At 41.3% G+C, this 288,358-nt stretch overlaps 3 protein-coding genes and 1 pseudogene across 8 annotated transcripts; 1 reads left to right on the top strand and 3 right to left on the bottom strand.

Moving 5' to 3' along the window:
* The first annotated feature begins 9,727 nt into the window (after nucleotides 1–9,727).
* RNASEH2B (ribonuclease H2 subunit B) lies at nucleotides 9,728–79,055 on the top strand. Of its 6 annotated transcripts, none has more exons than XM_063102573.1 (12): nucleotides 9,728–10,065; nucleotides 28,278–28,421; nucleotides 30,093–30,164; nucleotides 32,261–32,368; nucleotides 36,188–36,264; nucleotides 40,101–40,215; nucleotides 55,634–55,698; nucleotides 57,419–57,524; nucleotides 59,916–59,997; nucleotides 61,379–61,421; nucleotides 65,340–65,420; nucleotides 67,804–68,470. In XM_063102573.1, exons 3-12 carry the CDS (start codon nucleotides 30,119–30,121, stop codon nucleotides 67,918–67,920), a joined length of 840 nt encoding a protein of 279 aa, XP_062958643.1. In that variant the 5' UTR covers nucleotides 9,728–10,065; nucleotides 28,278–28,421; nucleotides 30,093–30,118; the 3' UTR covers nucleotides 67,921–68,470. The 6 variants fall into 6 exon arrangements, with proteins under 6 accessions (XP_062958643.1, XP_062958644.1, XP_062958642.1 ...); XM_063102574.1 differs by having other exon boundaries at nucleotides 28,278–28,399; XM_063102572.1 differs by lacking the exons at nucleotides 28,278–28,421; nucleotides 67,804–68,470 and adding an exon at nucleotides 78,310–79,055.
* Nucleotides 79,056–93,965: 14,910 nt separating this feature from the next.
* Nucleotides 93,966–168,600, bottom strand: LOC134381656 (guanylate cyclase soluble subunit beta-2-like). The gene is made up of 24 exons (XM_063101540.1): nucleotides 168,485–168,600; nucleotides 167,187–167,457; nucleotides 165,372–165,436; nucleotides 163,156–163,275; nucleotides 162,815–162,917; nucleotides 159,316–159,389; nucleotides 146,328–146,422; nucleotides 135,470–135,630; nucleotides 131,817–131,916; nucleotides 130,761–130,945; nucleotides 129,593–129,704; nucleotides 128,198–128,301; nucleotides 126,550–126,766; nucleotides 122,435–122,755; nucleotides 119,215–119,363; nucleotides 118,520–118,666; nucleotides 112,488–112,642; nucleotides 109,235–109,386; nucleotides 106,689–106,784; nucleotides 98,406–98,537; nucleotides 97,970–98,093; nucleotides 95,296–95,445; nucleotides 94,544–94,569; nucleotides 93,966–94,126 (listed from the first exon to the last, which is right to left on the bottom strand). Exons 1-24 carry the CDS (start codon nucleotides 168,598–168,600, stop codon nucleotides 93,966–93,968), a joined length of 3,336 nt encoding a protein of 1,111 aa, XP_062957610.1.
* A 4,969-nt stretch (nucleotides 168,601–173,569) lies between these two features.
* C7H13orf42 (chromosome 7 C13orf42 homolog) lies at nucleotides 173,570–198,744 on the bottom strand. The gene is given in 5 exon segments (XM_063102033.1): nucleotides 173,570–173,679; nucleotides 173,682–173,743; nucleotides 174,684–174,924; nucleotides 176,583–176,730; nucleotides 198,334–198,744. Coding segments are annotated over 5 exon segments (972 nt in total).
* LOC134382394 (nucleobindin-2-like) lies at nucleotides 181,822–185,496 on the bottom strand (annotated as a pseudogene).
* Nucleotides 198,745–288,358: the final 89,614 nt, after the last annotated feature.

Consider the following 288,358-nt stretch of genomic DNA (forward strand, 5'->3'; position numbering starts at 1 on the left):
ATCATTTATCACCTCCAATAGTTTTTTTGTAGAGGCTTTAGGCTGTTCGATATATAGGATCATGTCATCTGCAAACAGGGACAGTTTGACTTCATCTTTTCCAATCTGGATGCCCTTTATTTCCTTCTCTTCTCTGATTGCTCTGGCTAGTACTTCCAAAACTATGTTGAATAGGAGTGGTGAGAGTGGGCATCCTTGTCTAGTTCCTGTTCTTAAAGGAAAAGCTTTCAGCTTTTCCCCATTGAGAATGATATTGGCAGTGGGTTTATCATAAATGGCTTTAATTATGTTGAGATACTTTCCATCTATACCTAACTTATAGAGGGTCTTTGTCATGAATGAGTGCTGAACTTTATCAAATGCTTTTTCAGCATCTATAGAGATGATCATATGGTCCTTGTGTTTGATTTTATTAATATGGCGTATCACATTTATTGATTTGCATATGTTGAACCAACCTTGCATCCCTGGGATGAATCCCACTTGATCGTGGTGAATAATTTTACGTATGTGTTGCTGTATTCTGTTTGCTAGTATTTTAGTGAGGATTTTTGCATCTATATTCATCAAGGATATCGGCCTGTAGTTTTCTTTTTTGGTTATATCTTTACCTGGTTTTGGTATCAGGATGATGTTTGCTTCATAGAATGAGTTTGGGAGATTTGTGTCTGTTTCAATCTTTTGGAATAGTTTGTAAAGAATCGGTGTCAATTCCTCTTTGAATGTTTGGTAAAATTCTTCTGTGAATTCATCTGGTCCTGGGCTTTTCTTTGTTGGGAGCCTTCTGATAACAGCTTCAATGTCCTTTGTTGTTATTGGTCTGTTCAGATTTTCAACGTCGTCATGGCTCAGTTTTGGGATCTTGAAGATTTCGATTTTATCTGAAAGTTGTTAAGAAGCCACTGGAGGGATTTAAGCAAAGAAGGGACTTGCTCAGCTTTTTGTTTTAAAACTGTGCAGTCCCATAATTAAAAATAAATAAAATTAACAACTTAGTTTCTCAGTCACACCATCCACATTTCAAGTTTTTAAAAGCCAAATGTGGCTAGTCGCTACCTTAACAGACAGCATAGATACAGAACATTTCCATCTGTGTAGAAAGAGCCATTGGATAACACTCTTGAGAAAACTGGACACTGCTCTGTGTAAGTGGGTCGGAGGGGATGAATCTAGAGTATTACAAAACTTGAACTGATCCGATGGTAAATCTTGCAGAAAAATTGATATTTAAAACTATCATCTAGTTGAAAATGAATTTTGAGCTTTGAAAGGGCAACTTAACAGTTCAGAAAAGTACCAGTGCTGTATACTCATAAAATCATGTTGTTCTCAAATATTTTAAGAAACTCAAAATATTTTGAGATATAGTTTAAAAATTTGCACTGTTTTCTAAAAACATATCTAAAGATTGGTCTGGAGATAATGAACAAAAATCTATTAAAAATTTACTAATTAAGGTCATATCTATGTTTTTATGGAAACATTAAACATTTGTTTATTTATAGTAAAGTCTATTTAACCAACTACCATAAGTATTGGCTACTCATCAGAAATGACGTACCCAAATTTCACATGTTTTACATTTCCTAGTGGTGACCCAGCCCACACAATATTTTTATATAATGACAGCTGTCATGAAAGCAGACTATCTTATATATACATTTGGATTTTGATTAATGAGCTAATGGTGGTCCCCTGTTTGAAGTCATTAGCCCCGATGTCATTCTTAGCCAAAGGGTACTCAGAGTTGACAATGACGTTGATTATGTTATCCATGTGTTAGGGTGTAGCCCAAAAGATCACATTACCTATAGCAATGCTTTTTCAACTGCAGATTGCAACCCCTTACTAGCTGTGAGATCAATTTAGTCCATTTTATTAGCACTGAATGAAGAAAAAAAACCTAATAGACTAGAATAATACTGAAAATATTAGAATACATTGAACATGATGTGTGTAGGTATTTGTTTATGAAACCCTTGTTTTCATCCTGTGAATGTCTTTTGTGTGACTGCTGAGTCATGCTATAAAATGTATTTCTAACAGTGGATTACAGTGAAAATATTTTGAGAAACACTGGACTTCTTTCAGTTTGTTAGTTGTAACTAAATTTGTTCTAACTTTTTCCCTTGGTGGTATGATTTGAATGTTTGTCCTCTCCAAAGCTCTTGTAGAAGATTGATCCTCAGTGTGGCAGTGTTGAAAGGCAGGGCCTTTAAAAGGTGACTGAATCGTGAGGACTATGCTCTCATGAGTGAATTAACCCATTCATGGAGTAATGGGTTAATGGTTTAATGGATTGTCATGGGTGTGAACTGATGGCTTTAAATTACCTTAATGCACACTCATGTCATCTTCGCCATGTGATACCCTGTGTTGCCGCAAGACTATGTACCAAGAAGAAGGCCCTCACCAGACGTGACCCCTGCACCTTGGATTTCCCAGCCTCCAAAACTGTGAGAAATTAATTTCCTTTTCTTATGAATTACCCAGTTTCAGGTATTCTGTTACCAGTGACAGAAAACAGACTAATATACTTGGCCACATAATTGTCAAAGTTGCTTTCTTAATGCATTATTACGTGTTCTTACTACTCACTTTTCTAACCTCATCTCCTACTACCCTTTCTTTCCCCCTTGCTCTTTTACATCCTCCTTTGCTGTCCTTGAATAAGCCATGCAAACTGCAGCTGTGGAATCTTTGCTCTGGCTGTTCCCTCTGCCTGGAACACCCTTCCCTCAGAACACCCGTAATTCCCTTTCTTCCTTCAAGTCTTCGCGTAAATGTTACCTTCTTAATGAGGTCCATTCTGACCACTTTATTTAATATCACAACCCTCCTGTACTCACAACCCCCCTTTCCCTGCTGTATTTCTTTCTGCTATTACACTAGCCACCTTCTATCATACTCTAGAATTTATTTATTACGTATATTGCTAGTCTGTCTCTATTAAGACGTAAACTTCAAGAGGGCAGGTACTTTTGTATATTTTGTTTACTGATAGAACTCAAGCCACCAGAACAGTGTCTGGCACAGAGTAGGTGTTATTAAATGTTGTTGAATTCATTCAGATTAGCCCAGATCATGAGAGGAGAGAGAGAAACAGAGACAGAGAGACAGAGAAAGTGGCGCATGACCAAGCATTAAATACAAATTTACAGAGGTTGATATTATATTTTTAGGTTATTTCCTGTCTTTTATCAAAAACTTCTAATTCTTCTTTGGAGCAGCTATTCTATTCTACATTCTCTCCTTACAGGGCCCGTTTCTCATATGGCTGTACAAGACATTGGAGCAAGAGCTTTCACTAACTCCTAGAAATTGATCCCAGAGGAATGCATTGAAAATTTAAAAATGAACCTCTGTTTACAATTTATAGTCTCACTACAGCTAATCTAAGCAAAATCATCAAAACATGTGCCTCTGCTAAAGTGAACTTATTTATCCAACACGTAAAATAAAATAGTAAATGAGGTCAGAAAATAAATCTTGGGGTTGGTTGGTTTACAATATGAAATAAAGAGAGAAAAGCATCAAGACCCATGTAATGGGCCTTGATTTTTTTTTTTTTTTTTTTTGAGCCACCCAGTTTAGTGAATAAACTGAAATGTGGAGTTGGCACTGCTGCTGAGGCAGGAGGGTTATGTACGTGCGACATCTCATTTATTTCCTGCCTGAAATTTTCCAACACAGTTTGAAGGAAAGGCTGCTACTTTCATCTAATGAAGTCAACAGTCAACAATGCCTTTGTGTACTTACTCCAAAAAAGACAGCTTGATCTGGACATTGTTATAAGGAGCATATATGAAGTAGTTTCTGGTTTTAAGGAATTAGATTATTATTAAATAAATCATTTCCGGAAAAAATGGTAGAAAATCACTTTTGAGTGGTACGTGGTTTCTGTAGGAATGTCATTTCTATGTTGGCTCCAAAGACACATCTGATGTTAGAAATAAGAAAAGGATGCAACTTAAGACTGACATCACATAAAGAGCAAGCAAACAAAAACAAAAAACTCATAAAAGCTCAGCAAGGGATGTCTAAAGATTTGGCCACTCCCTTTAGTCATTGTCATAACCTCTGCTTATTTAACATACTGTTAGAGTTGTGTGAAAAACTGAAAGCTGTATTATTTTTCTCTTTTATCCCCAAGTTTCTACCTCCTTTGCCCCACTCTGTACTTATAGTCTGAGGGATTTGAGCATAAATTCAACTGTAAGTTTCTCTTCTAACTCAGTGTTTAACTTTGAAGCCAGGAATATTGCAACATGGCTTGCTCAGACATCTTATCATCATCTTTTTTTTTACCTTCAGCCACTTTTTAAACAAATGCTTGTCGCACAGTTCCCATCCACAAGGAAGATCATAGTCTGTTTCCCTATAGGCTTCTCACTTTTTAGTCAAGTAAGTCCATTTAGTCAATTATTGCCAGAGCTATGGAACAAATATTGTAGGTTTTCAGTATAGGGCAATCTGCTCTCATTTTAATTCAATATTAAATCTTTTTTTTAATCTCTGGTTTCTTCCCAACTCCAGAACAAAGGATGCTTTGTTACAAATTCTTCACCTCTGGTAAGATCTTAATAAGAAATACACAATACTTATTTGTTCTGCCTACAGGTTTTGATAAAGACATAAAAAAAAAGTATGCTTCATGTGTATACTAAAAATAGAAAAATTATAAGCACTTTTAAAGCATAATCCATTTATTAATTGAATTATAGTCTCAAAGAATTAGAGATATTTAATGAACTAATGAAGAAGACTAAGTTTTCGGGAATGTTGCTCTTGCATGATCAATATAATTATAAAAGTCAACATGAAATTGGCTCTTATACTGTAGAAGTTGCAACATTCCCTCTTTAAATACTCAATCAATATTCCTTATTTTTGCTATTGAGCATAACTGGGTGAAATTCGCACATAACCAGAAATATAGGTTATGTATTTGGCAAAACATAACCCGTATTTATCAGTTGCAGTTCCTGTTTTCAGATGATTTGTTAGAATGAGCTAACAAAATATCTTATTACTATTTATACAGTATTTTACTTAGGAAGAGAAAGCAGCAGCTATGGATTGCTTTGATATTATAAATGTATGTCTATCCTTAACCCTCTTAATTATAGAAACCATTGGTAAGAGTAATCAGGATTTAGCAAAGGAGAACCAGAATATTATTGTTTAGGCACAGAATAAAATGACACTAGAAATTAATAGTATTTCCATCATCAAATTAAAAATATTAAATGAACAATTTTAGAAAATATGCCAAAGTAGAAAGAAATGATTTAAGGGCAACTATGGTTAGATTTTAATCACCAATCTTTTATTTTTATTATTCTTTTTAGCTGTGATCATATTCTCTAAGTTTGTATTCTACTTTTGAAAAAAAAATATTTAAATAAAAAATAGCCAACATTTTGATATTTCTCAATTTATTAACTTGTTAGGAAATGTATAGCTTGAAAAAAACACATCTCAAAAGCACTGCACTGTAGAAATATTAATAGCATATATAAAAGCAGATTGAGACTAACTAGGACATCAAATTATCAAAATTATATGAAGTGTATGGTGATTGCTTAGGCTGCTATGCAGCAAAATGTGTAATTATCCGATCATCTGATTCATTTGAACCTACCTATCTATCTGTAAAGATACTTCAGACACAAAAGTATACTTTGGAGCTTGAATTGCCTGAACTTTCTAGCTACCTTGATTTTATATAAATACACATGTAATATTTATAACTGTATACACACACACACACACACACATACACACACACACACACACACACACGGACATGGGTAAACATGGTGTCAATTTGAGTCAGCCAAAGAAGCCAGCAAGTCACATGTAATTGAACAAGTTTTGTTTGTTACTTGTTGCAGCGAGTGAGAATCACACTGTGGGAATCATGGGTGTCTCAGTAAGATGGTGCTAAAAAGGACCTTTATAAGATTGGGCTTTGGTTGGGTGATCTGAAGCAGGGATTCACTCTAGATTGGATGCTGCTAGAAAGCAGGGCAATTCTGTGTTTGGTATCTCAGTGGCTCTCGTCCACAGGTAGGGGAGGACAGAGTGAGAACAAAGCTGTAATTGCTAAAGAAGTAGCAGTCCTCATTTTGGCCAAGAGATGGGTGTTTGGTATTTCATGGGTGGCACAGTCACCTTGTTTTTGTCTGTGCTTACACAAAATTGTGAAGAGGGCTTGCTTGGTTTTATTTTTTCATGATCTCAGAGTAGTCTTGTTAGAGGCTGGTATTCTAAGAGATTGTTTATGTCTAGTGGGAAAATCACAGGGTCTAGCTGTGAGGACCAGGCCAGTTTCCAGATTTCAGGGACTGCTCCTTTTCTTTCTCAATAGCTTCAGTCATTCTTGTTCTACAACTGGCAGATCTCACAAGCGTATATGTGCCTAGGTGTCATTCTGCCCCTTTTGCAACAAGCACAATTCAATTTTAGGCTGAGTTGGATAAGAGAGCATAAAGGGAATATTGTCCCTAGAAAGAATGATTCAGTACCATTCGTTGGTCCCCTTCCTAAACAGTTGACCCTTTCAAGAGCTGACTCTTTTCCTCATCTCATGCTTGAGGACTGTTTTGCTTCCTCTGTTGTCACTAGATGAGCATTTGGTAACAAGACAAAAACAAGATAACAACCATTTCTCCTGATAAAAATGATGATGAATGTGGATTTCCATTTCCATTTTGTTTTGAAAGAAGCATTCTTCTAAGTTTTTAATAATCTATAAGGGGAAAATGTTCTTCCACCACCCTTAGCTCAATCTCTCTCAGCTCTGATCACCACTAAGCATTACTAAGTGTCATTTGACACTGAACTGTCCCCTCTCTCCCACCCAGTTCCTTTTTTTCTTTTTTGGCTAGAAAATGAACACCTGTTGTTTCCGGCATTTAGAAAAGTCTCTCTGATTCTCTACTCAGAGGTATTAAGGTTGCTACTCCCTTCTTATTCTTTGGAGAACAACCTGCTTGTTCTTTCCTTTGCATGTTAGTGTGACTAATACAGACTATATAAAAATTAATTTATGGAATATTTTATGATATACTGAATGTAATTTATTTGTTCTTATTTATACAGTTTGGGAAATACAAGCCACTGACTGTTACCATTACTGCCTATCTATGTACATAAATAATTGCTCAAAAAATATTTGCCGAGCACATTATATGCCATCCAACTTTGACCTAGGCATTGGGACATTAGGGAGGAAAGGAGAAAAGGGAGGTTGAGAGCCCAATCTCTGGAGTCCTATGGCCTGGGTTGGAATTCCTGCTCAGTTGCTGGTTGTGCCATCACAGGCAATTACTTGATCTCTCTGAACTCTACGTTCTTCCTCTGTAAAATGTGGGTAATCATAATAATACTTACCCATAGGGCTGTTGGGGCTGAAAGAGATCATCTGAAGTAATTGTTTGGCGCGGTACTGGGCACAGTTAGTCCTCTGAGAGCCATTATTAGTTTTTGAGGATGAAGTGGTCAATTACTAGATGCTGTCCTTGCATCAAGGAATTAACCAGCTGCACTGCCTCGGGAAATAAATGGGAAGATTGGAGTCATCTCACTTATTCTTGGGGAGGGCATTAGGAGGCAGAAAAGAGGTGCTATGCAGAAAGCATTGTCTTAGTGAGATCTTATGAATGAGTAAAATTCGTCCTGGTGCTGGTGGAGGATGAGAGAGAAGGGAGAGCAATGAGGCTCATGGAGAGCAGGGGGGTCTCAGCATTGGGAATACAATGCCAAGTGCTGGGCGTGACAGAGGGCAGAAACACACTGTGAACAGGGCAGGGAGGGAGGGAGGTGGTGGGACTTGTCTGGAGGGTCCAGCAAGGACCAGATCCCAAGGGCCATGTGTTCAAAGCTTAGTACCTTAGAATTTACCCTGAGAACAATTGGGATCTAGAGTCAGTCTCCACACCACTGCTGGTCCCCCTTTCAGGAGACACTTTAATAACAGTAATAATAATAATAATAATAATAAAGGAAGTGGGCGAAATAAAGGAAATTGTTTAGAGAAGGGTCAGAGAGTTAATTGTACTGTCATTCATAGGACGTAGTGACCATTACCCATGTGAGCTTGGCCCTTCTTTTGACCTCTCCAGTCCCTTATTCTTTATCCATCTCATATTCCATTCCTCTTCATTTTAAAGACACTCATTTTTTCATGTGTTTGATATATGACCTTAAATATGCATGTATTCCTATAAAATAAATAGTGTTGTTTTATGTGTGTTTTTGATTTACCTACATGATACCCTGCTATAAATCATTTCCTGCATCTAAATTTTTTAAATTTTGATACAAAGCATCCATGTTGCTATTTGTACATCTGGTTCATTGCTTTAAACTGCTACATAGTCTGTATATAGTATATATTGTAGCATTATTTATAACAGTTTGAAATAACCTAAATATTGCAGGCTAGGGGATGGTTAAGGAACTTTGGTAGATCAGCAGCGCGAAATACCACGTCTCCATTGACAAGGATAGCTCTGGATACCATGGGAAACATGTTTATGGCAATGCTAGGTGAGAAACGCAGACAAAATTGTCATTATACCCTGGAAACGCCCACATAAAAACACATTTTCATACAGCCAAGGGCTAGAAAGGATCAGGAAAAAAATCAAAACGAAAACAGCTAAGAATGGCAGAGCAAGGAAACTATGGGTAATGCTTCTTATGTAGCTGTTAGGAATAACTACAGTGTGCCTGGGGTTTTCGGCCTATACACCATGACTTTTCCTACAGTAAGGTTTTGTGGGAGGGGGAAGATCGAAGCCTGCCGCAGAATTGGCATTGGGGTGCCCCTTCTCAGCTAGAAAGGCCTTTTCTCCACCAGTTGTGTCCTGCGGTCAACTTCGTCTGCGTTTATCGCCATGGGAAACAGGACTTAAGTCCATCTTTTCAGAAGGCAGATAGATCTAGTGCTGCTGAATTTAACCATCCTCAAGATTAAACAAGAAAAGCAAAGTACCTATAGTTCTGTATATTACTCTTCCATTTGTGCAAAAAATAAGACATATGAACCTGTACTTGCATAAAAATATTTTGGTAGAATAAACAAGAAATGTTAACAGTAATTGCCCCGGGGGAAGGGGGGGGGGGCTGAAGATCTGGGGAAGGAGGGAAACACACTTTTCGTTAGAGTTTAAAATATTTATTTTCTTCTTTTAAAACCATGTTCCAAGCATTTTTTTTCAATTAAAATATTTTTAAAAGTTTGAATCCCAAAACTTCACGAATCTAACTTTTAAACATCACTTTTAAATGTCTTAATTTTTAACTCATTACAAAGGATTATTCAAAATAACAAATTCATACTTTGAGCCCCAAACTGTGCACTCCATTTTAGGATGAAGACTGAGCCCAATTTGAGCCGGGCTGGCAGGCCTTACGCCTCACAACGCACGCAGCACCCCGACATTAACTCCAACGCAGAATGCAACTGATGATCAAGATACATTCACCAAGAATCAGGGACCGCGCGTAGGAGTTACGTTAAGGTACGGATGTGACAGCGAGTCCGCCCGTCCGCGGACCTGAGCCTTGCCCGCTCTCCCACTCGGGAGTCCCTCGGCCGCGCCACCAGCTCGCGGGAGGGCCGCTGGGTGCTGCGACTGAGCGCCGGCGCCCAGGCGACCCCGCCCGCCGCCGCCGCGTCACTCGGCGCCCTTCGGCGCGCGGTGAACACCTATCACTGGCCGAGAAGCGGAGGGGAGAGGCCGCGGCCCCTTCCCTATGCCCGCAGGCCGGGCGCGAGAGCTCTGGGCGCGTTTGCCTGGCGCTAAATTTAAAAACGTAACACGAGCAGCAGGCTGCTCCCGGAAACGAAACGAAATCCGTCCCGCGGGCCGCCTCCCGGGCTCCGCCAGTCCCTTAGCGCGCCGCGCCACCCGGCATACTTCCTTCTCCCGCCATTTTCGGCGGGCTCAGAGGCTGAGGCCTGCGGCGCCCCGGAGCAGGCGGGCGGCATGGCCGCGGGCGCGGACTGCGGGGAAGGGGCCCACACCCGGCAGCACGTGTTCCTGCTTCCAGGTAAACGCGCGCGCCCCCGCGGCCCGGCCCAGAGCGCGCCCAGCGGCCGGCGGGGGTGGCGCCCCAGAGCGCGCTGTCCGTGCGCCTCGCCCTGGCCGGCCCGCACCCCAGCGGCTCCCGCTCCCCGCCGCGGGCGCGGGACGGCCTTCTCTCCGGGACGCCTGCTCTGCATCTCGGTCACACGGCGTAGCTAGCCGCGGTGTTCAAACCCGGAAGCGCAGAAAGGGACCGAGCGTGTTGCCCCGGTTCCTCTCCCCAGGGGATCGGTGGCTGGGCAGGGGCAGGGGCGGCCGCCTGCAGAGCCACGCGGGTGCGGGCTGTCGGGTGCGCTGCTCGGCTTGGGGGCGTAACTTGGCATTCCCCCTCGGCGGCCGGCCCAGCGCCTGGGATCCTGCTAGATGGGAACCTGGGAGCCAGTAGGGACGAAATGACCTGGGAGGCTGTGCGCTGGCTTAACGCGGCCCTGGTAGGAGGGAAGCTGGATGCGGGTCGAGGTTAGCCAAGGGCCGTTCAAAACGATTCAGGGAGATAATGACCACATGAGTGCCGGAGCCGGGCCTTTCAGCCTCTCTGTGGATGAAGACCAATCAGCCATCAGAGCATGTGGGGGCTTGGGACCATGGTCAGCCAGTGCCACACAAGGAGGGACATGTTAAGTGGTTGAATAAGAGGAGTTTGGGCTAGAGAGTGCAACTCAGAAAGGTTTGACTGTTTTATAGATAACACACTTGAAGGTGTAACATTGGAAAGAAGGCGAACCCCCTGTTCACTGCATTTAATTTTGAGATATAACCCAGCAAATGCAGAGTATTTTTGCAATAAGTATACTCTGATACCGAGATGGTTTCCTAGGAATCTATATTTTTATGACGGATATTGAGAATTGTTACATGACTGTTGAGAATGTTTCTTGCCTGTGCGTTTAACTCCCCCCACCCTTTATAAAAAGGTATAAACACAGTACAATGTACAAATTTTGTGTGCAACTCACTGAACTTTTCATATGTGTACACCCGGGTAGCATCCCCCACCCAGGATGTGGAACCTCAGGCCTGCTGCCAGATATCCCCAGTAACCTCTGTGCTGACCTCTGTCACCACAGATTAGTTTTGTCTGTTTGGATAACAGTGTATCCCTTTGTGTCTGGCTTCTTTCACTCACCATTATGTCTGTGAGATTCATCCGTGATGTGCAGCAGTGGTTTGGTTTACTGGTTCGTGTGATTTTTCCTTGCAGTTTCTATTTCATTGTGTGAATGTCCGTAGTATTTATCAACTCTCCTGTGGATGGACTTTTGGATTTTTTCCAGTTTGTAACTATTATGAATTACACTTCTAAGATCATTCTTTTACAAGGCTTTTGGTAGACATAGGCACTCGTTTCTCAAGAGCATGTGCTCCAGAGTGGAATGGCTGGTCTGGATACTTGTATGTTTAGCTTTAGTAGACACTGCTAAATGGTTTTCTGAACTGGTTGTACCCATTTACACTCCTACCAGCAGTGTATGACCGTTCCCGTTGCTCTATATCCTCACTAAAGATATTTGGATGGTACCATAGCTAATGAAAAATTCAGGGTTTTGGCAGAATCTAGCAAAGGGGCTACCTGTTATACATGTTTTTCATTAGAAAAGTCCTCCTCACTTTTGTTACATCAATACAATTAGATTTTCAGGGTAGGAACTCTAACCGTTCTTTAAGAATCAAGTCCATTATTATAATTCAGACATACAGGATAGCTAATGGTAATTTGAGTTTCTAATTTTGCTGTTCTATTTAATCAGTATTGACATCTTCATTCTTAAAATGTTTGTATCCTCATTGTATTAAACAAAAACCCTCAAAAGAATTAAATATTGATTGCATCCCTGAAAACTGTAGGTTTGATATATCTACTGCTGGGTTGTGAAAAGAGTTTCAGTGCAGTTCCTGTTCAAAGCTGACATGTACTGTGACCTTTTAATGCATTGGGGGAGTCTGGGCCGCAATTTAGGAATGATAGAATTGTGCTCCCATCCCTTGTAATTCTTCCAGCTGGCCTTTAGTGCCACCTTCAGGCTCTGAGGATCAAACTCCAATAGCTGTTGCAATGTAATAATGGTTCTCAAACTTGAGGGCATCAGACCTGGGGAGCTGGGCTCCCCAAAGGTTCTGATTCAGTAGGTCCTGGCCTAGGGCTCCAGAGTGTACATTTCTGACAGGTTCCCAGCTGATGCTGATGCTGCTGGTCTGGGGACTCTCTCTGGGAACCACTGCACTGAGGACCAGCCCTTGGGAACTAGATGAGGATATAGGAATGGCCAGCCTCAAGTTTAACTCTCTTTGTGGTGGGCCAGAATTGACATGGTCAGGGGAGTGCATAGAAGTGCAGGGTGTGAGGCCCATCTTCACAGATGTATCTGTGGTTTTTTCCAGCAGATGGAAAATCAGCCAGGTTAGTTTTGCATTTGAGAGGAAGACACTATATATACCCTTGGTTGATAAGCACCATAGCTACAGTTAAGTTGCACCTTTAATAAAACAAAGATTATGTAAAATTTTTCAAAAGCATTTGGTGGAGGCAGTTTGTACTCAATTTTAGAAAACTTCTAGGATCCAAAGAATTTAATCTGTGTACTGAAAAGTGAGCACATTAACCAACAGGCCAAAAGCACTCTAAAGGGATTTATCCATGAGACAGATGTAAAGCCACCTAACCTTGTGATGATACGTTTTCCCAACATTTAGTTCGTATTATTTATCAAGTTGCTTACCACAGCACTGTGTTATGTCTTGAAGGATATACTTAAAAGTTCGACTTAGGTCTCTTTGCCTCTAGTTTTCAATTTGTTTGGAGAAGCCGAATATCCCACATAAACAAAAGCTGGAACTTGGAAGGGATGTGTGTGAGGTATTCAGATTTAGGATTTTGGTTTTCCTAGGCAGGTAGAGACGGAACTGCTTCCCATTTCAGCAAGGTAAGCATTTCTTTTAGCATGGGATGGTCTTAAATGTTTCCCTAAAATGGCCTGTGTGTACTCACCTATTTGTAGTTTTAGTTATAAGAGGCCATTAACATCTTTACTTTTTGGAAAATGGTAAAAGTTTCCATCCCTCTTTGCTGTCCTAAAAGTAAATGTTTGAGTCATATTTTTAATATTTTTCTCTAGTCCAGGTTTGGTATACTTGTTAGTTCTACTAAGTTGGGATGGACGTGGGTATGAGCAGTCAGCTGTTTCACTCAGTATATAATAGATAGAAGATTGCATTTAGTGCTGTTGGGACTGAACCGTAACAGGGTTCATCTCCAAAGAGATGTTAAAACATCGTGAAACTGTAATGTTGGATGACGAAAAAAAAGTAGAACAGAAATGATTTCAGGACCGTTAAAAAAACCCAAATCTGATTTGAGTCTGCTTAGACTGATTAAAACATTCCTTAATCAACTCCCTGATTAGGAAATCCCCAAATCAAACTGCATTTCAGATCAAATCTTCAATTAAAGACAAGTTTTGCAATAAAATCATCCCCCTTTTATTTCATGAAAATACATGTTAAAAAATATTTCAGGAAAGGTTGTATTTGTTATTTCTCCACAGATAGCATAAGACATGGCCAGTTTCTTGGGGGTAGAGGATGGGTTGCTTTATAGGAAATAAGAATCTCAGGCCTGCCTCCCTTAGACCTTTCAAATACATAACAGCTTTTTATGTGAGGCATCATGATAATCATAAATAATCATATTAGAGTTGCCTGTCCAAATGGAATGCAAAAACAGCTGTGAAAGCATGGTATGAATTTATACTTTAGTACCATGTTCTAACTAAAGGATTAAAAAAAAAATCAAATCTAAAAAGAAAAACTAAATTTCCTATTTAATGATGGAGAACATTTATATTATGTTGTTATTTCTGTTTATAATCTTGTAGCTTTTTATAAGTCCAAAAGAAATGACTTATTTGGGGGAAAAAAAGTAAAGTTTAAAGTGTAGGTCAAAGAATGAATTACTATAAACCTAATTGACTTTTCAGTGACCCTAAAAAACAAAAACAAACAAACAAAAAAGCCTGTTTTCCTCCTTTACCTAACGGCACATGGTTAATCTCAGAAGCAAAATTTAAGCAGGTTTTTTGTTCTTTGTCAAAACTGTGTGCATGTTTGTGTTTAGAAATATACCTCGTGGGCCAAAAGTTTCCTTGGTTTCAGAAAAGCCTGTTCAGATGGGAGGAAGTTGTGCTTCACTTGGCAAGTGCTAGAGAACCTGGCCACTCAAGTGTTGATTTTCCACACCCTCTGAGCAATCAAGCTCAGCTTCGTGGAAGATGTGTCATTTACTGAACAGTCTCCTGCAGGCAGTCAGCAATGGAGAAGTCTCAGAGTTTTCCAGCATGGAGCAGGTTTAACATTTTCCACACGAATCCTGAGTCTGGCTTTGTCTTATGAAATGCTTTTTGGTGGGAGCTGACTGACCTTTCTCAGATGGCCACTGGATCTGCTTCCCTTGCTATCTGAGCACGTTCTGAAGTGGATGGACTTAATCAGTTGCCAGTTGGTTGGTGTAATCATGCTGTTTCCACTGATCTTGTCCTCTTAGTAATTGTTCCAAAAAGACCTGGGCTGTTTATAAGTAAGAACTCATGACTCCCACATATTTATCCTCCAGCACAAAAGAAAAAAAAAAAATCCAGCAAAGTAAGCAGTGTTCATAATTTTTTATTTGAATAGCAGACCAGGGACTGCATGGGTTCTCCCACATCCTCTGAGCTTTAACGATGATATTAAAAAAACAAACAACTTGGTCAATGCTCTAGCTATAATAAAACACACTTAGAAGCTAGATTTATGCTATTTATTAGCTTTGTGTCCTTGGACAAATCGCTTCCTCACTGTAAAGGCTCAATTTCCTCATCTCTACAGTGGGGAGAACAGTGCCATGGGGTTGTTCGTGGTTCAAGTTACACATAAGCTCTCGTGCACCCCAAGCTCTTAGCCCCAGGTTTGGGACAGAGTAGGTACTCAATAAATATTTACTGAAAGAATAAATGTCTCACATTCCATTTCTTCCTGCAGTGTCTTTGCTTACACTGTCCTTTTTCCTTCCCTTCCACTTCTTTCCAGTTCCACCCTTTCTTCAGAGCTCGGTCACCTTTGTCTTCCACATGGCTAAACCATTTTCTCTAGAATAACTTCTCTTTCTCTGAACACCCATGACTTCATGCCTCCCTGGAACCCTGCCTGCTCTTCTCCACTTTCTCTGCCTGGCAAATTCTTGGTATCCTTTAAACCCAGCTCAGGTGTCACCTCCAGCAGGAAGCATTCCCACTGGGATGGTCCGCCTGTTAGTGCCCACATTAGTGGTACCTCTTCTACTACCTACACATTTCACCATGATTATCATTTCATTATCATTTTTATATAAATATGTATTGAACTCTTAATACGTGCCAAAATCTAGGGAGAATCCAGACATGTTCTTCCTGAGTAGCTGTTAGCTTCTCAGTGGTGGGTATTCGGTCTTCAACTTCAGAGCACAACCTTTCTCTGTGCCTCTGAAAAGCGGAGAATGACACTTAGTACTATTGGACTTTTGTTCAGAGCTTCTTTTGTGACTTTCTTTTTTAGGGATGATTTCACTAAAGTGAAATGGGCCATGTAGTAAAAGGGCATGTCAGGGATTCAGATCTGCATGTTCTGGTGTCTGTTTCTTACCTGCCCCTGAAACAGTTAGGCTGTAGGCTGGCTGAGGTCTCTCCAGCCACAGCCGACTCCTATGAAGACCTAAGTCCCAATGACATTTGGTAAGGCTCTCTGCCATGATCAGCCACCTTTACCTTTTTGTTTTTAAACTTTTATTTTTATTTAATTTTTTTTTTTTTTGCCCTTTTAATCTTAGTTTTTGACCAGTTTTGCACATTTTTCTCCCAGTGCTTTTTTTTTTTTTTTTTTTGTCTTTTTCATAACCGGCACTCAGCCAGTGAGTGCACCGGCCATTCCTATATAGGATCCAAACCCGTGGCGGGAGCGTCGCTGCACTCCCAGCGCCGCACTCTCCCGAGTGCGCCACGGGCTCAGCACCTCCCAGTGTTTTTTTTAAATAACTTTTTATTGTTAGAATAGTAGGACATACCCAGTATAGAAATTTTAGTCATGTAAAAAATGTATAAAGAAGAAAATAATTTGTCCATCATCCTGCCACCTAGAAACAATTTGGAGATATTTCTCTTCAGTCTTTCTGTGTTGTATGTATCACAAAATGAATTCCAGTGTTCTTCAGTTTTTTCTTATTTTTCTATTTCTGCCTTTATTTCACTATTTGCTCCTACTCTTTAATTACTGTAACACTAAAACACTCAAGGAAATTGGGCTTACACAAGAGTACTATATGGTATTGTTTACTTCCACATAGAATTAAAGAAAGACAGTTAAATTGATTTATCAAAGAGCTAGGAGACTGGGAATTTTTCTCTTAATTTTGATAAACTCACAGCAATATGAACAAAGTTGATGAGAGGATTTATATGTCACACTTTAAGCATTGAAGAGGTATTATGAGTTTTTTTATTTACCAACAAATATACCAAATAAGAAGTATTGCTTCACACGGCGGAAAGTATAGATTGAAAATACCAGAGAGGTGAAGATAAATTTACAGAGCCATAATGGACACGATGGCAAACTAGGATGTGTTTGAAACCTATTCAGAGCAGGTTGAATTTTTGAGGACAACCGCAGTCCCCTGCAAACATCCCTTAGTGTACTTACCAGAAACAGGATGCCACTTTGAATGGTCCATGAGTCTGCTTGAGTATGGAAATTACTATTTTCAATATGGGGTCAATGCACCTGGTTGTCTGTTACAAAACCTGACTTAAACTTCTTTAGGAGTTCCTTAGCAGGTTCACGTATTCCTAGGAAGGGCTGGCTGTGTGTTGGGGGCAGGGCTGGTGGAGTGGTAGAGGGTATAACGACATCAGGAACTAAGGTACTGCAGCAGCAGCAGCAGGTCCAGGATTTCTGCCTCTCTGAGTGTTAACTTCCTCTTCTCAAACCAACTTCCTCCACTTAGTGGAAAACAGGCTGCACACTGTACCCGAGCCTCAGATCTCCTGGTGTCTGCTGGGATGGGTCTCTCCTCTTCTCTTAGTTCCAGTTTGAAACTTTTCAAGACAGCCTTCTGACTGGCCCCCCTGTGGTCACATGCAGCCCTACCCTCCACAGCCTCTTGGCCGTAGCCAGGGAGAACAGGCTCCACTATAAGCACAAGGTGAGAGACGAGAACAAAGGGGGTACTTGAGGGTAAGGAGTGCTTCTCTGGAAGAAGGAAAGGGTACAGGATAGAGAGCAGAAGAAACAGCTACTATGATCATTTATCAGTGGGACTCAGCTCTGGCCTGAAGCCTTAGCTACAGGTGACTTGGCCTGCCTAAGTCCAACTTCAGGAGTTTCTGTTATTTGTGGTCTCTTTGACTGGCTTGTATGTAGATAAGGCAGAGTTGTATTTGTATAGAAAATTAGATTCTGGCTGTAATTTATACTTGCTTTCCTTAACCCAAGGTTTATATAATTTTTAGGAAGCCCATTTCCTAGCCCTGTATCTTCTAGCTCTGATACTTTGCAGTATACTTTCATGTATGTTATTGTATTTTACCCTCACAATGTTCTTGGAAAGCAGTTAAGGCAAGATTTATTATCACCATTGTATACATCAGGAAACCAAAACTCAGAGAAGTCAAATCATCTATCCAACAAGTGAAAGAAATTCAGTGGCAAAGACCACTGGCTCTCTCGAGTCTTTCTCCAGGACCCCGACTATTCCCTAAAGGCCATTCTCCTGACTGAGTGGTGATATCTTGCTGCTGTGGGAGAGACAAGAGGACCAGGAAGGGCTGGGGTTCCCTCTGCTCTCAGTTTGATGACTGAGGACCAGCCACTTCCTCTCCTGGAGCCAGCCCTGGTTGCTACCAGACACCCCAATCAGGTTTGTCCTTTCTACTGCTCCAGAATTTTGCTGCTTTCCAGATATTTCAAGCTTCATCTCTATATGTTGCTGGTCATTGTGGCTCTGAGTTGGCTAGGAAACTGGAAATTTCCACCAGCTTCTTCTCCAGTATACAGGTCACTCCTACAAACATGGTTGTTGATAGGGACAGCCCTGAAAGAATGGAGATTTTGTCTTGTATGGTCTTGGAGGTCTGTTTTTATTTTTTATTTTTCTCTCCAAGCCTCAAAGAAAGTTAGACTTACAGGAACTCATTACTTGGAAACCTTTTCCTAGTGTATGTCTCTCTCTGACCTTCTTGGTATTCCTCCTGTAGTCTTTGAAGAAACAGAGAGCTTCAGAGCCAGGAAAATGACCCAGGTCTTCTTGATGGTGGTGCTAACATCTTGAGAAAGGAAGGTATATAGTTATTACTGAAATTTGCATTCCTGGAAGCTGCAAATAACTTGGAATTTATGCTGATTTGTCTTGAATGCATTGTGTTTGTGTCCTAGCAAAGCATTTCCAAGAGGGTATCTCTGGTGACCAGGCAGGAGTGTACCAGGGGGTCTGAATATATTCTAATGGTTGAAGTCTAAAGAAAATCAACCATAACTTATTTAGGACATAGTATTGCATGAGTATGAGAATGATAATCTCATCATCTTCCCCCCCCCCCCCGTGGTTTTTCCTAAGAAACCTGAATAGCCTTGATATGTTATCTAAAAATAAAGTGAATGGTGCTTTGATGTCTGTACTTTCTTCTCTATGTAACAGTGGATGTGTGTTTCTCAGAGCTTATCTCTTATGAGCCAAAAATCAGACAGGGTCATGAATAAATGTCCGTTGCTTCCAAGTCATAAGTACACTTGGCAAAAAGGTGGCTTTCTCTCCTGTCTTATGTCTTTGAACTTTAAATGATGTGAAGAAGCTTGTCTTAACCAAGAGAGGGATAGGAAAGAGCTGCCAACTTTTAAAAAACTGGTTGATAAATAAGTTCATATCAACTATACAACAACCCATAGTATATAGTCAGTAGATGAAAAATAATGTACCATTTTGGCTTGCACAGTACTTCATGACTAAGTCCAAAATTACAGAATGTTTAAGTCTATGCATTGATACAGGCTGTGTATCCTAATTTTTAAGCATTAAAATGTTACAGATAACAGGGTGCACGCAGCTATGTATAGAATATTGTAATCCCTAATAGGAAGATCAGTGTTTTTTTCCGGCCATGTCAAGCTTGACTTTAACTGTTTTTATCATTATGTTTCTTATATCCCACAGCAAATTTCTCTCATTCTCCTTTTTTGCAATTTTCAATCCTGCCCTTTTTTCTTTTCAGCTTTCCCAGCTCCCCATCCTTCCTCTGCCTTCTGCTGCTCCCTGGCAGTGCAGTCTACTGGCTGGGCTGGAGTGGGGGCAGCTGATTAGATGACCCTTCTGGTTCTTAAGGCTGAGGAGGATAGGACAGGAGGGGGACAGATAAGTCTGAGACAAATTTGTATCATAGGAGAGCAGTCACGTCAAGATAATTATTGTGCTTCCAAACTTCAGTCTGTGTTTGTTTTAGTTAAGAAGTGCAGGACTTAAGACTAAGAGTTTCTTGGTAGTATCATAGTTTAAAACGTTGGCTCTGGGATAATACTTGCCTGAGTTTAAATCCTGGCTCTACAGTTGACTAGCCCCATGACCTTTGGGCAAGTTTTTCATTCAAAAAAGTGGAAATTAATATACTACTTACCTCACAGAGATGTTATGAGTATTGTATTATGTAATCTCCATAAAGGACTTAAACAGTGCCTGGTAGATAGTAAATGGCTAATACATGTTACTTGTTATTTTTTATTTTACATTCATTGGACACAGTTGTCTTTTTGTGACTGATATGTTTTCTTTAAAGTCCGAATGTCAGGAATGTAGCAATTGGTTTCCTTTTCTGTTCAGGTATTTAGATCGGGATGGTAAACAGATGGAAGATTTGCTGCCAGAGTTAATGATGACCAGTGGGACATACAATTGGATCTTTACAGAGAACATAGAGACTGCAAGAAAACTGCTGTGGAATCAGTTAGAAGGAACCAGAGTGGCAGGGCTGCACATAATTGGGAAGTTTAACATATAATTAAACCTGAAATGGCCAGAAAAACTGATACCTGGTTCTTATTTGTCTGAATTTTTTCTGTTTTTGTAAAAATACTGTGTTAGCCAGCATGGTTTATGTCATCTCTTATGTAAGAGAAGGAGTCAAAAAGAGAATGTGTATAGCGTACTCTTTTGGAAATAAGAGTGTGAAGTCTTGTTTTTCAGCATAGTTTTGGAAGAAGATGTTTCACAAGAGTAAATTTTCTAGATAAATGAAGTCTGTTCTTTTAAGTATCAAAACTTGCTTTTATAATTTCTTATTGAGCTTTTTCTAAAATTGAACAACACATTCATGTCACATTTATTGAGTACATTCCATGTGCCAGAAACCCTGTTTTTTTACCATATACATTTTTACTATATACATTATCTTGATTTTTACACATAGAATGCTTTGTGTTCTGGTTTTTTAAAACAAGATACACTGGTTCTAGTTTAATCTTTTCTTGAAAAGCTAATTGTTAGGTACTTAGATAACTCTGTGCTTAGAATTTGTGACTTTTATATTTTTATCTTATTATTCCCTGCATGTTCTTGACTTTTTCATGTAGTTGAGGGAAGGGAAACTGATTCTCAGTTGAGTGCTTATTACATGTTCTAGGCACTTTCACATACATTTCATTGCTGTCTCACAAAAACCTGTAAAATAATTATTATGTCCATTTTATAGGTGAAACAACTGAGGCACAGAGAAGTTGAGTATCTTGCGTAAGGTCACACTGCTCAGTAAGATGAGCTGGGATTGGAATATTGACCTGTCTGACTGCAGATCCAGTGTCCTCTCTATGCGGACATCATTGAAGAAATAGACATCGGTTAAAAATAGGTTTATAGATGTGACCCTTCTCTCCCTCTTTTACATTTCTGATTCATTCCCAGTACTCTAAAAGCAGAATTTCTTCTCTTTTCTCAATTTAGCTATTCTCCACCTGTGCTAGATGCTGGTAAAAGAGACTAGAAGTTAGAAAAAGGATGGAGCTTCCAAACCTGGTGGCAGAGGAGCCATGGGATAACCGCAGGTTTTCCAAATTCAAATGAAAACTCTTTAACTTTGATAGAGCCTTTAATTTATAGTCGTAAGTAATTCTGTGTGCCTAATACCAGGTATAGACTAAGGAATTTATCAGAGATATTATGGTACTATGAATTCTTTTATTCATCGTAAGCTTTCGTTGTACAGTGAGGGTAAATCCAACCCTCCATAAAGGCAATGAAAACACTGGCAAAGATGGTCAAAATCAACTTTTTTCAGAACTCTTGAAGTTAGCTAAAGGCTTCCAACAGTCTGAGGACTGTTTATTCAAGAAAAACTGCTGAATATTATTAGGAACAGCAGGGTTTGTGGCATTGTAACTTGAACTACTCCCATTTTCCTCTTCTTACGTCTGCAGTCGCCTTGAAAGCCAGTAGTCTTGCAAACATGGTACTTGTGAAAACCAGAGGCCTTGCTACTGCTGGACAGGACAAGTCTGGTTTGAAGCTCCTCAAAAAGTCTCATTCTCAGAGCATTGTCCCTATTTGACCCATCTCACAGCTCCCTGGAAAGTCCCATTTGCAGGGCATTGTTGCTATTTGACCTGACTTGGAGCTCAGAGCTTGCTCTGTGGAAAAAGCCCTATCCCCAGTGCGTTTGTCAAAAACAATCAATGGCAGTTGTTTAACATTTCATCTTCTGAGGGGTCAATACGGGCTGGGCGAGTAAAAACCTAGCCAAAAACTTAAAGGGAAGATATGGAGAAGATGTCCATAGAGACTTTGAAAAACTCTGACATATTCCTAGGGAATTAGAAGGCTGTGCACATATGCAGGGTTGTGTGCATGCCCAGAAAAGAAGTGAGAGGGCCTCAATCTCTCACCTCTGTTCGATCTTGAGGCCCTGGGAAAGCAGTAGATAAAACTTAAGGCAGAAGCTTAAAGAGCTTGACTGTTGAAGGCATGTCCCAACACACATGCACAACCCTTTAGCAAAGGTTGAGAGACTTATCACTTCAAAGATTTTGCTAACCACTAAACTAAGTGAACCAAAGCATCAGTGTCTGCACACTAAGGGAATGCAGACTTTAAAGAGTTAGTCCAAGAGAGTCACTAAACAAATAGTAACAACTACAATGACAGCAACAAACAACAACAACAACAAATCCTGGGGAGTCTGATTTCCAGAATTAACACGTTTATTAATATATAATTTAAAGTGCCCAGTTTTCAAAAAGGAAAAAAGTATAAAGCACACACACAAACAGGAAAGTATAGAACTCTGCATAGTGGGAAAAAGTAGTCAATTGAAATTGTCCCTGAGGGGGCTGAGATGTTGGATTTATTCTACAAAAATTTTAACCAGCTATTATTAATTTAGTCAAAGAACCAAAGCAAACCATTTCTAACAAACGGGAAGAAAGTCTGTCCAATGAAGTTGCATCAAATACAAAATGTTAATAAAGATAGGAATTGAACAAGTATATATAAATTCTGGGGCTGACAAATACAATGATTGAAATGAAAAATTCACTAGTGGACTCATATTTGAGCTGGCAGACGAAATAATCAGAACACTTGAAGATAGGTCAATCAAGATTATCCAGGCTGAGGAAAAGGAAAAAAAACAAAAACAAAAAACAACATAGTCTCAGAGATCTGCAGGACATCATAAATATACCAATATATGCATGTTGAAAGTTCCAGAGGAGAAAGAGGAGAAAAAGGAATATTTGAAGAATTAATGGCCAAGTACTTCCCAAATTTGATTTTTTGAAAACATTAATCTACATATCTAAAGAGTGCAACAAACTCCAAACAGGATAATCTCAAGAAGATCTATGCCTGCATGCATCACAGTCAAACTGTCAAAAGCCAAAGACAAAGAGAGAATCTTGAAAGCACTGAGAGAAAAATGACTCATCAAGTAAAAGAGACCTTCAATAAAATTAACAGCTGACTTCTCATCAGAAACCGTGGATGCCAGAAGTAAGCAGGATGACATATTCAAGGTGCTGCTAGAAAAGGACTTTCAACAAAGAATTCTGTATCTATCAGAATTACTCAAAAAATGAGAAAGAAATTGACAGTCCCCTAAGAACTGAGAATTCCTTACTAGCAGACCTGTTCCACAAAAATCATAAAGGGAGTCCTTTAGGTTAAAAGGAAAAGACACTAGACAGTAACTTGAATCCACATGAAGGATGAAGAATACTGGTAAAGATAAATACACCTACAAATGTAAAAGATGGTACAGATGTATTTTTGTTTGTAACTCTGTATCTGATAGACAATTACACAAGACAAAATTATAAAACTGTGTTAATGTCCTTATAATGTATACGATATAATTTGTATGATAATAGCACAAAGGAATAGGGAAGAAGAGGCATATATTGCAGAAAAATTTCTAAGTACTATTGAAACTAAGTTTGTATTAACGTAAACTATATTGTTGTAAGTTAAGATGCTAATTGTAATTTCCAGAACAACCACTAAGAAAATAACTCCCCCCAAAATAAAGTAAAAGAAACATCAAGGAAATTAAAATGGTGCCCTAGAAAATATTGATTTAACACAAAAGAAGGCAGTAATAGAGGAATAAAGATATATGACATAGAAAACACAGCTAAATGGCAGATGGAAATCCTACCTTATAAGTAATTATCTTAAATGTAAATGCATTAAACACTCCTATTAAAAGGCAGAGATTGGCAGAATGGAGGGGGAAAAAACCCATGAGACAACTACATGCTATCTACAAAATACACACTTTAGATTCAAAGACACAAATAGGTTGAAAGTAAAAGGATGGGAAAAGATATATAAACAGTAACCAGAGGAGAGCTGGAGTGGCTATAGTAATATATGATGAAAGAGGCTTTAAGACAAAAAAGTGTTACTGGACACAGAGGGATATTTTTTGATAATAGTCTTTCAGGAAGATGTAACTATTGTAAACATATATGCACCTAAAGACAGAGCCTAAAAATACATGTACCCAAATTTGACAGAACTGAAGGGAGATATAGACAATTGAACAATAGTAGTTGGAAATTTCAATAACCCACTTTCACTAATGGATAAAACAACTAGGAAGAAGATTGCCAAGGAAGTAGAAAACTTGACCAATTCTATAAACCAACTAGACCTAATAAACATCTATGAAACATTTCACTCAACATTGGAATATAGATTTTTCTCAAACAAACATGAAACGTTCTCCAGAACAGACTTTATGATTGGGCATAAACAAACATAAAAATTTTAAAGGATCAGAAATATGAAAAACATCTTCTTCAAAAACAGTGAAATGAACATAGAAGGCAAGTATAGAAGGAAATATGGGGAATTCACAAACGTGAAAATTAAACAACACACTGCTAAAAAACCAATGGGTCACAGAAGAAATCATAAAGGAAACTAGAAAATACTTGGAAATGAATGACAATAAAACACACCATATTGAAACTTATGGGATACAGGTAATACAGTGTTTAGAGCAAAATATATAGCTGTACATGCCTATATTGAAAAAGTAGGAAGATCTCAAATTAGTAGCCTAATCTTCCACCTTAAGAAACTAGAAAAAGAAGAGCAAACTAAACCCAAAGGAAGCAGAAGGAGGAAATTAAGATTAGAGCAGGAATAGAGAACAGAAAAACAACAAAAACAACAGAAAAATCAACAAAACCAAAGTTGGCTCTTTTGAAGAGATCAACAAAATTGACAAATCTTTAGCTAGACTGACAAAGAAAAAAGAAGACTCAAATTATAAAATCAGGAATGAAAGAGGGAGTGTTACTACTTAGAAAGAAACTACCAAACTGATTCAAGAAGAGATAGATGTATTTCTTGATATATCTCCTAATCCATTAGTGCATATTCTTGATAATGACTCTTTAGCAATCAAAGAGAACTTAATCAATGCTAGACACAGGAAGCCTTGACAGACCTTGTCATCCGTGTTATATCTTCTATTATAAAGTTTCATATTCCATGTATTTCTTCTTCTTAGCAATTGTTGCATTAGCAATTTACATTTGTGTGTATGGTTATTTAGTTTAATATCTGTCTCTTTCATGGAGCTTCCATAAGCTCCATATGGGCAGGGCTGGGTCTATTTTTGCTAGACAATAGTTGATAAATGAATAAGTGAAGTAGGATAGGAGAGACCAGTTTTTAAATGCAACCTATAGTAAAGAGAGGTAAAACAATCTTATTATAATATCTCACTTGGAATTCTGTGTTGAAAGATTCAGTCCAACAGCAAGTTGTTTTGTCTGCACGATGTGAGGAGTTGATTTTTTTTCCTCCACCAAGTAGACATTTTAGTGTTATCTACATTTGTATATCCCAAAGCATATTTTAGAGAATATTGGCATTTGTAGCATAACATATTAATGTCAGTATTTATTTGTAGTTGGGAATTCCAAAAGTTCTTATAGCTTGACAGTTTTGGCTATAGATAATTCTCTAGACTTACTGCTTTTCCTCAGAAAAACAGAAACATTGCTTTCCTTTTAGGTTTATTAGAAATATATTCTTTAGACTTCTGGTATTTTAAAATTTTAATTATTTTAAGCTCTGGAGGAATGGGAAAGTTAAAGGAGAACATGTAAGGATCACTGGATGCAAAGTTTTCAGTTGAAAAAAAGGAAACAAAAAGTCAACAACAATTCACCAAGTTAAAGATTTATCATAGTAGTGAAATAAAATACACTCATGTATTGATAACACAGAGCAAGGTCACTTTTTCTATGCCTTGAGATATAATAAAGATATGTGATGCTGGGAAAGTGAGAAGCAGTAAGGGGGAAAGTAGGGAAAACCACAACTTGTTTTAGTTTTTTGGAAAAGTTTTTAACAGTACTAAACTTTACCTTTACATTTTTATCTGGAAATAGGTTGCAGAAAGGAAAGTCTTAAAAGATTCTTAAAATTAAATCTGTATGATTCCATTTCTATAACATTCTCAAAATGACAAAATTATAGAGTTGGGGAACAGATTAGTGGTCACCAGGGGCGAAACATATGACAGGGATCTGTCAGTTTTTGCTTTGTGCATTTTGAAACTCTGGTGCACAAATATTTAGGATTGTTATGTCCTCTTGATTAATTGACTCTAATATTATTTTTAGAGGACCTTCTCAATCCCTGGTAATATTCTTTGTTACTAATATAGCCACTTCATCTTTCTTTTGATTAGTGTTAGCATGATAAGTATACTATATCTTCCTTTCTTTTACTTTTAATCTACTTGTGTCTCTATATTTATTTAAAGTGTTTCTTATAGACAGCATATAGTTTTTATCTTGCATTTTTATTCAGTCTGACAATTTCTGCTTTTGATTGTGGTGTTTGGACCATTTACATTAAATGTAATTATTGATATGGTTAGGTTTGAGTCTATTACCTTGCTATTTGTTTCCTGTTTGTCTCATCTTTTCTTTGTGTCTCATCTCCTTTGTTGTCTCATTAGTGACAGCATTTTTTATTTTGTAATTTCAGTAACTGCCTTAGAATTTATTGTATGCATATTTTAAATGATCACGTCTACCTTCAAGTGATATCATACAACTTCACATACAGTATAAGAAACTTACAATAGTATACTTACATTTCTCCCCTGCTGGCCTGGCCTTTGTGCTACTGTTGTCATACATTTTATGTATACATATGTTATAAATTCCACACTAAGTTGTTTTTATTTTTGTTAAAACAGTCAGTGATTTTTAAAGAGATTTAAGTAATAAGAAAAACTCTTATTTACTTGTCCCTGCAGTTACTATTACCTATATTCCACGTTCTTTTAAGATTCGTCTTTTCATATGGAATCATATTCCTTCTGCCAGAAGGACTTCTTTTAACATTCCTTGTAGTGTGGGTCTGTGGCTGATTATACCTTTCAGCTCTTGTATATCTGAAACAGTCTATTTATCACCTTCATTTTTTGAGAGTAGTTTCTTTGGGATTATGGTGTTTTCTTTTAGTACTATAAATATATTTCTCCATTGTCTTCTGGCTTACATTGTTTTCACAGGAAATTTGCTGTCATCCTTAGCTTTGTTCCTCTGTACATAATATTTTTTTTTTGCCCTGACTGCTTTTAAGATTTTCTTTTTATTACTGGTTTTGAACTGTTAATTGTGATGTTCAGTTTTATTTCTGTTTCTTGTGCTTTGGGTTCATTGAGCTTCTTGGATATGTGGGTTTATACTTTTATCAAATTTGGAAACATTTCTGACATATCTTCTTCAGGTATTTTTCTGTTCTCCCTTCTCCTCTCTTTTGGAAACTCCAATTACACATATATCAGGATGCTTGAAGTTGTCCTGTAGTTCACTGACACTCTTCTTTCCTTTTCTTTTTAAATTTTTTCTGTTTTCATTTGAGATGGTTACTATTACTATGTCTTCAAATTTATTAATCTCTTCTTCTGCCATTAATCACATCTGGTATATTTTCATCTCTAGAAATTCAATTTGGGTCTTTTTGAAAAATCTTCTATGTCTCTACTTAAATTTTTGTGCATGAAGAATGAATGTTGTTTTTTGTTACTTTGCTAATTCTAGTATCTGTGTATAACATCAATAGCCCTTAATTTATTTCTTTTAATAATTGGTTTATTTCTTTTTTTCTCATAGATCATATATTTTTGCTTCTTTGAATGCCTAGTAGTATTTGATTGTGTACCAGAAATTGTGAATTTTACCTTTTTGGGTGATGAATATTTTTGTATTCCCCTAAATATTCTTGAAGTTTGTTCTGGGATACAGTTAAGTTACTTGGAAAGAGTTTGATCTTTTTAGGTTTTGCTTTTAAAATTAGTTTGGTGGAACCCAAGCAGCATTTAGTCTAGGGCTAATTGTTCCCTACTATGGCATACCCTTTTGAGTACTCTCTCTAATGCCCCATGAATTATGAGGTTTTCCAGTCTGTCTGGGAATAAGCTCAATTCAGGGCCCTGAGTGTGAGCTACTGTTTCCTCTAATGTGTTCAGATGGGTTTTCTTCTGGCCCTTGGGTAGCTTCATCACATGCATGCACTGATCAGTATTCTGTTGAATACTCAAGCAGGACCCTTGCAGATCTCTGGTGTTTTGTTTTTTTTATTTCTTTTTTTTTTCATTTTAGCCCTCTCCTATGTGCTGACCTGTGAACTCTAGCCACATTGGTGTCTGTGGAACTCTCAGCTCCATCTTTTCAACTCAGGGAGTGTGCCAGGCTTCACCTGGATTCGTCCTTTCTGCATCATGGTCAGGAAACCCTCTTAAGGCAGTAAGATGGGACAATTACAGGGTTCACCTAGTTCGTTTCCCATCTCTCAGGGATCATTGTCCTGCATGACTTGCTGTCCAGTGTCTTGAGAATGGTTGTTTCATGTATTTTGTCTGGTGTTTTGTTTGGGTTTTGGTTTTTGGTTGTTTCAGGTGGGAGGGTTGAAAGTGGAAATCTCAAAATTAGGTTGGTTTCTTTTTCTTTACATATTTAATGTCACTATTTATTTAAGAAAAAAATATTTTAACGATTTATGGGTAAGCCAATTTCTAAATATGCTTGTATATTTAATTTTATGAAGATCTGATGTGGAGTGAAGGGAGTGGGGGTCATAGAAAATAAAAGAGTGAAAGCTCCCTTTCTTCCTCGAACCTTTCTGGCTTGCTCTTTTGGTAGAATGTTGCTACGCTCCCTTACTAACCAGAGCCCCTTTGTTCCTTTTGGAGATGGGGTCTTTAAAAGAGTTCTATGAATACTCCACTTGAAATTTATGAAGGATGTTAAATGAAATCATCATGGTCTTTATGTTTTAACATACATGATTAAAACTTTGACAGTCAAATATTGTAGAAGAACATAATGAGGGACTTATCTTACTAGATATTAAAATTAAATCTATAGTACTTAAAAGATTGAGATACTGATGCTAATGTAGATACAGCTTAGTGGATCAAAATAAGACGTCCATAAACAGATGTATAAATATATTTTAAATATCTCAATGATGAGTTATTCAGTAGATGTTGTTGGTACAACTGGCCAACTCATTGAGAAAAAAAATTAAAGTTAGATTTCCTCCCTATATCTTATACCTAGATATATTCCAGATAGGTTAAATATCTAATTTTAAAGTATTAGAAGAACATATAGGTAATTCATATAATCATGAAGAAGAGAAGGCCTTTCTAAGTATCACACACACAAAGGGTACAACCATAATGAAAAGGATTGATATGATTACACAAAGATTATATATCTTACATAAGGCAAAAAAAAAAAAAAAAGATCATTATAAATGGAGTTAAAAACAGAGTTGATATCCTTACTATATAAAGACTCCTCATAAAGTAGTTTAAAAAAAAGTTGAGTAACCCACTAGAAAAATGGGCAAAAGACATGATTATGTAATCACAGTTTTACAGTTAGGGGTAAAAATTATACGTGTCCAGTAAATATTTACTTTAAAAATGTTCTTCTACTTCATAATGATAATAGCAATAAAAATACTAGCAATAATAGCTGTCATTTATTTTACATTTCTATTTGTCTGATTGTGTTAAGTGCATTCAACAGATTAGTTAATTTAATTCTTTGAAAAGCAAGTATACATTATTATCATCATTTTATAAATGGCAATTAAGACAGGAAATTAAGAACCCTGCCCAAGGTGACAAAACCATCAAGTGGTGGGGCCATGATTATAACCCAGGCCATCTGACTCTAGAATCCTGCCACTCATCACTTCTCAAGGAAATAAATTAAAACTTCCTGAAATTCTACTGCAACGTACAGAGAAATCGGTAATTTGCTCAAGATCACACAGCTTGTAACTGATAAATTGAGCTAAAAATTTGAAAAGAAAAGAATCATATAAGTAGAAGAAAGGAAAACAGGGTAAAGTGAGCCACAAAGCAAATGTCTTAGTTTTACAAATTCACCATTTCTTTTCAGAATATTTAAGAGATGCTTCAAAGAAGATGAAAAATGGGCTTATGTTTGTAAAATTGGTTAATCCATGCTCAGGTAAGTTTCTTCCCTCCCCTCCCTCTGTCCTCTCCTCTCCTCTCCATGATGATAACTTGAATGTTTTTAAATATATAGCTAATAAGGGTACATACTTACTTTGCCTTTGTATCTTTGTTCTTTCTGAATAGTTTTAAAGTTCAGACGGCATCACGAGGAGACAAAAGCAAGCTGATGACAATACTAGTCTTCCCAGATAATTCATTCAACCTAAACATTTGAAAATTTTCTTATAATTTAATCCACAGAACTGTTCAATCATCAGAAATACCGGCAAAACAAAAAAATAGCATGTTGGAGTTCTCTCTGAAAACACATTAATTTTCTTTGGCTTTCTTATGCCAATTTTTCTTATAGTAGTTATCCAACATTAGCCTCCATTTATATTCATTTTATGTTATAAAGTAAAATAAACAACCAGAATTTTAAAAAAAGAAGGCTTTTGCTTGACATGCCAAGATTTTGATTAGTTTCATTTTTAGCTGTACTTTCCTTATTTTGTTCTGACCAAAAAGTAGTACATTTTTATCCCTGTCGGGATGATTTTTTTTTTTTTTATTAAAAGCATTGTATATTGAAGAGATTTATATTTTATTGGAAAACAATTTTATTTTAACTATATTCAGTGCACTTTCAGTTTTGTTTTCTAATTTTTTAGGCAAAAGTACTAAAATATACTCTAAATATGTAGTAGTATTGGTGATATTATTCATCTCTGTGTGGAGTTGTTTTTCCATTAATGTATGAGGTTTTGAGTGGACACCTGATACTTAGGAAATGAAAGCATTCTCCTGGTGACTGTAAAACTCAATGGTAAAAGTGAGGGGAAGCCAATGGGTACTGCCTTGTTGGAGAGACAGATAAACAGAAGCAGCAAGAGAGGGAAAAAATTCCTGACTTCCTCCAGTGTTCTTGTCCTCAAAATGAAATTGAATGTAATTGGTCAGCTATTATTTGGAACTCTTAGTTATGCATAAGACTAAGTTGAGGCAAGAAATATTTCTTCAAGAGAAGTTTTAGGTAGTAGTGAAAGTTTAAAGCACTTAAAGGTGCAGGTACAAAGGAAAGCCGGCTTCTTTTAAAATTTGTTTTATCTGAACATCCATAGACAACAGAGCAACAAATATTTTTATTTGCTACATTGGCAATGGAAAAATAAAGGTTAACATCTCATGAGCACTTACGATGTGCCAAAAATACTGTTTCATTGTTTTGGGGGGGATTTTTTTGGTGGCTGGCTGGTACAGGGAACCAAACCCTTGACCTTCATATTATGTTCTAACCAACTAAGCTAACCGGCCAGCCCAAGTACTGTTTTAGGAAATTTACATGTATTTTTTTTTAATTGCTATGAAAACCCTATGAGGTAGGTTCAGTATTGCCCCCATTTTACAGATGTGGAAACAGAGGGACAGAAAGTTTTGTGTAACTTCCCCAAGGGCACATGCCCAGTATGTGGGGGAATAGATTCCTTGACCCCAGAGATTGTGCTGTGGTTAGAAAAGAAAATTTCATGAGTTGAAGGTATAAAACATGCAGATGTGCACAGGCTTCACCCCCTTCTCTCCTCGCCCCACAGCTTTTTAAGAAAGAACATAAGAGAAAAGTCCATCCAGTTAAGTGGGGCTTTACTCACTCCCTATGGCTTGAAGCATGTCCTTGCCTTTCCCACTTAGCATTGGCCTGCAGGGTCCATGGGCTGGATCCCTGTGTGTGGGGAGCCACGTGCTGCCCTGGAGACAGGGACCCACATGCCAGCTCAGATCATCTGGCTGAACCATTAGATTTTGGTAGTTTAGGAATGGATTTTCCTTCTCCAGTAAGAGCAGTTAAGATAAATGACTTGCACTTTTTAATTTTTTTGGTTTAAGTTCAGTGAGGATTATAGAGCTGGAAAACAAGCATGTGTGTATAATAGCTATAAGCTTTCCCTTGGAGTCATTTTGTATAAAATATATCTGTTATGTTTATGTTCATATTACGAACATTCCTCAGAATTATTGGATAGTCTCTTGATGTGTGTGTGTGTGTGTGTGTGTGTGTGTGTGTGTGTGTGTGTGAAAACTTAGAAATAAAAAGCAGATTTGTCTTAACAGGCGAAGGAGCCATGTACTTGTTCGATATGTGTCTACAGCAGCTGTTTGAAATAAAAGTTTTCAAGGAAAAACACCGTTCTTGGTTTATAAATCAATCAGTTCAATCTGGTAAGTGACTAGTGTATATTTTTCCATTAACTAAACACACACTCTAGCTTTTCCATCCTTCACACATGGGGTTGAGGGTGTGTTCACCTGGTTTGGAGTGAGGTTAATGGTTTAGCTTTGCTTGGCATTAAAGCAGGGTTTAATCAAGGAGAAAAGAAAGGTAATTTGAACACTAGGTTTAGGTCATTACCTATGTGTCTTAGATGGTAGGAAATTTTAAACTAATGACTCTGATCTGTCTCCTAAAACACCACTTCAGTGAGAGGTTAGATTACCTTTGTACCATGGAAAGCACATTGTGCTGACTGTAAACCCTTTCTTTTGAGGATCTTCAAATTTTTAACATCTTAGTTCCTTGAAACTGGATACTGATATAGCTTCTAAAATAGACTAGAATATAAAAAAGATTTTTTTAATGCTTTATCATATAAATTACTGTCTCCCCTCCCCCCACCCACACACCCCACCACCAGCAAAGTTCTATTTTTTTAGTGTTCTTTTAATTTAGGGTCAGTTCTGACTCACAAGGGAAAAGGATACCATGAGTTGTGTTCCAACTCATGTTGTAGGGCTTGCTGGGTGGGGGCACTCAGTGGGCATTTGGCTATTGAGGTGTCCTACATGCTTTCTGCCCACCTGCTCACTGTTTCCAGAGATTGGTTTCTATTTCTCCCCAAGCCCTCTGCTTTCTGTTAGCTCTATGTGTCACCACTTAGTACTAAGGTAGAAAGGCCATTTTGCCTGCTTTCTAAGACATTCCAGAAGAAGAGTTTATTGCTTGTGATAAATTTTATATACCTATGTGCATGAGAAGATTTGAAATTGCTAAAATGTAGTGGTAGGCTGTGTATAGTCTGTTAGGTGGGAAGTATACAAGCATGTTCCCTTCCATTGTCTGAGTTGGTATCTGCTTTTTTTTTTTTTTAATAGACCTTATTTTTTAGAGTTGTGTTATGTTCACAGCAAAGACACCTGCTTTTTTCCGTCATTGTCTTCTTTTTAAACTTAATCCTGAAGTAAGAGCTGTTTTTAAGAATAGACATCAGGATATTGTTTCTAGTCCTGGAAACCTGTTTTTAATTTCTGAATATAATGGATGCCTCATATAAAATGAGTTACATCTTCTAATATGTTGTTTTCATGAACTTATATTTTTAAAAAATAGCCAAGTTGTATCATAATGTGAAATTATTTAAATTTTTTTTGCTTACTGTGAAATGGATTCATATATATGAATTTATGTATATAAAAGATTCATGTGTGTGTATATATATATATATATATAATTTATGGTTAGAATTTCTTGGCTGTGTAGGTAGGTTGCTCTGTTAGAGAATAAAAGTAAGTACATGTATTTCCTGTAACCAAAATAATAAGTTTGGGAAGAGGTAAATGAATTCTTTTTTGTTTTATTTAATGAAAATACCTCTTCTGGTTTACTTCTATGGAAGGAGGAGTTGGGATGCTTGGAGAGGAACTCAACAGAGGAAAGAGAAGTGGGGAGCAGGTGGGCTAGTTTGTTTGGGTAGTCACGAGTCTACCAAGATGTCTTATTTAAGGGGAACGAATGAATGGCTTTAAGTCTATGACCCTGAAGTAAGAACCAGGAGCCAGGTACAGTTTCACTCTAGAAACCCCCAAGTTTTATGGGCCTGGAGCTAGAAGAGGGACATGTCCTGAGCAGGTTGCTGGCTTCTCTAAGCTTGTTAGTAAAGAAATCCTACTGGAGATGATAAGCCTGTTGTTGAAGAATGATTTGACTTAATGTGCCATGTATGATCAATGGTTTTATGTCCTATGTAAGATAAAGAAGTTAATGTACAGGACGATATCCATGTGTTCAGTCTATCTGTGTGGGTATATAATTTAATGTGTTATGTCCTGTAGTTAACTTAATGTATGTGCTTATATGCATGCGGAATGGATTTTAGTGTACAATAAAGCATTTATGTACCATCAAGCATGTATAGTATTAGTACATTACTAATGGGGTAAAGCACATGTGCAAGATATACATAGGAGAGTTATATTTTATGTTTATTCTCTTGATACTGACATAATACTTAAGAATAATTTATTTGTCTCAAGTAGATGAATCAGGGATTAATTTAAGTAGGATTTCAGCTTTGGATGCTGATGATGGAGTGAAAGCCTTTTTCCTTGATTGCCCTGGGGAGAGATGCTCTCCATTTTTGGTTTACTCAACGAAAGTAATTTAACACACTACAAGGACTCTTCATTTAAGAAGCTTATTCTTGATTAAGCTTGTAAGTGGTATAAATATGAGAACAAGGAAAAACATAAGATGGATACCGCTAGTCTTCTAATAATAAAAAGAGTTATTCTACTGGTTGGCCTCCAATTCATGTGAATATAAGAAGGTCAGATTCTAGAATTGAGAATAAGCATTCACTTAGTGGTCAGGATGCCATGCTTCATTGTTTGGATAGTTGAAGTATTGATATAATTGCTAAAATTAAGATAGAGAGTACAAGGCCTTGGACACCTCCCAGTTTATTAGGAATAGATTGTAAAATTGCATAGGCAAATAGGAAATATTATTATGGAGAGCTGAGAGTTTTAGGCAGAATAGCATAGTCATTTAGAGAATATTTATAGGTGTAATATTGTTAGAAATAAAAAAGCCAGCAAAAATGCAACCAGTTGTTAGATGTTTAATTGAATTAATTAACAGGGGTTGTTTTCATTGACATTAAAGTTGAGAAGCTAGGTTGTTCTAGGAGTGCAAAGAAAACCATTCCCATACTTGCAGACAGCTGTTAGGGAGGTGGTGATTAACAGGGCTCAGGTGTTGGTATATGACGTGACGCGGTTTTGATAAGTAAGTCTGGAGTAGTAGAAGCCTGTAAGGAAGAGTGTGCCTGCAAGTGCGAGGCTCTCAGTGATGAATGAATAGACCTCCTGTTTTTCGAATATATTGTTCATCGTTAAGGTTATGAATGATGGATCTGGAGCACATGAAGAGCATAGCTTTAAAGAATGTGTGTGTGCAGATGTGGAGAAATGCTAGATGTGGTTGATTAATGCCAGCGGTGGCCATTGTAAGACCTAGTTGGCTTGAGGTGGAAACTGCAACAGTGTTTTTGATGTCATTTTGCATTAGGGCACACATTGCTGTGATTAAGGTGGTAATAGCCTTTTTTCCTTTCTGCCTCAAGAGCACTGTTAAGCTTGCTGCAGAGTTTTGTTTGCTTATGCTCAGTCTTCTTAGATTGCTGCCCTCTTCCCTTTTTGGTTAGGGGATGGAGTGGGGTATGGGGTGGTTAATAGCCTTATAAGCTTTGAGCCATGGACATTTCTGGAGCTGTGAGCCCACAGACCATAGAAAGAGCTATGTCCCGAGAGAATGATACTGCTTTCCCATGGCTTCATCCTCAAAAGCACAGGAAATTGCATTTTACTGCAGGTTTATAAGTAGACTTACTTATATAGGTTTCCTAATGTTTACCGGGTTCTCATTCTGCCTGTGTCTCCCCCCAACCCTTGCTTTTTGAGGGGTGGCATGGGAGGCTCTTTTTAAAAAGATTTCTAAAGAATAAATGGGAAGCTAAAGGTCAATTTCAGTGTTTTGGCTATCCTCTCCACGCAAGGATTTGAAGCTCTCTGGAGTAAAATCTCATGGAGCACATTCTGCCTTTTGAGAGAATCATGAGGGTCTTAGGCCTGTGTAAGAAAAGCTTCTGAACTTGGGATTACACATACATCTTCCAGCGAATGGTTTTCACATTGAACTTGAGATGAAATAACCATGTTGTCTTTGCAAGACATTTGATCCCGTGTTCTATTTTGCATCTGTAGGAGGCCTTCTCCACTTTGTCACGCCCCTGGACCCTCTCTTTCTGCTTCTCTACTACCTCAGAAAGGCTGAGAAAGAGGTGAGTTTGTTTTGGGTGCCAGTCCAGTCAGAGGACTGACATGCAGGATGGAGAAGATGCACCTTAACCTTGATCCGGTTTGACACTTGCTAGCCCCTGACCTGTGAACTGCCTGACTGACTGTGCTGTGTGCCTTACTGTTTACAAAGCCTAACAATGAAAACTTTTATTATTAAGTACTCATTAGATTTGAAACAGAAAACAAGTGTTAAAAAGTTGAGCCCAGGCCTTGAAAGAGGATTTATCTGCTTTCGTGAGGAACTTCTTTGTGAAAGACTGTATTTCACAGCCTCAGTAAACTGAGACATATCTAGTAAAATCTTATTAATGGGGAAGCTCCAGTTGAGACTTAAGGAATCCTGGATGGATAAAATTTACCTTTGTGATATAAATAAAGACAGAGTTTGCTAATAGTAATAGTTTCAGCCAGAATTTCTGAAACATTTTGATATGTATACGTTTACACTTAAAATTATTAAGGGTTCCAAAGAGTTTCTGTTCCTGTGGGTTCTATCTATCAATATTTACTATGTTACAAATTAAAAATAAGAAATTTAAAAATAATTTTATTTATTTAAAAATAAAAATAATAAGGCCATTACCTGTTTTTAATGAAACAAACAACAAAATTTAATGAGGCATGTGGCACTATTTTACATTTTTTCAGATAATTGTGGATATTTTTCTTTGACACTACTTCAAAAATCAATAAGGGATAGTTTCTTAAAGATTAGTTGCCAACATGGAATCTTAAACCTTGTCAATGAACTTTCCATGCTCCACCACATTAAAACCCATTGGTCTGTCTCATACCTAAAATGGATCTTTTTACTCACTTATGATTTTGTAACAACATGCTTTGGTCATTTGGAAAATATTGGCTTATGGAGTTAGGCAGATCTTCTACATGTTGATACGTCTCATTTTACACACACACACACACACACACACACACACACACACACACACCTCAATATTACCACTGATCTCATCAGATAATTTTTTACATATTGGAAAGCTGTCATAGTGGCAGATACAAATCTTATACAAATTCAGATTTTTGCTTGAAAGTCCTAATTTTAACACTGGCTACAAGTATTGTCAGTCTTTCTCTTCAGGTGACACACCCACTTCATTCACATGCTGCCCAGTACCTGAGTCTGAATAACCTTCATGCACAGTGGGTTTTTCAAATAAAAGTGGTATCTATGAAAAAGCAGCTTGTTCTGCTCCTGACCCCAACAGTCACACAAGTGCTTTCCCTCGAGGGACTTACCAGGCCTCAGTTGTACAGTGTGGCAGAAGTGCCTTAGCCGTACTTCGCTTGCATCCCAAGTGTGCTCTCAAGACTTGCTCTCAAGGGCCAAGATTTAAGTAATATTAGTTGCTTTCAGTACTTGATCAAGGATATTCTTAAGTGAAGCTGGCACTCTTTTAAGTGCAAGTACATGGCAATGAAGAAACCAGCTCCATTACCCCCCCTTGGGTTTGAATCATCACTGCAAGTGTCAACACAGTGAACATGCAGACAGCATTTTAGCATAATCATGAAAATAGTCTTGAGTATACGGACCCCCTGAAAGGGTACTGGAGACCCCCAGGGATCCATCAACCTCAGTTTAAAAACCTTTATTTAATAACTTTAAGGAGTAAATGTTACTTGCACTGCTTAGAAGAATCTGGTTTTTTGGACTCTCATGTTTGCATATAGTTTAAATGCTTATGGGTTCATCTTATTTAGTCATTAGACCAAATTCATAAAACTTCCATTTTGTAGGTAAATCAATTTAAGTTGCTATAAATACTGAAAGTAATAAAACTGACTTAGAACTTTAATTCATGTTTTCTCTTGATGCAGCTTAGCTTCTTTTTTATTCTCCTCCTTTCCTACCCTCTGCTCTTTACTATGGATGAGTGAAATTTTATTTTTTAGTTTAATCGTGTTTCCCCTTATCTGGAAGCTACTGTGTTAACCAATGTAATTAGGACACGCAAGCAGTGAGGCTAGTAAGCCGTGTCTCTAGAACAGGAATGGTTCTAGTCACCACCAGGAATCTCTGGGACTATACAGGGAGGAAGTTGAAAACTTCATTTGGCTCATGTATGTGGTGTTTTCTAGAGTAAATTAACAGAGAGAAAGCCACCAGCCGGCCACACTGCATGTACTGATGTACATCTAAAGCTCCCCCACCCCTCACCGCCCCCTTGTGGTATTCTTTCCTCATCTCCCACTAGGACCATGACTCTGGTGGATTAACCCTCACTCTGCCCTCTGGGAGCCTCTGGGGTGCTGTGGTGAGCTTAAGGTGACAGAAGCAGAATGAACCAGAAATGCTGCTCAGGGTGGAGGTTGGCTTTCATTTTAAGCCATGGTACTTTCTCTTCACAAGGAATAGAAATGCCCGGTAAAGTTAACTCATGAGCTCTTCGGGTATTTCCTTTCCTACATTTTAGATGTGATTATTTCTTATTTAGTTTTAAAAAAAAAATCGGTACACACTTTTGAAATTTGACCCATTCTTTTTTAATTACAAGACTTATTTTAACATCATTAAAAATAACTCTTCTTTTTAGCTATCCCAGCTGTTCTTAACTTTATATTCAAAGCGAGATGCTTATTGCATTTCCTCTTTATGTATATGTGGCGAAGAAAACAAGAACAAAACACTAATTATAAAATTATTTTGTATCGTAACTGTGTGGTAGTTCATTACATTTAAGTAGACTATTGTTTTAGAGTAAATATTTAAAACATTGGTTGATCATAGAAGAAGATTTAAGGTAGAAATCTAAAGACAGTAAGGCTTGGGAAACCTGTGAATTATTCTTACTTTTGAAGGAAAAAGAACATTTAAATTAAGGTATTTCTTGCCACTTTAACTTATCAGAAAGTATGACACACACTACTGAATGAATGAGAAGGTTTCATTCTTAAAGTCAAAGAAAGCTGTACTTGCAGAAAGAAAACTTATCAGACAGATTTTCATTCTTCAAAAGGAATTGTCACTGAAACAGAAATAGTAGAGTGAGCTAAAGAGGGACATGGCCAAGGCCATACCTGTGTTACATAAAGGTCTGCTGTCCCCACATCAGGGGGCTAACATCTTAATTTAGACACACTTCGTCTTTCCCTGCTGCTAGTAAAGTAAAGTTAATTGAGGAGGAGAATGTTCTGAGTTCTCTGGTCTGCACTTCTGGCCTGTTTGCAACCAGGCAGTAGACACTTACCTAGCCGAGCCTGGGTTAGCCAGCCTGCAGCGTCATCACACGTGTCCCTCCAGACATCTTTTCTTTTCTTATGGTCTAAATTTGGGTGCATAGTCAAACAGGTCTAACAGGAGGAGATTCACTTTGGGTATTTTTCTTTTCATGGCAGCTGTTTCTTTCTTCAGCTATGGAGTGAGGACAGGGAGGGAGATATATGTTCTGGGCCTCGTCTGGGCTTGTTCCTGTGTGATAGGGCTCCTGCTCTGTGACCTTTGCTGGTTCTTCTTCAAAATGAGTGGGTTGGACCAACCGTAGGCAATCTCTACCATCTTTGCAAGTTTTGTTTCTTCCAGTGTTTTTCTAGACCTTTGTTTCCTGTTCCATCTGGTGATTGTAGCCCTGATGGAGATGGTGTGCTGCTTGGAACCCCGTGCTCACAAGAGCTTCATAAAGGGAGCCAAGGGTCAGTCCTGCAGCCTATTCCAGTTTAGGGGTTCCTTAGATGGAACAAAAATCTCTGAACTAAATTTAAAGGCTGAGCCATGAGATAATGTATCTTTTTCTTTTCTTTTTCTGTGTGAGTTTGTTTTGTGGAACGCTTGCCCTCTGACTGACTCGTGTTTTTTCAGGGAAAGTTTCAGCCTCTAAATCAAGTTGTGGTGGATGACGTGTTTCCAGATTGCATCTTGTTGCTGAAACTTCCTGATATTGAGAAGGTACTTCGGCATGTGACAGAGGAGAAAGGTATGGTATTGGGCCCTTGAAGTCAGGCTTAGGGCTGGTAGAAAGCTGGGCCTTTGTCTGAGAATGCAGCGGCATGAAGTCCTGCCGAGTGTAATGCTTGTTCTGCGGCGGTCACAGGAGAAGCTGTCATTCAGATTTGCTTCCATTGTCACTTCTGTGCCTCTGTTTCAGTGGGTTGTTCAGTCTTTGGAACTGTAGCCAGTGAAATCTGCAGGAATCACAAGCCACGGCTTTAGTCTTTATACAAGTCACTTAGCTACTGTCTTTCGTATTTCTCATTTGTAAAATAACATAAAACCTGTACCGCCATTGACTTAAGAAGCATCTACTGAGCACTTACTATGAAGCATACGTTGAACACTAGAGCTAGGCTCTGGGGTAAGTACAAGTGAGATGTTGTCCTTTCCCTCACTTTGCCTTCAGTCTGATGGGGGCAAATGGCAAGGTGGGTACTGACAGTACAGTGAAGGGGAGTGAGTCCTGGGTGTTCTGGGGATGCATAGGCCAGGCTGGGGCTGGGAAGGGACTGTGGGTATTGCATTGCTTTCTTCAGGAAAATGACCTGAAGGATAAGTCAAAGAGGCAGCATAACGGAGGCATGGATGTGTGAAAAGTTTATCATGTTTAGGAAGTTCCAAGGAGGTCAGTGTAGCTGGAGTATAGGGTGCTGGGGAAGGATTTAGGTTGGTAAGTAAGGAATGGGGCGGGAATGCTGGGCGATGGTCCAGATGGTGAAGGGCTTCTGTGTATCTGGACTTTACCTAATGGTAGTGAAGTGTCTGTGAAGTTTGAAGCAGGGCAGTGCCCACTGTGGAGAATATTCCAAAGAAGCTAAGGCCAGGACCATCGAGGCGTCTGCAGTGATCTCGACAGGAGATCATGGTAGCCTGAGGTGGAACTAGCAAGAAGAAGCAATTTAGAGATAGAACAACCACATCTGGTGTTTGGATGGTGGTCAAAGAAAAGGAGGATTCAAAACTGACTTCTGGGTTCGTGCCTTGGTGCACAGAATGTGTAGCGGTGGTATCCAGGAGACAGGGAACATGGGCCAGAGGACAAGGCTGGGGTATCTAGAGGTGAGGTTTAGATATTATTCATTTGACTTTTCAGAAGAGGAAGTGAGACACTGTGTGAATGTGTTTTGACAGGTTAGAAGCACTATACAAACTTAGTGCCAGGGCCTCAAAAAATTATCCAAGTGGTTTCAGGGTTAATATAGAAACATAGGGTGGGAACTAGAACAACAAGCTGATAAGTTGTGGCTGTTTGGGGTCATAGATGGTTTGGCCAACCATGACAGTTCTTTCAGAACCACGAAAGTGTGAATCCAAGAAGCATAAGCTTATGGTGGGAAAGGGGAGAGCCTCACTGGTTGCATTTCATGTTTGTGGGGTCTACTGACTTCCTACTTGGACACATTTGGAACTCCATTTTGGGTCTGAGGGATGTGTGGTGCCAGGGTTTTACCAAAGCAGTCCCATTAAAGACATCCCCCAATGCTGAGTTTGGCAGGAGACTGCAATCTTTTGGGAGGTGACAAAATGAAGTAGCTCTTCACCATTTTTTGAGAGCTAAAGTAATGAAGAATAATTACAAGTCATTTTCAAGTTAACACCAGTTGAAAATGCAGTTAACTGATTGTCCAGAATTCTGCCATTAAATGTATAAGAACAGTCTTCTTAGCAAAACCCAGAAACCCAGATTCAGAAACAGTATGAATGCCCCAACATTGGTTGGTTTACAGTCTACAGCTCAGAACAAGAGCTTCTCTCTCTCATACTTCCTCCTCGTACCCTGAATCCCTAACCAGATACTACATCATTATCTGACCTTCCACCCAGTCTTCTTTATTCCCACCATTACCTAGCATTTATAAGTTGTGCACTTCCATTTTTCAAAGAAGTTGTATTACCAACCCTTATATATACCTGATTTCTAAAGCCCTAGGCCTCAAATTTTCTTGGTTTTTCAGTGATGTTAAGGCAAAACATAAAGTAATTAAATTTCATACAGTAAAAGATATATGTAATCTCTAGAGGTTTGGTAGTTTCTTCATATCAAATTCTTCCCTAATGAACTGCAGCTTCTAAATCTTGAAATAATGGAAGTCTGAAAACAAAAATAAAACATTTCAAAACGGGGAAAAAAGAAAATAAGATCTCAAATGCTTCACCCTCAAAAAGGCATCTTCATCAAAATATGCATAAGCAATTTCAAGTTATTTGCTTTGCCCCTTGACCCAAAACATAAATATGTGAAATATTTTCCTTTGTGTAAAGCCTGTGTGTAAGCACAGTGTACTGGGATAGACACCTTCTCCCGTGAAGATCCATAGGAGAATGCTCTACGATCTGGAGTTGACAGCTGATTATTAGAGTCTGTCAAACAAGCTAAGTGTTGGACACACACTTCTAATACAGTAGGACGTCCGTAAGAACTTTCCCATGCTTATATAGCTGAAGAGGAAGACAGTTCTCATCCCTGCAATGAACTCTGTAGACTTTTCATGCACCATTACCCTACCTGTTAGCTTTTAGTGATCGTGTTGGGTACTGGCTGCTTATTTGAATTTGGATTATTATCCATTTATAAATTAATGTTTGGTTCCATTCTCTGTAATTTATTTCTACATTTTTAGGTAAGAAAGAAAGAAGACTGCTAAAGAGTGGTCAGGTAATATCCACGACAGGGTGTAAAGATAAAGAGAAAGCTAACTTTTCAAAATGTTCATCCTCTCCACAGGTACTTGCACAGATAGAGTAAAACCTGAACTACTCAGCCTGCTATTTTGATATTAAACTCCAGACGCTGTCTTGAACATCTGTGGCATTAAATATCTGGTTAAGTCTACTAGGATGGTGAGAATCTTCCCCTCTCGCCTTCTCCCTGATGGATAAACCTGGCCATGGTTGTTTTTACCCTGACTGATGGTGGCGGTGGCCTCAGCCCTGCCTGTTTTATTGGTGAAGGAAATGATGTGTCTCTATTTGCTAGCTCTGGGGCTCAGAGCACGTTTCTTTCCAAAGAGGCTCACATTCAGTGGAAAGATGGCACAGGAGAGGATTAATAACGGGTCATGAACTTTATCTTGAATGTAACACTCTGTTTCATATTGCAAGCAAAAGCTGCACTGTGCTGTCTGATGTGATTAACAGGACGAGCCAGGAAAACTTACCTGATTAAAATACCCCAAGTACAGTTGCCAAGTTTCTATCCCCAGGGGGCAGGGAAGAAAAGAGACCATATGAGTTTCTCAGTTATAGAAAACATTGAAAAGTAGAAGTGAAAATATGCTCTAGGCAGTTTGTTCAGCAATACATCAGGGAAATTCAAGTTTGTGAACCGATTACCCAATTGCTGAACATGTTATTTAATTGTGGACTCACTTTTATTCCATCTTTACTTTGTAAACCCAATATTTCCAGATGTTTGAGACTAGTTTTATAGGCACCAGACACATAAGGGAAAAAACCTTTCCAGCATATGCACAGATTATCTAACTCACTAACTCTCACAAATATTAAGTTTAGGACATAAACAAATGTGCTATGGTGTTTTTCATAATTATGAGTAGTCTGCGGCCTTCATGAATTCTTTAAACCTCCTTGCTTTCCAAAATTTGTGAGTTTCAAAATAAAGCAGTACTCAATCCATTGGGTTCTTGTGTAGCATTCTGGAATATAGTGATCATCTTGTCTAGGGACTGTTTAATTTATAAATAAGTTTATAACTTAAAAACTTTCTAGAAAGAAAACTCTAAGCCCAGCTGTTTTCCCTGGTGAATTCTACTATATTTTAAGGAAGAATAATATTCAAAGAAATATTACTTGCTCAAATTCTTTTAGAAAGTAAATGAGGAAGGAATATTTCTTAACTAATTTAATGAAACCAGAATTGCCCTGACACCAAAATCAAAATTATTACAAAAAGGAAAGTAGACCAATATCCCTTATGATTATAGACTGAAAAATCTTTAATAAAATAGTATAAAGTCAAATGTATAAAAATCAAATATATGAAACCCAAGTGGGATTTATTGCAGGAATGCAAAGTTGGTTGAACATTAGAAAATCAATTAGTGTAATTCACCATATTTGCACATTACTAAAGAAAACTGTATTATAATCTCAATAGATACACAAAAGGCATTTTTACAAAGTTTAGTCATGGTATAAATTCTCAGCAAATTAGGAATAGAAAGGAACTTCCTCAATCTGGTAAAGGGCATGTATGGCAAACTTACAGATAACACCATCTTCATTGTATAAGACAGAACATACTTTTCTCCTAAGATTGGGTTCAAGACAAGGATATCTGCTCTCACCACTTCTATTCACCATTTTGGTGGAAATCCTAACAGGTTCAATGAAACAAGAAAAAGAGAGAAAAAGAAATGCAAATTGGAAAGTCAATAGTAAGACTGTATTCATAGACGGTATTGTCATGTATGTAAAAAATCCAAAGGAATCTACAAAAAAACGTTACTAGAACTAATAAGCAAGGTTTCAGGATACAAAGTCAATATACAAACTTCAATTGTATTTCTGTATACTAGCTAGCATTGAATAATTGGGTAATAGAATAAAACATACCATTTATACTATCACCAAAAATCATGAAGTTCTGAAGTTCTAGGGATAAATATAATATGATATGTGTAATATACTGATATTAAATATTACAAGACATTGCTGAGAGAAATTTTTAAAAGATTAAGTAAATGGAGAAATATATCATGTTAATTGATTGCAAGACTCAATGTTAAGATATCTATTCTTCCCACACTGTTCTACAGATTCAATGTAATGCTCAGCAGGTTTTTTTGTTTTTTTGTTTTTTTTCACTTTTTGGTAGAAATTGATAAACTGATTCAAGAATTTATATTACTGTAAAGGACCCACAGTAGCCAAAACAATTTTGAAAAAAGGAACAAATTTGGAGAACTTACACAAACTGATTCAGACTTGCTATAAAGTTATAATAATCAGGAAAATGTGGTACTCGTATAAGGATAAATAGATAAATAAATGGAACAGAATAGAGAATCCAGAAATAGACCCAAACTTCTATGTTCAATTGATTTTTTTTCAAAGCTATCTTGGTAATTCAATGGGAAAAAGGACAGTCTTTTCAACAAATGTTGATGAAAGAATAGGATATCCATGTAAAAAGTAATGAACATTGATCCTCACTTCACACTCATAGAAAAATTGACTAAAAATGGATCACTAAATTAAATGCAAAAATGAAAACTATTGACAAAATCTTTGTGACTCTGAGGATAGGCAAAGAGTTCTTAAGACACAAAATACACTAACCATAAAAAATTATAAATTACACTTCATCAATGTTCTTATTTTCTGTCCTTGAAAGACACCATTAAGAAAGAAAGAAGATTGGGAGTTGTGGGACAACTGGACTCACCTACCTGGCTGGCAGAAGTGTAAAATGGTATAACCACTTCACAATTTCTCATGACTCAGTAATTCTGCTCCTAGATATTTACCCATGACCTATGAAAACATGTGTCCATGCAATGACTTGTGCAAGAATGTTCAGAGCAGTCTTTTTTTTTTAATAGCAACTTTTCAAAATAGCCCCAAACTGGAAACAACATAAATGTCTTTCAGAAAGTGGGTGGGAAAACGAAATGTGGTAGATATGTCTATACCCAGGATACTCAACAGTACAAAAGAAGGGACTACTTAGCTACAACAAAAGGATGAATCTCAAAGAAATTATGTTAAGCAAAACACAAACAAAAAATGTGCATACTGTATGATTCCATTTCTATGAAGTTCTGGAATAAAGCAAGAACTAATCTATAGTGATAGATCAGTGGTCCCCTGAAGTCTGGGCAGGGGTAGGAGAATTGACCACATAAGGGCTCAAGGGGACTTTGGGAGGTGATGGTTACCTGGCTGCATACGTTTCTTCAAGCTTCTTAAATTTTACACTTTAAATGGGTGTGTTAACTATCTGAATATTATACCTAAATAAAGGTGATTTTTTAAAAACGAAGTAGTTAATGATTCGGCACTAGAAGCTAAGCCTCCTGATTTCTGACACAGTATTTTTTCTCCCTCTCCTAACCCCCCCAGGATAGTGTTGGCTCCTTTTCTCTCCATACTTCCCGTCTCCCATGGGACGGAGTGATGGGATGAGGGAGGCTGAGTACCGGCTCTGAAATTTGAGCCTGGGTAACTGGGAGGACTGTTTGGGAGGAAGATGAAGAGTTTGGTTTTAGACACACAGAGCCTCAGCGCAGGGCTTTGGGCTTCCTGCTTGGTTTGTTTAGTTTTGTTGAGTCAGGATGTGGTCACCCCAGGAGAAAGATACAGTTGACCTTGGAGGAGGGAGACGTGGAGCCAGGAAAAGAATCAGGGAGAAGTCGTCAGAGACATAGAAAAACTGAAAGAAAGCAGTTTGATAGACACCATGGAGGAGAGGTTTTTCCCACAAAGAACAGAGTGGTCAGAAGTACCGAGGAGGGTGTAGACCTAATTGGTCTTGGTGAAGTGAACATGAGATCCACAGCTTTGAAGTCAGCTTGGATGGGAATCCGGGGCTCCTGCTCACTTGCTCGGTGACTTTGGACATTTTACTTAATGTTGCTCAAACCCAGTTTCTGTGATGGGAACCAGTAATGATTTTCACCTGAGATTCATTCTGACCATTCAATGAAAAAATGTATATAAAGATCTTCGCACAGGCCTGAATAAACACTAGTTTCTGATGCTATTATTAGTAAATTATCATTTTCATCATTTTTTCTTAGCTAATATTAAGTATTTGCTATGTGGCAAGTGTTGTGCTATAGGATTTGTATGGCTTATCTCATTTCATGCTCAAAATAGCCTTCTGCGAAAAACTCTCCCTTTACACAGGAGGAAACAGGTTTTGAAAGTGATGTGGCTGCCCAAGGTGACAGTGTATGCTGGGGTGTGTATGAGCAGGCAGTAGGGCTCAGTCTGTCTTCTCCACCTCTTCTGAGAGAGTATCTCCAACAGCGATAGGATAGATTTGCCCAAGGGGCTCAGGAAGTTGGAGACAGGAAGGAATTTTCTTCCAGGTGATTTGAAGGTTGAGGCAAGCGAGAAGTGAACAGAAGAGTCAAGGTAGGATTTCTTAGGAGAGACTTGAGCACTGAGGCTTTATGGAGATTCTTTGTCTCAGGCAATGAACAGAGCTTTTAAAAGCCATTCAACAGCATACATTTATTGAGTGATTGCTGTGTACTCTTAAAATTCCCCTGATTTTTCAAGATGGCGGCGGCTGCGGCGGCTGGCGCGGAGTAGCTGAGGTGGAAAAGGTGGCCACTGGGCCTCAGGCAGCCGGGAAACTTGTGGACTTCCTTCTCGCCATCTCTTAAGGGAGGACTGCTGCTGCTGGCCGGTCGTGGGGGCTCAACGCCACTTTGCCCCCGGCAGGAGAGGCTGCCTCATTTACAGGCAACAGCTTTGAAGTGTGGAGCAGGAAAAGAACTGATTCTTAGCTGCAAAAGCGAGTCTTGAAACAGGGAACACGGCGCCAGGGCTGCTGTGGATGCAGCCAGGATCCCGGAGGCTGGGGCCGCACTGAAGGCGGCCAGCTGCCCTATTCAGGATTCGAGGTTTCAGGCAGGCATTAAAGAAGATTCCTGGGAGCGCCCGAGCCGCGCCGCGACTGAACAGCCCGAGGCGGCAGCGCCGAGAACACGGAAGGCGACAAACCAGAGACAGAGCGAGCGCCCGACCTGGCACAGCACTGTGAGTGATCCCTGGCACAGCTCTGTTCGGGGGGTGGATGCCCACGCGGCTCCCGCCTGCACCACCAGGCCACTCACCGCCCGGTGCTGCCTCCATTTTCCCAGGTACGGGCAGCTCCGCCCTGCTCGGCCATCACTGAGCCCATTTGCTTGGCCTGGCGCGGGGCTTTCCGGAGCCTGCGGGCCGGCCTCCTCTCCCACTCCCTCCGCGGTTCTCTGGCGGGGCTGGGGGTGTGGGGCGTCCCGACCAGTGTTGGGAGGGCAAGGAAGTACGGGCGGGCTGACTGTCACTCCACCACACCCTGGACTCCGGCCCCGGTAAACTTCCTGTTACTGGGAGGGAGATACCATCTCTGCGACCACCAGTTTGGAAAAAAGCCTAACAAATTTCTGGTTGGGAATAGTGTGGTAGGAGAGTTCCCAGGTCCGCTTGAACCTGCCGGAGAGTAGGCTGCAGGCGGGCACTAGACTCGGTTTTTACCGGGGGGATACAAAGGTGAACAAGACCCGAGAAAGATCTACACAGTGCTACAAAGGCACCCAGAGAGACCGGTTGTCTGTGCCTAGCAGAAACCTGGTAGACTTCCTGGGCGAGGCGGTGCTGAGCAGGGTCTTGAAGGCCCAGCTGATAGACGAGGGGTGCAGAAGACACACCCCAGCCCAGCACAGTGTGCACAGAGAGGGGAGACGTGCGGCCAGGGAGGCGGAGACTCGACAGAAACCACACACCCAGTGGGGTCGCCACTGCACGATCTAACAGCCTGGGCCAGAGCACACGGAACGGGGAGAAGTCCTGTACAGGAAGTGAAAGCTCAACAGAGATCACACACCCTGTGGTACGTGATCCACCAGCCCAGCAGAGTCCAAGCTGACCAGAAAGGTGGATCCCCGGAGAAGCCCAAGACCCGAGGCAACCACACACACAAGACACTAGAGGCCAACTGAGCAGTCACAGAGGGAGCCATACCAAATTGGCAACCACAGCAACATCCTAGTTAGTCATTAGTCTCAAACCGGTGGACTGTGAAACCCCCTGCCACAATGAATAAACACCAAAAAAAAGACACCAGAAATACAAAAAATCAAGAAAGTACACCACCAAAAGTTAATAAATCTCATACTCTAGATCCTATAGAACAAGAAGCCCTTGAAATAACTGACAAGGAATTTCGAGTGATAATTCTAAGGAAACTGAATGAGATACAAGAAAACTCAACTAGACATCATGATGAAATGAGGAAAAGTATACAGGATCTGAAAGAGGAAATATACAAGGAAATCAATGTCCTGAAAAAAAATGTAGCAGAACTTGCTGAACTGAAGAAGTTATTCAGCGAAATAAAAAACACAACGGAGAGTTTAACCAGCAGGCTTGTTGAAGTTGAAGAGAGAACCTCTGAACTTGAAGATGGGCTGTTTGAAATAACACAAGCAGACAAAAAGAAAGAAAAAAGAATCAAGGACATGGAAGAAAATCTGAGAGAGATATCAGACAACCTCAAGTGCTCAAATATCCGAGTCATGGGTATCCCAGAAGGGGAGGAAAATGGAGATTCCATTGAAAACATATTCAACAAAATAGTGGCAGAAAACTTCCCAGGTATAGGAAAAATCACAGATCTTCAGATCCAGGAAGCTCAACGATCTCCAAACGTATTCAACCCAAAAAGGCCTTCTCCAAGACATGTCATAGTCAAATTGGCAAAACTCAGAGACAAAGAGAGAATCTTAAAAGCTGCAAGAGAGAAGCGTCAAATCACCTATAAGGGAGCCCCAATCAGGTTAACATCAGACTTTTCATCACAAACCCTAAAAGCTAGAAAGGAATGGGATGATATTTTCAAAATACTAAAAGACAAAGATTGCCAGCCAAGAATACTCTACCCTGCAAGGCTATCCTTCCGAAATGAGGGGCAAATAGTATATTTCTCAGACAAACAAAAACTGCGGGAGTTCACTACCACAAGACCACCCTTACAAGAAATCCTCAAGGGAGTACTGGGTTTGGTTCCTGAAAAATAACTACCACTGCCATAAAAACCTAAGAAAAATCTAAACCCGCTAGTACAATAAAAATGGCATTCATGAAGAGAAAACAAGCTAACAAAAACACTATCTACAACCCAAGGAACCAACAAACAAAGAAACCAAACAGTAAATCAGAAAGCAAGGAACAAAAGACACCTAAGACAACCAAACAACCAATAAAATGCTAGGAATAAATCAACACCTTTCAATAACAACTCTTAATGTTAAAGGCTTAAATTCCCCAATTAAAAGACACAGACTGGCTGACTGGATCAAAAAGCAGGACCCAACTATATGCTGCCTACAAGAGACCCACCTCACCCATAAACATTCACACAGACTAAGAGTGAAAGGATGGAAAAAGATTTACCATGCAAACAGAAAAAGAAAAACGAGCTGGAGTGGCTATTCTTATATCTGACAAAATAGACTTTAAACTAAAAACCATAAAAAGAGACAATGAGGAACACTGCTTAATGATAAAAGGACTGATCCATCAAGAAGACATAACAATCATAAATATGTACGCACCCAATGTTGGAGTAGCCAGATTTATAAAACAAACTCTATTAGACCTAAAGAAGGAAATAGACACTAATACCATAATAGCAGGGGACCTGAACACTCCACTGTCAATATTAGACAGATCATCTAGGCAAAGAATCAGTAGAGAAACACAAGATCTAAACAAGACTCTAGACCAGTTGGAATTGGCAGATATCTACAGAACATTCCACCCAACAACCTCAGAATATTCATTCTTCTCATCAGCACATGGATCATTCTCCAGGATAGATCACATATTAGGTCACAAATCAAGTCTCAATAAATTCAAAAAAATTGGAATTATCTCATGTATCTTCTCAGACCACAATGGATTAAAACTAGAAATTAATAACAAACAAAACTCTGGAAACTATACAAACACATGGAAATTAAACAGCATTCTACTTAATGACATATGGGTCCAAGAAGAAATCAAGCAGGAAATCAAAAAGTTTATTGAAACTAATGAAAACAATGATACATCATACCAAAACCTGTGGGATACTGCAAAAGCAGTATTGAGGGGAAAATTTATTGCATTAAACGCTCACTTCAGAAGAATAGAAAGATGGCAAGTGAACAACCTAACACTTCACCTTAAAGAACTAGAAAAACAAGAACAATCCAAACCTAAAGTTAGCAGACGGAAAGAAATCATTAAGATCAGAGCAGAACTGAATGAAATTGAAAACCAAAAAACAATTCAAAAGATCAACGAATCAAAAAGTTGGTTTTTTGAAAAGATAAATAAAATAGACAAACCATTAGCATGGCTAACAAAAAAAAGAAGAGAGAAGACTCAAATAACCAAAATTAGAAATGAAAAAGGCGATATTACAACTGATTCATCTGAAATACAAGGAGTCATTCGAGACTACTATAAACAACTATACGCCAACAAATTTGAAAATCTGGAGGAAATGGATAAATTTCTGGACACACACAAGCTCCCAAAACTGAACCGTGAAGACGTAGAAAATTTGAACAGACCAATAACAATAAAGGAGATTGAAGCTGTTATCAGAAGGCTCCCAACAAAGAAAAGCCCAGGACCAGATGGATTCACAGCAGAATTTTACCAAACATTCAAACAGGAATTGACACCGATTCTTTACAAACTATTCCAAAAGATTGAAACGGACGCAAATCTCCCAAACTCATTCTATGAAGCAAACATCATCCTGATACCAAAACCAGGTAAAGATATAACCAAAAAAGAAAACTACAGGCCAATATCCTTGATGAATATAGATGCAAAAATCCTCACTAAAATACTAGCAAACAGAATACAGCAACACATATGAAAAATTATTCATCACGATCAAGTGGGATTCATCCCAGGGATGCAAGGTTGGTTCAACATACGCAAATCAATAAATGTGATACACCATATTAATAAACTCAAACACAAGGACCATATGATCATCTCTATAGATGCTGAAAAAGCATTTGATAAAGTTCAGCACTCATTCATGACAAAGACCCTCTATAAGTTAGGTATAGAGGGAAAGTATCTCAACATAATGAAAGCCATATATGCCAAACCCACTGCCAATATCATCCTGAATGGGGAAAAGCTGAAAGCTTTTCCTTTAAGAACAGGAACTAGACAAGGATGCCCACTCTCACCACTCCTATTCAACATAGTGTTGGAAGTACTAGCCAGAGCAATCAGAGAAGAGAAGGAAATAAAGGGCATCCAGATTGGAAAAGATGAAGTCAAACTGTCCCTGTTTTCAGATGACATGATCCTATATATCGAACAGCCTAAAACCTCTACAAAAAAAACTGTTGGAATTGATAAATGATTTCAGCACAGTAGCAGGATACAAAATCAACACACAAAAATCAGTAGCATTTCTTTTCTCCAATAGTGAACATGCAGAAGGAGAAATCAAGAAAGCCTGCCCATTTACAATAGCCACCAAAAAAATAAAATACTTAGGAATTCAGTTAACCATGGATGTGAAAAATCTCTATAATGAGAACTACAAACCACTGCTGAGAGAAATTAAAGAGGATACAAGAAGATGGAAAGATATTCCATGCTCTTGGATTGGAAGAATCAACGTAGTGAAAATGTCCATACTACCCAAAGTGATATACAAATTCAACGCAATCCCCATCAAAATTCCAAAGACATTTTTCTCAGAAATGGAAAAAACTATTCAGACATTTATATGGAACAATAAAAGACCACGAATAGCCAAAGCAATGCTCAGCAAAAAAAATAAAGCTGGAGGCATAACACTACCTGACTTTAAGCTATACTACAAAGCTATAATAACCAAAACAGTATGGTACTGGCATAAAAACAGACACACTGACCAATGGAATAGAATAGAGAATCCAGAAATCAACCCACACACTTACTGCCATCTGATCTTTGACAAAGGCACCAAGCCTATTCACTGGGGAAGGGACTGCCTCTTCAGCAAGTGGTGCTGGGATAACTGGATATCGATATGCAGGAGAATGAAACTAGATCCATACCTCTCACCGTATACTAAAATCAACTCAAAATGGATTAAGGATTTAAATATACACCCTGAGACAATAAAACTTCTTAAAGAAAACATAGGAGAAACACTTCAGGAAATAGGACTGGGCACAGACTTCATGAATACAACCCCAAAAGCACGGGCAACCAAAGGAAAAATAAACAAATGGGATTATATCAAACTAAAAAGCTTCTGAACAGCAAAAGAAACAATTAAAAGAGTTAAAAGACAACCAACAGAGTGGGAGAAAATATTTGCAAAATATACATCTGACAAAGGATTAATATCCAGAATATATAAGGAACTCAAACAACTTTACAAGAAGAAAACAAGCAACCCAATTAAAAAATGGGCAAAAGAGCTAAGTAGGCATTTCTCTAAGGAAGATATCCAAATGGCCAACAGACATATGAAAAAATGCTCAACATCACTCAGTATCCGGGAAATACAAATCAAAACCACATTGAGATACCATCTCACTCCAGTTAGGATGGCTAAAATCCAAAAGACTATGAACGATAAATGCTGGCGAGGCTGCGGAGAAAAAGGAACTCTCATACATTGTTGGTGGGACTGCAAAATGGTGCAGCCTCTATGGAAAATGGTATGGAGGTTCCTTAAACAATTGCAAATAGATCTACCATACGACCCAGCTATCCCACTGTTGGGAATATACCCAGAGGAATGGAAATCATCAAGTCAAAGGTATACCTGTTCCCCAATGTTCATCGCAGCACTCTTTACAATAGCCAAGAGTTGGAACCAGCCCAAATGCCCATCATCAGATGAGTGGATACGGAAAATGTGGTACATCTACACAATGGAATACTACTCAGCTATAAAAACGAATGAAATACTGCCATTTGCAACAACATGGATGGACCTTGAGAGAATTATATTAAGTGAAACAAGTCAGGCACAGAAAGAGAAATACCACATGTTCTCACTTATTGGTGGGAGCTAAAAATTAATATGTAAATTCACACACACACACACACACACACACACACACACACACACAAACCGGGGGGGGGGGGAAGAAGATATAACAACCACAATTATTTGAAGTTGATACAACAAGCAAACAGAAAGGACATTGTTGGGGGGGAGAGGGGGAGGGAGAAGGGAGGGAGGTTTTGGTGATGGGGAGCAATAATCAGCTACAATGTATATCGACAAAATAAAATTAAAAAAAAAAAAAAAAATTCCCCTGATTTGTGCATAGGGTAGGATATCGTCTCCAGGGAGATTGAGTCCAGTCTCATTGGCCTTGCTTTTATAGAAAGCTGTTGGCCCAGACAGTCCTGGCTCTGGGAGAGCAGACATTGTGCCTTGGAATTCTCATGATTCTAACGGAATGCCATTTGTAGGTGTCCCTCCTTTTTGTTATTGCAGTGACATGTCCTGAGGAGACATGAGTGAATGCAAGGGTCCTGCACCCACTCCATCCTGCCTCATTTTTCTCACAATTTTGACAGTCACAGGCTGAAATGGGGAGAGAAATGCACAGGAACTGAGGCTGCGGACCTCCCAGCCCCTCTTCCATACAAACCGTTTTACAGATTGCAGAAAACTACCCTTGAATAAACAGTTTCCATTTCCTACCACGATATGGTGGGGGAAAGAGAAAGCATCATTCTGTGTAACTCACATGGGGTGAGTTTGCCTTGGCCTTAGGGTTTCCAGTGGTAGAAAGGTAACTCCTGCATGGAGGAGGGAGGCTGGAGTGGATGGGCTGCCCCTGCCAATTGCAGAGGAAGAAGAAACCCCACGAGTAAAAATGGTCACAGAGGAAATCATGGTTAATAATGTGCTATATAAAGCTAGGTGGATTGTGGGAGATGAAGTATAATTTACAAGAGGTAAAACTTTTATCCTGATAAAGGGCCAGGTTGAGCCTACCATAAATCTAAGTTCCCCTGAAATAGCTATGATTATATTGGTAATACATTAAAAGATAGATATATCTTTTCTTTTATGTTCCACTAATCTCACCAGGGCAGTACTGAGTAGTTAAGATTTTTTTTTCCTGAATGTCCTTAGTGAACTTCATAGGCACCTGCATTTAGCTTAATTTTCTTTCCTGGGATTTCCATTTTTATTTAATTAATTAACTTATTTTACTTCTGTAAAAAATTGTAACATTTACTTGTACATATTTGTGGGGTCTAGTGTGTTGTTTCAATACATATGTATATTGCACAATCCATTTTTATTTTAGAAAGGAAGTCTTTCATTGAAAACATTGAGGTGAGCTTAAAATTATTCAGAAAAAAATCAAATTACTTAGTATGTTAGTTTGCTGAATTTAAAAAATTACCTTTTCTACAGAGTCATTTGCATAATTTGAATGTTTTCTTAAATTCCCACTCATTTATTGTCTGGGTGACTCCTGAGGTATCCAAATTCTGTTGTGGGAGCTTTAAAAAATGTCTCAAGTATGCTCTCATGTTTATTAATTGAGTTTTTCAAGAATAAAAACTATTATGAAATATTTTTAAAATGTTAACTTTTATGTAATATAATCTTATGAGTTTATTTTTTCTTTTTGTTTAACCAACTGTGCTGTCTTTTTTTCCCTTTTAATTTAATACAGAAATAGGCAACAAGAAATATTACAAGTACAGCAGAGAAAAGACGTTAAAGTGGCTGGAAAAGAAGGTATGATGCCTCTCTAGTGCCTTGTGGTAAAATAAAAGATTCAATCCTCCTTTTTAAAAATCTTTAGAGATTTAAAAGTCTTTAGAGATTTGGATTAAGTCTGAATCCAAAGACCATCCTGTTCATCCAACAAAAAGAGGAAAACTGTATAGATATCCAAGAATGAGAAGAAATCTTTTACTTTTATTCTCCCTGACCTGTGAATCTCTGGAGTTAGCTTTTTGCTTTCTTGTGACCTGTATGTATCCTCATTTCTCCCTGACCCTGCCACTCGGTAAAAGAATTTCTTGCCATCTGTTGGTGTAGATTTGAGTCTTCTAAGCCAGGCATTACCAGGACTGATGCTTGTCTGTGGCTGTCAGTCCTGCAGGTATCTCTGAGGGTGACATTGCTCACATACAGCCAGACCAGGGACCGAGGGCAGGAGGTGTTCAGACTTAGAGGAGGTATGTCCTACTCTTAGTGTCTGGACACTGAAGAGGGGTAATCTTCTGGACAAACCCTGGATCTTAGTGATTATAAGAATTTGGACTTAATTCTGGGACAGTGTTTTTCAAATCAATTTAGTAGGTCACAACCACTATTTCTCTTGGAATGGAATGGGATAGGATAGAATAGGATAGGATAGGACAGAATATATTAAAATATAGCACAGAGTAAGGGCAAGTACTTAGTGTGGCTCTATGAAATGTATATTTATATATGTGTTTGAGTACTGGGTTGCTGTATATTTCTTACTGTGGGTTTTGGTTAACTAAAGCAACAACTTTGAAAGCCGCTAGTCTGAGGTTATCATGTACTTTCACGTTGATTGAGAATCTCACTAAACCAGATCTATTATTAATGACAAAGCATTTGCAAGATCAATGGACACCAGTAGTTATAATGCTGTTTCCTAAGATTTTCTTCTGTCTTATATGTGAAAACCATGTTTGTTTGTCATATCATGTTACTGGGCACATTGGGAGCCTGGGAACATGGAAAAGAACCCTGTAGAATTAATCAGGCTCCTAATGTAGAAAGTAGTGAAAAGATTTAAAAAGTGCAACTGTGTTCCACTTTTTATGTGCTATGTAGTAATAGTATTTTATATAGGTGAAAAATGAGTATAAATGCTGAGCAAAATCTTGGAATGTAGTTTTTGCTCTTAACAAAATAATGACATTATTATTATTGTTAGATAATGACATGAATAGCAAAACGAAGTTTATACTTGTTATGTTTCACAGGAAGTGGGAAGTTTTTATTATTTATTCTGTTTAGAAAATTATTACATAAAAAATTTGTGCTGGGTTTTATTATAAGGGGGTTACATATATTAGCCTATCTAATCCTCACAACAGTCCTATGAGGTAGGTACTATTTTTATGTCCATTTCACAGCTAGAGGCACAGAGAGGTTAAGTAACTGGCTTATGGTCACAGAGCAAACCCAAGCAGCTTGACTCCAGAGTCAGTGCTCTCAATCACCACAATATGCTGCCTCTCACAGTGTGTAGGACTTAGGAAGTCCATGTATTGAGATCATCCAGAAATGTTGCTGCCACTCAACCTTTCTCCCAGTGTGCCATTTCTCATCTTCTGATATCTGGTGAAGATATTTCTAGTTGCTCAAATACTTCTTCCCAGATCTTAAATGGATTGAGGGCCATTTGGAGAATCATGGATTTCTAAAGTTAAGTTGAAAATACCCTGACTTTTCTATTTTGGTTACTCCATAGGTTAATCAAACTATTGCAGCATTAAAAACCAATAAGGTAAATGTCAGTGCCCGGGTACAGTCAACTGCATTTTTCTCTGGTGACCAGGTGTCCAGTGACAAGGAAGGTAAGTAAATCATTCCATCAGAAATGACTTTTGTCTGGAATAAGTTCTTATGTGTAAATGCCTATCTTAGGATACATCTTAGGATCTCAGGATTTTAAAATCTCACAGAAGCTTCATGTTCTTGCCAGTGTTCTCATAGATCTGTGGCAGGTATGCATCTTATTTCAGAGTCAAGAACAGTAGTATTTCTACATAGGTCACTTCTGTTATTAACTGAAACTTAAATCATTCATTCAGCAAATAGTTATTTTACACTAATAGTAATAACAACCCTATCCACCGTGGCTATCATTTATTCAGGGTGTGTTATGTGCCAGGCCCTTTACTAAGTTGCCAGTATACAAACATGATCTCGTCTGACCCTCCCAGTAAGTCTCATAACAGTCTTGAGGCCCTGTCCAAAGTCACACAACTAGTAAATGGCAAAGCTGAGTCACTAATGGAGCTTTTCTACTCTTAGCCCGCACGCCTAACCTTTTTGTTGTACTATTCCTATGGCACAGGGTTTTCAGTGGGCTGCATCTCTTTGCATCTTGTTCTCAGGAAGCGTATTTCCTAAGATTGCTCTCAAGATTTTGATTTTAGATAAAAATTGGTTCACTTTCCAGTTTTTTTTTTTTCTTTTAGGTTATTAGGGTACATTCTTTTGCTTTTTCCAGTGTAGTGTCCTCTTATTTTTATATATATAGTGGAATAAAAATAGTTATGTAATGCAATTAACATTCTCAATTGGTGGAACAGAAATTATTCTGACCTTATGGTCCAATTCAGAATTCTCTTGTTCTGGGTATATAACTGAAATATCTGGCTTAGCCATTAAAAAATATAAAAACTAGGAACAGGGGCCTGTTTGTGATTGATGGTAATTCAGGCAGTCTTTGATTTGTAGAAATCTACCTTATGACACCTTGTACATACACATAGTTAGCTACTGCCCTTTTGAGAGTGGTGAACAGCGCCCTTGCCATACTGAGTTTATCAGCTGTCAGTGTCTTTCATTGGCTTTAACAAAAGAAGAGGGATTGAGTCAGATGGATGGATGGATGGATAGATGGATGGACAGATAGATCAATAAAACCACAGATTTTTTTTTTAAGTAGGAGAAGGGATATTAGAGGTTATTTAAATAGATCCCTTCACTTTAAAAATGGAAAACTGTGGTCTCAGAGAGGTAGATGGCTTATCCTAGCCAGTAAGTGAGGTCTTCTGCTCCGAGTTCAGTGCTTCTACCTAAAATGTACGTCTAAGGTTCTGGGCTTGGCTGTATTACCATTTAGTGTCCCAGCCATAAAGCAAGCTTTACACTGTTTCCTTTTCTTAGATCTTTAGCTTGGTATGGGACCAGAAGCAGCAAATGAACTATATGTTGGCTTTCTTAAAATAGGTTTCTTTGTCTAGTCATGACTCATTGGATAATTACTTACCCAGAACCACGAGCACATTTTAAGAATGGTCCAATGATAACTCTCAATTCTACATTAACAGTGAAAATCTCTTACTAAAGACTTTGAGATCAGGTGGTCACCAGACGGCATTCATCTTCTAAGTAACGCTGAGGCAAATTGTTACTTCAGCTTGAAGGCTGAAAAAAGAGGAAAAAAGGAAGTGAATTAATATCCTAGCGGCAAACCTGAGGTCTGCTTTTGGTAGTTTAAATCTCCATATGGTTATCCCATCTTATGATTAACTTTGATTATCCCTTCGTATTCTACATAAAATACTGAGTTAGGAACAGGGTTTGAAATAGATTTTATTGTCTCGTGTAACTGTATTTAATTGATAGCAGAGCTGCAGTTTAGTACTGAGGATCCAGATGCTTTAGAATTAATGATTATACATTCTGCTGAGTTAGTTGTTTTGTTTTTTAAAGGCATTTTATTAGTTTGGGAGTATATGTTCAGTATCTTATAAAACAAATATTTAGTAGGGAAACATCATAATATGTTATTTCTTTAAATGAGTATGCTCGTGCTCATTACTGTTCAATAATTAGATTTGTTCTGTATTGAAGCGACTTAAAAAAGATTAGCCTTTAAAAAAAGTATGGATATTTCATATTGTTACAGCTGATTTTTGAACTGTATTTGTGCTCAACGGCCTCAACTAAGAAAGCAACCCTGAGTTTTTGTTTTTACTGTAATTTAGTGGGCATCTGCTATGTTTTACTTGGATTATCCTTTCGTATATTTGATATCATCCTATGTCATCTCTCATCCATCATGTCACCCCACTAGTCTGACAGATTAATATTAATACCCCCTTTTACAAGTGAGGAAACTGAGGCTAGAGCTTAAAAAGTGAGTTTCCTAAAGCCAGATAGAGCCAGAATTTGGAAAACCAAAATAATTATTATTCATTTTTTTCTTTTACCTTTCTTTTTGTCTCTTTCAGAGGATTATATTTGTTATGCCCATGGCCTGATATCTGATTACCTCCCTAAAGAATTAAGTGATGATTTATCTAAATACTTAAAGTAAGTGATGTCCATCTTCAGTAATGATTAAGCACCTTTGTGCTTCTTGGTTGCCCCAGCGATAGTGTTTCTTCATGGCTTATCATGTCACTGTTTGTGATAAGAGATCATTCTTGAGTTATGTCATATACACTATAGTTTGGAGGTGATTTTTCATATAAATCAACTGAAATGGATTAATTTGGTGGATGTTGATTGCAGAACTAATGAGTGTTAGGATTGGAATTATAGCTTGGTTTGATTTTAGAGGATAAACTGTTAAAATTTTATCCCCATTGAGACAAACTGCTTTGGTTCTTTGTGATCATTTTAAGAGAAAGAAAGAAGAGAAGGAAAGAGTAGATGGCATGTAGAATATTTTTGAAATTTGTGTTTAAAGGTTTTGTACTATTTCCACTATCATCTTTAGATGTTCACTAATTACCTTTATTACACTGAGTGCTTGGAACTCAAGGTAACGTGAAACGCGATCTGTGTTCCTGAGGGATGAAAGAAAGGTTTTAAGAATGTTTGATTTGTATTCCTTCCTTTATAAAGATCTTTAATTTAATATAAAGACTTTACTTTTGTTGAAAAAATGAGTTTATTTTCTTGATTTTAACAATTGTTAAGATTTTATGTGTGAGATGATTTAATAGCTTTTCCTGATCCTTATTATTTTTCTCCTCTGATTCATAATAGATAATTGATATAGTTGCTGTATTTAGCAGATTCCATAGGCACTACTTTAAAATGTTAGTGGAAACTGGTTTCAGCAGTAGTTAAAGTGTGTTGAAAGCCAGCTCTAAACTGATAATCATATCCTTCTGTTTAATATTTCCCTGGATTTCTTAGCCGCTTGTGTTATTAGAGACCTTATGTTTTTGCACTCCATTATTTATATAGAGTCTTTTCTTTCCACTGAAATTTTTAAGTTTTGCCACTGAAATTTTTAAGTTTTGGTTAAAGATTTTGGGATAAAGATATGCCAATTAAATTTCTCTTTATGGAAGAAAAGGTAGAGTTTGTGTGGCTTTTTGTTAACAGTTAAAATAATTTCCACTTTTAAATATATGCTAGCATCATCATTTATGAAGGAAAAATACTCCTAACACCAGAACACAAATGTATGGAGGCTCAAGAAAAGCAACCACATTTCAACGAATGAGTTCTACTTTTATTTTTTATTTCAGACAATTCTAGTACAAAGAATTAAGTAGCAAAATGAAGATCCATTTATTTAGAGAAATTTTATTCTTTACCCTGAGGTTACTGAACAGTAGGATATACAGAGGTAAAACTGTAAGACGAAAAAGAGGACTAAGCCTTAAGTTGGCCCAGTCTTTCTATTTGCTTATCTATGAAAAACCGTAACTATTATTTTTATTTTTGACTTCCTTAGGCTTCCAGAACCTTCAGCTTCATTGCCAAACCCTCCATCAAAGGTAAGAAGCTGTGACTAAGATATCTTTGGGGGACTTGGAGAAATATTACACATTTAGCACATGAGTTTAGTTTGTTCTAGTGTATTTTAAAGCATGCTAAATCCATCTTGCACAGAGTGATGCTGTGTGAAATAAAGATTGTACTGGGCTCTCAGTCACTATTTTTTATTTTTGTAGATTTTACCTACGTGGTAAATAAAGTGCCAAGATAACCTGTGAATTGGTTTTAGTAAGATACCTCTGTAAAAATACTATTGATATATAATTAAACCTTCTTGAGTTAGCTAGATCATTTAATTAACTTTATTAATCATCCAGAATACTCTCTGTATAACTAAAACTTGTTTTGCCAAATCTAATCGTCACTGGCAGAAAGGTACACAGAGCCTGATTTTTATAACACAAAGGATCCTTTGAGCTAGGTTGACCACATTTTTTTTTTTTTTTTGAATTTGAGATGATCAACGAATTTGTGTGTAATCTTTATCCATTTGTGGAAAACCATGTCCTCTTCCAGACATTCTCAAACTGCCACCCACAGCTCTTCTGCAGAGTGTTTATTTCCCAGATCCAGAGGACAGAGAAGCCAGTCATAAACCACACCTGATTGTAAACTGTAGCATCCCTCGGTCCAGGCCAGATCTCAGACGAGGAAGTGCTGCTTCCAGACAGGGAAATGAACACCTGCACCAGCTTGTCAGTGAGGTCATTCTCCAGCCAGCAAAGTAAAGGATGCCTTGAGAATGTAACGTGCACGTGTCACAGATGTTAAACAACTTTCCTTAACCCCTGCATTCATTCCTCTGCCTTCCACGTGGCCAAGATGCTCAGGATTTTTTTGTATCACATCCTGTTTGGAAGTGGTCCTGGCTCCAAAAACATTCAATGTTAGTTTGGAGCCATGTTCAGCAGGTTGTCAAAGGAGGTGCTTATTCTATTCTCTTAAAGAATAGCACTGGGCAGAAGTCAGTTGCTGTAAGATCTAGAAGGACCATTCTAAGACCCCCGTATCTTCCAGTCTGGTAGTTAATCTCTGGCAGTAGCTCTAGGGCACACAGAGAGACGTAATCGTGTTGCTGTAACTAAGAGGGTAAGTGCTCTGAAAGTGTTTGTTTCTTATTTCTCCCTCCAAAAAATAAGCATATTCCTTTCTCCCAATGTCTTTCTTCCTTAGCAACTTAGAGACATTCATGAATTGATCTAGACCTATTCTTGGAGGCTTTAGTCTTTGATACCTTCTGGAGTAATGAATTTCATAAGTTAATTCTCTGTCCAGTTTTCTGTTTTCATATTTTAATTTCCAAAATTTAAGTGGTTTGTGATTTTGTCATTTATGATTTAGATCAGGGGTCATCAGCAAACTCTGTAAAGGCCAGATAGTAAATATTTAGGTTCCCTGAAGCAGATGGTCTCTGTTTCAACTACTCAACTTTGCTGTTGTAGTGTGAAAATAGCCACAGATAATACATAACTAATTAGCATGGCCATGTTCCAATAAAACTTCGTTTATAAAAACAGGAGGCCATCTGGATTTGGCCCATGGGTCACAGTTTGCCGAGGCCTTATTTAGATCTCAGCGTCTTGTTCCTTCTAAACCTTAGCCTCATCTCCTGGATTATTTTAGTTGCTTTTGGAGGTCTTCTCCTGCCCTGTGTGTCTTTCTAGGGTTCTGGTGTACACTTTACAAACTGTAGTGTGTGATGTACCATAGTTTAAACAAGCATCGGATATGTCTGCTGCTAGGTTTCTTGTCTATGTCCAGAATTTGACTGATTTTTACAGTAATATAGTTTCTTATTTCCAGGATATGTATTAGAGGGGCCTTTTGGTATCTTGTATCTAGGTTGCAATCGATAGCATGGAGCTTGTCATCCTTAATCGGTTTTACATTATTTTCCCTTACTATCATATGTTTCCCTTTGTTGAAGCTCAGCTTCCAACCCTCACCCCCTTCAGTCTTTCGAATTTGTCACTGTCAGCTAGCAGAGCAGAATGCAGCCAGTGGGTTTGGAGACGTTCCTGAGTTCCTTTTCCAAATCATTATGAGAATAAAACCGGTCCTGACATTAATCCCTGTGATACTCTGTTGTTCTTCTCTTTCCAGAACTGTACCCATTTAGTCATACCCTTTGTTACAGTCTTTCTTAGCCACTTGTCTATTTCTGCTGAAACATTCCCTCAAATCCATAGTGATTTGGGCTTTTAAATAGCAAAAATATCAGTAAATGTTATAATCCTGTTTTTTCCCAATATATTCAACAATGTACTGGGAATAACATAAAAACTAGTTATGTGCATAGGCTACCACAGTTATTTTTTTTTTTTGAAATAAGCACTTATAACTGGTGTCTTGTTTGGTAGTGAACTATTAAAACACCTCATCGAGTCAGTCCTCTTATTAAATGTTTTATATTCATACGGAAGTACCTTTCATCTTAAGCTCTTACCATGAATGTTTTTTTTATCTGTGAATTATCACGTGAATTATCTTTGAAAAGAGAATAATGCCCAAGTGTTTATGATGACATCTGTGTTAGGAACATTTTGCCACAGAGAAGCTTTTTGTAACTTCAAGCTTTTTGTGTTTGAAACTATTATAGCCCTCAGCATGGTTAGCTACAAGTTCTGTTCTCCTGGATGAAGATACTTCTCTAGTAAAAATATGCATCACCTAATACCCTTTGCTGTCTTAATTTAAATAGAAACATGTATTTTTAAGAAAATTGCGGGTATACGTTCTCTTTGTGCTGGTAGGTAGTTCACATGTAATAAACTAGTCCTTTTCTTTTGATGATTCATTTGCTAGAGGTTGTTGTGTAGCCAGGAAAAGTTTTCCCACATCATGTTATGTATTCCTAGGATGTCCCCCTGTTTTTTAACAGCAAAGAACTTAGAGACATTTTGTTTTATCCCCTTGGATTATGCAGGCTGTGACATCTTTTAGCACCACCTCTACCAGTTCTTTGTTCGGCAAAAGCAGGGGCATGAAGAATGAAGCTGGGACAAGTCTATATTTCCTAGGGTCGACCCATGTGGGGTCTTGTCAACCCACTGTCTCCACAAAGAGCTTGAAGATCTGTAAAAATCTGAGTTTTGATTGCCATGTAGTCAGTTCTCCATGTTGAACGACAAGACTTATCTGCCCTGCTCTTTTACCTTTTACATAATAAGCATGGCACGATTTCTTCTATATTATGATCATTGAGGCCACAGTCTAGCTCTTGACGAGATTCTCACATTCACTGGAGCAAAATGCTCATGTGAAAGGTGAAAATATTAAGTGAAATTTTGACAGTAGGCCACTTTCGCTGTTCATTTTAGCCTCTCTGTGCTTCCCTTTCCTGCTGGCTGCTTGCTGCGCAAGGTTGTTCTTGTGTGGGTAAAATGAGATCATTGAATTGAAAGGAGGTAAGGACATGAAGGTATGCAAAGATGTTAATAATTGAATATTGCTGCCCCTGTATTTATAAAAAGGACATTCAACCAGCCCAGGAGGTGAATGAAATGTGGGTTCTGGCTGGACATCTGGGCCCCCGAGAGGGGATTCTCATCATTTGCTTCTGTGCCTGTATTTACCCCCACCACTGTTCTTGAAATTAGCAGTCACCTAGAGCCCACTGTACCTGACACATTCAAAGCGTGTGTTTAGTATTGCTAGACTGGCTGAGGGGCTGGATCCTGTACTTACCTAGTCGTATTATACCATCACCGAGGTGGCTTCTCAGAAGTGATGTGTAGCTTAATTCCCTAGATATTGGGAAAATGTGAAGGATCCTGTAAACACCAAACCCTTTGCTGGGTCTGCTGCTCCATTTGGCCTCTATGTGGGTCCAAATTGCACATGTCAGATTTTTTTAATGAATTGATGTTAAGTGTCAAGGTGACTTTTGACACCACTTCACTGCTCTAACATTGCAGAAAATAAAGTTATCAGATGGGCCTGTAGAAGCAAAAGAAGATTACACTAAGTTTAACACTAAAGATTTGAAGACTGAAAAGGTATGTGCATCTAAGTGTAGTGGCATACTGCCCGTACTCAGTGTGCGATGCTGCCTGAACACATCCAGGAACACTCGCGTGTTTGATCATGATTACAATAGGTACCAGGAAGGATTACTAACTTGCATTTCTGTGACTTAATTAACTCAAAATTATGCATGACAATGGAAATATTAAGCAATGAAGACTTTTTATGAATCAAAGATAAGCAACATACTTAGCAAAGGTGTGCCTTTTGCAGGGAGGGCAGGCATTTTGCTGTGTGTTCTTAGGATGATAGGGTGGGAAGGGAGGGGGCCTCTACAGGTAATTTTTTGCCAACTCTTCTGCCTAGAACTTCCTAGAAATTATGGTGATGACAGAAATTATTAATAACTCCACCATTCTGCATTCACCCTGGCAAATGTTATTTTGGTAGCATTTCTTACTAAATTTCATCTTACACATGCATCATAAATACATATGTAGCTTTTAAAATTGGCATTATAACACACAGGTTTTGGTTCTGCCCTTTTTCATTTAGCATTATATTGTGAAAATGCTCACATATCATTAAATATTCTTTGAAAAATTATTCATAGTTTCATGATATTCAATCATGTATGTTACTCTGTTTCATTACATTTATTTAATCATTCCCCGATTTTTGGACATACAGGTTATTTCTGATTTTTTAATTTTTTATTTTAACGAAATGATAGACATTCTAATTCACAGTCTGCATCTCTGATTGTTTCACTAGACACAATTTAGAACTAAGAGTAAGAACTTAGAGAACATGAGCTCTTTCATGATAATTGAAATATGTATAGCTAAAATACTTTCCAAAAATGTAGTAGAAATTTGTCTTCCCAAGTATGGATATTACTGTCAATGAGTATTTACCTTGCATTTGACAGCATTGAGTATTATTTTTATTCTTAAATTTTTTTTGCCTGTCAAATTAGGCTACATTTCTTTAACTAGAAAGGTTAGTTGTTTTTCCAAAAGCTTATTGCCCATTTCCATTTTTGCAAATTATCAGTTCATGCCCTTTGTCTGTTTTTATGTTGAGATAGTAATGTTTTTCTGTTGATGTGTAACAGTTCATTCTCAATTAAGGCTATTTACACTTTTTATGACATATAGGATACAAATGTGTTTAGCCCTTTTATTTGATCTTCTAACAGTGTTAAATTTTTCTGAAGATTAAGTATAGAAATTATTTTTCTTTATGAGTTTTCCATTGATTTTATGCTTAGGAAGGCCTCGCCCATCCCAAGATGAGTTAACTTCCACTTAAGTTTTAATAATACTCCCCTTAGTTTAACATTTTTTATAAATTTTATTCTTTCAGCTATATGTGATTTATTAGGGCACATAATATAATATAAATAGCTAGTTATCTCAATGCTCTATGTACACAGGGACATTTTGTGTTTCTCTGAGATCAATCTTTCTGTTCCACTCTTCTATGGAAATGCTGCTTCCCACTGTATCCACTTGGGCATAGCATCAGTGAAAGAAGAGGGTTGGACCAGGATGGCAGTTAAATGCATGGGATATCTTGTCTGAAAGAGACTGTCACTTTTCACAATCCAGTCAAAAAATAAGCCTACTAAATTATAAGTTACTAAATGTGAAAAGAAAGATTGCTGGAGTCATATACCGTGTCCTTAAAAGATGCATTGGCAACAACTCTGTCTTCCAGATCCCAGGGAGACACATGACTTTTTTCTTTGCTGATTCCCATCATTTATGCTTCTTCTGAATAAATTGTGATGCATCAAAGTAAAATCAGCTGCTACTTAGTTTCTGCTAGTGCTTTTTATAGGACATGGGGGAAAAAAATACGATGACCAGGAAGAGATAGAAATGTACAGGGCAAAATTATTTGAGGTCAGCTTTTGGAAAGTATTTCTTCGTTGGAGGAAAAATGGTGCCACTACCCTGCTGGTGTGGGATGCTTTGCAGTACAGGTCATATTTTGAATATGGTAGGATTGTCCTTGGTTTCTCATAGAGAGAATGAGTAAAATCAGATGGTAAGTTGGTGTGAATTATTCATCATGTGGTAATATGCGGCTGTGTCAGTTCCATTGTTAGAGTTATTACACTTAATGCATCCCCCAGAATTATTCCCCAAAAGTGAACCATTGGTTGTAACATTCCACTCCTTAGAAGGCGGCCGTGTCTTCCACCTCTTTTAATATATTCTGTCTCTTAGGTTTGAATTCTGAATAGAAATCAGAACTTTTTTTCACTCCTTCCTTATGAAGCATTGTAGTAGTGGACACTTACTTCGCTTAATGAGACTTAAGACATGCACAGTCTTATTTGATTTGCAAGTATGATTTACAAATGTTACATTTGTAACAGTTTTTTTCTCTTATTTTCTTCAACAGAAAAATAGCAAAATGTCTGCAGCTCAAAAGGCTTTGGCTAAAGTTGACAAGAGTGGAATGAAAAGTATTGATACCTTTTTTGGTGCAAAAAATAAAAAAAAAACTGGAAAGATTTGAAATTTTGAAAATGAAATATAGCAAAAATATTTGCTTTTTACATGTTTCATTTCCATCCTTCCTCCATGCTACTGGACTTCCTGATCCTTAATCACCACATTTGGGGGGAAAAAAAGATGCAATTTTCAGTGACTTTCCAAAATTCACTTGAACATTTCTTTGTATTTGATTTTTGTGTTCCTGAACAAAATATGAGAAAGTAATAATGTAACTGCATGGCTTGTGGCCTTTGGAGTATTGTTTGGCATAATGAAAAGTAATCATGTGAGGAGAATTTAACATATAATAGCGTCCCAATTTTCTCAATAAATGACCTGTACAATATTGGAGCATATGTCTGTTGTTTCATTCAACTTTGCCACACAGTAGTGATAGCAACGTGGCCTTCAATATATTGATAGAAACCGGATAACAAAATTACTACTTTTTAAAAGACTTTAGTTATTGATAAATCTTTTGTTTAATGGTATTTTTCTGTTTTTATGAATTCTTTGTGGAATTGTGTTTCTTTATAGAAAATAGAGAAAATTATAAAACAAAAAAATGTAATCCCCCAACTTTTCATTACCCAAAAATAATATACATTTTTTAAAAAAATTATAATAGTAATTTTATAATTTTTTTGATAGTATGAGTTTGTGAGCATTTTTCAAGGTTACTAAGTACTCTTCATAAATATGCTTTTTAATAACAGTAGGATTTTCAATTATTCAAGTATTTGGTTATTTAATAACCATGATTCTATTCTGGACATTTAGATTATTTCCAAATCCTCACTGTTTGAAGAATCAGATTATATGTAAATATTTGTCCACCTCTTGTTTTCTTAGAATGGATCTAAGATTCAGGCTTAATGGTTTAAGAATAAATTTTTTAAATATATATTTGTGGGAATTCATTTTATAAAAAGGTTATAGAATCTTATACTCTAACAAATAGTGGGTGGGTGTGAGTTATCTTTTTAAATGCCACCTTGTTAGCTTTGAATGTTATTTTCATAAATAAGTGGAAAAAGATATTTTATTATGGTTTTAATTCACATTTCCCTGATTAGTGATGATGTTGAACATGTTTTCGTGTTTACTGATAGTTATCCTATGGAGAATTGTCTGTTTATGTCCTTTGTTAAATGACTGGTGTGTCAGCATTTTTCTTATTGACTCTAAAATATTCTGTAACTTAAGGACATTAATTTTTGTTCACCGTGTTCACTGTAAATTTATTTTCTTGATGTGTAGTTGCCTTTAATTTTGTTTATGATTTTTTGACATGTAGATGTTTTTAGTTTTTATATAGATATGCATAAATAAACTTTAGCCTTTTATCAGCACCGCACTCTACCGAGAAACTTTAGCCTTTTAAAAAGAAAATAAGTTAAATTTTTCCTTTACATAGATGTTATACTTAGAAAGATATTTCCTCTTATAGGAAAGTTAACCAACACTTTTACTTTCTTCTAATTTTTAGCTAATTTTCTAGTAAAATTTTTGTATTATGTTTAATTACTTAAGTCATCTAGACCATTTTTATTTAAATATGCTGTGAGATAAAGCTATAATGTGAATATTTTCTCATCAGTTTGTTTTTCCACTTGATCTGTAGGATTATTTTTTCAGGATCTATGAGTATGTTCCAGTGAGATTTTTATTGAGATTTTGTTAGACCCATAAATTATTCTGGGAAAAACAGACGTCTTTATAAAATTTAGTGTTTTTATTCAGGAACATAATGTTTTCCTGTATTTACTTAAATTCTAATTATACGTTTCAACTAATATTTGGTTCTTCCTCTTCATATAGATTTTAGATATTTCTTTTTAGGAGTATGTCTAGATATTTTTGTTGCTATTAATGGAATTGTTTTTCAGTTAGGACTATTCATGGTAAAGTTTCACATTTCTATACACTTATCTTTTAAATAACCAATTACTAACTATTAAACTAAAAATTTTCTATTTGTTCATCATACATTTTCCATACATGATAAAGTATGTGATCTTCTAAAAAATTGTGCATGCAACCCTCTCTAATAATTATATCTCTTTTATATCTTTTATATCATATTATATGAGCTAGAATATCTAGAACAGTGTTAAAGAGTAATAATAATAGTCATCCTTGTCTAATTTGTGATTTTATTAATAGGCTGTACCATTAATTCTAACACTAGCTGTTGTCAATGTGATAAAGTATATCCATCTTTGATATTTCCTTTTATACTTAATTTCCTTAGAGTTCAAATTAGTAATTGGTGTTGGTTATCAGATATCTTTTTGGCATCTAGTGATATGACTCTAGAGGTTTACTGCTGTTAAACTCTACTTGAGTTCCTGCAGCAAACCCTCCCCGGCAGTCAATAAAGGTTAGTATATTGGATGCTCCTTATCTGGTTTAGCCTTTGTCAAATCTAGGCTTCTATTATTCAAAAGCAATGTTGCTCTTAGGTTTTAGTGTTAGAATTATGTTGGCCTTTCATCTAAGAGGTATCATAGGTAAAACTAACACTGGAGATTTTGTGCCGTTCTTATAGTTTTCTTTAATCTGGAAGAATTTCTCACCCGTTCTTTGTCTTACTTGCAGCGTACAGACCAGTTATTTGGTAGAGAGTTTCTCACTTTTGTGTACATCTTCTTGATTAGATTCAAGTTATACACTTTGGGCACCCACAGAAGGAACAATGTGTCTTTCTCAGTGCTCCATATCAGGAGTTGCAGTCCTAATATCAGCAATAACTAATTTCGATCCCTCAGTTAAGAGGGTGTCCACAGGTTTAGCCACTGTGAATTATGGATTATCTTTGTAATTAATAAGTAATTTGTGGGTAAGTACTCTGGGACTTTGTAAATAACCTATTTCTTATCAAATGTTCACTTACTAGTTTTAGAATCTACTGAATCATTTCTTCTATATTTATCAGCTGGCATTCTTCTGTAAGGAAGATCTTTCCCTTCTCCATTTACTTATTCATTTATGCATTTATATCAATACGGATTTGTAGATTTTTATTTTGCCCACTGGGTTATATAATATTATTATTATTGTATAAGTTTAATGTTCATATTGCACCAAAAAGCCCAATGGCAGACACTTCAGGCTGTCTCCTGTACCTTTTTGTTATGTTTTCATCATTCTTTAATACTTCCTTTCTTATGCAGCAGGCTCTTGCTATACTTTCCTTGCCTGAGTCCTGAATCAGCCTTTTTTTCCAAAGAGCTCTGGTTTCTTTTAGTGGAGAATGGCATTTAGAAACCAAGATCTAAGCAGTAGGTGTGCTCAGTACTATTGGTGTGTCATGGCTTAGTGGCCAAAGTGAGGAAATTTGTTTGTATGTGTTTGCATCATGTGTACACACACACATATACACATTATATATTCACGCCAACATTTCTAAATCTATCCATATATCTACCAATATCTACCTGTGTGGTTTTTTGTAGATTCCTTTATCAAGTTGAGGAAGTTTTTTACTATTTTTGGTTCACTGAGAGTTTTTATCATAAACAGGTATTGAATTTTGTCAAAAATTTTTTGCCTATATTGACATGGTCGTATAGTTTGTCTTATTAAAGGAATATCTTTTAACATGTAAATTATAATGATTGGTTTTTGAATTTTAAACTAACCTTTCATTTTTGAGATATCCCTACTTGGCCACAGTGTATTGTTCTTTTAATATATAGCATGGGGTTTTATTTCCTAATATTTGCTGCAAATTTTTGTATAAATGTTCATGAGGACTATTGGTCTGTAGTTGTCTCGACTTGTAATTATTTTGTCTGATTTTGTTATCAGAGTAAAACTGGACTAATAAAATGAGTTGAGAAATATTCTTTTGTCACTTATTTTCTGAAAGAGTTTGTGTGAAATTGGTATTGTATTTTTCCTTATATGTTGGACAGAATTAACCAGTTAATCCATTTGGGCATGGAGTTTTCTTTCTGGGAAAGTTTTTAATTACTAATTTAATTTCTATAATAGATACAGAGATATTCTAATTTTCTCCTTTTGAGGCGGCCAGTTTTGGTAATTTATGTCTTTCAAGAAATGTGCCTATTTCACCTTGATTGTCAAATTTATTGGCATAGTTCTTCATCATATTTTTATTATCCTCTTAATGTCTGTGGATCTGTAGTGATGTTCTCTCTTTCATACCTGATACTGGTCATTTTTGTCTTCTTTTTTGTCTTCTCAATTAGTTCAGCTAAAGTTTTATTAATTTCTTTGTTTCTTTCAAAGAGCTTTTGTCATCTGGCTTGTATAATTTCTGATGAGACATCTATGATAATTCTTATATTTCTATCACTTTATAAAATATGTTCTCTTCTCACTGGCTTCTCTTAAGATTTTTTTTTTTTAATATTAGTTTTCAGTAAGTTCATTATGATGTGTTGAAGTGGTTTTCTTTGTGTATATCTTATTTGGGGGCTGTTAAGCTTCTTGAAACTTTTATAATTTTTTATCAAATTTGGAAAATTTCTGACTAGTATTTCTTAAAATATTTTTCTGTTCTTTTCTTTCTTTTCTCTGCATCCCCTTAGCTTCTGGGACTCCAATTATAAGTATGCTATACCACTTGCTATTGTCCCCCAGGTTCTGTCACTTAGTTTCCATTTTTTTTTTAATGTTCTGTTTTTAAACAGTTTCTCTTGTTGTATTCTCAAGTTTAGTTTGATTTGTAGTATGTCACCTTTTATTAATCTCAGATAGTGAATTTTTATTGCAAAGACTAATTTTCAGTTCTAGATGATTCCATTCTTTTTTATGTCTCCCCATTTCTCTCCTCATTATGTTTGTGTTTTCCTTTAAATGCTTCATTATAATTCAAATAGCTGCTTAATGTCCTTGTCTGCTAGCCCCATCATCTGTGTTATTTCTGGGTTTATTTCTCTCTCTCTCTCTCTTTTTTTTTTTCTTTCTTTCTTTTTTTATTTGGAAATAATTTTAAAGTTATAAAAACGTTGCCAAAATAGTAAAAAGAAGTTTTATATACCCTTCACCCAGCTTCCCCCAATATTAAAAACTTATATAACCATAGTACAGTGATCAAAACTAGAAATTTTACAGTGATGCATTATTATTAGCTAATCTATAACCTTATTGGAGTTTCAGCTGTCTTTCTACCAATGTCATTATTCTGTTTTAGAATCCAATCATGTTTCTAGTTGTGATATCTCCTCTGAGTTTTCTAGTTTCTAAGAGTTTCTCAATATTTATTTGTCTTTCAATGCCCTTGACACTTTTGAGAGTACTGGTCAGTTATTTTGTAAAATGCCACTCAGTTTTTGAGATACTTTTAAACTATACTAATATCCTGTTTCCCATGTGATCATTTCCTAATACTACTAACAACTAATACAAACACTGTATTGCATGTATGTGCTTGGCATTGATCTGAGCACTTTACATATAGTAACTCATTTATCCCCACAACAACTATAGTTGTAAGGCAGGGTACCTTAGGAGCCAGGATAGTAACACCCAACCCAAAGGGCAAAGGATAAGAGGAAAGGTTGCTTAAACACTTGTCTCATCATCCTTATTAGAGGGAAGCTCATTAGCAGCAGGAACTCGGTACTATTCATGTTTGTGTCTTGCACAGTGCTGGGCACAGAGTATGTAATAGGTAAATGCTGAGTAAATGATAGGCAGATAGGTTGAATGATCTGACCAGTGTCCTCACTGGTTGAGACTTGATTGTGTTTTTCTGAGGGACAAAGTCAAGCTCTTTATTCACCTTGGTCTTTCAAGGTGTTCTGTTTTTTGGCAACTGTTTTGGTCCTTGAATATGCTAAGCTGTTCCCACATTGGTGCCTTTGTATGACTGGTTTGTCTCTATACCCCTCTTCGCATCTTCACATGACTGATTCCATCTTGTCATTATCACTTACTCGAGAATCATTTTTTCAGAGACCCAATCCTGACCTCCCTCATCTGCCACCACCCCACTCCTTCTCAGTCACTTTCTATCCCATTTTCCTGCCTCACTCTCTTCATCGGACCTTACCTGACTGGTTCACAATTATATACCCAGCAGCTAATTTAGGGCAGCACAGAGTAGGCCTTCAACAAATGTTTGTTTCATGAGAGAATTAACCAAACAATCAATCAGTCTGTACTGGACACCTCAGACAAGTGTTCTGCAGTACAATGTTGGGGTCCTCTGCAGCCTTACAGCTGAACCCAGAACTTCAAGATTCATTTGAGAATGGGTTTTTGTGGTGCTCTAGTGTTTGAAGTGTGAGGACATATTCATAAACTACTTCAAAACTTGTATGAGCCTTAAAGTTGTATGTTAATGATGCTGGTAGTAAATGAAGTAGCTACAGTCTCTGGATAAAGAGCTGTGGGTTTTCTTCTGTCTTTCGATTGCACTAGACTTACTGCAGTCATTTTATCTATGCGTCACAGGATCTGAAGCTACTATACATTGTGTACATTTGTGTGGCTGTGCTAATATTAATAATTCACTTTAACATGGCATTTAGAGATTATTTATATTAAGCCCACAACCTAAATTATTGATGTTTGAGAATATATTTGGTCTTTTTAAAGTCCTTGTCTTTCCAGGAGCCTTAAATAGGAGCTCAGGTCATGACTTAGCCACAGGTTAAATGGGAATTTGGGAAATCAGCAATTTTTTTCTTGCATATTTGATTATACTTTTGATGCCAAGGTGAAGATCCTAATCTCACTTGCAATGTGCAGTATAACTAAGGGTTGAATAATAATTGAAAAATTAAAAACAAAATGTATTACACATGCCAAGTGCTGTTTTAGGGAATAATGTTAGGAACAAATCAATATGAGCTTATATATACACATATACATAGACACACATGTATATACCCATAAGCACACACAAACATAAACACATACCCACTTATCTGCATGGATGCACGTTTACACTTATACATTCTGTTCTTTCAAATTCTTTAAGGAATTTCAAACTAGAGCCTTTTTAGACTTTATTGTATGAAACATTAGGATACTTTAGCTTGCTCAAATCCTTTGGCCCTTTGCTCCTTTTACTTACATCATTTTTCTTTTTGATTAATGTGCTGAGTTTGGGAAAGCTTCAAGAAATTTCAGCAAACTGTAAAACCACTTGAGCACACACACAAGAGCCTCTGTCTTTTTCATCAAACCATACATATTTCTGAAACAGATCCCATATTATCAACATTCTTTCCTTTTGTATATCTAATTTATCTCCAATTTCAATCTTTTTTGTATTCTCAGTTCTCAAGCCTTTCATCTTTTAAGGTTTATGCCTATCTGCTTCTGCACCCCAAAGGAGATCCTTCTCCATGAGGTTTAAGGTGTATGTCAAGTGGAATTATCTTTTGTTGGTTCGGCTGTATTTTGTAGTGTGCTGCAGTCCATTCCTAGGATCATATTTCTCTTATCTGGGGCCTTAGCAATACTCAAAGGCAATCTGGAAGTGAAAAACTAAAAGTGTACCCACTTGGTTACTAAATGTACAGTGTTGCTTATTTTGTATGCAAACTTGTGACAATAGTAAACAGATATCTTAATCTTTAAAATGTAAATGAAGTGAAAAAAGGACTTCGAATGATCAACCGTGTTTCAATACTAAAAAGACCAATTTAAAGTAGCTGATTGTTCCTGGTTGTAGCCCCAGTCCTGCCTTTACTCTGGGAGCCGTGGATACATCACTGGCATTGCTGGCCCACATTCACATGTGAGAGGGCACTAGGTCTCCGAGTGGTTTTATGTCCTTCCCTGCAATGGCTGGTGCTTGGGGAGCCTTGTCTCCTCTACACCTGGGAGGAAAGTGCTTTTAGAGTCGGCATTCGTGGAATGCTGACCCTGCACTGGGCCCTCCACCAAGAGCTGTAGATGGATTATCTCATCTGTTTCGCTGGAAGAAAGTCTGTTAGGAAATACACCGGAATACTCAGACCAGCTTTGTGTGTGTGTGTGTGTGTGTGTGTGTGTGTGTGTGTGTGTGTGTGTGTGTGTGTGTGTGTGTGTGTGTGTGTGTGTGTGTGTGTGTGTGTGTGTGTGTGTGTGTGTGTGTGTATTTTTTCTTTTCTCATTTTCCAAAGATTACATGACTTTGCAATGGAAAGAAAAAAAAGAGCACAATTATTGGAGTGATAACAAAGACTGTCAAAGTGCTTTGCAATTTTCTAAGTACCTTTCACATGAATTTATGTGTTTACTCCTTCCACAAACGATACTTGTATGGCACAAGTCATATTATTTCTCCTATTTTACAGTAGAAAAAGGCAAGATGAGCTTATTTGCCCAAGGTCACACAGCTAATTAATAACTGAGCTAGAACTTGAACTTAGAACCTCTGAGTCCCAGACTGTCTACCACATTAAATTCTATTTCTCCAAAGGCCCTAACTTTGACTTCTATTACAGCCTAGGAAGTCACCTTTTCACCAGATTGGAAAGACAGCCTCTTCTCATAGCACAGGAATTGGCTTTCTCTGTTCCTTAAGCTGATCTAACATGACTTCTGTCACATATGAGGGTACTTCAAAAAGTTCATCAAAAAATAGAATTAAAAGATAATATGAATCTTTCCATGAACTTTTCGAAGTACCCTCATATTTTCTCTCAAACACCCCTTCCTCAGAACTAATCCAGATTTTGGGATCTCAGGAGTTAGGTGCATCACACAGTCGAACCTCTCCCAGAAGACAGAGAGCTCCTAGTCTAGAGAGGCAAGTTGAAGAATGTTTTCTTAGGGTGCCTGGAAGGTGTCCACAGACTTTGACCTTGTGTGAATAATTGGAAGAAATGATTAGGTTTATACACCTTTTTACACACAGATTTGCACACTCCTCAGTGCCATCAGACTGACCGAAAGTGCTCTTTCCTGTGTTTAATAGTACTTACTGTTTTCACAGCAATCACATACCATTATTTAACTCGATCTTTACAACAACTCTCTGAGGTAGACCGGAAAGGGGGCGGTGCCCTGTTTTACAGATGGTCAGAGTGAGGTTGTGCAGATTTTAGGTGGCAGCGCCCAGATGCCTTCCCTTCTGCCCTCAAACCCAGGCCTCTCTCCTTTTTGCTAACCCGAGGTTCTTATTCATACTATTGTCTGTGTGGCTTATGGCTATTTATCCTCAAGTAATCTATTTTAATTGTGACTTTTGTTTTAAGAAAGGAAAGATCAGATTTATTCTGTTGCATCTTCCTGCTCTGTTTATATAGTGAATTCTGCAGGTCAGTTTATCCTCAACAGTGGTAAAACCAGAATTTAAGTAAAGCTTCCACTTAGCTGGTGCATTTGCATGTCAAATCTTTAATTCAGCTGTCAACTTTTTTAGCATTTACTGTGCTTTCGTTAATAAGTGTTATTTTGATGGTCTCATGCTAATCAAGCCTATTGGAGAGGGAGGGGAAGCACCAAATGAGATTTACAGAGGAATCAGAGCTTCTTCACAGACGTTAAAAGAATTGTTACCTTACACATGTTTTAGTCAGAATATATGTGAAGCTAAAGTTAGTCATGTTGTTAATTCTTGCAAAAGTAAAAAAGTCAAGGAATAAGCTTAAATTTATTTATTCCTTTAAGAACATGTACTGAGCACCTGCTATGTGCTAAACGATGTTCTCCATACTGGGTGTGAAGTTCCTGCCCTCAAGAAGTTCCGGTCTAGGCTGGGCAGATACATGGCCTGTCAGATAGAGCCAGCTGAACTGGGAGGGGAGTGGTCAGGGAAGACCTCGCCTCTTTCATATCCTATCCACATTATGGCATAGAGATCTGATTTCCATCAACATTTTTTTGTAACTTGGAGCTCCAAAATAAATTATTTTTAACTTTATGCTCAATAAGAAACCAACTTATAGTAATTAAACTCGTTCAGTTACCTTCTTCAGGGGCTATTAGGGGCTGCTACTTCTACCAGCAAGTCTTTGCTTACCTACTTTTTTATACATTGGAGTCTACATAGGCTTCCTACTTTTGAAAAAAAGGATCTGCCTTTAAAGGAAAACAAGAGAAAAATAGTTTAAGACTTATCTCTGAAACTTCTTTTCATGCATTTCTTGTATTTTGGGGTTTTTTTCTAAAATGATGACGTCTGTTCCATAAGTTTGGACAACCCTAACCTTTGTATTTCACTCCCTTGAACATTGGAAGAAAACTATGCTTGTTGCCTGCTTTCCAGAAGCCTGATATTAGCCCTAGAATGAGATCCTCAAGGCTGGCCACCACGGAAACCCTTCCTTCTTTGGAGATCTTGTCTTAGTAGTAAAAATACACAGCTGCTGACTCCCAGGACTAACCTAGCCAGCCTTGCTTTCTGATCCAGAAGCTGCAGAGGGCACTTGGGATATCAGGTGACTGGTGACGGTTTCTCCTCAGCAGGATACAACACATGTTTTCCTTTCCTCTCTAGATGGCAGCACAAAGACGGAAAAGGGACCGGTGACGGCAGCGGCTCCAGCAAGGCTTGGCTGCTTCCTGTGCAACTTCAGACAGACACCCCCAAAGGGCTAAGACATTTTTTTCTATACTTTCCAGAAAATCACCAAGCGCCAAAATGTGTATTTTAAAGACCTAACCATGAATGCTTTATTTCTTTGGTCAGTACCACTAGTCTGCATGGCCATTTCCCCAGCACTCTTGGCAAGGAACTTGTCAAGACGGTTCTGTCCTGGCACTTGAAGGAACCCCAAGAGTGTGAGCTTGCCCATAGTCTGAGGAATTCAAGCCACTCCACTCTCTTCCCACATGCCGCCTCCCCATAAGAGAATGGATCTTTCCAGTATAGCACTTCGAATTTCTAAATGTTGGGAGGAGAAGGTTCATTGTGAAATTTGAGTCATTTCTTAAGCCTGACCATGTTGATCTGTTCTGCTTGAATCAGGCTAGCATGTTTTAGGTATACATGAGGGTACTTCAAAAAGTTTGTGGAAAAGTAGAATTGAAAGATAATATAAATCTTTTCACAAACTTTTTGAAGTACCCTCATATGAGGTGACTTAAGCACTTGATTTCATACTAAAAGCTTCATTAAACCAAGTTTCAACCTTTACTTTAGACATGTAAAAAAAAAAAAAAGAAAACCTGACCTTTCTTTACTCTTTATCAATTTGGCAGCTTCTAATTCATAACAGTACCTAAACATGTGCATTTTATGATCTCCTGGAGTTATAAACATTGCTTCATCTTAAAAGATTTGTCCAGTATGTGTATTATTGTTATTTTTTGGAGTGAGGGCATAGGATATGAGGGAAAGTTGGAAGTAGATGCCAAAAAGTAATTTAGGGGGAATTCTGATGCATAGTGAATATGTTTTAGCAGGCAGCAGGGGCTTTGTGCAGAAATTTCTGGGGGTGTGAGCTGGCTCGTCCACTTGGCACGCAAGAGGAATGGGGCGGATGCTGCTCAGTCGATGTCCCTGCATTCAAACGGGACCCCAAACCTCTTCAAACAGTAATTTTGTTTTCAAATCTCTAACTTCATCAGGTCGGAAGAATCTAGTTCTGGGAAGTAATCTGTAATTTTTCCATGCCTCCTTTCACATATAGAAACTTTTATCAACCTCAAGGGACTTTTAACATTCCTGTGCTTCTGTAGTTGACAAGTTCCTGTCCAAAAACCCAACTTAGGAAGTCGTGGAATTCTGGACTTATTACAGGCTTCCAGAAGGGGGCGCTCTACAGAAATGCTCTATTTGAAATGCAGGCAATTTTGGTAAGCATTAAGAGCCTGACCCATATGGAGCTCAACTCCACAAGGACAGTTGTGGAGTTAAAATCTGGCTTTTTCCATCCCCCCCTTGCGTAATCCCAAGCACCATCCTTGGGGGTCAGTGCATATATTGGCCCAAAGCAATTGCCAGCACTGGAGTGTTTCTGCTGAGTAGGTTCTGTGTCCTTGAGCAAACTGTTTAACCCCTCAGGGCCACAACTCAGGGCAAGAGAACCTGCTAGTGTGGTGCTGTCAGGATGCAGGTGGAGCCCCACCCTTATCTCTTCCTCCCCCAGAAAGACTTACCTCTGTGTGGGTACCACAGTGCCGGATGGGTGAGGCTTCCCTAGTTTGTGAAAGACTTGTTGGGAGAGTTCTGTTTCTTCCACAGGTTCCACTTAACAACTCTGTCCTTCCCTCTATCCTGCCCCTCTCCCCGCCCACACACCCCAAAGCCACAGGATACTGATGATTTCCAAGTTGTCATTAGAAATGCTGCTCTCTTCCCTATGCCCCAAGTTCATGTTCCATTGACCTCTGAACTTTGAAGAACTACTAACACTTCAAATTTAGCACACCTAAAATACAAAAATTCACTTGATTTTTTTTTCTTTACACAAGTAATTCACGATACACTCTCACAAAAAGGCAGAGAAAGCAAAAGCAGTCCTACTTTTCACCACCACCAGCACGACCCAGGCTCCAGGTAATTGTATCCTCAGCCTTGAATCAGGTCTTTTTTCTTAGTTATCATTTCCAATATCCAGTTTCTCTCCTTTTTCTAGCCAGTAGCCCTATATTTACTGTCCATACAGTTCACTTCATCATTTTATCTAAGAATCAAATCCTACTGAGTCCTTCAGAAATACCTCATGGGAAAACTAATATTAAAACAGATCAACAAATATAAAACCCCGGCACTCTCAAATAAGCCCTTTCCTCTCCACGCCCACTGCCATCAAGCATAAGCTCTTTCCCAACTGGATTGTCACTCTCTTGAGGGCAGAGACGATATGGCCGTGTCTCAGAGTCACACCAATGGTGCTGAGCTTGTTGCAGGGATCCCCCACGCGGTGCGTGAGTCACTGATGTACAGACAAGTTTCTCCTTCCCTGTCAAGTTGTCAGGGACTGTTAGAAAACAGTCATGCTCAGAGCTGGAGAGGAGGTGGGAAATGGGTAGTGCTGGAAAGAATATAAAAAGATACAACTTCTGAAGACCAACAGGAAAGTAAACATTTAAAGTCTGACCATTTTGCATTCACTTTACTTCAGCGATACCCACTGTTAAAAATATAGTCTTAGGAGATAATCACAAACGTGTGCAAAGATTTAGCTCCAAGATTATTCATGGTGGGACTGTTTAAACAGCAAGTGATTGGGAAAATCCTAAACTGGAGGGCTGAAGGAAATTATTAAAAACATTTGGTGCTGAAAGTACAAGTGATCTCCCTCTCTCTCTTTTCTTCCTTCCTTTCTTCCTCTCTCTTTCTTTCTTTGTTTACCTCCCTCTGTTAGAAATTACAGAGTGTGGAAATGATCAACATGTATTACTATTAATACAAAAACAATAAAATTAAAAAAGACTCAGTTCTTTAATGCATACCATTAGTTCCTTAAAATTTTTCTCCCAAGTTTGTAATTTTTTAAAAAATTTTTGTACCTCCTTTAGTAAGCTTCTTGGAGGAAGCATCATGCCATATATGTTTTACTGTTCTCCGCTTGGTGTTTAAGTGGATGCTTAGCAAATGCTGTCAGTATTCAAATCACTGCTCTTCTCCTAGCCCCAAAACTTTAAAGGTTTCGGATCCCTACTCTTTGATTCTTTCACTTCCCTTACCCAGTCAAAAATGTATGATTTTCTTTAAATTGTGTGCTTGGGGTACTGACACAGATGCTAAAATTAATTAATCGTTCTTTGAAAATGTCCTAAGGGCCCTAGAAATAATTGCAAATGCCCTGGGGTATATCACAACCAGGCTGAGAATTACTGTTCCTGTCTTCAAAAATAAGGAGAGAGACAAAAACATACAACTGGCCAAGGAGAGCACAGAAGAGAAGCTTTCACAATTCCTGACATGTAGCCGCGCTGTTTTTCCCTAGCAGGTCGTAATCAAATGGCTCCACTTCACAGTGTGAGACACAATTAGAGACTCAATTCCTGAGCACTAGTAATTGGTTTTTCAAAAGAACTTTATAGAGATGAATTAAAATGGGATTCTACTATAGAATTAATGGTTTTAAAGTCATTTAGGTCACTTCTAGAAATACGTAAAATTTTATAATCCTAACTTTTTTTTTTTGGCAGCTGGCCAGTACAGGGACCTGAAAACTTAGACCTTAGTGTTGGCAACACTGCACTGTAACCCACGGAGCTAACTGGCCAGCCAGGATCCTTAGTGCTGCATTTCTCCCTCATATTTTACATGATTTAATAACTTAATAAAGGAGATTATAAAACTTAAATATTATTGAGGCATTTTTAGGAGATCGTATTAGTCCGTTTTGTGTTTCTATAACAGAATACCTGAAACTGGGTAATTTATAAAGAACAGAGGTTTATTTAGCTTATGATTCTGGGACAGCTGCATCTGGCACAGGCCTCAGGCTGCTTCACTCATGGTGGCAAGCGGCAGGCAGCCGGCGGGTACAAGCAGATCACGTGGTGAGAGGAAGCGAGAGAAAGAGAGAGAGAGAGAGGAGCCAGGGTCTTTTAAAAAACCAGCTCTCACAGGAACTAATAGAGTGAGAACCCACTCATTAATCCCCCCACCTAGGGAGAGCATTAATCCATTCTTGAGGGATCCGCCCCAATGACTTAATCAGTTTCCAACACTGCCACATTGGGGATCAAATTTCCACATGAATTCTGGGAGGACAATACATCCAAACTCCATCAGAGATTGACATTTTTTTTGTATCATTGTTGCCAAAAGAGGTTAGATATTGATAGGTATTATGTGGAAAAAAGGGGCACGAGTTGTGGCAAAATAAGTGGGTTATACCAAATTTGACAGATTTCTTTCATGACCAACTTAGCAGTGCACATCTTACTGTGCATTGTAAAGCTCCTAGAAATGCATCTCATTTTTTGTATTCCCAAATATATTTTACCACTGTAACCCTTTTCCCATAAGCATCTTTATAAACTGATGTTTCTTAAAAAACCTTTGGGAATCTGCCTTGTACCTTTCTTAGACATATTACAGCAGGAGTAATATTCAAAATATTTAATAACAGCACAGGTACAGACCAGTCTGACCAGACTGCCAGCCTAGTGGTCCAGAATCCCTCTGGCTGCATGTCACCACTCCTTTAACCTAAAAGCAAAGGCAGAAAAGCCTTCCAAGTGGATCCTATTCCAGAATTCCATCCATTTGGGAACCCTTGGATGTCTGTTTGTTATTCTAAGTTTTGTTGTTTTACATTTATTTGTTCACATGCACATGCTCACATCTTTTGGTCCAACGTTATATGGCTCTTAAGAACTTCAATATCACCAACCTTTGAAAAACCCAGTTTATTCTATTAAATGTTATATATTAAGGTATTATATATTTTTTGTAGAAGGTTAGTCAGGCCGAATACCACATTTCAGTTATTATTTCAAAGTCTCAAGATTCAACTACTCCACGAATTTATATCTCCACCCAGAATTCCCATCTGAGCTTCACTCTTGAGGGTCCAGTTGCCCATTTGACATCTCATCTGGGTATCTTAAAGACCATCCAAACTCATGATTTCTTCTTGATTGAAAAAAAGAAAAACAAGGAAAGAAGGAGGGAGAGAGAAAAAGAGAGGGAAAGAAAACAGAAAGAAGAGGAACACAGGAAGGAAGAAAGAGAAAAGAAAAGGAGGTGGCAGAGCAGGGCACTGAGGGGAACTTAATGAGCAGGAATGGCTGACGTGGTTTTCCGCAGCTTTCCCTAGTCATACAAGCCACAGATGACTTGGAGTCATGCTTGACCCTCTGTCTATTTCAACCCTGCTATCCCATGTATAGTAGTTCAATTCTACCCTGTAAAAATCTCACAAAAACAGATACTTTGCTCCATGCCTGTCCCCATTGTATTAGTCCAAACCACCATCTGTCCTGGAGCACTGCAGTGCACCCCCTGTCAGCCAGCTGGCATCTCCTCCAGAGGCCTGCTGTCCACTCTCCATGCCTCTTTAACACAAAGTTCCTTCTCTGTCAGTCCCCTGCCTCTCCTCGACCCCTCCCAAACACCCCAGCTGCACATTAAACCTTACAGTGGTTTCTCATTGCTTTTAGGATGAAGCCCCAAATCCCCCCAGGACCTGCGAGGCCTGTGTGCTGCAGCTCCCACCCTCCCCTCCCTGCAGCCACACTCCCTTTCCAGACCCTCAGTGGCGCTGTACTTTGGCTGTGTGGCTCTTAGATGTGCTGTTTCCTCAGCTCGAATGTTCTGCCAGCCTTCTCTCATTACCCAAGTCCTGATCTTCCCTGAGATCCGATCCTCCCTGGTCTGCCATAGCGAAGCTTTAGAAAGGCTACCCTGACCTCCGGGCCTGGTCTGAACCTCCTGTTGTAACTGTCATGGCACCTTTGACCTCTCCTTCATGAAACTGCCACAGAGATATTTTTATATTTCTAGGCCAAATAATTAGATTATTGTTTATCTCCCCAATTATGCAGAGCTATGTGAAGGCAGAGACCATTTTAGTTAACCATTTGTGCAGAAAAGGGTTAATATCACAGGCCTGAGACTGCTGTCCTTAGAAAGGCCTACTTGCAAGGTCAGCCTTTGGCTGGCATCTGGGAACTTGAGTGGTAAACAGCTCCGTATGCAGATATAGAACACTGATAGAATCAGAGTGCCTCATTTGATAGGATCAGAGTGACTCGCTGTGCCTAAACTGTTGGTATAAGCAATGTGATTTATGCTGAACACATGCTTTCCTTCTGGAGGTCTGGGATTTGGTACATGCTAGGCAGAGGGTCCCTATGTGACCAGCTCCAAAAACAACCTGGGCGTGGAGGCTGCCCTGGCAGAAACATTGCAGGCATGGGGCTGCATATCCATTGCTGGAGTGCACTCTGCATGACCCCTCGTGGGAGGGAGAGAGCATAAGAAAGCCAGCACAGGGATTTCTCCAGGCTCTGCCTGTGTCTTTTCCCTTCTGATTTGGCTGTGTAAACTCACCACACAACTGTAATAGATCTTAGCTGTGAATACAACTATAAGTCAACTCCTATGAATCCTTATAGCAAATATTCAAGCATGGAAGAGTCTTGGGGACCCTCAACACACCATTGTATCCCTAGCACCTTGCACATTACTTGACATTTGATAAGTAGCTTACTATGTAATTTTGAAAATGATCTCAGAGGGCTAGGCCTATGTCTATACCGCAGAAATCCTCAAAAGAACCAAGAATCAAAAGCAGCCAGAACTCAGGAAGGAGGCAGTCTCAGCTCTTTGGAGTATGGAGAATCTCTTTGGGATATAATTTCACTTTTTCCCTGCCTGGTGCTGTAGTCTAAAGGTGGCAGTGGAAACTCCAAGATAAGTTGTAGTTAGAACCCCAAGAGTTGGCCAACAGGCCAGCAGGGACACAGCCTGGTGGGGCAGCAGCCATCTGGGGCCCTGGGTTTGGACAGGCCTAGGCAGGGCAAGAGCAGAATAAGGAGACTTCACTTATGCAGGTGTGAAGAAAGGTGTCAGCTTTCAAGCCGTCCTGACTTTGCATTGTTGACAAGCCGACCAGAGGCAACTAACCACTAAAGGGAAACTTATCAGTTTTCTGCTCACTTATTTTCCCAGTTAACACTTTTCAGCAGAAGTGTTTACATTTCCGAGGAATAAAGACTTGTAGAAAGGGTGGTGGAGTTTATGGTTGCAGGACGCTTTGCTCTGCCCATAGGTTTATATTGGGAAAATTCAAAAGGTAAAGAAAATTTCTAAGCAAATGTATTTTAGGAAATGCATTTTTTACTTTTTTATTAATATGAGGTTTATTGCATTGATTTTATTAACAAATGAAAAACCATGACAAATGGTCAGAATGCAAAATCTTATTTTTTAAAATGTGAACAAAAACACCATCGGGTTTTTGTTTGTTTTCATCTTGGTTTTAAGAAATGATCTAGATAAAGATTCCTTAGGTCTTCAGAGATATCTACTTGGTCTCCTTTTTTAATGCCTGGAATTATTTTCTTAAAGTTCAGCAAATGAATACCCTCTCATTTGGAGTGTAATTTCCAAAGCACTGACCTGAGCAGACTGAACGCAGTTACCCTTAACAGACCCTGGGTTGGGTCACTGTGGACCAGTCAGAGTGGATCTAATTATTTTGGTTGGATTAGTGATTAGAGACTAAGTCAGTATGATGAGTATTAAAAGGCGCAATTTTAAAATAATTGCCATGGAGATGGAGTAGAAGGTGGTAGGACAGAAGGCAATGGTGGCTGGAACATTAACACAGCCCATGCATTTAGGGCAGGACAGGCCTGCACACCTCTGTGTATCGCTCTGGAAAAAGGACACTGGGCTCTAATGACACAAAGGCCAGGATTTCAGTCCTGGCTCTGCCATCAGGAATACATCCTTTAATCTCTTAGAACCTCATTTTTTGTGACTCTAAAATGGAGCTGATAATAAAACATACCTGTCATGAATATTAATATATGTCAAGTTCCTAGCACAGAGCCAGGAACATCATAATTTCTTAAAACAGGTTAGTTCCCTTCTTTCCACTCCAAGGCTCCAAATTTCTCCCTGATCAAGTATTCCTGAGCCTAAATTCCACCCCACTGATTCTTTTTTTGGATTAGACCTTGGGCTATCCAATTTGTCTTAAGGCTTTAGGGATCTTCTCATCAAACCACTTCATCAGAAAAATAAGATCCAGAGAGATTAGATGACTGGTTACCCATGAGATAAGCTAAGAAAAATACCCTGAATACTATAAATCCACCTTGAGGCTTCAAAATATCTATATGCTCTGGTAAGTGAATCCCGTATTGCATTTCTTTAAAAGATTTTCAAAATTAGCTGCCTTCAACCCTTTAGATTATTCACATTGAAACTTTGAAGTACAGTTGTGTGTTGCTTAATAACAGGGATACGTTCGGAGAAATGAGCTGTTAATGCGATTTTGTCATTGTGTGAACATCATAGAGGGCACTTACGCAAACCCAGAAGGTATAACCTACTACACACCCAGGCTGTATGGTGTAGCCTTTTGCTCCTACATGAGAAATGGGTTGAGCTACAATGTTAAGACAGCTATGATATCACCAGGCAATAGAAATTTTTCAGCTCCACTACAATCTTATGGTACCACTGTCGTATGTGTCATCTGTCACTGACTGAAACATCATTATGTGGCACAGACTGTATTAATGTACATGTTTCTGGTTTGAAGATGGAGTTGCAAGGTCCGTCTTTTCCCTGTCTCTTCCTTGCAATAATCCAAAGCAAAAGTAAATAAGAAATGGGAACAAAAGTTTCATTTTCAGCAAAACTAAGAGGTAGTTAAAACCAGGAATAACAAACAGATGCAGGGGCTGGAAAAAGCGAAGCATCCAGGAGAAAGAGGAAGGAACAGTATGTGGCTGCAGAAATCAGACTGAGTCAGCAAAAATACCTTTGTAAATGGGAGGGGTGAAGTGAGGGACAGAGTCTCAGTCACATGTTTACAACAGAGGGAACAGTGTGCACACCAGGGCAGCAAGAACTCTCCCAAACCCAATTTAGTTTTGAAAAGCAGAGGTGATGGAGTTAAAAAAGAAAAAAATCATTCACACCACATTTGCAGGGAACGCCCTACCCTTGTAGCAGGAGGAAAGAAGAGAGCAATTGCTTTTTGAAAAACCCCATAGCTGCCTGTCTTTATTGGCTGGGGAGAAATGGATCTAAAACTTACACACAAAACCCCAGTTCATAAAGAAAATTCCTACTAGGGTGGGATGTGGCCCTGCAAATATTTGGTTCCAGAAAAACTCGCCTGTCTCAAAAGCAAGAAATCAAAAAGAACTGAGCCAAGTCACTTTAAAGACACAAGACATAAAAAGAGAAAAAGCTCAGAAAAAGTAAATGGCAGATAAAATGCTGCCGAAGAGCAGATGAAAATAGTAAAAGTATTTTACTACGGACATAAAATATTCAACGAAGCAATTACCTCTACGAACCCTGGGCACAAAGAAGAGATGTAGGAAAGTGCAGAAGTGGTAGAAAGACAACAGATGATGTTTGAGGTGGCAAGGCTCAAGATAGACATGGAAGGAAAAGATACCATCATAGAAACAAAGGTGCATTTGAACAGAAAATAGGCAATAGCAAAAGCACAGGAGCTTAGAGGATGAAATGAGAAAACCAAACAAAATGAAATGGATATGGGCATAGGAAAGATTTACTAAACAGGATATAAAAAGTGGCCATAATATTGATACAAAAACCTGGTAATTGTACAATTTAAAAAAAACTTACTTATAAATACTGATGGAAAAATACTAAATAAAATATTACAAATAGGGCTGAACAATTCATTAAAAGATTAATACAATGTGGCAAAGTGGGGTTTATTCATCATGCAAAGATGGTTCAATATTAGAAAGTCTATTTATATTAATTCACCATATTAGTGATCAAAGAAAAAATAAGGTTTTCATCTCCTTAGATGCTTAAAAGATACTTAGTAAAATCCAACTTTCATTATTGATCTAAAAAAACTCATGAAAATGGGAATAGATGTGTACTTGCCTAACATATACCAAATTGAAAGTCAACATTATGTGTAGTGGGCAAATACCAATAGCGTTCCCAGGAATAAGATAAGGATGTTTTAAACAGTTAGATAGGAGAGAGAAAATAGACATATAAAAGTAGGAAAGAAGTAAAATTATTATTTTCAGATTACATGTTTGTAAACTTGGATAACTCAAGAGGATCCTCTGAAAAAGATTTTGAAAATAAGAACTGAGTAAAGTGGCATAATATAAAATCAATATATAAATATCAAAAGCTTTCGTCCATTTAAACAGCTCCTGGTTAGAAGATGTGATGGAAAAAACTATCCTTTTATACTTACAAAAACAACAAAAAACTAAAATAACAAGGAATAAATCTAAGAAATGTCCTAAATCTATGTGAGAAAACTTTAAATTAACCCTGAAAGACACAAAATAGTCTTGAACAGATGCAAAGACATATCATGTTCTTGGAGAGAAGGAGTAAACATCAGAAAGATGTGAAATCTCCCTAAATTAACCTATTTGTAAGTCCAATTAATACATTACCCGGATATTGTTGTAACCCAGCAAGTTTGTATGAGAAAATAAATTTGGAGTAATATTCCGAAAATTCTTTAAACAAGAATAACTAGGGATACCCTAGCCATCTTAGATATTGAAATGTATATTAAAGTTACAAAAATTAAGAGAGTGTGGTATTGAATGAATAGGCAGATAAAGAATCAAAATAGAAAGACTACAGATGGACTTAAATGCATACTAAAATTTAGTGTATGACAAAAATTAGCATTTCAAAACAGTAGCAAAATGATGGATTGATTCAATAAATAATTTGGGGACAACAGAGAGCAAATTTTAAAAAATAAAGTTAGATTCATACCTCAGACATCAGGATGAATTCCAAATGAATCAAAGATTAAATGTTAAAACATAAAAGTAATAGAAGATATATAGGAGAAAAAAACAAAATTCTTCATGTCAAAAATCAACATAAGCAAAGTCCAAAGATGAGATAAATGGAAAAAATATTTTCACCTCATATCACAAAGGACTCATTTTCTAGATACTGAGAAGTAAAAGAACAAACCAGTAGAAAAATGGGCAAGGAGATGGACAATTTGAATGGAAGGAAATGCAACCAGTTGCGAATGCATTTATCCTTTGACTAATTCCAGTTCTGGAAATTTGTATACCTGCAACTGTGTAAAATGATAAATAGACAAGATTATTATATCACTGGTTGAAATAACAAAAGATTGGAAAGAACCTGGATGTTCATCTATCAGGGGCTAACTAAATAATGATGTATCTGAATTAAGTGCTCAGGTTATCTATTGCTATGTAACAGACTACCTCAAGATGTAGTGGTTAGAACAAAAACTTATTATTCTCTCTCATTGTTCTGTGGGTTGACCATGTAGTTGCAGTCAGATGTTGGCTGGGCTGGAATCACCTGAAAGCTCAACTGTCTTCATTCCCATGTCTGCTGCATGGGCTAAAATAGCTATGGATTGGCTGAGTACCTCTCTCCATGTGGTCTCTCCACATGGCTAACTTGGGCATCCTCAAGGCATAATGGCATCAGTGTGGTCAGACTTGTTCCAACATCCGGCTGCTCCAAAGCGAATGTTCCAAGTGGCAGGAGGTGGAAGCAGCCACTCCTCCCGCCCATGCCTGACCTATAAACTGGCACATCTCACTTGCAATGTATTCTGTAGGTTAAACAAATCACTAAGGCCAGCAGGTATTCAAGGGGAGAGGAAACAGCATCTCCCTCTTAATGGGAAGAGGAGCAAAGAATTCGGGGCCATCTCTAATGAGCACATACACAGTTATAAAAAAACAATAAGGAAGCTCTCTATATACTAATATGAAAATATGTCAGGTTTTATTGTTAAGTGAAAAAAAAAATTAAGTTCAGAACAAGGTAAACAATATAGTATCTTTTCTGGAAGAAAGGTAGGAGTAGGGAATAAAGGTGCTTATGTGAGGGGCTGGCCAATTGGCTCACTTGGTTAGAGTGTGGTGCTGTAAATACCAAGGTCCATGATTCGATGCCTGTACTGGCCAGCTGCCAAAAAACAAAAACAAAACCCACAAAGAAATAAAAAGACTTATGTGTGTTTGCTTTCATTTTTATAAGAAAATATAAACAAATCAATAAAGATTATTATCAATAGTGAGTAAAGATTATTATCAATAGTGATTATTATCAATAGGGGTAGGAGTGCGACCTCTTAATGTATGCCTCTTTTATTATTTTGATTTTGAAATAAATTTTAAAAAGAAAATACTTGGATCTTAAAGAACCCAAAGATGCTTAAACCTGCTCATTTCCTCAGAAGATGGATCTATTTGGGGAAGTAATGACGAGTCCTAGTTTTACGATCCCATTGGTTTCCAAGGAATCTTACATTTTACTGCCGCAATAATAAAAAATCAACCTGGAAAATGGTCCATTTGGTCATAGGTTTAGTTACAACTAATGGCCCCCACTGGTGATATTGCCTACAAATTAATTGCCATATTCGTACTTGCCTGATTGAATGGAAAAGGGTATATTTTCTTTCATTGTCAAACCCAAAGTACCATTTAATATGCAGTTCAAAATGTTGAAATTGTCAAAATAGAAGACTAGCCAGTGGTGTGCTGACTCATGAGAGCCAGTTGTTAAGTACACGGGGCTTTGCAAGCCATTTGTTAAACCACTGGTAGCTCAAAGTCAGCCATGCTGGCTGATACAAGTACACAAACAAAATAATTTCAAGTTGCAATGAGTGCTGGGAATGAAAAACACAGGGAAGTGTGTCAGAGAAAGAATTAGAGGGGGTGTTAACTTATACCAGGTGACCAGGCAATGTGGCATTGAGAAATTAAATTGACTTCATCAAAACAATTTAGGATTTCTACTTTTTCTGTTTCTGTAAGAAACCTATCAGGATTTTTTCTTGAATACTTAACATTTGTTGCAGTTACATGTGCAAGGCACTGAGTGCTTTGCCAGCATTATCTCCCTAATCATAACAGCTTTTTGAAGTAGGCATTATGATGGTTTCCTTCTACACAGAGAAAATTGGGGGTCCAAAGGTGGAAAATGGTTTGCACAAGCCAATGATCTGCAGAGCCAAACTCCAAACTTGGCTCCAGAGCCCTCTCATTTCTGCATCATGCTGAAAACCCATCATGCTATTATTTGGAAAACTCAGAAAAGCATGAAGAAAAATAAAATCACCCGTAATTCTCATTTGTAAAGATGACCACTATTAGCATTTAATCTAAATATTTGGCTTTCTACTGTTTCTCCACCCCAACCCATCCGAGCTCTGTGACTCACTTCCATGAGTAACTGGGACTCACTCTGAAATGATTTTTCTCAGGGGTGTGAAGGGTGTAATATGAAAAGTTCCACATGTGTTTTTTATATGGTCTGTCCACTGTGTTTTCTTCTTCTAATAGATGGCATGGTTTTTCAAAGTTCACATTGCCCATGATCAGGTGTAAAGAAGTCTGATATGTTTTTATTAGAATGATGAGCGGATAGCTTCCCTGTGCTGTTGCAACCCTGCTGATTTTTCTGCACCTCTTTGGCCAGCCATTTGCTTTACTTTTCTTAAGATGCTTAGCATTATGGTGACATGATACATAGTCACCTATATAGTTTCAATAGATACGTTACCTGAGAGGCTGGTTAATATTCAAATACACACACATGAGCACACACACACATATTTTTGGAAGAGCTGGATCAAAATCAGTGATGATTTTGCCAATCACAATCACTCTGAAAAAGTCACAATCACAAGGTTATTATAGTAATGTTTTCAAATAAATGTGTTAAAAGAGAAAAAAAATCTTTAATCAGAGGGTTTTTTAAAAAAATGTTTATATCATATGTTGATAGCCAAAAAGTTTTTGAATGGTTTTCTAAACTATTTTCTATATTTGAGAAGTTGAAATGACTAATGATTATGTGTGTGTATGTTTCTGATGTTCATTAATCACAGGCAAATTAGTAGAGACCTCAGGTTTAGGTTAGTTAATAAATCATCTCTCTTCCATTGGGCATCTTGAACTTCAAAATGGCACCCGGTGAATCTGGGAAAGTGTTAAAGAGCTGTCTCTGCAAACTGATCTTGTTTTTTGTCAAATGCTTAATTAAAATTACTTTTTGTTGTGTAAAGAACTTGTAATGAAGATGATAAACAAATTTATTTGCGGAAAGATACTATATGTTAATAACTGATCATGGACATTAACCAACTGAATGACATTAGCTATGACATATATTTTGAGGGCTGTTAACCTCAGTTTTAGTTTTTCCTGATTTTTTAAATGCTGGCTTTTAATTGGTTTTTCCATGTTCTTTCTCCAATTTATTTCCTCTTCATTCTGTAGCGTTCAGTCTCTGAGGAACAAGATTCGTTCAGTCTGGCTGGTCTGACGTTCCTGTTAACTTTCTTGAGCTCCCAAGTGACCCATTCTTAAGCGAGTTGTGACTTTGGTCTCTCTTATGCTTGTTGCTAGTGTTTTAATCCTTTTTAATTAGGTATTTATTGGAGAGGACACTTTAAAAAAATTTTTTTGTAATGCAAGTTTATTATACTAATATTTTCCAATCAATTTGTTCAGAAGAGATCTTTAAAAACTAATTCCTCTTTAAGCAGAAATTTATTTTTCCTAACATAGGACAAAGCTGATTGTCTAAAAGATTCTGAATCTCCTTAAATATTTCTCTACCCTTGGATAAGGTGAAATGATTCATGACGAGAGGGTGCTGTGAGTGTGTGGGTGTTTATTAGTCACTAGCACATTAGTAGATGTTTTGTCTCCTGACTCCTCTGGTTTTGTTGGATTAATGTATTCTCTCTACCACAGGGCATCGTGGGCTTTCAAAATGGCACTTGTTGATCTGAGAAAGCACTAGAAATCCCTATGTACACCTGTTGTATTTATTTATTTTTATCATTTGCTTAGTTTAAAAAATACTTTTTTCTGAGAGATAAAATATCCTCCCTTTTTTCTCAGTTCCAATTGGCATCAGCTTTAGAGCAAGGCAGCTGCTTAGCAGAAAAATTCAGGGGCTGCTGAAGACCAAACAGACCAAAGCCTGCTCTCTGTGTATTTCCCCCCATGGCAGAAGACAGCAATGACCAGTAGTTGGGGCACTTTACTTTTTGAAAAAATAAGCTAATTTAAACCCAGGTTTGGATACATTGTGATGAATTTTACTACATGTTTCAGACTCCAAATTCCGTCTCGGTATTTTAAAGAAAAAAATTCAGTTTTAACTTTTACTTAGGTCTTTCCTGTTTAGTTCATTCCAACTATACGTGCCTGACATGAGGGTGCTGTGTGAAGGGTATGTAAGTGAGTAGGTATCTTTCTTCCCATGATCCGTTATAACATTAGAGAGGGCTCAACTCACTGGCCGAGAGATAAGGTCTGAGTTGGGCAGGGCTAGGTCCGAAGGCCAGTTCTACTTAGCCCTGTGCCTCGGTTTCCTCTGTGTGAAATGTGGATAATAATAATAATACTTCACACTCATGGGACTCCAGGAGGCCATATATGGAGAGCACTTAGCAGGTGCTTGCCATATAACAAGTACCAACCAACAGTAGCCACAGTGTATTGTCACCACATTTTTCAGCATGAGTTCCTAGATCGAAACCACTGATCGTAGATACCACTAAAATCTACAGATACCGCTGATGGTAGATAAGGCTGAATGCAGACATGAAGCTGCTCTGTCAGAAGGACGTCAGGCTGCTCGCCTCCCCCCTTCCCCTCACACCAACTGGAGCCTCCTGTGAGCAGGAAGTGAAACAAGTTAATGTACTCTGAAGCTTTGCATTTGGAAACCAGAAAACAGATGCACAGAGCAGCCTCTGCCTCTGTTTCAATGCACATTGTAATCGGTTTTCTAGCCGCCTTTACAAGGATGAGTTAAGCGGTTCGTTGACATATCATTATCACATTTTGAAGTTAAACAGCCTCCGGATCTATGGACTCTCATCATGCAGTTAATTATTCCTGGATTTTTCTGTGCTCTTGAAACATATTCTATTTATTTAATGGTCCCCTGGGAGCACTGGCCGCCTTTGTCCCCGTGACACGGCCAGTGGTGTAAAACCTCTGCATCTGTCAGATTTCTCCATGTGGAGCATAATTGCCTGATTTCCATTTGAAAGTACAGCCCTGACATTAAAACTACATAGACCCACCAATGATAACAATGGTGGCCTGACACCTACAAGAGGAAGGGGACAGGGGCTTAATGCGGGAATAAATGTGTGCGCCAAGTGAACGCTCGCCTCACAGGGGCCAGGTCTGAGTTTACAGCTGCAGATGAAGTGTTCCTTGGGAACGACAAAAAAAAGAAATAAAGAACAAGAAACCAATAGATTAGCATCGGCGCGAGTGTGCCGGAGCCAGATGGCTGTCTGCAAAGAGCGAGCCTGCCCACTCTCCGGTCACCCGGCTAGCAGACAGCACGCCGCTGAGCGGGAGAGAAATGATCTCATTCCTCAGCGGCCACATGATTCACCTTCTTTCTCTCACACACAACTCGAGCTGAAGGAAAGTTGGAAAAGAGAAAGGGTGGAAAAGAAGGGGCGGGGCTGGTTGGGTGGCTTTACAGAATGAGCCAGTTGTAGCCCCCAGAGGGAGTGAGATACCAGGCCCTGGCCAGGCCCAGGCGTTCGAGAACTAGCTTTTGATGTCCATGAAGGAGAAACCAAAGCACAGGGAGAAAGGGAGGAAAAGGAGCACCAGGCATATCATTATCTCCTCCACTCATGCCCATGAACTTTACCTCCATGATCCAGTGCTGCCCAGGAGACTTGGTGTGGAAAGAGTTGGGAGGAGACACAGGAGCTGGCTGTAGAAGCCATGGGGTTGAGCTCTGTGCTCCTTTGCAGGGGGAGGAGGGAGAAGTGTTTCCAGGTTCTTATTAATAAGAATGTCTGCCTCTCACCATGGGCTGGAGGCCAGTGAGTTTGCCAGTCCTTGGCCTGCGGACCAGCCATCTGCTGCATTCTTGTCTGCAATGCCCCTGATCAGGTGCCCTGAGGTGCGGGGAGCTGGAGGGGCCTTGGGTGAGGCAGGGTTACAGGGTAAAATGAACCTAAAAGGTTGTGGGTATGGGAGGGCTCCTCTCCTCAAAGGTTCTAGGGCTGGGAGGGGCTCAGCCTGAAGCCATTCTGCCTGCCCTGCTGAGCACAGCGTTTGGTGCTCATAAACAAGTCTGTTACCTAAAGTGATAGCCAGATGTTAGGCAGGTGGACATCAGGCAGACCACCAGATGCTGGTGCACAACCATAGCATTTGCAGATGCACGCAGAGGTGTAGGCATCCCACGAGCTAATCTGCCCTGAGTGGGTGTTCACACACCTCAGCTTGGCATGAGGGCTCCTAAGGGCTCTAACCTAGAGAAGTGGATCCAAGAAAGAAAGAAGGTGCTCTTGGGAGTGCCAGGGCCCATGGAGCACGTCATCAGCTTGGCTAGGTTTCCTAGCCACCTGAACCTTGTCTACAGCAGTGTTTACTCAAAAGAATAAATGCTAGGCTCCAGGGTGATACTAAATGCAGGGAGATGTAGTCATTCATTTACAGCTGGAAACGATTATTTAAATCATAATAAACATTGAGCAAAATCCTCTCCATTTTCAGCCAGGATTAGGGCACCTGCTTCACAATTTCTGGCAGTCTTAGGTATAACGGAGCATTAAACTGGCATATTCTATGGGGGCCAAGAAAGCAAAGCAAGCTGCCAGCTGGGAGCCGAGAGCACAGGCTTTGGCTTTTTTCCTCCCCAAAATAAAACAGAAAGCCACCACCTCACCAAATAACCGCTTTGCTCTTTATTTCCCAGGCAATGCTACCACCTAACAGTGTTCATCAGTCTGGGTGGGGTTCTCACAACTGCACTAAGGATTTTGAAGGAAAGAATACAGGGGAAGAAACAAGAGTTGTGAGCTTCATCATCTTTCCTTGAGCAAGGAGATCAATCGTTCATAGGAACACTTAAAAAAAATAAAATGGGGCCGGCCCCGTGGCGCACTCGGGAGAGTGCAGCGCTTGGGAGAGCAGCGGCGCTCCTGCCGCAGGTTCGGATCCTATATAGGAATGGCCAGTGTGCTCACTGGCTGAGCACGGTGCGGGTGACGCCACACCAAGGGTTGCGATCCCCTTACCGGTCACAAAAAGACAAAAATAAATTAATTAATTAAATAAATAAAATGTACTAGCATTTAAAGAGGGCTTCCTAAGTGTCAGGCCTGCCTCTAGTGCTTTGTGCATATTTCATGTAATTCTCATGGTAGCCTAGGACCTGCCTCTAAGTGCTTTGTGTATATTTCCTGTAATCCTCGTGACAACTCTATGAAACAGGTCCTCTGATTACCCCCATTTTACGAAAGGCACACTAAACCACAGAGATGTTAAGCAGCGTTGCTAAAATCATACAATTGGTAAGTGGTAGAGCCAGGATGGCTCCTGGGTCTATACCTTCAGTGTATCCTGCTTCTCTTGATGGTGTCATAACTTGGAGCGTCAGGCATCCTGCTTTGGCTATTCACTAGTGCTGTGTTCTCAGGCTACTGAATCTCCCTGAGTTTCTATTTCTTCATATGTCATATAGGGAGTGGAAGAGCTGTAGTCAGAGGATTGTTGCAGGAGGAAAAGTAATATGTGTCATATGTGCGTGCATGCAAGGCCACTGCCTGCCACATGGTTGATGCTCAGTGAACGTTAGTAGTTACAGCTATTGTACTTGCTGTTATCTTTGTGCTCTCATATCTCACTGAAACTTCACAAAAAAACCTGTGAGGTAGGTGGGGCAACTGTCACTAACTCATTTTACAGGTGGTGAAACTGAAATACCAAGACATCAGGTGTGGGGCCTGGACTAGCAGCCACATCTCTTGACTCTGCCCTTGCGTTCAGTCTGACCTGCACTCGCCATGCCCTGCTGGGCTGTTTCTAGATGCAGAGGTGCTTGCCACCTTCTCTTCCCCTCTTGCCCCTGGGATTGGCTAGGGACAGAGTCAACTCCTGCTCTTGCCCCCGTGGGCATTGCTGAAAGACAGCTAATGCCTCTTGGGACAAGTGAAAAAGCAGATGGATGAGTCACAAGCTCACGTGTGCCCTTAAGAGTTTCTTTATTATCTACGTCAGGAAAATACTGATTTCCTCATCATCACCAGATACAGATGAGCAGCCCGTAGACAATTCCTGTCCCCCCACCCGTCCGTTCATGCAGTTGGAGGAGCCCTGAGAACATTGTCAACACATGCCTTTGCAGAAGGCATCTCGATACCTGCAGCGAGAAGCGGGAGAGGGGCTGGCCAGGGGACCTGGGTGTCTGGCTGCGCTCAGCCCTGTTTCCATATCTTTCCTAATCCTGCCCTTCTGGTGATTTTCACATTTTCCCCTCCATTTTACGTTCAGAAAAATCTCTGGGGAATGCAGCTTTTGTTCTGTTGCTTCATGTAATCCCAGGGCTGGGAATGAAAATTATTTCCTTTCACAAGCCTGGCTGAGTGCCTTTTACATCCCAGCTGTGGTGTGGGGTGATTTATAAACTGCGGGGTCTGGGTCTCTCTCCTCTTCCTCCTCCTCCCTCTCCCCTCCCTCCCACCACCACTTACAACAAGGCAGTGCACAGGGGAGTCTCCAAGGTCAAGGTGTTCTCCGAAGTCGGCCACTGGGGCTCTTGTTCAGAAGCAAAGGTTTGGCAGACCCCCAGTGATGAGAGCACAAAGCCATTCACTCCTGTTAGCAGAAAACAAAAACAGGCCCCACAGCTGAACTTGCCGTCTATGAGAACAAATACGACCCAGAGCCTCAACATTTAGGGGTTGGCTTCGAACTAAGAACATAAAAGCACATTTTCCAAACTTGTCAGGATTATGACTCATTTTTAGACTTTTATTCTCAAAGGTACAATGAGAAAGAGACATAGCTGAGGAAGTTTTGAGCTGAGAAATGAAAAGAAGTTTCTTTTCCTTGACGCCATAGAACAAAGTAGGGAGAGAATTAATCCCAGGAGTTCCTTTTCCCTCTATTACAACAAAACACAGAAACCAGATGGCACAGGCACGGTGACATTAGGAGAGTGATGGGTCTTTGTCTGGTCTGAGGACTGCAGTCGGTCAGCTGCCTTCACAGAGCCCCGTCCTGCCACTGGATTCCCCGCAGGTGTGGATTTGTCAGAAGCTGAAACAGGACAGAGGAATGAGCAAGTTAGTCAAGCCTTGGACTGGTCTCAGCGGGACCAGGCCTGGCCCCCAGGAACACAGTGTGGACACTATGGGCTTCAGCATGATCCTGGGCAGAAAAAGGTCTTCACGGCCAAGGCCAAAACGGCCCATACCGACCACCACCTGTGGCCATAGGATTTCTTTTGTGCCATCCTGTTGGTCACACCACAAATCTTTACTTCTGCTTAACTCACATAATAGCACCAAGTCCCCATTCTTGCTGGCCTGTGACTGTCTACTTGTTCTGAGCAGCAACGTCACCCAGGCTGTGGGTCAGACCCAGCACTGCCACTGTTCACCATGTGACTGAATGAGTGACTTAACTTCTCTGGGTTCATCTTTCCTCATCTGAAGAGTGGGGAAGTGAGAATTATGCCTACCTCGCAGGGTTGTTGTGATCATTAAGTTAGATGACTTATATCAAGTGTTGATACACAGCGCCCTACACAGAGTACAAACTCAAAAATGCCAATTAGTATTTCTAAGTACAGGTGGGAGCCCAGGGAGAAGGCACAGGAAAAAGCACCACCTCTGGGACTGTGAGCCAAGGCAGGAGGGAGGGATTAGGATCAGAGAAGGAGTGGGAACAAGAAGCTGGATGAAGGACCCTGGCTCTATCTCCTCCTGCTCTCCCTGCGGTTGCATTTGGAAAGGTCGGCGTCTGAAATTTTAAAGTCGTATATCATTATGATTTCCATTTTTTTTTTTTTTTAATACTAATCACTGTTCCAGAGACATTCAAGTTCAGAGAAGCTCATGTGTTACATTTGGGGCTCACATACATCTAGTGTTCTAGAAAGCAGGAAACCAGGAGGGGCTCCTATCTTCAGCCTTCTGTTCCCAAATTAATGGATGGCTTCTTTCCCCATTAGGGGAGGTTAATTCTTCAAACTTCTTCCTGGACCTGAACAGTGATCAGTTTTATTTTAAGATCCTAAGAGCAAAGAGTAGTTTTCAGCACAGTCAAACAATTAGACCAGGACAAGCTCAATTTGCTAGTGTACTGCTCATTAACGATACAAGTGATGACATACATGTGGAAAATATGGGGCTACTGGACCCGTCCCCAGTCTCACCTCAGCCTCCAGCCCAAGATGAGGTGAGAATTGGGGAGAGGGACCTAAAGCAAATACAGGGGGGTTCCTTAAACACGTAGAACTATGTAACTGAGTTACCTTCCATGATTCATATGGCGTGTTTAACTCATGCATAAGTTGGGGCTAATTTGACAAGAAATCAGGTTCATAAAACTCTTAACTATGGCATTTTTATAGAGTATGGCCAAACCAGAGTTGGCTAAGTACAAATCTTGTTAGCTATAGATTCATTTGATTGCCATAGCCACATTTTCTCTCTCTCTCACACACACACACACACAAGACTGAATCATATTCAGCAGTATTTTATGTTCTTTGGAAATTGTTACTTATTCAGATATAGGGTTTCTGTTTTTGTTTTTTGCTAATTCTCTATTAATTTTGTTATTTCCAATGCCCTTCCTCATCTCTTTCAGTTTGAATTATGGAGTTTATTGCAGTATTGTATTTCTTTGAGATTTAAGCACTACTATAATTTAAAAGGAAATTAAATTTTTCAGAAACGGAAATACGCAGGTTAAATAAGAACAGTGTGTTTGAAAGTTTTGTTCTTGTATCATAGCAAATAAAGGAAAAAGGTGTTGGTCACAGACAGAGATGTAATTTTTTTTTACTGAGAAGACCTGGCCGTCTGCCTCTGGATCCATCACTATCCATCAGCACTGAAGAAGGTGACTGAACTCTCCCCAACTCTGTGCCTCAGTTTCTCCATATGCAAAAGAATACTAAACAACACATCTGTCTCCCACTCAATTCATAGGAATGTGTTAAGAATCTGTGAGAGAAAAATCTCCACAAAATAGTATCGTGTGTTATTTGTTTTGTGAATTTGTAATTGTACCAAAAGTGGGGGTTAGTCCGCTTACAATGAAAACTGAGCTAGAAAGGGCTGAAGTTGTCAGAATGACAGGGAATACAGCAAAGGAGACTATTCCCTTTACCTGCCAGCAGTCAGGCTCAGGCACGATCTGCTCCTGCTTCCAGAGAGCACTAGGATTTCTCTGTAACCAAGATGAATAATCTGTTTTCTGGATTAACCCCTCACAAAGAATTTTGGAAGTAAGCTCTACACTAGGAAATAATATTTCACAGATCCCTCAGTCTCCCCTTTATTCAACACTTTTGGACTTTTTTTTTCCCTTCTTATTTCTCTTCTCAAAAATTTTTAAACTCAGCTTTCGCGTTGATTCATCTCTCCTGCCTCCGCAGCACATTTGTCTCTCTTCTGACCTGTCCACGTTTCATTTTCCTGTGTGTATCTTTACTGTGGTTTTCCATCTCCTCCGTTTCTACTCCCTTTCCCCTTCAACTCATTTTCCTCTTTTTCTTTTCTTTCCCTGAAGAAAAATTCCTTGATCAACAGACAGAAAAAGACAACCAGCTAGGACTGTGCTGGGGAAAAGGATGCAGACAGAATATTGAAAGCTAGACAGTGAACATGACTCGTTAATTTGAGTCTATGCCGCCTGACAATTCAAACAAGTCTTGGTCAGCACAGAATTGCAAGACTCTCAGAATTTCCACACATATGTGTCTGACATTTTACCCCAATCAAACCCCATGATCCAGATGGTGGAAGAATTTCCTTGTTTACTCGAGATGAATTCTCATCCATCGTCTTTCACTCCCACAAGACCATCGCTCATGACCCAAGGACTGCCTTTTAGGGCCATCATTTTGCTACAGTTAATGCTCATTATTGTGTACAGTTGGGAAATGTAGCATTCTGGTTAACTACATTTTTTGATTAATCGACAATGACAAGATACATCTTCCATGGATTGCTGACATCTAGACACCTGGGATAATCTAAACATCAAAGCTAAATTGAATGAGCTTAGTCTTCCTTGGAAAACTCAGAGGAAATGTTAGGAGTCACAGAATATCAGGGTCATCACAGACATGTTGTATATGTGCAGATGTACAAGATCATTGGGATTTCCCTTTGCTGTCATATAAAAGTGATTTTTGGTATGTAACAGCACAAGTCACATGGGAATCAAGTGTACCACAGTAAGCATGTTATATCTTTTTAAGATCTCCCTCCTCTGTTTAAAAATGTGTTTAAATGTTCAATGGAAAGAAATTTATGACAGTATATTCACGGCAATCCCATTTTTGTAAGAAAAAGTATATATGTTTACACATACACATACACCCTCACACACACAAGTTAGGGAAGATATGAATGCAATTTTTAATAGTAGTCTCTCTGGGTGATGCAATTAGAGGTGATTTTGTTTTCTTCTTTTGGTTTATCTGCACTTTCTTTTAAAAAAAATTAAATATTCTTTCTATAATATAAATGAATAAACAAATAATCCTTAGTTGGACAAACCACACAGCCCAGTATTAAAAGCATTTTGATCAAGATTATGAATGGATTAAGTGAGAAGAATGGTTGCAGAAGAAATCTCCCCATTTGGAAAACACCCATCACATAAGCCATGCAGTCAAATATGAACTTGAGGGGAAGGGGCTGCTGTAGGTCCTGCAGTGATAGCAACAGGCGAAACGCTGTTGCCTTGGGGAATAGAGGTGGGATTTGGTTCCCTGCCTGGTTAGTATAGGCAGGTCTTTGTGAGTCATACAGAATATGATATGGACTTCCCAGAAGGGATTCTTACATTTGCTTAAGGATCATCCCTTTTTTGCATTTCTGCATCTGTTTCTAAGCTCCTAGGGAGAATAAGACATGGAAGACCACATCTTGGTTTTGATGCTATTCTCCATGACTGGGGTGGAGGGTTTGACCTGAGCCTGAGTTGGGTCTTCTCGGTGGTCCTCAAAGCAGTGCACCACCACAGCTTCACCCCATCCAAAACTGCACCCCCATCCTGGTACTTGGAAGGAGAGGGTCTGCTGCTGGCCGTCCCCTGGGCTCTCTCACCATGCCCTGTGCTGGCCTTTACTCTGCGTGGTCTCCAGGTGTGCAGAGCACTTCATCCCCTCCCACATGCTTCCATCTCAGTTAGTTTTCCAAGGCATTCACCTGCTCTAGGGAAGGGCAGGGGAGGTTCAAACAGAAAAAGGAGCCATGAGTTCCAGGATGAAATATTGGGGGAAACTCCACCAGTGAGAGTAGAATTTTATCCCAGTGGCACAAAGGGTGCAACTGTGTCACCAGATTGAAGGGAGGGGCTGCCCTCTAGGATCGCTTCCAATTGCCTCCTCTTTCTATCCATGGGCAAAAGAGGCCATGTGTGGAGGGACTAGGACTCCAGTTTCCAGAAGCCTCCACATTTTCTAGAGATCAGAGCAGATTCTTGCCTATGCTGTTCTGCCATCACCTGCTCCTCCTCTAAGATGTCTTGTGAGCCCTCGGTGTGTGTTCCAGTGTCACAGGCACACATGGTTGAGCTGGAGCACGCTGCATGAGGCTGGGATCCTGACTTCTGTGTGTGGAGCCTTCTGTCCCGCTCATTGAAGTGCAGCTACTTGCCTGCAGCAGATCATCCTTTCTTTTATTAACCCCCTGTAGTACCCGTTACAGTTTTGTGCTAAGACCACTATATTTGTTAACTGAATGAACTCCCAACAATAGTGTCACCTAGTGATAAAGCATCTTCAGCACTCTGCAGTTTTTAGGCCATATTTACCATCTCATACATCCCTCAAAGCAATGCTATGAAGCAGCCTCTCTATTACCACTGCCTTCAGGATGAGAAAAATGAAGAGTCCCTGCCCGAAGTGACGCAGCTCATCACTGAGTGCCAGGACCTGGCCTCAGCCCCAGGAATCCCAATTTCAATCTTTCCATCATGATAGTGGTTCCCAAACCCGGTGGCCCATCAGAATATCCTGTAAAGTGGCTTAACAGAGCAAAGCTGCAGGCCCCACTCCAGCCTACTGAGTCACCCACCGTCTGTCCTGCCAACAGGTTGTTCCAAGATGATCCCACTGCCCTCCCACCTGCCGCCTCCCACACTGACCAGCTCTGATGTGACATGCTGTCCGTGATATTAAGGGTGACAGCATGAGTCTTCAGGGACTAGCCCTAACACTGAAAAGCTTATGTTCCTCCGTTAGTAACCTCCTGATTTGTGAAGGGTCCATTTACACCTCCCTGGATCCTCTTCTACAGAACACTGCTGGGTTAACAGCTCAACCTCTAGAACACCTGAGGTTTAAAACAGCTATGCCATTCATCAGCCCCAAGTAGGAGAGGTCAGAGAAGTTTGACAGCCATGCTTAGGAAGGCCTCAGAAAGGCTGTTGAAAGGCTCTGAGCAGAGAATAGGGACCCAGTCTCCCTTAGCAGCCTGGCTCCTAACCAGCTGCACCCCAGCTAATTGGACACGTCTGGAAAGGCACTTGGATTGTCAGGACTCTGTAAAGCAAGGGGCATAGACTCTAGCAATTAAGTGACCACAAATCCATCTAAGAATTACCCGTCAGGGGATTGCAAACGGTGGGAAAGCTCTTCCTGTTTGGAAAAGTGAATCAAATTGGGAGGGAATAAGCAGCCTCCAGCAGGTAAACCGCTAAAGCCTACACTGGGTCAGGAGAGAGACCCTCAACCACTAAAGTTCTCCAGAGGAACAATTAGGAGTTGGTTTAAGAAGTCCCCCAAGCTGACTTAACCTGCTGCGAACCCAGAAAGCGGTCACCCTCTGACTGAATTATAAGGAGGGGTCGCCTCCAGAGAGGGGCCTGGGCTACTTGCCTAAGCGCTGTATGCAGGTCAGCCTGGAAGCCATTATTATAATCCTTAGGAGAATCGGTTAGGAGACAAGTCGAAGCAAGTTGAGATGTGAAAAACACATTAACAGGGCCTGACGAGATGCCAGAAGAGCCTGCCAGCAGGGACAGCTGGAAGGCCAATTTTTTAGTCAATACTGAAAGGTGGTTGCTTAAATATCTGAGTCAACACACACTGGTTTCTCTCTGGCTCAATACACCCATTTAATTGCACCAGGGAGTCTCCCTACTGAAACATCCAACACCCAAATACACAGCCGAATGAAAGAAAAGTGCATTATTAAAATGCAGATGAGGTCTGCATGCAGCCTGTAGGCCTGGGTCCTGTGGGTGCTTCCTGCTGCCCCAGCAGAAGGTGGCTGGGCCTCGCAGGGCTTCGATGAGGCTGGCTGTTTAAAAAGAGCCAAGAGAAGGGGTGAGCACTGGACCTCCACTGGCCCTCTAAGAGGCGGCCGTGTGGTGGACTGCTTGCCACTGCAGTTCCATGTACTACTGAGGCTCTGAGGTATTTTGTCAGCATCAGTGGTCCCCACAGTGGAGTGGGGGGCAGGATTGCCTGCTTCCCACTCCCGGGAGCCAAGTCAGGTGGAAACGCATGGAACTGGAGAGCCATCATGTTTGGCTGCCAGGTGACAACCTGGTGAGGTTGGTGGCAGATAGGATCCAGGAGGCGTGTCTCAAATGTCCACCCAACTGCAGGAGACTGAGAAGCAGGCAGATCTCCCAGGTAACAAGATCCTATAGCCCGATCTGTGGAGTTCTGGTAGGCTTTGGATGGAAACACTTCCCCGTAGGGAGGCCCACATAGGGGCCGAGCTGAATGGCCCAGGGGTGGGGACAGGAATGGGGGCTCCTGCAGTGACCCTCAGAACCTTCACCTGCCTCAGAGCTAAGCATGACACATCAGATCTAGCTGGGACTGAAAACCTTAAGAACTAGGACCTGACAGTGATGGAGACAGTGGTGGAAAGGCAGGTCCTGTGAGCAGGTGACACAAATCCCACAGGCTAAATTCTATGTCTGCACCCACCATCAGAGATGAGGAAGAAGCCCATGTTGGTGGTAAATTCAAACTCAGATTACCTGGGCACATTGCAGAGAGACAATTTCTGATTCGGTAAGTCTGGGCTGGTGCAGCTTTGGGTCCAAAGGCCCAGCCAGCTGGTAATGGCAGAAAGTTTGTTTGAGCTTCTCGTGTTCCAGAATCATACATTCCACTTGACCCCAGGTTCAGAGCAGGGGAAGTTTTGCTCTGTCTCCTCTCACCAGAATCGAACAGAAGGGTACTGATCACTCCTCAACCTCAGATTCTAGGACCAAGCTAGAGGGAGGTCTTCAGTCCCAGCACCAAGGGCTCAAGCTTAGAGACATTGTCTAATAAATATTACAATGGCTAAACTCTTTATATGGTTATTAAGCTGTTCTAATTCATCACATGGATTGTCACATTTGTCTTAAGAAATTGTCTCAGTGAACAGGGATGGTTTTTGAAAAATGATCTCCTGTGACACACACACATTGCTGCCTTGCCTCACAAACTTAACTCCATATGGATGGCCTGATATGGGGTTCCCAAAAGGGGACAGGATGGCAGTGGTGGCTGCTGCCACAGTGGCTCACTCTGCAGGCCCACCCCAGGCTCCTCTCACTTCTTTGTGACCCCATACTCAAAACCCAGCTGTCAGTCCTGAGAACAGCTCTTGAGGGACCTGAATAACTGCTCCAGCCTACATGAGTAAGCATGAGTAACACTCCCATTCCTACCACCCTCATGAGAAACACAGAGAAGCGAGTCCCGGGGCTACACTTGGTGGGTCGTGTCAATGCCCTGTGGTCTCTATAAAGCGCCAGATGATGGGGAACACTGAGGAAGTCTGAAGCACTCCTTAGTGAGAGTAGGCACGCTACTGAGGGCCATGGATGGTGTCCAGAGAAACTTCGTTTTGCAGGTACACGGAGATCAATAAGTTTTTGTGAGTACTAGAAATTCTTTTGGAGGGGGATATAAAAGGCCCTTTCAGAATGAGGACACCTGGGGTGGAGGGAGCCCAACACAAAAGCTTATTCAAAATACAGCAAGACTGGCTGGTTAGCTCCGCTGATTAGAGCACGGTGCTGATAACACCAAGGTCCAGGGTTCGGTCCCTGTACAGGCCGGCTGCCAAACAGACAAGCAAACCAGTGAGGGCCAAGTCAGATGCATCCTGCCCCAGGACCCCCAACTCCACCAGAGCTGTTTCTTTCTGGTTCAATGGTCTATGTGTGCAAAGCAGGTCTGGGAGCATGTGACACCAGGCCAGGTGTACTCACCATTGGCTGCGTCACTGCAGGGGAGCTGCTGCCGACTGTCTGCGTACCTCATCACGGTGACAGTGCTCCTGTCTTGGTTTGCCTGGGCACTTGTGTCTGCAAAAAAGCATGAGGGAAAGGAAGAGTGAGAAGGGACAGACACACAAGCAGGCTGCACGATAGGCCGAGGCAGGGGACCCCCTTGGGTGTTTCTTTCAGGTGCATCATGTGAAGGACAGACAGTGGTTCCAACTGTTAAATGTCAGGCTAGGGAGGCTGAAGAACATTTAATAAATAATCTGATGTACTCATCACCTAAAGGAAGAATGAGCAAATGTACCTGCTTTTGAGAACAAAGGGCAGGACAGGAGGACGCTAGAGGAAGAGCTCTCCTGGACGCCATCCTTTCCTGTTCCCGCTACCCCAGGGTCTCATCCAACCAGGCTGGGGTGGGGCCTGTCACCCCTGAGGGCACAACAAAGACACCACGATACCCTCCCCTCTGCACTGCTTGGTCCAAGACATGGTTCTTAGCACTGGTTGCACATTGGACTCACCTGAAGTCCACTTTCCAGTCCTTACTCCCGCTCCTCCCCAAACCATCCAAAAAAAAAAAAAAAGAAAACCCACTGTGTGTGTCCTGGGGGGGAGGGGGAGGGTAATCTGAGGGAAGAGGCCAGCCTGGGGCACAGGGAGACAGATGCGCCCTTCCTCAGAGCCCATGGCTGAGGCTCACAACAGGAAATCCCAGGCTGCCCCAGAAAGGGACCAGGGAAATGTACAGAAGCATGAAAAGAAAACGGCTGGATCCTCACTCCTTGGGACCTCATATGGGGTTGTGCAGTTTCTCTGCATGAGGCACCTGGCCAAGGGGATTGGGGTGGGGGCTGACCTCAACCCAGAAGGTGGGCTGCCTTTTCCCTGAAAAGCCATGCCTGGGTCTACCTACTCCCCCTCTCAAAGGAGCACCTTTTCCTTATTGGCACAGAGACACTGTTTAGGGTGTCCCCTCTCCCTCTTTTTACATCTTCTCTCCCTCCTCTTTCTCTGGCTCCATATTAAGGTCTTCCAATTGAGGTACCTTATTCATTTTTTACTCTGGGTTTCCCCCTCGAACTCAGAACTGAAAGTGGGTTAGACTACTGCCCCAGGCTGTGTTCCAGAATACTGTTCATCAGACTTGAAAGCTAGGGAACCCCCGCAGATGGATGGGAGAAAGCTGTGCAGTGTAGGGCTCTGGCCAGGAGCATCTGAGAATGATTATGCCCTGTCCTTGTGCGAAAGCCTCCACCTCTCTCCCACAATCACGTGACATAGTGTCCCCCTACCCCCTCTTTACTTCGTCCATGTCTGACAACAAAGAAGGAACAGAAAAGAAATGTGTGTTTACCCCTCTCTAGGAACCCTCTGGACTGTGAGGACAGCATATTGGTGGGAGGAGGGGGTGATGTCAGTGGGTGAGGCACCCAGAACCTAAAAATTGAGGGCCTCAAAACTCTAAGGTTGCTCCTGGTCTTTATTAGCCAAGGTTATTTTGAGTTTTATATATAAATCTTTCTATCTCAGTGTCTCTATCAGTAAAATATGGCCAAAACCAACCACAGCTCACGTGAATACTAAGGTGAGATGATATTAGAATGAAAGCATTACGAAAACAATTCAGAAAGTTCTTAAATATTCATCTCTTTGTTGGGATAGCTCCACTTTTAAAAACAGTAACCATAATACATGTGTCCCAAAGAGACATCCTGCATATATCAACTATGTAAATAAGGAGCCTCTGGATTTAGAGACTTTCCTCTGTGGGCCCCTGGAGCAGCTAAAGATTAGCTCCTGTCAGAATGAATCCATTTCCTTCTCCAGTTTACTTAAGAGGATCCTAAAGGTGTGCCTCCTGCTACTGGGCTTCCCTTCAGGCCAGCGTTCCCCTCTTAGTCAGGTGGTAGTGGCAGGGCCCTGAGTGTGTGGATGGCTCAGCCCTGCAGCTGATGCAGACCTTGTTTTTGGATTCCAGCTGCTTCTTTTGTGCACCAGGAGCCAAACGGTGATCCCTGGTCCAGCTCAGCACTGGGTGTTTTATGCTAAACTCCCACCGTCTTGTCATTCCTGGAGCTGGTTGAGTCACGAATTTTGTCCTTCTTCCCAGTTTTGGAAGCCAGAAGAAAATGAGGAAGGTAGAAGGCTCCAGAGTGTGAGGAAAGGCTGTTTGGGAGCCTCCTCTAGGGCTGAGGAGCAGAGGCAGTGCTCTGAAATCATCCCCAGCTACAGGAGAGCTTGATGGACAGAGAGGAACCCCAAAACTAACGCAGGTCGGACCCCTTAGGCTACATCCATCAGTCCAGCTCAAAGAGCATCATAAGATCCAGGATGCGAAAGGAGAGTGTTCAGGGCAAGAGAGCTGAGCTGGTCCTCGGGAGCTTCTATCACAGGGAAGGTGGCTACTGGGTGGTCAGGGGAACACTACCTGTGTTGACCCTGCAGAGCCCAGGTCCACACTCAACCCATCTGAAGTGCTTAGTGGAAAAAATAATCAACACTCACACCCAGGCTTCTCCTTTTTTGCTTACCCTTGCGATCAAGGGAAGTTGTAGGTCTCCCCATGATTTCCTCCTCTGTGGCATTCAAGTTACAGATCAGGAAGTATGTGGTCATCTTGCCTTTGCCTTTCACTTCAATCTCACCCCGCTCGGTGATGTCAAACCCTTGATTTTCCAGGGCTCTGCACAGAGAAGAACGTGAACCAGATATCAAAGATCTGTGACTCAGAAGCTGCTACAAGATGAAGGGTGATGCCAGAGGAGAAGTCAGGGACACATGACAAAGGAGGAGGGAGGACCCAAGGAGCCAGCCAGGGCCTGTCCAAGGGGCAGAGGCAGTGGGGAGAGGAGGGAGGCACCAAAGGCCCGGGAGGGCACAGGGGACCGACCAAAACCCTGTTGATCCTACCACCAATTTTCTCCCCCACACATTCCTGCTAGGAGCTGCCTCACATTTCCCCCCACCATGTTGCCAATGCCTTTGTGTCCATCATCGCCCCATGGTTCTAAAACGTGAGGTCCCCGGACACCAGCATTCCTCTTTCCATCTTCCCCGGAGCACCTGATACATCATGTGTGTCACATGGCTGCCATCGTGCTCATGCTCATGACCCCAGCTCTCTCCACCATGATTTCTGGCTGCCAAGGAACTGAAGTCAAAGAGTATAGGGAGGGAGCCCTGAAAAGAGACAGAGCTATGGCATAATGTTTAAACAAAATGTTTACTTGCTTATTTATTTACTGGCAGTTGAGGGATGTTGGAGAAAAACCAAGAACTGCTCAGACCAGAGATACTGCACATTCATGGTCAGCTGCCTTGGCGCATCATCAACCTGCCCTTGACCTCGGCCAGTTTCATGGAGAGCACAGACCTTCACTACGCTCCACATGTCCCCCCCTATTTGGCACCTGCTTCCCTCACTCTCAAGCTTTTGACTGTGCCTCCAACTTCGTGGCCTGATTCATCTACAAAATCATGATCATCATAGGTGAGAGCCTGTGACTTCACACCCCACCGATCAAACCACTCTGTCCCCCAATCTCAGAGGATGTGGCATCTTTCTTGTTCAGGGGCCCCGTCCATGGGATCACCCTTCCCATCTCCTCTGGGCCTGGCTCCATCAGCCACTGATCTTTAGATCTCCCCCCATCTTCAGATCTCTCCGTTAGCATCTCCCCACAGTCTACTAACACACTTAGGTCTTGATTATATCCTAAATAGAAGCAAACAAACAACTTCTCACTTGACCGTCTCCTGCTTTAATCCCATGCAAACTCTCTCTTCCTTTTATCCTCCAACCCAGCATCTATCCCCAGCATCCTACTACGATCACTTCTGATAATGTCCTAGAAACTTCTGGTCAAAAGTTTTCAGTCCTGGGCCGGCCCCGTGGCTCACTCGGGAGAGTGTAGCGCTGGTAGCACCGAGGCCGCGGGTTCGGATCCTGTATAGGGACGGCCGGTGCGCTCACTGGCTGAGCGTGGTGCGGACCACACCGTGCCGAGGGTTGCGATCCCCTTACCAGTCAAAAAAAAAAAAGTTTTCAGTCCTTGTTACTATATTTAACATTTTTATTCAGCTCCTCCTCCCTAAAACCATCTGCAGGGGTGCTTCTCACCCTGAACGTTCCTGGGTCTTTTCTGTCTAATTCTTCTTCTGCCTCTTCCATGGGCTCCTCTTCCTCCCTCTGCCCAGGATTCTGTTCTCTTCCTGCTGTTCTCACACTGCAGCCTTCCCTAGGTGATCCCATCTACGACTTTAATTACCACATATACGCTGCTTACTGTGAGTCTGGATCTCCAACCAACACTTCCACTCCAAACTTCCTCCACTCATTTCATGGCACCTCTACTAGATGCACCTCTGCTCCTTGGAACTCAACCTGTCCCACCTGAACTCCTAACCTGCCCCATGATCCGGGATACCTCTTATTTGTCCCTATTTGACCCTTCCACCAATTTTCAGATGGCGATGCCACCATCCAGGCCCTAGTCACCCAGAATGGAGACCCAGGAGACATCTAAGAATCGTCTCTCTTTCTAGCAATTACCCCCCATTTCAAGCAATTACCAAGTTTAGCTGTTTTACCTTCCCCTGTACTCCCACTGCCAATGTTCTGGTTCTGACCAAACTCCTAACACGTCTTGTCTTCCTCATTTCCTACACTTAAATCTGTCCTTACTGGCTCTCTAAAGTGGTCAGTGCCAAATAGAACCCTGACCATGTCATTGTCTCCAACCTCACCTTCCTTGGGGGCTTACCGTCACCTACCATGCAGAGCCCCCACACTTCAGCAGGCCTCACACAGCCCTCACCACTTTCTGCCACATATTTTCCACCCCAGAAAGCTAAAGTGTTTATAGTTCCCTGCACATACACTACACCTGAGCTTCCACTGCTTGGTTTTTACTCCCGCTACCACAATTTTGGCTAAATCCTACTCTGGTATTCCTCATTCAAGATTCAGCTGGGGAATCTCCTCCTCCACAAAGCCTTTCTTTACTGGGTCAGGCCCCCTTCCCCTGGGCTCCCAGACAGACACTAATTCCCTCAGGCATGACACTGTATAGATAAAGAGCAGGACTCTGAGCCCTGACCCCCTGGGCTGCATTTTACTTGAGACCTGAGGCAGGTTATTAACCTCATTGTGCCTTATTTTTTCTCATCTGTAAATAATATATCTCCATAGAGTTGTTGCAACAGTAAATGAATTAACATCTATAAAATAATTTAGGACAGAATGTGGTCTATTGTGAGTGCTCAAGTATTGTTTTATGCATATCTTTATCATTGACTTTTCCTACTTTAAAAATAATTAACAGTGAATTTTCTTTCTTCTTCCACTAGAGGGTCAGCAAACTTTTTCTATAAAAGACCATACAGTAAATATTTTAAGCTTGGTGGGCTAGAAAATCTCTGTCACAGTAACTGAACTCTGCCTTTGCAGCACAACATCAACCATAAACCATATGTAAATAAAAGACCATGGCTGTGTTCCGATAAAACTTTATTTACAAAAACAAGCAGCAGGTTGAATTTGGCCTCTGGGTTATAATTTGCTTTTCTCTACACTAAATTACATGCTTCTTGGTAAAAACTACGTTATAGTAGAGGCTCAGCAGTATTTACCGTCTGGCACAATGAATGTCTTCTGTAAGCCGGTGACGCATGGGAGGGAAAACATGTGTTTTCTCCACCACCTCCATCCAGTGGCTGCTAAGCACTCTGGAAATTCTGGAAGGAGCGAGGGACAAAGGAAGGCATGAATAAATGAATGGCTACCTGTAAGCTGTGGGGCTGAGATGCACTTTGTCGGGAAGCCCATGACTTTCCATCCTAGAGGCTGTGTTCACAGTGTCGCCAAACAAGCAGTACCGTGGCATCTTGTCTCCCACGACACCAGCTAAGACTGGTCCAGTATGGATCCCCACTCTTATCTGTACAGAGAAAACCTCACTGAAAAGAGACCACCTAATACTCTTGCTTTCACTTTCAAATTGCGGTATAATATAAAAAAAAAATACAGATATTAAGTATTTAGCTCCATGAGTTTTGACAAGTGCATACATCCCTGTAACCGTTATCCAAAATAAAATGTAGAGTAGTTCCACTGCCTTGCAAAATTATCTTGTGCTCCTTTCCAGTTAAGGTCTGTCCCTAGCCCCCCCAACAGAGATAACTACATTCTTATTTCTTTTACCAAAGATGAATTTGCCTGTTCTAGGACTTTACCTAAATGAAATTATATAGCACATACTGTTTTATGTCTGACATCATTTACTCAACATGCTTTTGATTCATCCATATTGTGTGTATCGGTAGCTGACTATTTTTAATGCTGAGTAGTATTCTATTGTAAGAACACACCATGATTCGTTTATCCATTTTCTTCATGAGCATTTAGATTATTTCCAGTTTGGAGCTATTATAATTAAAGCTACTATGAACATTTTTGTGCAGATATTTTTGTGGACATATGTTTTCAGTTCTCTTAGGTGAATACTTAGAAGTGGAATTTCTGGGTCACAAGGTAAATACATATTTAATTTTACAAAAATAAAACAAAAACAAAAGAACAAAAAAACTGCTCAATCCTCTAAAGTCATTGTACCATTTTCCATTTCTATCAGCAATGTGACACTTCCAGTTCCTCCACTTTTCACCACCATTTGGTCTTCTAGTGGGTGTGAAATGATATCTCACTGTGTTTTTAATTTGCATTTCTGGTGGCTAATGATGTTAAGAACATTTTCCCATATATATTGTCCATTCAAATATCTTCTTTTGTGAAAAGTCTGTTCAATTATTTTGCCCATTTCAAAAATTCGGTTGTTAATCTTTTGTTAATGTGTATAAATTCTATACATATTTGGATATGCAATATGTATGAGCAGTCTTCAAAAAGCCCATGGAAAGATTCATATTACCTTTTAACTCTATTTTTCCATGAGTTTTTAAAAGTACCCTCGTATGTATTACAAATATTTTTCTCAGTCTGTGAGTTTGTATATTCATTTTCTTTAATAAGCAGAAATTTTTAATCCTGATGAATGTATTAGTTTGCTAGAGCTGCCATAACAAATTACCACCAGCTGGGTGGCTGAAACAGTAGAAATCAACTCTCACAGTCATGGGAACTGGAGTCTAAGATCAAGGTGTCTGCAGGTTTGGTTTCTCCTGAGGCCTCTCTGCTTGGCTTGCCGATGGCTGTCTTCTTGCTAGGTCTTCCCATGGCCGTCCCTCTGTGCACGTGCATTCCTACTGTCTCTTTGAGTGTCCAAATTTCCCCTTCATATAAAGACATCAGTCAGATTGGAATAGCGCCCACCCTTAAGGCTTCATTTTAGCTTAATCACCTCTTTAAAGCCCTCGCTCCAAATGCAGTCACATTCTGAGGTACTGAGGGTTAGGGCTTCAACATATGAATTGAAGGGTGCGTGGGGCACAATTTGGCCCAGAACAACAAAGTTCATCATTTTTTTTTTTCCTTTCATGGTTAGTGCTTTTTGTGTCCTATCTAAGAAATTAAAGTCATGAAGTTATTCTCTTATATTTCCATCAAGAAGCTTTATGATTCTAACTTTTCTGTTTAGGTCCTTGATTCATATCAAGTTAATTTTTGTATATGGAGTGAGGTAGGATTGCGGTATATTTTTTCTTTTCATATAATATTAAATTGTAACAGAAACACTTCTGAAAAAAAGATCACCTTTCTCACTGAATTGATTTAGTGTCTTGGTAAAAAATCAATTGACCTTAAATATGTAGTCATTTCTGGACATTCTGTACTGCTCCAAGGGTCTCTTTGTCTATCCTTCTGCCAATTCCATTCCATATTTATTACCCTAGCCTTAAAATCAGTCTTGAGATTAAGTTGGGTACATCCTCCAATTTTGTATTTTCCAGGATTATTTTGGCTCTTCTAGATTCTTTACATTTCCATATAAATTTTAAAATCAACCTGTCAATATTTTCAAAGATGCCTGATGGGATTTTTGACTGGTATTCTTCTAAACCTATACATCCGTTTGAGAATAAACACCTTAACCATATTGAGTTTTCCAATCATGAATGTGATATATCTCTATTTAATTAAGTCGTCTTTATTTTCTCTAAGCAATCTTTTGTGGTTTTCAGCATAAAATCATGTGTATCTTTTGTTAGGTTTATTCCTAGGAATGTAAATAGTTTTATTTTATTTTTATTTTTATTTTTCTATTGTCCATTCTTAGCAAATATAAATTTAATTAATTTTTTTGTACTGTTCTTGCATCCTCTAACCTCACTAAACTCATTGATTAGATCTTATACTTTTCTGTGGTTTGTATAAGGTTTTCTAGGTGCACTATTATTTGGTTTGTGAATAATGCTAATAGTACTTCTTCCTTTCCAGTCTTAACTTATATTTATTTTTCTTGCTTTATTGCACTGGGTAGGGCTTTTGGTATACTTTAACTAGAAGTGATTTCTTGGATATGTGGGTGGATATCCTTCATAAGTGTTGGAAATTCTCAACCATTATCTCTTCGAATATTTCTTCCAACCCATTCTCACTCTATTCTTCCTCTAGAACTCCAGTTCTACATATGGGAGTTCATTTGACATTGTCGTACAGATCTAAAATGCTTTGTTCCATTTTGTTTCACTGTTTTCTTCCTTATGTTTCAGTCTGGATAATTCCTATTGATCTTTCTTCAAATTCTCTGAATCTTTCCTCTATTGTGTCTAGTCTCTGTTAAACCCATAAAATAAATTCTTTATTTCTGACTTCATGATTTTCATTTCCATTTTATATAGATATAGCTATAGCTATAGATAGATAGATACAAATACAGATATATATATATATACATATATATAATATATATATACATATATGTGTGTGTGTGTATATGTGTGTATATATATGTGTGTATATATATATAGCATGTGTACAAGGGTACTTGGAAAAGTTAATGGGAAAATAGAATTGAAAGACAGAAAGAATCTTTCCACGAACTTTCTGAAGTATGCTCATATATATTTCTCATCTGTTCACACTTGCTTTTCACCTTTTCTAGTAGATCCTTTAAAATATTTATCAGAGTTATTTTAAAGACCCTGCCTAATAATACCAACATCGAGGCCATCTCTGGACCTGTTTCTATTGACTATTTTCCCTTTTGGTATATATCGCATTACCACTTTCTTGTTTCTTCTTGCATCTTGCATTTTAAATTATTTAATTGTATGGCCCATATTGTGTGTGAAAAAACAGTAGAGGCTGAAGTAGATAATATTTACCTCTCAGAAAAGGTCATACCCTTTCTCCTGTCAAGCTGCTAGAGTGAAGACTGAATGAATTTAATCGGCACTTGAGCTGGGTCTGGGCTTTAGGCAGAGATATTGCTAAATTCTATGCAGCACTGGTTTCAAATGTCATGAAGCTAGATTAGAACTTTGACTCCAGCAGGGTTTAGAATCTGAGCACCAGCAAGGCTTTGAAAACCTCTTGATGTTTTACAGCCAAGCTGTAAATTTTAGGAGCTCTCTTTCTGCTTTACAGCCCAACCGTGGTATTTTGGGGGATCTCTCTACTCATTAGTCCCACCCTGACTCTTTGCACATTGGAAGATTTCTCTGTATCATTCTTCTTTGCCCCCAGACTTCAAAGGGTCATTGTGGTGTTCTTGGTGATAGTCAAGAGTACCTCAGAGGGATTTCTCTCAGTTCTCTTTCTACAATACTAGCCCTTCATGGGCCGCTGCCTTGCATTTGGGGGAGGTCCCATACACCTCAGGGACCGGGGGCTCTCTCAGCTCTCCCCACTTGTCCCCCTTTGGCTGAGGAACCCAAGCACTCAACACCTGCTGAGTAGCCCCATGTGTTAAGAGGGGCCCTGTGGAAAGAGTTGGTGGATGGTTACAGAGTCTATGGCTGGGGTTCTTTAGGATTCTGACCTGTCATTGCAGCCTGCATGTGGCAATTAGAAGTTCACTAAAATTTAGACCAGTTTCTCCTTACCCTCATATCTGGTGGATTACTTCTCCAATGAGGAATGAATGTAATTATGAATACCTTCTCCTTGAAAAGGCTTGCCACTTTCTAGAATTTAGTTTCTTTAGGGTTTTTTTGTCCTGTGATGGAGTTTAAAAAAAAAGAAAACCTACTAGGATGGAAACAGCATCTCTTGCAGCTTTCTACATCCTAACTAGATTCTAAATTCCTTTAGGAAAAGAGCTTGCCAATATATATCTCTGAATCCCTCAAAGCACCTACTAACACTGTCTCATACATAGTAGGATCTCAGTAAATGTATATGAAAGGCTATATGAATGAAAGAATAAAGGATCTCAATATGCACTAATTTTAAAACTGTAGAAATGGCAGCACAATTCTCTAAAGGAAAAAAAAAAGTGTCCAGTCCTTTCCCCTACTTCCTTAAATAAACCCACATGATATGCTGTTTCTGGTGGATATCTAAGGTGCTCCTAACTGTGTCTCAGTTCTTATGTTAGAATTGCTAATACCCTTTCCTGTGTTTTTCTTGGTAAATCCACCATGAGAGTTTCTAGGAAGTCCTTGTTTATTTTCATTCTTATTGATGTAGCATTATGTCTTCTCCGTTGCTGTGCCCCTTTCCTACATACACACATACACACACCCCTTTCTATTTACACAATCAAGTATTTTCAATTATTTTTTCTTCAGTGACTTACACTGGAGTGAAGACTTTAACTGAAACACTCATCTCTTATCTGACTATCTTATACCTACTCTCTCATTACCTGCCATCCTGATTTTTTATTTATTACATTGAGGTTTTTATTCAACAGATGCATATTGTGTGTTTACAATGAGTCGAGTATCGTGCATGTTTTGTCCTTGTGATCGCCCAAGACAGCTTTGACTCAGAAGACTACAGTGATGAGGACTATTTCTCACCTTATACTTCACTGTGGTGAGGGTGAGAGAAGAACATTTCAGAATCTCCTGCAAAGGATTTATAATTTGGAAAAATCATATTCCATCTCATACTTGGTTTTATTCATTTTTAGTCAGCTGTTTAGTTTATTTTGAAGTTTTTACTAACATGAGCCTGGGAGGGATCTAGATATCAAAAGGCAGAGAGACACCACTCTAAGCCAACTCAGGAGGCTTAGGATCTGCTGAGCTGGCAGAAGAGGACATTTAATTTTTTATCTCCAAAACTGTCCAACTTTTACAGGGTGAACAAACTTCCATACTTGGAAGAGGAGCTTCCTGTGAGAAAGGTGAGCAGATGCCTCGCTGATGGCCACAGGGTGGAAGGAAAGCCATTCTGAATATCTCTGGCATCCTGGTGTCTCGCCTGCTGGCTGGAGGCGGCTTCACACCCCAGCCTGAGATCTGAACCTGTCAGATGGCATGTTGGATACATAATTTCCCTAAGCAGGAAGAGTTGGCTGTTCAGTAAACCTGAACCACTTGTTGAAATGCTTGAACAAAAAAAGCAGGAATTATAAATGAGCTAGCTTTCAAGATGGATTGAACCCTACAAGATAAATAGGGAGACGTGCTCAGTGCTGTCCTAAGTTAGGGACAAAGGAAGCTTGCAGGGAATCACAGGAAAATCCTGAGTGCCAAAGCCTCATAAAATTGAGAGAGGTTGAGACTGTGATACCCTTACTAACATCTCTATTACTTAGGAACACATGCAAGAGAAGAAAAGAGATGGGAGGAATTACCCATTTTAATCACAGTAACGTACCCAATAACACCTAAGTGGACTAGTAAAATTCTACTATTGTGTGTGCAATGTTTGGCATTAAGCCAAGCACACAATTGCTCTCTACCTGGATGGGTTCTCCGGTAACAGGATTCATCACTTCTTTTGCAGAAATCCTCATCCCCAAGGCAAAATTGGCCACTCTTTGAGCATGGCTCACAGCAGGCACTGGGACACCGCCTACCACCATATAAGCATCTCCTATTGTTTCTACCTGTCAGGAAAAAAGATGAGTATTCATCACTAAATATGTCGCTAAATATGTTTGTTATTTTCCACATATTGACAAAAGCTGGTGATTCTTTGCCAGGGGTCTGAGGAGCATGAGGGAGGAGGTGAGAAGAAAAATGACTCAGGAGACAGACATGAGAGAGCCAAAAGGCCTTCCTGATTTTTCTGGAAAGAAATCCCAGGGAAGATGAAGCTCCTGGGGCAGTCATACGATGCCGTACATTACATAACAACATTATTTGGATTAGACTTTCTGCTGAATTTAGGAGTAGGAGAACTATTCTCTGGGAAAACAGTATTTGTCCCTCAGAGGCACCAGGTCATCATCTTAGCACTGGGTATTATAAAAGGATTCCTAAAAAACTAAAATTCCTACAATATTTCCAATTCTCTTTTAGCTTTTCTTCTTCATCCCACTCCCGTCCACACCAAACCCCAGACTAGTGCAGATAGAGGCAAAGGAAGACTTAGAATCAAATCCCGGCCCTGCCAGAGCACACCATGAAACACCTGCACTGCACAGACACTTACTTTGTAGACCTCGTGGACACTGGTTAATCTGTCAAACTTGGAGTACATTGAATTGAGCATATTCACTATTTGGATAGGTTCACAAGCAGCACAGATGTTAGTAAATGTCACCACGTCGCTAAAAAGGATTGTGCAGGTTTTAAATTCTCCTGAAACAGAAACCAGGTATCAGTGATAGCCAAGGATATAGGATAATAATTATATAAATTCTGGGTTCAAGTGCCCTTTGAGAATTAAGCTTGCCTGTGCCTTGGGGAAAAGGAGCCAGATGCCACTCACCCAGGCACTCAATAGCCATTTACTGAATGCCCATTATGAGTACATTTATTGAGTGCCTGCTATGAGCACACTTACTGAGTGCCCGCTACGAGCACACTTACTGAGTGCCCGCTACGAGCACACTTACCGAGTGCCCGCTACAAGCACATTTATTGAGTGCCCGCTATGAGCTAGTCAGTCATCATGTTAGGAGAGTCATATCATGTGAAGCAAGCAGACAGGACCACTGCCCTTAAGGAGCTCCCAGTCTAGTGAAGGAGACATAAAAGCAAACAAAAACTTCTAATAAGAAGTGACAAGTGCTGTGGGACAAAAGAAATTGCCCCTAGCAAGTGGGCCAAGACAAAGCCTTGACTGCAGGAGATCCAGGGCAGGGTTGACAGAGGCTGGTCAACATGAAGTGGTGAGTGTCCTGTCTTTATACGGCAGGGAAGCAACCACAGCCCCAACACGTCCTCCTACCTCATGCCCCTGCTTCCACTCTGGCCTCTACTCCTGCTAATTTCTGTGGCAGCCAAATGTCCTGTGTAAGCCAGATCCCCCATTCCTCTGCCTCAAGTCTTCCACCACTTCTACCACAATTAGAATGAAAGCCAAAATCTTTACCATGGCCCACAAAGCAGACCCCCGCCTCCATCCTGCCATCTCTCTGACCTCATGTCCCTCTGGCTCACTCCACTCCAGCCACACTAGCCTCCTTGGGGTTTCTCCAGCATGTTAAGTGCCTCCAGCCTTAAGGCCTTTGTACCTGCTATTTCCCCTTCCTGACACAGTCTTCTCTCAGATATCCATAGGACTCTGTCCCTCACATTTCCAATGTAACTCCCTCAATGAGAATGTTGTCAACCACCCTGTGTAAACTAACAGCCCCTAGATTCTATCCTCTTAGCCTGATTGCCTGCCCCCAGCTCCACAAGACTTATGTAGCATGGTATTTTTTATGGAATTGTTTGGTCATTGTCTCTCTCCCCCACTGGAAGACTAATCTCCATGAGATGGGGTGCTGTCTGCTTTGATCTCTGCTGTGTCCCTAGCACCTAGAGCAGGGTCTGGCACATAGTAGATGCTCAATAAATAATTGCTGAGTGATTGAATGGATGACTCCTTGAACACAGTAAGTGCCTTCTATACCATTCATACCTCTGGTAATAAACTCCCCTTCATGTTACTTTCTCTTCCATTTGGTTCTGGCCTACCATTCTCTCTTCATATTCTTTCTACCTTTCTGATCTCCTTGTTTTACATCTTTCGCAGGCTTTTCTTTCTTCTTAAATAATAAATGCTCCCTAAGATTCAGTACCCCACCCTCTTCTCATCTCACCTCACACCCCCTGGATCCCTTATCCATCATTCCTAGAGTCTATGATTAACCACCATCCACACTGCAGTAACTCCAGAGCTCCATGCTAGAACTTTCCCCTGAGCTCCCCCTGCAATTGCTATTTACCTGCTGGTCATGCTATGTGGAGTATCCAGACATCTCAGATTCCACAGTTCTAAAACTGACCTTCCTCCCCCAAGGCTGCTCTTCTTTCTGGTTCTGTCCTAGGATAACGTCTCATACTTTTCCATGCTAGAAACCTCAGCCTCATCACTGACTCTGACTCTTTCATCCACACCGTATCTGTTATGAAATCCCACCGAGTCCTCCTCACACTGCCTTTGTGCAGGCTTTCCCATCATCAGCTGGACTCTGACGGGCTTTCAGTCTGCCTCCCTCTAACGCGTCCCTACACTGCAGCCAAAATGGCATTTACACAACTAATCATGTCACTTCCATTGTAAGAAAAAAAAAAAAAAACTTTAATAAATCCCCAGTGCCTACAAAATAAAAGCAACTTCCCTTTCTGTGGTAACCAGATTGATCACCGTATCACCTGGGCTCACCCTACTCCCCAGCCTCAGCAGATTCCCCTGTACCCCGATGTTCTGGGGAGAGTGTGCCACAGTATTTATGTCCACTGTGCCTTACCACTGCTGCTGCTGCTACCGCACGCTCCTGAAATGCTTTTCCTTCTTTCCTGAAATTCAGCCTCAAGGCCCAGCTCAAGTGCCACAAACTTTTGTGACGTGCCTTCACATCCCCACCCTGTCCCATCTCTTTGTCTCCTGACATCTATTTATTATTAATTTCTCTGTCACCCGTGTTTCCACAGCACCTTATGTGGTGGGAAGAGTACGGATTTTGAAGTTAGATGGACTTAATGTGATTCATTTCCAGTTCTTTTACTCATAAGCTGGGGCGAGTGTCAGTTTGCTCAGATGATGCTGAGAAAATGTAATGACAGAGCATATGCGACACGTCTAACACAGTTCCTGGCACAACAATTCTTCTTAATGCACATCAGCTTTCTTTCCTTTGGCCATCCCCACGCCCATTAATTTAGTCTGTAAATATCTGTCAAGCCCACAAGGCTGTCAACCCTTTGAGTCCCTCACACCTGGTACAGTGACCAGGCTTGTCTGGTGAGTGAATACAGACCCGTGTAAAGGGGATGTGAGTCCAGAGGAAACAGTGTCCCTCCCTCCAGAAACTGCTTGCTCTCCCAGGATGGTCCTCAGAGGCGCCCCAGGATTTAGCTAATGTGTGAGTGCATTATTTCTAATTATAGTTCAGAACCCTACTCATGATCACTGAGCAGTGAGGCCCGTCTCAGGACACAGCCTAAATTTTAAGAGAACCTACTATAGGTGTGTATAGTTGACAGGCGTTTTTATTTAATCCATTTTCCCTCCCGTACTCTTTTCATTATTCTCAATGTAGAGAGAAGAAAGCCGAGGACATGCAAGTTAAGAGATTAACTTCCCAGGGAGCATGCCACTTAAGAGTGAGGGAGTCAGAATTCAAACCCGCATCTGCCTGGGTGCAAAGCTGGTGCCCCTAACCACTCGGGCTCGCTGCCCCCACTCAGAGGCCCTTGTGCAGGGAAGGTCGCCTTACCTGCAGCCACCTTTTGGCCCTCCTTCAGCTGGTTGGCCACGTGCTCGGGCAGCATGGCATAAAGCAACGTCTCCGTTTTCTTCTTCTCCGCGGCCAGGTGCTTGGAGAGCATGCGCAGCTCCTCCTTCTTCGTCTCCAGCTGGTTGGACAGCTCGATCTCTGCCAGCCGCTGCTGGTTCAGGAGGATGAGATCCCTGGTGGTGTCGTGGGGGGCGATGTCAGACAGATGCATGTCGTGCTCCTCCAGCTCTTGCAGGCTGCGGAGCTTCGGAGAGCACAGGTACATCATGCAGCGCATGGACTCCATCCAGATCATCTGGCCTTCCGGTCAATCATGGAGAGAAATGCGAGCACAGAGCATGTCACCAGCAGGGAGGAGACGAGCTCGCCAGATAACCAGTCGTCACCTGCACAGTGTGCCCTGCAGCCCCTGCACAGCCACGCTCCTCCCCCGTGCGCCCAGTTCCCTGAGAGCTACCTCTGCTTTGAATAGCCACGGACGCCCCTCTCCACAGCGGCTTTCTCCTGGGCTGTTGCTCTTACTTTGAGGTGGCTCCCATCAGTGGCCTCCAAACTGCCGACCCCAACACAAGTTTCTCATTCTTTTCTTTCCTCGGCCCTTCTGCTGTTTGATGGTGTTAACCACACCCGCCTTCCTGCAGCCTCGCATCCCGGGGACTTCTCTGACCCTGCTCTCTCTCTGAGATTTCCCCTACTTTGAATGTTTCCTTTAGGGTTTTTGGCTCTTTCCTTAAATATGGGTGCCTTGGTTTTCTTCACTTGTAGCATTACATCCTGTATCCCACACCATGCTGACAATAAATCTGAATTTCCAGAGAAACTTAGCTTCCCAAACTCAAGATGTGTATTTCTTTTAAAATAGATATGTCTGTTATCTTATTATAAAGGTAATACACATTCGTTGCAAAAAAAAGTGAAAGAAAATAGTAAAAATCTACATAATCTCACCACACAGATAACTACTGGTAATATTTTGGAGTATAATTTTGTATCACAAAAAAAGGGGGGGAGGGGATCATATATGCTGTAGACTTGGCTGCCCCCTAACCTCATTGAAGCTTAAATCCTGATTGTAGCTGTTGAGGGTGGGAAATCCTTTTATAGTAATTGAAAGGTGGGGCCTTGAATAGGTGATTAGATTGAAGGGCCATGCCCTAGTAAATGAATAATAATGGTGGTCAGGGGCATGGTTCTGAGGGCTTCACAAAGAGAGTGAATGAGGAGGTTAGTCTCTCTTTCTGCTCCACCATTTCAAAATGTGATACCCTGAATCATTGTAGTCACCACCAGGACAGAGTCCTCACCAGATGTGTTCCCTGAGCTTTGAATTTCCCAGCCTCTGAAACTGTAAGCAATAAATTTCATTTTCTTTATAAAGTACCCAGTTCCAGATATTTTGTTATAAACAACAAAAGTGGACTAATACAATATGGCATCTTCTTTTTGTAATCTGATTTTTTTACTTAAAAAATAATAAATAGATATTTTTCCACAGCATTAAATATAGATATGCACCATAATTTTTGCTGGCTACATTGATTATACCACATTTTATTTAAATAATAAGCTAGAATTGATTATATTATGTTTGGTTTATCATTCTATAAACAACATTGCAATGAATAAGCTTGAAGAAAGTCTTTGTGTATGATTGGGGCTGTTTTGGTAAAGGGTATATTCTTCCACATGGAATTACTTAGACGAAGAATATGCTCATTTTTAAGGCCTTTGATACACACTGCCAAATTGCCTTCTAAGATGATTGTGACAATTTATACTTTCATCAACAGTGGGGTTTTTTCTTTATCTCTTATTACATATTTTTTCATGGATGTCTACAACTGACCTCACTTTCAGTCCCCTCTACAAATCTTTCTCTAGTAATTTTTTCGTCATATATGTTTTTAGTCCCTACCATGAGCTAGGCACACGGTTTTAGGCATTGAGGATATAGTGGTGACTCTGACAAAAACCCTTGAGTTTAGGTCATGTCCTTTCTCAGTTAATCACACCTTCATCCCATTTACCTAAGTAGGGAAGCTAATAATTATCCTCACTATTCTCTCTTTCAACCTCCACATCCACTCATCAAGTCCTGTCTTAATGATCTCATAAATCTGTAGCCTTTTTGCCCCCAGTGCCGCTGTCTGAGTTCATTCAGCCCCTTAAAGCTTCTCCCCTGCAGCCTGCGGTAGCCTCCACGTGGCCTCCCAGGCTGAGTCTTCTCTACGCTGTGATCCGTCTTTCACACGCCTCCAGAGTGATCGTTCTAAACCTCAAATCTGACTACAGCAGACACATAAAAATGTTTCCAGCTGCATAATAAAGTTCAAATCCTCATCATGCCACCTCGTCTTCCATCACAGCACCCTACAACTCACTTGGGTTCCCAGAACATGTCATTTTCCTCTCAGACATTCCCTCAGCTCTGCCTGTGTTTGTGCCTGGAATACCTAATCATCAGTATAACAGAAAGACAGCTCAAGTGTGTGCCCTCTTAAACTATACACAAAAATTAGCTCAAAATGAATCAAAGACCTAAATGTAGAGCTCTCTGGAAAAAACAGAGGAGAATTTTCATGACATTGGGCTTGGCAACTAATTCCTGGATGTGACACCAAAAGCACAGGCAACAAAAGAGAAAATAGATAAATTGGGCTACATTGAAATTAAAAACTTCTGTGCATCAAAGGACACAATCAACAGGTGGAATGAGAAGGCAGCCCACAGAATGGGAGAAAATATTCGCAAATCACATAACGGCTAAGGGGTTAATATCCAGAATATATAAAGAAATTCCACAACCACAAAACCCCCCAATTTAAAAATGTACAAAAAATTTGAATAGATATTTCTCCAAAGAATATGTAGAAATGACCAATAAGCACATAAAAAGAGGCTCAATGTCACTAATCATTAGGGAATGAATGCATATCAAAACCACAATGAGATACCACTTCACACCCATTAGGACGGCTACCATCTAAAAGAAAGAAAAAAACCCAGAAAATAATAAGCGTTCAGGAGGATGTGCAGAAATTGGAATCTTGGTGCGCTGTTGATGGGAACATTAAATAGTGCAGCAGCTATGAAAAACGCTATGGCAGTTCCTCAACAGATTAAATACAGAAATACCATATGATCCAGCAATTCCACTTCTGGGTATATACTCACATGAATTGAAAGCATGGATTCAAAGAGACCTTTGTATACTATACTACATGTTCATAGTAGTAGTGTTCACAATAGCCAAATAGCGGGAACAACCCAAGTGTCCATCAACAGATGAATGGATAAAGAAAATGTGGTGTAGACATACAGTTGAATACTATTAAGCCTTAAAAAGGAAGGAAAGTCTGACACATGGTACAAAATGGATGAATCTGGAGGACATTATGCTAAGTGAAATAAGCCAGTCACAAAAGGACAAATACTGTACATTCCACCTAAGTACCAGAGTCGTCAAATTCATAGGGCAGAAAGTAAAATGGTAGTTGCCAGGGGCTGGAGGAACACAAAATGGGGAGATATTGTTTAATAGATACAGAGTTTCAGTTTTGCCAAAGATGAAAAGCATTCTGGGGCTGGATTGGTGGTGATGGTTGTACAACTTGTGAATGCACTTAATACTAATGAACTGTACATCTAAAAATGGTTAAAATGGTAAAGGTTATGTAAATTTTACCACAATTAAAAACAAAAAGTGTGCCCTACTAACAGTAGCTCAGATGATCATGTTGTTTTATAAAGGACAGACATTATATTAATACCAATAGTAGCTCATATATTCTGAAAATTTTAGTAACAGACACCAGAATTTTATAATTACAGAAATTTTAAATTATACATATAACTACATTTTACATATATGTGCCTACATATATTTCATTTATGTCTAAACTAGAAATAGTTGAGGAAATTAAATATATTGTTTATAAATCAGGTCAAGTGGAAATGTCCAAAAAAAAGAAAACCCACTTGTTCTCAATATAATCCCTGCCCCACTTTTTAGGAAATTGGAAAACTCTGCCTCTTCCCTTTCTGATCAAGCTCCCAAACAGGCAGGGAGCAGCAGGCAAGGGGTGCACTATTACCTCGGAGTTTGAGGGTGGGCTGGCTTTTCCATGCTTCAGGCAGCATTTCCCTTCGTGTCTTCAGGACAAATGGACTGTTGATAAATTTGCAGATGCTGAAAATGTCGAAGGTAACTTGAGGATGAATGATGGAGAAACATTCATCTAATCGAATCTTCTGGGTTTGGAGTCCTGGGACATACTTCTGAATGTTCACTCCGGCTTGCTTGACCCTCAGCTATTCACAGAGGACAGGTGTGAGGCTGGGGGATAGAAGGCAATCTCCACCATAAACTTGCTCTTAGAAATAACACTTTGGCCATGCTTTGTGACCCACTGGGGGCAAAAGGCTCAGAAATGGAATAAACATCATGGAAGCAATAAACCTTGTTTTAAACAAATCTATAGCTAACGTCTGAAAGAGGAAAGATAGTATAAGAGTACTCAGAAGCCTATTTTTGACTAACAAGAAACAGAGGTTAGAACTCTCAATTGGGCTAATAGTTCTTTCTTCTTCTCCCTCTCTTTCTCTCTCATTACTGTTAAAGAAACTAGCAAATTCTATAGCATTAAAGCTGACACTCAGGCCTGGGTAAGGGGGTGAGAAATGCTTTCACTGCTATCTGCACAGAACACACAGAGGAAGAAGTAACATGGGTATCCTTCACATACAGTGTCCAATGCCAGCACAGACTGTCCAGGCATACTTAACTTCACTAACAGTGGGAACTCTGTTAGGCCATAGAAATCAACCTAACCTTTTGGAAACGTATCACTAAATTTTCTATTATTCTAGGCCCAAATGTTAAAAAGAAAGCGAGTTTTTAAAGAAAATCAGAATGTAAAATATTAACAGTGGCAATAATAATAATATCATTGTGGCACTGGGGAAAAATCGAGGTACATTGCTTTTTAATTCCTAGTTGTTTCATATGGGGTGTTAGTTTACTTCAGTTACATCATAATTTCTTTGTAAGCAGAGACTATCCTCAAATGAATAAATTTGATAGAATCTGTATCAAGCAGTCAACTGGTAGGTGATGATTTAATATGTCTATGTGTTCAAGTAAATATCAGAGAAAATCACAATATCTGAAGGAATTTTAAATGATTTTTGACCAAATTTGTTCTGCCTAATTGCCCTTTAAATGAGTTCATAATCAATTCAGTTGATATATATTTTATGGTCATGCTCACAGTTTCCACAGAGCACGGTATGAGGTCAGCACTGACCTCTCCCTGACCTTCAGAATGCAGAAAGTGAAGCTTGACAGGATTGAGACATTCACAGTGGCCCCACAGATGAGCAAGAGGTGGCATTTAGGATTGCACACTTCTGTTGCTACTGAAGTGTGCTGTTGTCTCTGTGTACTGAGCTTTGGCACCCCTTTCTTTTCCCCAGTGGCAAACCTTCCATGCATTCTCTAGATGCAACCACTTGGTCTTGCTCCCTCCCATCTCCATTAAGAAGCCCCTGCATTCTGGTTTCTGAAGGATGCCGCAATATGAAAAGCAAGTCAATGGTCCTGCCAGGCTAAAGCCTAGTCTCCCAAACTCTGGGAACTTCTCAGAGACTTGAAAGTCCCCACTAGCTATAAAACACTATAATCATGCTCCCTTCCCTGGCTTACCCCCAACTCCAAGCTACAGTGGGAAAGGGGTCTCTTACTGATTCATCAAATACAATGTGGAAAGGAAACGCATTGCAGAACGTCTTCTCTTCAATCCAGAGCCTCTCAGGATAAACTGGCTCGAAGGTGTTCATGAGATGCCCTGGACACAGAAAAAGGAAGTCCTGATGAGAGACGGCTCCACCCACCGCCTCGCACAGAGCAAAGCTCGGCATAGGGATAGATCTTAAGTGTTTCACAGGCAAAGTACAATCCCTGTTCTTTAGCGTGGGCTCCCTCAGCGTCTCCAGATGGCCACGGCAATTCTTCCAAATTAAAACAAACAGAAAACTTGCTACCAGGTTGAGAAGCCCTCCTGCCCCCTGCCAAGTTTCTGCCCGCTGCTGAAGAGTTTCTGGGCCAATTGAGTATGTCTCGCCATGAAAACAGAGCCGGCATTGAAATGGTGACAGCCAGACAATGAGCAAGCAAAGCAGAGCGTGTGCACCCGGCCCAGCGTCAGGGACATTTGCCATGGAGCTTTTTAGACTGACAGTTTTGGGTGGCACATGAAAATTTAACCAACAGTCCTATTTGGCAGGGGGTAGAGATTCGAAGTAGAGCCTTTTTGATATGAAAATCTCCTAGACAAAGGATGTCAATTGCATGTTTGACTCGCCTGCCATGGCTTGAAGAACTGAGAATGCAGCCCTGAGCAGGAGCCCTGCAGACCTTGTCCCAGATGCACAGCGTCCCACCTGGTAGTCATGACAGGGGTGTCCTAGCTCCTTCTCCCAGTGGGTCGGAGCCCTTGTTCTGACTTGGGTGTTAGGTGCTTGTCATTAGACCAGCCCAGTGCCAACAGGGGCACCTTAAAGAGCCTAATGCCTTTATTTCACAAATGGAAAGATGGAAGATTTTTGTCTAAGGTCACACAGCTCCTCAGAGACAGAGCCAGAAATCTGCTTTCTTGGCTATTGATCGAGTGTCCTTCATACAACTGGAAGATCATGGTTATTATCCAAAGATTTCCAGTCCAGAAATGCATCCCCATGGAGAAGGCCTGACCCAGAAGAGGAGCTTTGGAAAATTCATTGCTCTTGATAATGCATCAGTACCCATCCTCTTTCTCTTCAACAATCACCAGTTGGTACTGATTCCAATCCTCTCTCCAGTGGCTTTTCCTGATTACAGGGAAGACAGTGTCTCCATGTCAGCCAGCACAAATAAAAGCGGTAACAGAAGGCAAGTTAGAGTCTGACGTTTTAAAGTTAAAACCGGTGGCCGCCAAATCCAAGCTCTGCAGACTCAGTGACATCATAATCATAATCATAATCATAATCATAATCATAATCATAGAGGGCTTGGCCCCTTCTGTGTACACCAGCTGCTGCCCCTGGGAACAAAGTAATCGTTCTGCTCTAAGAGCCAAGCTTGGGAGAAGAGCCCATTACCTTTTCCAAACATGACTATACTTCTCACAATATCCCAGTGGGACTTCTTCACAGGACAAGCAGAGACACTCAAATATTTCTCCTTTGTCCTAAGGAAAGCTGCCTGGGGGGCCTGTAGATGACAGGGGGAGAAGCACACGTATCTGGTCATGTGACTAGAGATGTACAAGCCCTGTTGCTGTGATTGGGTTCATCTCTAAATGAGGAGCAGTGTCCATAGCCAGAGGAACCATATGCAGGCTTGCAAGATCAAGTCTACCAATACTTTGGAATTCCCAAGATTTTTTATCTAATTAATCCTTGTGCTCTTTCTCTATCAATGGCAGCAAGAACTTTTATAAAATCTCAGGAGGGGGCTAGGATGATATGCAGCAGGAAAATCACACAGGAACATCTTCCTGTGGTTGAAGATTCTTCAGGGAACATACTCTGCGATGGGCTTTGAATGCTCTACAATAGGCATACCCTGTGTTCTCCCCAGGGATCACAGACTTATCTGGATATTTGTGCAAGCGATGTGGACACAGAGAGCTGTCTACCTAGCATATGTGGTACCTAAACAGGTAATGGTCACCCTACAAGTTGTGATTGAGGTGGCCGAGTGCAGGACCTTGGGTTGACTCTAGACCCGTGACTGGCTTTAGCTGCAGAATTGGGCAGTGGGGACTTGAAAGGTCAACTTATTTTAGTGAGATTGAGAAGTAAGCAAACAGGTCCAAATTTTAAACCCTTTATACTGGTATTTTCATAGGTGAAAATTTTCCAGGCTAAGACACATTCTAGACAGCCTCCCAATGTATGTCCAGTTAACCTTAACCCAGCAGTTCTCAACTAGAAGTGATTTTATCCCCTTATCCCTACCCTGGGGAAACTTGGCAATGCTAGGAGACATTTTCGATTGTCACACCTGAGGAGGCAGGGTTCTTCTAGCATCTAGTGGGTAGAGAACAGAGAAGCTGCTAAATATCCTGTAATGCAAAGTACAGGCCATCACCACAAAGAATTATCTGGTCCAAGAGGTCAGTAGTGCTGAGATTGAGAAATCCTGCCATAACTCCACTATTATAAAGTTCATATTATATGATTCTGTTGTTTGAGTAGATTGTGCCAAGACTGGTAGCTCTCCTTAGGGTAATTGTGCTTTCTGAAAACATAGCAAACCCAGTACCTCTTGGTCTCTCTGAATGTCCTGACTGTCTTGCGACTTGTATGGCTTTGCCCTGCGAGCCTTTTGCACAATCAGAAACACAACGTGCTCCTTCTTCCCTGTCCTCTCCATTTCTTCATTCATGTCAAGGATATCCATGGTCACATCAGTGTCAAAGAAGTCCTTGGCCACAGCCTCAATGATACCTGTAGGAGAAGGACACATATTGGTGAGGGTTGGCAGAAGGCAGTCGTGTTAGCAAAAGCCATAAAATAATCAAAATGTACAACTTCTGGTGAATATTGCAGAGTTTAACAAGCCCAGGTCCTGCCTCAAGACAGGCAGTATATGACAGATTAATGAAATTAAAATATGGAGAGATTTAAGTTACACATGTCTGGATAACAAATATATCCGTGCCCCTCTAATTTCTAGTTCCACACCTATTTGTTTATTTTAGGGAGGCATTTAACCCATTAAACAAATAAACAAACTCTGGAGATAACGTAAGTAAAACTCAACTGTAAAAGCATTAAGGATTGTGTTTTAAAAAAATGTTCCTCTGGGAACTTATCCCAGGATTATAAAACAAAATATGGGGAAAGCACGTGTGAAGATGTTCATCACAACATTATTTACAACAGCAAAAGATTAGTATCAACTAAAAGTTCAACAATAGGGGACTAGTTAAAATAATTACAGTATAGAATATCATTCAGCCATTTAAGATGTGGCTTTAAAAACTCTGTGAAAACATGGAGGCATGCTTTTTCTCTAATACTACATACAAAGAAAAAGAACTGATACAAAATAATATATGCAGAATTATCACAACTATGTAAAAATCTGAAAAACTTAAAATGTTGAAAGAAAAACTATTCCTTCTTTTGGCATTTTGGAAACATTTTAGAAGCTCAAGGACTTTGGGACTAATGGGCAAGATGGCAAGGAGTCAGACTTTGTAAGAGGTAGAGTTTTGACTCCCTACCCACAGTTGGCTATTAACCGTCCTGGGGAATTTGTGGGAAGCCTTCCACAGTTCACAGGGCTCATAGCTTTGGACTGGTTAAGCCATACCTGGTACAATGTGGCACAGGCCGCTTCTATCCGAGTAGTAATGGAGAAGTATTTTCCCGTCTGCTCCTCTCTCCACTCGAAATGATGGTGCGTTCATCTCCTAATTTAAAGACACAACACATTTCCACCCCAGTGAACACAAATAGCTTAAATTATGCTTTTGAAGCTTTGTAAAACAATAGTACTTATCCATTACATCACACAGAGCTATATCCCAAACCTCTCTCCAATCACATAAAAACTACCGTGGTTTCAGCTATTCTACGTCAGGAAGTTTATACTATCCCTGCTATACCCTAAGCAACTCTGAACAGTGAGTATTATCTGCATTTTAAAGAGGAGGACCGTGAGGCTCAGGGAAGTTAAAGCTGGGTTAGTGGGAGAACTTGTTTGACCTTCCCAAATGAGCCTTTGCACCGTGCGATGCTGCTTCCACTCATGTTCCATGGGGCAGCTGGCTGGTAGGTACCAGGAGGCCTTAGTGAGTCTCTACCAAGTGACCGTAGGTATCTTCACTCTCAGAAAAATCAGGGTCTTGGAGGAATTTCCAGAAAAAATAATTAATTTCTTGTTTCTGAAAGAATAATGCCATCTGTGGTATCAAGTTGCACCTTTGGAAAATAGAACCTTCAGGGTACATCCGAAGAGATCCTCTTTCTCTAGGAATGAATGTTGACATTCAAGCATGCGCCATCTCACGGTAGGCAAGATGTACACTAGGAAAGAAGGATAAAGACTGCCCAGAGGAGGAGTCTCTGAGGGAAGCAGTTTTCTCCACAGCTGGGTTAGTAGCACCCTGGACACAGCTTCTGGTCTGAGTGAGGGAAGAGGTTAAGGGGATGTGTTCCTTCTGAGATCTTTGCCCTCTTCTGTGGTGATGGGTTGCTAGTTAAAATGGGTTTCTTTTTTTCCAGATACTTATTTTATATTTCCAAAAGTACATACAAGGGTGTTTCAAAAAGTTCATGGGAAGATTTGTATTATCATTTAATTCTATGTGTCTACAACCTGTTCTAAGTGCCCTCATATACAGAGAAAGTACGTAAGTTTATATATAGATGTGTTTACATCTTGATTAAATCTAAAGAGAATTTTAGGCAGTACATATGAAAAGCATACGATAAAATAGGAAATTAAAAGTTAATTTAACAAATTATATCCAAACCCTACATAAAGAAAACAAAATAATAGAGTACAGGAGGCTAAAGAGGAAATGCATGTGCTCCTGCCCCCGTTTCCTGGTCTCTCCTCACCCCCAGCCAAGCCTCTGTTCAGAGACACTTCCAAAAGTTTGTGCTTTTGATTCTTCTGGCCAATGTCTCCAAGTCTCTAAATAATATGATTATACTTTTATTTATTGATTAAAATAGGACTTTTTAGAAGTGGAGAATCAAGACAAAGGGAATATAATGAGAAGCAGTCCAGAGCATGGTCTTTGGAAATAGACAAACCTGGGTTTGAGTCCCAGCTCAGCCACCATAACCTGGATGATTTGGGACAGTCACTTGACCTTTCTTTTTCCCATCTGAATAGTGCAGGGTGGGGGGGGAATACTTAACCTTACGGGTGTCAAAAAGATAAATCAATGTTTATAAATTACTTAACCTAGCATTGCCTCATAATTAGCACTCAAATTTAGCTAAAAAATAATGAGATTAAAGGCACAGTCATTACCAGAAATGTATGCCTTAAAGGCACTGCCAAATTACTAGACAGATGTGAAGTCAGCCTTAACTTTATTTATAATTTTTGCCTAAATAGACGATCTGTAATACTTTGTCCTATATAAAACACTCTTGTGTAGCTATCAGCTATCCTTGCCTTTATTTTATTCCAACTTGCATATTATAATATTTAAATATTTCATTTGTCTTGTTCTATGTAAAATGACCTCACATATCCACCAGAAAAGTTCTGTTCTACTGCTTCTCTAGCAATATGGCTTTGGTATATGGGATGGGGAGGGGGGTGACAATCAGAGGAAGGGTAGCAGGGTTGGGTATAAAAATAATAAACCTGGGACTTCAGAACCTCAATTCTTTTCATTCTTATTCACAAGGGTGATAGTAACATGGTGAGAATAATATCTAGAACATGAAAGATATTCCATAATGTTTTTTTTATTTAATTAATGAATGAAAACATATTGATACCTTCTTCAGAACTGTGACTTAATATATTAGCCAAGTTTTTAGGTGAAAGATGTGATATTAAAAAATATTATGGAAGAGTATTAAGGGGGTCTATTTTTGTTTCTTAAATCTTAATTGTACTTTAGCTAAGAAATTTGGAAGACAGTTGCTATGTAAATTATTGTGATTTTAAAACTGGCAATATTGAACAGAGAAAAAGGAAGTTATTAGCTATGGAATGCCTTTTCTGGGATGATTACAATGCTAGGCACTTTTACATGTTATCTTTTTTAAACCACACATCACTAAGAGGTGGGGTTTTTTTTTCCTAGTTAGTGCTTTTTGTCCCTGTTACTGTCCAGTGTCTGAAAAGTATTTAGTACATAGTAGGCTTTCAATGAGTATCTATTAAATAAATAAGTAAAATCACTGAGGTTCAGAGAAGGCAAATAACTTGTCCAGGATCACACAGCTAGTTAGCTACAGAGCTGGTCACATCACATTGTATGCCTGTCAGACCCTATATCCAGGGTTCTTTGCGCTGCCTCTATCCTTGAGTAGTTCACGTGATAACAGGACAGGCCCAGCTACTCATTCTACTTACCTGAAAAATGATTCCTTATCTCAAAAATGGAGAAAATAGTGCTTTTCCCACTTAACATCAATGAGGATGCATAATAGATGCATTTTAACATGTATCATCCCATTTTACCCTCACCACAACCCTGCAAGGGTAGTTATGAACATTAAATACAGAAGAGGTGAAGAAAGAGCTTGGTGAACTATAAAAGGCTCTAAAAGTAAGACACTTTTATATAAAATAATAAACTATTATTATGATATGTGTAAATGCCACTTGATGTTTCCAATAAAGCATTTTCTTGTCTAAAAAAATAAAAGGGAGTTTTAGGCATTTGAAATTCCAATTATCTCTACAAACAAGAAAACCAAAGAATGAACTCCAGAAGGACATATCCCAGTGAGGAAATTAGTTTCTTAACACCTCAGTCAGTCACCCTGTGGGTTAATCAGAGTTGGATGGCTTCCGATTCTGGCTCTGGGCCCTGTCGTCTTTCCTTCTGATACATGAGTAACATGAATCTGGCTGCATAAGCTGTTTATCAGCTCCATCCAGGCCAGGAAACCTTAGGAGAGATTTTGCAAATCCACTGAAACCTGACTGTTTTCCAGCCTTTGTTCCCATTGTGATCAGCCTCCTCTGTTGAACTCCAAACCCACACAGCCCCCACTAAATAGGCCGACCCCCTAAAGCTGGGCCTCTCCAGCTTGCCCTTCTTTGATTTTTGTCAGCCAGTTTATAAAAGTGGCCTACAGGTATTTGTTTTCCTTTCCTTCCCCAAGAGAAAGGGGCCCACCAACACCAGGGAGCAAGGATTCTGCCTGACGGGGGCAGCTCCCTGCAACAGCACCTCTGTCCGGGGGAGGCGGGGAGCTGGCCCGGGGCTGCTACAGCATTTGCTCCCTCTCGGGGCCACCAAGACCAGACGCAGGAGGCCTTACCTGATAAGACAGTGCGAGGTAACTGTGGAGGGCATCTAGGTTTTCAATAAACTCCGTGAGACTTCCTCCCAGTGTCCGTAGCATCCTGTCATAGCCGGACATCTTACAGAACTTAAAGAAATATTCTCCAAAGAGTTTCAGAATGGTTTCCATGGAGACACCTGTGCAATTCAAACCATACCCCACAAATAAAATCCCCTGCAAGGTGTTTGTTCTCCTTTAGGTGTTCTTCATTTGTTTCCAAAGGGTTCAAATCCTGGCTGTGTGATACTGAGCTGCTCTCTACGGCTTCACTTTCCTCATCAGTAAAATGTGAAGAGAATCAGTGTCACGGTGCTGCCGTGAGGAGCCCAGTGCAGCCCTGGCACCTGGCAGGTGCACAGGAAATGTGAGTTCCTCCCAAGCCTACTCTGGTTTTTTTTCCATGGCCTGCATGGCCAATATTTCTTCGTGGTCCAGAAGGGGATGCAGAGCAAGTTGTACCCCCTTGACCCCTGAGTCCCACACCAGGGGCAGGGTACAGCCCTGAACAATCTCTCCTACCACCTCCACCATCTTTAAATACAATGGCCTCTAACTGGAATAAAAGGCTACCTCTGAGAAAAAACTAATATTGCAATGAAAAAAATTCCACCAAGATTATATTATCCTGATTTACCCCAAAGATGATACAAAATGCCTACAATGACTTTCTCTTTCTCTCTCGGTCTCTCCAGATCCTGGTCTCCCTCCAAGGTCAGTTTTCACATCACATTCTCCATAGAGATTTATCTGAATATCCCAGGTCACACTGAATTCTCTCTTCCTAAGGGTTGCATTTTGTCCTTCCTAAATGTATGGAGGGCAGCGACCTCATCCTAGACGTTTTCTGTGCTAGACACAAAGTCGGTGCTTGATGAATTCCTGGGGGTAGATCTGCAGCATTAGGGGGGCTGCTGCCCACCTCCTCCGTACCCCCGGCTGCACTGTTGGAATAGACAGTGAGTGATCGCTTCATGGGACGGGCAGAAAACATTTTTAAGAATATTTTACAGTTCCTGCAACACCCATTATTAAAGTTATTTTACTCAATGCTCACCAAAATCTCATAAGGTAGATAAACTTATTATCATGGCTCCCTTTTTCCAGATGAGCACACTGAGGCTGAGCCATCGTTGTGAATTGACCCTGATCACACAGAGCAGCAGATTGGTTGAAGAGATTCTAACTCTAAATTCAGTGCTTTTTGTACCACATCCCACAGCCACTGGAGTAGCAGTTAGGGAAACAAGGGGTCTCCCCAAGGCGAGGGCTGCTTGTGGGTTGTCTTCATTGACACGGAGTCAGGCCAGCCATCCATGCTGCTGGCCTGGAGCCCCTGTGAGAAACATCCTTTTATTTATTGTGGGGTTTCACTCATGTATGTCCTGGGGCTAGGGAGAAGGTCTGGATGCCCAGGTTTATGGGACCTGCAGGATTCAGTCTCCAGGATCCATGGCTGCATCCCTGAGGGACTCTGTGATGCTCTGGCTAGATCTGGAAGTCACAGCAAGGGCCATTCCAGGTCTCCTGAGCTATCTAGGATTAAATCATACAGATATGGCAGGGGGTTCAAGGCGGTCTGGGCACTGTCCAGCTGCTGCTTGCTTCCTAAGATGGTCTGAATGGCAGATTCCCTACAGCTCATTGCCCACAGCCAGACTGTTGGGCACATAATTGTTCTGTAACTGAGCAGGATATAGTCCCCACTGAGTTGGTCTGACCTTGTTAGAGATGAGTTACACATATTTCCCAAAAATATATATTAGCCAGGTCTTCCAAATCTAGACAAATCTTGGGATGGAAGGGAGGAGGTAGTAACAGCCTGTGTTAAGCACCCTCTGTTGGACTCTTCACTTGTGAATCTATCCTTGTGGGACGCAGGCAGGTTTGTCTATATTAGTAACCAGTAGCCACCTGCTAACTCCTAAATTAACTGAAATCAATTCTCTTTGGGTCCTTTCCAACGCTTATGAGTGCCTGGGAAGAGAATGCCTGAAAAGTAAATGGACAGGTGTGGAATTACTCCTTTCTCCTTCTCCCACCCCTCTCTTCCCTCTAAATCTAGCTTTTTCAGGCAAGAACAAATAGCTGTGCTGTGCTGTATGGCCCGCAGGCTGGAGCTCTGAGCAGGTGCATCCTGTTACCTGCCAGGACAAGCACAGGTCCCAGAGTCCTTCTTCTCCCAGGGACCTCTCCCAGGAGGACTGGGCTGTCTGCAAGCCATGCAAAGTTTTACTCAAGTAACAGTGGCTGCCTTCTGTAGAAAGAATGCTTGTTTGTCTTTTTTTTTTTTTAATCTGTAAACTTACAAAAATTCATGAACTTACTTGTTCCAGACCCTGGTTATTTTGTTTCTGGGTATTCAGCTCTGTGAACAGGAAAGGACATCTGGCTGAGAGACTAACTGTTCCTTAAATGAGGATCTGGGGTTCAGGTGTGGTGTTTTCCATCTGTGATGGGTTTGGGGCTTCTTCTAGAATTCTTGGTTGAGAATGCTAGCCTAGCAGAGGACAAGGGTCACTTTTATAAGTTGATACCTTTCATTTTTTTTATGTAATTTCACCTCGGTGTATTTGGGATTCCAGGAGCCCTCTAAGTCACAGGGGCTCAGGAATATACAGGAAATGGTAAGAAAATGCAAGAAAGAACTAAACACAAATCTTAAGTGCCTTAAAATGGTTTTTGATAATACAAAGGAGAATGTGTGGTATGCTTAATGTTCTATCTTTTGTGTAAGAAAGAAGGGGAAACAAGGAAACCTGCAACTATCTGCTTATCTGTGCAAAATTAAAGACCAGCAGGATCGACTAGGGGCTATTGAGATTGGTTACCTACAGGACATTGGTGGGAATGGGGTTGAAAGGTTAGAAAAACTGTGGAGCAGGGGGGATGACGTTTCTCTGAACATAACTGTTTAAACAGTTCTGGTTTGGGGAATCACATTAATGTTTCATATGCTTAAAATAAGTAAAATAAATAAGATCAATAAGAATTGGTAAAAATCCTAAGGTAGAATATGAACAGAAATAAACTAGCAAAACAGTGTTTCAGCAGAACAGTTTCGAATAACACAATTGCCCAGGAAGAAAATAACCCAGTAGCATTTGAACACAGTATTTACACCTCTCTGTCCCCAGGCTAAAGACAAAAAGAACTTTGAGCAAATATTTAATTGTATTTGTAGGCTTCCTTTTCACAGTGGTGTGGGTTAGCAATTCTGAAACTATAAGTGTACTTCAAAAAGTTCATGGAAAGATTCACGTTATCTTTCACTTCTATTTTTCCAAAAACTTCTTGAAGTACCCTTATACTTCCTAAACACTTGAGGATTGAACATATAAGTAAATATTGTGGGTGGTGGGAGCCAGGTTTCTATCTGAGAATGAAGTTACAGTTACGGGAAGGGGAAGAATAGAATGAATCCTGTGGTGCTGGATTAGAAAATCTAACATAATATGACCACAGAACCCACCACGGTTTTTAGATAGATGGATGGATGGATGGATAGATAGATAGATAGATAGATAGATAGATAGATAGATAGATAGATAGATAGATAGATAGATAGTGTGTATGTGTGTGACCTATTTTTCCATCTCTGTCTACTGACAGAGCCTAAAAGCAGCAATGAGCTCACCTAATATCCAGATTTAGTTCTTAAATGCCATTCTCCACTAAAAGAAAGTGGGACTCCTTGGAGAAATGGCAGATTCCAGGGCTGGGACAGGGAAAGGATGAGAGGAGCCTATGACATCTTGTCATGCCAGAAAGAAAAGAGGTGATTGAAGAATGATGGGGACATGTCAAAAAGACACAGGGCCAGTTTGGAGGGGTTCCCACTGGGTAAATCTTGAAGAATGTGAGCATCAAAATAAGTAATAAAAGTAAAGGACTACAACCTTTTTAAAAAAAATATGAATCAAGGGTCCACACTGATATAAATAAATAAGTGGAGAGAGAGGAAAATTCTTCCTTATAGAAATCCAAATAATAAATGTTAAAGGATACGTACTTAGCAAATTGCCATTTGACCACCACTATAAATATCAATTCAGATAAGAATCACAAATGGATACTAAAATTATGGACGAGGGAGTCTGAGAAGCAGCAATATATTTACATAGTCTGAAAGTATCTCTTCACAAGATACTAATTACAAAAGAAAACAATAACTTTAGTAGAGAAACCTGGCAAATTTCACCTTAAACAAGTGATCAAAGTTAACATCACCAAAGATAGGATAAATTGTCATAATACGCCTGCTTATATGATGAACGGGAGAGACAGAAGATCACTTCTGTGGTCTTCCTGCCAAGAAATCATAACCTTAATTATATCATGAGGAAATACCAGATAATGCTGAGTTGAGGGACATTCTACAAAATAGCTGACCAGAACTTTCCAAAGATACAAATGTTATAAAACACAAAGAGACTCAGGAACTGTTCCAGGCTAAGTACAACTGAAAAGACATGACAACTGACATCACCCCAAATTTTCTTTTGTTCTAAAGGACATCCCTGGGTCAATTGGAAAAATCTCAATAAAGCCTGTTGATTAGAAAATAGCACTGTATCAATGTTCGTTTCCTGAGTTGATTGCTGTACTGTAGTTATGTAAGAGAAGTTTTAGGGATAAAGAGGCATCATGTCTGCAACATACTAACAATTCTGGAAAAAAAAATTGTAGATACAGATACAGAGAGAAGGACAGAGTCAATATGAGTAAATGCTAACATTTGGGAATGCGGATAATGAGTAAATGGGAATTCTTTGTCCAATTTTGCAAACCTTTTGTGAGTTTGAAATTATGTCAAAGTAAAGTTTTTGCTGATTGCCCTGAAAAGACCTTAGGAAATCTTACATAATAAGACCACAAAGACCACACTTATCCATGGCCAGCTGAGACACAGCTGGAACCCGGGCCTCTGTGACAGTATGAATGTTGTTAGGTATAATCAGGGCTTTATCATTATATTTTAAAACTCTTTATCTTGTTAGAGACACATACTGAAATATTTATGGGTGAAATTATGGGAAACCTGAGATTTGCTTAAAGACATTCCAGCAAAAACAAAACCAGAAAAAGGATAAAGGCACCGGATAGATGAAATAAGATTGGCAAAATATTGATAAGTAGTGAAACTGGATGAGGAGTACATGGATCTCAGTATATACCAACCACTCTATTTTTTTGTATGTATTAAAAACTATTAACAGTGGTTTTGATTTTTTAAATAAAAGACCTTGTTAGAAGGAAAATAATAACTGTTACAAAGTGTCTGTGCTTGGCTTCCCTGGAGAGGTGTAGAACTTTCCAACAGGCTTTTAAATTGGAATGATGTGTGAACTTGAACTTTCTGGCTTCAGCTTGGCTCTTCTGGGTTTCCAGGAATGTTTACTTCTTGCTGGGTTACAGCTCAAGGCACTGGAAAGAGCAGAGGTGGGCTCTCCACGGCAGGGATAGCCCTTTAGAGGCCACCCGGGCAGGTTGAGGAATGAGCCACACCCCAGCTGCCTAATCTGAGTCTCCTGGGCAAAGAGCCCACTCAGGGCTGGATTTCTCAAGACCCCTACCCCCCTCCCATCACCCAAGAGGAAGACAACAGGAGCTATTCCTCATGGTGCCCTTCCTCAGTCACGTAGAAAGGCATATCCTGTTCCACAATACAGGGAAGTGCATGCTCTACATTTTACACAATATTCCATTGAAAATGGGTAATTGTTTTTTCAAAGCTTTGGTATCCAAAGGATTAAGTTTCAGATATCTGGAAAGAGCCATTCATCTAGCGTACCCTCCTTCTCAAATGATATCACTTAAGTCAGGCAAGAGATAATGTGTAAGGGACATATTCTAGGAGAAAGAGTAGTTAGAAAAGAAGAGAAACAGCTATCCATGTTGATATTGTAGTTTGCCAGAAGGAAGCAGGCTCTAAATTAGGAGGGTTGAATGTCAGATGTAACAGTAACTTTATTTGGGCATAGAGAAAAAAGAAGCTGGGAGATAGATTAAGGTAGTTTGGGGGCAGACTTCTGCAGGGACAAAGCCCCACTTAAGCCTGATGGATCAGAAGCTGCCTGCTTCCCATCAAATCTTGGAACAGAAGAGTCAGCCCAACAGGGGCCCGAGCAGCGGGACAGGGGTCTATTGGGTGGCATGTGTGCGAGGGAGACAGGGTGAGGTACTTTGTCATGTACCTACTTTGCTCACATTATTTGATTTCATCTTTAGGACAACCCCCTGAGGTAGGTGTCACAATAACCATTATTGCCATTTTACCAATGGAGAATTTGCCGCAGGTTAGATTATTAGGAAATGGTAGAGCCGGGGGGCTCACCCCATCTGTCTAATTCCAAACCCCTCGCTAGAGACATTGTCAGCTTCCCCTCCAGTCTACAGGATTCAGCACTAGCTTTGTAATCAGGTGAACTAAGTTCAAGTCTCCATTTTTGACTGGTGGCACAGCCTGGATCACCTGTGCCTCCCTCAGAGGGGTATGGCAAAGAGCAAATGTTATAACGCCTGATTTCAGGACTTTGTAAATTCTGTTTTGTTACTCTTGTTTTTAAAGAGGTAGGTGCAGAGAAGGCTTGTTGGCATCTGCTGATAGCTAACTGTTGAAACGCATTTTACTACGGGTTTCTTAGCAAGCAAAGTCCAGACGGACACAGCTGTGCCAAATGGCTGTTGTGTGTTGTTTTGAATTTTGTCACTTCAGATCACTAATAACCCACTTACACACTAAGTAGGCACTTATTCATGGACAGAACAATTCTTCATACAATGCTCAACCTGCCATCTGGTCCCATCCTGAATTATGCTAATTAGAAAGCACAGAGCTATGCAGTGGCAGAGTGGGCTGGAATAGTCCCAACAATTGTTTCAAGGTAGGAAAACTGCATTCTGGTGCCCAGTTGGAAAGCAAAGCACTGACTAGTGGTGACTAAGCATGCTTCTTGCTTTGTCAAAGGGAGGGGTTGGTCTCAACTGACCAGTACATTTTGTTAGGCAGTAAATGCAATTCCTGTAGCCTTCCCTTTGTCTGGGCCCTGTTCTCCCTGACTTGAAGGAGTCTTGTATTTACAGAGTAACCACACAGAAGGCTTCCCACGGCCTCCTGATTCCAAATCTCATGCATGTGTTCACTCAATTTTGCATCCCAACTTTTTATTTGAATAATGTACTCACCATATTTACCTATCCTTTCAGATATGAGCCAAAAGATGTTATGGAGATAAATAAGAAGAAGAAAAAAGGCTTCTGGTATTTGAAGATGGATAGAGAGAAATCACAGTGATGTACTTTGGCTTTTCATAGCAAGAGGACGTGGGTCAGCTCACACTGGGTCTATAAACTTGTTGCTGCCTCTGAATGTGTTAGTTGGGTTGGAAACATGACTGCAGCTGGGCAGGTGTGCGATGGCTTCTCTCTACTAAAGTTGCTGCTACACTGTGATCATGAGCACACACCTTACAAAAATGGACTGGGGTGATGTTACACATACAGAGTATTTCTTTCTGGAGATCTAAAAACTTAATAGACACTAGAGTTGCCATAACAAAACATCATAGACTAGGTGACTTAAACAACAGAAATTTCTTTTCTCACAGTTCTGGAGGCTGATGTCTAAGATCAAGGTGCCGGCATGGTCATGTTCTGGTGAGGACTCTCTTCCTGGATTATAGACGGCCACCTTCTCATTGTGTCCTCACATGACAATGAGAGAGAGAGAAAGCTCTCTGCTGCCTCCACTTATAAGGGCACTAATCTCATCATATGGGCCATGCCCTCATGACCCCATCCAAACCTAATTATCTCTCAAAGGTACATCTCCAAATAGCACCACTGTGGAGGTTAAGGCGTCAACACATAAATTTTAAGGGGACACATTCAGTTCACAGCAGTTCTTAATGTTGAAAGAGATTTTTAAGATCTTGAATCTGTGTGTTAAAGATCCATTCTCTAGAACACGAGGTGACAAACTTTTCTATAAAGTGCAGACAGTAAATATTTTCACCTTTGTAGGTCATATGGTCCCTGCCACAACTACTCAACTCTGCCACCATAGCACAAAAGCAGCCATAGACTGCTTAAACAAACAGGCAAGTAAAGTGGCTGTGTTCCAATAAAACTTTATTTACAAAACCAGGCAGGGGCCCAGATTTGTCCCATGGGCTGTATTTTGCCAGCCACTGATCAAAGGGCCCAGAACATTATTATCTGTCACAGTCATTTGAAGCGAACAGCAAAGCCTATCTCTACTTTAAGGAACAACATCCAGAGGTACAAAACATAGAAACACCCCTGCCTTCCCTTCAGATTCAGCGTTCAGTTCACATTTGCCGAGCACCCGCCTTGTGCCATGCATGTTGCTAAGTGCCTGAAGTTGGTAATCTGATTCAATTCATTCCTTCCCACGACACTTTGAGGTATTATTCCTTTTTGAGGAGGAAATCAACCATCACTGGAATTCTAGCCCAAGGTCACACAGCTGGTATGACAGAGCAGAAGCCAACCCCTCATTCCCATTTTAGAATAACAAGAAGATGCCCTTTGGCAGAGGGCTAGGAATCAAACTGAGGCTGCATGATATAGCCACTGCATCCTCCTGCTGCAGGAATCCCTGGAAACAAAATCAAGAAAAGACTACATGTGGGTTTAATTTCACTACCCGTTCTAAGCTTTTTTGCCCTTTTCTTTTTTGAGCTCTGTCAAAACTGTAGCTTTTCAGGTCAAAAACAGTCACCTCTCATATAGAATTCCTTTCTAATGATTATTATTCTTTCTATGGAGAGAAAGTAACTGCTGCTCCTCCTACTTCGCAATTGAAAGCATCAACTTGCTTGTGGGCCACCAGCCATCACTCAGAATCACACACCTGCAGAACTGTCCCCGGAAGGGTGGCAGCTAGGCCTTGCCCATGGGGGGTAGTGAATATTAGGATCAAAAAGGGGTCTGTCTGTGTGGTTTGCACTTTACCATCATAATCACATATTTTAAATTTCTTTTAGAAACAATGTTTAAGAGAAGGGAACAGAGCCCTCTTTGGCAGGTATGTGAGGCAGAAAGGCTGAGAGGCGTCACTGGTGTGGTCCTGCTGCTGCAGCTGGACAAAAAGGCTGCTACCAGGCAGCAGGGCTGAGTCTAGAATCTGGGTCTCCAGGCTCCCAGCTCCCGGGCAGCACAGTGCTGAAAAGAGCACACACCTGGACTCAGACTCCTGCACAAAAAGCCAGAGGCCACCTGCTTTTTTGACAATCCATGCCCCATTGCAAACCTCCCTGGTATCAGCTATGGGGAGACAAAGGGGTCTGGGAGTCCCCCCAAAACAGTCTGAGGTTTGCAGGTGCCAATGACACTCCCCAGTTCCTAGTTTTTTTATCAGCACCACACTCTCCCAAGTGAGCTAACCGGCCATCCCCCCGAGTTCCTAGCTTTTTAATCTGAGGAGAAGGGCCCTCAGCTCCCTGCAAAGCACACCATGTCCATTTCTAGATAAATACAAGTGTGGCTGGCATGAGGGGATTCTCAGTGGCTGGCATGTCAGGTTCTCTGACACACAGAGGTAATCGGAGTGAGTCATGTCAAACATATTGGACACCTGTCAAAGCCAAACATGGTGGTGGCAGAGCAGATGAAGAAACTCAAAGTGACTCTCATGACTTTTGTCTGTGAGAAACCTAAGGCTACTAGAATGGAAAGAGCCACACATGAGCCCTGTACAGGGTTAAAGAGTGTCCCCCAAAATTCATGTCTACCATGAAGCTGTGAATGTGACCTTATTTGGAAATTGAGACTTTGCGGATGTAATCAAGTTAAGACGCAGTCATTGGGGGTAGACCCTAAATCTAATATGATTGGTGTTCTTATGAGAAGAGGAATATGTAGACAGAGACACAGACACACAGGAAGAAGATGGCCATGTGAAGACAGAGGCGGAGATTAGAGTGATGCTGCCACAAGCCCAGGAACACATGGGGCCACTAGGAATTGGAGGAAAGAAGGAAGGATTCTTCCGAAGAGCCTTCAGAGAGAGGATGGCCCTGCCAGCAACTTGATTTTGGATTTCTGGCCCCCTGAACCATGAGAGAATACATTTCTATTGTTTTAAACCCCACCTAGTTTGTGATACAGTCAATGTTCCTTATTTGAGGATTCTGTATTTGCAAATTTACCCACATACTAAAATTTACCTGTAGCACCCAAAATCAATATTCACAGAGCTGTCATGGTCATTCATAGACATTCACAGAGCAGCAAAAAATTTACATTGCCCAACACAAGTGTTTCTAGCTGAGGTCTAGCAAGGCAATACTCTCCATTCTTATTTCAGTTCTCATACTATAAACAAGTGTCCTTGTTTCAGTCTATTTAGTGTCATATTTTTACATTTTTATGCTTTTTGTTGGTGATTTTGCTGTTTAAAACAGCACCCAAGCATAGTGCTGAAGTGCTGTCCGGTGTGCCTATGCACGAGAAAGCTGTGATGTGCCTTACAGAGAGCATATATATGTTAGATTAGCTTCATTTGAGCATGAGTTACAGTGCTGCTGGCCATGAATTCAAGGCTAATGAATCAACCACAGATATTAAACATGTTGTCTTTAAACAGATGCACACATAAAAGAAGGTTATGTATTGATCAGTTGACAAAAATATTGTGACCAGAGACTCACAGAAACCTAACCCTGTATTTCCCCTAGGAGCAGTGGCTCGGTATCCACTAATTCAGTGTTTATAGCAACTTCATAGAACAAAACTACCTTGAATGATGAGAATCAACTGCATTTTGTTACAGCAGCTTTAGAAAACCCAAACAAGCCCTTTTCATACTTACCTAGAACCTTGCAGGCCTCTCGGATGAGCTTAATGGTAATGATGTCATCATACACTGTGTAAGTCATGAAGGCATCCTGTATTTCTGCAGAAGCTCTGGAAGATAAATCAAGGTGCAGTGAACACTCAGTAACTGGAGCTTTGCCTCGGGAATATATCCACTGGTTCAGCAAGATAGAATATAGCAAGAGCTCTCCTGATCACATGGAATGTGAGACATATAGTGTCAACTCCTCCAAGAGGCCTTCCCTGGACCTGAGTTTGGGCCAACAGCTCCCTTCTCAAGTATCCAGAATAGCCTATACATTTTCCCCAATGTGTATAGATTATTGGTCTTACCCTCTAGACTGGGATCCTTGAGGGTGAGCATTGTAACTTATTTTTGTATTTGACCTCTCAGCAAGTGGCACTGTGCTTGGCACATGTTAAGAACTTAATACGTGGAAGTGAACTTGGAACTCAATGATCATAGAGTCTGGTTCTCTGAATGTAGGGCAGCTGTTTGAGTATCTCACTGTTTTGCAATGCATTTGGCTGTGCTGCAGGAGTTGCTGATGGACTTTGGTCTTGCAACAGCTAACCAATCCTGGTGAAAAAGTTTTAGCCTGGGAGTCAGAAGAATGGCACTCTTGGCTTGGCCCTTGTGTGAGTCATTGAACTATGGTTGGCAATGCAGTCAACAAATGGGGGAAGGAGGCAGGGGATCCTGCCCTAAGAAAGGGAGGTTTAACTGAGACTGGAGGATGAGTAGGCAAAGAAGAGCATTCCAGGCAGAGAGAATAGAAGAGCATTCCAGGCTCTGAGGCAGCAGAGAGCATGTGCAAAGAACAGAGAGAAGTGTAAAACATTTGAGTTATCCCAGAGCACATCATAGAGTTTTGCAATTGCAAGAGGTGTGGAATTTCCCAATTGTCCAGTTTCCCACTCTACACTCTCTCTGACTGCTGGTCTTCTGGCTTATTCTTAAATGTTTCCAATGACAAGAAGCAAGGTAGCATATTCCATTTACAGACTGCTCTCTCTAATACAAAGTTCTTCCTTACGCTGAACTGAAACCTCTTCTGGGCCTTCATAAGACCTTCTATTTATTGAACCTCTGGTTTTGGCCCAAGAGATCACAGATTATTTCTCATCACCCCTTTTACTGTTGAAAAAAACTGATGCTTAAAGGGGTTAAGTGTCTTTCCAGGATCATCCAGCTGACACACGAAGGATCTGAGCTCTGAGCTCCAAAGCCCAACTCCCTCCTGCACTGTGCCACTGGCAATTCACGCAGCCGCCCTAGTTCTGCCCTTTGGAGAAATGCAGACTGGACTGGTCCTTCCTCCAGATATCAACCTATCGAATATTCAAAGATCTTTATTCATTTCTAAGTCTTTATATTTTTCTGGGCTAAATACCCCTTTATCTTTCTAGATTTCATCTTCCTCAGTGTAAAATGGGGTGAGCATTATTGCCTGCCCTCTTTATCTGACAAGCATGTTGATAGGGATAGAACAGGATAACAGAAGTGAAAGAACCTGGAGCAAACGAGAACTGCCTTACAGATCCGGTGCGGAGCTACGATAACGAGAACGAGGAGATAACTGGTGTGTCGGGAGGTGACGGGGCTGGGGGTTAGGAAATCCCAGCCCCAGGCCTATCCCTGATATGCATTAGCTCTGAGAGAAAATCACTTTTCCTCTCTGGGCCTTGATTTTCTTATCTATAAAATAAGGGAGGTGGTGGGTGAGATCAGTGTTCCTCAGCCTTTTCTTAAAATTCATGTCCCCTCTTCCCAATACACACACACCACTGGGGATTCATAAACAGCCCCAGGGACCCTTGTGCCTGTATTGAGTGAGGATCACTGGACTAAAAGCTCTCTGAATTTCCCTCCACCTGTAAGATTTTCTATTTTGGTCCACGTCTGTACAGTGGTTTCTAAGCACTATAGAATGCAGCTGTTAGAGAAGTCAGATGTGGGACCCAGGGCAGAGGAAGGGTGTTGTAAACCATCGTCACTCCCTGAAATGGGGTGCTTTCCACTGTGCTGACATTACCTCTCCACTTGCCTCCCCAGAGCCTCTGAGCCTTTGTGAAAACATATGCCCTCCTTCCGTGCCTATGAGCAAAAAAGAAACACAATGGACAAGACCCCAATTCAAACTTGACGCGTTGTCATTATCTGTTCTGAAGACTCCAGAGAGGCTTATGTGATCTCTGAGCCCCGCAGAAAGGTAACAAACTCTGTGCTGCTCCCCAGCCCTCTGATGGGACCACCCATCTACCACTACCTGGGTCTGGCAGCCTCTTCTTTCCTGTAGGATAAACTGATAATACTTTAGTGTCAAATATTCATTTGGGTTTGCATATGTGTTGCATGTTTCTGGGATGCCAGACGTGCTCAAACTGTTATGATTACACGGGGATTTTCAGCCTTGTTTATTGGTCTCCATGACCTTGCATATAACATTTCCCACAGACTCTATGCACACTTGCATATATAGAGTTATCCAAACTGCTTTAGTGAAACAATATGTTCACCAAGAACTTAAAAAAATAAATAAGCCAATCAATATTTTCTAATGAAATGGTAAAACCTCTGATAAGAAGAAGGGAAGGAGAGAAAAATGATTATCAGAAAACATTTTGAAGAGATTGGGAACTGGAAAAGTAACAGATATGGGATATGACATAAGAGTTCAATGTTTCCAGCTGGCACAAAGAGGAGTACACTTCATGTAACATGACAAATGGCAGCCACATAGGTGTTCACATGTACACCTACAAGAGACACTGATGAGTCAATACTTAATTAGAACAGTCAGGCATTAAATGTGCATTCCTTTTTACTTAGTTCCAACTAGTGATACCCAAAATATCTGGGCAGGAAATCAGGGCCAGGCTGCCTGTGTCAGAATAACTTGGGGAGCAAAATAAATGTACAGATTCCTGAGCCCTAGGAGCTAGTGTTTAGAAATCTACATTTTTTTAGTCACTTGCCTCAGATGACTGTCTAGGTTTGAAAATCACTGCTCAAAAACCCTTTCTAGGATTCAATCTGGCAAGACAGCAGATTGCAAATGATAGACCTTACATTGTTCAACCTTACTGAATTGATGTAATGGTTTCTAAGAGTCCAGAGTGAGCTATAAAGCCCACAGGAAAAATGAATAGCACTTAGCAAGCTTCAGGCCAAGAAAATGGGATCAATTTAAGCCATGGGAAACCATTCTTTCAACAGTTCCAAACTTGCCTGTGACTATGTGTAGGTGTAATTGAGGACAGAGAGGCCTGTAGATATGAAGGGTTGTCCGTCCACAATTTAGGAAGAACACCAGCCTGCCTTCCTAGCCTGTTCTCCAGCTGGCTCCTCCAGCTGCTTCTCCAGCTTTCCACAGCTTTCTTGATAAGGTCCAGACTTCTCAGGTAGACACCTCCAGCCCTCCATGACCTCGCCCCTGCTCCTCCCCTCCCCTCCGACCCTCTCCCCTGGGCCCCACTCCTCCAGCTACTCACAGTTCTTTCCTGCCCGCCTTCCATGGTCTCTTGCTCCACCAGAAAGGCTCTTTCTCCCCCTTATCTGGCTAACTTTATTCATCCTTCTCAGCTCAGCTTAAGAATCACCAACTCCTGTCATTCTGAGCCACATGCCAATTCAGATGTCCCTCCTCTGAGCCCCTGCAGCTCCCAGTATCACCCGTCTTATCACTACTGCACGTGTTAACTTTTGACTCACCTGTCTGCATGCTTCCTGACTACCAAGTCTAACGACAGGAAAATGTCAATTGATTTATCTTCTGTACCTAGCATTGCACCTGGCACACAGTGAGAGCTTGATAAATACTCACAAGAGAAATTAGAAATTTAGGTGAGAGACCTAACCTGACAGAGGCTCATATGCTTGCTGTGTGTGTGTCAGGAGGAAGCCAGGGTGTTCATCCTGGCTCTATCACAATCCAGCTGGATGACTTGGAACAAATCTCACTGTCCTCCATTTCTTCATCTTTACAATGACAGTATTGGATAGGTCAGTGTTTAGTTTCAATTTCCATAGAGATTGTGATGTCCAACCTCCCCTCCTCTCCCCCAGCCACCAATGATGTGCCCTACCTGACCTCTGATTCACTTAGGAAGACTCTGGCACTTAAATCAGCAGTTCTCAAAACACGATCTGTAGAACTTCGGGGGTCCCTATGGTGTTTCTAGGGATCCACGAGGTCAAAATTATTTTCATAATAAAACTAAGATATTATTTACCTTTTTTACTGGTTAAAATTTATACTAATGGTGCAAAAGCATTGTTGGGTAAAACTGTTGGTGCCTTAGCATGAATCAAGGCAGGGGCACCAAGTGACGATATCTTCATTATGTTGCTTGTAGTTGTTAACACTCATCACTGCCTCACACATGCAATAAAAAAAATGCCAATTTCACTTCAGATTGTTCTTGTAGAGACAGTAAAAATGATCAGTTTTATCAAATCTTGACCCTGACTACACATCTTTTGAACATCTTGTGTAACCGAATGGTTAGCACACATACCCATAAAGGACTTCTGCTGTATACAGTCACCTCCAGGAAAGGCACTTGCATGAATGAGTCAAGAGCTGAATTAGCCACTTTTTAAAACAAAACATCATTTCTCCTTGAAAGAACCACTGACAGACGAACTCTGGTTACTCAGACTTGGATATTTGGCAGACGTTTTCTTTAAAAAAGAACAAAGTTAGCCTGTCACTTCAAGGAAAATAACGGGCAGAATGTGTTGCCAAGGATAAAACTGAAGCTTTCAAGTGAAAATGAAAATTTTGGAAAACTTGCATCTGCTGCTAGGAGCGTTTTAGCTTCCCAGTTCACAGAGCCTTTTCTAATAAGATTGTGATGATATTGACAAATCCAATTTTGATACTGTATAATGAAACGTCAACATTTGTAAAATCTGCACAACTCTGTAAGCTAATAGTTTCCAAATGACTAATGCATGATGATTCAAAATGATGGCAAATGATTTATTTCAAAGTGAAGCACAGACCCAGGGATTTTAGTATAATAGAGCTGAAGGTCATTGGTACGGTTTCAGATTCAACATTGTAACTGACTTTTGAGAAACTACCACTTGCCGAGCTTATGTGAGGTTTAAAAGAATAATCACAATTATCTGAAAAGAGTACTAAAGCCCTTCTTCCTTGTACATTTTCTCCATATATTTTGACCAAAACTACAAATCAGAACAGATAGGGTACAGAAGATAGAATTTTGATATCTTCCATTGTCAGACATTAGAGATTACAAAAATGTAAAATAACAGCACTCTTCTCACTAATTTTTTTATTTGGATAGTTATTTATCATAAAAATGCATTATTTAGGCTGACATAATAGGTTTGTTATTATTATTTTAGATGAATTAATAAATATTTTTAAAAATTTCTCAGTGTTATTGTCTAATGCTGTAAATACCCATAAATACACAAAAGCTCTTTGAGGGGTCTTCCATGATTTATTATAAAAGCTTTCTAAGACCAAAATGTTTGAGGACTTCTCATTTAAGCCTAGAGTGAGTCAGATGTGCTTTGGAAGCTGAGGCTTCCAGGACGGGGAGGAAGCAGCCCCACCCGGCCCCTCTAGCCTGGAGCCATCCCCAGCCTGGGGGGTCACCCTGTGTGCCCTGATAGTGGTCCTGGTGACTGTGGGTGGGGCCACAGGCCACCCAGCCCCCACAGCCACCTGACCCTGGTAGACTCAACAAGCATCTAGACCCTAATGTGATCCCACAAAAAGGCATCGGAAGGAGAGGCTGTACATTCCCTGTGGGGACACCTGGTCCCAGAGGACTTCCCCTAAAGGTGGGGGAGAGGGCTGGGACAGGCAGAGGGAGATCAAGGACTGCAATTTTCCCAGGACTTGTCACCAGAAGAGAAGCACGCATCCACAGGAATCTGCTGAGAGAGACACGGGTGTGCCTAAAGAAATTAGTCTGAGTTATCAACAAAAATAAAATACAACAAAAACAACTTCAGCCAGCCATGTTAGAGGAATATTCATTCTATTCCCTTTATAGAGAATGACATTATAAAATCATTGCCATATGAACAGGCAAACATGCAGGGAAATATTATTAATTCCTGGATGATAGTAATAATAAAAACATGTTATGTTTTGGGCTTTTGATGTTTATGTTATCTGTCAGCTTTAAATTTTTTTTCCTCATTCTAAATAAATACTCACTTTTGCAGCTAAATTTTTATTTGTAATTTTATAAACTTCAGGCCTCATAGTATCAGTTTCTACTCCTGCTAAATTTATCTTTCATACAGTCCCACTAAACAAAAATATTTCTCAAGCTTTACCTTTGATGATTTTATTAACACAAACAAAATTTCTACTTTATAGTATCATAATATTAACTGTATTTTTTTAAATGTCCTACACCCTTAGATATTCTCATATGATCTCTTGGGAGTCGAGTCCCCCAGATGAAAAACCCTAACCAAACTGATTTCCAAGGTCCCTTCTAGTTCTGACGCTCCGTGCTTTGAGGCAGCTAGATGACTCAGCAAGCACGATTATGGCCAGGAAAGGAGTGGAAGTGGGTAAACAGGCAGCATTCCTCTATAAAAGTTAAAAATAAAATCTCTCTGCTTTCACCTACTTTTTAACTAGACTTTATTTATGGGAAAGCAGAGAACACAGAGGGAAAGGGGGCTGGTGGTCTCAAAGGAAGGGGTAAGAGGCTCGGTTAGTCAATGAATAGAGGAGGTATGGCAAAAAAGGGGAGCATAGGAATCATTCTGGTTTTTTCTGGCTCAAACAGTTTTCCAATATACTTGAAAGGATGCTTTTCTGGATGTCAGAATGTTAGCAGCATTTCCTGTTTCGCAAGAACAGACATCTCAGGAATGCATAGGCAGGGGTCCCTGAATTGTTTCGGTCCTAGAACCCTTAGGGATTCTGATGAATGCTATGCACTCTCTCCCCAGAAAATACATGTAGACACATGCATGCAACATTATCACAGATGACTTCAGAGGGTTCTCAGACCCTCTCAATGCCATCCTGGGCCTCTGGTTTAGAACCCCCGACACTGAAAGAAACCATGTGATCCCGTCAACCGCACCCCTCCTAAATGGATTGGTTTGGGATCCATCTGATTGGGCCAGGTATGGACACCTGACCAATGCTGACCCATCAAACCCCCTGTCTCGAGTGTCTGGAAGGGAGACACTGAGAAACTGAGCCAGTCAGGCAACGGTGATCTTTTGAATCAAAAGGACATATAGAAAAGTTTGAAGAAACAGAACTTAAGAGACTTGCAGAGAGAGCTGGGATAATAGAGTGAACATGAAGAGGGTCGTGGAGACGGAAGGAGGCTGCTGACCTTCCACTTGCTCAGAGGTTTCTCTGTTCTTCCTGTGCTCGAGCTCCACAAGAGTCCTCTGAATCCTCATACCACCACCTTTATACTCCAGCTCACACAGTGCTTTGCTGATCCTTGCAAGCAAAGTCCTGGACCAAGTTCCAAAACCAAAGGGGCCAGGGGATGTTAGACACCTTGCCTATGCTGGCCACCTAAATCCTCACGAGTGCATGAGGCGGATACCATCATTATCTCCGCTTATGACGGAGGGCACCATGGCTCAGACACTTCAGTAATCCATTGCAATTAAAGTAAAATTTCAGCTCCTTCCCATCTTCTCCACATTTATATATTCTTGTCCCTAACAACTTCTCCACTTTCATCTCCTATCAGATTTCTCATACATGATATTCCCATCATGTTGAATTTTTTTCTGGGTCTCAGATTCACTGAGTTCAGTCCCACTTCAGGACCTTTGCACCTGCTGTCCTCTCTGCCTGCAACAAGCAGACTTCCCTGATTTAAGGCTGGCTCTTTCCTTCCTTTCAGTTCAAACACTACTTTTGCAGAGAGGTCTTTTCTGACCTCCTCAGGGAAACCAGCTTCTCTCCCCCATCACTATCAAATATTATATGTTTTTATTGCACTTTGCCCAATCTAAAAGGTTTTCGTTTATTTGTTTATTTGCTTGCTTGGTGTTTGCCCCCACATTGTAATACATTCCTAGAGAACAGAGCCCTCGTCAGCTCCCTTTGCCCCTATTCCCAGTGTCTGGAACTTCGCTCAGCACATACTAGGAGCTGAATAAAAACTTACTGGATAAATAAACTTGCCTGAGTCAAACCTCTAGTAATTGATCCAGGCAAAATGTAAAGGTTTAACTGACTCCAAAGGCCTTACTCTTCCCAATCTATTAGTTGCTTCTCATTGTTAAGTTTTGATATAGGTTTTAGCCAGGTTATAAAAGAGTGGCTCATAATTAGGAATCTATAAATCCAGACTGTATGAGAGGGGGATAAACAATGCAGGCACAAGAGGAGAAACATCTGTTTCTGATTATTTCATATAAAATAAAACTTATGTCATAAGGTCTGGAGACATAGTTTATTTTACCTAATCATTTCTTCTTAAAATTTGTGTAGGAATTGATGGGTTTTTCTTTTTCAGCTAAAATTCTATTTTAAAAGCACTAGGGAACTTGTTGTTTAAATGTAGCCTGAAGCAAATACTTCTGCACAGCAAATACGCTTGCCTTAATTTGCATTTTATAAGTTGAGTTTCCTGCACTACAGTTTTGTTTTGTTTTTTAATGAGCTCTAATATGATGCAATTTTCAGAGCTGCTTGGGCTTGTTAGGCTTTACTTTTGGCTTACAGATGCATGCCCAATGCAATCACATAGGTGTCTGCTGCTCTATATGTGAACATGTCCCATGAGACTCAATCAGAGAATTGGAACTTCCAGATTAAAGAAGTTATACAGCAACACAGACTCAAGAGATGGCCCTGCTGGCTTCTCTGTTCCCAGACCTAGTTCCTTGATTCCCTTACACTCTTACATCCCTTGTTCAAAAGTCCTTTATCACTTTGGAGTCCATGTGGATTCCAGGGCTTTCTGTTTGTTTGGGAATGCTATGAAAACTGCCCCTCTTAGGGTAGGATGAGGTGACATTCCATCCTTTCAGTGAGGTCACATCAAGGATCCAGAAATAAAAAAGTCTCTTGCATCTATTTATACATGGAAAGCTGTTTCTTTCCTGGATTGGGAAAGATGTGCTGAATATCTCAGCACATCAGGGTTCCCATAGCTGGTCATGCTACATCCAGAATGTGTGTGCATGGGGGTGGGGGCGGCAGGAGAGGTCTTCCCTAAACAGTGCATCTCAGCTGCCAGCTCCAGCAGAGCACATCGCCATCTTCCTTCACTCATGTCTAAGTGTTCCGGCTATTTCTTGGTATCTCTGGTTATTTCCAGAGCCCTGGCCTTTCTCCTGGGCAGGGCAAACTCTTCTGAGCAGCAGCTGAGCTGAGCCTAAAAGTCCTAACCAGGAAATTAGATAGTGCAAGGTTCATAAGTCAAAAATCCATCAACAAAGTCACACTGTCCCTCTCATGGGCTGGTCACTAACACTAATGGGGGTTCCTCTAGGCAGCCCTGGACAATGGCCCACACTGGGTATCAGGGAGACCAGTCTGAAAAGAGGAGCAGAGACAAAGCCATCCATCAAATTGTGCTTATTTTAGGAAACCAGACCTCTTTTGGGCAAAGAGGAAGCCTTCGAAGAACATCTGCTTCTTTAAGAAGGAGGGCATAGTTATCTGACCAGCAGCAAAGCAGTTTCTATTAATGCAAATATGATCTAATCCTAATATTGCACCTATTCTATATATTGGAGAAGGGGGGAATGATGCTTACTGAGTTCCTATTAGGTACTTTGGGGTAGATTGTTCTACTCAGTCCTCTTGTCAACCCTGGAAGATAGATGCATTGTTCCCCTTTTATCAGTGAGGAAACAGAGCTTCAGAGAGGTGAAGCAACCTGCTCAGGAATGCACAGCTCTGCACAGCCGAGCCAGGACTCAAACGCAGTCCAGTGGGATGCACACCCTACTGTCCCTCCTCCTCCCCCGCAGCCCACCTGAAGACCAGCATGCTGAAAACAAGCCTATAGCGAGCCTCAAGTTCAATTACAAAGCAGCTTACCTTTGTTGAGTGTGCAACTGGGCCAGGTATTTTTTCTGTGTCTGGTTTGTATGATCTCATTTCACATTTTCAGCAACCCCTGTGAGGTTAGCTACTTTTACTCTCATTCTTTTATGATGAGACACCTGGGTCGCAGAGTGGTTAAGTATCATGCCCAGGGTTATATAGACTGTAAGGGATGCTTCTGGGCTTTGACTCCAAACATTGTAGCCCCAGAGCCCCTGCTGAACCCAACTACAGCTTCTTAAGGACTTACAACCACATCCAGTGACTTCTGAGAGTACAAATATCCTGCTTCCCTAGTTGGTCCCCCTGCTCCCTTGCCATGTTCACCCTATGGCCTGGCTGAGCTCGCAATCTCTCCTTCCTCCTGTTCCTCCTGAGACTGACTACACAGCAGGGGCAGATGATTTTCTGGAAGGCAGAGGGGGGCAGGGCTATAGCTGACCTGCCCCTGTCTGGTTTGAGGCAGAGCAAATGATCCCAGTTTCTGGTCTAATGTGGGCCTTCGGCACCCCAGTTCCTATGTCCAGGTATGTATGTAATGTCTCCACAGATGATAAAACCACTGGGCAAAACGGCTTATTTGATTCTTTGAACCTACAATGTTTTTCACAGCATCAAGCATGCTACAGGAGCTCAGTACGCATGCGTAGAGAGACAGCCCTCTAATTTCACCCAGGTACTTGGTATGAATGAAAATGCCTCCTGTTGCCAGTCGCTCTTCCTTTCTCGGCAGTGTGGCCTAGTAGGAAGAGGAGTCTTTGCAGTCACCCACCTGGGTTTGTATCCCAGCCCTGTTATTTCCTGTCCAGCCTTTGGAAATGTCCTCTCTGGGACTCAGTTTCCTCCTCAGTGAAATGAGAAAATAACTTGCCTTGCAGCTTTCTTGCTGGGCTTTAATGAAATCATTACTGAGGTGCCTGGCCCAAAGCAAGTGCTTCATGTGAGAAGCCTATTCTTTTCCTTCCTCTATTCTTACCGAGTTTATCTTTTATGACATAATGGTCATTTTTTTAAAAAGTCTCAGCGTCTCCAAAGGCTCCTCTCCCCAAGGCAGCTTAGAGAGCTGATGAGGAGCTCTTAAAGACACTGACACTGCATCCTGGCTCTGCTGCCTACTTGCTGTGCAGTCTTGGCCAAGTCACTTAACCTCTCTGGGCCTCAGTTTTCTCACCTGTGAAATGAGGAGATTTGGGCTAACTGATCTCTCAAGGGCCCACCAGCCCAAGGTTCCTCTGGTTATAATTATTCAGTCTCTACCTAATTCTTTGCCTCTATGAGGCCAGAGCTCTTTTTTCCCACCCAATTTTGTGGAGCTCTAAGCAAATTACCCCAGAGATGCTGAGGAAATGGCCCTGGGGCTTCCTCTCCCTAGAATAAGGGGGCTGGGGCACCATGTGTGTGGACGGTGGGCTGCAGTGACCAAAGGTGTGGGGCCATGCCTGGCTGTGCCTCAGTTTAGCCACGTGGTTGTAGGAAAGTCACTGCCTGCCCAGCTTAATTATTTTATTTGTAAAATGGGGGTGGGAAGGAGTGAGTGAGGGAACGTTTGCAACAAGCATTTTAAGTTGTTTTTACATTACAAAGGCAATAAAAACATATAGAAAATTTGAGAAGTTAGAAGAAAAAAGAAAATTTGGGAAATAGATATTAGGAAAAAAAATCAACCAGCATTCCATCTTTCTAATCAATCACTATTCACTATTATTTTGGTCTGTCTCTTAGTCTTTTATTCGTGTGATTTACCCAGTAGCTGTGTAAATCTGTGTCTCATTTTTGTTTGTTCATTTTTTTGTTTTCTAGGGGATTTTTGTTTACTTAATATTTCATAAAATTTTACAGGTTGCTTCATGATCTTTCAACCATCACATGTAATCATGCATATTTCTTTTGTCATTCCATTTGTTTGTTGGTTGGTTGGCTTTTGACTACGAAAGACTCGATTTTTTCTTTTTTTATTTAAAAATATAAGGCTACATTATATCTTTTTGCATATATATGCATATATGTGTATCTATAGGTGCGTGTGCTTCTAAGAGAATAGATTCTCAAGAAGGGACTTACTACTTCGAGGGATTTGATCATTTTCATAGCTTTCAGTGCAAGTTGTCACATAGCTTTCCAAAAGGACTGTATGGATTTACAATGCCATCAGCAACTATCCATTTTGCTGCATCTTAACCAGAATTGGTTATTATGATTTAAATTTTTTGGAGATTTAATAGGCAAAGCAGAGACTAATTGTTTTAATTAGCATGTCATTGATTAACTGAGGAAGCCAATCATTTTTCCATATTTTTGTATTTCCCTCTCTTCACAGGACCAGGTGATTTCTGACACCCGTTCAGTCCCAACCTCTAACATTTTAAGGCTAGGAACCTCCAAGAAAGCAAAAAGATAGCACAAGAGTGCGGAAATCAGACAAGAGACCATCTGGAGATGTAAATGACAGCCTCTGTTTACCAGACAGAGGCAGAGAGTTAAAAACTGTAAGAATTAACTAAAAAATACCTAAGGTGTGTTCTGGCTGAACTTAAAAGGGATCAGCAGCTTTATTTATGTGTAATGTAAATAACACAGTTGCTTTCTCTTTTGTGATTAAAAAAAGCAAACGAGAATTCATTCATGAGATAAAAGTTAGAATAATGTTGGTATTATTTATATTGGGACACTGTCTTAAAGCTGATTTAAGGAATTGAGACTGATAACTTCCTTAAAGACAGATATGGCTTCTCAGCGTTTTTCTGCATCTAGTTGGCATGCTTAAGGTACCTGAATTGATCTTCCTAGTAACTGAATCTCTTTGAGAACCAGTTCTATATTATAATGGGTTTATTCAACTAATGGGCTTAATCAAAAGGTCAGTAAAAAGCTGTAACCTTCAAAAAACTAGAGACTCACCAGTTGCTTCAGAATAGGTCATCTTTCCTTTAATATACTTACTTCAATTTTTCCCAGGTTTCTTCACCAAATTTCTCTATCACAAGAGATTGCAGACAGGTGTTGATAAATCCATACTAGAACACAAAACAAGAAGGAAAACATGTATGATAAAGCATGAAATTCCCAGTCATAGACACCTAAATGACGTCTTTTAGGAAAATGTGGCATGGCATCCCTTTGGGGAAACTAATTACACCTTTTCTTTGTTTCTCATGACTTTATCTGTTTAATAGCCGTGTTCATTTCCGACTTAGGGAAAACCTTACAGCCCAACATTTGTGTTGTTTCCATAGAGAAGACATACAAATTTGAAATCAGATTCTAATTAGAGTAGCTTAAAGAAAGTGTATTCTGTACATCGTAATCCTCTCTGAAAAAGGGAATTGGTTTGGTTAGAACGAAGAGTTCAAAAACACAACAGCAGCAAAGGGGGACGTTTAGCCGTGGGGAGAGGAGGGCCACACACCTCACATCAATTCCAAAAAGGCAGTGAAGGGACATATCTTTTTTCTTTTTAAAGATGAGTCTAAGCCTGGATGTGTATGTAGGATGTAAAGAGCAGAGGAAAATAGAGGAGAAACCCAGCAATAAAGAATGATAGAACGGGGTCAACAGAAAGAACTTTCTTCTGGGTTTGCTCATTAACCTGTCTGGGCTTGCTCTGCTTTTCCCCATCAGAAAACAAAGAAGGGTCCATGAACCTCTGCTGAGTGACGACAGCCTGGCCCACCTTCCACAACTCGGGGGCTCTAATCTAAGGGCTGTGGGTGATTGAAGTATCTTTGAAAGCCCCAAGTAAGCTCAGTTTTCAAAAGATGTCCTCCTCAAGGGGAGAATCCTTTTGTCCCACAAATGTCAGGTTCAAGGCTTATAAGTTTGGATTTTCACATATAGGGATTTCTTAAAGAGCCCTTTGTCAACAGGAAGGAGAGGGGTCTAAACTCACATGGCTCTTTTTCTGCAAATGAGAATGTTTGTCCTGCTTGACTATATTCCCAGTCTCCATCACAGGGTCATCTTCATGCCCCCAAGGTGTGCCCAGGCCCCAGCCTGGCATTCAAAGCACTCTAGAACTGTCTTAACTTACTTTTCATTTTAGCACTGACTCCTGCTGCCTTAGGCTCATCCAAAATGCCTACCACCTTCCCCAAACACAGAGGACACTTCCTGAATAGACAGGGTTTTTCCTCTCACTTAGTCTGCCTCTGGCACGTCCTAGCTCCACTGCTACATGGTCTGTAGAGCTGTTCCCACTCCCTGCACCAATGTCAGTGGTCATTCTCTGTGTCCCAGACTCCCTGCTAGACACCTCAATGTCCTCGTCACCACAGGGCTGGTTTGTTAAAATATGACAGCACACACATATTTTATATCCACTTATCAACACACACTCATGCACATATACATACATAAATGCATATATATGGGCATGTATGTATAAGTGTATATATTATGTATATGTACATATATATTATATGTATTTGTATATATATTATTTTTACATATACACATGTATGTATATATAAATATTTTTTTCTCCCCCTCTCTTTTGCTAAATTACAAGCTCCTCAGGGTCAGGAAGTAGGCGTCATTTGTCTATATTTTGACTAAAATGCCAAGATAGGATCTGGTACATAGTAGGTATTTAATAAATACTTATTGAATAAATAAGTACTGACTTGAAGCCTCAAGTATGAACTCATGAAAATCTTTAAATACCGCCAGATATCTAACATCAATCCAATGTCAACACAGACAGCAATTGTTTATCCTAGCAATATTTGCAAGAGCGTGCTGGTCAAATGAAAGCATTGTGTTCACTGCACAAGCCCGAGTGACTAGTGACACACTCCTAGTATGTAACAAGGGAAACCGAGGCACAGGGGAATCCAGCAGTCTGCTGCTGTATGATAACCACACGACCTGCTTCTGGGTTAGAACAACATGGGATGATGTACCTCGGTCTGATGAGTTTAGGGTCAGTGAGACATGTGGATCAGCACTTGTCTTTGGTGTTCAACAGTCCCCAAAGCCCATGGCATAGCTAATCACTTGGAAGCCCCAAGCTTATAGGTCAGAGAGAAGCCCCCTCACCCTATACCGACTACGCCTTTCCCCTGCTCTCTGAAATCAATCTTTGCCCCTGGAGAGAGCGAAAAGAGGCAACTGACAGGTGGGTGTCTCATAATTACTCCAGTATATGCTGGGGGCCTCTGTGTTCAATGTGCATGCCTCAGGTGGCAGGAGATTCTCAGTAAGACGCACTCCTTATACATTTGAAGGCCTCATTGAAATGGGCAAGAATTCCAAACCAGGACTGAAGCTCTCTAACACTCCACCACTAGCACTGTTAAACCAGTTAGATAACAAGCATTGGCTGGTGGCACCCCAGTCTTTTAGGGGCTACTTGGGTCATAGCTGTGGCACTCCTGAGAAACATCAGTGTTCAAAAGAAGCAATTAAAACGTCTAAAAATGTTCAAGTTTAGCTAAATCTTTTTCCTGTAAAGATGACTTTTCATGTTCCATATCCAGTCCTGCTTACATGACGGCCATCCATTGGTTGGGAAGTAAGTGGGCCCCCATAATGCAAAAAAGCCTTCTGAGCCCAGAGAGGGGGTACAGCTAGAAGGAAGGGGCTTGGGCTCTGGAGCCAGATGGGTTTCTGTCCCTGTGCCTTATAGCTGTGTTCCCTGTTTTGTTCAGCAGCTTTATTTATGTGTAATGTAAATAACACAGTTGCTTCCCACTTTGGGTAAATTACTTAACCTCTCTGAGCCCATTCAGTTCATGAGCTAAACTGAAAATAACAATGTTTACCCTGCTGGAGGACTGATGTTGGGGTTATAAAGCAAAGGTTCTGGAGTCAGACCACCAGAGTTGATTGCTGACCCCAAGTCTTCCCAGTTGTTTGACCCTGGCGCTCTGCTGAACCTCACTTGCCTTCAGTTGTTTCATCTGGAAAATGGGGATGAGAATGGGCCCTTCCTCACAGGGTTCTAGCAAGGATTAAATGAGAGAATCAGTACTCGCGCTTGGCACATAGTAAGTGCTCAGGAAACTCTAGCCCTGCTTCTTAGATAGTATGCATTTTGAACAATAGGCACTCAAGAAATGGAAGCTGAGGGCAACTTAGGACAGAGAATGCTGAGAGCTGCTTACCATGTTGCCGCAGCAGCAACTCTGCAGGCCGAGCAATCACGGTAGAGCACCAAGCTCCTGATCTTCCCTCCAGCTCCTAGTCATGCAGGAGAAACTGCAGCACCTCCAGAAGCCTGTCTTGTAGAGGCCTGGGTGATCCACAGGGACATTACAAACTAATCACTGGCCTCCAAGCAAGGAGCAAACTGTTGAGCCCTGAGTCACCTAGGGAGTAAAAAGTAAGGCTGCCCCTGCCTGCGAGAGAGTGAGACCTGCTGCCTGGTTCCCCAAGGGGTGCACATCTCTGGTGCTAAACCCTTGGGAGTTCAGCTGGAACCTGAAGATCCTCTCCAAGTTGCCAACACAACAGTGGCACTATTCTGCCAGAGGAGAGACCCCAGTGCCCGGTGCAGCAGAGCCCTGCAGAGCACTGGGGAGGCAGGTCCCATGCTGGCTTCCTGCCTGCACGGGGAATGTACGGAGGGGGCCTGGAAGGACAAGCCCATCCTGACCCTGCTGGACCCTGGGGCTCACCATCTCCTCCCACGTAATCTAGCTGCAAATTTAGAAACTCACTCCGCTCCCTCTCCCCCTCAATTCCTCCGCAGAGAGGTTGACATCTGATTCTTTCTAGATTGGCTGAAATAAGAGGCCAGGATTCCTGAAACCTGAAATCAATAGATCGGTGTTGGTCATCTACCTGCGTGATGTCCCATGATGAGCACCTGGGGAGAGTAGGGGCTGGGGGCAGCAGCTCTGCCCCTGGCCAGCCAGGTCATAAGGCTCTTGCCCCAGAGCATTCCCAGAGCCCTGAACATGACTTTGGGGACTCTCCTAGCTCCTGCAGGAAGACTGCCTTATAGATGAGATTGTCTGTTGAGAGGTCTTTTTTAGTCCCTCTTTAATTAAACCACTTTGGATACCATCCAAGAACGGCCTGCCTCGACCTGCACTTGACCCTACACTGTTATAATGTGAAGTCCCCTGGTGCCTGAAAGGCTTACCCTCCATCCAGATCACTGTTCCATTTCAAGCTCCGGTAGGCTGTTTGCCAGAGGTCTACTCCCTGAGTATTACTTGCGGTCAGAGGTGAGAAACCCAGCCCCTAACCCGGTCCAATCAATGTTGCCTGCAGCAGTCTCAGCAGACACGCCAGCTTTGGAGTGAAAACAGAGTAAAAATACATAAATACAGTAAAATCAAGGGGTGGAGTAAACCCTCAGGCTGTGGCATGGCGGTACAGGGTGGTCACATAGGTGGTACTCGCGGTTAAGACAGCGTCTCGTGACCTAACAGTGCAGGGACTGGGGCGTCCACTCACATGAATGTCCAGACATCAGACACTCTCCTAAAAGTACTTTGGCATCCCTATCTTGGCATCCACAGTTTGTTGAGAGATTTTTCCCCCTCCTAACAGGCACCCCTTCACTCGCCCCCATTTGGATCTCTCTCCCCTCTTGCCTGCCCCTCCTTCGGCAGCTCCCCTTAGAAAGACTTCCTGGTCCCTCCATCCATCAAGCCTGTTTGGCTCCCTTCTGTCTTAACTTAACTCCTCCATGGAGACACCTAATACTTGGAGAGACTCGTACAGGTTGAGTAATCCTTATCCGAAATGCTTGGGACCAGAAGTGTTTTGGATTTCAGATTTTTTTTTTTTTTTTTTTTGGAATATTTGCAAATACTTGAGCATCCCTAATCCAAAAATTGGAAATCTGTAATGCCCCAATGAGCATTTCTTTTGAGCGTCCTGTCGGCGCCCAAAAAATTGCGGATTTTGAGGCCTTTCGGATTTTGGATTTCCGGATTAGGTGTGCTCACCTGTGCTTGTTGGAGCCCCTCTTCTTTCTGAAATGGGGACTTTGCTTATTCTCAAAAGCTGGACTCTCTGTGCTGTTCCTGTGCAGAAGGAACATGTGGTCAGGAGGAGGAAAAAGGCTCCGGAATAGATGATTTCCATAATTACCCTTCCCCAGCCTTTACCACCATTCAGCTGACACTCTTCTTTCTGCCCTGCCAAGTGGGCTTGCTCTGGCTCTCTCTCACAACACCCCCCCCAGCCCCCAACCTTGTTTTTTCAAACACATACACCAGCACTCTCACATTTCACAATAAGTACATGGTTTTAAAAAAAAAAAATCTCCATTTCTTTTTCATGCAGCAGATGGCAGGTCTCAGGAACTTGGTGGAAATTAGGCTTTCTGATTTTCTAATAAACTTCAGCATCTCACACAAAAAGCACAAGCTCATTCTGATTCTGATGTTAAGTACCATATGGCATATCATTCCTGGAACGTGGCAGCTTCATCCTCAGGGTAACAAGGAAGGGAGGATCTTTCCTCTGACAACGAGGTTGAGTGTGTATGAACCAATTGGATTCCTGGGCGAATACCATTTGATAATAATATTGTATATGGCAGCGGAGTAATTACCCCTCTTTTATGGTATGTGTTAATTTCCGCTGCCAGCTTTCCTAATTACAACTGCCACCCAACGGACTACTTTTTGTAAATACTCTGTAAACATTTGAAAAGACATAGACTGTGCACGAAGAAAAGCGTCCCTGGATTTTGAAACTGTCTGGAAAACTGGCTGACGTCTTATATGTTTTGCAATTGCATAGGCAGCCAGGGAGGAGCCTTCACTATATGGAAATTCCCTCCTCTCTTCTACCACATAATGGACCTTCCTACCCGTATTGTGATCCTTGTTTTGAGGGACATTTTTCACTGCTATCTTTTTTGACTTTAAGTGAACAGTTCTATGAAATTTGACAAATGCGTATATGCCCTAATATGCATATATACCCTAATAAAGATATAGAACATTTCCATCAGCACAGAAAGTTCCCTTGTGCCCCTTCTCAGTCAGCCCACCACCCCGACTACCACTGTTCTGATTACTATCGCTATAGATTACCTTTGCTTGCTCTTGAACTTCGTGTAAATTGGATCATAGGGTATGTCTCTGTGATGCCTGGCTCCCTAATTTTTAATGCATGTTTGGTGCATTGAAGAATTCAGACATCATTCCCCAACTTAGACATCTGTGTGTAAACACAGCCTAATTTGACACATATTCTGTGATATGTAATAAGATCCAACAACCACATCTCATCTCCTGAGGTCTCTATGATGTGCAATGAGAAACAAAAACCTTTTATTTTCTGTAGGACAAGGGGAAGGGTGAGATACCACAGGGAGGTCACTAGAGTAAATATGTATTGTTTAAGAGAAGAAATGAGAGAAAGAAGCAAGGTGAGAGCACCTGGGAAGAAAATATAGCCATTATCTGGTTTTGTTTGATTTTGGTTTTTCCAGGAACGTAGCCACCTTCCTCTTGGTGGGAGCCTCTGCTGCAGTGGATTTGCTGTTCCCTGTCTACCTCAGACTTCCCGGCCTCCTGCTAGGTAGGAGATATATCAGCAGAAGAAGGGTCCCAAGGGACACAGGGTGGGGTGTGGTTGAAGTGCTGGGCTCCCAGAGGCCCTTCTAATCAAAAATATCCCCCAACAAGCCTGCCAGGTGTCTGAATTCTCATTCCTTTTAGCTACAGCTTTGAAAACTTCTGCCAGACTAAAAATACTGTATTATCTATTCCTATGGCTAATCAGACTAGCTAGTATTCACCTAAGAAGGAAGGGGACATAGAACAGATCAACTTGTTGTGTGTGCATGAGACTGAGAGGGGAAAGTTTCCATATCAGTCCAAAACAGAGAGAGCTCTCTGAGAGGCAAGTTCAGCACAGGGAGGTCTCCATCGCCTCAGGGGAGGTAGAGGAAAGGGGATGAAAAGAGTTCAATGTCACTCGTGTCGCAGGTGGCTCTGGGATGGCTGTGATTTTCTCCCTTGGTGGGACTAGTATCTCACTGAAAGATGGCTTCAGGTGGGGAGAGCTTGGCTAAAGGTAAAGCTGTGTTCCAAATATGAAATATGAGAGCCAGATTTCTTTCAGGCATATTTTCTAATTTGGAACTTCAGCATGCAGAAACAACAGGGTCACTTACTCAGTAAGAATCTTTGGGAAAACATTTCCAGAAGACAGGGCAGTTTATTTTTCTGAAGGTTTATGGCAAGCGCTTGTTGCACGCTTGCTGCACCAGCTGTGAGAATGATCGCTCACTTTTACCAGGCCTCACAATGTGCCGGGCACCAAGCACCTTGCATATTTTAGGATGAATCACATGAAATTGCCGTGTTTGTAGGTCAAAGACTAGTGAGTATTGGCAATTTCATTTGGTTCTGCTTAATATTAATTCCTTAATATTAATCCTTTCCACAATCCTATAAAGTTATTCCTATTATTATTAACCCCGTTGAAAGATAAGAACATCGAGGTACAGCGAAGTTAAGTAGCTTCCTTGAGGCTCCAAAACCAATTAGTGTCAGAGCTGAAATTCAAAAGCAGGCCCACGTCCTGTACAGTCTCCAAGAAAAGAATAAAATAGCTGGTATGAACTTCTTTCTGGCAGAAGCTTAGGCCTGTCTTGGAGTCAGGTGATATCTGCAGAAAAACCTCTTTTTCCAGGAAAGTCAAAACTCTGGCACACGTGGGCCCGTTTTCTTTCATCTTCCACCCTGGAAAGTGACGTTTTGATTGTATGTGGAGTGGGGTGTAATGCTGTGGAAAAGACCTGAAAAACGGGCTCTGAATGTGGAACTCCGGACCTTTGATTTCAAACCAGAGCCTTCCCCCTTAGGACTGAAGAAACCACAAAGAAAGGCTTTTCCTACAGCGTGGCAACCAGCTAATGATCCCAGCTCGCCTCCACCATCACCAATGGCCAGGTGCTCACTGACAATGCGGATTCCAAGACCGAGCGGGCAGGCACTTCCTTTCAGTCTGAATTGCAAATCTTCAGTGAGACGCAGGGGACCAGAGCGATTGTTGGGCGTGGCGCGCCACCGTGTGGCCAAAGCACCACACACCAACAGGCTGCTGTGAATTCCTCCACCTGCAGGGAGGCTGGGAGGCCAGGGTGGGAGGCTTCGAGGGCCCACAAATCTTGACCAGGTGGAGTGTGGTTCGGAGGACTGGAATCAGGTCCAAGTCCTCGTTCTGGGACTGGTGCCCGAGGTCTGAATTAATCAGGAAAAAGTCATTCGTCTTCCCTGTGTGGTAGTTCCCCTCAGTGGAAATGGGACTATGATCTTCTCCCGGCCTGGCAGTCCCAGAACTGCAAAGTGAATATACCTTTGTCTTTACACATTCCATACAGAAACCAGGCAGCACTCAAGGTGAGAAGTCATGCAACACCGCCACCCTCTCACTCATGGCTCGTTTAAGACCAAGTTCAGCAACCTTCAAATCTAACCTAATCTGTAGTTCCATTTGATAAAGGAAAAGAGGCAAGTAAATCAGGTGATCTGGGGACCCTGTAAGGAGGCATGACAACAAAGAATTGTCATATTATAGTCAACTGACCGTAACATATATTGAAGTTTTTCAAAAGCCCTAATAACAATTAGCCGTAATAACAATTAGCTGCAATACTGATTGTGCTTCCTTTGTGCTGACTGCTTCATGTGCGTTATCCCATCAGGTGCTGTGACAATCCCATGAAGTAGAAACACATGCTACATCCACTTCATAGGAAGCCAGAGCTGGGAGCCTTCAAGCAGAACGTACGTCCAAGTCCATTCAGCTGGTGGGTGCAGGAGCCGGGATTCGAGCCAGACCTCTGCCTGCAGAGTCACTGGTAACCACAAGGTGGTATCGTGCTGTCTTCTTCAAAACAATTTTTTCAGGAGGCTAACCCTCCTCCAATTAGGCTTGAAATATTTTTACAATTTCTCTTTTACAACTCTTTTCAGAGTGCATGGCAAAATTTTTGAATATCTTAAATGATAGCAAATCAACATTGTTCCATTATGACGATAGTTAACAATTACTACAGACCAGATGCTTTAACAGGTGTAAATTCATTTACTCCTCACCATAACGCTGTAAGTTAAGCAGTACTACTATCATGCCCAACTCACATTTGAGAAAAATAAGGCATAGGGAGCCTAAGTCACCTGCATATATTTACTCCACCTGGGATCCGGGGTCTGAAGCTTGGATGAGACCCTGGAGATGGGTGAGGTTGGGTAGCTTGCTCATTGGCTGAGGTGGCACTTGGGGCGTGAAGTCCACCCCCACCCCCATCCCCACCGTGTGCGGACCACAGGCCACCCAGGGAAAGGGGTGCCTAAGTCATGCGGAGACACTCCAACTGCCCCTCAAGAGGGCTTGAGTTTTAGAAACAGCCGAAAGTAGTCTGGAGCTGGGTCTCGTGAGTAGGGTCAGTGAGCTCTGCAGACAGTGGATGATCCCACGTGGAATCAAATTGAGATGGCCTTTCTCACCCGGCCTTGGAGCGTGCCCTGCCAGCCCTGCAGGTCTCCTGCTGTCTGTGCCCTGTCCCCCCAACCTTGGAGCTCTTCCTCCCCTCAGTAGCCTGCTTTTCCTCACCTCACTCACTGGCTCCTTCTCTTCCTAGACTCTAAATGTTGGTGCACCCTGGGCCTCAGTCATCCACCTTTCTCCCCTCTTAGATCTCCACCTTGGTGACCTCATATCCCAGTGGCTTCAGACTCCACCTCTACATTGATGCCGCCCTCCAACACCTCAAGCTACGTGTGCTCTCTCCCTCCACAGAGCCCCATTTGTAGGTAGACAGAGATGCTTGATGTAGCAGGAGGTGTGCAGCACTGTTGTCTGTCTGTCTATTTCCCCCTTTGGACCACTTGCTGAAGGGCAGAAAGCATGTCTTACACTACTTTGCTTGGAACATAGCAGTTGCTTAATAAAGACTTGATGGATTGATAACAGGAAACCATCACTCATGACCAGCAGCAATATTTATCTAGAACTTTTGCCCAGTCCTCATCTTTACAGAGTTCAAGTGCCATGTTTCTCTACTTGGGAATTCTGTATAGTTGAAAACTGTTTCTGAAATTGGAATTTCACCTTTACAAAATTACATGGTAGCAGCTAGGACCAAAGGAATTTGGAAATGACAGCTAAGTCAGAGATAGCCATAGACATTGGGCTGTTATAATCAATTGTAAAAGGGAATTGGGCTCGGTTCACAAGAAGGACGAAAACATCTTGTGATGCTACGTGTAATTGGCTAAATAAGGGCCTCCCAAAGATGTTTACATCCTAATCCCCAGATCCCATGAATTTAAATTATACACAAGAGGGATTTTGCAGATTTGATTAAATGAATGATCTTGACATAGGAAGACTATCTTGGATTACATGGGTGGCATTGATGTGATCGTAATGGTCCCTATGAGAGGGAGGCAGGAGACCAGAGTGAGCAGTTGAGATGCAACAACAGAAGCGAGAGGTCGGAGTGACGCAAGGTGGGGCCACCAGCTGAGGAGTGCGGTAGCCCCCAGAAGCTGGAAAAGGGAAGGAAACGGATTCTCCCCTAACGCCTCCACAAGGAACACTGGCCTGCCAACATCTTGACTTATCCCAGTTGAGATTGATTTTGGTTCTTCTAACATCCAACTGTAAAAAAGTAAATGTGTGCTGTTTTAGGCCTTTAAATTTGTGGTCATTTATTACAGCAGCAACAGGAAAATAATCCGCTATGAAGAGGTGATCAGTGGTGATGATCAGTCGCCTTTGGAACTGCTCCAGGCTCTGCATCTGAAAGTGGGCACCAGAAAGCACTGTCCTGGTGCCATGTTCTGAGTTGCATAGCAACCGGGCAAAGGGCTGGGTACACACGATTCAAATCAAACTGAAGACCCTCATGCATTTTCCTCCATGAAAGAGAAGATACTTTGTGGTAGGAGCTAGAAACCAGGGGCTGAAGAACAAGCCAGATGCCAGAAACTCACGTCCTCTTTTCCTGACATTCTGTCTAGAGACAGGTATGTTTTTATGTATCGAAACTGAGACAGTCATGAGAGCTGCTAACATAGTGCCCCAATGACTATGATTCCCTTCAATGACTAGTCAATTCAATTCAGTTAGAAAGAATCAGTCAGCTCGCAGTTCTGGTCAAGATGGCAGAATAGATGGCCCCCAGCATCACTCTCTCCCAAAAATCAACAACCACTTTACAACTCTAAAAATGTAACAACAGCCAAGCTGGGGTTGCTGGAGCTCAGGGGAAGAGGAGGAGAGACCTACGGAGTTCATGAAGGGGGAGAAGCCTCAATGAGAGAAAGAAAAAACTGCTGACCATATGGAGCAGGAGCCAGCAGAAGCCGCAGCTGTGCCCTTCAGATGGAGTTACTTGGAGGCGGCAGGAGAGAAGAGGTCCTTGGTGGCCCCCAGGACAGTAAGACCACTAACAGGGTTCCCGTGGACCCACACAGGAGTGAGGAGCCAGAACAGCTGAAAAAGGGGAGCCATACAGAAGGTGGTGAGTTGTTGCAAGGGACGGTGCAGGGCCCATCCCATGGAAAGTGTTTGGAGCACAGGTGGCGGGGGAGACAGGCCCACTGGGAGAACACTGGGACACAGCAAGCACAGCCAATCTGCCCCGCAATCAGCACAGGACCACGCAGAGAAGACTGGTCAGGAATGCATAATTGTATGGGGTGCATTTGGATGAAAAGATTCAGGCCCAGATCAGAGTTTCTACACAACCCAGGAGCCAGAAGTACCTATAATGTCAGCCATTAAACCCTGAGCTGCACAAAAAGTCTTCCCTAGGAAAACAACAGCAAAGTAGCAATTTAGCTCAACCACGGAACTCAAGTACTGGTTCCCACAAGAAGTTCCCCCATTTTAGAAGTAAGCAAAGAACAAAAAATTAGTTCAGGCCCAGACACACCACCAGTGCCTTGGGGCCCGCCAGGGAACCTGAGGCTTGGAGCTGAGGACTGGACACCCTGCCCACAACCAGGCACACGGCCAGTGCCAAGGAGCATACCAAAAACATCACCTCCGTGTGGGTGACCCACCACAGCTACCACATTAACCATGGCTGCTGCAAAAGTGGCTAGAAGTCACAACCACCACACAGATGGTCCACCAGCCACTGGAATGCATTGACACAAGGAGAGTCACCAGCAGAGATAAAGAATAGGATGTCTCTCTCCACAAAGCCCATTCCAGAGTGACAGAAGAAGCAGCTGCTCTATGATAATATTGGGGACCTGAACACACCTCTCAGCGTTGGACAGATCATCTAGGCAACAAATCAACAGAGTAACCCTTACTCTTTCAGAAGGAGAGAAGAAATTTAGGTGGTGGGGGAGGGTGGGATAGGGGGATGGGGAGAGATTGGACAAGGGGCATAAAGAATAAGTACGCTCTGTAAACAATGTACATACTAGTAATATTGATTTGATCAACATATGTCAACATTGAATCCCAAAAATATGTATAATCAATTATGAATCAATAAAAAAAAAAGAATCAGTCAAGTCAGCTGGGTTCTCTGAGTTGACTTTTATTGTTTCTGATTCAATTTTTCTCAAACCCCAGCACATACCACCTCAAGATTCCCCAGGCAGAGCCCAGATCCTGGGGTTTATCACTAATTTCAAAGACCTAAAAATCATACCAAAAAACAAGCCAGCTTTATGTTTCCGAATAATGAAATTTTTCTGGCTGTCTGAGTATAGTCTCATTAAAGACAAAAACATACACAACATGAAGCAAAATAGAAAAGCACAGCTTCATGTCCCATAAGCAACACATGCCTTAAAAAAAAAATAAGGCCTCAAACATCCTCTCTGTCCTGTTTATTCTTTTCTTATCTGTAAAAGCAAAATGTACAGCATCTTCACCACATATGTTAGGGTCGATCTGTGATAAATTGTAGTTTGATAAGAAGCACAGTAAAGAGAACTTTATCCTGAGTTTATCTCCAGCAGGGAAACTTTTGTACATGAGGCTTCAAACAAGGACACATTTGGGGAAAAGAAAGATCCATGGTAAGTTACAGTGCTTTAATGTAGTTTATAAAACATCTCCCTTACATTTATTTTTTAGTCAAGCTTCTGGCCATCATTGGGTTAATACGAGCAACAATATGAAAGAAATCTCCTGCACATGATATTGGCACTCAAAAAGTAATAAAGAGAAGTATTAAAACATTTCCAGTATGTTTTCATTCTGAAAAATTGTTGATGTAAAATTTCTAAGAATGCTACAGAATTACTAGTTTTTCATTTGTTTTTTTCTCTTCGGAATTACAAATACTTAGATTCACATATAAGATTCATATAAGTAAAAGGCTCTTTTTAAAAAAACTGTACAGTAAGATCATCACATGGGCCTGGCAGAAGAGAGCCTTTATCAGTTCTCAGAGTGACCTTAGCCTAGAGCATCCTTAGCTTAATTCAGATGACTGGTTTTTCCTAGTCTGTCTCCCTCCCTTATCCCCACTGGCACTCATGCATTCATGGGCATGCGCCCCCCCTGGCAACTGTTTTACAAGAAAATGCCAGAAGAAATAAGTGAGAATGGGCAAGGTGCAGTATATTCTCCAAACCAGTGGTTCTCTAGCTTGAGTGGGCACAACTACATGCAAAAATGCAAAAAGTATGACAGAAAAGTATTTCAAATGTAAGTCTGAATCAGCCAGTTTCTGAAATACAGAAATCCTTTCTAGACCTAAAGAACTTAATGCAGGAGATTCTGGAAAACTGAAAAGAGAGAAAAAAGAGCTGCTTTCTCAATTGCATTCTGCACAAAAGAAGGCAACTGCAGTACCTAAACAGAGTGTTTCTGAGTCCATAGAAAGAGGGCTACCTCTGTGGACGCTTTGGCCCAGAGATCCATGGGGAGGTTTGTTTCTGGTACTGAGCATAATGCTAGCAGCCACTAGCACAGACACCTGGGGAAGGAGGAACAGGCCAGGGACATGAGCCAGGCACTTCAGGCCTTCCGTCCCTTCTGTTCTGGGAGGCCTGCTGGGCTGTAACTCCTTCCTAACATGCCCGTGCAGGAAAACCCAGGCTCCAAAAGTCTCCAAGCCATGTCCTCTGGGAAAGCCGCAGGTCCGTTTGGCAATAGCTGGGCACCAGCAAGCAGTGTGCTGAGGCGTTTGACTGTGCTACGATTTCCATTTTTAACTCCACCAAATACCTCATGCTGTGCTGAAAGCAGACATCTTCTCGGGACCCAGCCTGAGACAAGTGGAGAAACCCGGAGGGAGTCAAGGCACTGTCTGTTCCCAGAGTTTTTCTCGAAGCAGCCACTGCCCTTTGGGGTTCTCTGTCTCATAGTAGTCCTTTCCTGGAGACTCCAGGGGCTCCAGCACAAAAGTTCGGCATCCCATTCCATGTCTTCTGCAGAGAAGTTGAAGAGGATCTGTCTGGAGCTCTCCAGGCTGGAAGGGAGGAATGAGGCAGAAGTTTAAGTTCAGCGTGGCCAGCCGCACAGAGGGAAGGGATGCTCGGATCACCACCATCCCAGTGCAGACCATCAGTTTGTCCCCCAGGCCCAGGCCTTGTGGAGGACCAAGCAGTGTCATCACAGGGACTGTGGATGGACCTCAGCTAGACCTCAGCCTGGCCTTGAAGGAGAAGGATGGGTGATGGTTTTATTATGCCTACTACATGGTCTGTTATTATGGGAAGAAAATGCTCTCTAGTAACCCCTGTAGAAGCAAAGCAAAGCAGCTGGGTGAGTTTTGATGAGCCCTTCTGTTGTGACAGGCAAGGCCCCTACAGCATGGCCTGGATGGCCAGACCAAGAGTGAACTTACTGATCCAAATGAGTAGATAACAGGAATTTGGGGGTTAGTGATGGTAACTCGTGTTGGGAGAGGAGGATTTGGAGGGACAAAGGCCAAAGGAGATGGTGGCAAGATGACCCAAGAGGGGCCCAGCCAGCAAGAAGGCTCTATATCTCAGAGCCCGGCCAGTGCCTCCTAAGGCAGGGCATCTGTCAGTGTGATGTTGGTCTCTCTTGGTGCCACACTCTCGTTAAAAATCTGTAGCACGTGGTGTGTCTGTGGCTCCCGGGGGAAACAATGAGAGCAGGTACACAAAGCACGAGGGCTAAGCGTGCCAGGAAGAAAGGCAGCAGCTCCGCAGCTGGAGCAAGCCATGACGGGCCACAGCAGTGAGCCAGGCTGGAGGACAGTCCATCAAAAAAAAAAAAAACTTGTTTAATTAAGACCTCCCCCACCCCCCCCAAAATACACAAGAATATTTTTTGGCATGTGGAATGGGGGCTCAAGGCACCTTAAGAACCGCTCCCCCGCCCCCCAAGAGTCTGGAGGACAAGAGAACCTCTTAGTTATGTTATTTAGCCCACGCACTTACTCTTTTTTGCAGGCTTTGGGCTTGAACTTCAAGGTATTGAATGCCCCTTCCACGGCCTTGGGCAAGTAAATGGGGTGCCGCTCGAGTCTCCTCTGGGTGCCGATGGTCCTGCGCTCGGTGCTCCTTCGAAACTGACCATCCATGGTGTGCACGGCGTGCAGGGCGATGTCTTCGGAGTGCCTGCGGGGCGCCCGCAGGATCCAGTTGGAGTGCAAGCTGTGCTCTCGGGAGCTGGTGGCCACTGGAAGAGAGAAGCAGGGGACCCGGGAAGGAGCAGAAGGCAAAGACGAGGGTGGGTCAGACTGAGAAAAAAAACCATATGCACAAGAGCAAATTCTTAGGAAGGCCTGGATAGCAGCAGAGAAGGTGTGACTCCACAGTTACGGTGCAGGGATGAAATAGGATGCTGTGTCCACTCAAATGAGGACACAGATCTATATTTATTGACTTAGAAAGATGCCCACGATGCACCGTAAATTGTTAAGTGAAAAGAGATCCTATTTTTGTTTTTTTAAAAAATAAAGAGTCTGCATGTGCATATGTTGAGAACGCTTTTCAAAGGACATACACCCAAATGTAAACAGTGATGATCGTCTCTGGGTGGTAGTATTGCAGGTCATATTTTTTACTTCTTTATACTTTGGTATGTTGTCTGATTAATTTGATTTACAATGAACATATATTATTGTTGTTATCAGAGAAAAATGGCCATTCTATGACAACAGTCATTTTCATTAAAAAATTATAACTGTGAAGATGTCACTTGCGTCCTCAGTGGGTTTTGTGATCCTTTCACCAATGTCCTGGATTTCCCAGCCCCACTCCCTGAGAGACGGCTGATCCTTGTCAGGGACTGAGGGGCATGGGAGGCGAGGGCAAGCAGGGTACCTGCAAGGTAGAATGAGTTGGGGGAGCAGGGGTGACCTTCTGTGAAATTCCACAGAACCCGATATGAGAACCCAAATCTCACAGATACATATTTCCTAAGGCCAAAGCAACAACAAAAAATCACGGGAATGTGATCTGTTGAGCATTAAATAAAATACTCAAGAATTATTTAGTACTGGTACCAAATGCTGTCACCTCTGGGTGTCCACAAGCCAGTAACTCCCCAAATAAAATCGTCATTGAATTGCACCATGGGGCAAGTCAAAGATTCAAGAAACTGGCTGGCAGCAAGTGATGGAATTTCAAAGTGGGCTTAACTCATGAATGATTGAAAGGAGGGGCCAGTGACATTCCTTGGTAAAGAGAAACGGCGCAGCCCTCATTCCTTCTCCTGCCATCCGGGCCAGGCCTGGGCGGGCACCCTGGGACTCTCCTGCCCTACTACCACCCCACTACCTGGCTTAGGTAGGATCAGAAGCTGGATTTCAAATATAGATTGTCTATTCCCTTTCTTTTTTTAGAAAAAAATTGTGGTGAAGTGTCATACATAAAATTTACCATCATAACTATTTTTAAATACACAGTTCAGTAGCATTAAGTATGTGCACAATATTATGCAACCAATCTCCAGAACTCTTTCCTCTTGCAAAACTGAAACTGTACCCTTAAAACAACACTCCCCAGTGATTTCCTTTCTTTAATCCTTCCCCTATCGCTCTCCCTCATAGCGTCTTAGAAAAGTTCCATCCTCTCTCAGCTATGTAAGTGGACCCTGGGGAGGGAGTTTTGTCACATCACCCCAGAGTGCTGGAGGGGTCAGCTGGAGCTCTGGCAGCAGGGACAGCTACAGCAGAGGTCTGCAAAGAGAGCAAGCTCAGGGGCCAGGCTCCAGCTGCAGGTGCAGGGAGGTGGGATTCCTGATAGCCTATCTCCTAAGTCCACTCCAGAGCCCCCAACTCGTCCTCACTGAGTCACACCCACTGTGTACCGGGTGCCTTCCCTGGCACTCACCATCGAAGTCCACGTCTTCACTGGGTGGCTCGGCCTCAGCAGCCCGAGGCCATCTCTCTGTATCCAGCTCTGCGATGATGGAGTCAAAGAAGGCAATGGCCTCTGCCACGTCAGCGCTGAACTGTGAGTATTTCTTCGGCGTCGCCTTCTGCAAAGGGGAAGGGTAGGAGAGAGTGGCGTGGGCCAGCCTCTGAGCGCCCTCCCGCCAGTAAGCCCGAGACACTGAGATGGATTAAATGTCGCTAAAACTAAATGCACGTGGAGCTAAGGAATTTGTGGAGTTTCAAAGGTCAATTTGAATAAGTGCCCAGGGGAAGGAAGACAGAAACTCCAGATCCATAGCTGCTGTAGGTCAATGGGTGTCTGTCTCCAGGAGAGAATGTGAGAGGACAAGACCTACTCCTTTCTTGGTCATGGATTTGTTACCAGACAGAAGGCAAAATAATTAGAATATTTCTTTAGCCTTATTCCCTGATGGTAAACTAACCCAATTAGGAGATTATACAGTTCCTTGGGCAGGTGATGAGACGCTCACAGCAGGAAAGAGAGAACATGATTTGTTGAAAGTGCGCTAAGAGTTGTCAGTTTCCAAAGTGGTCAAATTTGGACTCAAGTCATGGAATAGATGGATGAGAAATTAGTATGACGGTTTGAAAAATATAAGGAATAATAAAACACAGAGTTCTAAAAAATCTACTCAGTGCCTAGCTGGATTCCAGGCTCTGTCCTTACTTGTTCTCTTTCATGATCTCATGTCACCTTCACAACAGCCCCCAGTGGTCACGAGCGGCTGGCGTGGACGTCCAAGCACTGTGGTGGGCTTCGGTGGAGCGCTCACGGGCTCCAGAATCCACCGGATCAACTTGTGAGCCTGTCAAAACCTCTCTGAAGAATTTAAGAAATAAGAGAGCTTGGGACTAAAAAGAAGTGACAATGCTCATTTAGGCTCTTTTAATCAAATGTAGAGTTTTAAAATTTTTATGTGGGCACTTTGAAAGTGGATGGTATTAAAAAATGAATACGATTGAGTTACAAACTGGTGTGCTAGGAATTAAAAGGACAGCATCTCCGTGTGTACAAGATTTCTGTGAAATGTATGCATTTTGTACTACTAGGAAACATTTTTAAATAGAGCATTTTTCCCTTTTATATTTGTAAAGAGCTTTCTTAGAGAAAATATTAAAGGACCCCAATATACATCAGAATTTTGTCTGTTAAAAGCAGAAGACTAGGCACATGTAGTTATCCAACCCCTTTCAAAGAACCCACTAAAATGAAAGTGAGGAGGGAAAAAACACAGGAACTCCAAAGACAGAAGAGGGAGGCCATCCACACAAGAGAAACTTCCAGAAGCTTCCCTCAGTTGGGAGGCAAAGAGGAAATGATGTGATGGAGCAGAGGGGCCAGCTCCAGAACACCACAGGTGGGGGAGCAGTTGAGGAGGGGACAATTTGACCGTCAGGGAGCAGACATTGGGCACACCAACAGCTGGAGTGGGATGTGAGACTGAAACCCGAGGGGCTGGCGGAACATCTCTACGAGAGTAGCAGGAGCAGCCACCAGGCGTCCTTCTGTAGCAGGTGACAGCTCTGAAGGCAGGTCTGAACCCTTTCATCCTCCCTGCGTTTCTCTTGCTGCTGCATCTGCACCGAATGTTCTCACTGGTGACTTCTACTCCCCCATGGAGATGGCTGAGACAGCTCCTCTCCAGGAAGCCCACCCCTCTCCTGGGCTGGGTTTCCCTCACTAGCCCCCTTGGTTCTGCTATGATGCATCTCGTTTTAAGGAATTTTTGTGAAACAGGGAGAGAGGAACAAAGAACAGAGATTGACCATTCCACATAATCTAGATTGACCCCCTCCAAAGGAAGAATGAATATTATTTAATAGGCATGCAAGGTCCATAGGTTTTTTTTGCATCTCAAAAACCCATCTCCACATGGAGGGACACTCCAAGTCTCCAGTGGGCAATCTCCATCAGTGTTTGGCTCAGTGCAAGGGTCTCACTCTTGCTGGTGTGCATTGTACTCTTTCCACCTACGTCACCCTAGGATTAGAGCTAAGCCATTCGGTCTGAAGTGTTTCTGGAAAGTAGTCTTTGGCCAGCAGCTCAGAGCAGCCTGAATCATTTGCTTGAGTTTGTTAAAGGGTTCAGAAAACAGTCAACTTTGGTGTCTTAACTATCAAAGGCAAAGATGACAATGAAACCCTGCCATCGGTTAGGTTAACATGAACACTATACTGCAGCATCCTTGTGAAACTCCTGAATCTCCCAAGTACTATCCTCTGAGGATAACATTTACCAATTAAAAAAAATAAACCACTAGCATAGAAATCATGACCTTAGCCACTGAACTCTCTGTCATCAAAGCTAGTGGACAACAACTGCCCTTTCAGCTGCACAAGGCAGGTTATTCCAGCCTTATTCTAAACATTCAAACACGTTGCTTGTTTCCAAAGTTCACACTTAAGGATTCAAGACTCGGGTCTCCTTCCCAAGCCTTGCCCTTCCTGCTGTGCTTGGCAGTGACTGTCATCCCAGGCTCACCCAGAAACACTGAGGAGGGGGCTCCTTGGCTGACACTGAAGAGCCCACTCTTCCAGGTCCCACTTCCAGGGTCTCTGTTGGGCCATTTAATACATTGTCATTATAAATCTTGTTTCTGTTAGAAGAACTTTTGGATCTTGGTGTGACTGGAGAGTGAGTCATCGGTGGCACATTGGTGACATTATTTGTCACTGACCCATACATGCCTGTGTGACGAAGTCTCATCACAAAAGAAGGCTGCATCACCCTGTCCCCCACTTGCCCAATTACCTATGTTAGTTCCCCCCAAATCCTTTATGGAATAAATAAGGGCATAAATAAACAGAAGTAAATATACAAGTCACTTTCTTTGTCTATTCAGCCCTGCCTTCCCTGCAAATGAAAGCACCTGCCCCTTGACCCGGTCTGAGAGCCCAGCCCTAAGAGGTGACAATGGCATGCACCTCCCCCATCATTGTCAGGGTCATAACAGTGGTACCCAATCCCAGCTGGACATTGTAATCTCCTGGGGTGCTTTTAAAGAGTATCGATGCCTGGCCTTTTCCCAAACCAATGAATTCAGATAATCAAGTAATTCGAATACACGGCAGTTGATCCACTTCTCTGTAGGGACCCAGGCATAGGGGGAGCAGCAAAGGTGCCCAAGGATCCCCACTCAGTATCTGCTTTAGGATAAAGACCCTCAAATACCAGTCTTACTCCCTGGCTTTGCAAGAGCAGACAGGAGTGTCTCCATGATGAGGAGGTCACAGGGAACAGGGAGCAGGTCATTGAAGAAAGAGGACAAAGTTCCTGGATTAAAGGGTCCAGAATCCTTGTGTCCTTGTGTCCTTCCTATTGCTTAGCACACAGAGAGGCCCAGGTAAGGGGACTCCACGGAGCTGCTGCCACTCTCTCCTTCCCAGCCCCCAAATTTTATGCAGTTTCGTTTGCTTCATGGGTTTAAGTTTGGCATTTGTCTCTGCTAGACTTCTTTTTGACTAGATGCAGTTGCTGCTCCTACGTATCAAAACAGCTTGGAATTCTCATCTGTCTCCTATTACCAGTGTGACTGAACATCCCAATTTGCTCAGGGAGCCATCCCACTTCACTCAGGAGTCATCCCACTTCATGCCTACGGTCCCAGTATGATCACGAATAGTACCTCTTTTCACTCTCAGAAATGTCCCTAGTTGAGGATAAATTACCTGGCCATGACACCCATACCCCTAGTTTATCCCTCTCCTCATTTCCTCAAGTCTATTACCATCTGCAATGAGCAGACTGTCCATTACCAAGTTACTGTATATATGCATAGTATTTTCCTAAATTCTTCACTTGAATCCATGTTTTTAGATCACCAATCTTTTGAGTTGGATTTACTCATTTGAGATCTTCATTATCTCTCTTGCCGGAATCTTATCCACAATGTCATTTAAAATTTCCAGACTTGGGGCCAACCCCGTGGCTCACTCGGGAGAGTGCGGCGCTGGGAGCGCAGCGGTGCTGGTAGCGCCAAGGCCACGGGTTCGGATCCTATATAGGGATGGCCGGTGCCCTCACTGGCTGAGCGCAGTGCGGGCGACACCAAGCCAAGGGTTACGATCCCCTTACTGGTCACAAAAAAATAAAATAAAAATAAAATAAAATGAAATTTCCAGATTTGGTATATTTAAAGTGATCTAGGAAATTAAAGTCACTTGTGAAGAAATTTGAGAGCAAAATCTCCTTCTAGATCTTTATGATTTTTTTCCCAATCTTCCATATTCACCTTGTCCAAACCTCATTCTGATCCTTTTTTTCAGCAGCTCTCTATTATTGAATCTCTCTAAAGCATCCCATACCTTTCTCTCTCTGTTGTGCTTGGCAGTTTTTTATAAAAGAAATTATTTTTTCACACTCACATCTCATTGCTTTTTATATTTAATTAAATTACATTACTATAAGTTACAATATTATAATAAATAAGTACAAATAACTACTTTGGTAACAAATATAACTTAATTTTAATAAGAACATAATTCAATCTGTGATAGTTCAGAAATTTATAGGCTTATGCTAGATTTTAAAAATATTTTATTATACAAATTTTTAATATAAAAACTATAGAAAATACGACAATGAATTCCATATACTCATCATCAGCTTCAACAACCATCAACTTTTGGCCACCCTGTTCATCTATAATCTCCCACTTTTTTTCCTTAAAGCTAATCCTAAAAAATATAATTCTACTCATAAATACTTCAAACTGTATCTTCAGCAGACAAGAGTCTTAAACGATATTATCCATTATATTATTATGCTCAACAAAATTCATAATTTCTTAGTATTAGCAAGTACCCAGTCTATGTTCTATTTTCCTTGACTGATTCAAAAATGTCTTGTGAAGTTAGCTTGATCAAATTAGCATCCAAACAAGGTCCACATTTGTTTGCTATGCTTTTGAGTCTCTTTTAATGTTTTATGCAGGCCATTTATTTGTTGAAGAATCTGAGTCATTTGTTTTGTTGATTGTTGAAGGATCCATTGAACTTAATTTAATTTTTATCCACTTTAATCCACTTAATTTTAACCATGGATCATTTTAATGAATTAATTTTAATAAGGGATAATTTTAATCCATTTAACTTTTTAAAAATGACTTGAAATTATATTTGTAATAAATGTGGATTTCAATTTATACAATGGTTATTTCCCCAAACAAACAAAATTACATACGTGGCTCAAACTTCAATTCTCCAGTTGTCCTCAATGGAGAAATTTCTTGTTGTATTTTTTTTGTTCCATCTCCTGTATGACCTGATGATATTCCAGCTTCTGAGCCTCAAGAGTTCATGCTGACATTGTAGCTCTTCTTTTATTTTCTGAAGTTCTGCCTTTTTCTTAAGTTCATTTTCTTGTAAAGTGATAATATTCTCATACTCTTTTAGTTCTTTCTTTGTGAAGAACTGTTGCTGATCCAACGTCCCCCAGCTATCTGGCACCAAAAATTCTTTTTTTTTTTTTTTTCTGTAGCTTTCAAAAACTCTTCCAGAGTCACCAGTCAGTATTTGTTAGTATCAACCTCATTCATTACATGTCCCTTCATTCTAAGCCTTTCTCTCTCCGTTTCCATTCCTTTCCATTTCCTTTCCTCTTCATTGTTGGGGTCATCTACTTTCTCCAAGTCTTCAGTAAATAGGATTTCTAATTCTTGTTCATCCAGGAATCTATCATTATTGACATCATTTAATTTGAAAAATGTCTTGGAGTCAAAGTTATTACCATCCCACCCATCAGTCTCTGCCATATCTCTTTTAGTTGATCTTTGCTTCCTGGATTATAAACTTTGGGTGGTTTTCATGCTTTTTCTTAATTTCTTGGCATTAGATTCTTCTTCTTTTCTCTTTTCTTCATTCAATATTTCAAAATATTCTCTCCTTTTATGTCCCTTCATCATTTCATATTTCTTAAATTCTTCATGTAGAGTCTTGTCATAGTGTTCCAGATCACTCGTTGCCACTTTGATTGGCATATCTCAATCCGTGGATTCGAAATTGTCAGGAATCAGGCAGTTTAGGTGATCAAACTGTTTCAGAAGAGCTTGGTGGTCCATACCTGTATCTTGAAGGGAATCCAGTTTAGCTTTAATTAGCATTCTCAACCTCCCTACTTGCCTTTTCAGTTCATTAACTTGTCTTCACACGGTGACTTACTAAATCCAGCTCTTTGCTTAGCCTCTCACTCATTATTTTCTCTATTTCTGCTTTCTGGAGCTTTTCTCTGAAATATTTATCTGTTTCCAGCATATCACTCACTTGCTTGAGATATTCATCATCGTAAAGTCCAGTATCTGGTGGTTCTATCTTGGTGCTTTCCATAGGTTGACTGTTTTGTACTTTTGTCCATGTCTATAGGCACAACTTCAAGAGCAGGAATTAGACATACAACAAAGAGAAAACAAAACCATATCGTAGGATGGTCCTCCACCTAATCTTCAGACAGGTAAAGAATTTTTATCCCCTTTTCACAGGTGAGGCAGGCAGGCAGCCAAGATCCAGAGAAGTAAGATGACTTCCACAATATCAAATTAGTGAAGACGTGGGTCGTAGCCCCTAGTTCAATGTTTTTTCACTAAAAACTGACTCTTAACAGGTTCTTGCTAGGTCTTGTCATGTGAGGCTCCACCTGCTGAATGCTACAGCCCACAGACCTGTCTCTCCAGCCCTGTCCATGGCTTTGTTCTGTCCCTCCACAACCGCATGCACCTGCCTCCCCCAATCCATGTGATTTTAATTTAATTGTTGGAGAATCCATTTAATTTAAGCTATTTAGTTTAAGACATTTGCTTGAAAATCTGAGTCATGTTGCTCGTAACTGGCAATTAGATCTAGAACAAAGCTGTCAGGTAGGACTTTCTGTGATGATGGAAATGTTCCATATCTGCACTGTCCAATAGCTGCATGTAGCTATTGAGTACTTGAAATATAGCTGCTGTGACTGAGGAACTAAGTTTTAATTTTTAAATTCAAATTTAAATAGCCTATATATGACCAGTGGCTACTGAATTGCAAAGTTCACATCAAGAGGCTTGATTAGGTTCAGATTTTATTTTATTTTTTTAATGCTAATTCATTAGTGGTGATGTATACCACACATCAGGAGGCACGTAAAGCATATTTTCCTGCTTGATGTTAAGATTGACTGGGGGGTTATGTGTTGTTGGCTTGATCCTTCTTTTATAAAATTTGCCATCAACTTTTTACTTAATGATTTTAGCAGCCATTATCTGGATCCATTGTTTTACTACTGGATGAAAAATGTTGCTTTTCTAATTCAACATCCTTCTGCATTTATTTGCTGTGCTTCTGGTATGAAGAACTTTCCCTCATCAAGGACACTCACAGTCTGGTTAGAAACAGCAGAATAAATGTCGATCTTTTTCCCATATACCATTCATCACGACAATGAATTGATACCTTAGAAAGTTCCCAAGGTGACCAATGAGGTTCATTTATTTGTTTGCTTTTGGTATTACTGTATAAAAACTTATGAACTTCAACATATTTGATACCTTTTCTTCAGTGGTAATTACCCTTTTTGATACTCAAATTGTCCCATCTTTTGACAGCAAGAACCCTTTTAAGGTAGATCCCTTTCATAAAATCCTAGCAGTCTTTGAGATCTTCCAAGCTTTTAGACATAACAAAATGTCCAATGTTTATCTTATATATTTCCTACTGCAGACCTGGATTCTGTTATTTCCCCACAGAGCCTTGGATTTTACTTGGAAATGGTATTTAGACACCATAATATATAAATTAGAGGTTTTAGTGCTACAGGGTTGTCATTTCTTCTAGGCCCTTTTAGTGGAACAAACTAGGAAATATTTATTTTTTAGGAAGAAAAAAAATCTTGAATTCATACTAATATTTGCAATTCAAATTATAACAGTGTATTAACAATTTTTCTCTCTTATCCCTTACGTTATTGTTATAATACATTTTACTTTTAATTAAGCTATAAACACACAGTACATTGCTACAGTTTTTGCTTTAGACAACCAGTTATATTGTAGAAAAATTGAAATTAAGGAAAAACCCCCAAATTTTATTTTTACCTCTTTTCCAATTCTCTTAATTTCTTTGTGATTTAAGTTTCTATCGGGTACCACATTCCTTCTTCAAAAAGCATCCTTTAATATTTATTGTACTACAGGTCTCCTGGCAATAAATTCTCTGTTTTTGTTTGTCTAAGAAATACATATTTCCCTTTTATTTTTTAAAAGATATTTCCATTGGACACGGAATTCTATGTTGACAGGCCTTTTTATTTTCTTCCTTTCAGCATTTTCAAGATATCACTCCACTTCTTCTCACTTGCATCATATCTGATGAGAAGTCGACTGTAATTTTTATCTTTGTTCCTCTGTATATAATGTGACTTTTCTCTGTCTTTTCAGCAATTTTATTGTGATATGCCTAGGTTTTACTGTTGTTATTTATTCTGCTTGACATTTTCTGAGCTTCTTAGATCTGTGGTTTAGTGGATCTCATTAACTTGGGGAAATTTTCACCCATCGTTTCCTTATAAATTTCTTCTGCCCCCTTCTCTCTCTCTCTTCTCCTCTGGGATTCTAATTACACTTACGTTAGCCTATTTGATGTTGCTCCCCGGTTGTTCCAGTTTTTTCACCATGTATTCTTAGTTTGTCAGTTTTTGTCACTTCTCTTGACCCATCTTCAAGCTTGACTGTACCGAGTCTACTAATGAGCCCAGCAAAGGCATTCTTCATTGACGTTCCTGTGCTGTTCATTTTCAGTCTCTCCATTTGATTCTTTCTTATAGTGTCCATCTTCTTGCTGGAATTCTCCACCTGATCTTGCATGGTTCCCACCTTTTCCATTAGGGCTTTTAACATACTAATCATAGTTTGTTGTTTTTTTAAAATGTTCTGCCTGATGGTTCCAATGCCTGTGTCATAACTGAGTCTGGTTCTATCTGCTTCTTCTTCTCTTGGCACTGTATTTTTTTCTTGATCTTTCGCATGACATAGTTTTTATGAAAGCCAACTGTTTCATGCAAGTCAGCAGACACTGAGGTTTTTATTCCCAGAAATAGTCTTTGCTTTGCTAGGCCTTTAGTCTGGCTTCGAGTCAATCTAGATAGGAGTTTCGCTAGGATTGGGGTCTGTTGTTGCTATGGTTACTCTCAGTACATCAAAGACTTTAAATTGCTCTAGAAATACCTTTCGTTTAGAGTGGAGGCGAGTTTTCCAGAGAGTTTCTCAGTGTCTGCGGCATCCTCAGCTTTGCGTCTTCCCTTTGGACTGCCCTTGAGAGAGGGTCTCCCTCCATGCCCTTGACCCTCTCTGAGCGGTACCCACTGTTAGTCATTACATGACGCTCGTTAGCATGCTGGGGAGAGGCAGGAGGGCGTTCACTGTTTTTCTGATTAGGCCCCAGTATTAGGCAGGCTCTGTGTCCCTGGGGCTGTGGCCTTCTCATTGACCTTGTCCTTCCCCCAGCTGTAGTTCTGGGCCCAGTATGCCTCAGAGATCCCTCCCACACTCCCCATCCCCACCAAAGTTTTTGTTCCAGGGGGAGATAAGAAAGAATGATCTGGGCAGAGCTCCACGGCCTCCCCTCAGCAGCTGCTCTTCCTTCCCCAGGCCTGCACTTTTGGAAATAACTTTCTCAGAACTTTCTACGATGGTTTGTAACCACCCACTGAGGTCAGGAAGAGTGAGTGTAAACTTCACCTGTATCTGCAGCCCTCAGGGAGTCCCCAGTGTCCCAACTCACACTTTTCCACCACCAATTTGTTAATAATTCTGGGGGAAGTCTTCTGATTGTTATATGTCTATGTCTGCCCCAAGTAGGCAGGCACACTCTCCCTGTCTCTACCTGCAGGTGTCTCTTTCCCATTAGAGTTCGGGCTGGTTGGTGTCTCTGAGGCCTCAGTCCTCTGGTGGTTTCAAGAAAAGTCATAAACTTGCAGTCTATCTGTTTTTGTTGTTGTAAGAATGGGAGTAATATTCTTTCCAGCTCTTTATCTCCTGAGCCGAAACCGATAGTTTCTCCAATTCAGATTGAATATTACGGGTTTCATGTTTAGCTTCTTTAACTCATATTTGTATCTTTTTTACACTGAAAATCATGGTTCCATATGACATTAACAGAATCACTTATTTACTTTTTCCCATTATATGTAGCAGTTTCAAAATAACAACACCAACAATACCAATAATAAGTCTACGGAATTCAATTTAAGGTGTGCATAACCAAAATTCGGTTTTAAAGCCTCTTGAAATAATTCGTTTCTGTGTAATTATGCTATTGACTTGGTAATCAGTTAGTTTCATCTGCTTCAGTTGGTTTTAAGGTTTTAGGGATTTTTCTTTCTTTATAATTAAATGCTTTAAAGTGTGTAACTATATGCATGGTTCCAAAGCCAAAGCTCTAACTAACATTTGAGAGAGAGAGCTAGCTTCCATACCAGCCCCGTCTCCTGTTCTATTTTCTTTAGCATTTTGTTTATTTTTTTAAAGTTTCTTTTTGAAAATATAAACAAGCAGGTATTTATATTTGTATTTACCCATTTTTTAAAAGAACAAAAGGAGTATACAATATACACTTGTGAACATTGCTTTCTTCACTAAATGTATCCTGAGGATTACTCAATAGTAGCAAAGACAGATCTTCCTCAACTCTTTTAATAGCTGCATAGTTCTCCATTGTACAAACACACTAGGAACAAATGACAGTCCCCTGTCGATGGATCTTAGGATTGTTTGCAATCTTTTGCTATTACAATTAGTGCTGCATTGAAGAGTCTTGAGCATATGTCATTGTACGTTTTGCCAGTAATAACCTAGTTTGGTGTAGATTTCTTCTTGTAAACACCCAGCTTATTGTGGGTGTGTTTTAAAGAGAGAATGGTGAGCATCGAGTGATCTGGATAGTTAGTTAGTAGGGTTTGGTTAACAGCACCTCAATTGTCCTTTATAAAGTACCGTTTTAAATGTCTCCAAATGGATTTTGTGATGATTTTCTAAGTACAAGGCAGGGCTGGCCCTTTTCAAGTCCTGGACTGAACCCAGGCTGGCCCCAGCGTTTTATGCCTTCTCACAGCTTCCGTGAGGATTTCTGGCCTACACTACGACGTTCTCTTGGTGGTTCTTCTAGCTGTATTGACTGAGGCTCAGGGTTCAGAGCTCAGGCTAATATCACAGGATGATCTACTTTACAAAGAAGTGGTTGTGCAAAATGGGACTTCAGTCATCAACATCCTGGGTGAGACCCAAAATATTCCTCCCTCCCCGAGCTCAGAACTTCAGGCAAAGGTGGATTAATTCCCTCCCAGTCTTCACTTTTTTCTATCCCAGAACTTTTGAACTGTATCTGGAAAGGCCGAGTGTAACTGCTTCCTGTTGCAACCTGGCAGGCCTGAGTTTCTCAGTTCAGGTTCCTTTGCGGTCAGCCCTGCAGTAGCCCCAGGGAGAAGGAACTTTCTCTAAGCTCGTCTGTATTGCATTGCCGACTCCTCTCCAGTTTGCCTTTCACATCTAACCTTTTGTAGCCTTAGGGTTGTCATTTTCCAAGCCTCCCCCGCCCCACCTCCCCACACCTGGCCTGGGTCTCGAATTACTTTTCCCAGGTGGAATCCTTTGCATTTTTCCAAACCAGACTCCATCCTATTTCTCATTTTAATTTTTGAGTCCCTGAGGGCAGTTTCTGAGATTTTTCTGCATTTCGTATCAGCCTGTCATCCTTCCTGGCTTCACCTGCCCTCCGGATACCTGGGTTTCCCCCTTCTCCAATCTGTTCATTGTCTTCTGGGTTCTGTCATTATTTGTCTGCAAGAGATCTGAATTCTACAAAATGAGCTTCCAGTTGTAAACAGCAACATTAGTCAGTGGGGAGGGGAGGGGGACATTCTAAACCTACCCAGCGCCAAGAAGAATACCACTAAGCACCCAGCCTCTCCCACCTGTTCTACTTGGCAATTCCCCTCGCCGCTCAGGGGGTCAGCTCATGTGACACCTCCCCATTAAACTTTCCCCAGCTGCAGCAGACAGACGCAGGCACATCTTTTCTATATTCGTGTTCTGCCTTGTGTGGACAAGTCCACTACAGCACATTGTATTAAGCCATACCAGACCAGCGATCGCAAACCTCTTCTTTGAGATGTCTTTGGCAAATAACCCTCACAAATATGACACACCACCTTTGACAGATGCTCACTGTCAGCTGCTGCATGCATGAGACAGGTTGTAGGATAGTCTCGACTCCCAACATTCTGGTTGGAATTCTACCTGTTTCTTTTCCAAGGAACCTCAACACACTAGTGTTGTTCAGACAATGATGTTAGAATTGCTGCTTCACACTATGGACTGCATCAGGACAAACGTATTGTCTTTCCATCTGTGAACATTGAGCACCTATTTCAGTGCCCAACCTGGAGTGATAACTATTTACTCAGTGACCGAATGCACACTGTATACATGCCATTACCTATTGTTTATATTCTCCAGCCAGTGTACATGTTGCTAATTTATACTTTTTGATTTAAATTGGCAAATTTTAAGAACTCTACACTTCTTAGTTCTATGAGGTACTGATAATATCCTCTTGGGCTAATCATACCTAGAAATCTGAATGTCAGTATTGGTGATGAAATTTCCAGGATCAAATGTGGAATTGGTCTGGATTGGGGAGATCATTCTACCCTTGGATCATTCAGCTGGGTGAAATTAAATGCAAAACAGCTCAAACTTATCCACAGGCAATTTAATATGATCAAAAGAAGGTTTTCAGTATAATCCTTAAAAGCTCCAACTAAGTATCCTCTTTGCCTTCTGTGATCCTTGGGATGGATATTCAGGACAAATTTGCAAGTGATATTCATCTTACCCCTTTTATATTACAGCACTTAAGGAAATGTGTACCCATAATTGCACAGGGTTTTGCGAAAAAGGAATGGGAGTTTATGAAACAAGAACTGTGGATAAGAAAAACAAACAACTTAGGGGAAAAAGTACAGTCACTGAAATTTAAATACTTATGTACATATTCCCCATGCAAATTTTCAATAGATAAGCTAAATACTAGGCTTGCCAGGGCTGAAGAAAAATTCAGTGAAGTAGACAATAGAGCTCCGAAATCAACACAAAGAGAGAAAAAGAAGGAAGAGGTTTGTCAGGAACTCTAGTGTAACTAAACCTTGGCATTATCTGTCATAACTAAACATTAAAACAGTCTTGGGAGCACAGCTCCCTGTTATGTTTGGTGATAGATGTTGTTGACTCAGAGGCTCCACCTGATAGGTTTAGGCATTTTTTTCCCTAGCTTTATAATCTCAAAGCCATTACTTCTTTTGCTAGTACTCCTGTCTTCCACAAGTGTACTTCAAAAAGCTCACAGAGAGGTTAGTATTATCTTTCAACTCTATTTTCCACAAACTTTTTGAAGTATTCTCATATGTCATCTAAAGATTTTAACAAAACACTAAGTGACATTTTACTCACATTTATCAAACCATGAGAAGCCTAACTGAGGAAATTAAATTAGTGTCCTTGAAACATAGCATGAAATCTTAACATACCATAAGTGAAACATCACAGTCCAGCGAGAGAAGGGATGAAGTTGTCAGTAAATGGTGATGGGAAACTTTGCAATTTGGAAAAAAATTCAGGTTGAACCTCAGTTTCTACTACATATCAAAATTAATTGCTGATAAATAAAACAGGTTGGGTTTTTAAAAAATGGAACAATTAAAAAGGGAAAAACTGGCAAATATGCAACTGACCTTGAGACATGGGAGGACTTTCTAAGCACAAAGAAATGGAAGAAATAACAAAGGCAAAAGCGATATGTTTACATAAAAATCAGTAGCCTCTGCACATCAGAAAAATGTCAAATAAATTAAAAGATGCATAACAACTTGGAGAAAGTATTTTTAATACATATGGCACACCGTGTGTTAATAACCTTAATATAAGAAGAGTCTCTATAAACAAACAACAAAGGTTTTATACACCCAGAAGAAAAATTTATAAAGACATGAATGGACAATCCACTAAACAAGAAGTATGCATTGATATGACAAAAAAAAAAAAATCAAAGAAAAGTATCTTAAAATAATGTATTTATCAAATTGGCAAACTTCTAAAATTAATGACAATACTTGGTGCTGATAAAATGCAATAAGAAGGGCTTTCTAACTTACTGTTGATGAAAAGCATAAATTGGTAAAATGTTTCTGGAAAGCAATAGGTATAAGAATCTTTAAAAATTAATGACGTTTTACCCAGCGGTCACATCTCTAGGAATCTCTGCTAAAAAATGCCTCATAGAAATAGAGTAAGGTACATTTATTTATAATGTTTAACAATTGTTTTAAAAAGGTGAGTTGTTCAATTTTTTTGCCTTTATAATTTATGTTTCAAAAACTAGTTAATGAGATGGAAAAAGAACCCACAATATGTAATATTAACTGAAAAGAAGAGAATACAAAAACGTATACATGGAATGAATGAAATTTAGTAAATTTATATATACATATATATATTAGGGTTGCCAGATTTAGCAAATGAAAATACAAGATAGCAGTTAAATTTCAAGTTCAGATAAACAATAAATAATTTTTTTAATATAAGTATGTACCAAATATTGCATGGGACATACTTCTACTAAAAAAGTACCCATTGTTTATCTGAATTCTAATTTAACTAGGCATTCTTTATTTTATTTTTCAATCCTAATATACATATATGCAAATACACAGAAAAAATGGGTGAAAGAAAATACACCTAAAAATTATATAATGGTTATCTCTGGATGGTAGGATTCTAAGTTATTTTATTTTTTTCATAATACTTTTCTATTTTATAAATTTTATTTAATGAGCAAATATAACTTTACAATCAGAAAAAAAATGTATAGCCAAAAAAGTGTCCTTTTGAAGGTGGGCTCTGATCAATCACACACTGGATATTTTAATGAAGACATGATTCCATATGAATATACTTAAACTATATTCTACTCCATTAAAAAGAAAAGGCAAACCTCTACTCATCAAAACCACAGACCTAGGACCTTTCCAGATCTTCCATCGAATTTTGTAAGAGTTTCCTTTTTAAATGACAGTTGGAGTTTCTCAGGCTATTGGTTTGTTGAGCATTTATTATATTCCTGGAACCTGGTAGAGGATGGAGTTTAAAAGATAGGGAAGACATGGAGCCTCCTCTCAGTGAGCTCACAGTCAGCAGCAGAGATAAGAAAACGAACAACTGATTACAGTGGCTGTGCTGAGTGCTGAGACAGGAGCGGGGAGGGAAACCTGCTGCCTTGGACTGTGGATGTGAGAAGAGACTTCCTGGGGATTTGCTTTCTCTGCTGTCTCCAAGGACAAGAAGTTAGCCAGGTGAACAGCGTGGGGGCGGGGGCCGAGGGAAAAAGGGGAGGAGGAAGTATTGTTTCTAGGCAGAGCAAACAGCACGTGCTTGGAGGGTAAATTGGGGAATATAATTACACATCCTTGGCTTGACTGAGAGGGCTGCAGGAATCATATGCTCTGTTATCAATCATTATTATGCTGTCTGCCATCTTGCAGGGAGCGCTGCCAAGCATAATGAAATATTCTTTGCAGCTCATATTGAATTTTTACTGCTTTTCAACTCTGCAATCCAGACATGAGCCGAGTAATAGAGACCCCACCCCCACCCCCTGAGTAACTGATGCTCACAGAAACCTGCATTTGAAGAAAGTCTCCCCAACAGATCTGAAAAATAATTCCCAGCAATGTCAAACAGATCCAGAGCCTGCTTCCTATTCCCTATGCAATTTATATATGGACGATTTGGAATCTTTTCAGATGAATTGGATTCAGACCCACCTGCCATAGAGGAGAAAGAGCCTCCTCTTTGCTGTTGACATGATCTTATTTTATGAGCCGAGACTAGTGGCCTCGATAGAAAACTGATTCTGAAAACTATTGTCAGAAGAAAACTATTTTAAATACAAATCAATCATTTTTGGCAGGCATTCTCCAAAAGTCAGTTGATTCTTTTTAAATCATTCTTATAGCCGGTGAATTTCTTTAGTTGGGGGGCAGGGAGGGGTGTATTTTTTTGCAGCTATTTCATCCAGGCAGACATATCAGAAACACAAGCTGCTCAGAGCTGGATGATCCATGGGAGAGTTAATGAGGTTTCTTCTGGCTGTGGTGGGTGAGCAGTAACTCTGGCCTTGGAAAATGTCCAGCCCAAACCCATGCTCAGGGCCCACGGGGCTTCAGAGAGTGCGATAGGCAACCCCAAACAGCTTCCTTGGGCCAGCCCTGGCTGTGGCCTGTGCCTCCCTGGGGCTCTTCTCTGTGGTGCACCCAGGCCAGGGTCCACTTATGTAACCCAATTCTCAAAGTGAGATGCCGGCCGCTTACCTGTCCACCTGGCCCTAAAAGTGTGGGGAGCTGTTCTCAGTGAGAACCCTGAGTGCCAACCAGCACTCTGGTCAGGGTCAGAGCATGATCTCAAACTTCTCCCCTTCACCTCCCTTAAAAACCAAGCTGGTGATCCGTCATCATACAGAAAGGAAGTTCTGACACATGCTACAGCAGGGATGAACCTTGAAAACATTACGGTAAGTGAAATGCATCAGACACAGAAGGACAAACACTGCACGACTCCGTTCATATGAGGCACCCAGAGTGGCTGAATTCACAGAGACAGAAGCTAGAAGGGTGGCTGCCAGGGGCTCGGGGAGGGGAGACGGGGGCGTGAGTGTTTAATGGGGACAGAGTTTCTGTTTGGGATGATGAAAAAGTTCTGGAGATGGACGGTGGTGACGGCTGCACAAAATTCGAATGTCCTTAATGCTGCTGAATTATACACTTAAAGATAGTTAAAATGGTAATTTTAAAAAGTTTAAATACTTTACTTAAACCGTCTTTTATATTCAAAGAAATAATTGTTAAACCTTTTATAAAAACATTCTCCTGATTCCTGAATGAGGTATTTTTAGAACTTCTATGATCTCTTTAGGAATTTATTTTCTAGTATATCACTAGCAATACTTAAGGGTTCTAAAAATATGTTAATTAGAGTTTAATAGTCTTTTAGATGAATTATTATGAGTTTATAGAAATGATCATTTGGCAATGTTCATGGAAGTCTGGTACGAGTGACTCTGGTTATTTTCTGGCAATTAATAATTTGAAAGATACCTACACATATCTGCTTTTTAAAAAATTAATACAAAATCATTCAAAGAAATGCACTTAATTTCTTAAGAATTCATGAACTGTAAGAGACTTCATTACCCATAACTAGGAGAACCCAAAAAGCACTCACTTAAGGAGCTATGAAGTGCCATGTTGAAAAGGGTAAATGTTACGTATATTTTACCACACCAATAAAAAGAAAGGAAAAAAACACTGAAATGGGTGATGACAATGTACCAGAATTAGATAGTGCTGAAGGTTGCACGACTCCGAATATACTTAAACCACTGACTTGCATACTTTAAAAGGGTGAGTGAGTTTTATGTATGTGAATTAAAGCTATTATTTAAAAAAAAAAAAAAAAGCAATTTTTATGAGCAGTGAAAAGGAGAAGTAAAACAACCCTGAGCCCTGCAGAGCCAGAGAGGGGGCTGCAGCTGCAAGAAGTGACCAAGGAGCAATGCAAGGGACAAACACATGTCTGGGATGGGACGAGATGAATCGCAGAGGGAGCCCATGGCCTTCTAATACACTAGGATGGGGTGGGGCGGGGGGACAGCAAGAACAGGACAACTTTTTACTTTTCACAGAAACATTTCTCTCCTGGGTGAACCACGTCTTCAGAGGATTTGGACAAAGACCACTAGAAGGGTGTGTGGCCCATCCGTCCCTCCAGCATCTGAGTTCTCCCCTGGGCTCAGAGGGACTGGCAGGAGCTATGTACTCAGGTGCTGACCTTAGGTCGTCACTACAGTGCAGTTCAGGGCACACGCTCAGTTGCTACAGTGGTCACAGCCGGGGCCCTGAGAAGTCCCCATCAGCAACTTGCCTCCCTCTCCCCCAAGACTCTCCCAGGATGGCAGGAACTTCATCTTGTCCACCAGCATCCAGAACAGTTCTTGACACATAGTACACGCTCAGTAAATATGTGTTGAAGAATGAATGAATAATACATGAATAAATTGTTACTAAAATATTTTTCAGGACATTACCAACCACATCACACAAGGTTTCCTGTATCAAGTGCCGTATGAGAAATTTTAGAATTCAAAACAGGAGAAAAATCTCACTTCCCCTAAGCAATGGGTATAATTCTTCTCAGATCATCAGAATTTTGAAACGAGTCCAGCTCTCTTTTTATCTTAGCTTCCAGCAAGTACACAGCCAAATCTAAAGCTTATGTATAGCAGCTGAATTAGTCCGTACGATATGCATATTCTTTTGCGCGTTCTTGATTTTCAGTGGATGTTTTTTCTCTCTTGATTTTCCAAATTCTGTTGCTACTTTATTATTCCGGTGTGTGGCTCATCTCATATACTTGTATAATGAGTTGGGAGGTATGAAAGTATTTTTGTTGAAATGAGTTGAGGGCATAGTACCTGCTCATTAAACGTTGCCATGGTAGCTGTGCTTTGTGTTATTTCCCCGGCTCTTTTCCTGCCGCATGTCAAGAGGCACAAAAGTAGGTAGTACAGACTCAGTATTTCAGTGCTATGGAGACCTGGATAAAAATGGAATCAGAGGGAGCTGTGCAAAGAGAAGATTTAAGATGGAGGAAAATTTTACACATGGATTTGGAGAGGAGACAGTTTAAACCATGCCTTCTGGTCACTTCCTTTCAGCCAGGTTCCTCCTGGACAAAGGCAGCCCAGGCCAGACAGCCGCCTTTGGGAGAGCTTTATCCTGGCACAGAATCCACGTGCAGCAGGAGGCAGGTACCGTGCTGACGACTCTCCCTGGCCCGGGTGTGCAGGACAAAGCAGCCTTGTCAGTGTGTCCTAAGGTGCACACTCCTGCATCTTACATGTCATACAAGCTCGAAATATGTTTTCCAATGGAAAGGTGCGGTGGATATGCTGAGAAGAGTGTGGACCCTGGCTTGATATGGACTGGTTTTGTATCCTGGCTCTCTCTTTGTTAAGTGCACAGACTTACATACATCACTCGATATCTCTGAGCCAGCCCCAGTTTTCTCATCTGTAGAATGGGGCTAATACTTAACATGTTGGGTTTGGAGGATGAATAGAAGCTGGGAATAACTGCTGATTGCACAATAGGATGTGATGAATGCTAGAACAGAGGCTAATTCTATAATTCTATAGAGGGGTGTGTTTGTTTCCTAGGGCTGCCATAACAAGATACCACAAACTGAGTGCCTTAAACAGAAATACATTGTCTCACAATTCTGGAGCCTAGAAGTCTGCGATGGAGGTGTTGGCAGGGCCATGATCCCTCTGCAGATGCTGGGGAAGGGTCTGTTCCAGGCCTCCCTCCCAGCTTCCAGAAGTTCCTAACCTCGTGGCAGTATGCCTCCACTCTTCACACAGTGTTTTCCCTGACTGTGCACATGTCCAAATTCCCCCTTACTATAGGGACACCAGTCATATGGGGGCCCGCCCTAATGACTTCATCTTAAATAATTACACATGCAATGACCCTTTTTCCAAATAAGGTCACCTTCTGTGGTACTGGTGGTTAGGACTTCAAGATAAATTTTTTGCTTCAATTTACTTCAACATAAATTTTGAGAGGATACAGTACAATCCATAAGAGGAAGTCAAGGAAAAGAACGGTGTTTGCCCTAAACCTTGAACCTCAGCAGGGTTTTCCACCAAAGCAGGAGAGCAACAGCATTCCAGGGGGAAGGAGCCCTCCTGGCTGCCTGTCCTGCAGTGTACAGAGAGCCCGGCAGCCACGGGCCCCCTGCTAGCCATGAAGCCTGCAGCCACTATTTCATGGCAAGCCCAGCATGGGGAAGAGAGCAGCTTGTCTCAAGGCTGCTAAGAGCCATCTTCACCTCACATTCAGAGTCAGCGAACACAGGGGACCGCAGGATGTGCCAGGTACTACCACATGCATGATCTTGCTGACTCCTCACAAGGTATCTTATCATTTCCAGTTCTTTTTCTGCACTACAGAAAAAGAGGCCTGGAAAGGTAAACTGTGCTTGACAGAGACACACAGCTGCTAAACAGCACAGCTAAAATTCAGACTTTGGTCTGACTGACTGCAGAGCCCTTTCCAAACTCTTCCCTGGTTATACCGTGGTAACAGGCATCCACACATTGTATCATGTCTGCATCGCCCTTCTTACCCACTCAGTAGGGCTAGAGCTGGTCATTCTGCTCCTGTTCACTCCCTCTATCTTCAGAAAGAAAGGAGCTAGGTCCTGCAAGTGAGGGCTCCATTTGCAGGGAAACGAAGTGCCTAGAGGAAAGCTAACCAGAGCCTAGAACCCCAGAATATTCAAGTTGAAAGGAAGCCCAGAAGTCACTGCAACCCTCTCGGTCAGCAGAGGTGGCCTTGAAGGAGGGGGTGACTGGCCTACAGCTGGCTGGCCACAGGGTCAGCACCGGGACTCAAAACTAGGACCCTTTTTGTACAGCCCCTAACACTGACATACTTTGAGTTAAAATGATTATTTAAACAGCTCTCACCTGGTATAAAATGCAGACAGTTAAAACCAGCTGGGTTAGGCCAAGCCCCAGAGATTTGATAGTGGGCCAATCAGTCATCCAACATTAATGAAGCTTGCACAGCCCACAGGACACCCTGGGCTGTCAGGCCTGCTCTGAACACCATCCAGTCCAGTCAGCAGGAAAACGATTGATGGAGGTATACGACAGAACAGCCACAAACCACAGGCGTTAAAGATAAAGAAGATGTATTTGAGGAAATGAAGGAAAGAGTGACTGAACCGGGGGGGGGGGGTCACAATTGGAATCAGGTGACCTAGCACATAGAGGCAGGCCACAAAGCCTCAGTTTACCATTCTGTGATGCAGGAGGAGTTCCTACCCACCTTCTGTACTGGCATTATTGGAATGCTCAAAGAAAGATGATACATACAAAACACTGTGATAAGCATAAATGACCAGATAAATACAACTTTTTTCTTTCACTAATTTTATGCTTGTCTATCTGGAGGCCTCCAATGCCCAGCAAAGCCATCCAGCAATCTCCTGACAGGCAGAGACTCTCTCTGCAGCCAGAACTGAGTCACCAGAATGCCTGGGCCTGAGACGCAGCTGGACTAAAGCCCCCAGTTGTTTGGCTCACATGGGCTAAACACCTAGATATTTGAAAACATGTGGTTCATACACAGATTCCACTTTTCATTGGGATTTTTAGCTGTAATAATTTTTTTGAAAAATAACAGTAATTTGCTGAGAAATTATTTGTGTCATCAAATGCCATATAAACAACATCTCATCTATAAAGCCAGGTGGTAAGGACTAATGTGCTGTGCACAATCAGAACCCCCTGACCCAAAGCCCATGCCGTCCCCTCCAAGGCTGCTCTGCAGACACAATTAACTGCTCCTCCCTATTTCCTCAGCATTAAAAATAAACATGGGGCTAGCCACCCTTGCCCAGGCTAGGAGATGACAACGTAAAGTCTCTGAGGACTACTGAACCATTGCTCAGAATGTGTCCGATTAATTAAGCTGTGTACGGACGGGAAAGTCCTCAGCTCTTGCACGAACTGTCATCTCAATCGTGCTGCTTGGCAGCACTTACCTTTATGTCTTTGGGAGCGGACTGGACCAGGGCCTTTTTCCCCCCCTTGGAGGATTTGGAGGAGGCTGTGGAAGTGCCCTGGGCACGGTGGGGTTTCAGGTCACTGAGGCTGCTGAGGTACTTCTTGCGCAAGGCCAGCAGCTCCTGCAGGTACTGCAGGCAGTCCTGGGTGCGTGAGTACATCCACGCCCTGTCCTCCTCCTGCGGCAGGTAGTACAGGCTGCTGTCCATGCTGCCAGTGCTTTTATATTTCTTCAGGGACTCGCTGAATTTCTCCCCATGGTCCCCAACCACGTACATGGAGCTGCTCCGAATCAGCGTCACCGTGGGGCTGGCTCCGTCGTAGAAGGGGCTGTCCCTCGCTGCCTTCTTCGGGCTGGAGTTAAAGATGGAGTGGATCTTTCTGAACATGGTGCTTGGTTTCTCTCTGTGGGTACCTTCCAGCTGCCTGCTGTGCTGCCACTTGATCTAGCTGGGGGTAGAGGAGCCGACATCCAGGCCTCCTGCCATCTGCTTTCCAGGAGGCCTCTGATCTCTGGAATCCCAGTGAGTGGGGCTCAGTCAGGAGGGTGACCTGCACATCTCTCATGGGGGGATATTTACATCCAATAACCAAGATGCCATAAGCAGCCTGAAGATAGGAGGAAGTGCACTGTGAGCGTAAAAACAAGTGCCCTGGCTGGTTTCCAAACCATTTGGTGCAAATACCTTCTGCACTCTTCCATGGAAGTTCCCAGCTAGATGGGGAAAGCGTGACAATGCTTTGCCTGCTCAGTTAATTTCTTTCCTTTTCATTTCCCCCCTCTGGACATGGTCTCATTCAGTTTCACTTGATCTTGGTGTGTATCTTCACATTTCCACCTTGTCTGAGCTGGCTCCCGTCCTGAATTCTCTGGGTCTGAAATGAAATCCTTCTTAGCAGGGACAGTCCTTAGCCAAAAAAAATGGGTGTTGCTCAGTGTAAAATCCAGTCCCTCAAGGTGGGCCTGGGTGGACACAGCCAGGGCCCATTGGCAGGAGCTCGCAGATACCCTGATAAGCTGGGCTCTGAGCTGGCATCCGAGCATCCTGGAGGAGCCTCACCCTGTGGTAACGGGACCTCGCAGCTGTTACCAGATAGCAGCTCATTGTGGAGGTGGGAGGATTCGGATAGCGGGACCTGAGACTTTAGCATCAGTGATCTGAAGGGGCACATATATGGGGCAGACATGTTCTTTAGCCTCAGCATATTTTACCTTAAATAGGCTAGTTAAAATGAGACATAAACTAGTTTTTAAAGAGCATTGTATGAGTATATTAGAATCCCAGGAATGTTCCCTCTAGAGTTTTTCTCAGGCAGATGCTTAACATTGTTATTGCATTCATTTTTCTACACAATCTATTTCTCTCCAGGAATTCAATCAGAGAACAATGCTCGTGCATCTCCAGGACAGGATTTTCTTAAGCTGGCGAGGTGTTAGAGAAGACTGTGAACCCCCAGAAATTGTATGTAAAGCGTTATTGAATGTACTTATAAGCACAGTTTATTTTTGCTATTTGCTGTGGGGTTTTGTTTGGTTTTTTGAGAGAGAAAGCGTTCATAGTTTTGTCAGATACTTAAAGAGGTCTGTGATACAAAGAAAAGCATTTTTAAATGTTTGTCACCTGCTGTAGAACAATAACCATGCTTTTTAAAATGCAGCTATACGGCAACATTATAAATGTATTCGTATTGTGCATTCTCTGCATGTGGCACTCACCTGGCACTGTGGTGACCTAGCCCCTCATGGGTGGAAGCATCTAAGCCTTACATTTGCGGATGCTTTAGGGCTGATGAACCATTTCCACATGTACTAATTTATTTAATATTTGTAGCTTCCTTGGGAAAGAAGCATCATTTCCATCATCATCTTTAGATGAAGGTGCTCCCTGGAGAGGTTCCGAGACTTGCCTAAGATCATTTATGATCGGCTGGGTGCAGACTCAGTCCTCAGGCCTAGTGCTCCAGCTCCAAGCCCCGTATGCTGGTCCCACTGCCCCCTCATCACCCTGGATGCATAAAGTCACCAAATTCCAAGGTCTGCTGGGGAGTGTCTATATGATCCATTTCTCTGGCTTCACTTGGGCACAATATCGAAGCACCCAGGATGGACAAATACTGACAGAATTTCTTCTCAGAGGTATCCAGGGACAGTGGGATTATTTGCTGAGAAATTGTTTGTGTCATCAAATGCCATACAAACATCATCTCATCTATAAAGCCAGGTGTTAAGGTTATGCCTGTTCTACCTGGATTTAGAAAAAGTTTAAATAAATAATTATATCTACTTCCATATCCGGAATGTCACAAGCAACCTACCCCCTTGATCAAAAAGGCAATGGAACTGTCTTCCTATATATTTGCCTCCTCTCCTCCTACCTCCCTGCTGGGTTCTTCCTGAGGGCCAGACTTAGGAAGAGAATCAAGAGAAAATTACAGTGACATCAACTTGAGGCACTTTTCATGTACACTAACAGGCAGGACATTTAGCAGTAGTCACAGCCCAACTAGCTGGCCCTTGTCACCTCATGTGCCAGTCCTGCCCTCAGAGCCAGCCCATCCTGGAGCTCCTCCTGAGGCGGTCAAGGGGAAACAGTGCTTTTTCCCTGCAAAAATACTTGTCATCTGTGATAGATGAAGGAAATCAGCCAAAATGGTGACGGCCTCTATCACACCTTTAGATTTTCTCATGGCCTCAGCTATAAGAAATGGGTGTGAAATCACCTTATGGTTTTATAATGTATATTTTGAGGACACTAAAAATGCTCATCAAGTCCCAAATCAGGTACCGAAGGCTTGGGACTTTGCTCTCATTGTGGAGAACACGGGACAAGCACCTAAGCAGAGCCTGCGTCCTCTCCCCACCCAGCACCTCCCGCCAGCCCACTGTGGACCGTGTGCTCCTCGCTGCACGGACCGGACCTGCTCTTTGTGGAGGTAGCAGAGACTTGAGACTTGACCAGAGAATCCGAGTAAAGTCACTTGGTGTAACAAACCCTGCCCTATTCCAGAATTTCTCAAACTCAGAGGGCAGAATCCCAAGAGAGCAGCAGAGTAGTCCAGAGGATTTGCTCTGTGACAATGCCGGGCGGGGGCAGCTATAGGCAGCCAGTGTAGAAGAGGGTGACTAAGCCCCACCTGCTCCTGGGAGAACCTAGTTTTGCAGCGATGCTCACTGCCTGGTGGGCAGGGATGGGTGGTGGGAAAGAACATGAGCATGGTGGGCCCTGCGCAGATTGGGCTTGAATCACAGCTCAGCCATCTACTAGCTTAGAAAAGCTATTCAAACTCTCTGAGCTTTAGATCCCTTATCTGCAAAAATACATGCCACCTATTTCATAGGGTTATTGTAATGATTACATGAGATAATATATCTTTTTACTGACACCTCCTCATTTCTCCCCCACCGTCCCCACCTCTGATAACCACCATTTGATCCTCTATCTCTGTTTTTCTTTCTGTGTCTAGCTTGTTTCTTTTAGCATGTTATGGCAAGTAGCAGGATCTCTTTTTTTAAAGCTGAAAAATATTCCACTGTATGTGTGTGTGTATATATATATGTATACTTTTATGTTTCTTTATCCATTCATCTGTCAATGGACACTGGTCATTTCCATATCTTGGTCATTATGAATAATGCTGCAATGTACACATATGTGGGATGAATAATTCTAGAGAACTAATGTACAACATGAGGACTGTAGTTAATAATAGTGTATCATATTTGGGGTTTCTGCAAAGAGTAGGTTTTAGGTGCTCTTGCCAAAAAAATAAAATAAAATAAAGGTAACTATGTGAAATGATGGATATGTTAATTTGCTTGATATTAGTAACCATTTTACTATGTGTAAGTGTATCAAAACATCATGTTGTACACCTTAAATATATGTAACCAAAAAAAACCAACAAAATGAGATAATATAGAGAGAGCCCTTAACATATCATATTTGTTCAATCAAAAGTAGTAATTATCATTTCATAATAATATAAAAATACTACTGCTATTTCTGTTTTGCAGCTCCCAGGATACAATTGCCAAACTGTCATCCCAGGCATATATTTCGGATCCAGTTATAATTTAAGGGGCCTCTTATCCTTCAATATTTGTAGAGATCACAGGCTCGGATGGGCCAGCCTTAATAACAATCAGCTTAGAAATTGCTAGGTTAGCTCACTGCCCTGAATGGGGCTAAATTTCCCTGAGATGCTAGTTGGATCACTCTGTCATGAACAGCCCACCTGCCTACAGGACATGGGGCCAAACACCTGTCCCTTCTTCCTGCATGGAGTCAGGTGAGTGCCTCTTCTTTTCCCTCCCTGCAGTGGGTGTGCTACCTAGTATCACAGCACAGCCCAGGACAGTCTCAGCGGGACACGCATCTCAAGGTCGCAGCTCCTTCAATCCCACCAGCTTGCAACTACACTTGCTATAAAGAATCCTGAGTCAAAGAACACAGTCAGTACCTTCCTTCCCCAACTATGTGTGTAGAAATCCCCTGGCTATGTCCTGAGCCAGCACTTCCCAGAAGGCAGGTAAAATGTGGGCAAGAGGAACGGAAGAAGAGTGCAGAGGAAGAAGGGGAAGCTGAGAAAAGGAAAAGATCAAATAACTGTGTTGAATGTTTCATGATGGGTAAGATTACAAAGTTCGACAACGGGTATCCCATGTCACATCGGTCCATTTGCACAGCGTATTGGAACATTTTGCTTTCTGGTTCTGCTGTGAATTGTGAGGAAAAGAATTTCCCCTGGAGACTGGCTTCCCAGACACAGACAATGGCACCCCTGTGCTTTGGATCTTTAACCAAATGAAATAAAAATTGATCTTTGTCTGATGAAGCACAGCTACCCTCCCCCACCCCAGGGAGCTCCAAACCTCCCTGGGTTTGGCCTTCCATATATGGAGGCCAGAAGCAGAATGACAGTGGCTTTGCCAACCCTTGTTACTCTAACGTGCTTGGAGATCCCTAAAAAATGTGCCTGTAAGCAAATACTAGATCCTCTGAGGTTTGCAAGACTAAAAATGTCCTGGTGCTGGGGTACACACAGGGTTGTTGGCAGGACTCATATCCTTCTTTAGAAGGCACAGCCCCCACTTGGGAGCACTGTATGGGTTGCTGCCAATCAGAATGCAGACTGAGCACATCTGACAGTGGGACATAGAGCAACTCAGCTAAGTCGAGATGGGAGACGAGCAGCACTGACTGGGTTAGAGAAAGGTGGCAGCAGGTTGTTAAAAAAAGAGCCTTGAGGGCTAGGTCAACAACTTTGGATTTGGTTCCATAAGGTACCCTTTTCAGAGCTTATAAGACATCTTCATCCAATTTAGAAAAAGTGCCCTCTGCAGCTGAAGCCAGGCAAGCAGTCCCACTGGCTCCCTTAGCAGGGTGCCCTGGCGCAGTGCACAACCCACAAAACCCTGTGTGGCAACCCTGCCTGGTTACGAACTTAGAACAGAAGATGATGTGGCAAATGAAACTGTGAGAAAATTCCATTTAGAAACTTAAGTAGGAGCACCGTAAGATTAACTCAAGAAAGATTAGTGCTTTGTTTATCTACTACTGTGTATAAACCATCCCAAGACTTACTGGCTTAAAAAAAACAATCAGGGGGGGCCAACGGCCTCAGCCACGCCCCCCCAACATCCACAACTAGCTCAGTAACAACCACCAAGCTGCTGCCGGAAGTGCCCCGGGCTCCTGAGCTGGGGTGGTGGGGGACCAAGAGGCTCAGCCATGCCCCCCAACATCTGCAACCAGCCCAGAAATGACACCAAACCACTACTGGAAACACACTGGGCTCCTGAGCTGGGGCAGTGGGGGGCCAAGGGCTTCAGTGACACTCTGCTGACATCTGCATCCAGCCCAGCAATGACTGAGCCACTGCTAGAAGCCCCCTGGTTTCCCCTGCCTGGATGAGGGGGTGCCACAGGCCTTGACCACGCCCCCCTTCCTCCTCCTCCCTCCCTATTTCCCTCCCCCTTCCACTCTACTCCTTCCCCTAACTGTTCCACAACATCTAGAATGTCAAAAAATAATATTAATAAATAAATACATTTTTTAAAGATTTTTAAAAATCGTTTTTTTTTTTTTTTTTAATTTTATTTTTTATTTTTTAATTTTATTTTTTCGATATACATTGTGGCTGATTATTGCTCCCCATCACCAAAACCTCCCTGCCTTCTCCCTCCCCCCCAACAATGTCCTTTCTGTTTGCTTGTCGTATCAACTTCAAGTAATTGTGGTTGTTATATCTTCTTTCCCCCCCCCCCGGTTTTGTGTGTGTGTGTGTGTGTGTGAATTTATATATTAATTTTTAGCTCCCACCAATAAGTGAGAACATGTGGTATTTCTCTTTCTGTGCCTGACTTGTTTCACTTAATATAATTCTCTCGAGGTCCATCCATGTTGTTGCAAATCGCAGTATTTCATTCCTTTTTATAGCTGAGTAGTATTCCATTGTGTAGATATACCACATTTTCCCTATCCACTCATCTGATGATGGACATTTGGGCTGGTTCCAACTCTTGACTATTGTAGAGTGCTGCGATGAACATTGGGGAACAGGTATACCTTCGACTTGATGATTTCCATTCCTCTGGGTATATTCCCAACAGTGGGATAGCTGGGTCATATGGTAGATCTATCTACAGTTGTTTGAGGAACCTCCATACCATTTTCCATAGAGGCTGCACCATTTTGCAGTCCCACCAACAATGTATGAGAGTTCCTTTTTCTCCGCAACCTCGCCAGCATTTATCGTTCAGGGTCTTTTGGATTTTAGCCATCCTAACTGGGGTTAGGTGGTATCTCAGTGTGGTTTTGATTTGCATTTCCCGGATGCTGAGTGATGTTGAGCATTTTTTCATATGTCTGTTGGCCATTTGTATATCTTCCTTAGAGAAATGCCTACTTAGCTCTTTTGCCCATTTTTTAATTGGGTTGCTTGTTTTCTTCTTGTAAAGTTGTTTGAGTTCCTTGTATATTCTGGATATTAATCCTTTGGCAGATGTATATTTTGCAAATATTTTCTCCCACTCTGTTGGTTGTCTTTTAACTCTGTTAATTGTTTCTTTTGCTGTGCAGAAGCTTTTTAGTTTGATATAATCCCATTTGTTTATTTTTCCTTTGGTTGCCTGTGCTTTTGGGGTCGTGTTCATGAAGTCTGTGCCCAGTCCTATTTCCTGAAGTGTTTCTCCTATGTTTTCTTTAAGAAGTTTTATTGTCTCAGGGTGTATATTTAAATCCTTAATCCATTTTGAGTTGATTTTAGTATACGGTGAGAGGTATGGATCTAGTTTCATTCTCCTGCATATGGATATCCAGTTCTCCCAGCACCATTTGCTGAAGAGGCAGTCCCTTCCCCAGTGAATAGGCTTGGTGCCTTTGTCAAAGATCAGATGGCAGTAAGTGTGTGGGTTGATTTCTGGATTCTCTATTCTATTCCATTGGTCAGTGTGTCTGTTTTTATGCCAGTACCATACTGTTTTGGTTATTATAGCTTTGTAGTATAGCTTAAAGTCAGGTAGTGTTATGCCTCCAGCTTTATTTTTTTTGCTCAGCATTGCTTTGGCTATGCGTGGTCTTTTATTGTTCCATATAAATGACTGGATAGTTTTTTCCATTTCTGAGAAAAAAGTCTTTGGAATTTTGATGGGGATTGTATTGAATTTGTATATCACTTTGGGTAGTATGGACATTTTCACTATGTTGATTCTTCCAATCCAAGAGCATGAGATATCTTTCCATCCTCTTGTATCCTCTCTAATTTCTCTCAGCAGTGGTTTGTAGTTCTCATTATAGAGATTTTTCACCTCCTTGGTTAACTCAATTCCTAAGTATTTTATTTTTTTGGTGGCTATTGTAAATGGGCAGGCTTTCTTGAATTCTCCTTCTGCATGTTCACTATTAGAGAAAAGAAATGCAACTGATTTTTGTGTGTTGATTTTGTATCCTGCTACTGTGCTGAAATCATTTATCAATTCCAGCAGTTTTTTTGTAGAGGTTTAGGCTGTTCGATATATAGGATCATGTCATCTGCAAACAGGGACAGTTTGACTTCATCTTTTCCAATCTGGATGCCCTTTATTTCCTTCTCTTCTCTGATTGCTCTGGCTAGTACTTCCAACACTATGTTGAATAAGAGTGGTGAGAGTGGGCATCCTTGTCTAGTTCCTGTTCTTAAAGGAAAAGCTTTCAGCTTTTCCCCATTCAGGATGATATTGGCAGTGGGTTTGGCATATATGGCTTTAATTATGTTGAGATACTTTCCCTCTATACCTAACTTATAGAGGGTCTTTGTCAAGAATGAGTGCTGAACTTTATCAAATGCTTTTTCAGCATCTATAGAGATGATTATATGGTCCTTGTGTTTGACTTTATTAATATGGTGTATCACATTTATTGATTTGCGTATGTTGAACCAACCTTGCATCCCTGAGATGAATCCCACTTGATCGTGATGGATAATTTTTCGTATGTGTTGCTGTATTCTGTTTGCTAGTATTTTAGTGAGGATTTTTGCATCTATATTCATCAAGGATATCGGCCTGTAGTTTTCTTTTTTGGTTATATCTTTACCTGGTTTTGGTATCAGGATGATGTTTGCTTCATAGAATGAGTTTGGGAGATTTGCGTCCATTTCAATCTTTTGGAATAGTTTGTAAAGAATCGGTGTCAATTCCTCTTTGAATGTTTGGTAAAATTCTGCTGTGAATCCATCTGGTCCTGGGCTTTTCTTTGTTGGGAGCCTTCTGATAACAGCTTCAATCTCCTTTATTGTTATTGGTCTGTTCAAATTTTCTACGTCTTCATGGTTCAGTTTTGGGAGCTTGTGTGTGTCCAGAAATTTATCCATTTCCTCCAGATTTTCAAATTTGTTGGTGTATAGTTGTTTATAGTAGTCTCGAATGATTCCTTGTATTTCAGATGAATCAGTTGTAATATCGCCTTTTTCATTTCTAATTTTTGTTATTTGAGTCTTCTCTCTTCTTTTTTTTGTTAGCCATGCTAATGGTTTGTCAATTTTATTTATCTTTTCAAAAAACCAACTTTTTGATTCGTTGATCTTTTGAATTGTTTTTTGGTTTTCAATTTCATTCAGTTCTGCTCTGATCTTAATGATTTCTTTCCGTCTGCTAACTTTAGGTTTGGATTGTTCTTGTTTTTCTAGTTCTTTAAGGTGAAGTGGTAGGTTGTTCACTTGCCATCTTTCCATTCTTCTGAAGTGAGCATTTAATGCAATAAATTTCCCCCCTCAATACTGCTTTTGCAGTATCCCACAGGTTTTGGTATGATGTATCATTGTTTTCATTAGTTTCAATAAATTTTTTGATTTCCTGCTTGATTTCTTCTTGGACCCATATGTCATTAAGTAGAATGCTGTTTAATTTCCATGTGTTTGTATAGTTTCCAGAGTTTCGTTTGTTATGAATTTCTAGTTTTAATCCATTGTGGTCTGAGAATATACATGGGATAATTCCAATTTTTTTGAATTTATTGAGACTTGATTTGTGACCTAATATGTGATCTATCCTGGAGAATGATCCATGTGCTGCTGAGAAGAATGAATATTCTGAGGTTGTTGGGTGGAATGTTCTATAGATATCTGCCAATTCCAATTGGTCTAGAGTCTTGTTTAGATCTTGATTCCAATTGGTCTAGAGTCTTGTTTAGATCTTGTGTTTCTCTACTGATTCTTTGCCTAGATGATCTGTCTAATATTGACAGTGGGGTGTTCAGGTCCCCTGCTATTATGGTATTAGTGTCTATTTCCTTCTTTAGGTCTAATAGAGTTTGTTTTATAAATCTGGCTGCTCCAACATTGGGTGTGTACATATTTATGATTGTTATGTCTTCTTGATGGATCAGTCCTTTTATCATTAAGTAGTGTCCCTCATTGTCTCTTTTTATGGTTTTTAGTTTAAAGTCTATTTTGTCAGATATAAGAATAGCTACTCCAGCTCGTTTTTCTTTTCTGTTTGCATGGTAAATCTTTTTCCATCCTTTCACTCTTAGTCTGTGTGAATCTTTATGGGTGAGGTGGGTCCCTTGGCTCACATCTGCAATTTAGTCAGGCATGCCAGTGGCACTCCTGTGGCTGCATTCAGTGGTGGGTTGGCTGGGGCTGTGCTCAGCTGGGGATCTGGGATGGCCAGCCTCCCCCTCTCCCCGTGGTCTTTCCAGTGGGGTGGCTGGAATTCTTACAGGGCTGCTCAGGGCTTCCAACAGTGCAAAGGTGGAAACTGCCAAGCCTCCAGGCTGAAGCTGGGAACTAGCACTGTGTTTCTTCTGCCACATTCTATGGACTTAGTCAAACCCCAGGACCAGCTCACATCAAGAGGAGGGGACTACACAGAATGTGAGTACTTGAAGGCTTGACTCATTGGGGGCACCGGTGTGATAGCCTGCCAAAGTCTCTTAGGGAGCTGAGGTGCCCACCCAAGCAGAAGGGTGAGGGATTCACTGGAGGGCAGCCAGTGAACAGATTCTTCTTTTTAAGAATAATCTCCAAATCATTTATATTTGACTTGTGGTATATTATATACCTCAGCCAGTTTATTTTTTAAAGTGCATTCATCTATAGATAGATTATATTACCCAAAATCAAGTTCCATATATCATTGTAGGAATAGGTTTCATTTTTTCAAAATGTGAAAGAAATGTGGATAATTAGGAGTGGATTATATAATGCTTGGAAAGACAAATTTAGGGACTCAATCTTATTCTTAATTATCTTCACAGTGACATATTGCAGCATTTTATCAGAACTTTCAGAAAAAAGGTATAGTCTTCTCACAAATGCTTATGCTTCATTATCAAACATTTACATGGCAATCAATAGAAAAGTTGGGTGTGATTTTCCAATCCCCAGGTGGAAGGCTGAGCTCAGCCATGCACTGGGAGTTGGAACTAGATCAAATATCTGCCTGCCCAGTTTTTGTCACTTTCTCCTACACCTCGTCTTCTTCCACCTCCCTCTCTTCTCAGGCCCTCCTCTCCCCTCCCATTTTTCCCCCTTTTCTCTCCAATTGGAGGGTGTTATATTAGTTAGAGTACAGTTTGGTTTCCGTAACAGAGATAGGAATATACATATTCATTTCTCTCTCATGTAACAGTGCAGAGGAAGCTAATACAGATGAACAGCCAGGGTCCCAGGCCCCTTCCATCTTGTTGCTCCTCATTCTCTAGGCTTGTTGCTCCTGCTTGCCTCATCAAAGATGGCTCAAAAGTAGGTATCCTTGTTTTAGCCAAAAGGAAAGTGGGAAATAAAAATGTTCTCACACTGCTTTCACTTTTGCTTACCTCCCAATGACCAGAATCTACTCACATGGTTACCGAGAGCTGCACAGGAAGCAGAGAAATGTGCTCTTTCACTTGGTGGACGAGCAACCACCTCCAGCTTCTGTTGCTACAGGAGCTCTGGGGGAACAACCAGCAATCTCTAGTGGATGACTTGGTTTTATTCAAGATGTTAGGAAAGGAGAAGAAAAAAGCAGATGAAGAAGAAAATTTCTCCTTCTGGACCTCAAGTAGAGACACAGAGGGAAAAAACTATAGGAAGATCAAAGTATTTCTGACTTTTCCTTCCAAAGCAGGGAACTGGTCTCTAGCTGTCTCCTTGGCAACAATCCTCAGAGGACCCCAGGAGAGACAGCCCAGTGGCCTCCACCTCCCGCTTCCTCATGGCCCTCACCTCCTCCCAGGGCAACACTGGCGGCTTCACAGAGCTCCAAAGTGTCAGACCAGCAGGAATTTGCTGTTGGATGTGCCTCAGCAAATCTCTCCTAGAAGCAGGAGTGAACCAAGATGGGGTGTAGAGCTGACATTGCCCTGATGGGGTGTTCCAGGTGCCGGTCTCTAACCACAGCAGCCTTGGCTCTGCATTCACACTGGCTAGAAGTGGTGACTCTTCTTCAGGGACCAGCAATAACTCAGAAAACATTCAGATGAAACTGTCCCTGCACATAGGGTGACCATACATCCAGTTTGGCTATTACTGTCTATGGCATGATTATGAGTAACACCTGAAGAAAGGGGTTTGTAGCCTACACAAAACCTCAGCAGAGCCTAGAGTGGGAGAGCCATGGCCAGCATGGCCTTTGATCCACGTGCCCTGTGGGTCCAAGTGTGGAGTGAGGTGTGGAGCCTTGAGCCATTGGGGGAGGTTGTGACGGGTCTTGAAATCATTTCAGTCCATAGTATCTGAGTGCACTGGGAAGGACTGTTTGATGGGAATCCACTAAACCTGGTGAATTATTCTCTTTACAAGTGAGGTCAACAGGTGCTAAATGCTCAAAAAAGAGTAAATTCATCTGATTGCCTGACCCTAGCAGAGCCAGAAGAGCAATGAACACTTTCCTGCTGCCATGTCATATAGAGTCAGAAGGGAAATTGCCAAGAGGTGGAAGCACTCACATGTCCATCAACAGATGAACAGATACCCAAATGTGCTGTATACACACACTGGAGGCTCTTTCAAGGAAATCTTGACTTGGGGAATCTGGATTTTTTTTTTTTAAAGAAGCATCCCAGAAGATTATTACCACCAAGGAGGTTTAGGAAACACCGATGCTTTATGAGACAATAGATGTAAAGCATCAGAGTCCACACTGATTTATAGGCACTCCATAAATGATTGCTCAGTAACAGTCACTATCATCATTAATAATGTAAATGGTTTCATCTGAGGTTCCAAGTGAAATTATAATAACGATCATGGTTAACATTTGCAAGCGCTGTGTACGCTGGGCTTCTACATGTGTCATCTCGTTTAATCCTGTAACTTTACCTATTAGGTATGATTATTATCTCTGTGGTCGACATGGGGACCTTTAGGAACAGACAGTAAGTAAGGTAGCAGGCATCTCGTATCTATCACATGCGAGTGCTAAGATTTGAGCCCCAGAAGCCAGGCTACAGGAAACAGGTACACCTGTCACATTGTAGCACACTCCACCAGGGCAGGAATTTTTGTCTCTCTTGCTCATTGCTATACCCACACTGCCTTTCTAGGTATTCAGTAAGTGCTTAATAAATGTGTTGAATGAAGGCCCCTTTGTCTGTCTCTGACTTCAGAGGTTCTGAAAAGGCACCAATGTGGGGTTCAAAGATCTGGGTTCTATTTTCAGGTCTGTCAGTTACTGCTGTATGACCCTGGGAAGAAGATCTTGGAGTTCTTCCTCAATAAAATTCCCATCATAATAAACCCTGCCCTGCCCTGCCCCTCCTCAGGGGGGCTTTAAGGATTCTCGTGCTTCACAAGCTATGGCGATTGGTAGCTGAGCTCAGGGCTGAGGGCAAGTAAAGAAGTTGCCCACCCACACTCAGAAGGGCCCAAAGCTGACCTGAGAATCACGGTGAAGGATTCAGCCAGGCAGATCTGGAGCCCAGACACCTCGGATGGAGCAAGGCAAAGTGTGGAATGATTCCACATTGCATGCCTCACCAGAGACCAAAGACACTTAAATTAAAACAAGATAACATTTAATGTTCATTGGACAAGACTTATAGGAAAATAATACTCTGTGTTGCAGGGATGGGAAAAATGAGAGCATATATCAGAATAACGTTTGTGGGAGTAGTTTGGAAACACATATCAAACTCCCTAAAATTGTGCATTTACTTTGATCCAGCTATTCTCCTTCTAGTAATCTCGCCTAAAGAAATAATCATGGATACATAAACGTATTTGGCCATAAATTTTCTACAACTGATAATCAGCTAAAAAAATATGCTCGTATGATGAAACACAGCACAGTTATTAAAAATGATGCCTAGAACAACAGTTAATAATACAAAGAGATGTTCACAATGTAACAAGTGAAAACAGTGGTGTTAAACAGCGTATAGAATATACTCCTTTTGAATGTTTTATAATCAATATTTCATGTATTGTTTTATTATAAGTACAAATATGTAGTTTTTAAGTCATGTAGAAAAAGAAAATTTAAATACGTAAGAAATTTATAGTACATTAAGAAAAAAGGAAGATTAGAAAATGTATGAAATATAGTATAATACAAATGTTGAAAATATATATGTTTATATGTGTATATATATATATCAGAAAAATATATATGACCAGAATATATGATCAGAAAAGAGGTATTTGTAAACTTAAAAACAGTATTTTTTTTAATTGTCATCATCTTGTTATGAAGTGCTGGCTCAGCTGTTTTGTACTTTAATTCATGCCCACTCCAAGCAGGTCTGACAGATACAACAAGCTAGAGGCTTATCACTTCCTCAAAATAATCGTGAAGCATCTTGCTTCCTGACCAGTCTTAAAATTGTATGTAAATCCTTGGGACCTTGTGGACCTCTATTCTGATCATTTCTTTTCTTCAGTTCTTCTTTCTGGTTATCATCTTAAAAACAATTTTTTTAAAAACCACTTTTATTCAGTCCTCACCAATCTTGTGGTGTTCAGGTCACCACCATCTAAAGTCAACCCAAAAGGAGGGGACTGTGCATACTAAACACATGGGGGGGAAGGAGATTTTCTGATAGCATTAGAAAGATTTCATTTTCGAGGTCTGCTTTGCTCACTGCTGTATCTCCTTAGTTAATCAGTTTTCTTGGACCTTCCCCAGAGAGTAGACTCAATCAAAGCTGCATGTGGTGAGTTATCAACAATGTACCAGGCAATCTGGAACCAACAACCCCACCCCCCACCCAGAGCTACTCAAGCACTACCCACTGTTTGTTCACATGTTACAGGTTAGTCAGTATGGGACAGACTTACTGCAGAAACAAGTAACCCCCAACACAGTGTTGGCTCCTCACACAGACTCCTTTCTCAATCACATTGCATGTCTGTTGCAGCTCAGTAGGGGGCTCTGCTCTTCTCAGTCTCTAGGACTCAGGCTGACCCAAGTTCCAAATCCACAAATTTACCACGGCAGGGGGAGGAGAGCACGGTGGGTCATGCATCATTCTTCAGCTTCCCGAGTGCAAGTTACACGCATCACTTCTGCTCACACTTCATTGACTGAAGTCAGTCACATGGTCTCTCTGAACTTCAAAGCAGGTGGAGAAGTACAATCCCAGCATGTGCCAGAATATTGGTGAACAGCCCTAACAACTTCTGCGCATCAGAATTGTTTGCTTACGCATCTCATCTCCCCCTCTACTTCCGTGTAAACTTACAGGGGGCAGGAATAAATTCTTCTACATAGTTCAGTCTGCCTTCGTCACCTAACCCAGTGGCTGGCACATAGAAAGTACTTGATACTGAATGAAGGAAGGAAGGATCTGTCTCACATAATGACGATGTAAGCCTAGGAATGCAGGGGTCTTGGGACTGTGTTGTGTTGTCAGTTGTCAGCTTTGCACCACAGCCATGCACTTCTTCCTGCACCTTCCTTTCCTTGAATCCCCTGCCTTTTGTGGTTCAAGCTTAGTTTTCCAATGAGAGTAACCTGTGTTGGCTTTGGAAGAAGCAGCAAGGACAGGCAGTTATCCCCAGGAGGGCATGGGGCCACAGCAGACATAGGGTTCATGGTGGTCTCCAGGCTTCTCCATAAGCATTGGGTTCGGTGGAAGATTTCCTGGTTTCTTGAGAACGGCCGCAGTTTCCCACCAAACATTAGAGAACCATCCACTTCCAGCTGCTTTCACTCTCCCAGCTCCCATCACTTGAAGCAAGCCCTAATTCCTATATTATACCCCTTTGTCCCTATAATACACGGAGCGGCTTTAACACTGGGTCTCCCTTCATTTTTCCTAAGGGTTAAGTGAAAATTTTTCCTTTTGGTCATACTCCAAAGAAACTGGCTGTGTTTACTCTGTAAGAAAACCCCTATGTAAGATTTGCCATTCTTTTCCTCCTCACATCTTGGCTGGAAAAGGGGCCAGCAGATTGTTTCAGAGCTCTGAAGGGTACCTGCTAGCAGCCTGCCTCGTCTCTCTATTCAGTGACAGCCTCTCTCCTGGGTGAAGGTGCCAGTCTTATTTGTGACAAGTAAATTAGAGACAGGTGTAGCTAGAGGCAGTAAATCTTTCAAGGTTTGCAAGAAGATTGGCAAACGTGCCAGGGACCTGTCCGTCCTGACCTATACTTGCATTACCTCCTGACTAAATTCTCTGCCCCCGAGCTTCCCCCTTCCAGCAAAGCATGTTATTTCCCTCTTCTTGGATAGAATCTGAGTGAAACTGCTACTGTGCATTGAATATGGATGCCTGGTTGAATTGAGGTTTCCAGGGCATGGATCGCACTTGTCAAGAATGCATATTTCATCTCGAAACCCTTTAACTCCCACTGAGTGGAAAATGGCTGGGCATTTCAATGCTGTAACTCAAAAAGCTGATGGAGAGAAGCCTCGCACCTCTTTAACAGTGCCTGGTGGATTAAGTGATTACTGGAAGTGAATACTGAAAAATTTCAAGACTGGGCAGGATTCTCGGTGCTTATGCAGAATTACTCAAATTATCCACACCCAGTGCGTACAAATCAACATCATCTACAGCATCTAGGCTTATCCTCTTAATCAACAAATATTTACTGGGGGCTACTCTGCTCATTGCTGTCCTGGGCTCTTTGGGGTTTTTCCTCTAGCTGCTCCTTCTCTGTCTCCTTCTTAGTTTCCTATTTATCTGCTGGCCATTAAATAGATACAACCACAACATGATCAGCTAATACTTCCTGCGCCCTTACCATGGTGACTTCTTTCCTTTCGTGATTTGGCTGAGCATGCAAGTCTTCTAACTTCCACCAGAGGACAGCACCTCCACATGATCAGCCCGGCTGTGCTCCCTGTAGATAACAAAGCAAATGACAGTCCAGGCTATTATCTTAAAGGGTGTGCCCGGGTTGAGGGCAGAGGAAACCTGTCTGGATTAGTAAGTGGGTCCAAATTTCATGTACGTGCCTGTGTGCGTATGTGTGTGGACGGATCGTGTTACAAGTGTACATTTACATCTTAGAAGTTGTGGCAAAGGCATTGTCACTATTGCATTCAACATTTACTGAGCACCTACCATACTCCAGAAATTGTGCTACTGGCTTTAATTTTTCTCTTTAATAAGAAATTCTTTCTAATTAGCATGTCACAAGAAAAGCAGTGCCAACGAAATGCACTGAAATGCATTTGTCTTACTACTTAAGTAAAATAAGCATTTCCTTCTAATCTTGTTGACTGCCATTTAACAGGCTTATAAAGCATTTTTTCTGTTAATAATAAGATTAAAACATAATTACTCTCAAGCAAAACTCTATTTTAATGAACTGGGGATGAGAGACGGATGCAGAAGAGACTATTAGTATTATTTCCTTGAAGTTAAAGCATTCCAGAATTTACCTAAAATTTAAAAAACATTACCTTCCAATCCATTTGCTAAATTGTCCACGTGCACCCAGTGTTCTGTGATGCTTTATTTGCAAATAGTAATGTATTTGCAAACGGGAGATGCCGTGCAAAGAGAGAGCCCCTCACCAGGTCCAAAACAAAGACTTTTGAGAGTGTTGACTGCCTTGTCTTGGGCTGGGAAGTGGCTACTCAGGGGATGGAGGGCTAGGGAGCCTGGCAATGGATTGCCCAGGGGTTCTGGCCCAGGACAGGTGGGGGGTAGGTGCTAGTTATTTTTGACAGACAAAGGCCAATGCTGACTATTTTGACAAATGAGGACTCAGCAGCAGTCAAGTGCTCTGCCTTCAACGACATGGAGACTTACGGGGAGAGGGAGAGAAGATGTCTTGAGGACAGCAAAGCATTCCTGGAGTCCTCCATGCAGACCCTGTGGAGAGCAGGGACCATCCACATGCCCACATCATCCTGTCCACTGTCCTTCCACCACCTGCCTCAGCCCAACCCCGCTGCTTCACGAAGCTTGCCTGGGAAGACGAGACTGCCGGTCACTTCACTGTTTGTGGAACTTGCTGAAAATCTAGTCAATTCACACCCCTTCTCAGGACCATAGACAGTAGTGATCTAGCTCAAATCCTTGCCTCCCTGTGTCCACTGATCATAAATTATTAAGTCCCAAACGTCCCCAATTTGAATCCAGCTCCACATCATAAACTCACTTAATAAGGACCCTAAATACTCAATAACCTCCCACATTTTCCCTGTCTTCTCTGAGGTGCTCCTAAGTCTCAGAATCTCCCTTTCCTGGGTATGTAATAATGCCCAGCTGTCCGGGTGATGTTCAAGGGAGCAACCCTCAGACAAGGTCTCAGCAGAGGGGCCGTTCCAGGTTCCACGGTGAGGAGCAGTAATCTTCCCCACACTCCTAATTCTCTCAGAACGTATGATGGTTAATATAAAATAGTGAAAATATGCTCATTGCTCCAACTAAACTGTTTCACAATTCCTGTTCTTTTATTAAACAAACAGGCAAGCCAGGAAATTCCTTCTGTCTGAAGTTAATCTGATCACCCATGTCAAAAAACTGCTGGGCTCAGCTCCAGATTAAAGGGTGTGGCTGACTTCTGTGTCCTGGAAAAGAGTCTGTGGCTGCTTGGTGTTTTCCCCTCCTCTTTCTTGTGAACAGGCCCCAATCCACCTGGAAAGAAGGAAGGGGCCTTTGGTGGTACCACCCCAAGGGAACAAGAAACTCTTTTAGCACAACGCCACAGCCCTGTACTAGGAAATGGGCACCCTCCATAGGGAACAAGTCTGATGGCCTCAGAGACCAATTTCCCTGGAGTGATACGGCCTCCCTAATCTGGATAAGCCACCAAAAGCAGGGGTGAGACTTGAGAGTCCGAGGGCCCAAGGCCCTGTGAGTGACCAGCTCCACGCCACCCCACCCTGGGCACTCAGCTCCTCTGATTTTAAGAGCATGAGGACAGGGAGCAACAGAAGCCAAAAGCATCACACTCAGATAGATGCAGCTGTGAGACTGGGACTGGCCGCCCAGAGGGAAGGAATGTCCAGGGGCTGGTCCATCTGTGATTTGCACAGGTACTGAAAGCCCCAGTGTAGGAGAGCAAAAAGTCCCCTTGTACCCTACTAAGCAAATCACTTACCCATCCTGAGTCTCATTTTCCTCATTTGTAAAATGAGGGGGGAACTGTAAAATCCTAATCAATTGATCTATCTCCAGGCACAGAGTTCACCTCTGAAAAATACAGCAGGAATGTCTGGGCTCAGATGAGAACAGACTGGGGAATAGTGTCCTTCTTTCCTCTCGTGGCTGGGGAGCAACGGATGGCTGAAGGAAAACATCGGGGCAGTTGGTGACTGCAGAGTGAACACCCCCCGGGCAGGGGCCCTGGAAGTCTCCTCCCAGGCTCTCCAGGCTGGAGGGGCCAAGCAGAAGCAAGGGTCCCAGGAGCAGCCGGAGCAGCTGGGAGCCCAATGCTCTGGTGTCAGGCAGGGACTTCTATGCCATGTAGCCATAAACATTAGAAGACAGTAATCTCAGCCACTGCTGACCTGTATCTCACTTCATATTTCCCAGGCACTGCACTAAGTGTTCTATACCCATCTCATTTAATCCTCAGCATTTAATCGATGAGAAAGCTGACAGCCACAAAGATGAGGAAGTTGTCCAGGATCTCAGTCAGTCACGGCTGGGGCTGGGTGCCAGCAAAGTTCTCTTGGATTCAGAATCCCTTGCTCTTTCCACTCTCCTAGCTCTGCTCCTGGGTAGCTGTAGGACCCTGAGCAAGTCACAAAACCTCTCTGTGCCTCAACTTCCTCATCAATGAGGCCAACAGTAGCTACTTTGTTAGAATCGTTAGAGGGATTAAATGAAGTACCCAGCACAGTGAGGTCATTATTTATATATTATCATAATCATGACCACAGACACTGGCAGAGCTATAGGAGTGTTCAGGGAGATGATGCCTGGAGGAGGATCACAGGCAGAGGTGGTGATTCCCCACTCCCCCCAACACTCTTCATGTGGCATATGGATGGCTGGTAGGACCAGAGTTCAGATGGGGTGTCACGTGGTGCGACATCAGAGGGTCTAGGAAGTCCCGCCGGACCCCCATTAGGCCCCACCATGACCAAGACTTAGAAGTTGGCTGTGGCCTGCTTCTCCAACCTGGACTCTTTTTGTTCCCCAGCTCAACCTTCAGCAGAACCTCAGTGCATAGTCCCCTGTGTGGGCCCCTCAAGTGCCATTTAGAGACCTCCACAATTTGGACCCAACTTGCATTTCTAGTCTTGTTCCCCAGCCAGGAAACCACCAGACCTTCCATCTTGCCCACGTCCTCCAGGGCAGTGAGAGAGAAGGAAAAGAGACAGGGCAGGCATGAGCAGAAGCAGAGGCAAGTGTCCTGTAACTGTGTCGGCCACCACCTCACCCCAGCCTGCCTTTGCAGGCTCCAGCAGCCATGGGAGTGGCTGGATGTGCTGCTGGCTATCCACTGGGCAGAGCTTGCCCAACCTCCCGGCCCCTCTGGCGGCCTTGGGAGCCAGCTTTCAGGTCCCACCCAAGCTGTGCGGGGCTGTACGGGGCTGTGCGGCTGTGCGTGGGCACAGGGGTCTCACTCGGTGCAGACACAGCAGCAACTGAGGCTGCACAGAGAAGCCTGGTGCCCCAGATCGCACACACACCCCCCAGCAGCCCCAGATTCCTTGTCACTTGCAGACCTCCAGGCCTTTGCTTAAACGTCCCCCCATCCCTGGCCCACCAGATCCTTCCTCCTAGAATCCCCCTCCTCTCCTTGGCCTGTGTCCTCAGCTCCCACCCTAGCCCGTCAGAAGCAATTCCCCTCCCATCTTTCATTCTATAGCACATTTCCTTTCTGTCAGGATCTAACCAAAAAGTCCAAACTACTTGTGCGTAGGAAACAGGGGGACTTTAATACAGGGGCATGGACACAGGTGATGGAAGAATCTAGAGGGCAAGCCAGTGACCACCTTCACCCCTAGCATGGAGGAAGGACAGAGAGAGCCTGGGGCCTGGGTCACCGGTGTGGGCTGGAGTCCCAGAGGAGATGCATCCATTAGCAGACAACCCACTTCCCCTCACCCATCCTCTGGTCTCCCTAGACCCCAGCCTGAGAGGTCAGCCCCTGTCTCACCTCGCCACGCTCACTTTTCTCAGCTTCTGGTACTGGCTGGGCACTTCTCTTATGCTATTTAATCCTCACAACCACCCTGCGTGATTATTCTCACTCTACAGATGGGGAGCCAGCAATAATACCCCACCCCACCTCCAAACTAAGAAAGAAAAAGAAGTGAGGTGAACCCAGATCAATTTGGATCCAAAGCCCAAGCTAGGTATGTCCTCCAGAGAACCCGACTGATTCTTACTCATCTTCCTGTCCCCAGATCCAGATCTGCAAATCTCAAAAAATAGTTATTGAATGAACCAGATCCTGCATCATTCAGCCCTGGAGTGAAGGATTTGATCAGGTCTCTTCTAAGAGCTGCCAAAATAAGGAAAATACTGAGATGCAGTCCCCACGGGAGGGGCCATCTGCTTCAGAGGACCCGATTATAAAGCAGGTTCCAGGGGTCACCCAGAGTGTGTGACAAGCTCCCAAATGAGTCTTAGGAATCCTAGAATTTGGTATTCGCTAAGGAAGAGGACCATTCCCAGTGGAAAAGTGCACAGAGACAACTTCTTTGTCAGTCCTACAGGAGAAAAGGTGACACCAGGAGGGTGACCCACCCGGGCCAGGCCTCCCAGGGGCCAAGGGCAAGGCTGGGAGGAGCCAGAGGCCCTGAGAATGCACCATGCACTCAGCCATCCACCCAGCAAATACCCAAAGAGCAACAAATATGCCAGGTACTGGGGACACGGTAGCGACCCAGACAGTGCGGCTGGCCTCATAAAACTTGCTGTCTAATTCCCTGCCACCCTTCTCCTCCTTAGAGGGCTATGTGGGGATGAGGTGACTCCTCAGTGACATGGTGGGATAGCTGGAGGGGATAGGGGAGAAGGGGATGAGAACAGCATGTCAGGCTCCTGGCCCCAGAAGAGTGGAGGGCTGTTCCTGAGTGTGTGTGTGTGTGTGTGAGTGTGCGTGTGTGAGTGTGAGTGCATGTGAGAGTGTGTGAGTGTGAGTGTGTGTGAGCATGTGAGTGTGCGGGTGCGTGTGTGTGAGTGCGTATGTGTGTGAGTGCGTGTGAGAGTGTGTGTGTGTGAGTGTGAGTGCGTGTGTGAGTGTGGGTGCGTGTGTGTGTGAGTGTGTGGGTGCGTGTGTGTGTGAGTGTGTGGGTGCGTGTGTGTGTGTGAGTGTGAGTGTATGAGCATGTGAGTGTGTGGGTGCATGTGTGTGAGTGTGAGTGTGTGTGTGTGGGTGTGAGTGCGTGTGTGGGTGCATGTGTGTGTGTGAGTGTGTATGAGCATGTGAGTGTGTGGGTGCGTGTGTGTGGGTGTGAGTGTGGGTGCATGTGTGTGGGTGCGTGTGGGTGTGAGTGTGTGTGGGTGCATGTGTGTGTGTGTGTGTGTGAGTGTGTGGGTGTGAGTGTGAGTGTGTATGAGCATGTGAGTGCGTGTGTGTGAGTGCGTGTGTGGGGGTGCGTGTGTGTGAGTGCATGTGGGTGTGTGTGTGAGTGTGTGGGTGCATGTGTGTGGGTGCATGTGTGTGTGAGTGTGTGGGTGTGAGTGTGTGTGTGTGAGTGTGAGTGTGCGGGTGCGTGTGTGTGAGTGCGTATGTGTGTGAGTGCGTGTGAGAGTGTGTGTGTGAGTGTGAGTGCATGTGTGAGTGTGAGTGCGTGTGTGTGTGGGTGCGTGTGTGTGTGAGTGTGTGGGTGCGTGTGTGTGTGTGAGTGTGAGTGTATGAGCATGTGAGTGTGTGGGTGCATGTGTGTGTGTGAGTGTGAGTGTATGAGCATGTGAGTGTGTGGGTGCATGTGTGTGAGTGTGAGTGTGTGGGTGCATGTGTGTGAGTGTGAGTGTGTGTGTGTGGGTGTGAGTGCGTGTGTGGGTGCATGTGTGAGTGTGTGTGAGTGTGTATGAGCATGTGAGTGTGTGGGTGCGTGTGTGTGGGTGTGAGTGTGGGTGCATGTGTGTGGGTGCGTGTGGGTGTGAGTGTGAGTATGTGGGTGCATGTGTGTGTGTGGGTGTGAGTGTGTGTGTGTGAGTGTGAGTGTGTGGGTGCGTGTGTGAGTGTGTGAGTGTGAGTGTGTATGAGCATGTGAGTGCGTGTGTGTGAGTGCATGTGTGGGGGTGCGTGTGTGTGAGTGCATGTGGGTGTGTGTGTGAGTGTGTGGGTGCATGTGTGTGGGTGCATGTGTGTGTGAGTGTGTGGGTGTGAGTGTGTGTGTGAGTGTGAGTGTGTGGGTGCGTGTGTGAGTGTGTGTGTGAGTGTGAGTGTGTATGAGCATGTGTGTGGGTGCATGTGTGTGGGTGCGTGTGTGTGAGTGTGAGTGTGTGGGTGCGTGTGTGTGAGTGTGTGTAGTACAGCTCTATGCTGCACAGCTCCTTGTTATCCTGAAACCTAGACAGTGCACACGGAAATTCAACCAACACATTATGCAAATTATTTATGCAGATAAACAGCATCAGTGCTCATACAGATTAATTAACCAAAATTCTGCACTGTGATGAACCTCTAAACAATGCACCATAACTAATAACTGAGGAGAGTCACACCCTGCCCAGCCTCTGGGATGTGGGGACTATGCAGCCCCTGCGTGCTCAGCAGTCACTCGTGAGCCACAGTCTGTGTCTGTGGGTTCCAGGGTCTGGCCACACTTGAACGGGGCTGTCGCCAGAGCCAACAGGAGCATAGACTGTGTCTGTGCCTTTTCTCCCTAAAGGGATTGTGCTGAGGACTATAAATAGTCCTCTCTTTGTCTCCCTGGCTGGCTCCTGTCCGGTCCCCACCCCAGGCCTCCCTGTCTTTTTCTGCCTCCCACTCCTTGGTGCCCCAGGACAGAAGGACAAAAAGCAGCCAAGCACGACAGGAAGCACGGGCTCCTTCCCTTACCTCCTCTCGCCTTCCCTCCTTCCTTCCTTGCTTTCATGTCAGGATTTTTAAATAATATATATTTTTTTAATTTGATTACAAAAGTAATAAGTATTAATTAAGGAAATTCTGGAAATATCATGAAAGCACAACAGAGAAAGTAAAAACCACATGTGACCTATGATGGGCGCATGGGTTTTTAGCCTCCATCTCTGTGCTCTGGCATATACGTGCCTTCTGCAATAGGCCCACACTGCACATATGGTTGTGAAACCTGCTTCTGTTACTTGCAAATATTCTGTGGACTGTACTTTTTCTTAGATCACCAACTATTTTTTTTTTAGCTTTATTTTTAATGGTTACATACTATTCTATGGTATGGAAGTATCAGGATTTATATAATCGATGGTGTCCCCAGCACCCTTGTACCCTGGGGTCCCTCTTTCCTGTGCTACTTTCTGTCCTCTATTCTTATAAAATATAAGCGAGCCAGGGGCAGGCCTTGCAGAGGAGGAGGGCAGGAGGCACTCTGACTCAAGCTTCACATTCATAGTCTCAAAACAAAGATGGTTGTTATGATCCCCAAATGCTGAGACTCACCCATAGAGCTACACCTACAAAATTGAAAGATGGCACAGCACAACTTTAAACTTGTGGTTTATTATCGGACCACACTGCTTGTAGCATAATACAATACCACAGTTTTGTAAATCCTATGATTATCTTGCAAACAGTAGAGTTATTTTGCATGTATGTTAAAAGCTTTTGTTTGTTACAACTCAATTGCAAAAAAAAAAAAAAATAAGAATAACCTACCCACCTGAAAAATAGGTAAAGACCTGAACAGACATTTCTCAAAAGAAGACATACATATGCCCAACAGGTATATGAAAAGATGTCACTAATCATCAGGAAAATGCAAATCAAAACCACAATGAGATATCACCTCACACCTCTCAGAATGGCTATCATCAAAAAAAAAGCAAAAGACAAAAAGTGTTGGCCCAGCCTGGCTCTGCCACGTACTAGTCTAGCAACCTTGGAAAAGATACCACTACGAGTATTCTCCTCCCGGTCTCTGTTTACTCATTTTAGAAGCAAGGGGGGATTTTATCCAGCTCCTCAACCTTAGATGTACATTAGAATCACTTGGAGAGCTGTTTAAAAATACTTATGCCTCGGCCTCCTCACAGAACCTCTGGGGGTGAGGCCTGGGCCTGCAGCTAAAAACTGCTCATCCGGTTCTAAAATGCAGGCAGGCTTGAGGAGCCGTGGGTTGGGGGCCATCTCTGACGTTCACGATTCTGTGCATGACATGGCCAGGGAGGGCTCCTGGGCTCTGGATGATGGTGGGTCCGTCCCCACCTAATGCCTCTTCTGCCTTAATAAAGGGATCCAGGAAAGCAGATGCACTTAGAGTAAGTGGAAGCCAGCAATGGAAATGAAACAGCTCTCAACAGCACTTTGCACTGCACGGTACTTTGTGATTTCCCTAACAAACCTCAGTAAACTGCAGCACAGCTATGATTACTTCCAGTGGGGAAGATGGAAATGCAACAAGGGCCAGGCGAGAGAGGTCCCCAGGCCTTGGGCTTAACCTCTTCATTCCTCCAGGCCAACAAGGGGAGCCCCTGCTCTGTTTCTGGCACTGCAGTAGAGACACATCGGCATAATGGCCCTTGGCAGGAGACATGACGATAAATGCGAAGAGAACAAGGTAAATGATGGCAAGTTGTGACGGCCATAGGGTGTCATTCAGAGAGTAGTGGTGATGGCAGGAAGGCCCATGGGGAAGTGACATTGCAGTTGAGAGCTCTGTGCTAAAAGGAGGCAGCCCCATGCCGAGCCAGGAGGCTCACAAGTGGATATGGGAGCCCCACTCGGGGGTCAGATGACACCTGGGGATTTGGACTGCATGTATGAGAAGAAATGCTTTTCCTCCACCACATGCCAGGGCCTATGGCTTATTGTCAGGAACCCATTCCCACTGTGCAGGGACCTGCAAATCCCTTAACCAGGTGAAGGCACAAACACCCCATGGGCCTTGACAACTAGGGCTCTGTGAACGTGCCCTCTGCCACCAGGGCTCCAGCCAGACCCTCCTTGGCTGTAGCTGCAGCTGACCCATGCAGAGGATCCCAGGACAGCCCGGGCACAGGCTCCCTCTGCAGGCTGATTGTTTCTGACTCTGCACCAGGCTTCCCTTTACTCTGGAGAGGGGCACATGGAGCATCTTCTGTCCCATGTGGAGGAGGACTTTTTCTTTCCTCTAACAAGGCATCTTTCTAACTACCCACGTCCTGCCCCACACAACTGTAGAGAAAGGTTGATGTCTTCAAGATTGTGAATGAGGCTAAGCTGAGGCCCCCTGGTGCTCCACAGGAAGGCCTGGGCAGGAATTTCAACCACCGTATTATTTCAGTCCATAACTACAGCGGCAGCTTCATATTTTCCCACTAGATGGGGTTCTTGATCTCTACAGCTCATAGTTCCAAATCATTTAATTTGGCTCTGAAGGCTGCTCAGAATTTCTATTCAAAGCAGAAGGAAATCTTTCATAGGAAGTGACGGTAGGCTGAAATTGGAAAAACTCATGGAAATCTGGTTTCTATCTCTTTCTTAATAAGCAAATGTGATAAAAGGTGGGTGAAGATGTTTGCACCAGCAACCTAGCAAATCTGAAATACGGATACGAATGGAGTCAGCTAGGAAATGATTCCTATGAAGAGCCATTTTAAAAAATGCTGTATCTGGGTCTCTCCTTTGAGACAGGCCAGAGGTATTAGCCCTGGACAATCATGCTGAAAACAATCCTTTGGCCTGGTCATCGTCACCATTTTGCCTGGTCAATGGTAGCCTGGTTCTAGTTGACCAACTCCAGCCCCCAGACACACAAGTCAAGAAGACCGAGGTAAGCATGAAGATGGTGAAGTTTAGCCACTATCAGCAAAAAGGCCATCATGCTTTTCAAATGCAAACATATTTTGCTGAGTGACTGTAAATAATTATATCATTTGAAGTAATATAGCATGGGTGTTTATCTTCATCATCAATAATAAACCTCATGGAGTACCTGTCTCGCCCCTTCATCTGCAGGAAAACCTTCTCTGACAATTTTAGACAGAGTTAAGATGGTACCAGACATACATAGCAAGAACAAAAAGACACTAACTCTGCCTTCAGTAATCTACATTTCTGCCCAAGAAATAGAAGTCTTTCCAGAACACAGTACCAGACAGGGATTATTTACATCACTTTAAAACTTTGCTTGTATAAATGGAATCCTTGACCAGCAAGCTCAAACCATCACATTTTGAAATTTGAAGTTTTCCTAGATACTAAACCATTTTTAAAGAAACCTCCTTTTGAAATGCCATAAAGAATCCACAAGCAGTATCATCAGCATGCTTAGAGGATGATTTTAAGACAAAAGCACGTGATCAACTTTTACTGTTCACATTTTCATTTACTCTGCTGGCAGAGACCCTCACATTTCCCCAGGATCGGGGAAGTTTTTGACAGGCAGTTTTTGGATAATTGGTTATTTTACAAACATCTCTGGGCACTTGATCATTGTACTTTACTATTTTCACTCAAATTTACAGCCACAGGCATTTCCCACTGGGAAAGATGGTGGGAATAGATATTGGGCTTTATTTTCAATTATACACTGGGAACCAGTTTAACATAGTCTCTTAGGAAGTACAATTAGAACTTCAATCATCTAGGAAGGTGGCCTTTACAATATTTGCTTCCCTTAATAGTCTTCTCTGTCCTGGTCCCAAGCTAAAAGCATATACTCAGCCCAAATTCAGCATAAACGCTGTGTAAATTATACACACTTACAGCAGTGCTGCAAACATCTCCTAAGAAGACTGTCCATATAATAGGACCTCTGTCTCTCCAGAAAGCTGCTTTGGCCATCCTAATAAATACAATGACTAATCCAGATGACCCTATCAATTTTCTAGAGCTCCCCCCTTGTGCCACCAGACAGACACTCACAGTGAGCCCCTCAATAGTTGGGACTATGTCTTTCTGTCCCTAGTTTTTGGCCCAGAATGTAAATCAAAACCAGAGCTCAGTTAATGCTTGCTGAAGTGAACTGAATTCTTTGGTTTTATGTAAACCTCACTTATGTGTGTATGGCTGGAACTGAGAGACTACCAGTGTCTTCTGAGATGTTAGGAGTCAGACATAATTCTGGCTGAATGAAACATACCAGAAATCCTACAAAATTGGCCACAGGAAGTCCAGAGCTATAGAATCCTCAACCCCTCAGAACCCCACCCTCTGCCCTGAGCTGTGTTCATAGGGCCAACAATAGGCATAAATTCATGCTATAGTTACTAGCCAAACATTGTAGTAGACAGAATAATGGCCTCCAAAGACGTCTACATGCTAATGCCCACCAACTGTGAATATGTTCCATTACATGGCAAAAAGGAATTGCTGTGGATTGATTGAATTGTGTCCCCAAAGTTCATATGTTAGAAGCTTAATTCCCATTGTAACTGCTGAGGATGGGAAATCCTACTATGGTAATTAAAAGGTGGGGCCTCGAAGAGGTGATTAGATTGTAGGACCTTGCCATAGTGAATGGATTAATAATGGTGGTCAGGGACGTGGTTCTGAGGGCTTAAAAGGAGAGTGAATAAGGAGGTTAGTCCCTCGCTCTCTCTGCTTCTGCCATCTTCCAATGTGAGACTCCTGGGTCACTGTTGCCACCACCAAGACCCTCACCAGATGTGTTTCCTGTACTGTGGACTTCCCAGCCTCTGAAACTGTAAGCAATAAATTTGATTTTCTTTATAAATAACCAAGTTCCAGGTATTTTGTTATAAGCAACAGAAATGGACTAATACAGGAATTATGGTTTCTAACCAGCTTAACAAAGGGAGATTTCCTGGATTATCTTCCCTAAAAGTGGAGAGGGTGACAGAAGAGGACAGAATGATGCAGTGTGAGAAGGACTTGACACACCAATGCTGGCTCTGAAGACAGGGGAAGAGGCCACAGCCAAGGAATGTGGGCAGCCCCGAGAAGCCAGGAAGGGAAAAAACATTCTCCCCTGGAGCCTCCAGAAGGAACTCAGCCCTGCTGACACCTTGATTTTTGCCCAGTGAGACCCGTGTTGGAGATCTTACCTACAGAACTGTAAACTAATAAATAGTGTAGCTTTACGCCATTAAGTTTGTGGTAATTTGTTCCAACAGCAGTAGGAAACTAATATAAGCGCCTTCTATGACCAGGCACCTGAGCCGGCCGAAAGTGATGCAGAGATGCCCAACATTCCAGGGGTGTGTAGTCCAGCAGGAAGAGAAGAACACATACATGTAGTTAAAGCAACATGCTAAGCACTAAAATTCCTGCGCCAAACCCTGAGGGAGCACTGAATAGAAAGAGGCAAGGAAACCTTCCTGGAGAGGGGGAAACATTTCAGCTGAACCTAGGGGGCTGATAGGAGGGGTCTGTACAGCTCTGGGTTTGTAAGGTCCTAGGGCTTTTCATTTAGCTCTCTTTGGGGACATGAGTGTTGAAAGAGAAACTATTTCTTTATTGTCCTCAATCCTCAAAGTGTATTCCAGGGACTAAGAGCACAGCATCACCTAAAGGTTTGTGAGAAATGCAGAATCCCAGACCCAGCCCAGCCTGAATCTAATGAGATCCCCAGGGAATTCATATGCTCATCACACAGTGTGCGGAGAACAGAAACAGGGTTCCAGAAATTGCTGACATACATAAATCTATTAAAATAGAGGACCCTCAGAACGCCACCCACTGCTATGTGACAGTGCTCAGCACGGTGCACTCCTGCTGGATGTTGTTCCTCAGCGTTTACACAGATATCACACACATCTATGGGAGCATTAGGCAGGCTTCATTTCATAAAAATCTCGTTATAAAGATGACCTGTTTCTTTCTTAGAAAATATGACTTTAGCTCTAGCATTCTAATGCAGCAAACTTTTTCTTTAGCCCAATGACCTCAATTCCATATTAATTTACTCTAACAGCTAAATCTTCAAATCACTGAGTTTCAGTTTCTTTTTCCTGCCATCAGTGAACAGTTCAGGGTGGCTCTGGCAAGCCCACGCCCAGCTTTTCAGGCTGTGGGCCTTGAGGTCACAGACCACCCTTCACTGGCACACGGCTTGGTCCTTCCATCCCAGCTCTGCTGTGCCTGAGCTTCCTCTCCTGTGGGCACAGGACCCTACACACCCTCGGCGCTGTGTTGTGTTCCCGGGAACCTCAGAGACATTTCGGCTGCGGGGGTTGAAGTTCTGTTGTTCCCACAGCACAAGCAGGCCGGTTTCATGCACAGTACACCTGCTCGCCCCGCGCTCAGAGGGGCTGAGTTTTAATGCTCTGCAGTTGCAGTCTTAAAACTCTTAGTAATTTTTACCTTTGAATTGGTGTTTTGTAAGAGAAATACAATGAAATCATGGAATAGGTGCTGGGGACTTGGAGCCTCCATTCCCTCTGTCCCTCCTGCCACCTCCCCATCGAGGGCTCTCTGCCACACACTCCCTCGCCCTCCCAGCGACCACTGTCCCCTCTTGTCGGGGGTCTCAAGGAGTGTCAGAGTCAGGCACGTGCCTCCTGCATGACAAGTGTCAGGAGGTGGTCCCTGGGACCTATAAGAGTCTGCACTCATCCCACATGTATCTTTGTGCCTGAGGTAGCGTGACATTAAATACCAAGTAAAAAACTATGACCGGCCAAGAGAGAGACTATGAAAGAGAGAAGAAAGCTTTTCTCCTGCTTTCTTTTTTCAATTGTGGTAAAATTCGCATTACATAAAATTACCCTCAATCATTTTTAACCGTGCAGTTCAGTTGTGGTAAGTACATTCACACTGCGATGCACTCGTCTTCAGAACTGTTTCCATCCTGCAAAACTAAAACTCTGTGCCCAATAAATGATATCTCCCCATTTCCCCTTTCCTCAGCCCCTAGCAACCACCATTCTGCTTCCTGTCTATGAATTTGACTACTCTTGGTTCCTCATACTGTGTAAGTGAAATCATACAGTATTTGTCATTTTGTGCCTGGCTTATTTCACTTAGCATAATGTCTTTGAGGTTCATCTATGCTGTAATATGTGTCAGAAATTCCTTTCTTTTTAAAGGCGGAATAATTTTCCATTGCATGTAGATGTCACATTGTTGTCCATTCATTGTTGATAGACACTTGAGTTGCTTCCGTCTTTTGGCTATGCTGCTATGAGCATGGGTGTGCAAATATCTCTTTGAGACCCTGCTTTCAGTTCTTTTGGGTGTTTACCAAAAGTGGAATTGCTGGATCATATGGACTCCTGCTTTTTGAGCAAACATTTTCATTTTGAACTGGGCTGTGTAAATTACGCAGCCAGCTCTGCACACAACCAATCAGGGCATGTGTGAATCATCAGTACCAGAGGACTGCTCTGCATTGGCTGTCACAGCTAAAGACTTTAAATGCATGGCCTGCTAGTGTCAACATCATCTGGAGCAAACGAGAAAGGTGAAGCCCTGAACAAGAGTGCTTGTCCCCAAGTGTCACCACCACTCAGGAGCAGTGGGTATTGACATCTGTGGCTACAGAACATTCAGGGACTGGTTTTCATTTATCAATTCTTGCATGCATTCATTCAGTATATGTATTGACCATCAAGTAGATGCTGAGGATAGAACAGTAAACAACACAGACAAGGGACTTAGGTGCAAGTTGGACAGGAATCTAATTGCACATTTCACGGTTTATTGTGATAAGTTATATAAAAGAGAAATATTAGGTCTTGAGCCCAGGGGTGGGGAGTGGCTGTGCATGGTGTCATTGTCACTGCTTTCAAGGAACTGATACGCTAGTGCAGGAGTTTCCAAAGTGGTGCATGAGATGAGTTTAGGTGGTACATAAATATCCTTTATTTTTAATATGCGTTAAAGTGCATATTCACTTTAACGTATGTTCAGACATATATATTTAGCATGTCAAATCCTCAGTCCTTAAATATTTCCTGGATGAGGCTCAGTTTTAAAAAGGATGTCATGTAAACATAAATAAATATAAACTAAATATAAGGGAAACATTAAAATATAAATAAATAATGCAGAAAGTACAGGGATGCGATATAAAATCTGGAGATTGCAACTCAAAGGAGTGCATTTTGGAAACTCCTTACAGATTTTACAGACAAATATGTTTCTTAACACAGGCAATTTAGAATTTAAGAAGAATGTGACTAGGACTAAGAGATAGCTAAACCCGTGGGGCAAGGCAGCATCAGTGTATGGTGAGCTCCTAACTCAGTTTAGGAGACTCGAGAACGGCCTCCCAGAAAATTGCATGAAGTGAATATTTTATTCCTGTAATTACTCAGCCCAGGTGTATTTGTTCATACTCTTCAAGTACTCACAGCAGAAGCCCACTGCCGCCAGCTTCAGCAAGAGGGGTGGTTTCCAGGTGAGGTGCTTGGTGGTCTCACGGTGGCCTCAGAGTGATGGGCCTGTCTCTGTCTCTGCCCCTTGTCCCTGCTCTTATCTCAGCATCTGCTTTACCTTTTCCTCTCGCTACACACTTCTTTTCTCAGCATATTTCCAAGTAGACAAGGTGGAAAGGGGCTGCCCACACTCTTCAAGTTACATCTCTTCCATTCAAAAGAACAGCTAGATTGATCTTAGCATTTCTTATTTCCAAGTCCTGGATTCTGGGGAAGTGATTCTGAGTGGCCCATCACAGGTGACCTCAGAGGTGGGTACACACAAGGACCGTCATCAATACATGGGTCAGGGACAGGGCAGTTCCCAGCATCCAGGTAGGAACGGGATTGGAGATCCAGGCAGACAACCTGACAGCACAACCTGGAAAAATCCTCATTCCAATAGCTCCAGACCTCTTTCATGTTCGACATGAACGTAGGGACTGCCTGCAAGCCTTGAACAAAATTTTCTCTTAGGTCACCCTGAGGATAATGGTGGCAGAGAGAGCTGAAGTGACAAGGGACCTCAATGCCACCACCTCGCCTGTGACCCAGGAGTTCTTCTGGAGAAGAAGAGAAGCTGTACCATGAGCCTGCCAGGTGCTTAGGACTTTTGGCTGTTTCTACCTATACAAGGGAGGTAGAGAGCAAATGTGGTTTGGCCAGGCCTGATATTTTTACTTTCTATCTCAGAAGATCATGAGATTTGGCTCTTCTTCATTTGAGGGGCTGTGTCATTGAACAGAATAATTGATAAGACATTTATAGCACTTACTATGTGCCAAGTAGGTAGCATGTTCTAAGTGTTTTACACAGATTAATTCACAATATCTCTGTGATACATAGCAGCCATTATCCCCATTTCTGAAGATGATGAAATTAAGACACAGAAAGGTCAAGTAATTCTCCCAAGGCTACACAGCAAGGAAATGCAGAGCTGGGACTCAAACCCAGGCAATCTATCTCTGGAGCTTATGCTCCTGACCAAAAGGTCAGACAAACCAGGGTTAAAAACTTGCTCCACCACTTACTAGTTATAAGGTCTTTAAACTATTGATTCAGTGGTAAAATGGAACAAAAGACCCCTTGTAAGATTATTGTAAAGACTAGAGGGGAAAAACCCACATCTATAAAGCACTTAGAATAAAATAGGTACTTGATCAATTATTGTTAGGGAGCAGTGGCAAATCCGAATGTCATTCAGCTCCTGCGGACATCTGGTGACGGGGTTTGTCCCCATTTTCCACAATGTAATGGCCTGCCTAGGCCAACTCTCACTTAGGCTGGCCCGCTCTCCTACAAGGGAATAATCATTGTAATTGGTACCCAGTGCCATAGGTGGGTGAGAACAGCTTAATCGATCGTACAATATATCCTCAGATCCTGCCTGCTGAGTGACAGCACTAGTGGTGCTTTTTTGTACAGTTAAGGTTTCAATTCTCCTTAATCAAGGTACAGCACAAATACAGTAAAGGGCACAAATTGTAAATGTGCAGCTCAGATGTTACGTGTGCATATGTTCAGATCCAGATCTAGAACATCCAGCACCCTGAAGGCTCCCTCTGCCCCTTCCCTGTCAATTCTACCCCAGAGGTAGCCACTGATCTGACTTCTATTGCCTGAGATTAGTTTCGCCTGTTTTTGAGCTTCATAGAGATGGAATCTTCTGGATTTGTTACACCAGGGTTTTCGTGGGCACTTCTTGCCTTCTCCGGGCAGATGAGGGAGGCTTTGTTGAAAACTCCTTCGTTCCTTCCTTCCTTCCTGCACCCCCACCCCCTGCCCCACCTGTGCAGGAGCAGAGCATGCCAGCGTGAGTAGGCAACCAACTGCATTTTTATTTTTATTTATATTTTTTTTTAATTTTATTTTGTCGATATACATTGTAGCTGATTAATGCTCCCCATCACCAAAACCTCCCTCCCTTCTCCCTCCCCCCCTCCCCCCCAACCATGTCCTTTCTGTTTGTTTGTTGTATCAACTTCAAATAATTGTGGTTGTTATATCTTCTTCCCCCCCCCCGGTTTGTGTGTGTATGTGTGTATGTGTGTGTGTGAATTTATATATTAATTTTTAGCTCCCACCAATAAGTGAGAACATGTGGTATTTCTCTTTCTGTGCCTGACTTGTTTCACTTAATATAATTCTCTCGAGGTCCATCCATGTTGTTGCAAATGGTAGTATTTCATTCGTTTTTATAGCTGAGTAGTATTCCATTGTGTAGATGTACCACATTTTCCGTATCCACTCATCTGATGATGGGCATTTGGGCTGGTTCCAACTCTTGGCTATTGTAAAGAGTGCTGCGATGAACATTGGGGAACAGGTATACCTTCGACTTGATGATTTCCATTCCTCTGGGTATATTCCCAACAGTGGGATGGCTGGGTCGTATGGTAGATCTATCTGCAATTGTTTAAGGAACCTCCATACCATTTTCCATAGAGGCTGCACCATTTTGCAGTCCCACCAACAATGTATGAGAGTTCCTTTTTCTCCGCAGCCTCGCCAGCATTTATCGTTCATAGTCTTTTGGATTTTAGCCATCCTAACTGGGGTTAGATGGTATCTCAATGTGGTTTTGATTTGCATTTCCCGGATGCTGAGTGATGTTGAGCATTTTTTCATATGTCTGTTGGCCATTTGGATATCTTCCTTAGAGAAATGCCTACTTAGCTCTTTTGCCCATTTTTTAATTGGCTTGCTTGTTTTCTTCTTGTAAAGTTGTTTGAGTTCCTTATATATTCTGGATATTAATCCTTTGTCAGATGTATATTTTGCAAATATTTTCTCCCACTCTGTTGGTTGTCTTTTAACTCTTTTAATTGTTTCTTTTGCTGTGCAGAAGCTTTTTAGTTTGATATAATCCCATTTGTTTATTTTTCCTTTGGTTGCCCGTGCTTTTGGGGTCGTATTCATGAAGTCTGTGCCCAGTCCTATTTCCTGAAGTGTTTCCCCTATGTTTTCTTTAAGAAGTTTTATTGTCTCAGGGTGTATATTTAAATCCTTAATCCATTTTGAGTTGATTTTAGTATACGGTGAGAGGTATGGATCTAGTTTCATTCTCCTGCATATCGATATCCAGTTATCCCAACACCACTTGCTGAAGAGGCAGTCCCTTCCCCAGTGAATAGGCTTGGTGCCTTTGTCAAAGATCAGATGGCAGTAAGTGTGTGGGTTGATTTCTGGATTCTCTATTCTATTCCATTGGTCAGTGTGTCTGTTTATATGCCAGTACCATACTGTCTTGGTTATTATAGCTTTGTAGTATAGCTTAAAGTCAGGTAGTGTTATACCTCCAGCTTTATTTTTTTTGCTGAGCATTGCTTTGGCTATATTCGTGGTCTTTTATTGTTCCATATAAATGTCTGAATAGTTTTTTCCATTTCTGAGAAAAATGTCTTTGGAATTTTGATGGGGATTGCATTGAATTTGTATATCACTTTGGGTAGTATGGACATTTTCACTATGTTGATTCTTCCAATCCAAGAGCATGGACTATCTTTCCATCTTCTTGTATCCTCTCTAATTTCTCTCAGCAGTGGTTTGTAGTTCTCATTATAGAGATTTTTCACCTCCTTGGTTAACTCAATTCCTAAGTATTTTATTTTTTTGGTGGCTATTGTAAATGGGCAGGCTTTCTTGATTTCTCCTTCTGCATGTTCACTATTGGAGAAAAGAAATGCTACTGATTTTTGTGTGTTGATTTTGTATCCTGCTACTGTGCTGAAATCATTTATCAATTCCAAGAGTTTTTTTGTAGAGGTTTTAGGCTGTTCGATATATAGGATCATGTCATCTGCAAACAGGGACAGTTTGACTTCATCTTTTCCAATCTGGATGCCCTTTATTTCCTTCTCTTCTCTGATTGCTCTGGCTAGTACTTCCAACACTATGTTGAATAGGAGTGGTGAGAGTGGGCATCCTTGTCTAGTTCCTGTTCTTAAAGGAAAAGCTTTCAGCTTTTCCCCATTCAGGATGATATTGGCAGTGGGTTTGGCATATATGGCTTTAATTATGTTGAGATACTTTCCCTCTATACCTAACTTATAGAGGGTCTTTGTCATGAATGAGTGCTGAACTTTATCAAATGCTTTTTCAGCATCTATAGAGATGATCATATGGTCCTTGTGTTTGAGTTTATTAATATGGTGTATCACATTTATTGATTTGCGTATGTTGAACCAACCTTGCATCCCTGGGATGAATCCCACTTGATCGTGATGAATAATTTTTCGTATGTGTTGCTGTATTCTGTTTGCTAGTATTTTAGTGAGGATTTTTGCATCTATATTCATCAAGGATATCGGCCTGTAGTTTTCTTTTTTGGTTATATCTTTACCCGGTTTTGGTATCAGGATGATGTTTGCTTCATAGAATGAGTTTGGGAGATTTGCGTCCGTTTCAATCTTTTGGAATAGTTTGTAAAGAATCGGTGTCAATTCCTCTTTGAATGTTTGGTAAAATTCTGCTGTGAATCCATCTGGTCCTGGGCTTTTCTTTGTTGGGAGCCTTCTGATAACAGCTTCAATCTCCTTTATTGTTATTGGTCTGTTCAAATTTTCTACGTCTTCACGGTTCAGTTTTGGGAGCTTGTGTGTGTCCAGAAATTTATCCATTTCCTCCAGATTTTCAAATTTGTTGGCGTATAGTTGTTTATAGTAGTCTCGAATGATTCCTTATATTTCAGATGAATCAGTTGTAATATCGCCTTTTTCATTTCTAATTTTGGTTATTTGAGTCTTCTCTCTTCTTTTTTTTGTTAGCCATGCTAATGGTTTGTCAATTTTATTTATCTTTTCAAAAAACCAACTTTTTGATTCGTTGATCTTTTGAATTGTTTTTTGGTTTTCAATTTCATTCAGTTCTGCTCTGATCTTAATGATTTCTTTCCGTCTGCTAACTTTAGGATTGGATTGTTCTTGTTTTTCTAGTTCTTTAAGGTGAAGTGTTAGGTTGTTCACTTGCCATCTTTCCATTCTTCTGAAGTGAGCATTTAATGCAATAAATTTTCCCCTCAATACTGCTTTTGCAGTATCCCACAGGTTTTGGTATGATGTATCATTGTTTTCATTAGTTTCAATAAACTTTTTGATTTCCTGCTTGATTTCTTCTTGGACCCATATGTCATTAAGTAGAATGCTGTTTAATTTCCATGTGTTTGTATAGTTTCCAGAGTTTTGTTTGTTATTAATTTCTAGTTTTAATCCATTGTGGTCTGAGAAGATACATGGGATAATTCCAATTTTTTTGAATTTATTGAGACTTGATTTGTGACCTAATATGTGATCTATCTTGGAGAATGATCCATGTGCTGATGAGAAGAATGAATATTCTGAGGTTGTTGGGTGGAATGTTCTGTAGATATCTGCCAATTCCAATTGGTCTAGAGTCTTGTTTAGATCTTGTGTTTCTCTACTGATTCTTTGCCTAGATGATCTGTCTAATATTGACAGTGGAGTGTTCAGGTCCCCTGCTATTATGGTATTAGTGTCTATTTCCTTCTTTAGGTCTAATAGAGTTTGTTTTATAAATCTGGCTGCTCCAACATTGGGTGCGTACATATTTATGATTGTTATGTCTTCTTGATGGATCAGTCCTTTTATCATTAAGTAGTGTCCCTCATTGTCTCTTTTTATGGTTTTTAGTTTAAAGTCTATTTTGTCAGATATAAGAATAGCCACTCCAGCTCGTTTTTCTTTTCTGTTTGCATGGTAAATCTTTTTCCATCCTTTCACTCTTAGTCTGTGTGAATCTTTATGGGTGAGGTGTGTCTCTTGTAGGCAGCATATAGTTGGGTCCTGCTTTTTGATCCAGTCAGCCAGTCTGTGTCTTTTAATTGGGGAATTTAAGCCTTTAACATTAAGAGTTGTTATTGAAAGGTGTTGATTTATTCTTAGCATTTTATTGGTTGTTTGGTTGTCTTAGGTGTCTTTTGTTCCTTGCTTTCTGATTTACTGTTTGGTTTCTTTGTTTGTTGGTTCCTTAGGTTGTAGATAGTGTTTTTGTTAGCTTGTTTTCTCTTCATGAATGCCATTTTTATTGTACTAGCGGGTTTAGATTTTTCTTAGGTTTTTATGGCAGTGGTAGTTATTTTTCAGGAACCAAACCCAGTACTCCCTTGAGGATTTCTTGTAAGGGTGGTCTTGTGGTAGTGAACTCCCGCAGTTTTTGTTTGTCTGAGAAATATACTATTTGCCCCTCATTTCGGAAGGATAGCCTTGCAGGGTAGAGTATTCTTGGTTGGCAATCTTTGTCTTTTAGTATTTTGAAAATATCATCCCATTCCTTTCTAGCTTTTAGGGTTTGTGATGAAAAGTCTGATGTTAACCTGATTGGGGCTCCCTTATAGGTGATTTGACGCTTCTCTCTTGCAGCTTTTAAGATTCTCTCTTTGTCTCTGAGTTTTGCCAATTTGACTATGACATGTCTTGGAGAAGGCCTTTTTGGGTTGAATACGTTTGGAGATCGTTGAGCTTCCTGGATCTGAAGATCTGTGATTTTTCCTATACCTGGGAAGTTTTCTGCCACTATTTTGTTGAATATGTTTTCAATGGAATCTCCATTTTCCTCCCCTTCTGGAATACCCATGACTCGGATATTTGAGCGCTTGAGGTTGTCTGATATCTCTCTCAGATTTTCTTCCATGTCCTTGATTCTTTTTTCTTTCTTTTTGTCTGCTTGTGTTATTTCAAACAGCCCATCTTCAAGTTCAGAGGTTCTCTCTTCAACTTCGACAAGCCTGCTGGTTAAACTCTCCGTTGTGTTTTTTATTTCGCTGAATAACTTCTTCAGTTCAGCAAGTTCTGCTACATTTTTTTTCAGGACATTGATTTCCTTGTATATTTCCTCTTTCAGATCCTGTATACTTTTCCTCATTTCATCATGATGTCTAGCTGAGTTTTCTTGTATCTCATTCAGTTTCCTTAGAATTATCACTCGAAATTCCTTGTCAGTTATTTCAAGGGCTTCTTGTTCTATAGGATCTAGAGTATGAGATTTATTAACTTTTGGTGGTGTACTTTCTTGATTTTTTGTATTTCTGGTGTCTTTTTTTTGGTGTTTATTCATTGTGGCAGGGGGTTTCACAGTCCACCGGTTTAAGACTAATGACTAACTAGGATGTTGCTGTGGTTGCCAATTTGGTATGGCTCCCGCCGTGACTGCTCAGTTGGCCTCTAGTGTCTTGTGTGTGTGGTTGCCTCGGGTCTTGGGCTTCTCCGGGGATCCACCTTTCTGGTCAGCTTGTACTCTGCTGGGCTGGTGGATCACGTACCACAGGGTGTGTGATCTCTGTTGAGCTTTCACTTTCTGTACAGGACTTCTCCCCGTTCCGTGTGCTCTGGCCCAGGCTGTTAGATCGTGCAGTGGCGACCCCACCGGGTGTGTGGTTTCTGTCGAGTCTCCGCCTCCCTGGCCGCACGTCTCCCCCCTCTGTGCACACTGTGCTGGGTTGGGGCATGTCTTCTGCATCCCTCATCTATCAGCTGGGCCTTCAAGACCCTGCTCAGCACCGCCTCGGCCAGGAAGTCTACCAGGTTTCTGCTAGGCACAGACGACCGGTCTCTCTGGGTGCCTTTGTAACACTGTGTAGATCTTTCTCGGGTCTTGTTCACCTTTGTATCCCCCCAGTATAAACCGAGTCTAGTGCCCGCCTGCAGCCTGCTCTCCGGCAGGTTCAAGCGGACCTGGGAACTCTCCTACCACACTATTCCCAACCAGAAATTCGTTAGGCTTTTTTCCAAACTGGTGGTCGCAGAGATGGTATCTGCCTCCCAGTAACAGGAAGTTTACCGGGGCGGAGTCCAGGGTGTGGTGGAGTGACAGTCGGCCCGCCCGTACTTCCTAGCCCTCCCAAAACTGGTCGGGACGCCCCACACCCCCAGCCCTGCCAGAGAACCGTGGAGGGAGTGGGAGAGGAGGCCGGCCCGCAGGGTCCGGAAAGCCCCGCGCCAGGCCAAGCAAATGGGCTCAGTGATGGCCGAGCAGGGCGGAGCTGCCCGCACCTGGGAAAATGGAGGCAGCACCGGGGCAGTGAGTGGCCTGGTGGTGCAGGCGGGGAGCCGCGTGGGCATCCACCCCCCGAACAGAGCTGTGCCAGGGATCACTCACAGTGCTGTGCCAGGTCGGGCGCTCGCTCTGTCTCTGGTTTGTTGCCTTCCGTGTTCTCGGTGCTGCCGCCTCGGGCTGTTCAGTCGCGGCGCCGCTCGGGCGCTCCCAGGAGTCTTCTTTAATGCCGGCCTGAAACCTCGAATCCTGAATAGGGCAGCTGGCCGCCCTCAGTGCGGCCCCAGCCTCCGGGATCCTGGCTGCATCCACAGCAGCCCTGGCGCCGTGTTCCCTGTTTCAAGACTCACTTTTGCAGCTAAGAATCAGTTCTTTTCCTGCTCCACACTTCAAAGCTGTTGCCTGTAAATGAGGCAGCCTCTCCTGCCGGGGGCAAAGTGGCGTTGAGCCCCCACGACCGGCCAGCAGCAGCAGTCCTCCCTTAAGAGATGGCCAGAGGAAGGTCCACAAGTTTCCCGGCTGCCTGAGGCCCAGTGGCCACTTTTTCCACCTCAGCTACTCCGCGCCAGCCGCCGCAGCCGCCGCCATCTTGAAAACCCCAACTGCATTTTTAAAATGTTGAATGAATAAAGCAGGGTCAGTAGGAGCCTCAGTGCATCATGCACTAATAAACATTCACTAAAATTCAGAACATGGCAATTAAATATCGACACCTGTGTTACGGCTCTCATAAAGGCCATGCCGAGGATTTTTAAGTGAAAAGAGGAGGGAGGGCTTGTTGCCCTAATCTGAGCTTAAGGCAACCGCAAGTCACTGCCCTTAATGATAATGGTTTTTATAACAAAAAACAAAGCAAAAAATCCCCCCTGCTTTTACACATTTATGCTGTCCCAGGCCTTATACAGTGGACTTTGTATTCATTGTTTCAATGAATAGGTATTTTATCCAGTTTGCTAATGGGAAAATCAAAACTCAAAACAGCTAAGTAAATTGCCCAAGGTGCCACAGTAAGTAGAGGTGCCAGGATTTGAGCCATCTCTGTCAGATTCCAGAACCTACAGTTCTCAGCCACTTCGCCATGCACGGATGAGCAGCAGACGCTATCCCGAAGAGAACTTTGGCTTTGGCCATGAACAGAGGTAGGTTCCTGGCTCTTCCTCTCACTGCTGGTTAACAGAGTGGATGGCATCTCTTCAATCCTCAAGCAAGAAAAGAGCAGGGAAGAACACCAAGGCCTACTGGGCTGGCTTGTTCAAAGGTAAGCAGTAATATTTGTAAAGCACCTCTCTCTCAGAAGGCACTCAGCCAAGGGTGCTGTTAAAATGGTTCGCCGTCATGCTCACTAGCAGCGAGCTGCCAGTGGTGAGGATAGTGTCTGCACCTTGCAGCAGGGTCCTCCCCAGCAAAGGCAGTGCCCGCTGGCCACGGTCAGCTGCGTTTCTCTCTCTGTCGCCCTGCACTTTGTAGGCCTTCCAGCAGGGTCTGCCTTTGGCCTGAAGGTCCCACATGACACTTTACAGACACGGCAGCAACTGAACACACAAGTCAACCAATGGATTTCAATGACTTGCAGTAACCCATCAATTCAGTGAAACAACTACTATTGATTTCTGGGTTTTTCCTCCCCTCTTGTTGTTTAACTGAATTGATGGGTGTTCTGTGGAATTGATCTCACCAGCCAGTTCTTTTAGTGTGATAGAGACAAAATGATAGTGTGTTCCCCAGAAAACAAGTGAATCTGCTCATTAAAGAGAATGTTCTGGCAAATAATTTTTTCCAAAGCAGTGAGTTTCTTTCTCCACTTCTTCTGCATAGGGAATTGGGAAGCAGTTAAGGGGGCTCTCATTGCATGTCAGTATGCTGATAAGCTGGCTGTCTTCCCATCTTCTTACAGTTCTCGGGGACTGATTAGATGCCAGAATGAATCCACCAATCTCTCTCCCCACACATAGACTTTAGCCAGTTCTGAGTCATTGAAACCATTGTGTTTTATATGTTCCCCTCACCACCACCAATCATGCACATCAAAGCTGATTTTCAGCATTAAATGAAATGCAGACTCTCAGGCAAGTCAACACTATGCCAACCCATGTGGGTGATGATTTACACACCTATGATTTATTCTTTCTTCTCTGGAGGTTGCTTTTCATGGATTTCAGACAGCACCAGACTTGTTTTCACTGACAGAGATTAAAAAAACAGATATCAGGAGGATGGGGGTGGGAGTAGAATGACAAGAAAGGAAAGAGAGCTGAGTCAAGGGAATTCTGGAACCTTCTTGGAATCGCTGAACCCTTATGCTTCCCCCAGCCACTAGAAGAGATGGGCTTGCTCACCCCCTTTTAGGAAATGGATTATAGTTGAATTTTTATTAATTTTCAAATAGAAATCAACCTCTCTCTCTGAATCTGTGCTGCTGTCTTTGTTACCCCACTGCTCTGCTGAGATCTCAGGGCACTGCAATGGAAATTCTTTTTTTTTTTTTTTTTTTTTTTTTCGTGACCGGCACTCAGCCAGTGAGTGCACCGGTCAGTCCTATATAGGATCCGAACCCGCGGCGGGAGCGTCGCCGCGCTCCCAGCGCAGCACTCTACCAAGTGCGCCACGGGCTCGGCCCTGCAATGGAAATTCTTGCATACGGTAAAAGAGAAAAAGATCCTATGGTCACGGAGTCTCACCATATAGCTCCATAGGTCAGTTGACTTAAAACATGTGGTATACATTTTGCATTTTTATGCATTTTATGCAGCATGAAATGTCTCATTTCCAGCAACTCATATGTCATACAGTGTGACATTATGGGTCACACAGTGTGGGTAGACACAATACCAATTTTTATAAATTCGATTTGCTCCTCATATTGATATACTTTATAGTGCACAAAAGATAAGGCAGAAAACAAGCCTCTCTCATTGAAAATTAATGAGGAATTGTGAATTTGAGTATGAGACCCTAGAAAGTAGACAATTTTTCAATGATGTTAGAAGAAGAACCCTCAAAGTGACAGGTATAAAATGAGTGGGAACACCCATAAATGATTTAAGACTCTTAAGAAACTAGAAATAGAAAGGAAATTCCTTAACCTGATTTTTAAAAAGTATCTATTAAAATCCCACAGCAAGTGCTATTATTAATGGCAATCACCGAAAGCATTCTCTCTGCAATAAGGAACAGGGCAAGAAAGCCGTGCGTGGCACTTCTGGTCAACATCGTGCTGGAGATCCTGCCAGCATAGCAAGAAAAGAAGTAAACCCTGCAAGGATTGGAAATGAAAAAACAAACCATTATTTCTAACAGTTCATATGATTGTCCATAAGGAAAATTCAAGCAATATCTGTAAATAAGTAGAATTAATAAGAGAGTTCCACCCTGCCATTCAATATAAAAAGCAATATGCTAATATCAATTGGCTTCCCACATCTAATTCATTTAGCCAAGATATTTACTTAGCCCTTCCTGTGTTTTACTGGTCTAGGTGCTTGGGTACATCAATGAACAAAGTAGACAAAAAGCCCTGTCTTCCTGATCTTACCAGCCAGAATCACTTCAAAAATGTCATTGAAATGAGTGGGGACAGGAAGATTAAATGGCCAACAACGGGTAGGAAGCTTGTAAACACTAGGGTTCTGATCCCGGGTGCTTTGCTGCGTGATGTTGTTTATCAAAACATGTACCTGCTCTCGGATCATCAAAGCCTGAGTGGGGTAGAAAGAAATCAGACCAGCACACGAAAAGCCAAATTTGGGCTTCATTTGGCAGACACATGCCAAATCACACCCCCAAATTTAATATTGATTAGATAATATCAACTACTAAGCAATCCATATTCACATTTCTTAATTGTCCCAATAAATGTTTTTTATAGCTGACTTTTAAAAATCCAGGATCCAGTGAAAGCTCACACATTTATTTGTCATATTGCCTCAGTCCCCTTTAATCCTCCTGCCTTTTTAGATTTTCATGGCATTGACCTATTTTTAAAAGTCCAGGCAATAGTCTTGCAGATTGTTCCAGAACCTGGATTTGTCTCATTGTTTACTCCTTATTAGATTCAGGCTTACCGTTATTGACAAGAATAGCCCATGGTTGATGTTGTGTGCTTCTCAGGGGATTGCACTGAAGGCCTATAATGTCATAGTGGTATCATTGGGAATGCCAAGTTTGATCATAACCAGATAACTCCACTGTGAAGGTACCTTTTTCTTTGCAATTTATAAATAATCTATAAAGAGATATGTTGAGATCATATGATTCTCCTGTTCTCTAATCTCTTTTCATCAATGATTTTAGCATACCTTGATGATCCTTGCCGGCATCAATCGTTACACTGAGATTCTGGCATATTGTTTTTAAAAGTTTGAATATTAGTATTTGTTAAGAAGGTATGCTCTCTGCTTGGTCAAAGGCTTTCCCTCCCTATTATCTTATGCGTGACCCAATTCACACATTGATGTTTTAGTGGAAGCCCTCTTACCCAGTGTATACAGACCCAGTTAGGATTTGTTAATTCTAAAAGCAGAAAATTATAAGAAAAAAATATGCAACTATATATTAAAAAATATTCATTTGCCAAGTTTTTTATTCAGAGCCAAGAACTTTTCTTCACCATCTTTCTTGCATAAATGATACCCGCGTGCAACATGTACGATTTCTAGTTTACTTATCTTTAAAAAATAATTTAAAGATACTTGTAAAGCTGTAATCCTCTAAATCTTTAGGGTTTGTTGTTTTTTTAAAAAATCTTTTCCAATTGCCTAACTCACATATAAACTAAAGCAGTTTTTCTCATAAATCCTTTTCTATTTAGTTTTTCAAAGAAATAAAACTTTCTGTCTTTTTGTATACATAGGTCACTGATTTATGTAGCATTTCACTAAATCATAATTTCATTAGTAAATATAACTGTCATTAACAGGTTTGGGTTCAAACACAACTAAATCCTACTAAGTATATCACTCAAGTGATGGAAGCAGAAGGCATGGATGTACGGGTCTCAGCTATTGCTTGTCTTTTTATTCTGATGTTTTGACATATGGGGCTTTATCAGCCCTGGGGAACTGCCCTCCTGAGGCTAGCCAGTTCCTAGAAATAGTACTGTAAGTGTCCTTTCATGTGCAGACTAACTGGTCCAGAGCTTACGTCCCTCCCACCTCTTCTATCAAGCTCTTAAACTCCAGGCCAATATTCCCTTGCCTAATTACCCCAGGACCAGGTACCAGACAATTCAAGATAGTCCCTACTCCCTAGAGCCTGCTGCAATTATTCAAATGAGTCAATCCCAAGCCTGCTTACCCTGCCTCCCCCATGTCTTCTCATGGAAACCACAATAAAGGCTCTTGCCATGATTTCTTCCTGCTCCTTCTGCCTCCTGCTCAACTCTGGTGCTTCTCCATGTGGCCCTGCATGGCATGGCATTTTCCTTGCTCTTGAAAACTATGAGTAACACACTATCTTTTCAATGGCGGTTGAAGGTTTTAACCATCTTTTAAATGTTTTTCAAGATGGCAGAAGAGAGATACCGGAATCCAATCAGGCTGTGAGCAACCTGAGGCTAGGTGCAATCTTTGGTTTCCTGATCCCTTACCGCTCCACATCTCCTCCTGAAGTGTAGCCCTGGGGCAACTCCAACTTTCCCAGAGCCTCTTCTCTCCAGCAGGTCCCAAACCCCAAGTTTTTGTTTCCCAAGCACTGTGTGTGAGTCTACCTAACACTGCTCCACTCCAGTTGCTTGGCATTGAACTCTCAGCCCTTTTTCCAGAATAGCTTAAGTAACATGCATTGAGGGGGAAATTGATATTGAGTCAGGGTTATTCCTTTTCACTCCCTTTTTCCCTGAAATCTTGACCCCTCAAGTCCTGGCTGCCTCATCAGCCTCAAACTCTGATTTATGTCTCCCAAACCCCATGAGATTGATGAAAGCTCTGCTGGCTTAGCTGCCTTTCTCCCCTTGTCAAAGATCAGCAAATGTCCCCTTAGGTAAACAGCACGCAGAAAGTTGATCTAACCTCAGTGAACTTTTCTGCTTTCTGGGATATTACCCTTGAGACGTTGGCGGCCTCTTTGTTCACTTATGTCTTCAAACATGTTATTTTTTTATTTATTCAGCTTTTCTAGTTTCTCTCAGCAGAAGCATTGGAGTGTTATAAGATACTTCACCATAGCCAGAAGCTGAGGTCCCACTAGGGACACAGAGAAGGATGTCTCCTAAGCATTGAGGGTAAAACTAAGATGAAACACCAAAGTTTCTAGTGGAGCACAGGGATAAGGATACAAGAATGAGGGAATTCAGAATAGCAACAAGAAAATGGTAGGAGAGAAGAATCATGGGATATAGGATGTCCAGGGAGGGGGCGACTGCAGAAGAGTATTTAAAGAAAACCGGGGGCCAAGTTGTTGGGAACCAGTGATGATTATGGCCTCTTCTCTAACCTGCCCTGTGTTATGTGGTTCATCTACCAAATCGCCAAGCAGGCAGCATACTGCTAGCACTCAACTTGATGGATTATGTTCCAAAACATCAAAATTGTAGTCATGTCTATTACAATGAAGTGCGGCTAGGAATGGTCTTAGAAATGTAAGCACGACACACTTCCTCACTAGACTGCAAGCTCCTCTAAGGGAGCGGCCTTGTCTGGCATGTTCGCCATCGCACATCAGCACCTAGCCGAGTGCTTGCACAAGTAGGCATGTTAAAGTCTATTGCATGACTACATTCATGCTCCATTGAATTTGTGAAGGCCATAGAACTATTTAGATTCTAGATATATACTATGAAAGTAGAACTGGTAGAGCAAAATTTCATGCTGTGGGAATATATTAGTCCATTTCTGTTGCTTGTAACAAATTACACAGAATGGGTAATTTCATAAAGAAAACAAAATTTGTTGCTTATACTTTCTGGGCTGGGAAGTCCAAAATCCAGGGAACACATCTGGTGAGAGCCTTGGTGGTGGTGACAGTGACGGCAGGGCATCACATTGTGAAAACAGTGTAGCAGAGAGAGCATGAGAGAGAGAGAGGCAGACTGTTTTAGTCCATTTTGTGTTTCATGGCAGAAAATGGCAGGCAGCCAGCGGGTACAAGCAGATCACATGGCGACAGGAAGCAAGAGAGAGAGAGAAGGTGCCGGGGTCTTTTTAAGAAATGAGCTCTCGTGGGAACTAATAGAGTGAGAACTCACTCATTAATCCCCCCTCCCCCAGGGAGAGCATTAATCCATTCATGAGGGATCTGCCCCCATGACTCAGTTTCCAACACTGCCACGTTGGAGATCAAATTTCCACATGAATTTTGGAGGGGACAACACATCCAAACTCCATCACAGACAGACTTTCCTCTTCTTTTAAAGTACTCAGAACCACGCCCCTGACCGCCATTTTTAATCCATTCACTACTGCACAGTCCTACAATCCAATCACCTCTTCAAGTCTCCACCTTTCAGTTACCATAATAGGATTTCCCACCCTCTTAACAGTCACAGTGGGGGCCAAGTTTCTAATACATAAAACTTGGGGCACACAATTCAAGCTTCAGTGAGTTTTGGGGGGCATAATTCAATCTACCATAAGGATGTTAGAGAAAAAGATAAATCAAGAATGACATTAGGGGCCGGCCCTGTGGTTCACTCAGGAGAGTGTGATGCTGGTAGCACCAAGGCCACAGGTTCGGATCCTGTATAGGGATGGCCAGTGCGCTCACTGGATGAGCATCATGCAGACCACACCGTGCTGGAAAAGAAAAAAAGAATGACATTAGCCTGAGCAACTATAAGAATGGATTTGAAATCAACTGAAATAAGAAAGGATGTAGGTGTGGCAGGTTTGAGGAGGGGCCAGGTGTCGGTTTGGTTTTACACATGCTTATTTGGAGATATCCATTAGGCATCCACGTTGAGATGTCAAGTAGGCAGTTAGATGAGTCTATAGTCTCTAGCATGTAGATGGTATTTAAAGACATGGAACCGGATGAGATCACTACAGCACGTGCTGGATAGCTTCCCTTCGCCTCTCCATTTCCACTTCCCATCCTTCTCCATCCTGCTTTGTACTGCAGGAGACTGGCCTGTTTGGACTTCTTCGGTGAGATTTCTGACTTCTATTTGGGTTCAGCCAATGGGGTCATCAGCAGAAGATCAAAGAGTGCAAAGAAAGGATGTGGAGCTGTTGATTTCCCCTATCCGATCCCTCCCTGCCGAGCAGCTTTATGTTGACTCTGTCCCCATATCAAAGGCTACGGCTCCCACAGTCAGCCCATACATCCTGCTACCCTTTCTGGTTTCCAGGAGCCTCCGCTGCTTGGAGTCTCTGCAGGCTCCCCACTGTTCCTAATTCCAGAATACTGCATTATCTATTGTGAATGTTCCTCAATTGTACTCACGTCATTATAAAAAGTCCCATTATTAAACTTTCATCAGATTACCCAGGTACTTCTGTCAAGGCCCTGACCAATGTAGGGAGAAAATACAGATATAGATACAAGAACTGGGACCTGGAGCAGGCAACTTAAGAAGTGAGGAAGAACAGGAACAAGCAAAGTAGACTAAGCAGGAGCAACCAGGAAGATAGGAGAAAACTCAAGAGAGTGTGGGCTTCCTGGACACCAGGGGAAGAAAGCACTTTAGGAGGGATGACAAATGTGTTGATGGTATAGACAGGTCACATGAGACAAAGACTCACTGAGAGCGTGCCATCTTTTTAGCCTCGTGAAGGTCATTGACCACCTTGATAAGAGCAATTTTGATGAAATGCTGATAGAATGCTTCCATGTGTAGTGGTTACAGATAGAAAGTGAGGGGAGGTTCTGCTGGGCTCTCCCTGAGGGCAATAAGTAATCACAGTTTCTGGAAAATTAGATATAAAACTATATATAAGCCATATTTTTAATCAGCAAAGCACTATGCAAATGTAGAGACTCCCAAATAATAGTGATGGCCACCATTAAACATGCACTAAGAGCCAGGCTCAGGGCCAGCTGCTTTGCATATATTGTTTTATTTAATCTTCACAACAATCCCATGAGACAGACCTATTATTCCCACTTAATTGATTCATTCAACAGGTACTTATTAAAAACCTACTATGGGCCAAGTACTGTTCTAACTACAGGGGACACATCAGTAATCAAAAGAGGAAAATACATGCTGGGGGTAGGGTTCAAGTGAGGGACCACGACACAGAGAAGTTACATAATTGTTCCAAGTTCAGAAAGCTATGAAGTTGGTGAGCTGGAATTTGAATAAAAATTGTTTTCTCTAGTACTTTTTTTTTTTTTCACTTTGAAATAGCATACAAATGAATTTACAATTTAAAAAGTTGTTTTAAAAAAATCAGGCATGACTCTAAACTTTCTGTAGGATAAACACAAATTGCCACTGCAAGTCTCAATTCCATATTCAAATAAGAAACAACCGATTTATCTGTCAAAGTCTAAGATAAAAAACTCAAACATCAAGTAATTCTGTTCAGGAAACCCACCAGCAAACTTAAACTGTTTCATTTAAACTCCAAAGGAAGCTCTCTCTCTCTCTCTCTCTCTCTCTCTCTCTCTCTCTCTCTCTCTCTCTCTCTCTCTCTCTCTCTCTCTCTCTCTCTCTCTCTGTCTCACACACACATAAACACACACACACTTTCATATACGCCTCTCTGGAAGGAGAGTGGAGAGGAGGGGAGGAGAGCATTACCTGGGCATTATGCATCTTTGAGCAAGTCAGAGGAAGGAGTGAATTTCTAGAAGAAAGTACACAAAGCTGCCTTCTAATGCCAAAAGCGCTATTTAGACATTTGTCCAGTGGCAATCGTTATAAAGCCCATGACTCTAGGATTCCCCCAAATCCCTCCCTGAAACAGAACTGAAGGAGTTAACCACTGAAGTCCTTCCAGAAATGGCAAGGGGGCTGCTGGGTGCACAGAATGGAGAAATAGCCTTGCTCATGGGGACTTCAAGTCTCTCTGTGATGTAAAATGACAGGAAGGTGACAAATGGCCTTTGAGTTCTGATCTTATGATTAGAAAAGTTTCAGTGCTCCATTTATTTATTTTTAATCTTCTGGATGGATTTCTTCTTTATGTAGGCATAAGTACCTGACTGGGACTCCACTAATCGCCCTGGGGTTTCTGGTTATACCCAGGTATGCTGGAAGATAGTCCACATTTCTAACTTGATTACCAGGCTTTGGTTGGACTGTACATCTGCTGCTGATGGCTTTTAGTTTTAATCTCTCTGAGCTCTGTATGCTCAGAGAGAAACTTTCAAATCATTCATTGTGAGCTCTCCAGCTGCCGCCTCTCAGTGTGTGTGTCCAGCCAGAAGGTGAAATTCCCATGAGCAAACCTGTGCTCCAAGCCTTCAACTGGCTCTACAACACAGCCTTCCTGATAGTATTTCCAGAGTTTTATGCTTTCTAGAAAGGGGGAGAAGAAAGGGACCCATTATTGTTGACCATCTACCATGTACCAAACACTTTATAAACATTAATCACCATGTATTATCTCTATTTTATGGACAAGAAAATACACCTAAGAGAGGCCCAGTTTGCAAGAGGTAAAGCCAAGATTTGAACCTAGTTCAGATTGTCAGTTGCTTAGATGAGCAGTTAACAATCAGTTTCCCATTGACTGGTGAAGTCTGTGTACCAGAGATTGCTAGCTACCCCCCATTAGCCATTCTTCCTTCTCTCTCAATTTTAACTGAATTGAATTGTTTCCCAAAATAAAACCTGAATTTCCCAGCCTTCCTTGCAACATGATGCAGTCACATAACAATGTTCCAACAAATGGGAAGTGGGTAGAAATGGTACTAGCTTCTTCTTGGCATGGAAGGCAAACGTAGTGGTGAGGCATTCTGGACAATACATGAGGACAACTCAGCAGGGAGAGGAAGTAATGCAGACTGGGTCCCCATCACCAGTGCCAGGAAGCCGCCTGACCAATCCTGGACTGCTTACTCACCAACTATGACATGACAGACATTTTAGATCTTTGCCCACATGACCAACCCTATAGCCTAACTAAAATACCTTTTTTCTAAAGTTTTTTTTTTTTTTCCCTTTATCCCTCTTCTGGGAGCAAGTATTCTCTCAAAAGTATTCAGGTAAACACAAGAAAAGCAAGTCTTGGTGAAACCCTTATTGGTTACAGAACACCTTCAAAAGCTAATAATTTAGCATTCTGAGAGATATATAAAGTTAGGAGATTTCGAAAAGTAAAAAACCTTAGCAACATCCAAAGGCCTATGAAGGTAGACAATACTATCTCTAACATGCACTGATGAGGTAGTACGTTTTAGTAAAACATGTGCTGCGTTCATTTTTTCTAACCTTTCATGTAAAAGTCCCTTTTTATAGAGACATCCTGAGAATATGGATATGAACACAGTAAGTGGAAGCACTGGCTTTGGAATCAGAGAGAATGTAGGCCAGTGTCAGCTCAGCCACTTAGTAGCACAGGCGAGGTTCCCAACTTCTCTAAGGTTGGCAACTACTCAACCAACAGTAACTAAGACCTCACTCAATAGGAAACGGTAAAATCAATGATGGGTGATTTGAAAACTAGTAAATGTAAATGACCAGTAAGCATGTGGGGAAAAAGTCAACTCAATAGTTATCAGAGAAGAGTAGAAAAGTGAAAGAGGGCTGGCCAGTTAGCTCACTTGATTACAACGTGGTGTTGATAACACCCACGTTAAGGGTTCGGATCCCCATACTGGCCAGCTGCCAAAAATAATTAATTAATTAATTTTTAAAAATCAAAAAGTGAAAGAATTACATAACTAGAATAAGGACTGTCCAAAACTTGAGACCACCTTGGGTACTTACACTAGGTGTTAGCTTGACAAGTATCCGTGGTTGATCCAGTTTGTTCTGAATTTTACTCTACATTTCCCAGTGACTGATTCCTTTAATTTCTGGAAGAGTGGTGGGACCTGCCCCTTTGTGTCTGCCCTATGGAAGAACTAGTTCAAAATAACTTTAAGACTACAGAGAGAGAGAGAGAGATAACAGTCAGTCTGCTTGGTTTAAATTTAAATGCTGACGAGCAGGTATCCTTGGACACTGAAAAGGGCACAAAATATGGAATCAGGAACCACCAGTTTAGACTAGAACTGGTGGTTCTAGCACCAACTGGTTCTGTCAAACTTTGGTCAGCCTCAGTTTCCCCATATAATAAGTAAGAGGAATCAACAAGGTGATCTCTAGGATCTATGGCATTACATGTTCATTTACTGTTTTTAGTTAATGGCCAGATACTTTAATTAGTACCAGCACAGATACCAAGCAATGAAACAAACACAGAAGAAAAGATGATCTGTAGCAAAAAGCCAACTGTGACTCAGTGATCAGGGGATGGAGGGGAGTAAAACTGACCCATCCTCCAGGATGCAGGAGGTGAGAATGAATGAACTACAAAACCACACACCTCCCACGTTCCCAACTGTCTGAACAGCCAAAATCCACATGCCATTATTCCAGATTGCAGCTCCCCACCATACACACACACACACACACACACACACACACACACAAACACACAAACACTCACACAACACTATCTACAAATGTTTGACCCATCTTTGCTACCTACACTAGATTTCAAAAAAGGCTCCAATCCAATGTCTACCTCTATACACATTGTATTCATATGTCAGCTGCATGCTACAAACTCTCTGGAGCTATACTGAATGTCCCAAACCTGCCCGACACAGGCCTGCAATCTCAATTGTTAGTCCAATATAACAGAGTGGTTTCAGAAGCTTTTTCCCAGCTCAAATGCCGCTGCAACAAGTAGCATCTAAAAGGTGCATTGAATCAGGGCTCCAAACCTCACAATCATACCCATGATTAGTGCATGTCTCTTTTTTGCTCTTATCCTGAACTTTGGCCAGAGTCTGCACCCTCTGCACCTTCGAAATTCTAGAACTCTCACAAAATGACATTCACTTGACTTCTTAATTAAATTCCAAGTGAGAAGCTGAGTAACAGTTATCCCTGGTTTCCTGCCTGCTCACTTGCAGAACAGTAAGTAACAAAAGGGTCATCACAGGATTTGAGCTCTTTCGGTGCTTGTGAAAAAGAGGCAATGCATTTAGGAAGATATCTTCCTCTCAATAAAGTTGTCTCTATTCTCAGGGGTCTATTTTACCCTCTCTTTGTCCTGAGTCTTGATTACTTCTCCATGGTATAATGCCCACACGTGATTTCTAGGTAGAAATGAGTACCTTTGGGCTCCCAATGCAGCAATTGATTGACTGAGTGCCACACCTGGTCAACAACACACAGACCATAGATCTAACCCAAGGCCCACCCTACAGTCTCATTAAAATGCAATAGACCCCCATCAAGAATATAGAACACACACCAATATCCTGAAAACACACAGATACAGGTGGTCTTTGAAGGTGGATCGCCTTCTCGACATCACCCCTCCAGATGTTCCCTTCACAAGCTGTGAAGTGCAGCTCCTAGAATTGACTTCTCATGCCTTGCATGATGCTGGGCTTTCAAATTCCTTGCACTCCTCTGCTTCCACCAGGCCAGCCATCTGTTTTGGCTGATAAATTCTGCATTAGCAAGGAAGACATTAAGCTCAAAGTATTCTATTTTGAAGGACATATGCTACATTATTATTTTTTTCCTCTTTTGTGTAAGTTTTCCAGGAGAAATAAAGTTGACATTAAATTCTAGCTCCATCTGGAACACCAGAACAACTGTGTCCTCAACAAATGCATTTCTTCTCTTCATACCCAGGAATGCCCTTGACTCTGGAAGTCACTATATTTCTGTGGAAAAAGGATGGGTCTTGGAGTCCATGGTCTTGGACTTGAATCCAGATTTTCCAGATTACTAGTTATATGACCTTGTGCAAATTATTAATCCTTCCTGAGCCTTTGTTTCACCATCTGTAAAATGGTAACATTGCTTTGCCAAATTAGCAACAATACATGTACAATATCTGGTACCCGATATTAATTCAATAGATAGAGACTAATACAGACTGGCCCCGACTTATGACGATTGGACTTACAATTTTTCAACTTCATACACTTTCAGTAGAAACCATAAGAGTACTCATACAACTATTTTGCTTTTCACTTTCAATACAGTATTTAATAAATTACAGGAGCTACTCAACACTTCGTTATAAACCAGGTTTTGTGTTAGACGATTTTGCCCAGCCATAGGCTCGTGTAAGTGTTCTGAGCATGTTAAAGGTAGGCTAGGTGAAGCTACGATGTTTGGTAGGTTAGGAGTATTAAATGCAATTTTGACTTATGATCTTTTCAACTTACAATGGGTTTATCAGGACATAACACCATCAGAAATTGAGGAGCACCTGTGTTTACTCTGCTGAATACAGAAGTGGTTAACAACCACTTGAGCTTTCATTCCAGACAGACTTGGCTTAGTACCCACATCAGTGTTATGATTTTGGAATATCTGTTTAACCTCCTGAGTTTGTTTTTATATGTATAAAGTATTAGTGAAAAGTACTGTATTTCTTGTTGAAAGGATTAGAGGTGATCTCTGTAAGCACTTAACACATGGTATGTTCTTAATAAATGGTAGTTGTTATCATCCTCGATGTTGCTGTTATTATCGGGCACCTTCCCAAATGCTAGGTCAGAACACTCCCTCTCTTGGCAGAATTACCCACCAAGTCAGTTTAGGAGCCAGTGTGTCCATTTCACTCACCCTGCAGCTGAATCCTGGGCACAAGAGAGGGTTTTCACTTATTGATTTCTGTAATTCATCAAAGACCTTTGTGGCCTCCCTGAAAAAGGTCTCAGTTACCATACCCAATCTTCAGTGTGACCAGGAAAGCTGTCAGTCATCATGACGATTTCCTGTACACAGGTGGGAGGGAGGTGCAGGGAACTATGAGCCTACAATTATGGAGGTTTATGGGACTGAAAGCCCAGAAGAATTCAGTGCTGTATGCTTTTAAGGGGACCAATAAAGACTTATTGTTACTTAGGCAATGAGGTCCCTGCCACACTGTGCCTGCTTCCTTAGCAACCTCTAAATTTCTATCTATGATCTTCATTTTAAGCCTGAAGTAACATTTATGTTGTTGCGTAAAACCCTAAATTCTCCTCCAAAAAAAGACTGTGCAAAACCCATCTCTCTGAGTTTTGCTACTAAATGGCCCATCTTCAGGCCCAAACAGTCCTTCAATCAATTCCTCTGACAATCTTACTAAAAGAAGAACAGTTGACTGGATTTAAATGCTCAAGACCTAAGCAGTACGGGGAGGGGAAGAGTTACCTGTAAAAACACATCCTTGGGCCGGCCCCGTGGCTCACTCGGGAGAATTTGGCACTCGCAGCGCCGAGGCCCCAGGTTCGAATCCTATATAGGAATGGCCGGTGCACTCGCTCACTAGGCCTGGTGCTGTGGACACCGAGCCAAGGGTTGCAATCCCCTTACCAGTCAAAAAAAAAAAATTTTAAAAAGACATCCAACCAACTGGCTTTGAAATATGGGAGATTCTGAAGGGCATCTTTCATGAGTAAGAGATCGGAATAGGAGTACGCTCAGTTGAATTCCTCTAATGCTCATGACCAAAGTCAATGCTGCATCCAGCTGAAGTCAGTATAAATGGGGAGAGACTGCACTGAAAAGACTGACAAATTACTGCATGGAGAGCGTGCACCTTGTAGTGAACAGAATGTTATGACTTCCCCATATCTGTTCATTAGTCAATAAAATGTTAAATGATATTTCTAATCATGTCTCAAGAACCTTAAATGTTGGCATTTCCTCAACAGAGCACTCACAGAAGAAAGAGAAAAAAGTAAAAGCAAACAAGTAGATGGCTCCCTGGGCATGGCCATCTCTACAGTAATGATAAGGGTGGGAACCTCCCTGATAAGTATCCAGGGTTCAAGAATTAATGCCTCGGGAGTGATTGTGAACATGATAACTAGATCATGATATCTATGCTTACTCATGGTAAATCTGTAAACCAGAATAATAACCATGTACACACACACACACACACACACACACACACACACACACACACACACACACGAGAGTTCCTCAAAAAGTTCATAGAAAGATTCATATTATCTTTTAATTCTATTTTTCCATGAACTTTGTGAAGGACCATGGCATATATCTGTTATGTGCAATAGTAAAACCAGAGCAAATCCTGAGCATTGACATTTCTGGAACCCTAATTAATAATCAGTACTTTACTTGGCTATTGTGATTTCATAATGGCAGTGTCTGTATCACTCTCCAAACTTCAAACAAATATCCATTAAAATACATTTAAAAGGTCAATAATGGGAACATTTGTTGTCAATTTGATACACAATATACTGAGTTCATCATTCTATGTATATTTATGCATGTGTGTATATATATCTCCACCTCAAATTATTTTATTTGAATCACTTTTATCCCTTGCTTGCTTTGTCACACTAAATGTGGTGTCCAGCAGTCTCCGCCCTCAGCGTCCCATTCTTAGCCCTCCCCACCCCACTCCCAGCAGCCCAAACGCATCTACTCTGGAAGCAGTTTCCAGTATTCTCAACTAAGCTTCACTGCCAAAAAAATAAATCCGTGATGGCAGTTGCTGAAAATGCTTACAACCACAAAGTAACGGAAGATTTTTGAGAAACAAATTATCACTCCAAATCTCTCTAAAGAGTGCACCTGAAACATGCTTGAAAATTGATCATATCATATATACACCACAAAGAAAATCAAAATAAATTCCACGGTAAGTTCTGGTGGCATTGGGACCAAGTTTCCTATGGGAGTGGCCAACTAGGTAAGCACCCTTACTTTGAATTTTTCTTGTTTGCTTCCCCAGCACCACTCTCCTACTCCCTGGGTCCCATCCCAAGTAACCCATCTGCCCACAAGTTCCTGTTTCAGGCTTTGTTTTCATAGCACACCTAATCTATGATACGCTCTTCATTTTGCCTTTATTGGCTCTATCCTGCTCTATTTGGACTCTATGCCAGGCAGTTTCTCCTCAGTGCATACATTTATGGGGCAAAGGGGCTATAATTCATTAGTTCTGACATTTCACTGGGTCCGGTCCACTCTTAGCTCACCCATAAACTGGAGGTTTCAAAGTGCTCCCCAAGTTTTTCTGTTCTCAGGCCAGCCAGCTGCACTTCCCATAAAACCTGTAAGCAATTTTGAGGGTTTTAGCTCTAGATCTGTCAGAAACCTCTCTGCTTTCCCTCCATTTGCACCTATGTAGTTGCTGATATAAAGGTAGATTTGGTTACTGTACATAACTCACTTGTTTGGGTGTTGTGAATACCTTCTTGCCCACTTGTGTTCAGGTGTTCACATAAACACCTTCTCATGTGGCTTTTATTGTAGATTTCTCTGTTCATTTTGTTTTGCTCTCCTGGTGGCATTTAATTCCATTCCATTCCATAGCCATGCTGTATGGAAAGGATATATTTAGTAAACGATCTGCAAAATCAGTATTTGAGAAAAACAATGGCCTTCACTTTACAACATACACTAAAATAAGTCGCAAATGAATTGGGATATATGTTAAAATGTAATTATAATAAGAAGAAATAGTAGATAAGTATGTATCTTATCTTTGAAGAGGAAATTGTTTTTCTAAGCTTAAAATCCTAAAATACAAAGAAAAGAATGATAGACTTATCTATATAAAAATGTCAAAAACCTGATATAAAAACAAGAAAACAAGTTAAGCAATAAACAACAAGCAAGAAAATTACTGGCAGTTAATATGACAGGCAAAGGCTTAATATTTTTAATATATAAATGCTATGAAATAAATCAGTATGGATGATTATAAAACCTGTATAGAAAAATTATACTTGTATAATTTTTAGTAAAAGAAATACAAATGACTAATACACATATGAGTTATTTTCAAGCTTTCTGGCAAGCAAAAAAGAGCAAATTATAAAACTATAATAGCTATTTTTCCCCAAACTGCTAATATTTAAAGATCAGGTAATGCCTTTTCCTAGCAAAGATGCTGCAGAACTGGCATTTTTAAAGACTGCTGTTGAGAATTAAATTAGTACGATATTTCTGGACAGCAGTTTGGCAATATGTGTAAAGGGTTAATAAACGCTAATTCCCTTTGACTAAACAGTTCCACTTTTAAGAATCTATCTTAAGTAAACAATCAGAAAAGCAGACAAATATTTGTGACATGAAGATTCACATAATGTCATTTATAAAAACAAATCATTGAAATTATATTAATATCCAAAATAGAATATTTTGTAATCACTAAAATGTATTATTTGAATAATAACAATGTATTATAAAACATTATAAATGTATTATTAAAAGAGTCGAAGTATACTTTTACTTTATTCGGGTTGTGTGCTTTAGGTGGGATTTTGTTTTCTTCCTTATACTTTTTTCTATTTTTACAGTTCCCTAATACAAGGAAATGTTGTTTTAATCATTAAAAAAACGTAATTAAACAATCAGAGTATTGCTCGGTAAAATACAGAATCAGAGCAAAAGTAGGTAGCATATGAAGGTGTGTCATATTTACAAATTTTTAGTGACTTCGATGCATCAACCTTACCCATTACAAGGATGAACCTGTCTCTGCAGATTAGATTTGCCTACTCACCCATCATGGCATCCTCTACCCTGGAAACATATTAGAAAATATTCACTCTCCAATTCACCTTTTTCTAAACTCATTGAGCTCGACGGGCCCTCTCTTTGCTCTTCTTAGGTCACCCTTCTTCATTTAAAACTATTTTCAAGTCCTGGTTAACGGCACCATGATCTAAAGAGTCAGCCTAGCTGGACCCTAAGATATCTTTAACTTCCTCCTGTATCTGGTCCTCACTCCCTGACAAGTGGAACGTTGGGATGCTGACTTAGATATAATATCCAGGAAACCTGCATGGGCCCCAAATAGGGGCATCGCTTGTGGTGGAGTTAGCAAGGGGGTGGCCCAAGAAATAGTGAATCAAAGAGCTGGGTAGTCTTCCAAAGGAGGAATCACGTGAAAAGGCTGGACCAGTGGCTCTCATATCACCTGTGAAATGTTTTAAAATGCAGATGCCTGAGTTTCCCCACAAGAGATGTTCATTCAAAAATGCTCCCGCAAAAGTCACCACTGATCTCTTTACCACTAAATTCAGCGTGCACTTTTTATCCTCATCTTGGGTGAACTCTCAGCAGAATTTGACACTTGCCAGGAAGAACTCTCTCCAGTAGGTTTCTATGGCACTATGCTCTCCTGTTCTCTCCTTCCTCTCTGGCCAAGTCTTCCAGTCTCCTTTTCCAGCTCCTCCTACGCTACTCATTCTTTAAATGTTTATGTTCTTCGAAGCTTGCTTCTCTTCTCTTCTTGCTCCACAAACTTTCTCTGAACATTACCATATCTTCACTTACTATAAGATGCCAAAGATTTCCATAAATATAGCTTCAGTTTTAGTTTTCTCTTCTGAGCTCCCAGAACATAGTAGGTGACTACTAAATGCTCAATGAAATAATGAACAAATAAATGATAAACATTTCCAAAATGTAAATTACTTTCACTTCAATTGCATTTTAAATGAATACATTCTTAGCGACATAGAAATCATCTTTACCTCATAATCAATATCACCAGTCCATTCTTTACATACTCAGTAAATCCCACACAGAGTTTGGAAATTGATATAAACTTTAATACAAAGGGGTTCTCTTGGATGCTCTGTCCTCATTTTGATTGTGAATTAGTCATTTCCCATAGTGTTGTTTATCCTTCAGTACTTAGTGTAGTAATTTACACATAGAAAGAGTTCAGTAAAAATTGGTTTATTGTGTTTTTGATTTCGTTTATTCCTTAATTTCCCTAGAAGAAGCCAAAGATGAAATATGAGGCATTTCCATTCGATATAAGCTGATATAATATTGTATGGATTGATATTACATACCATCATCCCCAAATGTTTACGTTTTTGCTTTGGACTATTCAACTTTTGGCTATATTCTTTGTAGAAACTAAAAATATTACAAGTAATCTTTGTAGAAAGAGAGTGTATGGCTTTGATAAGCCTTGTAACTGAAATCAAGCAATTAGAGATTGTCATTAATTGCACAGAAAGTGTACAGAAAATAAACTGCTTAAGAATATCTCTATAACCAATGTTTTTAATACATACTCAAGTGCAAAAAGTACTTACTATATTTCATACTCTGCTCCTTATCCTGACTCATCTCATTTTTTCCATTAGTAATACTCCCTTTGCACTTTTTAGAGAGTAATTCAGAAATTTTCTTTCTCTCAATAATTTTGAACTATAAAGACCTCCCAGAAACTACTCCCAACACACAGTCACTCCTGTTTTAGAGCATTTTTTTTACTCCCAATCAGGAGTAGCAGAATTCCAAAATAACAGATAAAAAATTATATTGACTGGTATAATAAAACTAAACCCAAACTATTTCAAAATTCTACCTTTTCTCTTTATTCTCAGTGCAGATGTTTGAACTGGGGGATAAAAATTGGATCTATGTATAGATCCCTTTTTCACTTTTTTTCTAGGAAAGGGACTGCCCTAGACGGGGGTCAAAATTTTACAAAAAAAAAGTTACTCGGATATGAAAGAAAACATAGCCTCCCTTTCTTATATAATTGGTTTATCTATCTCTGGGCCCTGCTCAGTGGGGAAGTAGGGGGGAAATGTCAGTGAATGACACAGGGACTTAAACCTACCAGTTAAAGTAATATGCTCTCATCTGCTTTAAATAAGTCTCTTTCAAAGTTTTTTTTTTTTTTCCTTCGAGGCAAACCAGTTTCTTCCCGCCTATCTTCTCAAAATGTCCTGTTGGCGCAGTTTGCTTTTATCTAATAGGATCAACAGTACACCTTTACCTCGGAAATATGTAAAGGACTCAGAAAAGAAATGAAAATGAAAACCAAAATCATTTCAGAAATAAAGACTGAACTAGAAGAAACCCAGAGCAAATACACACCACAGTGATGGATTAAGCAAAATAGAAGGTGAAAAAGAATAAATTTTGCAAATTAAAAAGAAATGTAGAAATGAAAAGAACTCAAGAAACTATGATAAATATTGAAAATAGTCAAAGGAGATACATAATATAGATCTTAGTAGCCCCAGAAGAAGAAACCGCAAATAAGAGAACGGAATAAATATTTAAACTATGATTCAAAAAACTTTCCTGAAATTAAAAAAAAAAGATCTGAAACTATATGTTGAAAGAGCACAGCGTGTGCCTGAGAATAATAACTTAGAATGGTTAACATCAAGTCATGTTCCAGTAAAATTACTAGACTTTAAAGAAAAAGAAAGCATTCTGTGGTCATCTAGGCAAAACCAGTAAATATCATATAAGGGAAATTAAAGTAAATTGCCATCAGAATTTTTAACAGCAACACTTACACCAGAGAAAGTGGAGTAACATATTTTAGATAGTCAAGGAAAATTGTAAACCAATTATCATATAACCAGTTATTATGTTAACTGGCTTTCAAATATAAAGGCAACAAACTGACATGGCAAGAATGTAGGAAATATTGTTTCTATGAGCCCTTACTGAAGAAATATACTAAAGAACAAATTTCAAATTAATTAGAGAGACACCAAAATGAGCATTGCTGAATATTAAATATACATTTACTTGAAGAACTAAATTATCTTTAGGATAGCAGGGGCAGAGACTAATAGAGAATGCCTATATGTTCAGACTGCATAGAAACAATACAATTGTAAAAAGGAGGGGACATTAGGGAGCACAAATGCCAAAACTATTTTTAACTGATGGTGGTAGTATTACTACGAATATTCTCCAACTATGTGTTTAATATGGGAAAAAGAAAATAAGTACTTCTGAAATTTTCTAATTCTATCATTCCTCAGGTCCTTGGGAACCAAGAATAATTAAGATGTAGAAGTAATATAAAAGATTAAGAAAAACCTTACATATCTGAATTTGAATTTAAAGAACTCAAAAGATTTTTGAATTTGAACCCATAAGATCATACAGCATATAGTAGACAGAGCTATGTATTAGCTTTGTCTACTAAGAAAAATAATTAACACCCTGATTATGACCTTAAAATATGCCTTTTGCCAAAAGAACCTAGAATGTCTTTGGGGAAATGTCTGTTCCAGATCCAGGGCAGGAAATGAACAAGATGAGCCTAGAACACTTTATTATACCAATTAGTAAGGAAGCTATCAAAGACTACTGGGGTCATGTCAAAAACACTCAAAAACCAGGGGCGTGTGGGGGTGGGGGCGGAAAAAAAGAAAAAAAATAAAACACTCAAAAACCAACTCGAAGAGACTCCCACTGACCAAAGAACAAACAATTTGAGCTTCAATGGGATAACTGAAATTGATTAAGGTCATTAAATCAATGGATTCATAATGATTTTTTAAAAATCTAATTGTTCACTTTCAGAGAATAGTAGAAAAACAATTTATCATCCTGGCAGCTAGTAAATAAAGGGGAAAAAAAGTATTTATCTTGTCTTTCAACATGAACTAGACCACTCAATAACTAAATTGCAGATGAGTAAAATGTCTCTGTATAATGAGTTTTACAATAAATGAATCACGAGAAATCACAGAATTAAAATATTACTATTTCCAAATTCTAGGGAATGAATGGATCTAGGCATTGAGCATTAGCAGCTGCAAACATCACCAAAATAAGTGACCAGACATTATATGACTTCTTATGACAGAACACAGCACCACCTAGAGTCTTGGAAAATGGGTTAAACATGAGTCTGGTCATGACTTTGGATTCAACTACCAATTTGCAGGAAATAAAAAGAAAAGAGGGACATGTTGAATTGCATCATGATTATGCAGTCAGAAAGTTCACACTGTAGGTAACTCTTTAGGTCAAATGCAACAGAAAAATTTTAAGGGAAATAAAGAGATGGAGGAAAACTGTACTAAAGGAGACTTAGCAGCTATAATTTTTTTTAAATTGGCAAGACAAAACTACAGTGTCTAGTGATGTACATTTGGATAATAAAAATATTTAAATAACACAAATAATTGATTGCTAGGTTAGTTTATAGTACCATATAAATTTAATAGCGTATTATTAGGAAAGGCAGGGATTGAGAATGGATGGGCTTCACGCAGGGACTTCTGGAGTGACTGGCTAAACTTTATTTCTTGACCTGATTGTTTGCCTTGTAACTCATTAAACAAACATTTGTTTCGCAGCTTCTTTGCAGTAGATCTTTTAACAATAGAAAAGGTTTTTTAAAAAGTCTACCTGGGTAACCAGTAGTCTTTTCTGCTTCTCCTTTGTGCTATTAAGGTAGACATGGGAACTTTATGGTAAACATAAAACTGAGAAATATATGAGGATACTTCCAAAAGTTTGTGAAAAAATAAAATTAAGAGATAATATGAATCTTTCCATGAACTTTTTAAAGTACCCAGGTATAAGTCTTCATTTTTTACATTAAAAATGTGGGTTTAAAACCAACTGGACAAATAGAAATAAAGAAGGTATAAAGTTTTCATGAATAGAACTTGGGAGTTTTCTTTTGTAGGAGCTCAATGTGTGTTAACAGTGTGACAGGACAGTTCCTAGGTGCTAACTTGGTCTGTGGCACATCAATAAGATGACAAAATCTGAAACAAGAGACATAACGCTGCTGCCTCCACTCTGCTTGGGTGCGTGTAGGCTGTATTATACAAGGAACAGTGAAGCAACTGTGGATGTTTGTTCTGGAAAAACTAGACTGAAACACATGTGACCATTACCCTCAAATCTTTGAAGAACAGCCTGTTGAAAGAGAGAATATAATTGTTCTAAAGGATCCCAAGACCGATGGGCGGAAGAGACAAGGAGACAAATTTTGTCTCACGAAAAATTTCCTGACTATCAAAGTCTGAGAAAATGTAGTGAACTGCTTCAGAAAACACGAGGCTCCTGTCACTGGAGTTCGGTCATAGGTGGATGACCACTTGGGGACGGGTAAAGTACAAGTCCTAAAAGCTGAGACAAAATGAAATCAATAGGTGCCTGTAACCATGACGGTCTTTGAATTCTTATTATTCTGCATAGCACAAGCACCCCTGGGACTGAGAGTACAGAAATAACAACACCTCATTCATTGTCAACTCTGACTTAACTTCCTCACTCTGATGAGAGTGAGTCATGGGAAAAAAAATATTCTTTTTTTTTTTTTTTTTTTTTTCTATTTTGTAATGCTACCAAAACTCTACCACTTGTGCTATTTGATAGAAACACATAGGAGAAGTCTGGATCCTGGCTAAAAACTTTTGTTTGATTTCTCAGGCCCAACCCCAGGCCATGGCAAGGGCTTCAGCTGGCTGGCCTCATGGGAAAGCTGCCCTCCCCACAGCAGACGTGTCCAGTCAGTGCTCTGCAGTCTCTGAAGGAACCGTGGTCGAGTCCTCAGGTCCCCCAGCAGGCCAGGCTGCTATGCACAGCTGCATTCCTAGCCCAGGCACCTGCAACTGGAGTCTCTTTATCAGGAAACCTTGAAGATGCTTTCCCCACTCTGACTCGGTATCTAGGACTTTCCACTTCTAGTCCTCCTCTTCCTTCCTCCCTCCAGCCCTTGGATTAAACATGAGTCTGATCACGTTTATAGATTATTCATAAAACTGCAGGAGCCTTCACTCAGGGCTCCCTCGGCAGTGAGATGATGCCCACATGCGGACTGATCCACCTGGCCCTCACCAGCATGCTGTTCCACAGGAGAAGACAGAACGGGAGGTGGGTGAGGGGGAGTCAGCGCTCCCTCCAGTTCTAGCCTCTTGCTCACACTACCACAGTAAGTGATTAAAGACTTCACTGTTACTTCGTAATGGCTTGTTGCTGTATTCTGACACCTGCCAGCTCAGCTCTCTCCAGCTCAGCCACACTCCTGACAAAACACACAATCATGATAATTATGCTTTAAAAATATTTGGGGTTAATTTGAGGTCAAGAATCACACATCATTATGAACTGTTTCTGCACTTAATAATAAATGCTTTCATGCTTGTTAAGTTTCCTAAGAAGATTCACTGCAGCCAGACAACTTTATTTTCTGTTACATGTCACTAAGCCTTGATAGCTTGTCTGAAGTCCACTGTCAATGGATAAAAACCTTAGAATACACACATACATGTACATTTTAATTTGAGACCCCTCTATTGCTTTTGTGCCTTTTCATTAAACCTCTCTGAGCCCCTTCCAGACACTTCTCCTCCTGTCCTTGGCAACACCCCCATGAGTTGTATCTTACCTACCATTCAAGCTAGGCCTGTCATGGAGTAGAAATACAAGGGTGCTTCAAAAAGTTGGTGTAAAAATAGAATTAAAAGATACTACGAATCTTTCATGAACTTTTTGAAGTGGTCTCGAACAACATAGGTCTACCTGTCACCCTTTTCTTCAGGGAAACATCCTTCTGACATTCAAGGTGGTCAATGTGGGGATGATACTGTCCACACTTTAATTACAGAGACGAGCATGGGACCCAAGAGAGGCCAGCTGGAGAGCTCCAACCCTACGGCCATCATTCTGGTTTCCAAGATGGCCTTGTAAGCCAGCCTGAATCAATCTTCCCAAGGATTTTTCTGCAGCACTGTGGGGAAAGGTGCTTTTTCTTCTTCTGAAATCTTGAGTTCTAAAGTCTGTAAGTTCAAGCTGCTTCGAGACACCTTCCTTGACTGGAAAAAGCCATCTGCTGTAAGAATGCATGAAGCCGACATTCAAAGGAAACAGAAGAAGATAGAGAAAGAGATTGAAAAATTGAGTCTCTGGGTCCAACTGTACTTAAAGTCTCCCTAAATTTTGTAGTTACAGGAATCAATAGATCCTTTTTCTTTTGTTTGAATCAGTGTGAGTTGAGTTTGTCACTTGCAACCAAAAGAATTCTTATTAATATACACAGTATAGTTGTATGTTTGTGTTGGACTGAGCAAGACTGAAACCATGCTGGAACCTAAAACCACCTGGCCTGTGGGGACATAGTTTTTTCTCTCCTCTCTTTCTTCCCATCCCAACTTTCTTATCTTGCTTGCTAAACAGAACAACAAGGGAGTTGAAAAGCCAATCAGTACTTTGCAAAATTGACAGCTTTTGAGACTTGCAGAATCCTGAGAAGTGATCAAGGCCAAAGGTCTGGAAGCTGACCCCAGGCACGAACAAAGTCAGCCAGAGCCCTGCAAAACTACACAGAGACTTTGCAAAGAAGCTGACTCCATCCCGAAGCAAGTCAAAATCCTGCAAGACCCTAAGATAATGTCAAGGATGGGAACAGAAATCAGATGGAGCCTTGGCGAGATTTTGCACCTGGCTCTTTGCACAGAGCCCCCATAGCTCATGTCCCCTTCTCTCCTGCTTTTCACTTCCCACGTTCCATTCCCTCAATCCCCTCTTTAAAAACCCCTCAGTAAAACTGAGCTTTGAGATGGGATAGTGTACCATCTCCTTCAAGTCCTGAATACCAGTCCTGAATAAAGCTGGCCTCTCTTATCACCAATATCAGACTTCTGAGTCTTTGTTTAGACAGTGGGTAGCCAGACTTGGGTTTGGTAACATTTGTTTAATTTAATGCTTTCCTCGATAATTGTGTTAATGAGAGAAGATCTGAGAATAAAACTTTAAAGTGCAGATAATAGCATTCAATTAACTCAGTCACATACTCATTTGTTCAACTATTATTATGGAGGGTAAGATTTGGTTGGGGGGATTAGAAATCATTTATAACATAAAGCTCTGATATCCAGATTGCAAAATTCTAATCTTTATAAGTTGAATATAATATAGCTCTTCTGCCTGAGAAATAAGAGGCTTCTGCCTAGTTTTTGCCTTATTGTGTGCTCTGAATCAGTACTTCCACAAATGGAAAATATTAATTCTCATTAGAACTCACTTGAATTCTGACAAGAGTTGAATTTGCGTTTTTATCTAATTTCTATTTGCATCTACTAAAAAGGGCAAAATTGGATACAGCAGAGATTGAATCTTGTTGAGTCCTGAAGAGGTAAGAGAGTCTACAAAAATGAGAGGAAGAGTCTGATAAAGCTGGAAGTGGGTAGGTGCCTGAACAGCACCATATTTTCACCACCTGAAGATATCCCAATGGACGGAACACATGCAGGATGTTAGCATTTCTTGGCCCTGGGTTCCCAGTGAAAGTAGGGCTTCTCTGAGTAAACACACACACACACACACACACACACACACACACAGTTGCATGCTTGTACACACAACATTCAGACACATACTTTCTCATACCCAAATGCACTCTCCTACACACACACACAGACAGACACACACATACCTATTCATGGCTCCTTAAATACCTAGAAGTTACTGGCCGAATTTATTATCCACTTAATTAAAAGTATGATTCAAGAAGCTACAGAAATATTAACATTAACATGTCTACAGATTTAATCAATTCCTCTATCCTCTTTTATCCACTCAAGGACTTGAACATCTTTAAAACAGACACTGTATGGTTTATTAAAAACATACCAGCCGCCACCCCAAATTTCCAATGGTTGTTTTAAATATTTCATTTCAGCATCTACAGTATTTTTCCTACATTCTACTGGGAAAAAAAACGTTTTATTTGAAGCTTCAATACCATCCTGATTCCTCTGGTTCTTGCACCGATTAATCTCCAGCAAGGTTTTCGGTAGCTTTGATTCCAAGATTCTGATGCATATCAGTGTTATCTGGGGAGCTTTATTGTGAATCCAGGTGTGGAAATTCCTGCTCTACAGCCTTGCCCCTCAAAGTGTGGTCCAAGGACAAGCAGTACTGGCATAACCTAAGAGATTTTTAGAAATGCAGAATCTCTGGCTCCACCCCAGACTTATTGTATCAAAATCTGCCCTTAACAAGCTCCCGCGTGGCTCTAGGCACATTAGTGTCTGAGAAGCCCTTGTCTACAGAGTATGGTCAACAGAACCAGATCCTCTTTCCTCCATTCCTATTATCCAAAATTCTGACTTCTACTTAATTAAGAACACTATGTAGTACACTTACATTTGATTTGTTCTTTATCTGTACTTTACTCCAATCAGATTTCAAATCCTGTCTTAGACCCCAGGTAAAAAAAATAAGGCTTCAAGCTTTTTAAAGGTCCTCTTTGAGGTCTCATTTCATTTTCTTTCAGAAGAATACTCCACATAAGCCTGCACCCCTGAAGCGTCCTGACCACTGTCTCTCCCCCTATATTTCTCAACCTTTGCTTCACACATAGGTTTTATCTCCAAGGCTGTTTGATCTCAGCTGTGACATTGTCATTCATCTCCTGCTACCTAAATTTTTTTAAATCCTTCCTTTGACAATCTTCCCAGGCTCTTGTCTGCCTGTCGTCTCCTTTTGTACTAACTTTAATTTTGGATAATATGGAGACCCTATTCTCTTAGGATCTCAGGCTAGATGCAATAATCTATTCCAGCTTCTAGATTTCATTTCTAGGAAATTGCCTGCCAGTATCCACTTTCTGGCTGTTCCTACTTGATTTCAAAACGTCTAAATGAAAAGGGGAAATTCATCAATCACCTTGACATGTCATCTTCCACTGCTGGGTGCTTGGTGTTACTCACACGACCTTCCTCAGGACCCTCAGTACTTCACTTTGCACCTGGATATTTTGATGTTACATAGATGCATAGATTGAAAACTCTTGCAAAAGCAGTGATTGGCTTGTTACAATGACAGCAGTGATAAGTAAGCATTGATAATCTGAGCATGAGGGTTTTTTTGAGTAAATTCTGCCTCAGTTTCTTCACTTCCTCAGTCCCTAAGACCTTCACTACACTCCCTCTCAGTCACCTCTCCCCTGGTCAGCCCCTGGACCAGGCCATGATCAGGAATTGTTCACCTCCGACAACCTGAATGCCAATTTCCCACCTTTCATTCAAAATTCTTTTACCTGTCAGACTCCTACTTCCTCATCCATGCCTGTCGACCCTGATTCAGAACATTAGCCCAGTCTTTCAGCAGTTTCCTAAGAATGCCATAATTTCTGAGGGCATTACTGAAAACTTGTGGAATCATAGAGAAAGATCACATCACACATGGTACAGTGTTCCTGCTCTCTAAAGTTCAGACCTCCACAAAGGTGTTTGCTTTCTACCTGCCCACCCCAGCACTTAGCCCACAGTCTTCACCTTTGCTCCTCCTCCTGCACCTACTCAACATTTCCCTTGAGTTCTCTCATCCCTTGTATAGGGAAAGTCCACTCTGCTCCCAGCTCCTACACCCAAAAAGCCAGAGCACCAAACAAAACCAATATTAGTGTCTAATATGCTGTAAGATTTCAGGAATGTTAGACAAGATGGCATATTAGGAGGGTATAAGACCAAACAGCAAGAGTATGGAGCAATGGAAGAGCTCAAAAGAAGAGGGTTTGAGAATGAATCCACTTGGAATCAACATGCGTAAACACTCTTAATACCTCATGCTGACCTAGAGTTTTGCACCACTGGTCATGTATAAAAATTACCTGAACTCACTAGAAGACTGAAATGTTATTGTAGGCAGATATCTCCATCCATGGGCCTTCCAGTACAGAGGCCAGATTCAAGGGCTCTGGAGTCCGACTGCTTCCTTACCAACTTTGAACAAGTTACTTAATTCCCCGGGCCTCATTTGTAAAATGGGGATAATATGAAGGTACTTCAAAAAGCTTGTGGAAAAATGGAATAAAACAAAAATAAGAATCTTTTCATAAACTATTTGAAAACCCCTCATAAAAGTACCTTTTTCTAAGTGTTGTGGTGAGGGTTATAAGAAATACTGTATGTACAGTGCTTAGCACAGAGCCCACCCAAAGTAAGCACTAAATGCATTTTCATTATGGTAAGGATCAGCGCTGGTCATAAACCCACCTTCTGAAGGGCTCACATTAAAAATGCCATTTTAGTTTTATAATTTTGCATTTATCTTTTATTTTGACCTAGCTTCTGTGTGGTTCAAAAGATAAGAGAAATAAAGATATAGGGTGAGGAAGAGGTAGGACAGAATGTTGGACTTTTAAACAAATGGGAAAAAAGTGATGAAAAGGAATATAGTTTCTCTGCCCTATTGAATTATTGCAAAAGTGGACTCCAAAATTAAATCAATAATGCCAAGGAAAATGAAAGGTCATCACTCTACTCTCCTGCTTTCATTCAGGACCACCTGCAACCTGTGCCTGGAAGATAAGGATGAATTTTATTTTCAAAGGATCTCTCTGCAGAGATCTAGCATTCTCCCTGAGTAACCAACTCCTTTTCTTCTACTGTGAGACTCGTAAATGCAGGCTCTCATAGTCTAGAAATGGATGTATGTATAGAACTAAAACTGAGTGGCCAGTGGGCACAGAATTGGGAAATGTCCCTTTTACCTATACTTGTTTCCTAATTATCAAATATAATTTGCAATAAACAGTAAATAATTGCCAAAAATGCTGTACTTTTACTCATATATTATTGGAAAAGCTTAGCAAGGAAGGGTGACTTTGGAGCTGGGAGGCAATCAGTCAGTCTATCAACGTAAATGTATGTACATAACATATGTATATTACACTGTTTTATTTAGCGTGCTGATAAACTGGACTATAGTTAAAACTAAAGTTGAAAGCTTTAAATTTAATTTATAGTTTTATATGTGTGTGTTTGGAAACATGGATATATAAAGATGTACGAAGACTAGATTTAATTTTTAAAGTTTAATAAAAAAATAAGCTTTTTAATAGGTCAGAAAAAAAATCTTTAAGTATATTTTCTTTGGTTGTTGCCATTTTAACTTACTTTAACAAAAGTTCCTTATTTATGAGAAAAGTTAGAAGTTTTTAATAACCATTTCTTATTGCTGTACCCCTTCAAAATAGTGCCTGTGACTATTTCTCACCTTTAAATAATTATGAATTACATTCATATCTGACAGCTGACAGCTCTTGATATTTGTCTTAACAAATTCAGGTGTGAATTCAGAATAATAAAAATATTAAGATGCCTATATACATAACCTATCTTTGGGTTTTTTGGAATAGCCACCATGTAACTTCATTTTATAAAAGAGTGGATCATAGAACTACTAAGGTTTGCTTGACATTCTCCAAATTTTAGATAACTCATAATGTTAAATAAATATGTTTCAGTGACTGTAGGTTTTTTGTTTTTTGTTTTTTTTCAAGTTGAAGAAATGTACTCTTGGGCTGGCCTGTTAGCTCAGTGGTTAGAGTGAGGTATTATAACACTAAGGTCAAAGGATTGGATTTTTAGGCCAACCACTAAAAAAAAAAAAAAGGCAGAAAAATAAGTGTACTCTTGTTCAAGCACAAGTATTGGTACAATAATTGTGTATATGAAGTGAGAAAAAATGGTCTTCTTAATAAATCATTCAGGAATAGCTGGATATCCATATGGAACAAAATTAACTTGCCTTCCCTTCACCCATATACAAAAATCAATTGTAGATCTAAATGTGAAAGTCAAACTATAAAACTCTAGTAGACGATATTGAAGAATTTCTTCATGATCTTGAACATATCAAGGAAAAACTTGACAAATTGGATTACTTTGAAATTAAGAGCCTCAGTTCACCAAAAGTCACCATGAAAAGAATGAAAAGAGAAGCGACACAGAAGAAATTTTCAGTAAAAATAACTGACAAAGGGATTGTAAGCAGGCTATATAAAGGACTCCCACGAACCAATGAGAAAAGACAATCCAACAGAAAAAGGGCAAATGACTTGAACAGGCACTTCACAACATACGAAATGCAAATGTTGAGTAAATACATGTAAAGGTGTTCAACCTCATTAGTACTCAGGTAAATGCAAATTAAAACAATACCAAGATATCCGTAGATAAGAACTAGAATAACTAAAGTGTAAGACTGATGATAACAAGTGTTGGCAAAGATGTGGAACAGCTGGATTTTTCACACATTGCTGGTGGGAATGTAGACTGAACAGCCACTTTCAAAAATAGTTTAGGGTTATCTCCTAAAGCTGAAAATACCCATATCACATGAACACATATACAAATATATACATATATATGAGTATATCCAAATGTTATATATCCAACAGTAATGTGTATTCCAATGGATATGTTAAGGAATGTTTACAGCAGCGTCATTAGAAGTAGCTGAAAAATGGAGAGCACCCCCAAATCCTCAATATGCAATGGTTTTAAAGAATTGTTATCTATTCATGCAATTTAATATTGTACAAAAGGAACACTGAACAAAAGAAACTAGACATAAAAGAATACATACTGCATGAGTTCATCTTCTTAAGGTTCAAAAACAGGCCATGCTAAATAAACCTCATGCTTAGGTGGAAAAACTATAAAGAAAAACAAGAAAGTGATTATCATAAAAGTCAGGAGGGTGGTTACCCTTGGGGACATGGTGGAGTTTGGGGGAGATGGCTGCTTATGCTTTGACCTGGGGAGTGCTTACACCTGCACAACGAGCTGTTACATCTCCATTTACACTGCTCTGAATGTGCATTCTTCTTCACTATACAAATGGATTGCTAAACATCGTTTTAAAAAATCTTAACTTGCTTGTGTTATTTAACCTCTCTGAACTTCACTTTCTCATTCACCTTTAAAATAACGTAATATCTGTGGTATTGTAAGAGCTAAGGATTCTGAATATCATAACATTTGAATACGAAGTTTCTTTCAGTTTTCCCCAACATCCAGACAGCAAACTCGCCTGCATTGCAGGTGGATCAGATTCCTTGTGGAGTTCACAGGAGCATGAAAGATTCTCCACACCACCCTTTCCCCATTTGCCTGGGTCTGGTGGCCACTGCTTGGCAGGGGGCAGAGAGGACACAGCCAGGGGAAATGGTGGTTGAGGTGGAGGGTTCTCTCCCTCTCTGTACAGGCTATGGGCTCCCTACTAGGATTTGTAGACTAGCTTCTTCAAAGAGGAAGTAGTGAGCTATGTCCAATCTCTTCTTGCTCACCTAGGTCCTCAGGCACGGGGAGAGAGGTGGTGGCACAGTGAGAGAGAGAAGGAGAAAGTGAGAACATATGCCCAAGTGCTAAGTTCTTGAAACAAAGGAATATTTCTGATGTAAAAGATGGTAGACAGCGTGAGACAAGGCAGACAGGTCCCAGGCAGCCTGCAGAAGCCACTTCACCCCACGTGGCAGAAGCAGCAATAAGTGAGGGAGGGTCAGCAGGGACACCCGAATCTTAACTTGCCCCCCACGCTGTGACTCGGAGAGGGGCTCTTCACCCCGGCCTCTGCTTCCAGCAGAAGTCTCACCCAAACTAGGCCGGAGAGTACATGGGCCTATCCGAGGGGGACATACAAATGCCTTTAAGCTACACTATGGTTAAGGACTTAAGTGGTAGAAGCTAAGCACCGTATTTAACATAGTTTATAAGGAAAATACTTTCCAGATTCCAAACAGACAAGACTAATTTGTAAATTACACTACAGATTCATTTATTAAAAATTAATATGATTTATGATTGTGCCTTCTGAAAATATCTGGAGCTATTAACTAAAACTGAAATAAAGCATACTCGTTAAAAACAACCAGAAAAAAATAATTGTAAGAGATGATAGTAAATGTTATCAGGCAACTAGGGTAAATTGCTTACTGGTAGTTAAGGACGAGATCTACTGCCAAGACTCCTGGCAGCTCAGTGAGGTGAAGGGAACATCTATCATTTTTCCCCAGGCCAGTGACCTGAGGATAGGCTGGGAGGAGAGGCTCACTGCTAAGGAACCCAGGGCATATGCAGCTTCTTTAAAATCTCTGGGCCTGTTTTTGTGTTCTGTAAAAGTGGCAAGATTATATTAATGTTATTTTTAGTTCTAGAATGCTGTGATTCATCCTTGATGCACCAATCAATATTTGTAAATGTCCCAGTTCATTCAGAGAAGCAATTTATTTTTCCTCGTATTGGTTTATAGGGAATTTGTCACATTCTTTACTTCAAGCACATTGAGTAACTCAGCTGACAATGTGTTTACTAGAGTTTTGCGAAGAATATAGAAATGCACATTCAGTAAGTTTTGCTTGTATCTTCCCACTATAAAACTTCAGGATAAAAAATTAAGGCAAGCTCAGTGTTTCCTAAAATTTTGTTGTTCCGTTAGTACTGCAAGATGTGAATTGAAAATTTTTTTTAAAAAGCTGTCTGGCATCACATAAAGAGGAAAATTCACAATGCACATCAGTTTATCAGGGCGCAGTAAAGATAGGTAGTAAAGACTTTTTTAAACCCAGGTTTTCTCAAAAATTTTCATTTGTGTTAAACCAATTAATACCTAATATAACTAGCGTGCTAAAGAATTCACTTTAGAAAATGCCAATACTGCATTTCTCTTTTCCCCTTCCAGCAAAAATGTTAAAGAGATTTGAACATAAATGTTGCCTCCACCTCCTCATCTCCCACTCCAGTAGGGCTTTGGTTTCCCCACTGCAATGAGATGACTTACCACGGCAACCATAACCTCATGCTCTCAGCCCTATGGCCCCGTATCTGCCCCATCTTCCATGGCCCACTAGCTGAATCCAGCAGGTGGCTGCCCCTGCATTCTGGAAGCGCTCTCTTCTCTTGGAATTCATCTGGCTGTGCCTTCTGGTTTCCTCTTCCATCACTGCCCTCCTTCCCAACATCTTCTTCTGACTCTTTGGCCCCTGTTAGACTTCTAAACGGGGCCATCTCTCTGTACACCGGGTCTTCTCATCTCTGCCCTGTCTACACTCTCTCTGGGTCACCTTTTCCTTTCCCGCGGTGTTCGATGCCATCTTTGCGCTTATGGCTCCACAATTTTATCTCCATTCCAGCCCTCATGGGGTCACATCTAGTCCCCATTTCTCATTATGCCCCTAGAATACACTTCATGCTTTCCCTTGGGGACTTTAGACTTGCTGTCTCCTCTTCCTGAGACATTTTTCCCATGGCTCTTCCTGTTTCCTCAATTATCATCTTAAATGTCACTTCTTCAGAATGGCACTACCTAACCCACCTATCTAACATATGTACACTGCCCTATTTTCTTCTTAGCTCTTGTTACAAGCTATCAACATTTTATTTATTTATTTGCTACTTTGTTGTTTTTTCTCACAGGCACCAAAAGTACAGAACCATTTCTGTCTGTTCACCAAATACCCAGCACAGTGCGAGGTGCACAGTAGGTATCTAATAAATTTTTGTTGAATTAATGAATGAAAAAATATGGTTCTTCTGGTTTCTCATGCTAATAGCATCCCCTTACACTGTTTCCTGGTGATCTAAGCATAGAGTCTAAAACACTTAGAGAAAATTAACAGAGCTCTTAGATATGTCTAGGAAGGATCAAGGCTTAAAAGGAGGTTTGGGGAAGATGTTGGTGGGAGTCAATTTGCAGTCGATTTCTCTGTAGAGTTTTCTAAATCCCAATTCTGCCAGTTTATATCTTCCATATAGATATAACTTGAGCTTATAACTTCAGCAGACATGATACTGTGTCTTACAAGTTCCCTGGAACAAAGAAACAAACAAATAAGCCACAAGGCTACATCATAAAAGGCAACACAGCTTCCACCTGGTTCTCCTGGGATGCTTGCTGTGGGAACCCAGCTACCATCCTATGAGAATGTCCAAGCAGCTACATGCAGAGGCCATGTCTAGGTTCTCTGGCCAATAGTCTCAGCTGTGGTTACAGATGAAAACCAGTATCAACACCAGGCATGGAACTGAGGAAGCCTTCCAGATTATTTCAGCCACCCAGTTATCAAGTAAACCCCAGCCTTTGAGTGTTCCTAGTTGAGGCCTCTATAATGTAGCAGAGATAAGCCATCCCCAGATCTCCTTTGCCCAAATTCCTGACCCACAAATCCATGAGAATAGTAAAATAGTTTTTTGAGACCATTATGTTTTGAAGTTTGTTAGCAGCAGTAGTAACCAGAATACCAGTATTCTTTGTTACGAGTTTTATAAAGATTTCTAGTTTCTTAATATCAACTGGACAGGTGGCAGTATTGACACACTGGATTTGTAAGAAAGACCTACATTTAGAGAGATGAACAGTCTTTTCACTTCTGTATAAAAAGTAATGTGCAGTGGTGCTCTAAGGCCAGCTCGTACTGGCTTGTGAGAGCCAATTGAGTACATTTCTTTCCAACTGGCCACGTGGGAGGATTTACACTATGGAAATTGGCAAAGACTTTTTTCAGAGAATTGGTTAACTAGCATACCACTGGAAATGTGTGGCTTCACTTTTTGGTAATAATATTTTTGCCTTACTGCAAAAATAAAGAAAGGAAGAAGAGAGAAGAAAAAAGAAAAGACAAGAAAAGAAGAAGAGCTTGGCTTCATTGGCACTTTTTCCACCAAGGCTGCTTTAAAGCCTGTCTGTGATGTTCCAAGAGCTGCTCATGAGCCTAAGACTTTCAGGTTGGCTCCCCTACTCTAGAATTCTCTATAAGGACTTCCTCATGGGCTATTCCATCCCTGGAGTGTCCCTGACACACAATGATAGGCAGAGGTAGAGGCAGCCCAGATGTTCTGGGAGGGGCTGGATGCCTCCATGATTCCCCAGGAAAGAAGGATTTAGTGTCCCTGGAAAGCTCTCCTGCTGGCCACAGCTGGGCCATTCAAAGCATAGCCAGCAGGCTCAGCATGGCTGCAGTTTCAGATGAGGAGGCTCGGCAGGCAAACCCCACACTCCTCTCTCTGATGGCTGAGGACCGACCACACATAGAAACAAGACGTGCACGAAAGGAAGCATCAGGACCATGAATTGAGCCTTTAATAAAGGCTTGGGGAATCGAATTAAGTCAGTCTCCCCGTGCATAAGTGGTACTTTCTGTTGCCACTTTAATAAGTTACATCTCCAGTGTGTTATTTGCATAGCTCGTAAATATCTTCATTATTAAGATAGGAAATTGGGCAGCAAGGGTTGAAACATCAAGCCCTGTGTTAGTCTGACACAGTGGGAATGCTAGAAGGAAAACCCAGTTGTGCGTTCATTCAAACTAGGGTTTGACAAAGAAATACTTGAAACTCACATCAGCATTTCTGCATCTAACAATTTATCCTACAAATGTATTTACACAGAGACAGATTAACAAAGAGATGTTATAAGGATGTTTGTCAAGGTATTGTTTGGTTTCACCAGTAGGTTACTAATTTAAAATGTGGCAATCCATGCAGTGAAATATTAAAAGAAAAGCTTTTTTTTTTTTTTTTTTTTAAAGATGACTGGTAAGGGGATCTCAACCCTTGACTTAGTGTTGTCAGCGTCACGCTCTCCCAAGTGAGCCACCGGCCATCCGTATATGGGATCCGAACCCGCGGCCTTGGTGTTATCAGCACCGCACAGAAAAGCTTTTTTGAAAAGGAGACAGATCTGTATGTATTCATATAGGAACCCCTCTAAAATACATTAAGTGAAAAATTCAAGGCAAAGCACAATTTGTATATAATATTGAAAATTGGTGAAAAAGAATATGTTCATATATATGAGTAAATGAGTGGAAAATGTCTGGAAGGAAGCAGAAAAAACTGTTGGAGGGAGTTAGGTAAGAGGGACAAGAAATAGGAAGTAGAAAAGAACCTCATTTTTCATTGTATAAGGTTTTGTTCTATTTGAAATTTTTTACCACATGCATGTATTTTTAAGCTTAAGAAATCACATCACTAACTAGATAATAATTTAATATTTAATAAACTAGTTTGTGCTAAGATGCTCAAAATCCTTCTAGACAATTTTGTGCTCTTCACATCTATTGTGTCTGAGAAGACCTTTCCGTTATCATCTTTTACCTGACCACACCCTTGGAGATTTACTCGGAGAGACATTTTTCCAAAAACAAAAACTTGTCTGTTTTGTTTATCACTGTATTTTCAGCACCTAGAACAGCACCTGCTACACAGTGAGGACAAAAAACAATGAAAATACGCAGCGTGCCAGATGGTGGCTAGGGCCATGATGAAAACAAAACAGAGTGAGAGGAGGGTGAAGTGTGATTTTTAAAAAGGTGATCAGGAAAACTTTTATTGATAGTTGATATTTGAGTGATGATGTAAAGGATTTAGCAAAGCAAGGCATGAGGCTATCAGGTGGAAGAGAATGCCAGGCAGAAGGGTAGCACGTGCAAAGCCCTGAGGTGGAGCAGGCTTGATCAAACAATATGCTGAGTTCTTTTGAACTTTACACTTCAAATATACCCAGATCATTCCTGAACTTGATACAAGACTTTAATACAATAGATTTGATCTACTTCATCATTTCTGTAATTCTTAGGGTTAAAGACATTAACCAAGAAAACAATTCTATTATCTCAAGCAAACAGGGATTGCTATTCTAAGGGAATAGTAGGCTGCAGTTTCTAGCCCAAGAAAATTGGAGTGATTCTCCCAAGAAAGTCAGGGTGATTCTTCTGAGAACAGAAGTTGCTTATTAACCAGTTAGAGATACTCAGGGCAATTTTGCCAATGACCCTGAGCAAGAAGACTTGAGCCCCCTTTTATAGACATTATCTAACAAGGATGCCCGGTCCACTCCTATCTAACAGAGTCATCTCTCAGCCCATATTCCTGGATTCAGGTTTACATCACCTAATTCTCCAGTATGGTTTGAGTCTGCAGTCTCCTGGACTGAAATCAATAAGCCTCTCTATCAACTGATTCTCAACATCTCTGACTATGAGCCATGGCTTCTCCAGCCATTGTGATGACACCTTGTTTCACTTTTCCAAAAAGGCTCCCTGACTCTCAGTGACTTCTTCATAGTTCTCATGCTACTTGACCACCACATAATATTTGACACTGTTGATGACTAACCCTTTTCCCAAAACCCCCACCTATTTTGGCTGTCATGACATGGTTTTCATTAATCTTCAGTGTTTCTGCCTAATATCTCTTCCTGTGCTCCTCCCTTAAATAGCAATATCCCCAGGGTCTGTTTTGGGTCTTCTCTCTCTCCCCCCTGGCACTGGATCTCATTCAGATGCTTATAATATTCTCTCCATGTTAACCCATAGGGAGAAGTGAGGTCATTTCCACCCTACCTCATGGCTTTCACCATTGTAACTTGTAAATAATGTCACCAGCTGAGTGTTAGATAGAAAACCAGTAACTTATGATGTTAACCATAGATACAAGGTACAAACACATACTGTGTAGGTGCAAAATCAATGCAATTTGTGTTTGCCCAGGCCCAGTCAAGCTACCTTGTGTAGCTTCATCTTGGAGAGGCACAACTGGAGTAGGATTTTTAACTACGAAAGCTGAAATCTGAGCATACTATTTTGCTCTTCCTGAAGGAAGACTGAATGGAAGGATGTGGTCAGCAGATAGCCTAGAGAAAGAGCCACCAGACAGTGCCACTCTATGTGTCCAACACACAAACCAGAAGAGAGGGAGCCTGTGTAGACTGAGCAGAGAACTCCTGTCCTCCCCACCAGTTTGCCTGGAGTAAGCAGTCTGGATCCAGGGTACTTAAGAAAAGAATCCCATTTTTTTGGCATATGGGTAAGAAAGAAAAAATAGAAAAAGCACTAAAGTTGCAGCCCCCACCTCAGCCCCTTCCCCTAGCCCGGTGCTTGGGCAGAACCCTTCCATGGGTGCAGACGTGTCTCTTGCAGCTGGTTGTGGCTCACCACAGACATTGGGTTACTGGCTCCTCTGGGACCATGAACCATGAACTTGGGACATGTTCTCACTCCCAGGGAGATCAAAGTGAGAGTTTGTGGTCCTGAGACTGTGAACTCAGGAATCCAACCACATAGGTTCAAATCTCAGCTCAGCCACTTTCTTGGCTATGTGCTTTAGCATGTTATCTGCCTCCCTGTTCCTCAATTTTCTTATCAGCAAATTGTGGGTAAAAATAGCATTGAACTCACAGGGGTTTGAGGATTCAGGGAGCTCATATATTTTAAGGGTGGAGAACAGAGCCTGGCTCAGAGATACATTCTCAATGTCATCCTCATGGGAGGGGAGGGACAGCAGGCATCCCATAAACATCAGCAGCTCTGAGCTCAGAACATCCATTGCGCTCTGCCCAAGTTCTGCTCCTCCCAGCAGAGCTTGCTTTTCGCTGATTCTTCTCCCCCAAGACAATTATATCAGAAGCATGGTGTTTGTATTTCTTTGGCTATTTTTTTCTAAGACCTAAGCAGAAGAGAGAAATGTAATGACTATTTGCTAAACTGCTTTTTCCTCCTCAGGACAAAAAGTTTAACAAATTAGAAGATTCTTCCAGCTGGTTCCTGCTGAGAATATAAAGTTACTTTTTGAATTATGATATATTTTGAACTAGATATTTCTGTCTAAATTTCCAGAGCCTTGTGTTTTCCTTTTGTTGTTTGTTTGCTGTTCTGTTTTGTTTTATTTTTAGAAGAGGCAAAAACCATTTGTAGAAAAAAATTTCCATATATTAGTAAAAACTGTTTCACTGCTTTTATCCCAAACTCATGTTTTGCTAAGCACAAACAGAACTTTAAGACACAGTCTCTACAGGGTCTGGAACCATGCACACAGATATCCTAGCAACAATTCAATGAGAATCATTTTGGAATCTATGCTCACAAAGAAGCCTTCTGATTACAGTTTGTCTCACAAGAATTTGTCTTTAAGCAAGAATGTATTGAGCAGTGAACCTAAGTGTTTGGTAGTTGTATTTCTTACTATGAATTAATGAATCGACATGTTGATTGTACATAAATCTTTTGTGAGTTAGGTGTAAACAAAACAGCCCCTAAAAGACTGGTTAAACCTGGAAACCCTAGAAAATTAGAGTACCCTATCTTCTAAAATCTCTGGCATACTGTAGCCATACCTAAGTATGATTGATTGCCTGTGTGAGGCTATGACTGGGGTCATCCTAGCTTATCTCTGTAACACCTCTGTTTGGTTCTTAATTACTGCAACTACCTATTTATATCTCCTGCTACAACCTCTATCTGCAACTGACTGGTGGACTGTAACTTAATGTCTACCTGAAGCTCAGCATGTCTAAGACGTACTTAATAGTCTTGCCCTGCAAGCCCATTCTTTCTACTACCTCTAGAGGTGTTGTGAGACCATAGAAAGTTTTTAAGTACAGTAGTAACAACATTTGGTTTGCATTTCTATAAGAGTTCTCTACTTGGTGCAGAAAACAGATTGTTAGAGGGCAGGAGTGGATACAATGGTGCCAGTTAGGAGGTGAGTGCAGGTCACTTAGGTCAGTGACAACAGCCTGGACTGAGCAAGTGACACAGGAGATGGAGAGAAGGGGACAATTCAAGAGAGATTTATGAAGTGTATCTGTCCTGGGTATGAAATGTGGAAGAGATGGAGGCATCAAAGGTAACTCCCTGGTTTCTGGTTGATGGTGAGATCCTTTACTCAGAGACGAGGAGGAAAAGCAGCAGGTTTGGGGAGGAAAATCATAATTACTGTTTTGGACATGCTGAACTTGTATATCTCTGAGACATCCAAGTGAAAAATGCTGTGCAGGGGATCAGACTTAGGGTTGGAGCTCAGCTGGGAGAAATGGGTCAAAGATATAAATTTAGAAGTCATCAGCAAGTTGATGGTAGTTGTATTCATGAGAATGCGTAGGATCACCCAGGAAATGGGTGGAGAATCAGAAGAGGGAGAAGGGAAGAGAAAAAGCTGGAACAGAGAGACTCCAATGCTATAAGTCAGCCTGATCTGTGGGATGTAGCAAAGGAACCTGAGAAGCCTCATCCAGAGAAGTAGGAGAAAAACCAGTGGGGATGGAGCTGCGGATGCCCAGGGGAGGGCGTGCTCTAGGGGAGGGCATGGCCACCTGTGTGGCTGCTGCTGAGAGGTCAAGCAGAAGTCTGCACCATCTTTCTCTTGGGGAAAATTCTATGATAGAATTGGAATATGTTTTGTATTTGGGTTTTTGGTGGTTTTTTTTTTTTTTTTGGTTTTGTTTTTGAAAACACCCTATGGATATGCAGTGTAAAGCTCAGTTACTTTTAATAAAGCAACTTTTCAAAAAATTATTTATGCAGCACCAAAATAAAGAATTGAAAAAAAAAAAACCCATATATTTGTTCATCCAAAAATTTGTCATCGCAATGCCAAACATTTGAATGTTTTCAAATATCTCAGTGCTTGGCATCATGTAAACTAAATGGGCAGATACTTGGCAGTGTTTTTTTCCACCATGAATCATCCTGATATTTAGCATCATGTACAAAGCAACCTGAAACTTCCCACAGCTCACTGACCCACATTCCCACCTTTTAATAAAGTCAGTGGTTGCACCTTGATCTTTTTGGTTTATGCACTGTTGGTTTCTTAAATCACTACAAACACCATTTGTCAGTGTTCCCAGGCTCACAGATAAAATATCACAGGCCTTCCCTCCCACCATGATGCCAAATCCAGATCAATTTTGAGTCAGTAGCATAAGCCCTCCGCAATCCCCAGATCGGGCTTTGCCTGTTTCCAAGGTGACGAAAACCTGCAGCCAGTTACTATTCCAAAGCACACAGCCAGATTCCCACCACTTGATATATTCCATTTTCTATTCAATTTCATCCCCAGGAGAAAACTCAGGGGTTATATGGAATTGCACATTTAGATTTGACCTGCTGTCAAACATTAATAGGATCATGGAATCGTGAAGCAGAGGGAGACCTGGGGATTCGTGGAATCAATCTGCTCCCCTTCAGCAGGAGAACGTTTAACCTAACCCCAAGGACCCGAGAAATCCTTATCTTTAAAAGAAGGCCCCATTCCCCTCCAGAAGAGGAGATCCTACAGCCTCCAACAATTCCCAGTTCTTAGCAACCTCTACCCTGTGAGTACCCTGGAGTGGCACAGCATTGACAACTGTCACAGTTTGAGCTTGCCAGTCAAAGACGGACTGGGAAGAAAATAATGTAATTCACTCAGAGATGATTCAGATATGATACTTTGATTCTGGACAATATTATGGAAAAGTGAAAGCATCAAGCACAGCCAATTCTCAATGTGATGTTTTGCAGATTCAATTACTCACGCTTGGAAGAATCCTGAGGTCACCAAGTGTCCACTTGGGTCAGTTCTTGAGGGGATGTGGGAATAACCATTCTCACTCAGTGTACCCTTTTTAAATGCCTCTTCCAGTAAGTATATCTCCCAGAGGAAGGAAACTTTATTATTTGAACTGTGTCTACTCTGCTATGTATTCTGCCTTGCCCATGATGAACACTTTAATAAAACTCTAAGTCTTTTTTTAAAAAAGAGTGTGAGCATCTTTGTTAGGGAATTTTTCTAGTTTCCTTCGAGGGATTAGAAAAGGCATCAAAACATTCACAGCCCATGCGCTCAGCCACCCTTTCGGCAACATTTGCAGAATGTCTACTGTGTGCTAGGCATAGGAGTGTTTGTTGCAGTAACACTCACCATGCAACAGGCACGATGTTAAACAATGAGGGTATAATGATAAGTGGAATAGTCTGGGATTCATGGAGCTTAGAAATTAGAGGTGGAAAGAAGGAATGATCAAAGAATCACACAAACAAATGTAAAATGACAACTTTCTTGAGGCCCTCTGAATGTATAAAATAAGGGGATCAATCTAGCCAAGGAAGAAATAATGATTGAAGAGCAAACTGATGACCAAGTTGGAGTTAACTAGGTGATGATGGGCCAGGAAAGAGTATTCCAGGTAGAGCAACTGGTGTATGCAAAGGTTCTGTGCCCGGAGAGGAATTCGGCCCTTTGAGGAAGTGAATGCCAGTGTTCTTGGAGCACAGAGAATGAGGGGACAGCACAGCCAGATGTGTCTTTCAGGAACAGCACTCTGGCTGCAGTATGGCCACTGGATGGGAGGTGCGGGAATGGATGTTGAAAGCCATTTGAGAGACGAATGTAATAAACTAGACTAGGAGGGAAGAATGGACTAAGAAGATGGCAGTGCAACTGGAGACAAGAGAAAAATTTCAGGGCCCATCTAACGGGTAGAAAAGACTGGACTCAGTGACTGACTGATATGTGGTTAAGAGGGAGGGAGTTGTCAAGCATCATGGCTAGATCTGTCGCTTACGTACTAGGATAGGTGATGGCACCGCTTACAGAGATGAGGAACAGGGAATCGAGGCAGGGTGGCGGTATAGGTGGAGGGGGTCTGGGTGGTGATCATGAGTTCAGTTTTATATAACTTTCAAAAGAAAGTCCTTTGAGACAAGCAGGGAAAGATGTCAAGGAAATAGTAAGATCGGCAGGTCTGAGTCACAGAGGAGACGTTGGAGCTGGAGATTCACTCTGGAAGTCATATGTGATCAATTGAAATCATGGGCCAAGGCAAAAGAGAAGAGAGCCTGAAAACAAACTTTGAGGAGTCCAGTCCACAAAGACTGAAGCGGAGGTGGCATGGGAGACAAAGCAGACACGATCAGAGAGGTGGGACGAAACCAGAAGGGCTTGTTCCATGGAAACCAGGGGAAGAGACTATTTCAAAAAGGAGGGAGGGGCCAGCAATGTCTAAGGAAATTGAAACCTACCTGCAATGGAAGGAAATGGAGATAACAAATATGGACAACGCTTTCAGAAAATTTGCTGTGTAGAGGAATAGTAGCTGATGGAAGAGGATGTGGAGTTTAAAAAATTTTCTTTTTCAACATGAAAAAGTTGAGCATATTTAAATGCTGATGGAAGAGACCCCATGGGAGATTGAAGATACTATGAAGAGAAGGGGTGAGCAATAGGGTAATATTTCTGAGAAGCAATAGGAGCTTTAGACAGAGAGATTTTATTTTGAAGGTGGTCATTGTGGGGGTTGACAAGGTCAGGTTCTCAGACTATATTAAAAGCAACACCACACAATTGCGAGAGCAAGCAGCATTGTTGCCAGCAGCAGGGAGCCCCAAAGAAATGGTCAGTTCTCGCTGCACCCCTGAGGACGGCCATTCTGGTTAGGGTGCTGCCTACTGGTCTACCCATTAGAGTGGTCATCCTAGCCTGAGGCTTTGCACCCCAGCCAGGCCACCCAGTGAGGCAACTTCTGCATTCAATGACCCAGAATGCTATTCTTACAATTTCAAAGGCTGGGAAGCCCAAAGTCTAGGGAACAAATCTGGTGAGGGTCTTCTTTGGTGGTGGCTTTACAGCAATGCAGGGGTCTCACATGGCAGAAAATGGTGGAGCAGAGAGAGAGACTCTCACATGCTCTTCTTTTAAAGCCCTCAGGACCATGCCTCTGACCACCATTAATAATCCATTCACCAGGGCATGATCCTACAATTTAATCACCTCTCCAAAGCCCCACCTTTCAATTACCATAATAGGATTTCCTGCCCTCAACTGTTACAGTGGGGATTAAGTTTTGGGGGGACATTCAATCCAAAGCAGCTGTACACCCACAACTCAGACAAAGGGCTCTTGTTCCCCAGACACAGTATTCGCAAAAAGCAAGCAAAGAAGGTGAGTACACCAAGAAGTGTTACGATAGAAATTATGATAAAAGGTCCAGTATTTAAAAACTGCCTTTTTAATTCTTGAATATAGATGGCAGCTCCTTAGGGGCAAGGATGGGTCCTTTATATATGTGTGTCCCAGTGCCTAGCACTGTCCCTGATACAGAGCAGTTGATGGGCCAGGAGGACAGGGTCCATTGCAAGGAAGGAGGGAGGGTCGAGAGAAATGAGGCTGGCCCTGGAACTGGTGGCCACACATTTGTACCCTGGAGTTTCAAATTGCATAGTTAGAGCAGCTGCAAAATGAAGACAAGAATTGAGGTGGACAAAATGATTCCAAGCCAAATGCCAAGGTCCTCGCTGGGCCAGGGAGAAACCAGGATGTCTGCAGGTCAGTGCAATTTTGAGGGGTGAGTGCCTGAGTGCATAGCATTCATGTGGAGAGGGCTGCAGAGCACTGAGACAGTCAGATTCAGACCCCGGGAAAGGCCATGAAGGAAGACTTATATTTGGAAGCTGACTGCAAAGCAAAATGACAACACCCAATACTTCCCAGGTGCCGGGCACTGTCTCAGCACAGTGTGTAATAACTTTTCAGTCTCCACAAAGACCTTAGTGTGCCCCCGATGCAAATAAGGAAGTGAGTCTCAGAGAGGTTAAGATGCTTGCCCCAGTTTACAAACCTAGTAGGTGATAGATGGACGATTTGAACTTAGGCAGCGAGGCTGTTAAAACTTAGTCTTCCCATTATAAGCTCCTACCTCCTACATGAGACGGCTTCAGAGGCAGTGCCATGGGCTGAATTGTGTCCCCAAAGTTTGCGTGTTGAAGCCCCAACCCCCAGTACCTCAGAATGTGACTGTATTTGGAGACAGGGTCTTCAAAGAGGTGATTAAGTTCAAAAGAGGCCACTGGGGTGGGCCCTAAGAGATTTGTTGTTGTTGTTTTTCATTGCACATGCGTATGGGGTACAGTTGTTCCAATATGTGCATATACTGTACAATGATTCAATTGGAATAGTTATATATCCATCACCTAAACATTCACCATTTCTTTGTGGTTATAACAGTCAAGAAAAAAAGAGGAAATTTGGACACAGAGACACCGGGGACGCACGCACACAGGAAAGCCCATGTGCGGACATAGTGAGAGGGTCTGCGAGCCATGGAAAGAGGCCTCAGGAAAAAACCAAACCTGCCCACACCTTGATCTTGGACTTCCAGCCTTCAGAACTGTGAAAAATAAATGTCTGTTGTTTAGGCCACCCAGGCTGTGGTAGCTTGCCATGGCAGCACGAGATGACTAACATAGGCAGTTAGAGCCATGGAAGACTGGGTAACTGAGGAAAGCATGAGAATCAGAAGAGGACAGACAGCCAGACCTTTCCAAATCTAGGTCATTAGTGCATGAGAAATAGGTGACTCAGCCACAGTTCCCAGAAGGCACATCCATCCTCACAGGGTCCCAGAGGGCACTGCTCTGAGTCTAGGGTTTTCTTCCCGTTCTTAAGTTTCCACAGCACTTTTCCAGAAGGCTTTCACGTTCCATCTCATTTTAAGCCCAGCAGTCAGCCAGTTGGGGTGGTCCCAATGGGCGATGGTCGCATGTCTGGCTTGGACTTCAGATCACATCCCCGTCAGCAGTCCTTATCAAAGTGGAGTCATTTATATTTTAATGAGATTATTTTCCAGCTCAACAGTTTATCTTTCGTTTCGTTTATCCCTTTGCCATCTGGTCCCCTTATGTTTGCATGTAGGGCTAGTGGCTTTCCTTGTCTAAGTAGATTTGTCAATAGTTTATAATTTTTCTTGTCATGATCATAATATTTATTTTTCATGTCAGGCAAACTCTTCTGGAGACTTGGAAGAAAGAGTTGTTTTTTTTTTTTTTTTTAAGTCTCTTTAACCTAAAATTTGTATTTCTGGGGAATGTATTTTTTTATAATAAAGAAATAAATAAAAATGGAACAGAACTTCCCAAACCAACATATTTTCCAGCTCTATTTGCTACTGGCTAGCCTAAACACATATCTAAAGGACTGTATTTACATTAGATCAAGCTGGCTTATAGCAAATGGTACAGAGTCATGCAATGGGAGTAGCCTATCTTCCCTCTAACTTGAAACACAAATCCAGGCAAATCCCTTGTCCTAGAGATTTTTATGTTATCTGTTTTCAGTCTCTTGCTTTAAAGTCCTTATCTTAAAGCTGCATATTGCCTGTTTTTCAGAACTTTGGCCACCTCCCAATTACTTTTGGCTTTCTTGATTACTAACATACCTCTTTCATCAGCAAAGTTGGAGCTCTTTATTTATCACCAGGTTATTTTGAGTTTTTTCTTCCAGTAAAGGTCTTTGACATTCTAGTCCTACTCTAATGTCTGATGCCACCGCGCACCTGTCAGGTGCCTGGTAGGGCTTCCAGGAGCCGTCTAAGGAAGGTAAGGCTTGGTGGGAAGGCCAGCCCTGACCATGGCCATAGAACATGATAAACTGCTCTCTCCTGGCCTCAGAAGCTTCACTAGGCCAGGAGTTCACTTTGGCCCATTTCCCAGTGTATCCTCAGCACCAGGCACTTGCCTGACACACACTGAGTGCTCAATAAATAAATGAATGAATGGCTTTGTTTTCTAATAGACCAACCCATGTATTAGTATCAATAAAGAGTGCAGAGTATTATCGGTGAAATACAACATGAGAGTGATGTTCAGACCTTTCTGAGAAAAAGTGATTCAACAATTAGCAACATCTTGTATTCATATGCTTGTAGTTTCTAAAGGGCTTTGAGCCTCCTGTGAGATTCACATCAGTAACCCCATTTTAAGGACGATGGAAGTGAGAACTAAAGAGATCACATACGTAAATCCTTACTGCAATGCCTGACATGTACTAAGAACTTAAAAAAACAGTTGATGGTCTACCCTTTTCCCCTAGGGAGAGTTTAAACAACTAGTGCATGAGGGATTCAGGTCCAGAAGTCAGGTTTCATGTTTCCTGGCCTGTTCCACCTCCCTGCATACCTCAGTGTTCCTCCAACGCTACCCTTGGGCTCTGATGGTAATATCTTTAGGGCAGCAGGCAGGGAACCCTAAGCAGAGCAGTGACGATCCTCTGCCTCCATCTTACAGGGGTGAGGAAGGAGGGCATTATGCCTCTATGATTAAACTGATCAATGTTAAGTAGCTGGAAAATATAGCATGGGAGCCATGTAAAGGTTATGGGCTAGACTCCCTGTGGTGATCACTACAAGTTTCTTGAGCTGGTTACATGCTGATAGCTCTTATACCAAAAATAAAAAATAAAGTGAGGCTGTGGAGACCTGGGAACTGAAGCAGAAGCCTACCCAGACTGGAATGCAGTGATACTGTTCAAGCTTCTCTTCCCGGTAGTAATACATCACTGAGTTGTCATCAGACAGCTGTGCCAGTGATGAATGATAACACTTGTGTCCCCCGTGGCTGAGGGGAACCTGAATCAATGCATCCTCTTGAGATGTGGCCCAGGGTTTTGGTTTGGTCTGACCTTTCTCTGGATATTTGAGAAAGGCTGAAATCATTTAAGTAGCATCTTATTTTCCAAGGCCCTTCTTCTAAGGGTCGTGCTGATTTCACCCTTTTTTCCCTGGCCTTTTTCTTAGTGCCATCTGTCTGAGAATACAACTGGTCCACCCATTAGTCCTCCAAGTAGATGGCACAGACTCCATCCACATTAAATAGGCCACCTGCGTTCCCCACTCACAGATTGGATGACCTGGAACAATGCACTTGAAATTGATGGGGTTTTCTTTGACTATAAAATGAAAAAAATAAGCCTACTTCATAGAGTTTTGCTAAAGACTAAATGAGGTACACGTTTGAATTGTCCCTACACAGAATAGGCAAAGGCAGATCTCGTCATGGCTGCAAGGATGACAAGATGGTAGAATGTTCATTACACTTACCTATTTGGCCACTTTTATAACTCTGTCTGCATTCACTAGCACTGCATTTGTTCTCTTACCACCCAATATGCTGTAATGAGCTATTAGTGACTTCCTGGAGGTGTGACTTTATGTTGAATGTCTCACTATGGTCTTTGCCATTTTATGTGGCTCCAGTCACCAGCTTTCCTTTGTTCTCCCTCTAATCGAAAGCTCAGCACCTGAGCCTGCCTCTCACTCGCCAGCGTCTCTTCCTGGAGCACCCTCCACGCTGGGGCTGCTCCCCCTCCACTCACTCAACACATATTTATTGCTCCGGGAACTGTTCCAGATGTTGGGGATACAGCAGAGAACAAAACCCTCTGTGCTCCTGCTCTCAGGGAGCTGGCATTCTGGGGGTAGGGATGGGAACAGAAGAGCAGGCAATTAGCAAATAAATTTGTTATCTGCCAGGTGCTGGTGGAGTTATGAAAACGAGTAGAGCAGGAT

The sequence above is a fragment of the Cynocephalus volans genome, chromosome 7 (assembly GCF_027409185.1).
Source record: "Cynocephalus volans isolate mCynVol1 chromosome 7, mCynVol1.pri, whole genome shotgun sequence".
Lineage (NCBI taxonomy): Eukaryota > Metazoa > Chordata > Mammalia > Dermoptera > Cynocephalidae > Cynocephalus > Cynocephalus volans.

What these genes read in the sequence shown, in the direction of transcription:
- LOC134381656 (XM_063101540.1), bottom strand. Translation starts at nt 168,600, where the DNA reads ATGGGGGTGGGGGTGGACTTCACGCCCCAAGTGCCACCTCAGCCAATG. An exon ending in AAGTTCAAGAGCAAGCAAAG is followed by an intron (nt 163,276 to 165,371) that starts GTAATCTATAGC and finishes GAGTCCCCAAAG; the next exon opens with TCATGTTCAGGGCTCTGGGA. An exon ending in TCACTGGCCTCCAGCCCATG is followed by an intron (nt 94,570 to 95,295) that starts GTGAGAGGCAGA and finishes TTCCTCTTGTAG; the next exon opens with GTGTCAGGCCACCATTGTTA.
- RNASEH2B (XM_063102571.1), top strand. Translation starts at nt 10,002, where the DNA reads ATGGCCGCGGGCGCGGACTGCGGGGAAGGGGCCCACACCCGGCAGCAC. An exon ending in TCAGAAAGGCTGAGAAAGAG is followed by an intron (nt 36,265 to 40,100) that starts GTGAGTTTGTTT and finishes GTGTTTTTTCAG; the next exon opens with GGAAAGTTTCAGCCTCTAAA. An exon ending in AAGATTTGAAGACTGAAAAG is followed by an intron (nt 65,421 to 67,803) that starts GTATGTGCATCT and finishes TTTCTTCAACAG; the next exon opens with AAAAATAGCAAAATGTCTGC.